At 41.7% G+C, this 288,358-nt stretch overlaps 1 protein-coding gene and 3 pseudogenes across 1 annotated transcript; 2 read left to right on the top strand and 2 right to left on the bottom strand.

The window, feature by feature from the left end:
• Window positions 1-28,127: 28,127 nt before the first annotated feature.
• Window positions 28,128-29,448, top strand: LOC132226222 (translocation protein SEC62-like; annotated as a pseudogene).
• A 38,834-nt stretch (window positions 29,449-68,282) lies between these two features.
• Window positions 68,283-279,795, bottom strand: CRADD (CASP2 and RIPK1 domain containing adaptor with death domain). The gene is made up of 3 exons (XM_059683802.1): window positions 279,638-279,795; window positions 277,983-278,286; window positions 68,283-70,413 (listed from the first exon to the last, which is right to left on the bottom strand). The coding sequence occupies exons 2-3, from the start codon at window positions 278,278-278,280 to the stop codon at window positions 70,112-70,114; spliced, it is 600 nt and encodes a 199-aa protein (XP_059539785.1). The 5' UTR covers window positions 278,281-278,286; window positions 279,638-279,795; the 3' UTR covers window positions 68,283-70,111.
• On the bottom strand, window positions 210,137-219,580 carry LOC132225801 (ATP-dependent RNA helicase DDX54-like; annotated as a pseudogene).
• On the top strand, window positions 240,253-244,198 carry LOC132225800 (ATP-dependent RNA helicase DDX54-like; annotated as a pseudogene).
• Window positions 279,796-288,358: the final 8,563 nt, after the last annotated feature.

Genomic DNA, 288,358 nt, shown 5'->3' with positions numbered 1-288,358 from the left:
AGATAAATAAATAGTGTTTTTGCTTCCCTGAATATAGCTAGTGTACAGTTACTCAAAGACTAGTGGCAAAATTTAATTAATGTCATTTACTGTTCATAACCTATGACAAGTAAAGCTAAAAAATAATAATAAAGATAAGCCCTTATTTCAGATCAATTAAATTGGCTAATTGAAATAAATATTCAAGAATAAAAAAAATCATATTCAATGGGATACTTGCTAGCTAGCCTTTACATATGAAGTTACAAAAGAATATTTTAAGTAGGTGAGGTCATAAATAGTATGTATAGAGTGATTTCCATTAAAAAAAATAACTTTTGCCCTCACTGGTTTGACTCAGTGGGTAGAGCGTTGTCCCACGGACTGAAGGGTCCCAGGTTCGATTCCGGTCAAGGGCATGTACCTTGGTTGTGGGCTCATCCCCAGTGGGGGATGTGTAGGAGGCAGCTGATCGATGTTTCTCTCTCATCGATGTTTCTAACTCTCTATCCCTTTCCCTTCCTTTCTGTAAAAAATCAATAAAATACATTTTAAAAATATATAAGTTTCTACACACACACACACACACACACACACACACACCTCTATAAGCTCACAAATTGAATTATTGTGAGTAGCAGGATTATGAACAAACTTGTTTATCTTTTATGTGGTACCCCACCTCCCAATTCTACCCAAACAGGTTTTGGGTTTTTTTTAATCAAGTCTAGTAGTCTTTAAGTGGAGGGGGGTGAGGACAGAGGGGGCTAGAGGAAATATCTTAAAACTGATTTTAGCCTATAAGTATCAGTAAGTCTTGAAGATATTTTTTTTTAGATTGGGGGGGGGGGGAAGAAATCTATACTAATAAAAGCCTAGGTGGCCCTCGTGCCCTTGCAGCCTCACCTCATCACAAGACAGCTGCCACGTCATCACAAGATGGCCTCCACAAGGTGGCCGCCACAAGAAGGCTGGCAGGGGAGGGCAGTTGGGAGTGACCAGGCCGGCAAGAGAGTGGTTAGGGGGTGATCAGGCAGGCAGGCGAGTGGTTAGGAGCCAGCATCCCAGATTGGAGAGGGTGCAGGCTGGGCTGAGGGACATCCCCTCCCCCCCCGCCCCGCCAAGTGCACAAATTTTGCGCACCTGGCCTCTAGTTTTATTTTGTTTGTTTTTTTAAAATATATTTTATTGATTCTTTACAGAGAGGAAGGGAGAGGGATAGAGAGTTAGAAACATCAATGCAAGAGAAACATCGATCAGCTGCCTCCTGCACACCCTCTACTGGGGATGTGCCCGCAACCAAGGTACATGCCCTTGACCAGAATTGAACCCAGGACCCCTGAGTCCGCAGGCTGACACTCTGTCCACTGATCCAAACCGGTTAAGGCTGGCCTCTAGTTTTAAAATAAAAATTCAATATCAGAGCATTCATTTCTCAGATTTCTAAATAACAAATTAACACACAGACGCTATCACAGTCTGACAAGCTCCCCAATCTCGTTGGCATCACCAGGAAGACTCAGAGGTGACTCAAGTTCAAGGAAGCTCTCAGCGTGTGTCTGAAACCACCAGAAAAAATGCTCACGGTAAGGGTGGCCTCCCTCACAACCAAACAAGGCACTCCTTCCTCCCTCCCTCCTTCCCTTCCTTCCTTCCTTTTCTTTTTCACTTCGAAACAAAATTACACTTATTGAAGAGTTAGAGAACAGTACAAAGACTTATTTTTTCCTAAACCATTTGCTAGTAAGTTGCCAGTCTAATGGCCTGTCACTCCCTAATGCTTTAATGTGCAATTTCTACAATCAAGACATTGTCCTGTATAACCACAGTCCAAGCATCAAAATCAGTAAATATATCCTTATATACCTGTGCGACCTAATCCTCAGACCCTGTCTGAGTAATGCCAGTTATCCAATCATGTCCTTCACAGCAAAACAATGCCGTCCAGAACCGAGTTACAGTCGGTTGTCTGTCTCTTTTGTCTCTTTCAGTCTAGAATCATCCTAAGTATTTCCTTGTCTTTCCCGGCCCTAACAATTCTGCAGATTCCAAGGTCCCTGAAGGGGACCACAGCGCGAGGTTAAGGCAGAGTGCTGACAGAGGGGATCTGGGGCGCCTGCCTTTCTTAGGGTCCGTGGGTGGATTGCTTGGGGGAGCCCCACTAGGCCACATTGAGCAATTCAAACCAAAAGAGCCGGCATCTATCTACCTCAGGTCTTCGATTTGGTGGGAACCAGTGAAAAAGGTCATGCTGACCTTAAACAAAAATTGACTAGGCATTCCATCACCGAAAAGGATTTATTGGGGGGAGAGGATGAACTGCCATCAGGTACATGCAGACTCGGGGAGCCATGTGCTGAGGAAGCAGGAGGCCCTTTCACAGAGAGGGAGGAAGTTAGGCGGCAGCTGCTCCAACCACAGAGCTCGGTCCCAAACACAGAGGGGTGTGAGAGCTCCTCCCACTGCCCTCCCATCCCTGTCTTAATTGAGGTCTCTGTCATAAATTTGACAGCCATCAAATCTGAGGTGGCCATGAGGTGGCTGCTCCGATTTGCTGTTGCTGTGGAAAATCTGAAAAGTGTTTTGACCGTCAATGAGGGAAATGTTTTCTTTCTGTGTGTGATAAAGGGAAGGCCCAGTAGATGTTGGGAAATAAAAGAGGAAATGGCGTTTTAACAAAAAGGAAATCTCAGGGAATTCAGCCCTGCATTTCGAAATCCTGCTCTCCTCTATCTTCATTATTGACAAAGGCAAGGATCCTCGTACATGTTCCACGATCGGGCACAGGAAAGCAGGTGGACCAGACAACTTCCATTTGGATTTGCAAAGCAAACAGGCCCCCTCACCTGTGAGTCCTGCCTCTTCTTCCCTCCTCCTCCTCCAACCCCTTTCTTTCATCCCCCCAAAAGCAATTAGCCAAGATTTCAATGAGACTGAACTTCACAAAGAGGGGGAAGCCCCTAAGCAACTTCTTATTGTGTAAAATGTACACATCATAACATTTACCATTTTAACCATTTTAAGAGTGGCATTAAGTACATTCACATTGTTGTGCAACGATCACCACCATCCATCTCCAGAACCTTTTTTATTTTGCAAAACTGAACCTTTGTACCCATTAAACATTAACTTGTCATTCCTCTCTTCCATAGTCCCTGGAAACCACCGTTTTAATTTTCTCTCCCTATGAATCTGATTACTTTAAATACCTCACCTGAGTGGAACCAAAGGGTATTTGTCCTTTTGTGACTGGTTGCGTTTGTCCTTGTTTCACTTAGCACAATGTCCTCAAGGGGCACCTGTGTTGCAGCATGTGACGGAATGTCCTTCCTTTTTAAGGCTGAGTACCCCCTTAGGAGTTATGTGACTATATTAGTCTGCAAGGGCGGCTGCAGCAAAAGGCCTCAGACTGGGTGGCTTACACAGTAGGTACTGATTTCCTCAGTTCTGGAGGCTGGAATCCAAGATGAAGGCATCAACAGGACTGTTTCTTCTGCTGTCTCTCCCCGGCTTGCGGAGGGCCATCTCCGCTGTCCTCACACGGCCTCTCCTCTGTGTGCATCCCCCGTGTTCAAATTGCCTCTCCCTATAAAAGCGCCACTCAGATCGTATTAGGGCTCAACCTAATAGCCCCATTTTAAGTTAATCACCCCTCTAAAGGCCCTATCTCCAAATAGGGTCACGTTCTGAGGCACTGCACTTAGGGCTTGAACATGTAAATTTTGGGGGACACACTCAGCCTGCGATAGTGATCTTCCTGGGAAACAGTTTCCTCAGGAGATCCGTGGCCACCTTGCAGGTGCTGGCTCAGCTTGTCCTGAAGCACTCAGCATGGCCACCTCTCTGCGGGTTCAGCCAGCATCACTTTTCCCCAAGGCCTAGTGTGGTCCTACTGGGTGCTCACTTGACAATGTGTGCTGCTTCTTGCAGGAAGGAGACCCGGATCACATCATGGTGGGAAAGGGAAGAAAATGGGGAGGCAAACACAGATGTCAACAGCTCAGCTCTCTGGGACTTCAGAGCTGCCTGATCTTCCTGATAGATCATCATAACTGTTACAATTGGCTAAGTGTGCTCCAGGCATTGAACTAGGCACTCAGTAGAAGTTGTCTCATTTAATCCTCAAGTAGCTACTATTCTTACCCCCGCTGCTCAGATGAGAAAACTGAGGCCCAGAGGGTTTAAGTAACTTGCCAAGTCACATGGATGCCAAGTGCTGGAATCAGCATTCACACCCAGCAAATCTGTGCGCTGAGCTCACATACAATGACTTCTGAAAACAATGACATAAAAATTATGCATGCATGTGAATGAGAATAATAAAAGTACTTATATAACAAGGGGGTGTGGTTAAAGGATAGGATGCTGACCATTTTTCTTTCATTTAAAATTTCCACATCTCTTAGTAGTGTCTTTGAAATCCCTCTTTTTAATAGAAATTATTCTAAGAAAAGACTTTGTGTGCAGGGGCGCTTTTCTCTTAAGGACTGAAAGGAAAGCGCACCTGCTGCCTCTCGGGGACAGTGGCCTAAGGAGCTGTCCTGTTTGTCTGCACCTGGGTTTCAAGAGCAAGCATCCACCTGCCCCTGACAGCTCCACCCATCTCCGTCAATAATAGATTTTCAAAACATTGCTTTTTCCTTATAATTTTCTTCTTCTCTCTTTATTCATTTCTTTTCCTTTCTCTCTTTTTTAAATATATATATATATATTTATTAATTTCAGAGAGGAAGGGAGATAGAAAGATAGAAACATCAATGATGAGAGAGAATCATTGATTGGCTGCCTCCTGCAAGCCCCCCCCCCCACCCCCACTGGGGGGATTGAGCCCACAACCCGGGCATGTGCCCTTAGCCAGAATTGAACCTGGGACCCTTTAGTCTGCAAGCCGATGCTCTATCCATTGAGCCAAACCGGCGAGGGCTCTCTCTTTGTTTTTAAAGAAACTCATACAAGTGAGTTTGTATCCATTTATCCTTGGAATATGTGTGTTGCGAGCTCTGGGTCCCTCAAGTTCCAATGTTGTGATGGATGTCTTGGATTGGAAGAGTTCTGGGAAGAATCACTGAGGGTTGGGTTGCTTTGTTGGTTTTCCTGAACTGTAGAATATTTTATTCTCAAAGCAGTAAAAAAACAACACCCTGACCTCACCACACCCATCCTTGCAAGCCAAGTTCTAAGTTGTTCTCTAAGAAATAACTAACGTCCCTGTGAAGACAGTAAGAAAATTCCTCCCTCTGCAAATTGTTTAACTTTCTGAGTTTCATTGGGGAAAAAAAAATCTTTTGCATAAGTAATTTCTGACTTCTTTGCCCTAAACATTGGGCAGATTTTGATCTTGTCTAACCAAATCCATATGAGATGTGTAATATCAGAAGTAATTAGGAACCCTCAAGACTCTCTCTACATGACCCAATCTTACCTTTCCAGCTTCACAGAGAGCTCGCGGCCATCTCCCACTCATCATGAGACCTATTGGTTTCACAGCTGGTGACACAGCTTCTCCTCAGAGAGGTGGGCCTTCACACCCTGCGTCAGGGGACTGATCTAGCCAAGCCCCCCACATGCGCCAGACCTAAGGAGACCGTGAGTGGCCTGCCCTGAGAATGGGACCCAGTTAGGAAGCTTATTAGGCGGCAAATATCCAGTCAAACCATCTTGAATGCAAGACACAGAGCAAATAACCACAGCCACAGAGGCAGAAAGAGGAACACTGGAAAGAGAGAAGTATAAATGGAAGGAGCCTTGAGCAGGGAAGAATCTATAATAATAAAAGCATAATATGCTAATTAGGCCAGACGACCTTCCAGATGTAGCCGGGGCTATGAGAGAAGCCCGGGTCCCAGGTGCCAGGGGGAAGCCGATGCCAGCAGTAGGCGGGCGGGGGCAGGGGGGAAGGGGGCGGAGGGGAGGAATGCTTACTCTTGCACCAATTTCCATGCATCGGGCCTCTAGTTGCTAAATAAAGAACAATGGTTTCTGCTTTCAGAGGGGATCAGACCCCAGTGACTGGAGTTGCTATGGTTTCTTGCATCATCTTCCAATTCTCTATGAGGCCTGATGTATAGCTGCTGAGATGGCTAACTCATTGAACATATGTGTATCTCTATCAAAAACCCCAATCTCTTGAGGTACCCTCAAGTATGTCATTGATTTTTGGTTTTATTTGTTTTTGCAACTGAAAAGAATCCAACATGCTTGTTCTAAAAGTGAATTTTATAATCTTCTCTCCTGAACTACTACTCTTTCTACCTACTTGTGGTATTATCATTCGTGTTGTTTGATTTCTCTTAATACCTTACTAGACTCTGTCCATTTTCCAGGTCCTATCAATTTTACCTCCACACTACAGTATCAAAATGTCAGGGTTGGTAAATATTCCTCCCCCCGCACACCTCTCCCACCCTTCACTCCTAGCACATCTCAGTAATTGATCACTGCATTACTTCCCACTTACCTAAGCAAGGCTACCGTAATAATAGTTCTAGTCTTTGAATGCTTATTATATATCAGGGATTGTGCTAAGCATTTTACATGTCTTATTTCATTTAATTCTCATAAAAACTCTGTAACTATATACTATTGGTTTTCCCATTGCACAGGCGAGAAAACTGAGGCTGGGAGCTGGGAACCTGGCTCCTCCCGCCCTCCAGTCCTCCAGCCTTTCTCTGTGGCCTCCCACTGACAGAGCCGAGCTGGAGCCAGTTGGCAGCGCAGCAGGGAGACGAAGTTTGCAGTCGTCTGCTCCTTGCGGTGCAGAGCAAAGCAGAAGGGCAGGGATTGGATCTGAGACCAAACAGAAAGACTGGCGAGAAGCCTCTTCTGATTCTGTAGCCAAAAGGAATCTGTTCCTGACTCTGAAAGCCCATAACTTGATCCAGAAATTTTCTCTGCACTTAGCACTGTTTATCATATAGTTATACACTGGCATTGGTATAGAATATATATTTGCATGTCTTTTCTCCTTTGGACTATAGGCTTTAGGTCTATCGGGTAAGACACAAGTGATTCATTGTCGTTCCTGAACTCATGCCTCGCCCCATGCTTTGCTCAATAAATATTTATTGAATGATGAGTGATACATACGCAGCGTCTGTGCTTCGTCAGACTGAGGTGTGCAGCAGTGTGTTGAGGGGTCTGCCAAGCCACAAGATAAACACCTTACATTTCCCTGGAGAGCCGATTCACAGTGTGGTGAGTTTCATATATTTTTTATATGAAAACAAAAAAAAAAATACGTCAAACATAAAACTTACATATTTTTCTTTTAGATAAAATAATTACTTCCCAAAAAACTGGGCTCTTCATGCATTCATTTTTTCCTTTCGTTCTTGTCTTTCAGCAAGTGTTGACTGAGCATTTTCTATATGCCAGGCACTGTTCTAGACAGACAGGATTCCTGCCTTCAAGGGTTTCACAGTCTAGTGCAGACGCCCGCAAACATCTATAAAGGACCAGAGAGCAACTTTTTTAGGCAATGTGGGCCAAACATTCCTTGTTGCATTACTCAGATCTGCCATTGTAATATAATAGCAGCCACAGACAATACCTAGACAAATGAGTGCCAATGTGTTCCAGTAAAACTATATTACAAAATAGGCAGCTGGCTATTGGGGAAAATAGACATTAAATAATTTAGGTTGATACATTGTTAGAAAATAATACAAGATGTTCCATAAGCAAAGCTAGTGTTGGTCAGTCCAGGAGCAGGGCTCCAGGGGTGTGCAGCCTGTGCAGTCAGACAGGGCCCCTCAGAAAGGACACCATGCTTGGTTTTATGCCTGGTTGTCACCATCTTGAAATTCTTAACAATTTTATATTTTAATTTATGAGGTCAGAAGGGACATGGAGCATGCAAAGGAGCAGAGGAGCTCTGCTAGGTATTAATGTGCACATATGCAGGCTCAAGTCTGCCGCCATGGCAGCTGGCCTGGCCAACTGGCGAGCATGTGCACACCTGGGCCTGTCCAGAGCCCTGAGGAGCAGCCCCACCCAGTCCTGGGCCCAGATTGGTTGATGGAGCAGGGCATTGCAGATTGTTGTTGTTGTCTTTCACTATGCCTATCTCCCTTTCTTCTTGGCCTTTCTCTTTCTTTCCCTCTTTCTTGCTACCCTCCTTCTTCCCTGCCTTCCTCCTCTCTTAGCTGTAATGGTCTTTCATATATGTTGAATATGTGTTGATGTTCCCTCTTTTTAACAACTAGTCAATTTATGCCCCAAATAGAGCCACCAGGTTTAACAAACAAAAACACAGGTCAATTTGAATTTCAGATAAATAACAAATAATATTCAAGATATACTTATACCCCCAAAAAATTATTTGTTGGTTTCCTGAAATTTCAATTTATCGGGGCATCTGATATTGTATTTGGCAGCCCTACCCCCAACTAACTGTAGGTCAGTGTGGGCCTCAAATATTTTTTCTGTCAGTCAGTAGCTTTTGGAAATAAGATGTCTCATATCTGTTCTATTATTATTTTTGAAAGGTGAGTAACCAATATTCCCTGAACACAGAGAGCAGAGAGTTTTGGTCTCTGCTTTTATAGGATGCCTACATCGTCAAGGAGCTTTTCCTTGAAGGCAGCTGGTCTTAAGGCATCCGCAGCCGGGCCACCCCTGATGCACCCAGTGAGAGGCTATAGTTCAGAGAGCAGAGGGCCCAGGGGGCTGAAATTTCCATAGGTGTGTCAGGCCTCTGTGAGGGAAATGGTTACTTCTGCATGGGGTGGGGAGAGGAGGGTAACTTACAAGACATTTCTCTCAGTTTCACATCTTTGCCTCTTATTTTTGCTACATCACCAGAGTGATTGGGGGGGGGGGGGGTGGCGTGGGGGCAGAAACTCCCCCTTTCAGTGCTCCTCTGGCTCTCGCTGGGACTAAGGCTTACAAGAGCAGGAGTGGTGGCCAGTGACCCCAGATGACATAGAGGTTGGTGGCTGCTGACAGTTAATCCCTGGCCTCCCAGCGCTGTGGCCTTCCTGTCTGCTGGTGTCTGAACAAACAGCCAGCAGGTGAAGGTCACAGAGTTGCATAAAGTCAGCAGGGCCTCAGGCCTGTGAGGGGGTGACATCTCCTCCCATTGAGAACATTTTTAAATGAAGCTATGGGGTCCAAAGCCCCGGAGCACAGCGCCCCTCCCCCAGGAGCCCCCAGGTCTGCAGCCAGGCCTTGCCGCTCCTCAGTGCGCAGTCCAGGCCAGGCTTTCTGCTCTCCCTCCTGGAGGCTTGCCATCCTTATTGAGTGTATTTCCAAGAAAGCAGTTGACAGGCTTGGCAGTGCTATTCCTGGAAATGTTCAATAGGCCATCTTCTGGCAGGGCCACCACTGGCGGATGGGTAGGAAGGGAGACCACGTGCTCAGCGCCATCTCCAGGCCTCTCCCAGGTGCCTCTGAGCCCAGCCTCAGGAGCACGCAGGCTGTCAGCTGGCGGCCTGCAGCCTCCGTGGAACGCTTCCTCCCTCCCGGCAGGGAGGCTGCCAGCCGCTTGCTGCTAACTGAAGACAGGCGTCCTGTGACCAGAACTTTAAAACACAGCTGCGGCGGAGGCACTGCGTGTCCTGCAGTAAACTCTGCCGGGGACCCTTGGCCACGGCTGAAGGGCCTTCTAGACAGCGGCTTTAACTCTTGTGGCTGCCGGGGAGAGGGGCCAAGACTGTCGCTGGGCAGAGGAGCGCGGGGCTACCCTGAGGTTGGGATTCCCCCGTGAGGCGGAGCACAGTGAGGGCCAGCGCCTCTCACTGGGCGCTGCTGGCCCGTAGGGCCGCTGGTGATGCTCGGTTGGGGCTGTACCCTGAGATGTTGAGCAGCATCCTTAGTCTCCACCCACTAGGTGCGACAGCCCGTCCCCGGCGCCCCCTTCCCCAACCATGATAACCAAAAACACCTGCAGGCATTGCCAAACGCCCCTGAGAAGGCGAAGGTGCCCTTGGTGTACAGGAAAGGAGATGGGCCTTCCCTGGGGAGGCCAGGCAGAGAAAGACAAAAGCTCTGCTTTTGGTCCCCAGTTGAGCTGTGTGATGCCAGGCCAGTTGCAGACCCCGTGGGCCTCAGGTGCCTCTTCTCTAAAACGGAAGTCAAAGAAGAGCAGGCGAAGGGCACGTGAAGGTCAGTTGAGGTGATGCCTGGTTTGCACTCCAAGAGGCGTTAAAAGGCCACATTAAACACGGAGGTGATTACCTAATGCTTCCGTCCTTCCCTTCCGCAAAGGGCCTGGCTCCCTTTGAAAGGAGGAAACAGCTGAATATTCATGAACGTTCCAAGGCTCTTAAAGTAAAATGAACAAATGTTTTAGAAAGCTTTTCTTTTTATTTATTTGTTTTCTTCTGAATTCAAACAAGATGGCTATCTGAGGTGAATGAACACATCTTCCTTGAAAGAGGTTTTGTACTTTTTCTTTTATCAACATGTGAGAAGTGGCATCCTTCCATTAAAACACAGAAAGTAAGGAAATGGGAGGGTCCCTCTATTTTCTTCACAAAATTAGTATCTGGTTCTTTATAATTTGTAAAAAACAAACAAAAAAAAAACCTGACAAATGCCATAGCCTTGTAGAAAGACACTGTCGCTTTAAATGAGCTTTGCTGTTATATAATTCTCTGGCTCAGTTCACCCTGGCGGCTTTCAAGGAACTGTAAAGAAATCTTTAAAGGCTAATATTTCTTCTGCTCACACTGGCAGAAAGACATAAAGGAAATGAGTAACCTGGGCGCCCTTGAAGGTACAAAACGAAGAGCCTAGTCCTTGAGGACAAGGTCACACGTGCCTCCCTCCTCCCAGTCTCGGGGTCCTGGTCAGGATCCCAGCAGCCACGGCCCTTCCTTTGCAGCTGTGTTCCTTGGAAGATCTGAGGCCGTGTTTGCTTTGGGAAACAGGACACTGATTAATCAAAGACAACAAAAACAGCTTCATTTCCCATAATGGGCTCATCGAAGGGCTTTTCTAGGAAAAGGCCTGATCAGGCTGTTCCTTCTATTTCCCTAAAGGCTAACCGTGGCGGGGAGGGGGCTGGGGGTGCGTGAGGAGGTATCCATTGAAGTGTATTCCCTAATCGTCCCTTGCCTGAAAAAGGCTTCCTTATGCTAACCCGCTCAAAGCCCTGGGCATCGCTCACAGCCAGAGCCCGTGGAGGAGCACAGGCCCGAGGGCCTCACCTGCTCCTGCAGAACCACTCTGATCAGACAGGCTTCCGGGAAGGGCACCTGGGGAATGAGACTGCAAAGTTACAGAGAAGGTCGGAAAGGGAGCCAGGCTGCACTGCTGTAAAGCCTGCTCTCACACGCTGAGCTCGCTTGAAGTAAGCAGTGTTTTTCTGCTACTAGGTAGAGACAAAGCGGGGCTGGGACTAGGGTGAGAGGGTGAGGCATCACCTTGGGCGAGAAACTTACAGGCACAGATGCACCCAGCAGTCACTTGGCGTGGCCTCAGGACTTTGGAGGGTCTCGGCGAAGTAGAATAAGCCAAGCAGCCAGGGCGCAGAGTCAGGGAAGAAGTGTGGCTCCTGGCTAAGTGGCCTTCAGCATGTCCCAGCCTCTCGGGAGTTCTGGTTCTTGTTTGTAAAGTGGACTTACCACTGGCCCTGACTACCTCACAGGGGTTGCTAGGACTAAATAAGATATTGTTCAGAAAGCATTTGAGAAACCCTAGCCTGTGGCATCCTCAAAATGTGTCACCGGAAGTGTAATAATAATGCTGGTCATTGTAGTCCATAGTAGACGATACGCAACAGTGTTGGAGAGGAAAAGAGAGAAAGGCAGGAGAGAAAAAGGGTGGAGGGATGGGCCAAACTGTGTGGTGGGAAAGGCAAGGAGGCCCGTTTTCCATTTCCTCAGAGCTTCAGCCTTCTCAGTTTTAAAATGGGAATAATGATGAATGACCATGAAGTAATGTGCGCACAGCACACAGTATAGTCTGGTGCAAGCTGATGTTGGTCCTTCCCACCACACACACACACACACACACACACACACACACACAGACTCACACTCATACATACACACTCACTGACACTCATACACACTCACACTCACACACACATACACTCACACACATACACTTATACACAACGCTCACATACATGCACACACACCCTCACACTCATACACACACACACACACACTCACTCACTGACACTCATACACACTCACACTCATGCACACACACACACAACGCTCACATATGTGTACACACACCCTCACACTCACACACACACACACTCATACACACACTCACTGACACTCATACACACTCACACTCATACACACACATACACTCACACATACACTCATACACAACGCTCATATACATGCACACACACCCTCACACACACCCTCACACACACACACACACACACACACACACATCTCCTTGCATTCCCACACCCCCATCTCGGGTTTCTCCCATGAAGAGAAAAGAAAGAGAAAGGAGAGAAACAGGAAAGGCAAGAAGAACATAAGACAAGATTGGATGAAACAAGACAACAGGATTTGGGGGAAGGGGGCAGAGGAAAGGAAGGAGGAAGAGAAGGAAGAGAAGAAAGTGGGGACACTCAGGCCCCATCTTAGGCTGAGAGCTCTCTGAGAGCAAGTCAGTTCTAGTTTGCTGGGAAGCATCATGAAGAGATTGAAACTCAACAATTTATTTAAAATCTATCTGTGATGACACACAAACCTGATTCATTTGTTTTACCTGCTGTAGAATATTCTGGAACACGCCTCCACTTCTGTAGTCATTCTCCCAAGGGTGGACATTTAAGTTGTTTTAAGGGGGCTTCAATGGTATCAGTAATGTTTTATTTCTGAAGTTGGGTGGGAGGTATGGAAAGTTCAATCTATTGGTCAGTTTTTCCTAGGTGATGTCTGAAACGGTCAAGCTCATCTAGAACTCCTGGGTTAGCCAAACTTCCAGGCCTTGCCCCTCGGTTCAAAAACAGCCGGGATTTCTGGGAGTGGATGAGGCAATCCACATGAAGGGTCTGAGCAAGTGGGCAGCCACCTGCCCCACAGGAGGACGGTGCCCCTGGTGGCAATGCCTGCCCTGGGAGAGCAGAAGTCCAGCCACACTGAGACTGGGTGCGCAGGCTGGTGGCGACTCAGGCTCACCCGCTACCTGAGACCTGGCCCAGACCTGGAAGCCCAGGGTTGGGCCCCATGGGCATTTCAGACCCTGTGCTGGGATTGTGGGGAAGCTTCAGATATTAGATGCTTCAGGGAACATAGTTTTCTCCTTGACTAGCTGAGCTCCTCAGAGTCAAATCTGTCATTTTCATAATTGGACAAGGGGGAAAGCTGTTTGTAAGCTTGGGAGCTGCAGGTCTTAGTGGATGCCCTGGAGATCAGCCCGTGCATTTTCTTACTAAAGAACAGGGGAAGGAAGACGTGTCAAGGATCCAAAAGAGCCCTGGCTGGGTAACTCGGTTGGTTGGAGCATCGTCCTGATATATCAAGGTTGCTAGTTCGATCCCCTCCCCCCCAACCCCTGCCCCCCATCAGGGCACAAGAAGAAATCAATGAATGCATAAATAAGTGGAACAACAGGTTGATGTTTCTCTCTCTCCCTCCTCTAGCCCCTTCCTCTCCCTCTCTAAAATAAATTTAAAAAATGTTTTTAAAAATTCCAAAAGAATAAATCTCTGAAATGGTTGTTACTTGCCTTTGGGGTGTGTCGCTCCTCCCCTCGGCTCCCCCAGTAAATTTCTTAGAGTCTAATCAAAATCGGTCTGCTCAGGCCCTGAGGGCTGAGCACTGGTCTCCTACAGTCCACCTGCTGCATGGACAATCCACCAATCCACCACTCCGGCCTGGGATTTAGGGCAGGGACTAGAGTGAGGCAACTGAAGTGCTGGCTTTGGGCACTAAGTTTAAGGGGAAAACCCAAAAACTCAGTAATTGAGATGAGTGTCAACTTAAGGGACATTCAAACTTGTAAAGAATTTTTGTGAATTTATTTGAGCCAAACTATCAACAATTGCTGGGAAGCGAATAATGCTCCAGAGAATGGCAGTTTTGCCCCTTATTTTATACACTAGAGGCCCGGTGCATGAAACTCATGCACTTGGGGGTGGGGGTGGGGGGGATCCCTCAGCCCGACCTATGCCCTCTCACAGTCCAGGAGCCCTTGGGGGATGTCCAACTGATGGCTTAGGCCTGATCCCCATGTGAGCCTAAGCCGTCAGTCAGACATCCTTAGTGCGGAGACAGGAGAGGCTCCTGCCACTGCTGCTGCACTTGCCAGCTGTGAGCCTGACCACCAGGGGGAAGCTCCTGCATTGAGCACCTGCTCCCTGGTGGTCATTGCACATCATAGCGACTGGTCATTCCGCCATCAGGCTGGAACTGGCTCTCCGACATCCCCCGAGGGGTCCCGGATTGTGAGAGGATGCAGGCCAGGCCAAGGGGCCCCACTGGTGCATGATTGAGGCAGGGGAAGGATGCAGAAGGTTGGCCAGCCAGAAAGGACCACAGGAGGGCTCCAGGATGTGTCCAGCCCATCTCACTCAGTCCCGATCGGCCAGACCCCAGCAGCAAGCTAATAAACCGGTCAGAGCATCTGTCCCCCAGAGGTCAGTGCACATCATAGCAACTGGTCGACTGTCTGCCCCCTGGTGGTCAGTGCATGTTATAGCGAGTGGTTGAGCAGCCTTAGCATATCATTAGCATATTATGCTTTGACTAGAGGCCCGGTGCACAAAAATTTGTGCACTCGGGGTTGGGAGAGGAGGTCCCTCAGCCTGGCCTGTGCCCTCTCACAGTCTGGGACCCATCAGGAGATAAAGACCTGCTGGTTTAGGCCTGCTCCTGGGTGGCAGAGGGCAGGCCTAATCCTAGGTGTAACCCCTGGTCGGGCTCAGAGCAGGGCCCATTGGGGAGTTGGGGCCCCGCCTCCTGTCATGCACAGAGCAGGGCGGATTGGGAGGTTGCGATGCCACCCTCAGTCATGCTCAGGGTAGGGCTGATTGGGAGGTTGGGGCACCACCCCCTGGCACACTCAAGGCAGGGTCCATAGGGAGGTTGCAGCGCCACTCCTGTCATGCACAGAGCAGGGCCGATCAGAGGGTTGGAGCTCCGCACCCTGTCACACTGATCCTGGTGCTGGGAAGCCTCCCTGCTCTGCTGATCCCAGGGCCAGGACGCCTCTCGGCTCCCCTGATCCCTGGCCCAGAGGCCTCTCGGCTCCGCTGATCACCGGGGCGGGAGGCCTCTCTGCTCCGCTGATCACCGGGGCTGGGAGGCCTCTGGACTCCGCTGATCACCGGGGCCGGGAGGCCTCTTGACTCTGCTGATCCCAGGCCCTGAGGCCTCTCTGCCCTGCTGCTTCAGGGCTGTTTGGCTTCGCTCTGCTTGGAGCCTGAGTATGCAAATTAACCGCCATCTTTTAGCTTCTATAATTAAAACATTGTATCTTTTGGAGTTGTTGCTTCAGGAGCTCAGAGCCCTGCAGCTGCGGGGATCTTTGACTTTCTCCATCGCTGGGGCAACCAAGCCTCCTATTCTCAGCTGCCTGGCTGCCAGCCGCCATCTTGGCTGACAGTTAATTTGCATATCTCGCTGATTAGCCAATGAAAAAGGTATCGGTTGTACGCCAATTACCATTTTTCTCTTTTATTAGTATAGGATTGGTTGAACAGCTGACTGGACAACCAGACACTTATCATATTAGGTTTTTATTATATAGGATTACAATCAAAAGAGAAAGTTATGTGGGTTACATGAAATTCATTGGTGATAGATTAGGGAGGCAGGAGAAAGCAAAACAGGGAAACCTCTGGGATTGAATAAAAAGTAAAATGATACATCTTATAGTTAGGTGGGTATAGGATAGTTAATAGTCAACAATTAATATGATAACAATGACAATGAGGGAATTTGTGGTCTCCACCCTGGTGCCCTGATTGTGCCCTCAGGAGTCCAGAAAAAGGGAAGTTACAAGTTACCCTAACATTCCAAAGGTATGTTATCATAGAGGCAAAAGATCAATTAGGATCAAAGTTGATCTTTGTCAGGGAAGATACTGGCTGAGGACATGACTGCCCACCATAGTCTACTTTTTAATTTAAAAAGTTTTAATTTCAGATCATCTTTTGTGGATACTTCAGGTCTTTGAGTTTGCAAGGCCACCACGTAGGCCTTCCCTGAATTAGGTTAACATGCGGCTCCTTTTTCCCCACACAAGTAACATTTTAATGCAATATTTTTAAAAAACAAAATTAATGCCAAAAAATTCCATGATGAATAAAATATCAACATTTCTCATAAAGACAGGGTCCATGCAGAAGCCCCTGAGTTGAGTTCAACGGGAGGGAAGTGAATCTTCAGACCATCTCCACAGGTCAGGGATGAGGATGTCCCACCTCCCAGAAACAGGCATCTACCCACAGCAGGGTGGCACAATCCAGCCTCCCCCGAACATGGCCTCCCACAGGCCCCTGAGCAGGGACCAGGCCCAGCGCGGACCTCTTCCTCCTCCGGGCTGCTCAGCCTCTCTGGTGCAGATGCCCCATCCATTGCAGACTATAGACATGTTAGTCAGGCTCAGTACACACCATGTGCAATGACTACTCTAGAGGCCTCAACTGACTGCTGGAGGACATTGTATTTCATCATGCAAAGTTTATTTTTTTAAATTAATTACTTGACAACATTTAAAAATTGGAGCTGTTCACAAAAAATCCAAATTTCTAGCCTGTCTTAAAAAATACAGATCTCCATCTGATCTTGAAAAATTCAAAGTTTGGCAACTGATTAAAACAACAAAAATAATAATTCCCATTTATTGAGAATATGTTCAATGCTAAGCACAAGCACAACACTTTATTCTCTTCTTTTAACCCTCACAGCAATGCCATACTCACTACCCCTGTTGTACAGATGATGAATCTGAGGCTCAGAAAATATAAATGTGTTCAAAATAACACAGCTGATAAGTAGCTTGGCCAGATTCAAGCCCAGGGAGTTTGACCCTAACGTCTATGCTCTCATACTTCTGCACCTTCCACCCTCCCTGGGCCATGGACTAAATTACTGGTTTTCAAAAGTGTTCCAAGAAGCCTCAAAGCCTCTGAGTATATTAGGTGTGGGGTCTCCCTTCCAAAGGAGGCGGCTCGGCCCCCCTGCTCCCCCCTCCCCCAGGCCCACATCTATCAGAGAAGTTTTGTTTTCCCAATTACATATATTGGAGTCTTGTTCAAACTTTTTTTTTTTTAAAGGAATTCCACTCCTCGGAAACAAAAGTGGAACAAAGCCACAAGCCCAGATGGTCTCCTTTTCATGTCCTTTCCAAGGTATTATGATTTCCTGGATCAGAAGAACTTCTTCCTCCCATTCCCAACTTACCAGATATCTCCATGTTATTGCATCACTTCGGTTCTACCTTTGAGCACTTGGGTGCCGGTTGGACTTCCTCTTACAACCGGAGACTGGCCGAGTGTCCAGAGATGTAGGAGCCACCGAGCCATGGACCTTTCTCGGAGACCTGCTGAGGGTGGACAGGGAACACTGTGTCTGTGACACGATGCTGAGGCCGACACAGGTGGGACGTGCTGAGTGAGGAAAGGGAGATGGGGGGAGGATAGAGGGAGCTGAAAGTCACTGAGCCTGGTAGGAGGGTTGCCCCCTTGCTTCTCTGAGGTGAAGTCTTGTATGGGCCAGCACACATTGCAGTCCTGTCATGGCTGCCCATATTCTTTAGTGAGTATCAGGAAGACAGCCTCAAAGGCAATAGTGTAGGGGAAGCACCAGGCAGCATCTTGAGCAGAACTTTGTCACTGCTTGGCACTTCATGACCTTGGACATAATATAAAAAGTGCATTGCATCTCTACACACCTTACCCAATAGTCCAAGGGACACAGGGAGAGATGAGAATGAATTTTCTGTTTTAATTATAAGCATAGGATCTGACAAGTGCAATCCAAGAAAAAGTGTGGGCTTCCCAACCCTCTTTGAAGACAGGACTGCTGGAGGCAGCCTCTCCAATGTGATTTCAGCTTTGGCTTCAACTGCCAGTGGCTTACTAGCCAATGACTCCCAAATCCATAATCTGATTCCTCCTCTGTATTGAAGGTGCCTTTCCCTTGAATGACCCACACATGCTCCAGCAATTTCTGAAATGGGACTCCTCAGCATCTCTCTGGAAGCTGCTCCTTTAGCAAGGTTGGGTACTTCAGGAGCTGACATTCTCACCCCAGAAACCTGGGAGCCTTCGTAGCTGCTTCCCTACCTCATTCCTCATCTTTAATCAATGTCAAGGCTTTATTGACTCAATCTACCCCTTGAGGAGCTCTTGAATGTGTCTACTTATCTCCAGCTCTAATGGTGTAACCCTGGACTAGGTCACCCCCCTCTCTGGACTGAATGATAACTGCCTCCTATTAGTTATCCTTCTTCCACTCTTGTCCCCCATCCCATGCCTCATGCTCCAAGTCACTAAACAAACTCTTCTGAAATACATACACACAGAATGATGGTCTTTCTAAAACACAAGTATGATCATCTTTCCCTCATGCTTAAACCCCTGCGATGGTTTCCCATTTGTCTTAGCGTAAAGTCTAACTCTCACATGGCATTCAAGGCTAGCTCCTGCCCATCTCTCTAGCCATCTGTACTCCCAACATTACAACCAAACTGCATCTCTTTCAGTTCCCAAACACAGTCCTTTTTCTCACCTCTATTCCTTTGCTCGCATTCCTCCACCTGCTGATAATATACCCTCTGTGATGGTTCATCAATGTGTCAACTTGGCTGGGCTAAAGGATGCCCAGATGGCTGGTAAAGCATTACTTCTGGGTGTGTCAGTGGGGGTGGTTCTGGAAGAGATCATTTTTTAATCAGGAGATGAATAAAGAAGACTGTCTTCACCAATGCAGGGGGGCATCATCCAATCAGCTGAGGGCTTGCATAGAACAGAAAGGTGAAGGCGGGGCAAATTTGCTGTCTGCCTGAGCTGTGACAGCCATCTTTGGACCAGACTCACACCATTGGCTCCCTAGTTCTCAGGCCTTTGGACTCAGTCTAGCTTACACTCCACTTTCCTGGTTCTCCAGCCTGCAGGTGATAGATCTCAGGACTTCTCAGCCTCCATGACATATAGCCTATAATAAATCTCCTCATATATCTCTCTCAGTTTCCTATTGGTTCTGTTTCTCTGTAGAACTCTGCTTAATACAATCCCATGAACTGCTCATCCCTGGGGCCTCAACTTAGCACTTCATCCAGGAAACATTCTCTGACCTTCCAGGTTGAGTTAGATGGGCCTCTATTGCTTTGCCACGGGCACCATGTTCTGTCTTCATAGTAGGTCCTACCATAACACACGTTAGAATTCCATGTTGACTTAATTGTTCTTCCTAACAGGCTGCCACTTCGTGAAAGCTAGCACGTATTCTGTTTACATTTGTATCCCCTAGACCTAGGTCATAGCCAGGCAAATAGTATGTGCTCAATAAATTTTATTTTTTCTGATTACAGTGACCAGACTACCAGATGTATAAGTTGATTTTTAGCAGAAACACTGAGAATGACTACCAGGAAAGAGTGTGTTTGCTAAGGAAAATATTTCAGTCAGATACACAAGTCAGACTGTGCTTTAACAATACCAAGAACTGACGATTAACCCCTTGGCAGTCTGTTTCCTAGAAGTGCACATATTTTGAAGTTTGTTTTTATAAGTTGTGAAACACAATCTCTTTCTATGTATTTGAGAACTTTCTGAGTTTCACTTAATTTCTTTTGCCAGACTGACATGGCAATCCCTTGGTGTCGGTCTCTATTTTGTGTGACTTTTCCCTTCTGCCCACTCATTAAAAGTCCTGCTGTTAGACTCCCCCAATGACAATGTCTGAAAAATGCTCTCATTAGAAGCCTTCCATGGCTGCTGTTGAGAGGCCGTAGTGTGAGGCTTTTATTTTTGTGTTTAATCAATGTTTTGATCTCCCTTTTGCCCAGAGTTTCCAAACTCTGGACAATTGGTTACACTATTTTAATTATTTATTTCCCAACACATTTTCTTTTACTTTCAAACATAAGTAAATGATAGATCAAAATGCATTGGCCCCTCCCTGGTGTGAAACTGCAGGACATAAAAGGACCTGGATTCAAGCCTTAACTACCATTTATAAGCTTATGACCTTGATAAGCTACTGAGCTTCTCTGAACCTCAGCTTTCTCCTCTGCAGAGTAAGAGTAACACAACCTCATACCTTACTCTCTGCCTTGAGTGTGGAAGACTCTGTATAAATGTTAATATCCTTCCCAAATGCGTCTGTTATTAATTATACTCCTGACCATGCAATGGCCCCTATGGAATCTCTGCAGATTGAAATGGTTTTCTATGATAATAAACCTGTTCTGGTAGCAGGCGCAATTGCCAGCCAGTTTGGATGTCCACACTCACCCCAGGAGCTAAAGCTTTTAAGATTCACATTAAGTGATAGGATTGTTTGCTTTCTCCCCTCCACAGCAGTGTTCACATGCTCTGTTCATTCCTGTAGTCATGGGGAAGAGAAAGCCTCATCCCACATAGGAAACCCAGTCACTGATCTGTCTCAATACTTAAACTCTGGCTCTGGAATCCAGGACACCATTAGTAACAACAAAATCATGCAAAGAGGGTAGGGGATGCAATGACAACGGTGAAGAGTCAAAAACTCTGAAGGCAGAAAAATACAAGAAGCAGAGTGTAAAGCCTGGCCAGTTGGCTCAGTTGGTCAGAGCATTGTCCCATCCTGTGCACCAAAAGGGTGTGGTTCGATGCCTGGCGGGGGTGGGGGGGTGGGGGGGGTTAGGGTGGGAGTGGCAACCAATAGATGTTTCTCTCTCATCTCTCAACCTCTCTCTCTCTCTCTCTCTCTCTCTCTCTCTCTCTCTCTCTCTCTCTCATAAAAACATTCCTCTAGTGAGGAATAAAAAGAATGAGGTATATGGCCATCCTAGTTTGGCAGTTGGACATCTAATAGATTTAGATTTCCAAATACTGATTCCTTACCTTTGCCCAGCACCTGGACCTTACAGAGATCTTTCACAGCTAACATCTTCTTTCTTCCTTGCCACTATCCTGAGAAGTTAGCAAATATTATTACACTCATTTTTCAGAAGGAGAAACTGAAGAGAGTATGCCTAGATTACACAAGCCTATCCAAGATGCAGCTAGGACTAACCTCAGGCTTCTAGTTTTGAGACCGGTGTTTTTTCTACCACATCCTCTTGCCTCTCATACAGCTGGGGAAGATGAAGATTCCAATCAATTTTAGAGAAAGCACATATTCGAGAACCTCTTCCCAGTGCCACAGAGAAAAAGCATCAAACTTGGGTGAAGAAGAAGAAGAAGAAGAAGAAGAAGAAGAAGAAGAAGAAGAAGAAGAAGAAGAAGAAGAAGCAGCAGCCTAGGCCCCATGTCTAACAACTCCTGGGATACTGTCTACTTAACTCTGCAAAGAACAGGTAGCAATACATGATTCCAAGTTTCCCCTCATGTTTATTTCTTTATAACTAAATTAGAGGCCCGGTGCACAAAAATTTGTGCACTCAGTGGGGATAGGGGGTCCCTCAGCCCGGCCTGTGCCCTCTCGCAGTCTGGGACCCCTCAGGGGATAACCACCTGCTGGCTTAGGCACGCTCCCCAGGGGATTGGGCCTAAGATGGCAATCAGACATCCCTCTGGCAGCCCAGCAGCCCTCGGGGGATGTCCACTTGCCAGCGGGGAGGAGGCCTAAACTGCAGTTGGACATCCTTAGCGCTGCTGAGGAGGCAGGAGAGACTCCCACCGCCACCGCTGTACTGGCAGCCATCAGCCTGGCTTGTGGCTGAGCAGAGCTCCTCCCATGTGAGAGCACCCTGACCACCAGAGGGCAGCTTCTGCATTGAGCGTCTGCCCCCTGGTGGTCAGTGTGTGTCATAGTGACCAGTCATTCCCAGTCTTTCTGCTTTTAGGGTCAGTTTCCATATTACCCGTTTACTATATAGGATAGAGGCCTGGGGCACGGGTAGGGGCTGGCTGGTTTGCCCTGAAGGGTGTCCCGGATCAGGGTGGGGGTCCCGCTTGGGTGCCTGGCCAGCCTGGATGATGGTATGATGGCTGTTTGCAGCTGGTCACACCCCCTTCAGGGTGGGGGTCCCCACTGGGGTGCCTGGCCAGTCTGGGTGAGGGGCTGAGGGCTGTTTTCAGGCTGGTGGGCGACTGAAGCTCCCAGCCTCTCCTTTTGTCTTTTTTTTTTATTCTGGGATTAATTTACCTTCTATAGCTGTCACTGGAGCTGAGAGCAGGCTCCAGCTCTGAGGCCGTTGCCGGCTGAAAGCAGGTACCTGGGTTTGTTTAGATTCTATAATTGAAACTCTGTTGCCATCACTGGCCACTCTAAGCTCTGAGGCCACGTTGGCTGAAAGCAGGTTTCTGGGGTTTGTTTAGGTTCTATACTTGCAACATTGTTTCATCCGGAGCTCAGAGCTGAGCTGCAGCAGGCGGGGAACGTTGACTTCTTCCATCACTGGAGTAAGCAAGCCTCATGTTCATGTTCGCTTCAGCTGGCTGGCTGCCGGCCGCCATCTTGGCTGGCAGTTAATTTGCATATCTTGCTGATTAGCCAATGGGAACGGTAGCAAAGTTATGGTTAATTACCATGTTTCTCTATTATTAAATAGGATGTGTATCTTTAGTTATTTTAACATATAACCCAAAAACCTATGACATAGAAGAAATGCTTTAAAAAAAATTGGAGTTAATCACAAGTTCAGCAGCAACTATGGTATCTTTGACTCAATGGGACCACTATGGCTGAATTTAAAACTTGATTCATAGCTTCTTGGAAATAGTCCTCACTCAATTTCAGTCAACTTTTCCATATTTCACTTTTCTGAAAAACAGAGATGACAATATTTCTGTATAGGGAAAGAGGAATGAATCTTCAACTCCTTCCCCTCTGTCATCTTGTCTCCTCCCATCCCTCCCTGCCCCATCCCAAGGGAAGAAGAGCTGCTAACCTGATTGGTGAGAGTCGGAGGCCAAGATACTAGTAGACCCTGTAACGAGTGGGCAGAGTTGCTGTCCCCAGGGTTGGTTCTCTGTCTTATTTACTATGTGTAGGATAGGCAAGCGGGCTCAGCCCTCACTCTCCACCTCCTATATGCAGGTGCTTCGGGAGATATGTTAAATTACCAGTCATCTTATTTTCTCTGTCATTTTGTCATTGTTCCTTCATGCACCCTTCTCGAGGATACTAAGATCCAGAGATTTTAATGAAGGAAGGAGTAAAGGAATAAGAGGTCCTGTTTAGGCCTCAAAGCCTAAGTCTTATGCTTCCATTCTTTTTAATCATAAGGATGTTAGGTGGTGGTTCAGTTACTAGAAGGCAGCAGTTTATTTGACTCATGCCTTCCACCTGTCTCTTTCTACAGAACTGTGGGAATCAGTCCCCAACGAGCCCCACTCCTGGTATGCATACCTCTTTATAATCCCCCCCTCATTGTGCCAGGATTGAACAGTGTGACCAATAGAATATGGCACAAGTGATGCTAGGTAACTTCTGTCTCAGCTGTTCTCTCTCGAATCATTTGCTCTGGGGAGAGCCAGCTGCCATATCTTCAGAAGCCCTCTGGAGAGGCCTCTGTGACTCCTTCCTAGAACTAATCCTTTCTCTTCTCTTTCTTCTTTATTAAAGCTAAATAGTGTCCACATTAATATTCATATTTATTGTCCAAAGCATGGGGTTTGGAGTTTCAGTAGAAGCCAAATGTAGCAATCGATGCTTGATTTCACAGACATTTAAGATCACTGTGTGTGAAAATTAAAGACAAGTCTAAGAAATCTCTTTATCTTAAATAGGGGTTTCTATTCTGTCTCCATATTTGTCCTTAGAATTTTAGTTCTATTGTGCACCATAGAGTGAATCTCTTCTTCATAATGGAGAACTTAATTTTTTCTCCTCTTTGTCTATATGTGTAATTAAATTATATCTAGTTTATCAAATAACACTTATTCAAGATGAATATTTTGGACCAAAGATGTATTAATTCCAAGTATTACTGTTGACACTTTGGGTCTGTTTTTACTCAATTACACAGTCCACTGTGGTTGGCAGGCGTTAATTCCAAAGACTGAGTGGACCTCTGAGAAGCAAGACAAAGGAGAGGAGGACAGTCTGACATTTTGTTTGTTTCCTAAATCTGGATTCTCAGAATTGAGCTCACATTGAGCCAAAGGGCCCAGGATATCTGCTCTGATCTTCCTGCATATTCCTTCTCCTTCCCTTGAAGGCAAAGTAGTCTTCAGAAGTTAACCAGTTGAGGCAACATTTATTTTAAAGATGATTAAGAAAAGAAATGGGAGAGTTACCAACCAAAAGGAATAGTACAAATAGACATTATGTTAATGATGTATCTTAAAAAGTTCTGAAAATAGTCAAACCTCTCTATACAAATTTAGGTGAGTGTGTGCATATATGTCTGAGTGTGTGCATATATGCACATGTTAAGTTATACATATATGCAAACATGACATATGCATATATTTTGTAAAGCATCCACTTCTTTGATTTAGGGTCCAACGTTCTCTTCTCTTCCTGGGATAACGTCCCAAGGAGCCATTTTATCAGAGCTCACAGTTCTATTTATCCAGTTTCTGAGGATCAGTCTCAGGGGCAATTTTATGTAATACATGTTGGCTACAATATAGGGCTTCTCTACTTAAACCAAATATCCCAATTATGATCCAGTGAGACAAACAGTGCCTTCTCTCCTGCACATGCATGTCTGCGTATGTGGGGTGGAATATGACTTTGGTAGTGAGACAGCCAATTCTTTTGAAAATCTTTATCCCCTCCTCCTTCCTAGAGGATTATGGCATTTAGATGTGCCACAAACAAAAAGAAGAGAAAACTTTTTTTCTTGGAATCCGTAAAAGACCGATTTCCTTATTATTATATTTATTTGAGTGCTACAAAATGCATCTCTAAAAAGCTCTGACATATCTATTAGCCACAGGCTTTTTTGTGTTAAAAGAGACCAGCCACAGAAATATTGTTACTTCCCTAAAAAGTGCTGTCTGAATCTTTTTTCACTTCCTTCTTCCAAGGATGACTTGGGCTTTGTGAAATAATCACCAGAAGACAAGATCTTTTTTGCTTTGGGGAAGGCAGGCCAGTGGAGGTGTGATAACTTTGTCCCCTTAATGTGGCCACAGAGGTATCAGAGGTTGACCATGCAACCACAGATTTAAAAAATGATAATCATCTAAAGAAGAGTACATGAATACTGTCTTTACTTTCTTTAAATTAGGACTTGGCTTCCTGGGACCCTCTCCTCTACTTCCAACTTCAAAAAAGGGAATTGCTAAATATTCATTTTGTTTTTGCCTGCTGAGGGTGTTGGTCCTCACTCAGGACAGAAACTGAGGGCCATTTCTGAGAAGCAGCCTATCACGCAGTTTGGTTCTAACAAAAACTAATGTACTTAAACCAGTGGGGGAGAGGGGACTGATCAACAAAGCCAACTAGAATTGATATTGGTTCTGAAAAGCAATTGAATGGTATAAAGAGATCTTTTGGTTCCAAAGGTGATCTGAAGACTCCACCTCTCTGGTTGATCTCCAGAAAGCAGTGAATGAGGCAAAATTTGTGTGGTGTCAGCAAAAGCTCCTTCTTTAGAAGCATAGGTGCAGGGTGTGTGGTAAGAATGTGTGGGGGACAAGAGAGGACCTAATGTTCTTCTGTTCCCTTGCTCCAAAAGTGGCACTTCTCAGCCATATTTTAAAGTCACAGTTGTTAAGGTGGTCATTGAGGATGTTAGAAGTGGAATGAAAATGCAAGATGCACAGTTTCTCACTCCTAGGCTTGCTTCAAATGCCAGAGTTCTAACAAGAGCTCTGTAATTTCTTCCCCAGTCTCCAAAGAGACTCCAGTTGCAGGGCCAGAGCCAGTGTAAGAATAATTGCACTCAGAGCCTTCCTTTGGGGCTCCTATTTTGCTCCTAGATTATAGACTAAGGACATGGGAACTCCATTAGCCATCCATCCTTCTTCCACCTGAAGAAAAATAAGTTAGTTCAAATGGTGGACTGAGCCAACACAGCTATGTTGTAATGTACCCCGCGAATCACAGAAGGACGCCTCAAGAAGTCGAATTAAAGAGTCACATTTATTGCAATCCGGGACTATGAGGGGTCATTCCCAAATCTCATAGTGATAAGATGATGGCAAAGCCAGACTTATATAGGCAAAGATCAAAAAGGTATTGATTACATCTCAAGGTTTGGAATGAGGAACCTGGTTTGCAAAAAAGCAGTTTACAGAAGCCGAATTAAGCATGTTAATTACAGTTTTGGGTCTCCGGATCACTGAGTTGACAGGAACACATTATCTAGAGCCCTCGGATCTTGAGACCACTGAGTTGCCAGGAATTCATTATCTAGAGCCATCGATTCAATTTAGAGTAATTGCACTGTCCTGGTCTTGGGACCACTGAGTCAACTGGAATGCATTATCTGTGGCCCCTAAGACAACTTAGGATAATTGTGCTGTCCTGTTTCCCAGGTACAAAAGAATGTGCTTTCTAAAACCAGTAAGATAACAATCAATGGGATAGTCATTCAATTGAATGGGATGATTTATACAATTCAGAAAATCAAAATAACTTTTCTATTGTTAAGCCAAACAACAGGGTTAAAGTTAAACTACAGTTTCTACCGGAGATGATTGCTACCATACTTCAGCTACTCCCTCACAAATCCCAGGGAAAGGGGATACATAAAATAAGGCTAAGTCCTAAGCATTACCTAGAAAATGCCGGTTGAGTAGAAAATGAAGAATTAGCTTCTAGACACATGGAATTACTTCCCCACTCAGAAGTTTGTACAGGACATATGCAATTGGAAGAAAAGAAAGAAATTAAAAGATTATCAGTTGGTGTAATTTAAACTTAAATCAAGAATGACAGGCATTGATTTCATGAATAAAAATAATATCCAGAAAAAAAATATTTCACACAAAAAGGTTTAAAAATAGAAAGGTTACCATAAAGTTTATTTGTGTATAATATAAAAACTCAAAACCATAGTTGACTTGAACAAAAGAGGTTTTTATTCACATAAAATAAGCCTAATAAGTAGTTCAGGGCTAGTATACCAGGAACAATGTCATCAGAACCCTAAACCCTTAAATTTCTGTCCTGTCATCTTTAAGCCATCTGGCAGTCCAACAGGGCTGCTGGAATTCCACCCATCATGTCCAGATAGTAGAAAGGGAAAATATGCATTCACAACAGAGGTAACATCTTTTAAAGCAGTGGTTCTCAACCTGTGGGTTGCGACCCCTTTGGGGGTTGAATGACCCTTTCACAGGGGTCGCCTAAATACATCCTGCATATCAGATATTTACATCACGATTCATAACAGTAGCAAAATTACAGTTATGAAGTAGCAACGAAAATAATTTTATGGTTGGGGGTCACCACAACATGAGGAACTGTATTAAAGGGTCACGGCATTAGGAAGGTTGAGAACCGCTGCTTTAAAGCGAGTCCTTGGATCCCATTCAACACTTTCACTACTTCTCACTAGTTGGAACTTAGTCACATGCTCATACTTAGGGCAAGAGAGGCTGGACATTTAGTCTCATATATTATATGGCAATGTATGCTGAGCTGAAAATTAGAGCTGTTTCAAAGGAGGAAGGGAAGTGTGGATACCGGGAGGCCATTAGCAGTATGCACAGAATAATAGCTTCCTTATTAGAAGGATCCAGTATTCTAAACACTCAAATTTCCTCAGGTAAATCTGCAAATTTAAAAAAAAATCTTTTTTAAATTTGCAAATAAATTTTTCCCTTCTAATTTAAAAATTTGAGGTGAAACTTGATACAATAAAACACACAGATCTTAATTGTAAGGGCTTAAAGAATTTTGATAAATCCAGGACACCTGGGGCAGAGCTCCGCCCTACCAGCAGGGGCCTGGATGGGGGAAGGATCTTGGTCCTTTCTGCCCTGCATCGCAGCAAGAGAGTCCCTTCTACCTGGGGCTGGAGAGGGTTAAAAACGCCAGCAGTCTGCCCCTCTAAGGGTGAAACTGTAGCCCTAGAGGAGGTGTGGGTGGGGGGAGGGAGCCCTTCCATGTCACACACACAGCTTCCTTATGTACGCAGAGCTGGGGAGGGTGGGGGTGGGGGTGGGGAGAGTAATGGGACAGTTGTGGCTTAAGTGCCACAGACTCTCATTGTTCTTGCCTAGATTTAGTAGATTTTCTTGAATGAATATTTCTCCATTTGCTCTATGCCCTCAGGACAATTTCCAGAGACTTGGAATGATTTATTAAAACACATATTTTTCAGACACAAGAAGTGAATTCAGGAAATTGGTGAACCAACTAAAGAAGAGAACTTTGTAGCCAAGTATCTTCAATTCAATTGTCCAACAAAAGCCACCAATATGATGGGTCACCCGGTTGATTATTTTATTGCTTCAAAAGCAGTGGATTGCCTTTTGGATTCAAAGTGGGCAAAGCAAGAAAGGAGAGGAAGCTTTATTTATAAGGGATTCTGTGGTTGACTACTGCAACAGACTTTTAAAGAAAAAATTTTTTCACTGGGCACTAAAAATAATGAAAATGAAGTATGATAAAGACATAAAAAAGGGGAAAGGAAGAGCTGAAAGTGGAAAGGAAGAACATTAAAAGAGCAAGAAAGAAAATCTAAAGGATGAAAAAACCAAACAGGAAAAAGAAAAGAATAGAAAAAAAAAAAAAAAGATGGTGAAAATGAAGAATCCAAAAAGGAGGAAATTCCAGAAACTCCCAAAAAGATAGAAACTAAGAAAAAATTCAAGCTTGAGCCACATGATGATCAAGTTTTTCTGGAGGGAAATGAGGTCCTTGTGAGGATCTATGACCCAGTTCACTTTAAAACCTTAGTCATGGGATTAGTTCTTCTGATTGCTTGCATAGCAGCCACCCTCTGACTGGCAGGAATGAGAGTAGGTGTGAGTGCAGGCTGTTTCTGGCCAGCATCCTTCTCCAAGCGGTTGTTCCTTGCATTCTATTTCTCGTCATTTGGCTCACAACTGGAGGAAGGCACCTCTTTTGGTTCTTGCCAAATTGGACCGCCGATGTGTCCTTCAGGCCTCATCTTAAAGAAAGATGAGAAATCTGAAACCAAAAAACAGCAGAAGTCCAACAGTGAGGAAAAGGAAGATGAGGAGGGAACAATAGGGCTAGGAATCATGGACTAGACGACTCAGGTGGAGAATGGCGTTCTGACACAGAGAGTGACAGGCGGGAAGATGACTGATCGCACACAGTAGCGGAAATGGGAATGATTTTGAAATGATCACAATAGAGAAACCGGAACAACAAACAGGTGGGAATCATGAAGAGGAGGAAGAAGATGACAATGATGGAGAAACAACTAAATCTTCACATGAAAAATCATAATCTGCCCAATTTGGGGACTAAAAAGACACAAGAGGCTGGATTTTCTATGTTGGCTGATCATCATGATGCACAGAGGATGTCTGTGGCATTCTTCACACCCAGTTACTGAAATGTATTTGACATCTGAGAACTATTCAGTTCCTCATTCCACAGAACACTATTACTGGTACAGTCAAAGGCCATTGATCAGTTTTATCTATTTGAAAATTTTACAGTACTATTAAGTATGTCTCATTAGTTATCAAAGGTTCACTTTCCACAATGATATTTAGATTAATGGAATTTTTGATAGTCATATGGCTTTTTACTGTTAGATTAATCAAAAATAACTAAAAGGGATAAAAATGAAACACCAACACTTCAGATTATGTGTAATTATGGAGCCATTTCATAGTTTTATTACGATGAAATGTTTAAACTCGTGGTTTTTGATAGTTAAGCTTTTGTCGACTATAAAATTATACCAGGAAATTTCTAAGATTCTGAGTTAACAGGGTTCAAAAGCATTTTGTGGAAACAAGCCAACTAGTAATACTGTAACAGCACTTTTAGTTTAGCTACAAATTCTCCTTTTGCAACTTGGAAATCCAAACTGGTTTGCACACCTGACTCGGAGAAAGGTGCCATCTCGCCCGCAGAGCGAGCAGCGCTGCTGGAGGGCGATTGCTCTGCTCCGGTTTCCTTGTCCTAAAGTAACATGTGTTCTGTGTGTAATTTACAGCAGACATTGTCTTTTAATTGTTACTTGTTATTTAGACATTTTCTTAACAGTTAAATTTGTAAAATTAAGGTCATTTAAGGGTATGTTTTTAGAGAAATGAAAGGTTCCGTAACCCACAGAACATCTGTGATCTTTCTACAGTAGCTTCAAGGCTCGTGCCAACATTCCATGTATTTGAATGAGTTTAAATGATCCTGTTAACTAAGAATGGACTTGAAGTAGCTGTTTGTATGCCTTATTGCTCACTTTGATTTATCTTAAATCTCCTCATGTGGAAGTGGGGTACTTTAATACCCAACCAGGAGGCATTGCTATGAGATAATTTACTGTTCTAAAATATCAAATTAAAATAAAGAGCAATATATATATATATATATATATATATATATATATATATATATATATATATATATCTCCTATATAATAAAGAGCTAATATGGTAATTAGACAGAACAGCAGAATGACTGTCTTGACGACCTTCCGGATGAAGCCGGGGCTGCGAGGGCTGAGGCAGCTGGGGCGGTGGAGAAGCCCTGAAGGGCGATTGGGGCCAGCAGCTGCTGCTCACACCCGCTGATGGTGCTGAGCAATCGGGGCCGGCGCCAGACACTGGGTGCAGGGAGTGGGTGCAAGCGGCGGCTCTGGCGCCAGCAGCAGGTGTGAGTGCCAGGCGGGACTGTGGTGCAAGGGAGCAAAGAATTTTCAGGAACCACCAGAGGCTTGCCCCGATGACAGCGACAGGCGCCCTGCCTTGGTCTGGTGCCCCCGCTCACTGCTCCACCATCCCGCCATGGCTGACACCCACCATCTTCTGTGCTCTGCTGCCTGCTGCAGACATCCTCTATGTTCTGTGTGCGCACCCTGGTGGTCAGCGCATGTCATAGCGAGTGGTTGTTTGGTTGTTCTGCCCTTCGGTCTATTTGTATATTAGCCTTTTATTATATAGGCTATAAATGTTCATGAGTTAAATTGTTGTTTTTCTAGGAAGAAGGGTCTGGGAAGTCTTGCCCCTCCCCATGCCACTCACCACTTTTTTTCTCCATCAGTTTTCAGCCATTTGACAATGATGTGCCTTGATATGGATTTATTTTTTTTCTCTGCTTGTGGTTTTACTAGACTTGTTAGATTTATAGATTGATATTATTAATCAAACTAGAGGCCCAATGCATGAAATTTGTGCAAGAGTAGGCCTTCCTTCCCTTGGCTGCCGGCACTGGCTTCCCTCTGGCACCTGGGACCCGGGCTTCCCTCATAGCCCCAGCTTTGTCCAGAAGGTTGTCTGGAAGGACGTCAGTCTAATTAGCATATTACACTTTTATTATTATAGACTAGAGGCCCAGTGCATGAAATTCGTGCACGGGGGGGGGGGGTTGTCCCTCAGCCTGACCTGCACCCTCTCCAATCCGGGGCCCCTCGGGAGATTTCCGACTGCCTCTCTCAATCTCGGATTGCTGGCTCCTAACCACTCATCTGCCTACCTGTCTGATCACCTCTAACCACCTCTGCTTGCCTGCCTGATTGCTCCCAATTGCTCCCCTACTGGCCTGATTGCCCCTAACTATTACCTGCTGGCCTGATCTCCCCTAACCACCTCTACCTCTCCCCACAAATGGGACCCAGGCTTCCCTCCCTCTGGCCGGCCACAGGCACCCAGGACCCAGGATGGCTTCACCCAGGCTGGCCGCAGCCACAGGGGACCATGGGTGGGCGGCTTCACCTGGGCCGCAGCCACAGGCACCTGGGACCACGGGGCAGGCGGCTTGTCCCTCTCCCAGGCCGCAGGTGCAGATGCAGACCCTGGTGCCTGGGACCACGGGGCAGGCAGCCTGTCCCTCTCCTGGGCCACAGCCCCAGCCACTGGCGCCTGGGACTGTGAGGAGTAAGGCTTGTCCCTCTCCCAGGCCGGGCCGCAGGCACAGGCGCAGCTGCTGGTGACCGGGACCGCAGGGCATGAAACTTGTCCCTCTCCTGGCCGCAGGCGCAGGTGCAGCCGCTGGCACCCGGAACTGCGGGGCAGGGGCTTGTCCCTCTCCCAGGCTGCAGCCTGGCTGGTCCCCATTCCTCTCTTATGAGCTCATTTGTGCCTGGCTGGTCCCCATTCCTTTCTTCCCAGTGTTGAGTGTCTGAGCCGTTACGGCATGAGGGTGTGATGACCATTTGCATACAGCTCTTTATTATATAGGATTGGAAACATTTCAGCCAAACTTCCTTAAATATTCTTTGTTCCATTAATGCTCTCCTCTACTACTGAATAACACTTATGGTAGATGGCTTATTTTCCTATGGGTAGTTAAGGCACTGTTCATATTTTTTTTCTCTTCAGTTTGGTGATTTCTGTTGACTTTTCTTCAAGTTTCTTGATCTTTTTTCTTCCATTTTCAAACTGATGTTAATCCCACCCAACATTTTATCAGATAATTTTTATTTCAGATATTGCATTTTTCATTTTATTATTACCATATGGTTCGTTTTAAACCATGTTCATATCTTTCCTGAAATCACCATATTTTCAGACATTCTATCTATTTTTTCTGTAAATTCTTTAACATATTTATAATAGCAACTTTAAAGTCCTTAAATGCTAATTTCAACATCTGTCTTGTCTATGGGTCTCATTTTTCTGCTTCTTTGTGTGTCTGGTAGTTTTTATTGCATACTGGACATTGCAAATGATACATCATGAAAAATCTAAATTCTGTTATCTTCCTCTGATGAGTATTGGCTGTTGTTTAAAAAAGGAGCTAAATTTCTTGTGGCTATCCTTAATCAGTTGCAGGCTTGTTTCTACATTTCACTGGGCTAGTTATATTTTATTTTTTGCCCTTAGTCCTAGGGTTTAGCTCAGAGTCCTGGGATGTGGTCCTTATATCTAAGATATGATGCTTCTGCATATCACAGAAATGAAAGAGATGTTTATTAGTTTAAGCCCCTCTAATTTTGTAGATTTTAACTTCCAATTCTACCTCCCCAGCACCAGGCAGCTGCTAAAATCTCTGCTCAGCTCTTTCAGCCACCAGCTGTTGTTTTCTGCTGCGCTCCTTGGAGTCTTGCCCCGTGCATTTGCAGTTAAAGGGTTAGCCAGGGCTTTGAGAAGAGTTTGTACATAGATCCGGGGGTGCCCCCCATTAGTGCCTTCTTCAATTCCCAGTTGCTCTGGCAGCCCTGTGCCCTGGCCTTTTTTTATTCAGTTCAATAAGTCTGTGCTCTGTGGACTAGTGAATATCTGCAGGGGAGAGCCAGGCAAATGGATTCCAGCTCCTCCAGCTTGTGCCTGTTCTCAGCCCCTCTCCAGTCAGTTGCTCCCTGTACCCATCCCGATTGGGGATCAAACAGGCAACCCTTTGATGCAGAGGACGATGCTCCAACCTGCTAAACCACCTGGCCAAGGCTATTTTATAACATTGAACAGGGTATTAAAATTGAACAACATGTTTTAGATATTGTTCTGCATCCATATATATATCCATCCACCTTATTTCCTTAATCAGACATACGGTGCTCCAAGTATTCAACTATAAGGCTATATAACAAGGATAAACTCTTCAATGAAGCTCAGAGTTATGAGTTAGATCTTTTCAATGTTCTTTAAAGATACTAACTTACTTTATTTTGAATATAACTCCGTATGAAAAATAGACCATAAGATACTAGTTATATTTGGGTATGTGGCATCAAGGATTTAAATAACCCTCTATTAATGTGCATTTTGCTTTTTTTCCAGTTTTCCTTATTATAAACAATGATATAATGAACATCCTTATACATTAATTATTTGGTCTTTTCAATAAAATTATTATCCTGGGAGTGGAATTGCTGAGTCAAAATAAATCTACATTTAAAAATGTAATGTTTAATTACCAATTACTCTCTAATAAAGCCTATATAAATATTTGCTCTCCAATAGTATATGGGAATCCTTATTGTTTCATAATCCTATATAATAAAAGGCTAATATGCAAATTGACCAAACAGGGGAACAATCAGCGCTATGATGCACAGTGATCACCAGGGAGCAGATGCTCAATGCAGGAGATGCTCTCTAGTGGTCAGTGCACTCCCATAGGGGGAGTGCCACTCAGCCAGAAACATTGAGCTGGGCTCACAGTTGACAAGTGCAGCAGTGGTGGTGGGAGCCTCTCCTGCCTCCGTAGCAGAGCTAAGGATGTCTGACTGCTGGCTTAGGCTCACTCCCTTGAGGACATCCCCCAAGGGCTCCCAGACTGCGAGAGGGCACAGGCCAGGATGAGGGACCCCAGCCATATGCACATTAGGGGCAACCAGGCATGCAGGAAGAGGCAGTTAGGGGTGATCAGGCAGGCAGGCAGGTGAGTGGTTAGGAGCCAGTGGTTTTGGATTGCGAGAGGGATGTCCGACTGCCGGTTTAGGCCCCATCCCTGTAGGATCGGGCCTAAACCGGCAGTCGGACATCCCTGAAGGGTCCTGGATTAGAGAGGTGCAGGCCTGGCTAAGGGACACGCCCCATGCACAAATTTTGTGCATCGGGCCTCTAGTTTTAAATAACATTGGATATTGTTAGTCTTTTAAATCTTTCCCATAAGCATAAACCATGCATATGACATCCCATGAAAGGGGGATATCCAGCCCTCTTCTGCTGTCTCTTGATCCTGAGCTTTTGCCCCTTCTAGTTCATGTCTCAGTCTTGCCTGCCTTTTGAAAGGACAATCAATGCTGTCTTCTGGGCTCTCCTCAGAAACAATTCGGTCCCAGCTCCAGGCATGCTTCCCCTGGCTGTGCTGATAAAATCTTCTTGACCTGGCCCAGAGCTTTATCCCCTACTGTTGCTACTCCATGGGTATCCCTTCCCCACAATCTACCTCATTCCCTTCACAGTCCCTCATTAATTGTCACAATTTACCTCATTCCCCCCAATTTAAAATAGTTTTGTTTGTGTGAATTAAGGTCATTGCAATTTCATTTGTTTCTGAGACAATTTTGTCAACTTTGTCAGCAGGAAATGCTCTAATATGCCTCCAAAATTCCTGCTATAGCTTCCTTACTTTCCTTACTTTAAAAGATAAACATTAAGAGAGAAAATTGCATACTGGAACATTTTCTCAGTAAAATACATGTGAAGAAAGAGTCGAGTGCACTTTAGAGATAGAGAATGAAACAGACCTGTTTGCCCATACTTCTCTGGATTCCCACTAACTTACACAAAGGGATTTTTAAAAATATATATGAACCCAAGAGATAAAGGGAACTGGAGAGAAAACAATAGCTACAAAGTGATGCAAGTTAGAAAGCAGGAGGAAAGACAACTGAGCTAGCCGACCCAGGAAAGCTATATCCTAAGTGAGCAAGCTCACTAGGAGCCATTTTCCAATACAGAGCACCAAAGTCTCAAGAATTAGAAGTGTGAGGGGAGACAAAGGGGAGGACAGAAGTCTAAGGGGCAGCCAGATTCCACCCCCAACCCTCCCCCCCCCACCACCACAACAACAAAATTCCTCTTCCTATGAGGTGGCTAGCTCTCCTTCCTATCTCAGCAGAAAATGGGGACTCATACTCTGGAGAGAGTGAAACAGGAGGTCTTTGAGATGGATAGTAATGGTTTTGAAAACAGAAGGATTAAGTACTAAATATCCAGGCCCTCTCCTACAGTTCCTGGCCCTTTTTATTTCTTGGTTCCCAGAATACTGTGCAGGATATTAGAAGATTCTTCTGTGAAAAACAGCTGACAAGCCAAAAGAAAAGACCTAAAGAGAATGGCATTACGGCTATCCAGTTAAATGCCCACCTTATCTCCCTTCAGCTGATTAGGTGGTCTTCAAGGCCCACCCACAATACAGAGTTGCCATTAAGCTTTTTTTTAGTGCCCCCATTTTAAATATAAACAAACATCCATGGATCACCAGACATTAAAGACAGAGATTAAAAACAGATTAAATTAATTTGGGGAAAACATAAATTAGATAAGAAGATGAAAAGTATCAGAGAGCTAAGAGAATATATTGCAAACATGAAGCAATAGGATGCTATTTTAAAAGGAAGAGTCACAAAACAAAAAATGTCTTAGAAAACTTAAAAGTGGTATAAATTAAAAATCCAATTAAAAAGTAGGAAAAAATTTTGACGAAACCTTCCAAAGGATAACAAAATGACAGGAAATAGAAGAGAAAGAAATAAGAATATTTAAGAACTGAGCCAGGAAGTCAAATATCCAAACAATATGAGTCATAGGAAGAAGAAATAGTAAAAGGAAAATGGAGGAAATTAAATCACCAGAAAAAATTCAAGAAAATTTCTTAAAACTGAAAATCATCCTATCTAATAAGGAGGGAATATGCTAATTGACCCTCACACCATGGCAAATATGGCAGCTCCCACAGCCAATAAGGAAGGAATATACTAACTGACTGCCCCGCCCTTAAAGATGGCAGCGCCCACAACAACAAAATGGCAGCACCCAGTCCCCTCAGCTCCACCTGGGCGGCAGGTGTGTGGCAAGGCTCCACATGTCTGCCTCCAGAGTCCTCCAGTCCCCTCAACCCCCCAGCCACTCAGGGCCAGCCCAAGGCACAGGCAAGCCTCAGATGGTGGCTGCCTGGCTGCCCAGGGCTGGCCCGGATGTTGGCTGCCCAGCCTCCCAGGGCCGCCTGAGGCTCAGGTAACCAGGGCCAGCTGAGGATTGCACTGCCAGCAGTGGCAGCAGCAGAGGTGTGATGGAGGCATTTCCTTCCCCTGATCACTGGGTCACCTCCTGCCCCTGAAGCCTCCCAGACTGTGAGAGGGGGCAGGCCAGGCTGAGGGACACCCCACCTCCAGTGCATGAATTTTCATGCACCTGGCCTCCAGTTGTCATATAAAAAGGATCCATCAAGTGTCCAGCAAAATAAATTAATTATATTAGTCAAAACATATTACTGTTTTAAATATAAGAAAATTGGAGATTTTCAAAGAAAAAAAATACTAAAATCTCTAGAGAGTAAAAAACTGGTTAGAATCTCACAGAAATACTAGAATATCTTCAATCTTCTCAACAGCAACCCTAGATGTTAGGAGGAATTCTGTAGAAAAAATGAATTTTACAGAATTTTATACATAGTGAAACTAGTAAAAATTAATACAAATACAGTAAGTAAAAATGAAAGCATAGAAAGCATTTTCACACATGCAAATTCTCAAAACATGTGCCCACTATGCAGTGTCCTAAGGCTGTAACCTGATGAGCTGCTCCACAAAAATAGGGGAGTGAGCCAGAATGGGAAAGACATGGGACCTAGGAAAAAGGGATCCAATGCGAGAGAAGTGAAAACAACGCCCTGCATCTTGTTGAAGGGAAATCTCAGGATAAGGGCCACACAGCAGGTCTGGAGGACCACTAGTCTAAATGGGAGCCAGTCAGAAGAAAGGAATCTAAGATGATGAAATTGGCAGATGCCTAATGTGCATGAACCTTTGGAGAGGAGATTAAACTCCCAAGGGAGAATTTAAAAACGAATTAGTGATAAATACATAGACAATAAACAAACAAGGCAAATAACTCCAGGTAAAACCAAGAGCTTTGTAAGGAAAAGGAATCATAGTTCAACATTTATATTAACACTAGAGGCCCAGTGCACAAAATTCGTGCGCTCGAAGGGTCCCTCAGCCCAGCCTGTGCCCACTCACAGTCCAGGAGCCTCAGAGGATGTCCAACTGCAGCAGAGGTGGGAGAGGCTCCCATCACCACCACTGAGCTCGCCAGCTGTGAGCCTGGCTCTGACTGAGTGGAGCTCCCCCTGTGGGAGTGCACTGACCACCTCAACTCCTGCGTTGAGCGTCTGCCCCCGGTGGTCAGTGCGCATCATAGTGACCAATTGTTCTGCCGTTCGGTTGATTTGCATATTAGCCTTTTATTAAATAGGTTATTAATATAAATCCAACCAAAATTATGGTATAAATATTGGGAGAATGAAGGAGAGGACATTCATGTGGGGGAAGGGGTATTAAATGTAGGTGAAATTATTCCATAGTCCACAGTGAGAAGGCAGTGAATAAACCCCAAAGATTGAAATATCAGTGACTTAGCAATTCCACTCCTACATATGTAACCAAGACAATAGAAAACATGTTTGCACAAAAACTTGTAAATGTTTCTAGCAGCTTTCTTCATGATAGCAAAAAAGTAAAAACAAACCAAATGTTCAGCAATTGTTGGATGGATAAACAAAATATAATGCATATATCCATACAATGGAACACCATCCTATCGAATAAAGAGGGAATATGCTAACTGACCCTCATGCCATTGCAAAAATGACAGCTCCCACAGCCAATAAGCAGGGAATATGCTAATTGACTGCCCCACCCTCAAAGATGGTGGTGCACACAGCTTCAAGAGGGCAGCCCCCAATCCCCTCAGCCCCATCCAGGCTCCGTGTGCCTGCCTGCCTCTGGATCACCCAGTCCCCTCAGCCACCCAGCTGTCCAGGGCCAGCCTGAGGTGCAGGCAAGCTTCGGATGGTGGCTGCCCAGCTGATGCCCAAGGTGCAGGCAAGCCTCAGATGTCAGCTGTCCAGCTGCCAAGGGCTTGCCCAAGGCTCAGGCAAGCATTGGATGGCAGCTTCCCAGCCACCCAGGGCCGCCTGAGGCTCAGATAACCAGGGCCAGCCAAGGCTTGCGCTGCCGGCAGTGGCAGCAGCAGAGGTGTGAGGGGGCATCGCCTTCCCCTGATCACCAGGTCGCCTACCACCCCTGAGGGCTCCCGGACTGTGAGAAGGGGCAGGCTGGGCTGAGGAACCCCCCTCCCCCAGTACATGAATTTTCATGCACTGGGCCTCTAGTTCAACTATAAAAAGAAATGAAGTACTGATATGTACTACAACAAGGATAAAGCCTGACAACATTATCTTAAGTGAAAGAAGCTAGCACAAAAGGCCTCACACTATATGGATCCCATTATATGAAATTTCCATAGTAGGTAAATCCATAGAGACAGTAAGTAAATCTGTGGTTTTGGAGACTGGGGGAGAGAAAATGGAGAGTAACTGCTAATATGTATGGAGTTTCTTTTGGAGTGATGAAAATGTTCTAAAATTAGACAGTGATGATGGTTGCACAACTACAAATATACTAAAAAATTAACTGAACTTTACAATTATTTAAAACTAGAGGCCCGGTGCACAAAAATTTGTGCACCCCGGGGGGGTCCCTCAGCCTGGCCAGTGCCCTCTCGCAGTCTGGGACCCCTCGGGGGATGACCACCTGCTGACTTAGGCCTGCTCCCCAGGGGATTGGGCCTAAGCTGGCAGTCAGACATCCCTCTGGCAGCCCGGGAGCCCTCAGGGGATGTCCACTTGCCAACAGGGAGCAGGCCTAAGCTGCAGTCTGACATCCCTAGTGCTGCTGAGGAGGCAGGAGAGGCTCCCACCACCACTGCTGTATTGGTAGCCGTCAGCCTGGCTTGTGGCTGAGCAGAGCTCCCCCTGTGGGAGTGCACTGACCACGAGGGGGCAGCTCCTGCATTGAGCGTCTGCCCCCTGGTGATCAGTGTGTGTCATAGTGACCAGTCATTCCCAGTCATTCTGCTTTAGGGTCAGTTTGCATATTACACTTTTATTATATAGGATGATGAATTTTCTGGTACATGAATTATATCTCAATAGGACTGTCATAAAAGGAATCAATGGATGGCAGCTATTTAGAGATATTGTGAATCTCAAATGAAACAGCTAAGTAAATTAAAAGTGGTTTCCACGGTGGGGCTTTAAATGAGGGGAGAAGGCCATCATGGGACTGATACTCTCTGTAATCAGTCTTACAAGGCTGTTTGGTTCTTTACAGAATTGCATTACTTCGATGACTGTAAAAATTAAAGAACAAGTGACTGAAGACCATGTGGAAAGATTTGGAAGTTCCATCCAATACCTGGCAGGTATTGTCAAGTCTGGGCCATGTGAGTTGGCCCTAACGTGATCGTTGTCCCTTCGGGGTGGCAGTTCCTCCACTGACTTCCTGATGTGTCCATCTAACTTGGTAACAGTGGGCACAGCTGCATCGAGCGAGATTCTGCTCCACTCCTGTCCCCACAGCCCCCATTGCCTTGTGCAGCACCTGACACATTGGCTTAAATACTTTTTGAATCAGTGAATAAATAAAACAACATTCTTAAACTAAGTCCTCTAGGCCAGTGGTTCTCAACCTTCCTAATGCCGTGACCCTTTAATACAGTTCCTCATGTTGTGGTGACCCCCAATTTCATTGTTACAAATTGAACATAATTAAAGCATAGTGATTAATCACAAAAACAATATGTAATTATATATGTGTTTTCTGATGGTCCTAGGCAACCCCTGTGAAAGGGTCATTCGACCCCCAAAGGGGTCGCGACCCACAGGTTGAGAACCACTGCTCTAGGCAAATTAGAGGCTAATGAAATAATAGTATATGATTCCACCTCCTAGAATACTGGGGTCCTGGGATGCAGAGCCTAGGATGGTACATGCTGCCTGACTGTGGTGAAGGACCGGGCCCAAGAAAGGGTTCCTCGCTGTCAGTCCTATAGAATTGGCGCAACAAATTTGCTGTAATGTTTCCAGGTTTCAAGCTGTTGTGTATCATGCCAACTGCTTTCTCCCTGTTTCCACAGGCATTGGCTAGCGTTTGTAAAAGAGATGGCCTTTTAGAGCTTTTACCCTGTTGTCTTTGGATATAGTTCATAGAACCAAGGGGCATTACTGAGAGATGGCATTTTGGAGAGAAGGACCCACAAGCCAAATAAATGGTTCAAGTGAGCCACAAAGACGGAAGGTTAAGAGATGAGGGAACTCCAGGATCAGGCCTGAGGCAGTGGAGCCTGGCTGGGGAACCAGAGTGCCCTCACAGGAACCTGTAGCCCCCGGGAGAGGGAGGTCTCCTTTCAGTTTGCTCTCTTGGCTCACTGATCCTTTCCTTCTTATCATGCCTGTAACTTTTCACTAGCTTCTCGGCTCCAGGAGGCAGGACCAATGCTTGTTTTGTTCACTGTGATATCCCTCCCCCACGCTTGGCACATAGGAGGTACTATAACAATTGTTTGTTAAATGAATGAATAGATGAATCAGGTAAGAGCAGGAAAGTTTGAGGTGGCAAAGTGAGATGTAGAGGTTGGAGAAAAAAAGAGGACACCATGGTGTCTTGATGTGGGACAACCACAGCCTGGATGTGGAGGGAAGAGGTTCTCACAGGCGCCGACTTGCCTGGAGACTCCAGCAGTCAGTTCGGTACAACACAGGTGGTGGTACTGAAGCACTCGCCGTTGAACCTTGACTCCTGGGGCCGTGACTGCCCAAGCAAGCCCTGTCATAGAGCCGGGCCCGTGGTCGGAGAGCTATTTAGCTCATAGGCAATGTGGCTGGGAAGGGAATTCCTCAGATTTTTAATTAAGAGCCCAAACTTCGGGTTGACCAACAGAAACCACACATAATCTTTGTTGGAATTAAATTCGGATGATAGTCCATTTCCCAGCTGAGGAAAAAGGTCGCTGTTCGGAAGGAGGGATGCAGTCACAGTCATCTTTAAAGGGCAGAGGATTATTCCTCAGAGGAAGCTAATGGCATTCCACTTTGGAAATAGTTTTGGAGTCTGCTTTGGGGTGGGGCTAGCAAAGAGGGTTCTTCAGTGAAGTCAGGAAGGAGCTCAGATTTCGCTTGGCTCAAGTCAGAATACTCCCCAGAATGCTCTGTGGCCAAAGTCAGTTCCAGACACATCCTCTTAGGACAGCCTCCATAACTGTGGGAGAAAGGAAATTTAAACTGTCTATCTAAAATCAGCCCTAACCAGTTTGGCTCGGTGGACAGACTGTTGGCCTGCGGACTGAAGGGTCCCAGGTTCGATTCTGGTCAAGGGCCTATACCTTGGTTGTGGGCACATCCCCAGTAGGGAGTGTGCAGGAGGCAGCTGATCGATGTTTCTCTCTCATCGATGTTTCTACCTCTCTATCCCTCTCCCTTCCTCTCTGTAAAAAATCAATTAAAATTTTAAGTAAATAAATAAATAAATAAAATCAGTGTTGTCAGAAATGGGACGTGGGATCCCCTGCTCAGAGAAAGGGAACAGGCCTCTTCCCAGAGAACCTGGCTGCATGCAAAAGGCTATCAGGAGAAGGTTATGAATGGAGCTCTTTTCCTTCAGCCAATAAGACAAATACCCCATTCAAAAACCGGGATTATCTTGGCTTTGACCAAATCCCAGGGGGCAATAACTGCAACCTCACTTTGCTGTGCTGTTTCTCATGACTTGTTGGCCGGTGGCAAGCAGGAGCTATTAAAGAGCATCTTTTTCAGCGATTTCCAACCGGTGTGCCACAAGGATTTTTAAAACATGCAGTGCCTGACTATTTATCAGGGGCACCTACCTCTTTCCCTTAGATTGTCAAATAAATAAATAAAAAATGACAGCAGCCAGCACACTGGGTGTGAATTAATGAGAATCCTTCCAATGTCAGTATGCCACAGGACGCTAGCAGTGGTGTATGTGCCGTGAGCGAAGATGGGTGGACATGCTGCCCACTCACTATTCTCTGTAATATGAGGGGAGAGAGGTGCTGACAGCAAAATCCCAGCAGGTGGGCTGGGAACATTTTGGTCTGAAGCTGACATAGCCATTTAGCGGCTCTCGGTAGTGCCTTAGGGGTTTCTAAAAGACCACTCTGGCCTGGGCCGATGTGGCTCAGTGGTTAAGCCTCCACTTATGAACCAGGAAATCCCAGTTTGATTCCCAGTCAGGGCACATGCCCAGTTGCGGGCTCAATCCCCACTGTATGGTATACAGAAGGCAGTCGATCAATTATTCTTTCTCATTAGGTTTCTTTATCTCTCCCTCTTCTTTCCTCTCTGAAATCAATAAAAATACGTTAAAAAAAATAAAAAGATCACTCTGATGGGCCTGTGTTCAAATTTTGGCACTGCTATGTATTTTAGTTAACAGCCTTGGCTGAATTAGTGAACTGGCTTGAGCATCAGTTTTCTGCCCTGGAAAATAAGGCCCAAACCCTGGCTCCTAACATTGTCCGAGGATTAAATGACATGACATGACACACTTCAATCACCTTCCAGTCACCTGGCTCAGAGATGTTGCTCCCTCTCTGTTGCCCCCTCCCCACCTCTCTAGGCTCATTGCCTGCAAAAGCCATGTTCCTGCCAAGTCCGTCAGCTGAGATGGAGCAGGAGTTCAGTTAACTGGATGTGTTCTAGCATTGCCTTAAATAAATACCAAGAGGGAATCTCTGTGAGGCCTGTTCCTGGGAGGGGCATCACCCTAGCCCAGCCGTGGGCAAACAACGGCACTCGAGCCGGATCGGCCCGTTTGAAATGAATAAAACTATTGAAATAAAAGACCGTACCCTTTTATGTAATGACTAGAGACCTGGTGCACAAAAATTTGTGCACTCGGGGGGGAGGGGGGGTCCCTCAGCCAGGCCTGTGCCCTCTAGCAGTCTGGGACCCCTCGGGAGATAACGACCTGCTGGATTAGGCCTGCTCCCGGGTGGCAGAGGGCAGGCCCAATCCCTAGGGGCAGCCCCTGGTCAGGCTCAGAGCAGGGCCGATTGGGGAGTTGGGGCGCCGCCCCGTCATGCACAGAGCAGGGAGATTGGGAGGTTGTGATGCCACCCTCAGTCATGATCAGGGTAGGGCTGATTGGGGGATTGGTGCACCGTCCCCTGTCACACTCAAGGCAGGGTCGATGGGGGGGTTGCGGCGCCACCCCCTGTCATGCACAGATCAGGGCCCATCAGGGGGTTGGGGCACTGCCACTCTCACACTCAGGGCAGGGCCGATGGGGAGGTTATGGCTCTACCCCATCACACACAGAGCAGGGCCCGTGGGGAGGGTGGTTTGGGGAGCTCCCCCCTATCAGGCACAGAGCAGGGCTGCTCAGGGGGTTGGGGCGCCTTCCCCTGTCATGAACAGAGCAGGGCCGATAGGGAGGTTGTGGCCCTGCCCCCTGTCACACACAGAGCCTCAGGGCCAGCAGGGGGTTTGGGCACTGCCCCCTGTCACGCTTATCCCGGTGCTGGGAGGCCTCGCGGCTCCGCTGATCCCGGTGCTGGGAGCATATTACCCTTTTACTATATAGGATAGAGGCCTGGTGCATGGGTGGAGCTGGCTGGTTTGCCCTGAAGGGTATCCTGGATCAGGGTGGGGGTCCCCACTGGGGTGCCTGGCCAGCCTGGGTGAGGGGCTGAGGGCTGTTTGCAGCTGGTCATACACCCTTCAGGGTGGGGGTCCCCACTGGGGTGCCTGGCCAGTCTGGGTGAGGGGCTGAGGGCTGTTTTCAGGCTGGGAGTGATTGAAGTTCCAAACCGCTCCTTTTTTTCTTTTTTATCCTGGGCCAGCTTTAGCTTGAGGCTTGGCTCCAGCTCTTAGCGGCTGAAAGTAGGTTTCTGGCCTTTGTATACAATGTTGCGAATCTGCTGGCTGAAGTCCGGTGGTATCTGTTACAATGTTTGAAACTGCAGGCTCAGAGGCCTGCAGCCACAGGCGGGGAACGTTGGAGTCCTCCATCACTGAGGCAAGCAAGCCTCATGTTAGTTTCAAGCTGCCTGGCTGCCGGCCACCATCTTGGCTGACAGTTAATTTGCATATCTCGCTGATTAGCCAATGAAAAGGGTAGCGGTCGTATGCCAATTACCATGTTTCTCTTTTATTAGTGTAGATGTTTACTTTGAATTTATATTAGTTCACACAAACACTCCATCCATGCTTTTGTTCCGGCCCTCCGGTCCAGTTTAAGAACCCATTGTGGCCCTTGAGTCAAAAAGTTTGCCCACCCCTGCCCTAGCCAGTGGTTGGAAAACTGTGGCTCACGAGCCACATTCGGCTCTTTGGCCCCTTGAGTGTGGCTCTTCCACAAAATACTGACCTCTGTGCATGGGCCACAAAGTTTCAATCGCCCTGTACATGCGCACCCACACGTGGTATTTTGTGGAAGAGCCACACTCAAGGGACCAAAGAGCCACATGTGGCTTGCAAGCTGTGGTTTGCCAACCACTGCCTAGGCTACCTGCTAGGGAAGAATTTTTTCTGTGCCAAGAACTGTGGCAGGAACCGCCCAAAGCCTGGAAAGTTCTCTCAGCATCCGCGGCCGCCCCTGGGAACGTGGGACACTGGGATGTGTAGTGCAGGAGCCTGCGGCCCAGCATCTCTATTCACTCTTTCACCAAATATTGAAGTCCTGTGTACAAGATTGGCACCATCCATTCATCATCAAATGCTTCTATAACATTCATTCTATGCCTGACATTGTTCTAAGCACTTTCAAATATCCTATTGACCCTTCATAGCAGTGCTGCGAGGTTGGTACTGTTATCCCTGCTTTCGGAGGTAAGGAAACTGCGGCGTAGAGAAGTCACAGAACGGGCCCAAGCAACATGTGTGCGAGACTCGTTTGACTCAGTGGCAGTAGCGTCGACAGTGCTCTGCTGTCTGTCCCGGGTGCTTTCCTTCATTCACGGAGACGGTCAGTAACCACGAAGCGTGGGCCAGACTGCGGGTTGGAAAGGTTGGGCACAAGACGCAGGCCTGCCCTCGCGGAGCCTACAGTCCAGGGAGGCAAATGCCAAGTGAGCCTAACTTTAACCCTCTGACATTGCAACCAGCAGAGAGACAGAGAGACAGAGAGACAGAGAGACAGCTGGCTTGGGTCAAGTGCAACAGACGTCTGTGTGTAAAACAAATGCCCTTAAGCCAAGGACCTTAAACAGGTGGGCTTTGCCCTTATCAGGCCTGCGCTAAGGAGTCCATCAGGTGGACTTGTCTATACCTTCATAGTTCCGAAGAGAAGATGTGTGTAAGGCTGGTGTTCCCATTGAAAACCCAGCAGGGTATGTGGCCATGAGAAGGACCCAGGTTCCCAAACTTCCTATGTGAATCACTAATGAAAAATATTTTATATAAGGTGTGAGGGATCTATGCTTACACATACTATAAAATAGAGAAATAACAATATTGACCCATTATTTAAAACGTATTATGGCTTAGAGTAAAGGAATTATTTAAAAGTGAGTTAATGCAAAGAAAAAATATTAAACTTGTGATGGCACAGATATTGAAAATTATCAAAAAGCTACTCAAACAGTTGGAGTTTAGGCAACAGTGTGGTTCCCACGGGGCACTGGCATTTGGGGCGGGGCCACTCTTCTCCATGTTGGGCTGTTGCCCACACGGCCAGATGCCTTGTATCCCTAGCCCCTGCCCACGACACAGCAGCAGTGCCATCGCCTGTTTCCCACCACCACCACCACCACGGCATGGCGACACCTCCCAACACACACAAAATGCCTCCAAACATTTCCAAAGTGTCCCCTGGTAGAGGCTGGGAGTGTGAGACCGCGCTTGGGTGGGAACCCCTGGGAGGGCTTGCTGCAGGCACCACTGGAAAAACAAACAAGCTATTTTCAGATCTTTTTTTAAACAGAATGAAGGGAAGATGAAAGTCAAGTTCAATTACCCAGTGGCCTAGTTCTGGGGGCACAAGAGTAAGGAAATGAGAACCCAAAGAGAAGACAGCAAAGACATGGAAAGTCAGGCACAATGAGGACCGGCAGAATGGGGCTGCCGTGATGGGACCAGACCGGTTCCTTCCTGCTTGTCTTACAGCTGCCTCCTGGCATCTGACAATGACCAGAGAGAGTGCCCACTGCCTGCTGAAGAGCAGGCGATACAGCCCATTGCTCGAACTAAGTGCAGTACGATGCCAAGCCAGGAAGAGATTTTGCAAGACTATGAGAATCACATGATGAAAAGTGTAGCGGATTTATCATCATGAAAGAAGGCAAAGAAGGTCCCAGAAAACAAGTCTCTTTCCAAGTGACCCATAAAGTGCTGCTTCCAGTGGGAATGAATTGTGGGAGGAGGAGAATAAACCGGCGCTGCTTGCACTCCACCCAGCACACTGCTCATGCCCTTTAAAGGTCTGTCTTTTGGGGACCTCTGAGTCACTAGTTTTCCCAGCACACTCCAAAGCTGAGTGTCCGCTGCCTCATTGTGTCTATAAAACAAATCTTTGCAAAGAAGGTATAGGTGGCGTCATAGAAAAAAGTCTCCACTGTCAAATAAGTTTGGGAAACACTGCCCATTCTGCTTTGGGGATCCACAATGCACAGCGGCTCCTTGAAGGTGTTGAGATGTCTTCTGTTCCCTTGGTAATCTCAAAGGTAAAATCCCAACTCCTGGACTGGTCATTAAAACTTGCCCCACTTTGCCCAACTGATGTAATTTGCTTGGCGGCAAACTCGTCCCAACTGTTCCCAGACTCTGTTGTATCCATCCCCACTTCCAGGCCTGCTCTCACTTTCCTCCTTCCTCTAGAACTGTGGTTGGCAAACTGCGGCGCGCGAGCCACATGCGGCTCTTTGGCCCCTTGAGTGTGGCTCTTCCTAAGCCTTAGGAGTACCCTAATTAAGTTAATAACAATGTACCTACCTATATAGTTTAAGTTTAAAAAATGTGGCTCTCAAAAGAAAGTTCAATCGTTGTACTGTTGATATTGGCTCTGTTGACGAATGAGTTTGCCGACCACTGCTCTAGAAACACCCTTCCTCAGCCTTCCTACCTACTCTGTGCTCTTCTGTCAGCCCAAGGTTCTCGCCCGACTACTGTTCCCCACAGTGAGCGCGCTCTCTACTGTGAGCTTTCTCAGAACTGCACCTGCACCAGGCGGTGTCCTATGACTGTGACTGCACCCATGTTGCCTTCGGATTCCCCTCCAGGCGTGTGGTACATGCAGTCTGTAAGCAGTTTTACTTCTCAACATCTCATGGGAGCCGTTAGTGTATTGTGGATTATAAAGACCTTGTAGAAAAAACACTTCTTGGTACATATCCTGATGGATGTGCCAATGTCTGGCTTTGTTCCCTTCTAAAACCACTCAGACTCTCTCTAAGTCTCTGTGGACGAGCAACCACTGGGGAATGCCTGGCATCTGTACTCACATAGTCCATGTCTAATTACTCTGCTGTTTCTCAAATCAAATGCAATGTCCGCTACCGCAGGTTCGATCTAAAACTGCATAATGTTGGGAGTGTTCAAAGAATGTTCTTCCTAGAAGTGGAATTTGACCTTTTACCTGCCTGAATATTAACAGTATATTTTTATTCCTGATATATTCCCTACCTTCCCTCCACCACTTCAAAACCTGCCTTTCCCATGGGTTTTCTCATATCAGTTAATAGTGACGCCACCCTTCCATTTGTTTAGGACAAAAATCTTGGTGTTTCAGCATTGATTTTTTTTTTTTCCTTTTAACATCACCTCTAATCCATCAGCAAATTCATTTGGTTTTATCTTCAAAATATGTTCAGAAGCTGACCACTGCTCAGCACCGTATGTCACAGGTGGTGTTCCCTGAGGCTGCTTCTGCGCTGGAGCTAAGGGGCAGGAAGATTACCGCTCCTGGGGTGTATGCCTGCGCAAGGGAAGAAACAGGCTTGGACGGCGATGCCGCCCCAGCGGAAGGCCTGCACTGACTCCAGGGGGAGCTCTGAGCTGGGATGGCCCGTAGGAGATGTTCTGAGCTGAGGTGAGGTGAGGTCTCCATACCCTCACCAACATACAGGCTGCCCTGCAGAGGGGGAATGCCACTGGGCAAGACAGCTCTCTTCAGAGGAGGCAATTTTTGAGCAGGGCTGACAGCCAAGAGCCATTAGCTGGAGGAATAGGTCTTTCATTCCTGAAGGGAGCTGAGCAGCGTATCTCACATCCACCACACTTGCGGTGACCATCTTGATCCAAGCCCTCGTCCTCTCAAGATGAGTGAGACAGCCTCTTCACTGTTGCCCTGCTTCGGTCCTCTTGGACTGAACATTAGCTGGAGGATCCTTTGAAAACATAAGTTAGACAATGGTACGCCTCTGCTGAAAACCATCTCGTAGCTTCCCATCTCACTCTCAGTAAAAGCCAAAGTCATTACGATGACCTCACACCTTCACCCTCTGCTCCCCACAACTCCTGACCTCAGCCCCTACGACTTGCCCTACTACTTGACACGCTAGCCACTCTGACCTCCTCGCTCTTCCTTGAAAACATCTGGCAAGTTCCCATCTCAGGCCTTCACAGTTTACTCTTCCCTCCACCGGAATGTTCTGTGGGGTCGGTTTCTTCTCAGGACACCCTCTTACTGAAGCTTCTCTGACCAACCTGAAAACTGCACCACTCCCTCCCCTGGCTCTCTCCCCCTTGCCGCCCTCTCTTCCTCCACAGCAAGGAGCTACACGAGGGGAGAAGTTTGGGACTGTTGCATTGAGTGCTGAACTTTTAGTACCTATATCCATGCCTGGCACATAACAGATGCTCAGAAAATATATGTTACATTCATTTCTGTAAGTCAGAGTTTCAATGATGGGCCCAAATGAAAAATTGTTCCAAGGGGTCTCTAGGTTTCTAGGAAAGTCATAATAGCTTTGTTTCTTTTTTAAAATACTTTTTGTTTAATTTCAGAGAGGAAAGGATTTTTCCCTTTATTAAGCTTTAGGCATATAGGCCATTTGTTTTTCTTTTTAAAAAAAATATTTTTTTATTGACTTCAGAGAGGAAGGGAGAGGGAGAGAGAAATAGAAACATCAGTGATGAGAGAGAATCATTGATCAGCTGCCTCCTGCACGCCCCCTTTTGGGGATCAAGCCCATAGCCGGGGCAGGTGCCCTTGACCTGAATGAAATGAGGGGGAGAGGGAACCCTTTAGTCTGCAGGCCAACACTCTATACACTGAGCCAAACCAGCTAGGGTCACTTGTTTTTCTTTATCTACATTAAATGAAGAGATAGTTTAAGTGTCTGTTATAGGTCAGACAGTCAAGATACCAGAACTTTTTTTAATCTCATACCGAACCTTACAAAAACAACTTCTTTCAATGTGCTTTTAAAAGTCAAAGAAGCTTTGGCTTTTGACAATGTTAAACTTTATCTGAGCCCTGTGCTCCCTGAAAGCAGTTTTGCTTAAGAAATCCCTTCACCCTTTTGTACTCCAAGAAACAGCTAACGACCAACCACAAAGGACACCCCAGCCTTCCCACGTTCTGAGATAAGACCTACCTCCATACTTCCTCATGATTCCCATAAGACTTGTGAATGACTCCCTTGTTTACCTGCTTCTATAACCTTAGGCCCCCTTCCTTTTCTTTAAGACATTTCCCATTAATAAATGTTCTCCCTACTGCAACAGCCTGAATAAAATTATATCCATAATTGACGGGTGTACTTTGTCTTTCACACTTTCATAAAGAGGGGACTGGTGCTGACAGGTTTATTTTTAGCTTCAAAGATAATGTCTATTGGAAAATCTGCATTAACAACAGTGACAAAAGAACTCTTGCTAATCAACAACAGACAACCAAAGGCTGCACTCCCTCAGCAGAAAGCCAGTGTGGAGCTCAGTTTCAGAGCAGGGAATAAATACCAGTTCCAGAGGCTGACAGAAACTTGATTCAAGCAGATGGGTGGAAAAAGAGGGACTGTTGGAGTCTTGGTCAGTTTGGCTCAGTGTATAGAGCAGTGGTTCTCAACCTTCTGGCCCTTTAAATACAGTTCCTCATGTGACCCAACCATAAAATTATTTTCGTTGCTACTTCATAACTGTAATGTTGCTACTGTTATTAATCGTAATGTAAATATCTGATATGCAGGATGGTCTTAGACGACCCCTGTGAAAGGGCTGTTTGACTGCCAAAGGGGTTGCGACCCACAGGTTGAGAACCGCTGGTATAGAGTGTCAGCCTGTGGACTGAAGGGTCCCAGGTTCAATTCTGATCAAGAGCACATGTCCGGGTTGCAGGCTCAATCCCCAGTAGGGGGCATGCAGGAGGCAGCCGATCCATGATTCTCTCTCATCATTGATGTTTCTATCTATCTCTCCATCTCCCTTTCTCTCTGAAATCAATAAAAACATATATTTTTTTAAAAAGGGACTGTTGGAGATAATTTCCCAGTACATAAAGTAGATAGGGTCCTATATAATTTCTTCTGAAATCACTTATCCCCAATGTACTAAGCACAAAAGTCTTAGTCCATTCCAGTCTAGGGTCCCTGGTTCTAAAGAGATGGGGTGGAAGCAGGATGCTCCTAGAAGATAGAGATTGTCATGCATTGCATGTCTACGAGCTCTTACCTTTCTAAGAAGTGGGTACAGGAGGGCCCCCTGCCTGCCCCCCCATAAGGCAGAAGATTTGTGACCAACCATATAAAGATCAGGGTGTAGACAAATGGCTTCACCTTTAGTCCAATACCTGGTTAGTTCTTTATGTCAGAAGTTACATCCTAGTGCAATCCAACAGAAACACCTAGCTCCAGTCTGTTAGACACAAGAGCTCCAAATACTCCACAGAATGAAAAAATGACCAGTCAAGCCCAGATGTCAGTGAAGTCTGATGCCAGGGGCCCATTTATAACCTACAGACAGCTTTCTTGGGTTGAGTGAGTTGGATTCAGGTGTACTGGGAATCCCCTAAAGATTATATGCCAAATGCTGTGTGTGTGTGTGTGTGTGTGTGCATGTACATTTTTCTAAAGAATGTTTCCACAATCTTTTCACATTATTAAAGTGATACATACCCCCTGAAAATATAAGAACCACTATCTATTATCTTGGGCCTTCAAATAAATATTCCCTACACAGATCTCCCTCTCCTTGGCCATAACACAAGCAGGAGCACCAAGTTCACCACCAGTCATTTGTAGGTACTCGGTCTTCTCCTAGGACAGTGATGGCGAACCTTTTGAGCTCGGCGTGTCAGCATTTTGAAAAACCCTAACTTAACTCTGGTGCCATGTCACATATAGAAATTTTTTGATATTTGCAACCATAGTAAAACAAAGATTTATGTTTTTGATATTTATTTTATATATTTAAATGCCATTTAACAAAGAAAAATCAACCAAAAAAATGAGTTTGCGTGTCACCTCTGACACGCATGTCATAGGTTTGCCATCACTGTCCTAGGACTAGCAATGAGCCAATAGGCCTACCACAGACCTTGAATCAGCAAAGTCCTGATTAAATCAATTCCTCTCCTAGAAGCTGACAAGAAGGAGGTTGTATGCCACCAAGAGAAAGACTAATAATTACTTGATCAAATCTAACCTTTTGAGATTATCTTAGGGTGTCTGGGCTGCTATAACAAAATACCACAGACTGGGTATCTTATAACCAACAAAAGCTGTTCGCAGTCCCGGAGGCTATTCAAGATCAAGGCACCAGCATGGCCACGTTCTGGTGAAGGCCCTCTTCTGCTTCATAGCTGAAGGGGCCTTGCTGTGTCCTCACATAGTAGAAGGGGCTCTGTGGGGTCTTCATGAGGGCTCTGCCTTATGACCTGATCAACCCCCAAAGGCCCTACCTCCTAATGCCTTCATCTTTAGGGGTTAGGATTTCAACATATGAATTTTAGGAAGACACAAACAGTTAGACCGTTGAAGATATTTTTTATAAATATTCTTCGTTTATTAAGAACATAATTTGACACCCAAAACAGCACTGGCTAGAGATGAAACTTGAAAATGAAATGGAAACATGTAGTATTATGAAGAAGTTGGGCCTGATCTTTTTCTTTTTAAGTACTCAAGTCTGGATTTCATGGTCTATTTTTTAAATTAATAGTAGCTTTCAGAATTATTGCCATATATTTTGCATAAGTTCAACAAACAAGACTTAATTGGTTCACTGAATTGTGTCTTTGTAAGACCTTAATTTTCCAATATAAACAGTAAATGCCAACAAGATAGACATCCCTGTTCTTTTAAGCTGTTTACAGTTCCAAGAAATAAACAGGCAATTATTTCATTAAAAACATTCCCTGTATGCCAACAACATCCATTTTAAATCTGTATGGCTATTGGAGGGAGAACTAAGAGCTAGGGATGGCACAAAGAACTCCAAAATATTCCTGATATCTAAAACCTGATCTGATTCCACTGTGAAGGAATGAACCACATCCTTCTCAATGTCACTGCTGTCTTGATGTACAGAATGGGATAATATTGGCCACTTAGTCTATCAAATAGGTTCTCTGAGTTTCTAAATTGCTTTGAGGCAGTATCTTGGAGGCACCTTGTACACCCACAGCAAGAAGTGCCATTTGTCAAATTAGATGTCAAATATATTAAGTAGAATTCGGATGTCCATATGCATTAATGTCCCCCAAAGAGATCAACATACTAACTGGGATAGAACTTACAAAGCTCAGTTAGTGTCACCTCCTCTGAGGCCAACTTAATTGCTCCCTCCTCTGTGCCGGCCAAACAGTATCATAATTGCTGGCTGCTATGTTTGTTTCCCCAATAGGCTAGTACACTACAGGACAGAGACTATGTCACGCTGGTTAGAGTGGTTCAGTTGGTTGAGTGTAGTCCCATGCATCAAGAGGTCACAGGTTCGATTCCAGATCAGGGCACATGCCAGGTCGTGGGCTCCATCCTCAGTAGTGGGCAGGCAGGAGGCAGTTGACTGATGTTTTTCTCTCTCTCCCTCTCCCTTTCTCTCTCTCTCTAAAAAAAACATATTTAAGATAGAGATTATGTCTTTTTTTATCTCTGGCAGTTCACACAAATTGGTAGCTTGCTGATTGTTTTGCAATCAGCAAGAAATTGTTCGATGACTGTAGAAAATTTTCTTTGATGATAGTCAAGTGCTAGATTAGAATTCTATCCCGATTCTGAATATGCTCTGAAGTGTGCTTGCCAGTTCATATTCCTTATCTTTAAAGGCCTGTAAAAGTACTGAAGGACCATGTACTTCATATTTCTATACCACAACTGACAGCACAAAGAAGTGATTCTGACGCCCACACTTCCCAGGGCCCAGATAGGGGGAAGAATATGAGGGAAATTCTGATAGCTAAAATAATTCAACTCAACAAGTTAGCAAAACATTTTTCTGTGCCAAGTACTGTTCTAAACTTTGATTTCATAGGCTCCTCACTGTAACCACAGGTGGGTACTGTTATTGTACACATTTTACACTTGAAGAACCTGGAAGAGAAAGATGGAGTAATGTGCCCAAGTGAGGGAGGCTATATGAGTATTACATATGCTTCCCACTGCTGAAGAAGGCAGAATGAATCTCTTCTCTTCTGCGTTCCTATTGCCTGACTCAGTCCGCAGGCGTGGACTGCACTGCACTGTGTGGTGATTAGAGAGCCATGTCAGACTCCTTGGCCAAGCAATGTGCTCCTGGAGGACTGGGCCTGTGTTCTTACTGGTCATGTTTGCCTCCCCACTTAGCAGAGTGACTGGCTGACAGCAGCTTCTCAGTAAGTGTCTTCTGAATAACTAGATGAGGGGAGTCTCTTTCTAAAACTACTGCTGCTGGGGAATTGCCCAAATAAAAGTATGAAGACAGACTCATTCTACTGCCTCAGTTGTGTTGGGGTGTGTGTGCCCACAGTGGGCTACTGAAGTCTGGTGGAACTAAATGGCATTTAAAACCCACCCCTTATATTTTGCTCAAGTAAAAGTAGTTTTTAAAATAATTTTTAAAATGTTTTCAAAGTATATGTAACTTTAAAGTGGGCAATTTCACTTCAAGTTTATGCTATGACTCTTCAAGGCTGTATGCCTAGAGGCACAAATGTATGTGTGTGGGGGCTGAGCAGGAAATGCAGCCTGCAGAGGAGTGGGTGAGGGGCTGCATTCTGCAGATGGCTGAGACCTTGTCATGCTGGGATGGGCCTGCCCATGACTGCAATGTGATGAAGGGGATCCAGATGAGCCAAACTTTGTTTTTCAATGAGCCCAGAAATTTCAAATATTGGCTGTGGTAGATTGCAAAAAAATGGACCCAATTTATTCCCCTCCCTCTCTCCAAGCCCTCGGATCGAGCTGACTCTGGGCTGGCCTTGGGATCCGCTTTAGCCAACAGGATATTAGTAAAAAAGGATGCAAACAGAGGCTGAAAATGTGCTTGTAGACTGGGGCTTGACTTCTTGCTGCCTATGGGAGCCCTGTCCCCACCACAGCAGTGAAAAAAGTGGGGCAAACTTTGAGTAGAGGCGTGTGACCTAGATATGTCTGTTGCCCTGGGCAGCAACATGCCACTTGCCATACAAGCAAGTAAGGCCATCTAAGCACCAGCCTCAGCCAGCCCACCTCAGATTCAGGGGAGCCCAAGAGAGTTCAGCTGAGTCACTCTAGGATTGTGAGCTAAGTTTTAAGCCAATACATGTTGTGGTGGTTGCTCTATAATAGCTCTAAAATGAAAGCTAACTGATAACAAAAATTTATATATATATACTAGAGGCCTGGTGCACAAAAATTTGTGCACTCGGGGGAAAGGGGGGGGGTCCCTCAGCCCGGCCTGTGCCCTCTCGCAGTCTGGGACCCCTCGGGAGATAACGACCTGCTGGATTAGGCCTGCTCCCGGGTGGCAGAGGGCAGGCCCAATCCCTAGGTGCAGCCTCTGGTGGGCTCAGAGCAGGGCCGATTGGGGAGTTGGGGTGCCACCCCTGTCATGAACAGAGCAGGGCAGATCGGGAGGTTGCGATGCCACCCTCAGTCACGCTCAGGGTAGGGCTGATTGGGAGGTTGGGGCACCGTCCCCTGTCACACTCAAGGCAGGGTCGATGGGGAGGTTGCAGCGCCACCCCCTGTCACGCACAGAGCAGGGCCAATCAGGGGGTTGGGGCGCTGGCCCCTGTCACTCACAGAGCAGGGCCGATCAGGGGGTTGGGGTGCTGCACCCTGTCACACTCAGGGCAGGGCCAATGGGGAAGTTATGGCTCTACCCCGTCACACACAGAGCAGGACCCGTGGGGGGCGGTTGTGGCGTCGCCCTCTATCACCCACAGAGCAGGGCCGATCATGGGGTTGGGGCGCTGCCACTGTCACACTCAGGGCAGGGCCAATAGGGAGGTTATGGCTCTACCCCGTCACACACAGAGCAGGGCCCGTGGGAGGGGGGGTGTTGGGGCACCACACTCTGTCACACACAGAGCCTCAGGGCGATCAGGGGGTTGGAGAGCTCCCCCCTATCAGGAACAGAGCAGGGCTGATCAGGGGGTTGGGGCGCTTTCCCCTGTCACGAACAGAGCAGGGCTGGTAGGGAGGTGGTGGCCCCACCCGCTGTCACACACAGAGTCGCCGGGCGATCAGGGGGTTTGGGCGCTGTCCCCTGTCACGCTGATCCCTGTGCCCGGAGGCCTTGAGGATCCGCTAATCCCAGTGCTGGGAGGCATATTACCCTTTTACTATATTGGATAGAGGCCTGGTGCATGGGTGGGGGCCGGCTGGTTTACCCTGAAGGGTGTCCTGGATCAGGGTGGGGGTCCCCACTGGGGTGCCTGGCTAGCCTGGGTGAGGGGATGATGGCTGTTTGTAGCTGGTCACACACCCTTCAGGGTGGGGGTCCCCACTGGGGTGCCTGGCCAGTCTGGGTGAGGGGCTGAGGGCTGTTTTCAGGCTGACTGAAGCTCCCAACTGCTCCTTTTTTTCTTTTCTTTTTTTATTCTGGGCCAGCTTTAGCTCTGGCTCCAGCTCTGAGGCCTCCGCTGCTGAAAGAAGGTATCTGGTTTATTTAGGTTCTATAATCGAAACAATGTATAACTCCAGCTCTGAGATCCTGGCTTGCTGAAAGCAGGTTTCTGGGGTTTTGTTTAGCATCTATATTTGTTACAATGTTTCTTAAACTGCAAGCTCAGAGGCCGGCAAGGCAGGCAGGGAACATTGGAGTCCTCCCTCACTGAAGCAAGCAAGCCTCATGTTAGTTTCAAGCTGCCTGGCCGCCGGCCGCCATCTTGGCTGGCAGTTAATTTGCATATCTCGCTGATTAGCCAATGGGAATTGTAGCAGTCGTACGCCAATTACCATGTTTCTCTTTTATTAGATAGTATATATATATATATATATATATATATATATATATATATATATATATATTGATTTCAGAGAGTAAAGGAGAGGGAGAGATAGAGATAGAAACATCAATGATGAGAGAGAACCATTGATTGGCTGCCTCCTGCATGTCCACTACTGGGGATGGAGTCTGCAACCAGGGCATGTGCCCTTGACCAGTATCGAACCCAGGACTCTTCAGTCCACAGGCCAAGGTTCTCTCCACTGAACCAAACCAGCTAGACTGATAACAAAATTTAAATATACTTTGAGCTGAACAAAAGAGGAATCCAGTTCACTGTAACCTCTGGTGAGTGTAAAGAATTAACAAGGGTTTCTTTTATATGACTTTCTAATTGTGAAAAAGCAGAGCATCTAAAGATCCATGTAATGTGCTAGGGAAGTGGTTTACAAGTAATGGCACATGCAGATTCTGGAAAGGTACCACTAAAAACAGTGGCGTAGAATGGCAGCCACACACAGATCTATCAAATCTATGTGCCCCCAAATCTGAATCGATAGCCATGATTTTACTGCCCCCAGAATACATGCTCTCATAGGATCAGAATACTGAGCTGAGTGGATTGATTATGCAATGCAGCGCAGTGGGCATCCTGCTGTAAGGAAGAGCTAAATGCTTAGAAAAGCCCAAAATATTTAGGGGAATGTGCTCAACTTTGCTTTTTGAGGATAAAGAGTGCACAATGGGAGCAGTAAAAAAGCTCTACTCAAGTGAAGACAGGTTGTAAAGGGGGATCAGGCAAACATGTTTTAATGGTGAAAGCCATTGTTATACTTAGCAGCTGGTGTCTTTGATTTCTTAAACACGCTGCCAAAAGTTAGAGGACTTAAAAGAGTTTTCCAAACACAAAGGACGATGACTATCACTGGTATAGGAAAATCTTAATTGAGTTGAAAAGATATGTTAACTAAAAGAAGCCAATTATAAAACAGTATATACAATACAATAAAATTTTGTTATAAAAAGAATATGCAGGCATAGAAAATAACTGGAGGATAGAGACCAAAACTGGGCTTTAACAGTGGTTATCTTTGGAAGATGGGAGTCGGGGTAATTCGTATTTTTTTCTTCTTGCTTATTGGTATAGTTTTTCAAAGTTTGAAGGCAGCCCTGGCCAGTGTGGCTCAGTGGATGAAACATCGGCCCGCAGACCAAAGATTGGAGGGTTTGATTCCCAGTCAAGGGCATCTAACTGGGTTGCAGGATCGATCTCCAGCCTGGGTCAGAGCATGTGACGAAGGCAACCAATTGATGTGTCTCTCTTACATAGATGTTTCTCTCTCTCTCCCTCCTCCCTTGCACTCTCTCTAAAAATCAATGGGAAAAAAATATCCTCAGGTGAGAATTAACCAAAATTAAATTTAAAAGTTTGGGGGCAGATTCAAAGTGACTGCAGTAGCTGGAATAATTTGAAAGCATAATGTTAAAGTAATATAATATGAACATGAAACATAACATCCACAGCATAGGGGTAGCAGAAGAAGAAAGTGATCAAGGGGTAGAGAACCTGTTTGAAGAAGTAATGACAGAAAACTTCCCTAACCAGGTATAGAAAAAAGTCACACAAGTTTTGGAAGCACTGAGAGTCCCATTGAAGATGAACCCTAAGAGACCCACACCAAGACATATCATAATTAGAAGAGCAAATGTTAAATACAAAGACAGAATCTTAAAAGCAGCACAAGAGAGGCAGGTGCTGCTAGAAGGCAGTTTCCATAAGGCTGTTCCCATAAGACTGACAGCTGATTTCTCAACAGAAACACTACAGGTCTGAAGGGAATGGCATGAAGTACTCAATGTAATGAAAAGCAGTGATCTGAAATCAAGACTACTCTATCACTTAAAATTGAAGGTGAAATAAAGAGCTTCCAAGACCAAAAAAAAAAAAAAAAATAGCTAAAGGAGTTCATTACCACCAGACGAGCATTGCAAGAAATATTAAAGGGACTGCTGTAATAATAATAAGAACTATATATAGAGAAACATAGGCAGAAAGAATAAAAATGGCAATAAGCCCTAGCCAGTTTGCCTCAATGGATAGAGCATTGGCCTGCGGACTGGAGGGTCCTGGGTTCCATTCCAGTCAAAGGCATGTTCCTAGGTTGCAGGCTTGATCCCCGGCCTGGTCAGGGCCTGTGTGGGAGGCAACCAATCAATGTATCTCTCTTATATCGATGTTTCTCTCTCTCTCTCTCTCTCTCTCTCTCTCTCTCTCTCTCTCTCTCTCTCTCTCCCTCTCTCCTCCTCCTCCTCCTCCTCCTCCTCCTCCCTTTCACTCTCTCTAAAAATCAATGGAAAAATATTCTCTGGTGAGGATTGGCCAAAAAAAGGGGGGGCAATAAGTAAGTACCTATCTATAATAATAAAAGCATAATATGCTAATTAGACTGGACATCCTTCTGGATGAAGCTGGGCTGTGAGCGAAGCCTCGGTCCTGGGTGCCTTTCTTCATTGTAAATAAAGAAAGAACTGGACAAAGTCTATGAGACATCTGTTTGCAAACATTGGACACCTGGCAATGCAGAATTTTGGTCACTGAGAGAAGGGAAACAAAGGGAGAGCCCTAATATGTAGTCCCTGACTTTCTCCCTAGAGAAACTTCCTGGATCATACACAGTATGGAAGGGGATTCTAAACAGAGCATGGTGGTCTCACTGAGTTGGGGAAACAGATGAGGGATGAGGGAGGCTGCAGTGGCTGGATTTTGTGGGCCAGTGTATTAGAGAGAAGGGCACTGCCCAGATAAAGAGCCCCAAACATGTGCATGGGGTCTCATTGAGTCTCTAGCTGAATACTGTGCCCTGTATACTTAGAATGAGATTTCAAGTGGTTGGTTAAAGAACAATTACTGAGAATAGAACAAACTACTAGGAAGCTATAGGCTAAACAAGTCTCAGCACTAACAAAGAATTGAGAGATGGTAGAGTTCTGATTGCACACAGAAATGAGACCTTCTTGAACATCTGGTACAGTTAACAGAAACCCAGAAGGGCCATGCCTTGATATTAAGGCTAAATAGCCCTAGATTAAAGGCCATTGTAAGTCCAAACCAACTTAAATTCAAGTCTTGAAAGCTGATCTGTAGGCAACTTAACTGTCTTCCAAGTAAAGCAGCTCTTTAAAAGAATAAAAAATTTAGACACTTAGCAATTACTGGGAAGAAGCAGGAAAGTGGGACTCAAAATCAGGAAATATAAATAGACTTAAAAAAAACAATAATGATTGAAAGCAGACAAGAATTTTAGCCAGCTATTATAAATATTTTGAGCAACATAAAGGAAAGCATGAACATAATAAAAAAGATAAATAGAAGATATAGAAAAGAGCAAAGTGTGCCCTAGCTGGTTTGGCTCAGTGGTGGAGAGTCAACCTGTGGACTGAAGGGTCCAGGGTTTGATTCCAGTCAAAGGCATATGCCTGGATTGCTGGCTTGATCCCCAGTGGGGGGCATTCAGGAGGCAGTCAATCAATGATTCTCTCTCATCATTGATGCTTTTATCTCTCTTTCCCTCTCCCTTCCTCTCTGAAATAAATAAAAAATATATAAAAGAAAAAAAGAAAATAGCAAAGTGGAACTTCTAGAAATAAAAGATCCTATATAATAAAAGGCTAATATGCAAATCGACCAAACAGTGGAATAACCGGTCACTATGACACACACTGACCACCAGGGGGCAGATGCTCAATGCAGGACCTGCCCCCTGGTGGTCAGTGCACTCCCACAGGGGGAGCACCCCTCAGTCAGAAGCCCTGAGCTGGGATCATGTTTGGTGAGTGCAGCGGCGGTGGCGGGAGCCTCTAAGGATGTCTGACTAATGGTTTAGGCCCAATGGGGAGCGGGCCTAAACCATCAGTCAGACATCCCCCTAGGGCTCCTGGACTAAGAGAGGGCACAGGCTGGGCTGAGGGCCCCCCACCCCACGAGTGAATGAATTTCACGCACCAGGTCTCTAATACACACACACACACACACACACACACACACACACACACTAGTGGCCTGGTGCATGAAATTCATGCACATTAAAAGGGGATTAATTAGAGGAAACATATTAATATTGCTATTTGCCCTTTCTCTATAATAGAAGTGTCAGAGATGAAAGAAAATTAGTAATATGCATATGAAAATCTTCCTCCTGTCAGAGTCTGGGGTGCACCATGGGACCCAGAGTCAAGTCCCCGCCCACCCACATGCGCCTCGAAATCACACAAGACCCGGACCTGGCCAGCCCCACCCGCATTGGGCTAGATCCAGACCCAGCGACCCCACCCTTGTCAAGCCCTGCCAGGTGGGGGACGTGACCTGAGATCCCCTATCAAGCCCCATAGGGCCAGGGGCACGGTCTGAGATTCCCCGTCAAGCCCCACCAAGTGGGGGGCACAGCCTCAGGTCCTCCGGCTCAGTGCTGGGAGGGGGGCGCAGCCTCAGGTTCCCCGTAAATCCCCGCCAGGCAGGGGCACGGCCTGAGGTCCCCTGGCCTGGCGCCAGGGTGGGGTAGTGGTCTGAGGTCCCCTGTCAAGCCCCACGGGGGCGGGGGGGGAGGTTGGGGGTGGCACAGCCTCGGGTCCCTGCTGATTGCTCATTAAGGCTCATTACTGGAACTCGGCCTCCACTGTGGGTGCAGCCATCTTGTGTTATGGAAACCCCGCCTCTGCTGCGGGCACAGCCATCTTGTACTACGGAATCCCCCTGCCTCTGCTGTGGGCACCACCATCTTTGTGGTGAAGTGATGGTCAATTTGCATATTCCCTCTTTATTATATAGGATAAGCCTAAGAAACAGAACAACCAAACAACTATGATTCATACTGACCACCAGGGGGCAGATGCTCAATGCAGAAGCTGCCCTCTGGTGGTCAGTGCACTCCCACAGTGGGAGTGCCGCTCAGCTGACCAACCTGTCCCAGTGGCCCACCAGCCTGGCGGCAGCCACTCACCCCCTCAGTAGTCCTGCAGGTCCAATCTCTGGCGAACAGGCCAGGCATCGACAGACCAGTGCTACTGGCATGATCCCGACAGTGTTGTTGGCCTCCTGGAAGTCGGCCTCCAGCACCATGGCAGCTTCCCCTCTCTAGACACTCCACAAGGAAGAAACGCTATAAAAGTGGCCACCAGGTGTCTCCCACAACCAGCGCAAACATCAGTGAGATGGATCCAGATCCTGGGCCAGCAAGGGCATCCCACCACGTGCCCAGAGGGCCAATCACATCTTCCCGCCCCTCTTGATGGGCACCAGATGCAGGGCTCATGGCTGGCAAGTGCCACTGAGGCACAAGCCTCTTCTGATCAGGGCTCACTGGGCGCAAGCCCGCAGCAGGTGCAGCATGGCTGGGATGAGTGGGAGTGGCAGGTAGGAGCGGCAGGCAGCATTGAACTGCTGGTTTCAGTCCAAGCCCCACATACCACACCAAGGGACTCCACCCATGCACAAATTTGTGCACTGGGCCTCTAGTTAATAACCTTAAAAGTAAATGGATTTAATGTTCCCATCAAAAGACATAGGGTAGCTGAATGGATAAGAAAATATGACCCATATAGATATGCTGTTTGTAAGAGATCCACCTCAGAGCATAAGATTCACCCAGGCTGAAAGTGAAAAGATAAAAAACAAATCCATGCAAATGAAAACAAAAAGAAAGCAATACTCATATCTGACAAAATAAACTTTAAAACAAAGGCCATAACAAGAGCCAAAACGGACACTACACAATACTAAAGGGACCTATCCAACAAGAGGATATAACCCCGTAAACATGTATGCACCCAACATAGAAGTATCTAAATATATAAAAAAAAACTCTTGGTGGACTTTAAGGGAGAGATCAACAGCAATACAGTTTGAGCAGGGGACTTTACGATCCCACTGACATTACTAGATAGATCTTCCAGACAAAAAAAAAATCAACAAAGAAACAGCAACCTTTAATATTTACAGAACATTTAATTCCAAAGCAGCAGAATATACTTTCTTCTCAAGTGCACATGAAACATTCTCAAAGATAGACCACAGGTTAGGATATAAAATAAGTCTTAACAAATTCAAGAAGATAAAAATCATATCAAGCTCCTTCTCAGATTACAATGAAACTAGAAATCAACTACAATAAAAAAAATCTCAAAACGTTCAAACACATGGAGACTAAATAGCGACATTATTAAATAATGAATGGATTACCAATGAATTCAAGAAAGAAATAAAAAATTACCTGGAAACAAATGAAAATGAACACACAACAACCCAAAATCTATGGGACATGGTGAAAACAGTCCTTAGAGGGAAATTCATAGGAGTATAGGCATATGTCAAGAAGCAAGAAAAAGCTCAAGTAAACAGTCCAACCCAATACCTAAAAGAAATAGAAAAAGAACAACAAGAAAAGTCCAGAGTAAGTAGTAGGAGATAAATATAAATATCAGAGTGGAAATAAATGACATAGAAACAAATAAACAAAAATAATATAAAAGGTCAATGAAACCAAAAGTTGGTTCTTTGAAAAGATAAACAAGATTGATGAACTTTTGGCCAGATTCATCAAGAAACAAAAAGAAGGGACCCACATGAATAAGATAAATGAAAGAGGTGAAGTAACAATTTACATCACAGAAATATAAAGGATTGTAAGAAAATACTATGAACAACATATGCTAATAAATTGGACATCCTTGGCAAAATGGACAATTCTTAGAAACATACAATCTTACAAAACTAAATCAGAAAGAATCAGAAAATCTGAATAGACAGATTACAACTAATGGAATTGAAGTAGTAATTAAAAAAACAACAACACAACTCTCAACAAAAAAGTCCTTGACTATATGGATTCACAGGAGAATTTTACCAACATTCAAGGAAGAACTACCATCTTTCATCCTCAAACTATTCCAAAAAATTCAAGAGGAGGGAACATTTCCAAGCTCTTTTCATGAGCCCAGCATTTTTTTTTAAATCCTCACCCAAGGATATTTTTACATTGATTTTCAGCTAGAATAAAAGGGAGGGATGAGGGGAGGAGATTTATCCAACAAAATAATAAGGAGGGAGAGATAGACACATCAATGTAAGAGAGCCACATCGATTGGCTGCATCCCACACAAGCCCCGACTGGGGCTGGGGATTAAACCTGCAACCAAGGTACATGCCCTTGACTGGGAATTGAACCTGTGACTCTTCAGTCTGCAGGCCAATACTCTAACCACTGAGCTAAACTGGCTATGGCAGGCCAACATTATTCTAATTCCAAAACCAGATAAAGACATTACAAAGAAAAAGAATTATAGGACAATATTACTGATGAACATAGATGCTAAAATTCTCAATAAATATTAGCAAATCAGATCCAGAAATATATTAAAAAGATCATAACAATGACTGAGTAGGCTTTATTCCAGGGATACAAGGTTGGTACAATATTCACAAATAAATAAATGTGATACATCACTAAATGAAGGATAAAAATCATATGATCATATCAATAGATGCAGAAAAGCATTTGATAAAATCCAGCACCCATTTATGATAAAGGCTCTCAGCAAAGTGGGAATAGGGGGGTCACACCTCAACATACTAATATGGCAAACCTATAGCCAACCTTATACTCAATGGGCAAAACTACAAAAGTTTTCCTGAAGATTAGAAACAAGACAAGGATGTCTGCCTTCACCATTCTTATTCAACGTAGTATTAGAAGTCCTAGCCACAGCAATCTGGCCAGAAGAAGAAATAGGACATCCAAATTGAAAAGGAGAAAGTAAAACTGTCATTTGCAGATGACATGATGTTGTACATAGAAAACCCTAAAGCAGCGGTTCTCAACCCATGCGTCGCGACCTCTTTGGGGGTCAAATGACCCTTTCACAGGGGTCGCCTAAATACATCCTGCGTATCAGATATTTACATTATGATTCATAACAGTAGCAAAATTACAGTTATGAAGTAGCAATGAAAATAATTTTATGGTTGGGGGTCACCACAACATGAGGAACTGTATTAAAGGGTCGTGGCATTAGGAAGGTTGAGAACCACTGCAAAAAACTACTAGATTTAATAAATGAATTTGGAGTAGTAGGATGCAAAATTAATATCCAGAAACCAGTGGCACTTTTATATACCAATTATGAATTCTCAGAAAGAGAAACTAAAAAATACAATCCCATTTACTATTGTAACAACAACAACAAAAGGTACTTAGGAATAAACTTAAGGAGGTAAAAGACCTGTACTTGGAAAATTATAGGACATTGACGAAAGTAATACAGGAAGATACAAACAAGTGGAAGTATGTATCATGTTCATGGATTGGAAGAATTAACATCATTAAAACATCCATACTACCCAAAGCAATCTATGGAGTCAATGCAATCCCTGCTAAAATATCAATGGCATATTTCACAGATCTAAAACAAATAAGCCAAAAATTTATATGGAACCAAAAAGTATCCTGAATAGCCTCAGCAATCTTGAGATAGAAGAACAAAGTTGAAGCGATCACAATACCAGATATCAAATTATACTACATAGCCACTGTAATCAAAACAGCCTGGTACTGGCACCAGAACAGACATATAGATCAATGGAACAGAACAGAGACCCCAGAAATCAACCCACACCTTTATGGTCAATTAATATTTGACAAAGGAGGCAAGAGCATACATGGACTAAAAACAGTCTCTTCAATAAATGTTGTTGGAAAAATTGAACAGGTACATGCAAAAAAGAAAGGAAGGAAGGAAGGAAGGAAGGAAGGAAGGAAGGAAGGGAGGGAGGGAGGGAGGGAGGGAGGGAGGGAGGGAGGGAGGGAGGGAGGGAGGAAAAGAAACTAGACCACCAACTTACACCATACACAAGAATAAACTCAAAATGGATAAAAGACTTAAATGTCAGTTGTGAAACTGCCAGGGCTGACCAGTAGACCCTGAACAATGGATGAACAGATTGCTCTGACACCTGTTTCTGTGAAAGAGAGGGCTAAGGGATTACATGGTTATTGCCACCAAGTAGCCCTGTTCGCCTGCCTCCTTCGGCTTTTATTCGAACAACAGCTTGAATTAAAATTAACTATTAGATACAATCAAAAGGGTAAGCATCTTTGAGAAAGCACATGCTTCTACAAGGTCGGGTCTAAAGACTAAACATAGGTTTCTAGCAAAACACCCCGGAGGTTCGAACTTGTTTGGAAAAGTCCAGATAGGGGCTGCAGCCTTCGGCAAGGTCCCCCCAGAGGCTCCCGACCTTTTACAGAAACCTCCTTCCAGACATTCTAACTAAGTCCCATGCCTCCCCACATGAAACCATAAAAATCCTAAAAGAAAACATAGGCAGTAAAATCTCAAACATCTCGCATAGCAATATTTTTGCTGATATATTTTCTAGGGTAACAGAAACAAAGAAAAAATTAAACAAATGGAACTACATCAAACTAAAAAGCGTCTACACAACAAAGAAAGCATAAAAAAATGAAAAGGAAACCCGTAGTATGGGAGAATATATTTGCCAATGATACAGCTGATAAGGGGTTAATTTCCAAAATATATAAAGAACTTATACAAATCTACACCAGGAAGACAAACAATCCAATTAAAAAATGAGCAAAGGACCTGAATAGACACTTCTCCAAAGAAGATATACAGATGGTCAACTGATATATGAAAAAAAATGCTCAATGTCACTAATCATCATTGAGGTATCTATCACCTCACACCTGTCAGAATGGCTACCATCAAATAAATCAACAAACAGGGGAGGATGCTGGGGATGATGCTGAGAAAAGGTAACCCTTGTGCACTGATGGTGGGAATGCAAACTGGTGCAGCCACTATGGAAAACAGTATGGAGTTTCCTCAAAAAATTAAAAATGAGCCGAAACCGGTTTGGCTCAGTGGATAGAGCGTCGGCCTGCGGACTGAGGGGTCCTAGGTTCGATTCCGGTCAAGGGCATGTGCCTGGGTTGCGGGCACATCCCCAGTGGGATATGTGCAGGAGGCAGCTGATCGGTGTTTCTCTCTCATCGATGTTTCTGACTCTCTATCTCTCTCCCTTTCTCTCTGTAAAAAATCAATAAAATATATTTTAAAAAAAATTAAAAATGGAACTGCTTTTTGACCCAGCAAGCCCCGTTCTGGGAATATATCCTAAGAATCATGAAACACGAATCAGAAAGAATATATTCACCTCTATGTTCATAGCAGCATTGTTTATAATAGCTAAGATCTGGAAACAGCCCAAGTGCCCATCTGAAGATGAGTGGATAAAAAAGCTGTGGTACATTTACATAAGGGAATACTATGCAGCAGTAAAAAAGAAGGATCTCTTACCTTTTGTGACAGTGTGTATGGACTTGGAGATTATGATGCTACGTGAAATAAGCCAGTCAGAGAAAAATAAATGCCATATGATCTCACTAATGAACAAAATAAACTGACGAACAAAATAGGACCATAGGCATGGATGCGTGGAACAGACTGACAGATCTCAGAGGGGAGGGGAGGGGTGGACTAACAGAGATTAGCCAAAGAATATACTAGTACATGCATATATGCATAGATCAATGGACACAGACAACAATGTATTGAAGGCCTAGGGCGGAGGGGAGCAAAGCATGGGGGGAAAAGGGGACATATGTAATAGTGTCCCCAATTTTTAAAAAAGGAATTAGAGGAAATGGAAAAATAAAAGTTTGGGGACCTATTCATACATGCACACACATGTGAATACGTACAAACATACACATACATCAAACCAAACTGGAGCAAGACTTTTTTTTTTAATCAGTGTCTGCAAATGCTGGGCCACACCATTGTACTCATTCAGGATATTATTGGGAGTAGGCAACCTCTGGAATTGTAGAGTCTTCTTCCATGCAAAACCACATGGACTCCTTGCCAGCACAACGCCTACCTGATTCTCCTGGGAGGTAGTCTGATGTCATTTGTGTCACTCTTTGAGGCCAGAGGTAGAAATGAGGCTGTGATCTGGATGTTCTGTTCTTCCATCCTGCAAATCTTCTGCAACAATGTGAGCAGGCCCACACAGGTGCGGCTGCCAGGTGCCATTGGAGACACCCTGCTCATTAAGGGCAGCCAGTCAGAGCTCTCTAATGGCCCCCACAGCCCACCTTGGGGAACTTCGTCATGACTTGTTTTTCACTGCTCACAGAGCAGAGAGTGTCTTAGTACATGAAAGACTCCTTGCAAATGGCAGGAACATGACTTAGCTAATCATCTGACGACTTCTAAAATGCCATCTAGTCAGACACAACAGAGCCCAGATATATTCTCTCATATATAAATCTGGTGTGAGCGAATGCCAAAGCAACTCTCTGTTAGCAAACTCAGGGGATAAACATCAACAACATAACAAGTCCATGGTTCAAAATGACAAGCAGTTTATTGAGATACCAAAGAAATACAGTCTTATCACTGGAAGCAGTGATGGGGCCAAAAGTATGAGAATTTTACAAGATAATGAATTAATGGCTGGGCTACAAAATGGAAAATTAGCACTATTGAAACCAGTAGACCATTCTTCTGAACTGTTTATTGAACTGTGAAATAACTGACCTTTTTCAGTAAAGGGAATATAGTTGCCAGACACCCAAAAGGATGTTATCAACACACCACTGTCATCATTTTGAGCATCCACTTCATGCTCAAGTCCACTACTCTATGCACTTTGAACCCAGAATGGAGAGAGATAAAAAGTATAATTTTTTCCCTTTGAAACATCCCGAGTTAGATTAGGATTAAGCAATAGATTCTCTGATTATTCAGAAGCTCAGATCACAAGTTGGGATGTTCACCTGTCACTCTCTTGATTGGACCCATTGTAGAGTTAATACAATCACATCATTTTAAAGCTTAGCAAGAAGCAGGGTGGCACTTCCTACAGTGTGCTCAGTGTTAGCCACTGTGCAGCTTTAACTGTGAACTGCTCCCAGGTTCAGCCACAGCAGCAGGTTCCCAAGAGGTGACTATGGATCAGGCAGCACTATTCCTTTTATCATCCCAAACATCTTGGAGGTGGGAACAATCATTTCCTCATTTTACAAACGAGGAAACTGAGAGGCTTAGAGAAGTGAAGTAACTTATCCAGGGCGATGCTGCTAGCAGGCAGAGAGCAGGACTCAGAGTTTCTTCAATGAGCATGTGTGAGAGAGGAGAAGCCGCCTGAGCCGTTGCAAAGGACACCTGGGAACAGCGCTCCAAAGCACACATTCTAGCTCATTCAGCAGGCTAATCACTTAATCTCCCTGCAGGGGGCGGCTCACCCCTCTTGGCCAACTACTTCAGAGGATCTTTGTGAGGTCCAAATGAGATCCCATATATGAAAAGCCTTGAAACAGTAAAGCATTTGGCAAATAACATGTGTTTTTAGTAAAAGGACAGAAGTCTAAATCATACTCCTTAAGAGCATAACACTTCAATCATCAGGGCTTCGATGGAAAGACTACACCTCCTTCTGTTCCCGGACTAAATCCTTTAAATAAATGGTACAGGATTTTCTTAAGCAATCTTTTAGAGATGAAGGGCTCAGGAATACATGCTGGTACTTGAACTGGTCTTTGCAGAAGGCTTTAGTGTCTTAAATTTAATGCAGACACCCTGCCAGAGCTATTTATCTTGACTGAAGAAAGTAGCCATTTTCTTGTTGCTATCAATTCTGTTCCAGAGAAACAACTTCTATAAATTTACACTCTTAACCTACACAATACAAGAATGAAGAAAAGCAAACAACACTTTCTCATGAAAGGGCCACATTGTATATAGTAATTCACTTATTATCATCATCATTATAAACAGCAAAGTCCACAGTTCAGTTCCCAGGCAACGCAAAAGCGGATGATCTATGGATAGGACACCTGCGTGTAATGTGATAACACAGCATAGCTTTGGAGCCACTATGTTTTGCCAGTCTATTAAAAGGTAACCACAGAATTAAAACCTGAACAATGAAGACAATGCAGTCTTTGAGCAATTGAAAACAATGAATTGTCAAGCCAGTGTGGGAGATCTGAAGATCTGAGCAATCCAGCCTTTTAGGTAATGTCAAGTGGAAATCTCATTTTCTCCTTTCATCTAAGGATCATTAAGAAGAAATCACATACACACACACCAAAAAAAAAAAAAAAAAAAATACTACCTGCCCAGGGCACATGTGACTTGGGGACACACTTCCCAGAGAGCTGATGGAGGCACCATCATTCCAGCATGTGCTGGAGTACTGAGAGGTCCCCCTCCACGGCCTGGAGGCCCCTTTGCAAGCTCTGGAAGGTGGCCTGCTTCCCGTAGCGCTGCCTCCAGCGGACGAAGGCCTCCACCATCTGTGACTGCACGTTGTGGGGGTGGTTGGCCTTACAGCGGTAGATATCTGTCTGGGACAGTCCCAGAGACAGCACCATGGGCTCCCACTCAGGGCCCAGCCTCTGGGCCAGCTGGTTAATCTGCCGGTCTGATGGGGAGCTGTTGAGGATGTGTGCAGGGATTCCAGTTACCTGGTTACCTGGGGAGGAGAAAGACACCAACGTGAAAAGAGCAAGCAAAAACATCATGGGGTGGGGAGGGGGGGGAGAATGGAAAACATGGGGAGAATGATGTACATTTCCAAATATCAGGGACCGATTTTTCCGAGTCTTCTTGGGGGGTGCTCAGTACAAAGCCATAGATAGGGGCTTGAGAAATACCATTCAGCATCTATGAAAATTCAGCATTTATTACAGAAAATTTGAAAACAAGAAAATAAAAATAACTAGAAATCTCACCAGAGAAACCAATTGATTTGATCTATTTCCTTTCAGTCCTCTATGTAAAACATACTTTTAGAATTACATCGCACATACTGCTTTGTAAACATGCTGTTTTCACTTTCATCTCTCTCACCAGAGAGGCTAAAAAGAGGGTTCCGGAGGAATGGGAGGATGCCTGCAGGGGCCCCAGTTCCCTCTAGCACTGGCCAGTGGGCACAGGGGTGACACTGTGGCCTGCAGGACTGGCTAGTGCTGGAGGGTAACCTGCCAAATAGAACAGCTACCCTCTGCTGACAAACTTGAACATCACCAGTGAAGGGAAAGGAAAGGTGTGTATGATGCACTCTGTGCAAAAAAAAATACTGCATTGTGAAAAAGCCTTGAGGCAGGAGAACATGGTGCATTCAAAAAAAGTGAATGAAGTTCACTGTAGCAAAGTGCAGAGACTGAGGACTCCAAACATCCTCAATTATGGTGCTGGCTACTCGTTAGGCCAGGGCTAGAAGTGGGGTCTCCACATTCCTGGCTCAGACACCTGCACAATAGCACACTGTACTGCATTTTCTGTCACCAGCATCACAGGTCAATCCCACTTCACATTCACCAGCTCACTGTTTTGATTTATGAAGTCACCGAGAGGCCCGATGCACGAAATTTGTGCAAGGGGCTTGGCCCTTGCAGCCGCGAAGGCTTGCCTCAGCCCTCATAGCCCTGGCTTTGTCTGGAAGGTTGTCCGGTCTAATTAGCATATTACGCTTTTATTATTATAGATAAGAAGACAAAAGGTATCTTATTAGAATAGATAATGTTTTCCACTCACCTGCCTTTGGCATGAGTTGTAAAATTATTGTCAAGGGCTCTTTCTGGTGTTTATCAAGATTATAATTTTTTTAAAAAATGACTAAGTAGCAATTAGAACACTGACCAGTATTTTATATTAACAGTATTAATTTGATGACTTTTATAAAAAATATGGGCTCATTAAAAAATTCAAGCAACTCAAAAAAGTACAAAGAAGAAAACAAATCATCCAATATCCCGCCATTGTATTCACGGTTGTTGAACATAATTTTGACATATACTGTTAGAAGAATAATCTAACAGCTATTTTTCTAAGAGTTATTTAAATTTTTTAATATAACAGAAGAAGAAAAGAGAAACTAAATGGCTTTCTGACCTGCAGTTAAAATACTTGAAACACTTGCAAACCACACACACATACACACACACACACACACACACACACATACACACACAAGAATCAATGCTGAGAAAAGTTTATGAAAATTTAAGAGATATATTGCATATTTTAACATTAATTCTCTATAATGAATACTTTATATTTCCTCTCCCTTTCTTCACACCTCTTGATTTTTGTTGCTTACCTCATTTTATTTTGCCAGGTGCATAACATTTACATGCTTCTGTAAGAAGAATACTCCCTTACCCAGTTGTTTAGTCTTAAAACTACATTATAATGGCTTGAATGGTCACCCATGTTTTTTTTGTTACTGTTTTATAACCATGGAATTTTTATGCCTGAGTGTTTTTTTTTTATTTAAATCTTTGGGTCAAATTCATCATAAGGCGATTTTTCTGAGGAAATGCTCATGGTTACTATCTTCCTTTAGTTCTTTCAAATCAAGACAGTCTGCTTATTCCTTCACTGCCAAATAGTAACTTATATTTATTTAAAATGTTCATATTATATTATTTTAATATTATTCTTTCAAATTATTAATACAATTTTATGTAATTTTAATGATTTTATTCTTCTTATAAGTTTGTAGATCCTGCTCATATTTCATGGTAGAGAACATTGGGGTGGAGAATTCTGAAACCAACTTGATATCCCCATTTTATAAACTTGCTTTTTCTGTCTGGAGTTTACAGTACTGAAGCTTTAGATTAGGGCATAACTTGGTCATTTTCTTTCTCCTTTTCGCACATGTGGCATGACCATGTGACCAAAGATTTAGTTCTTCCTTTCAGAAAAATCTTCTTGTTATATCTTTTTTTGTTGTTGTTAACCCTCACTTGAAGATATTTTTTCCATTAATTTTTAGTGATGGTGGAAGGGAGGGAGGGGTGGGAGAAAGAGAGAAACATTGATGTGAGAGAGACACATTGATTGGTTGCCTCCCGCATGCACCCGACCAGGGCCGGGGATGGAACCTGCAACAGAGGTATGTGCCCTTGACTGGGAATTGAACACACTACCCTTCAGTGCATAGAGTGATGCTCTAACCGCTGAATAACACTAGCCAGGGAATTCTTATCATATCTTTGCATTATTTTTCTGCTTCATATGGTGTATGGCTTTGCCTGTCCTCCACAAGAGGGCTATCATTTTCCCTCTTACTGCTTTCACTCCCTGTGATGAGCTCCTGCCTTTCCCCAGGCCACTCATTTGATTCTACACTGTGTGTGTTTGTTTGTTTTATGGCTCAAATCTTATATTGTGTTTTGTCCTCAATTTCTTTTCTGGCTCTTCAATCAATCTTTTATAAATCCCATTTCACCTCACACTCATTGGATGGCTACTATCAAAAAGAAGATGGCAGAGTTGGTAAATGCTGGGCTGGCTCCCTACCACAACCACATCAAAATTACAACTAAATTACAGAACAATCATTCTTGGCAACAAGCCAAAGACTAGGTGAACAGAAGTCCTATAACTAGGGATAAAAAGAAGCCATGTTGAGGCTAGTAGGAGGGGTAGAGATACAAACCGAGCTGGTCCCACAACCATAGAGTGGTGGTTAAGAAACAGGAGGGATAACTTGGCTGTGAAGATCTCCCCATAAATAATGAGGGGATCCCAACCCCACACAAGGCTCCCCAGCCCAGGGTTCTAGTGCTGGGAAGAGAAGTCCTCATAACTTCTGGCTGTGAAAACCAGCAAGGATTGCAGCTGAGTGAGATAGAGGGCGTCTGGAGTACCAGGCATTCCTCTTAAAGGGCTCATTCATGGACTTACTAGCTCTGAGCTCATCTGGCTTTGGGAGAAACAGACTTGTTCAGCGTCAGGGCGAGGGCTGGAGAGGCAGCTTTCTCCCAGGCAGAAGTGCTGGCAGAGGCCATTGTTCCTGTGTTGAGCCCTCCCACAACACAGTCTGTAGGCACAGGTGGGAAACAGGTCTGAAGCTCTACCAATATGGCTAATACCATTTTCCCTGTCCTGGTGATTCCCTGAGACCCTGTCCTGCCCAACTCTCGGGCCTGTCCAACCTGCTTTAAGTAGCTTTTCCATACAAATGGCCAGTATCAGCTTAAGCTATGAACTTTTCTAAAATTTTTCAAAGGCTCAAAAATCCCAAACAAGCAGTGTCTGGCCTCAGTGTGGCCAAGCTAGGTAGCCCCAGGCTAGGCACAGGCAGTGGCTGAAGTGGCCTGCACCGGAGCCCCTCCTAAGAGGCCCAAAACCAACATACCCGGTGGCTGGCTTCAGACCATCCCAGAATACTACCCAGTTAGCTCTACAAATGACCAACCCAAAGAGTGGACTCAACAGGTACCAGAGTCCTGCTAAAATGAATCAGGCTCCATGGGGTTAGCCGCCGCACAACAGCTCATCCGATGTAGTCACAGTCATCCCTCACAGCAAGTCAACCTGAGGATCAAGTACTTTCACTGATGTACCAACATTACTCAAGACTCAACTACAACAGGAGGCCACACACAACCCACACAAGGACACCCTTGAAGCACCTGACTGAGGTGACCAGGAAGACTGTGCTACTGGGCTCCAAAGGACATCTACTACGTAAGATCAATCTACCAAGATGGGAGACAGAGCAGAACCACCTAATACATAAAAAACAAACACAAAGAATCAGTCAAAATAAGTAGACAAAGAAACATGTCCCAAATAAAAGAACAGGACAAAACTTCAGAAAAAGAACTAAAGAAAATGAATACAAGCAATTGATCAGATTCAGAGTTCAAAACACTGGTTATAAAGGTGTTAAAAAAAAATGTAGGGGAAGAGAAGATGTACTCAGTGAGAACTTTAAGAAAGATGTAGAAAAAATAAAAATGGAAATGGAAAACATATAAAATAGCCAAACAGAAATTAAGAATATAATAACTGAAATAAGGAAAACTATACAAGAAATCAATAGTAGAGTAAATGAAGCAGAGGACTGAATCAGCAATTTGGAAGACAAGGTAACAGAAAACACCCAAACAGGACAGAAAAAAGAAAAAACATTTTTTAAAATGAGGATGGTTTAAGGGATTACTGGGACATTAAGTGTACCAACATTTGCTTCATAGAGATACCAGGAGAAGAAGAGAAAGAGATCAAGAGATTGAAAACCCATATAAAGAAATAATGACAGTGTAGTGGGACCATTTTGTAAAGTATGTGATCGTCTAACCACTATGTTGCACACCTGAAACAAATATAAAATAATATTGAATATAAACTTTAATTAAATATAAAATTTAAGCCTTGGCCAGCATGGGTCAGTTAGTTGGGCATCATCCTGTGCACAAAAAGGTTGCCAGTTTGATTCTCAGTCAAGGGCACACGTCTGGGTTGCAGGCTTAATCCCTGGTAGGGGACATGCAGGAGGCAGCTGACTGATGTTTTGTCTCACATCAATGTTTCTCTCTCTCTCTCCCTCTCCCTTTCTCTCTCTTTCTAAAAATCACTAAACTAACTAACTAACTAAATAAATAATTAAATAAAATAATATTTTATAAAAAAATAATGACAGAAAACTTCCCTAACCTGGCAAAGAAATACATATACAAGCCCAGGAAGCACAGAGAGTTCCAAACAAGAGGAACCCTAAGAGGCCCATACCAAGACACACCATAATTAAAATGCCAAGAGTTAAAGACAAAGAGAGAATCTTAAAAGCAGCAAGAAAAAAGCAGTTATTTACCTACAAGCGAGCTCCCACAGACTGTTCACTGATTTCTCAATAGAAACTTACCTGGTCAGAAGGGATTGGCATGAAATATTTAATTGATAAAAATCAAGGACCCACAACCAAGATAACTCTATCCAGCAAAGTAATCATTTAGAACTGAAGGACTGATAAAGAGCTTCCCAGACAAGGAAAAGCTAAACAAATTCATCACCACCAAACTAGTATTACAGGAATGTTAGAGGAATTTCCTTAAGAAGAAGATACAGATCAAAGCTATGAATAATAAAATGGCAATAACTACATATCTATCAACAATCACTTTACATGTAAATGGACTAAATGCTTCAATCAAAAGACATACGGTGGCTGAATGTATAAGAAAACAAGACCCTGAAAAATGGTGGCAGAGTAAGTGGATGCTGCACGGACATGCTCCCAGAAACAAGCTGGAATTACAATGGAAATATGGAAGACTCCTGAATAATCAATGGAAAATGCACAGGAGATTATTCTGATACCCAAGGACTGAAGGTTGAGACTGCATAGAGACTAGTAGGAGAGGTGGGGGCACCAAAGGGCTTGCCGGGTGCCCACAGGCAGCAACTGAAGTCCCGGAGAGATATCTCAGCTGTGTGTGTGTGTGTGTGTGTTGGGGGGGCGGGAGGTAGGGAGTATGCAACTGAGAACTCTGGGATATAATCCCCAAGTTGGGCTCCCCAAACTGAGGAGGGTACCCACATAACATCTAGCTGTAAAAAGCAGTGGGGGGCTGTCTGCCAGGGAGTGGCAGCTGAAAGTTCAGGCACCCTTTTGAAGGACAACACACAAAAATTCTCTGTGAAGCCACCCACCCTTTGCTCTGGCAAAGGGAGGGTGAAGTGGACTGGAGCTGTGAGAACAGAACCCAGGACTGGGGACTAAGGGGATAGAGCTCTGAAGGCAGATACCCCAAGTTTCCTGGGCTGAGTCATTTCCTCACATAAACATCTGCCTTGCCTGGGGGGAACACAATTGACAAACCCTATTGGAAAACACCTTGCCCTGAGGCTATTAAGAGATTAAAAATAACAGTTATCCTCCAGGCAGAAGCAACTGCCCCACCCTGTTGATAAAACTCTCACTACACCTGAGGATGATTGCCTGGGGATAATTCAAGTCAGAATCCTATTAGTCTGTAGACAGAGGCAGTCTCTGGAGGTTTGAATCTTTGCCTGATCCAATTAGTCAGAAACAGCCTTTAACACTGTCCTGCACTAGAGATTGAGAGGTGTAGAGGATCTACCTAATACACAGTTACAAACCCAAACAGACAACAAAAATGAAGAAACAAAGAAACAACCCTCAAATGAAAGGACTAGAGAATTCTCCAGAAGAGGTAAATGAAGCAGAAATAAGAAATTTATCTGAAACAGAGTTCAGAGTAATGATGATAAAAATGCTCAACAGTATGAAAAAAGATATAGTAACTATAAAAAAAGAAAGGTCTGAGATACAGAATAATGTCACACAAATAAAGAACACATTGGAAGGAATACACAGCAGATTAGGGGAAGCTGAGGATTGAATCAGTGAATTAAAAGACAGAATTGAAAATATCACTCAATAAAAGAACCAAAAAGAAAAAAGAATTAAAAAACAGGAGGACAGCTTAAGGGATCTTTGGGACAATGTGAAATGTAACAATATTAGAATAGCAGGTATGCCAGAAGAGGCAGAAAGGGAGAATGGAATGGAGAAAGTGTTTGAAGAAATAATGGTAGAGAACTTCCCTAACATGGTAACAAGCTCAGGAGGCACAGAGAACCCCAAACAAGAAGAACCCAAACAGACCCATGCCAGACACATCATAATTAAAATGCCAAAAGTTAAACACAAAGAGAGAACCTTAAAGACAGCAAGAGAAAAGAAAACTGTTACCTACAAAGCAGTTCCCATAAGGCTGACATCTGATTTCCTATCAGAAACTCTACAGGCCAGAAGGGAATGGCATGAAGTACACAGGTAATAGAAAGCAAGCATCTGAAACCAAGATTACTATATCCAGCAATGTTATCATTCAAAATAGATAGTCAAATAAAGATCTTCCCAGACAAAAAAAAAAAAAAAAAGGTTAATGGAGTTCATCACCACCAAGCCATCATTACAAGAAATGCTAAAGGGATTGTTGTAAGAGATTGCTGAAAAGAAACCTAGTCATACGGCGAAACCTAGAGAAACCTAGCCATACAAAATTAAAATGGCTATAAATATATACCTCTCAATAATAACCTGAAATGTAAATGGACTAAATGCTCCAATCAAAAGGTATAGGGTAGCTGAATGAATACAAAAACATGACTCAACTATATGCTGTCTACAAGAGACCTACCTCAAAACAAAGACACACACTGGATGTAAGTGAAGGGATAGAAAAATTTTTTCCATGCAAATGGGAAAGAAAAAAAAGCTGGAGTAGCAATATTTATATCCAACAAAATAGACTAAAATGAAGGCCATCACAAGAGACAACAGAGGTCACTACACAATACTAAAGTGATTGATCCAACAAGAGGTTATAACAATGGTAAACATTTATGGACCCAATATAGGTGCACCTAAATATATAAAGAAACTTTTAAAGGACTTTAATGGAGAGATTGACAAAAATACAGTCATAATAGGGGACTTTAACACCCTTCTGATTTCCCTGGACAGAACTTCCAGACAAAAACTTAACAAGGAAACAGAGACTCTAAAGGACACACTGGAACAGATGGATTTAATAGACATTTACAAAAAATTTCACCCCAAAGTTGCAGAACATACATTCTTCTCATGTGCACATGGATCATTCACAACGATAGGTGACATGTTAATGCACAAAACAAGTCGCTTCAAGTTCGAGAAGATTGAAATCATAGGAAGTATCTTCTCAGATCACAGTGGAATGAAATTAGAAATCAACTATAGTAAAAACATCCCAAAACATTCAAACACATAGAGGCTAAATAGCATGTTATTAAACAATGAATGGGTTACCAACAAGATCAGGAAAGAAATCAAAAACTTCCTGGAAACAAATGAAAATGAACACATAATAACCCCAAATCTCTGGGACACAGCAAAAGCAGTCCTGAGAGGGAAGTTCATAGCACTACAGGCATACCTCAAAAAAAAAAAAATCAGCAATACACTATTTAACCCTACAACTTAAAGAACTAGAAAGAGAACAACAAGAAAATACTAGAGTAAGTAGGAAGGAAATAAAGATTAGAGCAGAAATAAATAACATAGAGACTAAAAAATATACAAAAAAGTCAGTGAAGCCAAGAACTGGTTCTTTGAAAGGATAAACAAAATTGATAGACCATTAGCAAGACTCATCAAGAAACAAAGAGAGATGACCCAAATAAATAAGATTAGAAAAGAAAATAGAGAAGTAACCATGGACACCACAGAAATACAAAGGGTTATAAGAAAATACTATGAAAAACTTTATGCCAACAAGTTGGACAATGTGGGTGAAATAGATAAATTCCTAGAAAAATACAATCTCCCAAAATGGAGTCAGGAAGAATAAAAAAACCTGAATAGCCCAATAACAACTGATGAAATAGAAGCAGTAATAAAAATTAAGAAAAAAAAAAAAAAACTTCCACCAAACAAAAGCCCAGGTCTGGACAGCTTCGCAGGGGAGTTTTTCCAAACATTCAAAGGAGAACTAACACCTATACTCCTCAAACTATTTCAGAAAATTTAAGAGGAAGGAACACTTCCAAACTCTTTTTATGAAGCCAACATTATCCTAATTCCAAAACCAGATAAAGACACTACAAAGAAAGAGAATTACAGGTCAATATCCCTGATGAACATAGATGCTAAAATCCTCAACAAAATATTAGCAAGGCGCATCTGGCAATATATTAAAAAGATTATACACCATGATCAAGTGGGCTTTATTCCAGGGATGCAAGGCTGGTACAATATTTTCAAATCACTAAATGTGATACATCACATAAACAAAAGGGAAGACAAAAATCACATGATCATATCAATAGACGCAGAAAAAGCATTCGACAAAATCCAACACCCATTTTTGATAAAAACTCTCAGCAAAGTTGGAATAGAGGGAGTATATCTCAACATGATAAAGGCCATATATGACAAACTTCAGCCAACATCATATTCAATGGGCAAAAACTAAAACCATTTTCCCTAAGAACAGAAACAAAACAGTGATGCCCACTTTCACCACCCCTGTTCAACATAGTACTGGAAGTGCTAGCCATAGCAATCAGACAAGAAGAAGAAATAAAAGGCAACCAAATTGGAAAAGAAGAAGTAAAATTGTTATTATTCGCAAATGACATGGTATTATACATAGAAAACCCCAAAGACTCCATCAAAAAACTATGAGACTTAATAAATGAATTCAGCAATGTAGCAGGATACAAAATTAACACCCAGAAATCTATGGCTTTTTTTATACACCAATAATGAACTCACAGAAAGAGAAACTAAAAAAACCAATCCCATTTACCACTGCAACACAAAAATTAAGATACCTAGGAATAAACTGGGTCTAAGGAGGTAAAAGACCTATACTTGGAAAACTACAGGACCTTGAAAAAAGAGATAGAGGAAGACATAAACAAATGGAAAAGTATACTGTGTTCATGGATTGGTAGAATCAACATCATTAAAATGTCCATACTACCCAAAGGAATCTATAGATTCAATGCAATCTCCATTAAGATACCAAAAAAATATTTCACAGACCAAGAACAAACTCTCCAAAAATTCATCTGGAATAAAAAAAAGACCCTGAATAGCTATAGCAATTCTGAGAAAGAAGAACAAAGTTGGAGGGATCACAGTACCAGATATCAAGATATATTACAAAGCCACTGTTCTCAAAACCTCCTGGTATTAACACAAGAATAGACATATAGACCATGGAGCCAAACAGAGAACCCAAAAATCGACCCAAGCCATTATGCTCAATTAATATTTGACAAAGGAGGCAAGAACATACAATGGAGTCAAGACAGTCTTTTCAATAAATGGTGTTGGGAAAACTGGACAAATACAATACATGCAAAAAGAGAGAGAGAGAGAGAGAGAGAGAGAGAGAGAGAGAGAGAGAGAGAGAGAGAGAGAGAGACTAGACCACCAACTTACACTATACACAAAAATAAACTCAAAATGGATAAAGGTCTTAAACGTAAGATGGAAAACCATAAAAATCTTAGAAGAATCCATAGGCAGCTAAATAGCAGGCATATCTTTACCAATACACCTCCTAGAGCAATAGAAACTAAAGAGAAAATAAACAAATGGGACTACATCAAAATAAAAAGCTTCTGCACAGCAAAAGAAACCATCAACAAAACAACAAGAAAGCCCAATACATGGGAGAACCTATTTGCCAATGTTATCTCTGATAAGGGTTTAATCTCCAAAATTTATAGGGAACTCATACTACTTAACAAAAGGAAGATAAAAAATCTAATCAAAACATGGGCAAAGGACCTAAATAGACACTTTTCAAAAGAGGACATAAAGAAGGCCAAGATATATATATATGAAAACATGCTCAAAGTCACTAATCATCCAAGAGATGCAAATCAAAAGGACAGTGAGGTGCCATCTCACGCCTGTCAGAATGGCTGTCATCAACAAATCAACAAATGACAAGTGCTGGTGAGGATGCGAAGAAAAAGGAACCCTCATGCATTGCTGGTGAAAATGCAGACTGGTGCAACCACTGTGGAAAACAGTATGGAGTTTTCTCAAAAATTAAAAATGGAACTCCCATTTGACCCAATAATCCCACTTCTAGGAATATATCACAAGAAATCAGAAACACCAATCAGAAAGGATATATGCACCCCTATGGTTATAGCAGCACAATTTATAATAGCTAAGATTTGGAAACAGCCTAAGTGCCTAGCAGCAGATGAGCGGATTGAAAAACTGTGGTACATCTATACAATGAAATATTATGCCAAGGTTAATAAGAAGGAACTCTTAATATTTGCAACAGCATGGATGGACCTGGAGAGCATCATGCTATGTGAAATAAACTAGCTGGAGAAAGATAAATATCATATGATCTCACTCATTTGTGGAATATAATGAACAACATAAACTGATGGACAAAAATAGAGTCAGAGGGGAAAAATATTCTAGAATATAATAGAAGTAATCCTGATATTTGCAGATTTTTTAAATTTCCTACAACTTTTGTGATATCATAGTATGCTAGTATAGTTTTGGTAATATTGTTATACTTAAAATCCTTTTATTCTTGAAACATTAATGTTTATTGCATGTAATATTATTGTATGTAAGATCATTTTTCTTGAATAATTGGTGTTTATTGCATGTAACATTATCATATTTAAAATTGTTTATTTTGAGATACTAATGTTTATTGCATGAACATTATTATATTTAAGATTATTTTTCTTGAAATATTTAGGGTTATAGCATGTAACAAAAAAGAAAACAAGACCTTCACATATGCTGTCTACAAGAGACTCACTTCAGATCAAAAGACACACACAGACTGAAAGTGAAGGGATGGAAAAAGATATTTCATGAAAATGAAAACAACAACAAATCTTGGGTGGCAATACTTAGACAAAATAAACTTTAAAACAAAGGCTATAACGAGAGACAAAACATGACCCAGCAATTCCACTTCTGGGTATTTATCCAAAGAAATCTAAAAGACTAATTCAAAAAGTCACATGCATCCCTGTGTTCACTGCAGCACTGTTTACAATAGCCAAAATATGGAAGCAACCTAAGTGTCCATCAATAGATGAATGAGCTAAGATCTGGAAACAGCCTAAGTGCCCATCAGTAGATGAATGGATTAGAAAACTGTGGTACATCTCCACGATGGAATACTATGCTGCTGTAAAAAAGAAGGAACTCTTACCATTTGTAAAGGCATGGATGGAACTGGAGAGCATTATGCTAAGTGAAATAAGCCAGTCAATGAAGGAAAAATACCACATGATCTCACTCATTCATGGATAATAAAGACCATTATAAACTTATGAACAAAAATAGATACAGAGGCAGAGCTGCCTCAAACAGACTGTCAAACTGCAGCGGGAAGGCCGGGGAGGGGAGGGGGCAGAAGTTGGGGGGGGTGGGTAAGAGACCAACCGAAGGACTTATATGCATGCATATAAGCATAACCAATGGACATAAGACACTGGGAGGTAGGGGAGGCCAGGGGATTGTCAAGGGTGGGGGAAAAAAGGAGACATATGTAATACCCTTTGTATACTTTAAGCAATAAAAAAAATAGATGAATGAATAAAGAAAATGTGATACATATATACAATGGAATATTACTTAGCCATAAAAAGAATAAAACCTTGTCAGGTGTAACAACATGGATAGACTTCTAGGATATTATGCTAAGTGAAATAAATCAGACAGAGAAAGACAAACACCATATGATTTAATGTATATATGGAATCTAAAAACAACAACAACAAAATAAACAAACAAACAAAACAGAAACAAACTCATAGATACAGAGAACATTTTGATAGTTGTCAGATGGGAAAGGGGTTGGGGAGATGGGTATAAAAGGGAAAGGGATTAAGATGTACAAATTGTCAGTTACAAAAACAGTCACTGAGATATAAAGCACAGCATGGGAAATACAGTCAATAATATTGTAATAACTATGAACGGTGTCAGATGGGCACTAGACTTATTTGGGAAATCACTTTGTAAGTTGTATAAATGTCTAATCACTATGTTGTACACCTAACACTAATATAATATTGTATGTCAACTGTACTTTTAAAATTAAAGTAATTATTTTAAAAATACAGATGTTATGAAGATGTGGAGAAACTGGAACCTTGTGCACTGTTGGTGGAAATGTAAAATAGTACAGCTGCTATGGAAAACAGTATGTATGGTGGTTAAATTAAAAATGAATTTACCACACTATCCAGCAATTCTACTCCTGGGTTATATACCTAAAAGAACTGAAAGCAATGACTCAAAGAGCTATTTGTATATCCATTTTCATAGCAACATTGTTCATAATAGCCAAGAAGTGAAAGCAACTCAAGTGTCTGTCAAGGAATGAATGGATAAATAAAACATTGTATATTATACATTAGAATATTGTGCAGCCATAAAAAGGCAAAAAATTCTGACCCATGCTACAACATGTAAGAACCTTGAGGGTATTATGCTAAATGAAATAAGCTAGTCACAAAAGGACAAATACTCTCTGATTCCATTCATATGAGGTACTCAAGTAGTCAAATTCATGGAGATAGAGAGAAGAATGATGGTTGCCAGGGACTGGGGGAGGGAGACACGGGGCATTGTCTTAATAAGTACAGAGTTTCAGTTTTACAAAAGAAAGAGTTCTGGTTGTACACAATGTAAATGTACTTAACACTCAAACTGTACATTCAAAAATAGAAAAGATGGTACATTTCATGCTATGTATATTTTACCACAATTAAACACAAAATTTTAAAAAGAATCTGTTTTATCAGAACTACATTGAGTTTTTATTTCTATTGATTTGATATTGAACTCTTCTATAGCATGAAATACTTGTGAGGTTGAGTTTTCTTGAATTGGGTTTCCTCTCAGACTAGGTTGGTTATATTTATTTTTTGCAAACATGTTCCTTTCTTTCATTCCTCTGCTGCAGTATTTCCATAGTTGTCATGATACTTATCTTCATCTTGTACATACTTAATGTATCTCCATCCAACACTTCTGTTTGCTCTCTTATAGTAAGTTGATATACCTTGACACTCTGCTCACTCTATAGGGGACCAGTTATCTTTCTCCTCTGAGCTATAATTTGATGTTGGCTGACGCTTTCTGCACAGTGTTTTGCCAGAGGAGTGCTAGGATCACTACGTCTGCCTTTGGGCGGGGGCGGGGGCGGGGGCGGGGGCGGGGGAGGGTCCTTCATTCTGCTCTCTCTTTTGCCAGCTAGCACTCACTCCTATAGTCTCTCTCTGTAACAGCATGGAGACTGAGATTGCCTGCTCTGGGTTGCCTTCCTGCCTCTGCTAAGGGTGATTCCTGACTTTATGGAGGCTGTCTACTTCTTGAGCCAGATTCTTTCCAAACTGATCTGTGTTAGTAGGAACCCTTGCTTTCCTTTCCCAGTATTGCCTCTGAGGGGTCAGGGTGGGGTGTTTCCTTCAGTGTCTCCCACTTTTCAAAGCATATGGACTATCACAAAGCTGTGGGGTTTTTTGGTTGGTTGGTTGCTGCTGGCTGTGCTGTACCAGCACAACCAAGGGTGAACCTGAGGAGGGGCAGTGAAGGATTGAAGAAAAGACAGACAAGAGAATACAGCTGGGGCTCGGTGAAGCTCCCGTGCCTGGATGAGGACACAAAAGACCAGCCTGCAAGCCGATGCTTTATTTTATAGTCTGATTGAAACAAGGGTAGATTAACATGTATACAAATGTTCTTGTTTCGACAATAATTGCTGCACCTCCCACAGCCAATTAGCTACTTAGGAAGGAAATAGGGAGGACTACAAGGTCAGGCTTAATTATGCCAGGAAAGCTCTGCCCTCCAGGCTGGGACTTGTTTGTGGCCCTGCCACAGGTCAGCCCAAGGCTTGACCCTAGAGCCATTCCCTACAGCTGGTGAATATTTTTGTTTTAACTGCTTTTTGGTTCAGCTCATTGGGTGTCAGGGAGGGAGCATCTGTGATCCTGCTACACTCTGTCATCATTCTGGCTCCTGGCCAACTATTAATGCAATATTATATGCTTTGAGCAATTAATTGGAAGTGAGGGCAGTATCTGCCCTCATTCTTCAACACTTTCAGGGCCACATACTCCTTGTGAATACTTCCCCATGACTAGAAGATGGCTAGTAGTCTGTGGACATAGACTGGAGCAAAGATAACTGGCACATACACACACCCAGCCAAGAGAAAGTTGGGTCTTCCAAGGAGAACAAATGCACACAAAGTAAAAGCTGTTTGCGCCATCTGACCTCTATCTGGGAAAGTATCCTCATGTGGCCCTTCTAGCTTGTGAATTCTGCTGAATATGCGGTTACTTAAAAATGAAAGTTCTAACTCCCAAGGACACATTACATAAAATCAGGTCAAGCTATAAGTTAGTCCACTGTGACCATCTGGCCACTGTTTCTCAAAGCTCCATGTGCATACCAGTAGTGGTATGCGAGATGATGTCAGGTGGCACATGGGTGAACATGCTGTATTTGAACAGTCATGTATCTATTTTTAACACAATTAGAAAAGCATAAATAGCATTTAAAACCCATGATTGCAAGGATTAAGATAAGTAAGTAAAAAGTAAATAAAGCAGGTATAGCATGACAAAAAAGTAAATAAAAAGAAAAGTAAATTTAAAAATAAAAAGTAAAACTGGAAAAAAGGGTTAAATTAGTAGTACAGGTGGTACAAATATATGGCAAAAATTGTACAAGTAGAGCCAAAATGATTGAAGTTTTGGAAGTCCAGTGTTTCTCAACAATTACACCATTGGCATTCGGGCAGGACACTACCTAGCTGGGTCTTTAGCTTCACTGACCTGCACCTGCTAAGTACTAGTAACATCCCCCAGCCCAGCCTCAGCACACATGTCCACATACCCTGGGGTGAGGCAGTACTACCTCTGGTTAAGAGCCATGAGACACTGTGACATAAGAATGTTCAACTAGTTTTTAAAATTCTAAGCAAGGAGTTAAACCCTTTCATACTGATAAAATGTTCTCCCTTATATAGATCCTAAATATTTCATGCAACCCTTTAATCACATTCTCAGGGAAGTTAAAACTCACCTATTTTGAAAAGGATCAACATTCTCTGACAAACCCATCTACCACAATGAAGCCAGGGATCCATTTGAAGGAATGAATATTCCCACTCCCGCATCCCCCATCCCCTCACCTCTACTCTGCTCTCCCCCCCCGCCCCAACCCCCAACACACACACACACATCTTTGTGGTCACTACATAAATGAAAGCAGCATATTGTTCCCCTCTCCTTCTCCACCTATCTCTTTCTCTCTCACTCATACCTATCAATTACTGCTCTGGCCTCAAACCTAAAAGTCTCCTTTTCAATTCCTACTGCATTTAGAGTCAGGTCTGAAATATTCACACAACTTTTTTTTTTCTTAAATGACACTGCTGTCTCCCAAGCTCTTTATAGGCAGAGACTTCTACTTCTATGTTCTCCTTCTTCAACCTTTAGCTCCATGCTGAGCACAGAATAGAACACAATGTATACTTTCTCAGTAACTGATCATAGTTTTGAAACAAAAAGTTCCTCCTAGTCGAGTTTTCGAATTTCTGTGCGGACAGCTCTCCATGATCCATCTTGGCTGGGTGTAGGCTTTCTGAGTGAAGGAGAGTTCACAGGCCCAGGATCATGTATACCTCTCTCTTTACCCTGTATCCTATGGTATGTGGCTAACTTAATGGTGTCCTGAGAAGAGGAACTATACCGGGTTCAAGAGCACACTTAAAAGACTGGACACCAAGGAGTAAAAGAGGCACATCAGAGATGTAAACATGCTGCTAGGAAAGTCAGATAAATCTGAGGTCAGGGATCTAGAAAAACAGAAAGGTTTTTAACTATAAAACACCTTTTCATTAGTTATTTTGCGACATAACTGAAGATGTTATAAGCACATATGAATTCTTCATAAGAGTGGCTCAGTTGGACATGGGTAGCACTTTAAAAAACTGTACACATTCCTTTTGGAGAGCCTGGTAATTATACCAGCCTCCCCAACTCACTGTTGCAGTGAGTCACTGTCACTACTCGATGTGTCATATGCTTCACGTTTGCTGGGCCAAACAAACAAACAAAAAACAGCTGAGCTAAGAGATCTTTCCCTTCTAGCACAGCCATCTTTTTAGGACTAAAAGGCTAACCCCTGCTTAAAAACATTTAAGGATTCTGCTCAGGTCAAATCTACTAATATTCCATTGACCAAAGCAAGACGTGTGGCCAAATACAAGACTCATAGGATAAAGAATTAAATCTTCTCACAGAATGAAAGGTGTGAACATTTGCTAATCAATCATCTATAAGCACTCACAAGTATACCAATAAATTTTAAAAATATAGATGAAGTGATACATTACTAGGAATGTATAAGATGTCAAAATTAGTGCAGGAAAAATAGAAAATTGAATAGACCAAAGTATTAAATACATTGAAATGGCAATCAAAACTCTCCCTTGCTAAAGAGCCCTAGGCCCAGATGGTTTTATAGGTGAGCTCTACCAAATGTTCATGAGACATTAAATTTCCAATTTTATATGTCTATATAAAAAACTTATATAGCCCATTTTATTAAGCTACTGTACTTTTTATTACAAATAGGATAAGGAGAATACAAAAAAGAAAAATCACTGGCTCATTTTGGTTATGATTTCCAGTGCAAAAATTCTAAATATGAACTAATTGAGTAAAAATCCCTTTTAAAAATAATAGATATGAACTAGTAGAATTTATCCCAGGATTACAATAATTTCAAAATCATAAAAAATTATCAATTAATTTAAGATATCAATAGCCTAAAGACAAAAGTTAATATCTTAATAGATGCAAAAGAGCATTTGATAAAATCTGACATTTATGATTTTTAAAAAGATTCTTTAATAATTAGGAACTTTTTTAACTTGGCAAAGATGGTAAAAGCACTTGATTTAATGGAAAATATATTCACTTTAAGAATGGAGCCTGGCTGGTATAGCTCAGTGGTTGAGCATTGACCTATGAAGCAGGTCACGGTTCAATTCCTGGTCAGGGTATATGCTCGGGTTGTGGTCTCAATCCCCAGTGTGTGGCCTGCAGGAGGCAGCTGATCAATGATTCTCTCTCATCATTGATGTTTCTACCTCTCTCTCTCTCTCTCCCTTCCTCTATGAAATCAATAAAAATATATATATTTTTAAAAGAAACAAATGAAAACAAGACAAGAATAGCCACTATCACCATTACTGCTGAATACAGTAGTGGAAGGAGGTCCTGACAATGTTACAGAAAAGAGCAGGATCCAAGATGACAGCAGAGTAGCTGGATTCCCATCACCAAACTGGAATTACAACCAAAATATAAAGCAATCAACCTAAATAAGGAACTAAAGCAGGGGTGGGCAAACTTTTTGACTTGAGGGCTACAATGGGTTCTTAAACTGGACCGGAGGGCCGGAACAAAAGCATGGATGGAGTGTTTGTGTGAACTAATATAAATTCAAAGTAAACATCATTACATAAAAGGGTATGGTCTTTTTTTTTTTTTAGTTTTATTCATTTCAAACGGGCCAGAACCAGCCCGTGGGCCGTAGTTTGCCCACGGCAGAACTAAAGACTAGCTGAAGGATTTATAGAAGAAGCCCATCCAGACTGGTAGGAGGAACAGAGACTAAAAAAGGGCTGGTCCCAAATCCATATGTGGTAGTTAAAAATTGGGAGGAATATCTTGGCTGCAGAGGTCCCCACTGAGGAGCAGAAGTCCCAGCCCCACTCTGGCTCTCCAGCACAGGGATCCAGTGCCAGGAAGAGAAATCCCCATAACTTTTAGCTGTGAAAACCAGGGGAGATTATGGCTGAGGAATGAGTGCTGCTGGAGTCCCAGGTGTTCCTCTTAAAGGGCCCATGAACAAACTAATTTGCTGACAGACTCTGGAGTAGTAGCTTGAAAGGCTAAGGAACTGAATTGTCTGGCTTCAAGGCAAGGGCAGGAGGGGTAGTTTCTCCCAGACAGAAGTGCTTGCAGAAGCCATTGTTCCTTTTCTGAGACCTCCTCCTGTAGGCACAGGTGACATGACATCTGAGTCTCCAACAATCAGGCTAACACTGATAGCCCCATCCTGGTGATTCCTTGAGACCTCACACCACCCAACTTGCAAGCCCACCCGAGCCCCTTCCAGTGGCTTTTCTATACAAACAGCCTATCTCGCCCAGTGCTGTGAACTTTCTTAAAATCTTTCAAAGGTTCACAAACCCCAAATAAGCATCATCCGGCCTCATGTGTGCATCATCCTTCTTGTTAAGCAGCCCCAAGCCCAGTACTAATAGCAGCTGGCCTCAGTTCACACCCTAGCCTCTTCCAGGAACCTCCAATCTCAGCGCAAGGGGCAACCATCTGTAGATCACTTTGTAGCTCATACCAAGTGACCCTGGGTAGGATACAGGCAGAGGCAGACCTTGGCCTGCACCTCCCAAGAGGCCCCTGCACCAACACATCTGGTGGCCAGCTTCAGACCACACTAGAGAACCACCAACCATCTCCACAAATGACACACTCATAGGGCAGGCTGAGCAGATATCAGAGGCCTATTAGAGCAAATCCTAGTCTGTACAGTCAGCCCCTGAACAATAGGTCCTCCATTATAGTCATGGCCAGTCCTCACAACCAATCAGCGCGAGGGTCAATCCCTCCCATTGATATGCCAACAGCAATTAAGACTCAACTACAATAGAAGGGCACACACAACGCACACAAGAGATTCACCTAGCTCAGGTAACGAGAAGTCTGCACCACTGGGCTCCATAGGACACCTACTACATATGGCCACTCTACAACGACTAGGATAGCAGTTCTATCTAATACATAGAAACAAACACAGGGAGGAAGCCACAATGAGGAGACAAAGAAACATCCCAAATAAAATGATAGAACCTAGCTCCAGAAAAAGAACTAAATGTAATGGAGACAAGCAATCTACCAGATGCAAAGTTTAAAACATTGGTTATAAGCATGCTCATGACTCTGTGAAAACTTCAACAAAGAGTTTAACTGAATAACTGATTTGAAAGACAAGATAACAGAAAACACCTGATTAGAACAGCAAAAAGAAAAAAGAATTTTAAAATATGAAGATAGTTTAAGGGATTGCTGGGACAACATCAAGCATACCAAAATTCACTTCACATGGGTACTAGAAGGAGAGGACAGAAAGCCAAGAAATTGAAAACCTATTTGAAGAAATAATGACAGAAAATTTCCCTTACCTGGCAAAAGAATTAGACATACAAGCCCAGGAAGTACAGAGAGTCCCAAACAAGATGAACCCAAAGAGGCACACACCAAGACACAAAATGCCAAGAGTTAAATATAAAGAGAGAATGTTAAAAGCAGCATGAGAAAAGCAATTAGTTACTTACAATGAATCTCCCCTAAAACTGACAGTTGATTTTGCAACAGAAACTTACCAGGCCAGAAGATTTGCCATGAAATATTCAAAGTGATAAAAACCAAGGACCCACAACCAAGATAATTCTATTCAACAAAACTATCATTTAGAATCAAAGAACAGATAAAGAGCTTCCCAAAAAAGAAAAAGCTAAACGAGTTCATCACCACCAAACCAGTTTACAAGAAATGTTAAAGGAACTTCTTTAAGAAGAAAAAAACAGATAAAAAATATGAACAATAAAATGACAATAAATACATATCTATCAACAATTATTCTAAATGCAAATGGATTAAATGCTTCAATCAAAAGATATACAGTGGCTGAATGCATAAGAAAACAAGACCCTCACATATGCTGTCTACAAGAGACCCACTTTAGATTTAAAGACACACACAGACTGAAAGTAAAGAAGTGGAAAAAAAATATTTCATAAAAATAGAAATAGTTCATAAAAAATCTGGGGTAGCAATACTTAGACAAAATAGACTTTAAAACAAAGGCTATAACAAGAGACAAAGCATGACTCAGCAATTCCACTTCTGGGTATTTATCCAAAGAAACCCAAAAGGCTAATTCAAAAAGACATATGCATCCCTGTGTTCACTGCAGCATTATTTACAATAGCCAAAATATGGAAGCAACCTAAGTGTCCATCAATAGATGAATGGATAAAGAAAATGTGGTGCATATATACCTTGGAATATGACTCAGCCATAAAAAAAGAATGAAATGTTGTCATCTGTAACAACATGGATGGACCAGAAGGCATTATGCTAAGTGAAATAAGACAGGAAGAAACAAATGCGATATGATTTCGCTTACATGTGGAATCTAAAAAACAAAATAAATGAACAAACAAAGCAGAAACAAAGTCATAGATACAGAGAACACTTTGATGGTTGCCAGAGGAAGGAGGTTTGGTGGGATTAAGGAGAAAGGATTAAGAAGTACAAATTTGTAGTTACAAACCTAAGGTTGGCAATTCTTGCAATGACAATTAAAATTTCATAATGGAAAAAGATAGACTTTTTCCAAACTGGGGAAAAGGACCTAATTATATAGAGGAAAATAAAACTGAACTTTCATATCACACCATAAAGAGTGACAGATCCCATGTGGGTAAAGGCCCAAGTATAAAAGGTAAAACTATAACATTAATGGAAAACAATGTAGGAGTATCTTTATGACCTGCAATGAGAAGACTTTAAGTTAATACCCAAAAGATGAATTTTTGACATTAAAATTCAAAATTTCTGCTCATCAAAGGAAACCATGACCCAAGTTGACAGAACAGAATTGGAAAAGATATGTATTAATACTATTTAGATAAGGAACTCCTGTAACCAACAGGAAAAGATAAGAACTTCCACAGGAAGAAGGAAAGGGCATTACCAGGTCATTAAAATGAGAAAAGACGCAAAGGCAAGCCTATGAAGAGATGCTCTGACAGAAATTTAATCAAAATGAAAACAACAATGAGAAATCACTTGATGTGCATAGAAGCCTAGACAATACCAAGTTTTTGGCTGAAATATGGAGATGTGCGAAACTGTATTCACTGCTGGTAGGAATGAAGATTGGACAGCAATCTAGAAAGCAACATTGCAGTGTGAGTAAAATTGAATATGGTTTACCATCTTGTTCTGGGTATATGTACCCAAGAATGTTCAGAAAAATACCCATAAAAGACACATTTAAGATTGTCTGTACAAAGTTACATTACCGTATTTGTGTTAGCAAATATACATATACCTTATAACTCAGCAGTCCTGTTTGGGGCTTATATATTCCAGAAGGATTTTCATACAGATCCATGAGGGGTCATGTATGAGGTTGTTTATATCAAACTAGAGGCCCAATGCACAAAATTTGTGCAAGGGGTGCGGCCCTCACAGCCCCGGCTGCCTCAGCCAGCCCTGATAGCCTCGGCCGGCCTTTGCAGCCTCAGCCAGCCCTTGCAGCTCCTCGCAGCCTCAGCTTCATCCAGAAGGTCATCCAGAAGGACGTCCGGAAGGTTGTTTGGCTGTTCGGTCTAATTAGCATATTAGCTCTTTATTATATAGGATAACACTGTGGGAAGAAAGAAGTGGAAAACGATCTAAGAGCCTACTGCTAGGGGAACAGATAGATAAATAACATGAAGGGGCACAGAGGAAGTAGCAGGTCAACTTAGAAAAAAGACTGCCTAAATCAAAAATGTCAGAAGAATGAAATCTATAGCAATGAAAAATTTAAAATATATGTTCAAAACAACACCGTTTACAAAAACACACAAATAGAAGAATATCTATCAGACAGAATAGTTAGTTATGGGAGGAAAGGGAATGGGTAGTGGGATGCTGCCAGGCTTAGAAAACTAATCTGACCAAACCACCGCCCTGGGCCACATGTTAACCTTGGTCCCTGAGTGCAATGGCTGGCAGAGAAATCCCTCTGGCTCAGGGACTGGCTGCCTGGAAATGAAAGAAAAGCAAACTAATTAGAACCCCTTGTTCTGATAGATAATCACAGAGAACAATCTGGGCCTCTCAGAGAGGTGGAGAAATAAACTGTTTGGTCTTTCTAAAACCAATTTCCAGGATGATGAAGTGACAGCCTACTCCAAATAACAAGGCCGTGTTGCAAAATACAAGTAAATCATACTTACTGTAATGGAAAACTTGATTTGACTATCAAGTTCATGGCAGGTCAACAACAAAAACATTAGCAATAATTGAGTTCTCACTGAATTAAAAGGTAGGAGGTAGGTGGACACAGCTCTGGGCTGAGAATGAGCAGGCCTGTGTACTCTCTAAATTTGAACCTGCCACCAGCTAGACATGTAACTTGGGATAAGTCATTTAGCCTCACTTAGATTGTTTTCTCAATGCTAAAAGATAAAGCCAGATACTTCCAAAGCCTTGTTTAGATATAACATGTTATACTATCTTTTTCAAGTGCAATTTTATTTCCTGCAGATCTTATGTTTTTGACTTCTCATTAATCAATAGTTATTCATTTATTGATGCACCACTTTTTCCTACATGTATTCTAAGATAAAACCAGGGCTTTTGGTGGTTTTTATAATGGTTTTTTTGCTTATTTATTTCTGCTTTTCAAAGATCACTCCTGGAAAACATATCCTTCCATAGTAAAAAACAGGGAAGTGAATATTGGCAAAGTAAAATTTTTCAAAACAGTCTAAAATTTTTTAAAGTTCAAGTTGCTGAGCCACTCGCTTTTCTCATATATTCTCACAAACCTGACTGAATTCTACCAATCTGTCATTCATCCTGGTGCTTGAATATACCGGCCAGCCTGGAACCCCCGGCCTTGCACTAGCTGGTCCCTCTCCCCGGAACACCATCCTGCTGACTCCCTCCATTAAGTGTGACTTCTCAGTGGAGCCCACCCTGACCTCCCTATTCACAATTGCAACTCCCATTCCGCTCTGTGATTGCCCCTTATCCACATATCACCTTCTAACATATTATATATCTTGTGGGCGTGCTATATTTGTTGTTGCTGACTGCCTCCACCCCACACATCATCCCATTCCTTCGAGAATATAAACTACTCACAGGCAGGGGAGTTTTGTTAGTTTTGTTCAGTGACGTACCCAGGCACCAAGGACAGTACCTACCACATAGTTGGCACTCACTACATATATGAATAGGATTGGATAAGTAAACAAATTGAAAGGAATGATCCATTATAATTACATGTTCATTTAGCTCTGCTCTCTATTGCCACAGTGTTACCAGGTGCTCCCACTTTTAGTTTACTTAGCACTTAAAAACCAAATAAATTATATTGCATAATCTGGGCATTGGTAGAAAATTAAATTGGGCACAACTCCGTAACAGGCCAAATCTGTCAAGATTAAGGATAGGTAGCTACCCACTTTCAATATTGAACTGGGCAGCAATAAACTCCCCCTTCCCATATTCATGTTTAATTTGAAAAGAGTTAGAAGGCAAAATCAAGTAACATTTCTTATTATGAAAAAAAAATGTTTATTCAAAATTCAGTAATTTCTTAATTTTCACTTTCTTTTTTCCCAGTTAAATTCAAGTAAAATTTAATGTAATGGTTTTTAAATTTAAAAATTAGAATGCATCATGATCCAGCCTTTATGAAAGTGCTTCTATCCATCTATCCACCCATCGAGACATCTACAAATATGCTTAGAGAGCTGTCCAACACGATTCACTTAATGAGACACATTTCTAAATGATAGGATTTGTGACCTTTTTTTTTTTGCTTTTCTGTATTCCTTGGATTCTCTATAATGAGATGCATCATTTTCATCAGCACAGTAATTATTAGAATATGAATGAATTGGAAATAATACTTGACCTCGAGTTATTGAAACTTAAAAACACTGGGTAGCAAAAAAGAGAAAAACAAGTTTCTACATTGCTATAGGAAAGGAAGGGAGATTAAAAGAAGAGAAAGTGTGATATCTCATGATTATACACTGTTTGAAATTACAAAATGGGTAAGTGCTGGTACCCTCAGGCCATGCAGCTGGTTTGAATCAGCTATATAAAGAACATACATTTCCATTTTTACCAATTTTTAAAAAGTCTTTTATATCTTATTCAGAATAGTTCTTCATATAGGTCAGGGCTAATAGAGGTCCTTCTTACCAAATCAAATATTCAGTTGTTTAATGTAGATGGTTCTAGAGAAATAGAGTTGGCTTTTTACAACTCTATGAACATTAAATATAAAGGTACAATTAATAAATTGAAGAGGAAAAATAACTTCTAATCAGAGCCGACATTCATTAGGCAGGTAGGGACAGTGCCGAGAGCCCACAATACTTTTTGCAGCCCATGAAAATATTTTAATTTCTTTTAAAATCAGAGGATAAATGAATCTTAGGTCAAAGAAAATGTTTGAATACATAATATATATTCATCTTCACACCAACTCAGTCAGAAGCTGCAATTTTTAATATTTTTAATGGAGGAATGGACCCACAAAGGCACTAGAACCTCCAGCCCATAAAAATCATAATGTGGATCTGTTTCTAACATTTGTAAGTCACAAATTCATTGCCCCGATGGCAAAAATTACTTAGTTAGTTGAAACATGTACTTAAAAACTACCTTTTGAAATTAAAATCAGTGTAGTTATAGATGGACAGAATTCCAAAGTGCTATGTCAGTTACTCAGAGTGCACCATGACTAATGTAAATTCCCAATATAAATGACAATACTTTTTTCACATACTACCAATAAACAACATTAAAGATTCCTTTATATGGAAGATTTATTATACAGATATAATGTTTTGACTCTCTCATTCCCCGTTCTTTTAGTTAATCTTTACCCAAGTATATTTTTCCATTGATTTTTAGAGGGAGAAGAAGGGAAAGGGAAAGACAGAGAGAGAGAAATATTGATGTGAGAGAGATACATTGATTGGTTGCCTCCCACACAGGGATTGAGCCTGCAATAGAGACATGTGCCCTTGACCAGAATCGAACCTGATGCCCTACAGTCCATGGGCCGACACTCTATCCACTGAGTCAAACTGGTTAGGGCTCCCCTTTTCTAAATAGGAACAAGAACTCTTGAATCGCATTATTTCCCACAAATTATTGTTCTTCACATTTTCAAAATTTAAAAAATTTGTAACTATATTTTAGTCTTCAAGATCAAATACATATATGTTTAAACTGATGCACAAATTAAAGAAAACAAGCTGGCCCTGTGCTCCCTTGATACTTTTTTTGCTGCTGGTTCCTGGGAGAGAATTCGTTTAAGAAACTTCAATTACCTATTAAAATTATAAAAGAACAGCTCGGATGGATATAAGTTTTATAAGTCCTAAACCTGCTTAGAAGAAGGATATCAAGTAAGGAGTTGCTTACAGGCATCAAAAGTACATTCCTTTGATGCAAGTTCAGCTGGGTTGAATGGCTTAGCAGTAAGACCAAAAATAAAAAAGGAAGAGGTCATATAAATTTGCCAAGCAAAATTTTTCAAAGCTATGACACAACAATTATCTTAAACATAAAAATGTTAGTCCTCTTATCAGGAACCTACGGAGAGAGACAAAAGGCAGGCTTTTTAATTAGCTGCCATCCTGAAACTGGAAGGGACAATGAATGTGGTGACTGACATAATCAAGATTGATGAAATGATACTAACAAGATTTAATTTATTTTGGAATAAATGTGACATCCTACCAAGCTTAAAAATCAATCATGAAGACAGATTATTTCCCATTTGCCTTAAATGCACTTTAGGAGAAAGGGTTCATACGTTTTAATTGGTTGCAATATGAAAAACACAACTCAAATAACAAAAAACAAAACCAAAAAAAACCCAAGTGTAACCTTGGTTCCAAATACCTAAGTTTGGATTCAGAAACGAGGGAGATGACAGTCTCACAGAATTCACATTAGTCAGAGAACCCTTTCCAAATCAATGACCTGATTGCACATTATATGGCTAGAGAGGCAGGCAAAGCCTGAATGCAGGGTCTGCCCAAAGATGTTGGCCTGCAACCACATATGAACTCAGTATGAAAGCATTTGGCATATACCACGATGAACTGTGAACTCTAGCAAGGCAGGACTGTGTCTGTCTTGTTCAGAGCATGGAGCTGGCACATGCCTGGGACATCACAGCTCCCAAGAAATATCTTTTTAAGACTTTAGCTTTAAAAAGTTATGGAGCAGTTGCATTTTCTGTAGGGAATGCATTCAGAAGGTCTCACATAATGTGAGACTAACCTAGCTAAGCACAGCAGCACTGCCATGTAGCAAGAGCTAAACTCAGTAGAGAATTCCACTTTGTAATTCTTGGAAAAATTTTAATTTTCTAGGATTTGCATTATTCCAAATTTTACACCTAAAGTGAGACTTCGGTAATAAATTTTACCCACTAATTCAAATATGCCTAATTCCATATAAAATGCACTGGCATGCTGAAGATAGTTACATTAATTCAGCAAATATTAATACCTACTATGCTGCCAAGTACTTTTTAGTGCTAATGATATAGTAGTGGGCAAATTTAGCTATTTATGTAAATTGTTTGCAGTTTGTCTAAAGCACCTCCATGGAATTGAGGGCTTGAAAACTCTCTGTCTAAATCAATTCATTTAGATTACCAATGAAGGGAATAAAATCAAAGGAATTAAAGTCACTTGTTCACTCTCACAATTAATTGGTAATGGAGCTTGGAAGACAGTGACCTACAGAGCCCTGTCCTAGCAGGTATGCAGTGTACATTTCTAGTTGCAAGTAAGCAGCTAAAGTTAAGAATTTGGAGGCACATTTATGAAAGGATCTCATAAATAACATTGGATCATTATTAATGAATCAGAGGCCCAAATTTTGTGCATAGGTGGGGTCCCTCTGCCTGGCCAGCGATCAGGGCCCATCAGGGCCATCTTGCCCAGTCCCAATTGGGGCTGATCAAGGCCAGTGGCCAGAGAGGGACCATGGAGGGACCATGGGAGGGCTCCAGGATGTGTCCGGCCCCATCTCACCCAATCCCGATCAGCCGAACCCCAGCAGCAAGCTAACCTACCGGTGGTGGTCAGTGCACGTCATAGTGGTTGGTCGACCGCTCAGTCGGACATTTAGCATATTAGGCTTTTATATATAGATATTCTGATAATCTCCTTGTTAAAATTCTCAAAAATGAGAAATTTTCCAGACTGTTTTTCTGTTTTTTAACCAAAATTTTTTTTAAAAAAAATATACATGTATTAGAAGCATGTGCACATATGTGTGTGTGAAATTAAAGAAAAGTTTAAGAAAACAAAAAATACTTATATTTACTACATACAATCCTATTTTATTTTATTTTAATCCTGCTTAGGAACCACTAAATTGACTTCATGTTCCACTACCAATAGTAAGCAGAAGTCTGATGAACACTGTTCTGGTGTACATTCAGCTGGCTAATTACTGCTCTATATTCAACAATTAGCACACATGCCGCCTCCTCAGAGAAGCCTTCCAGGACTCCTCCAAGCATAAGCGACCATGACCTTTTTAAAAGCCTGAAATCTGTGACAGTGAGGATTTTTTTTTAATTAAATCTTTATTGTTCAAATTATTACAGTTGTTCCTCTTTTTTCCCCCATAGCTCTCCTCCACCCAGTTCCTACCCCACCCTCTGCCCTTACCCCTCCCACTGTCCTCATCCACAGGTGCACGATTTTTGTCCAGTCTCTTCCTGCACCCCCACACCCCTTCCCCACAAGAATTGTCAGTCCACTCCCTTTCTATGCCCCTGGTTCTATTATATTCACCAGTTTACTCTGTTCATAAGATTTTTTATTCACTTGTTTTTCAGATTCACTTGTTGATAGATATGTATTTGCTGTTCATAATTTTTATCTTTACCTTTTTCTTCTTCCTCTTCTTAAAGAATACCTTTCAGCATTTCATATAATACTGGTTTGGTGGTGATGAACTCCTTTAGCTTTTTCTTATCTGTGAAGCTCTTTATCTGACCTTCTATTCTGAATGATAGCTTTGCTGGATAAAGTAATCTTGGATGTAGGTTCTTGCTATTCATCACCTTGAATATTTCTTGCCACTCCCTTCTGGCCTGCATAGTTTCTGTTGAGAAATCAGTTGACAGTCATATGGGTACTTCCTTATAGGTAACTGACTGTTTTTCTCTTGCTGCTTTTAAGATTCTCTCTTTGTCTTTTGCTCTTGGCATTTTAATTATGATGTGTCTTGGTGTGGTCCTCTTTGGATTCCTTTTGTTTGGGGTTCTCTGCGCTTCCTGGACTTGTAAGTCTATTTTTTTCACCAGGTAGGGGAAGTTTTCTGTCATTATTTCTTCAAATAGGTTTTCAATGTCTTGCTCTCTCTCATCTTCTGGTACCCCTATAATTCTGATGTTGGTACGCTTGAAGCTGTCCCAGAGGCTCCTTACACTATCTTCATATTTTTGGATTCTTTTTGCTTTTCTGGTTGAGTATTTTTTGCTTCTTCATATGTCAAATCTTTGACTTGATTCTTGTGATCCTCTTGTCTGCTGTTGGATCTCTGTATGTTATTCTTTATTTCAGTCAGTTTTGCTTAATTTCTAGTTGGTCTTTTTTCATATCCTCCAGGGTCTCACTAAACTTATTGGCGGTTTCCAGAAAATTCTTGAAAAACCTTATAACCGTGGTTTTGAACTCTATATCCAGTCATTCGGTTTCCTCCATTTCTGTCATTTGTGACCTGTTTCTTTGTCTCCACATTTTTTATGCTTCCCTGCGTTGGTAGAGTGGCTTTGTGTGCTAGGTGTCCTATAGAGCCCAGTGGCTCAGCCTCCCCAATTATCTGAGATGGACACTCTTAGTGCACCCCTTTGTGGGCTTTGTGCACAGTCTTGTAGTTAAGCCTTGATTGTTGTAGGTATCACTGAGAGGAATTGACCTCCAGGCCAATTGGCTGTGAGAATCAGCTGTGTCTGCAGTGGGAGAACTTCTGTGCTGGAGACGCCCTTATGGGGCAAGACTTGCTTCACTGGGGCTTTGGTGCTCACTAAGTCTGCCTCTTGAGTGTGTTCCTTATGGATCTCAGGAGTTGTAATCTGAATGTTCCCACTCTGACCACTGGGTACACTGGCTCTTGGATCTAAGGAGGTGCTAATTTAGCCTCTGCCCAAAGCTACCCAGCAGGAGCTACAAAGAGATCTGCAGATTCCCCTTCCTTGTTTGGGGTTTGGAGGTGCCCAAATGAGGCCCAGCTGTGAAGCAATGCAAGCTCCTGTGGGGCGTTGGGCCTTCTCTTGGAAGTTCTGGGTCTGTCTGACCAGCTGCAGTTTTTTAGGTAATTTTCAGATTGCAAAGGGCCAGGGCTTTCATATGCAAAAGCCTCTGCCGCAGCTGGGGTGGGGCGGGGTCTCAGGGAATCAACAGGGCGGGGCAAGCAGCTATGTCTGATCCTCAGCCCTGCCTTAAGGGGCCCCGCGTCTCAGTGTCCTGGTAATCGATGCAAGCACCTCTGAGAGAAAGCCACCCTCGAGTTTCGAGTTCTGCCCACTGCCAGACAGTCCAGTTTCTCCTCATATGAGTCTGGGTTCCCAGAGACTCACCCGGAACTGGAGTTCAGAGCAGTTGGGGGCTTGTGACTCCCTCCCGATTCAGAAAGACAGCCACGTCCTCAGTTGCCAGCCCTTGCCACGTCTGCCTCCGTACCTCTGCACTTCCGCATCTCCTCTGAGTCTCAGTGTGCTTTTCTCTTTCCTTCTAGTTGTAGAATTTCCTCTCAGCCAGCCTTCCTGTAGTTTCTGGATGATGTCCGTTTTGTCTTTTAGTTGTATTTTTGAATTTGTTGTGGGAGACAGCAATTTCCAGTGTTTACCTATGCCGCCATCTTGGTTTCTCTCAACAGTGAGGATTTTGAGAAGGAGCAGATCCAGGAGAGAATAGGAGGTGACACTGGAATGACTCTCTATGCCACACCTAAGCCCCCACTGGAGCAGGAGTCCCTCAAGCACAGGGGCACAGAAAGTCTTCTCAACCCTCTTCCCCAACCATCATACATTGCCTCTCAATAAGCAATTGTTGAAATAGATCCTTTAGGGAGGTGATGAAAGAAAGCAAATGAAAGAACCCATTCCTCATAAGCTGCACACTGATACTAGTGGACTGAATTTGGCCCACAGATATGTTTCATTTGGGCTGTGCAGTTCAAAAACTAAAGAGAGCACATTTGAAAATTGGGAGGTTTTGCCTGACTAGTATGGCTCAGTTGGTTGGAGTGTCGCTCTGTAAACCAAAAGGTGGCGGATTTGATTCCCAGCAAGGGCATATACCCAGGTTGCAGGTTCAATCTCCAGTCGGGACCCATGCAGGAGGCAATGGTTTCTCTCTCATATTCTCACATTGATGTCCCTCTTTCTAAATCAATCAATAAAAACATTTATATATATAAAAGCTAATATGCAAAGTGTCCCCTCGGGAGTTCAATTGGAAGACTGGGAGTTTGATCACTCACTATGATGTGTGCTGACCACCAGGGAGCAGCGCGGAACAAAGGAAGGCCCCAGCTGGCAGCCAGAAGGCCCTGATCAGTCCTGATCTCCAGCCAGGTCTAGGGACCCTACCCATGCATGAATTTTGTGCACCAGGCCTATAGTCCTATATAATAAAAGCATAATATGCAAATTGATTGGTCGCTATGATGTGCACTGACCACCAGGGGGCAGACGCTCAATGCAGGAGCTGCCACTGGTGGTCAGTGAGCTCCACAGCAGGAGTGCCACTCAGCCAGAAGCAAGGCTCACAGTTGGCAAGCACAGCGGCAGTGGCAGGAGCTTCTCCTGCTTCCACTGCAGGCGGGCGGTAAGGAGTGAGGGGTCCCGGACTGTGAGAGCCCCAGACTGCAAGAGGGATGTTTGACTGCTGACTTAGACCCGATCCCCAGCGGGATCGGGCCTAAGCCAGAAGGTGGACATCCCCCAAGGGGTCCCAGACTGGGGACTCCCTCCCCAACCCAGTGCACGAATCTCATGCACCAGACCTCTAGTATATATATAAAAGGAAATAAAATTGGGAGGTTTCACAAATTTCCAGATTTGTGGCTTTGCTTGCCAGCTCATCAGAGTTACCCTTATGCTAGTTACCCCCAACATCCACTCTCTCCCAACAATGCATGTGAAAGCACCTGAAAGCCAGTTTCTGGGCTGCTTTCCCATGTCCAGCACCTCTCAGGCCCTACAGGTGTTTCATTTGTGATTCCGTACCAAGCAATGGAAGAAAATTGTGTGTAGTGTAATAGTCAAATACTTGGTGAATGAGCTTCTAGCCATCTGGGGGAAGGAGGAAAACACAGCAAAAAGGACTCTTCTTTCTCAAGAAAGCACAGATCCTCCCAAGTATTTGTGATCTTTTCCCAGGGGTCAAAGTCTGCCAGAGAGAACTGTCTTTACTCTTTTCTCTCTCTGGGAGGACATGGGAAGAAAAGGGAGGGAAGGTGGTGAAATAATAAGAAATAAGGACCAGCATTAGAACATTTTATTTTTCCTGTATCCTTTGGCATTGAATAACACCATTTTTCACAGGTGGGTTTTCAATAAACTTGGAAGCAAGGCTGTGGAAAATATTTTAAATGCTGTATTGGTCTCAAAAATTCCAGCTGTTCAGATACAAAAATGATGTTTGAATACCTCCCTTCTATGAATACATCCTCATGCAATCTCCAAAACTTTCAGTCAAAATCACTCAATCAAAATCCCAGCATATTTTAAAATAGAAATTGACAAACTAATTCTAAAATTTATAAGGAGATGTGAAGGAAATAGAAGAGCCAAAATCATTTTGAAAAAAGAGTTGGAGAAATTATACTACCTTGTTTCAAGACTTATTCTAAAGCTAAAAAATAAAGACACTGTGATATTAGTGAAATGACAGATCAATTGAACAGAAATTAAGTCCAGAAATAGATTTACACCAATATGGAAAACTAATTTTCAACCAAGGTGCATAGGCAATTCAGTGGGGAAAGAAAAGTCTTTCCAACAAATGCTGCTGAAAAAATTGGCTACCATATGTACACACAAAAAAGAGAACTTCAATTCATACCTCATACTACATACAAAACTTAATTCAAAATGGATTGAAGACCCAAATGAAATACCTAAAACTACAAAACTTCTAAAAGAAAAAGAAGACAAAAAATATTTGCAACCTCAGGCAAAGTTTTCTTAGAAACAACACCAAAAGCAAAGTCCATAAAGGAACAAATTGATAAACTGATATCATCAAAATGTAAAACTTCTGCTCTTTGAAAGACAATGTTAAGAAAAAGACAAACTGCAGGCTACAAGAAAACATTTGCAAATCATATATCTTATAAAGGACTTATAGTATATAAAAATTTATCAAAGTTTAATAAGAAAACAAACAACTCAATTAAAAAATGGGCAAAGATTTGAACAGACATTTCAATTGAGAAGATATGCAGATGGGAAATGAACACATGAAATGATGCCAAACATCATTAGTCAATAGAGATTTAAACATAAATTAAAACCACAAAGAGATACCACTATACACCTATTAAAGTTGAAAAGTTAAGAAGACTGATATACAATGCTGTCAAGGATGTGGAGAAACTGAAACTCTCAAACACTGTTAGTGGGAAAACAAAATGGAACAACCATTTTGGAAAACAGTTTGGCAGTCTCTTAAGAAGTTAAACATACACCTACCATACAATCCAGCCTTTCCACTCCTACTTATATGCCAAAGAGAAAAAGCCTATGGCAATACAAAGACTTGGATATGAATGTCCATAGCAGCTTTATTTGAAATAGCCAACAACACAGGTGTTGATCCACAGGTTAATGGAAAAACAAACTGTGGTGATCTGTGTAATGAAATATTGTTCAGTAATAAAAAGGAATGAAATATCAATACACATTTCAATCTAAAAATAAAATGCAGAATGAAAGAAGCCAGACAAAAAAGAGCACTGTATAACTCTGTCTATATCCTAGGGAAAGGCATCCTATGTAATAAATGGCTAATATGCAAATTGACCAAATGACAGAATGACTGGTTGCTATGATGCACACTCACCACTAAGAGGCAGACGCTCAATGCATAAGCTTCCCCCTGGTGGTCAGTGCGCTCCCACAGGGGGAGTGCCGCTCAGCCAGAAGCCAGGTTCATGGCTGGCGAGTGCAGCAGCAGTGGCAGGAGCCTCTCCCGCCTCCGCAGCAGCACTAAGGATGTCCGACTGCCGGCTTAGGCCTGCTCAGGGCTCCCAGACTGCAAGAGGTCACAGGCCAGGCTGAAGGACCCCCCCTTCCCCCGAGGGCACGAATTTCGTGCACTGGGCCTCTAGTTAATGCATAATGGCAGAAAGCAAATCAATGTTTGCCTGGGGAAGGGAAAAAAGAATTACAGAGGGGGATGAGGAAACTTGGAGGGGTGATAGATATGTTCATCATTATTTGATTGTAGTGATGGCTTCATGGGTGTATACATGTGTCAAAACCTATCGAATTGTACTCTAAGGATATGTGTGATTTATTGTATGCCAATTATACCTCAATAATTTTTTTAAAATATATTTTTATTGATTTCAGAGAGGCAGGAAGAGGAAGAGAGAGATAGAAACATCAATGATGAGAGACAATCATTGATTGGCTGCCTCTTGCTCACACCCCACAGGGGATCGAGCCCGCAACCCGGGCATGTGCCCTTGACCAGAATTGAACCTGGGACCCTTCAGTCTGCAGGCCGACGCTCTATCCACCGAGCCAAACTGGCTATGGCATCAATAATTTTTTTAAAAAACAAAAAACAACACTCAGCTGTGCTGTCCCTTCTTATTCCCTGACCCCGCGTCACTGTGATGGCCCTCTTTCCTAGACTTCCTGTAGCACTGCATGCTGGCCCCACTGCAACATACTTGCAATAGCATAGTTTTCATCTGCTTATTAAGTTGAGCCATATGAAAATGCCAATGTTCTACCATTTCTGACCCTAAAAATGGCAGCTTCATATGGCTCAACCTAAATGCTTGCTTGTTTACTGTACCTGATGGTGTGCTCTCTGAGGTCCGAGAAGGTCTGGCCCAAAGATGTTTGCTGAGTGAATGTGCTGCCATTTTGAAAATCCTGCTCTTTCCTTTTTTCCAGCTACCCACTCTCTGCTGGGTCATGGCAAGCATCTGAGAAAAAGGCTCTGGGCCCTGCCTTTATAGCCTCATCCCTTTTATCTACTCAAAATCATGCAAGCACCCTGTACTGTAAAAACTTTTCTCATAATCTTAACACTTCCCATGTGAAAAGGATCTTTTAAAGCAACAGAAACATACCCTTCGGCTGCTAGAAGTAGAAGATGTAGCTTTGAAAATGTAAAAAGTGTTCAACATTTAAAGCCACCATAAATCAAAGTAAAACTCTGATTCTGGACATCTCTCTGAGGAAAAATTCCAGAGGCTACAGTACTTTAAAATATCATGTGCTTTGGCCCCCGCCTTGGCTGCTTCTCCCTTAGAACAACAAAGAGAAGAATGCCAGCTATTACAGGCAGGCTTGTTATATAATGCAGTTAATCTCACATACTCTTCCCCGTGGGACTTAACCCAAGTTTCACAGTGGTCTATTTTATTTAGCATTGATAGTTTTATTCATTTCTTATTAAAGAAATCTTTCCACAAAATTGGCTGCTCTCTCAGCTTGGCTCGAGAAGGAGGAATATCTGAATTCAAAATCGGTGCAGCAGATGGACCTCAGCTACAAAGAACATCTCTGGCTTCAGACGTTCCTCATAGAGGCAGGTGTCAAGCCTGTTACTAAGTTCCTGGCTTTCAGATTTTCCTGAAGACACTTTCGCCTTCCATGTATTCACTTTGTAGGCAGAACAAAATGTAAGAAGCAAAGAGCTCCACAAATACTGCTTGGATTCTGGGGGGTGTATTTGCCTCACTTTTGTTAATTTGAAAGTAACTAACTTCTATTAATGGGAAAACAATGCCAACAGGCAGATTTGGGGAGGAGGGAGACAAGGGCTGTGTCATGTTGCTGACATGCTTACCCTCCTGCACAGGTGGGGTCCCAGGCCATGAAGGGTGGGGAGAGATGTACTGGATGAACATCCTGTTTGCCCGTCGTTCTTTATGAGAAAGGGGCCAAGAGGGGCTGCACAGAAGAGGTTCTCTGGGCCTCCTACTGCTGTTCCTCATCTAGCCTTAGCCTGCCCCTGTTTTCCCCTCCGAGCTATTGAGTGGACAACAGAGAAGAGCAACAAGAAGAATCATTTCCTTCTCTATGGTATGTCTGATATGACAAATGCCGTGTTTGAAGCTTACAATATTTCCTGGTTTCAGAGGTTTCTCATATGTGTGTTCCTTCCATGTATCACTTTAACACAAGCAGAAGGAAGATAAAAGGAACACTTTTATTCTGAACAGCATCCCCATGAAGTAGGTATCATCATCATATTCTTTTTATAATGAGGGCACTCTAATAGGAGTAGTTGAATGACTTGCCCCAAACCATTCAGCCTAAGGAGTGACGGTGCTTAGTTTTGAACCCAGGTCTGTCTGGCTCTAGAGTCTGTGCTTTTCTGATGAGTCTCTCTATGACCACGAATGAGTAGATTGTCTATGTCTCTGAATGACTAGATGAGTGTTGACAAATCCCTTGAGAGAGAGGACTACTGGACAGTGATTTCATGCTGGTGCAAATATAGTTCCCAAACTATAGGTGGTTGAGCTGGAGCCAATATGGGAAGAGAATGCCTGCAGAGAAGAATGTATTCATGGTACAACCTGAGGATCCTGGAGGACAATAGCTCTGGTCAAACAGTTTGTGCTTACATGTACTTTCATAAATAATACCAACAACAACAAAAACAAGACCTTATTTTCATGATTGGCTTAAAACCAGCCCCTTATAAAACCACACCTGTAAAGTCTACCTGACTAAAAAGATAATGTGACGTATTTAAGTGCAAAAAGATGGTGGGTACCAAGGGACACCTCCTATAATGTGCTCCCACCTCCCACCAACATGCTCTACTTTGTCTGGTGGCAGCTTTGTCTGGTGGCTGATTAGTCACATTCCATGGACAGAACAGCCACTCCCTTCCCTGTGCCCCAACCCTGTGCAGGAGATGCAGACACCACAACCAGCATCTAAAATTTTGGTAACTGAATCCTGTAGCTTTCCAGTGTGGGCACCTTCAGGAATACCACGCAGCAGAAGGCTAGGGTTTTAGCTTCAGCTATGATGTGTCATTTTAAAGTATTCTTCAGTGTTAACACAATTGTTCCATAAGTAACCTGAACTCTGACAAATACATTCAAAGTAATTTTTTTGAGTTTCCTTCTCCAGAATTAAGAAGAAAAAAAACCAAAACAACAGAAAACCGCATGTAATATTTTTCAGCCTACTTACTGGCAGCATTCTGTGTGTGTGTGTTCCAAAGAGCATAGAAGCAGCTTTTATGGTTAGAAAATTGAAGTGCTATCAAACCCAGGAAATTATAGGGATGAAAAACAAAACAGCTTATCTACACATGTCCCATCTGCTTTTGGTTTTGTGTTTTGCACAATCAATTACTGGAAGCATTAGAGAGTGTGCCGAGACGCTGAAAATGAAACCTGGGCTGTGTCAGAACAGTGACCTGGAGTGGAAGTAATGCTGCCATAGAGCTTGCACCGAAACCCAGACTCGCAGGAGAGCTTCCAGGAACTATCAGGGCAGAGCGTCACAAAGAAGATCACAGCACACACCAAACTAGAGCCAGTGCTTTGGAACATGGTAAAAGCACATTCCCATTCACTGGGAAATGCTATGTACTTCATTATTTTGTCAGCGTAGCTCCTTGTGTTCACCACAACTCATCATGTTCACTGCAGAGAGCAGTTTGCTCCAAGCAGCTTGGATGGTGGGCTCCACTCTTTGACAACTTCCCAGGCTTGTGCGGCTGGGTTTTATAATGGGAGCCCTTTAGAGCCTGGTATTTTTGGACCACTCCATGCCAACAGTCCTCCTTCCTTCTCCTCTAACAACTCCCTACTCCACACCCTATGTCCATTACCTACATCTAGACTCTCCCTGCATTCTCCACAAAATCATTATCTCCACTTCTGCATGAGCCACAGGCAAGGGTAAATATCTCACTTTTATTTTTTTTTTTTATTAATTAGAGAGAGGAAGAGAGAGGAAGGCAAAGAGAGAAAGAGAGAAAAAGAATCATCAACCCATTGTTCTACTTATTTATACATTCATTGATTGGTTCTTGTATGTGCCCAAAACCTTGGTGTATTGGGATGATGCTCCAACCAACTGAGCTACCCGGCCAGGGAAAAAAGACCTCACTTTTAAAAAGGCAAAGTTTGACAAGATGAAAATAGCAATGAATTCACACTTGAAATCAGGAGTGGGGAATGTCCGGCCCACAGGCCATATAAGGCCCACAAAATCATTTGATCTGGTCCTGCCAAGGAAATCACAGGTGGGACTTGAAATTCACTAAGTCTAGGAGCTTTTCTCATAACAACACACATTTATATTAAGTGAATTATATTAAGTGAATGATGTTATAAATATCCAAATGGCCCTTGGCAGAAAAAAGGTTCCCCACCCTGAACTTAAATGAATACAGTGAATGCCTGAACTACTGTTATGAAGAAACATTCCTTAGCTGAAAGAGCTTGGTGGCAGAGAATTCTTAAAAGAAAAAAAGCTTTCCATCCCTGTTGATCCAACCAATTAATGAAAATACATGATCAGTGGAAGAAATTTTAGTCTGAATTTTGAAAATTACTTTTGTCTAAGGCAGTGGTTCTCAACCTTCCTAATGCTGTGACCCTTTAATACAGTTCCTCATGTTGTGGTGACCCCCAATTTCATTGTTACAAATTGAACATAATTACAGCATAGTGATTAATCACAAAAACGATAGGTAATTATATATGTGTTTTCCGATGGTCTTAGGTGACCCCTGTGAAAGGGTGGTTCGACCCCCAAAGGGGTCGCGACCCACAGGTTCAGAACCACTGGTCTAAGGGAAAAGGGAATGGAAGGGGGTGATATTAGTTATTGATTCATTACTTACTCTTTTGGTATATTCTTTAACAGAGCAAAACAGATAAAAGCCCCAAGGATTCTAGAAATAAAATCAACAATGTGAGCCTTGATTTATTTGCATAAATCACCATATTCATTAATCTGCCATCATAAGATGACAATCTGTGAAATCATATACCTGATTTCCATTGTTGAGCAACGACTTAAGAAATTTGAAAGCGAGATTGCAACACCTATATCTCGAGGAAAATATTTCTTTCACTGATAAAATATTCAAATTACATTGGCTTAATCATAAGAAAGTATTAATGTATGCAGCAATTCTTAGATACACTTGAATACAGATAAAAAGAAGCACTATTAGGTATCATTAAACATTTTTCGATTCCAACGGGAAGCAAAAGAGAGAATAATACAATAGAGACAAAGCCCATGAGGTGAATGCATGTAACACCAAGCTGGCTCCCATGACTTGAGTTTGGGAACCTGCCTTGTCACTCACTCCTTTTCCCTCACAAACAACCTGCCTTTCTACAGCTAATAAAGAAGGAGCCCTGAGTTGCTATGAAGATGAGGTCTAGAGTCCTGATTCGTGACTCAAAGCAGTCCTGTCTCTCATCTGCTTGGCACTGATACACTGTGGTGCAAAGAGGATGCAGCATCTGGGACGAGCTGGTAGCTCTCAGGGCTAATTTCCCTGTGGCCCGATGTGGCCTCCTTCTCTAAAGAGCACAGGAAAACTTTTTTTCTTCTGACTCAGGACTCTGAGACTGCATTTCATTCCAGTTTCTCTTGATGAGTCAAAGCCATTGTTTGCCAAGGTAAACTGCAAATTTCCCTCTTTGCAGTGATTGATCTGTACACAGCAGTTTTCAGGGTGTGATAGCACAGGTGACCAAGCCCAAAGATCTGCTCTTCAGGCCTCTTCCTGCCAGTGACTCATTGCTATCTAATCTCAATTTCTACATCCCTGAAAAGATGACAACCCAGCTGACTCCCCTCCTTTCTGCAACACAGTAAGGGTTAGTTTCCATGTCATTTTCAAACCTATTTCTCCACTTTTCTTATTTGGCTAGAGTCTCATGCAGAATAGGTGATATTCATAGAATACCATCTTAGTCCTCCAAACCATATGTTCTAACTTCCATGTGGCCACATATGTAAACCAAAGGGCACACTGGCTAGCACTCATAGCAGGAAGAGTAATTAGCCGAGTTGCACAGTGTGTTTTCTTTCATTCTTCATCTGAGAGGCAGCTGTGATTCAGTAGGTAGCAGAGGCCAGGATAGCTCGTGATCCACCATGCTAGCCTCCATTTTGTCACTTGGAAAATTAAGGGGTTGATCAAACTTAAGGGCTGCAAATGCAAATGTCAGCAAATGCAAATGTCTGCTGGCCTGATGGGGAACGTAAATGGGTATAAATCTGAAGCATGGGGCTGGGAGAACAGGTGGGCATGCTCCAGCTAAGGGAAACAGCTGCTGCTCAGCAGCCGAGCTGTCACCTGGGAGGAGGATGGTCCAACATCTCCACATTTTCTCTGAGAGGAGCCAAGAATCTATATTTGAGGTGAAATCTTGATTTCAAATAGTGTCAACTAATTTGAAATTTTTTAAAATGCTGTGTGATCCAAGCAAAATATGTCTGCATGCTGGCTACAACCCTTAGGTGTTCAGTCTATGGCCTCTGCTCTAAGTGGAGTGTCTCTCAGCTCTCCATAGGACTAATATTTTATGATCTACGTTGGGTCTAGTTTTTATAGCAAAATCTCCTACATTATTAATAGCTATTAATATAATTAATATGATCGATATTAATATATCACTGTAGATGGAGCTCAATTTTGATTTGGAGCTCAAGTGTAACAGGAAGTTATAGAAGGCTGAGGGTAGGGTGATATTGGAGAGAAGTGAGGCATGATCCAATTTTAATAAAATAACTCTGACTGCCATTGGAAGAATGAACTGGAAAGAAGGGCATTCATATGGTTGAGCAGGTATTGAAGGGCAAGGGCACCAGTCAAGTGAGCAAGTTAGGGGTGAAATCTGGCTTTGGTCTGCTCATGAAGGCCTGGCCCCAGCTGCATCCTCCCGTAAGGGCAGGGTACTTTTTCTATACCAAGATGGCCCTGTAGGCTATCTGGTCTTGGGGCAGAGATAAAACAGGAAGGCCAGTATGAAAGTTTCTAGAGGGGAGAAATAATGATTCCTTACTAGAATAGAAGCAGTAGCAATGTAGAAAAGTAGATGGCTCCAAAGATATTAAAGAGCTGGCATGGACATCTGTTGGTGACTGATTAAATATGAGGACAAGGTAGAAAAAGGCATCAGAGATGACTGTCATGTTTCTACCTTTAGTGACTGGGTGGCTGGTTTTGAAATGGAGAAGGCTAAAGGAGGAGCAGGAAGAAGCAGGATCCCCAGATGAGTTTTGAATACGTCAAGTGTGAGATGCTGGGAGCTATCCAAGTGGAAATGTCAAGTAGGTGATTAGATATGCAGAACTCAAATGGATCTGGATTAGAGAATAAATCCATTTGAACTCTAGCTTTCTTTGCTCATTGTTTTTCAAGGTCCCCTGTTGGGTAACTCTAACATTAAAAGAAGCTAATCTATTAATTGAGGTAGATTTTCCACTGATCCTACTTTGATTATTGGGTGGAACCCACTATCTGCTCCCTGTCTTATTGTGCATAATAGCAAATATATATGTAGTGCTTACCTTGTTAGGCACTATTACAAGTGCTTACTATGTATTAACCTGCTCAACTCCCACAACAGCCCTGTGAGATAGGTATCATCCTCACTTTCTTAAATGAGGACACTGAGGCATTGAGAGGTGAAACAACCTGCCCAAGTCTGCATAGGTCATAAATGCCTTAATCAGAATTTGAACTCAGGTGATCTGACTTCTATCTACCACACACTAAGTTTCACTGCCTCTTCAAATGTGGGATACGGTGTACATGGCTTCTTTCAGCCCTCCGTCTTCCACAATAAATACCTGGTTCCTCACTTGAATTGGCTTCTAGATCCCTCATTAGTTTTATTTTCCTCACAGGAACTGGTTTCTAGACACCCCACCCCACCCCCGCTAACTTTATTTTCCTGCTCTTGAACTACCCAAGTTTGTTGGCTTGGACCATGTGTATGAATGAGTCTTCTCTTCAAGATGAAGGGCAGGAATCGGGCCCTGTGTTTATTCCTTCTGAATCCTTTACAAAGATGCCAAGAATGCACACACAGAGTGAGCCCTCATACGCAGGGCCAGACCCCATCGGGATAATAGGTCTGCCCATGTGGATAACAGGAGTCAGCTAGGAACATGCTTTTATTTGTGACAGCCCTGATTAAGGGAAAAGGTCTTATCTGTGGCTACAAATACAAACATAACGAATTGGCTAATTGTTCGTTCTTGCTGTAGGCCTTCTCCAGCACATGTCCAGGTCCATGCATTGAAGCCAAAAGGCACCTTAAGTGGCCACATCATAAGATATGACTGACCCTGTGTATGACATGGCTGCTCTGGGGCCAGACCACTCCTCACAGTATATTTGACCCTGCTCCTCTGTCTCATTGGGGTATCTTTCTGGGGCAGGGTAGTTGCTCCCTTCAAGACAGTCTCTCCCTGTGTGGTTTTTCCTTCCTGCCTTGTTCCTCATGGCCTGGGGTGGGGGGTGAGGGGGATTACCCACCATCTGCTCCCTGCCAGGGTCCTGGGAACACTCCTTTCTGCCGTCACTAGATAGCCCCTGGCTTAACCCCCTCTCTCCACACATCCTCCCCTCTGGACAGCACAGATCTTTCTAACTCAGCAGACCCCATGCTATGTCGGTCCCCACTCCTGCCCTTAACCTGTCAAGAAAACATTAGTCCAGGAAAGGGGCCTAACCAGAAGACATGGTAACCTGGCCTACGTGGCAGGTACATCCTATTCAGGAGATGGAGGCCTCAGACAATCTAACTTGTGGAAGAAGTTGGTAATAAGGGTTGCCTCTGGGAAAGGAGCTAAAAATAAAGGTAGTGGGGGAGGCCTGGAAAGGAGGTTGAACTTTTTCACAAGGTACCTTTGTAATAACATCCTCTTCAACTATACTTAATTTTTCAACAATAATCCAACTCCCTTAGTTCTGATTCCAGGGGTGTTAAGCAACCTTCTTATAAAAGTTTGGCTCCTCACACAAGGTTTTCTGTGTGGAGAAAAATATGTTGACCTGCAAACATAAATATTTCTGTCCTCTGTAAAAAATTATATCAATGAAGCCACTTTAACATGGGTTAGAGCTGCCTCTGGAGTGTTCTGCAAGCCATAGGAACTGCCTTGCACATCTTATGCCTTTGGACTGGGCCTAAGGCAACATTGTGTCCCAAAGAACTGTATGAAAAAATGAGAAAGGCAGACATGATGACTACTGTACTGATGACTACCAAACTGAACATGTTAAACACTGTTTAGAATTAGTGTCACTCTGCTATCTTATCTGCACCAATAGCAGTGCCTCCCCCAGAGTGATGTAATTGTTCCCCTTCCCTTTTTCGTAAATACCCCTTATCTTTGTCTCCTGACGGCAGCACCATTTGGGCTTCTGCCTGAATCAGTGCCTCCCGAATAGTTATAATTTTAATCTCAAATAAATGCTGTTGCCTCTCGCTTTGGCCTTTTATTTTTAGGTTAACACCTCTTAGGAGGAACTTTTCTTTCAACACATCAATGAACAGGTATTGTAGTTTATATATCAGTCTCTTATAAAATTGGTTACCATGAATCACATTCTCCCATATCCTCTCCCAGCCTCCTCTGCTCTGGGTCTGAGAATCCCTTGAACTGCAGAGCTGAGGTGCAGAGCTGGAGGGAAGGGATCCTGGCAAGGCACTACCCATCTGCAAGGCCTGCCTAGGTGGGCAGACAGCCCCCTCCTGGTCTTTGGAAGTAGCTCTTCTTCCCATGAAAGGCTGAGGCTGCAGGAGCAGCAGCTCCCTGTCTGGATCCCCAGGAAATGACAGACACACTGGATCCCTGATTGGCTGTATAATGTAAAGTTGAATCCCATACTCCCATCTTGAGCTGTCAGAGGAAGGAATCTGAGCCACCAAATGGAAAACAAGTTTAGAAGTCTGAGGGCCACAGATAGTGGATTAGAGGCCTCCAACTTGTTTTCTGATGAGCTGCTCCTCGCCTGAAGCACATTTGTGTAGAGGGTGAGGAAAGCAGGGAGAAGATGATTTTCATGGAAAAGAAGGGTAGATAAGAAGGGGCAGGCAGTTTTCTGCCAAGAAACAAAATTCTGCCACGCAACCATAAAGAATGGTGTGATGACAGCTACCGGGTCCTCTTTTGCCTCCATTTGCTTTTGTGAAAAATGAGGACAACTATGGCATCTTCCTCACTTGGTTGTTCTACTGATTCAGTAGGGCAATATACGTCAAGCACTTTCCCACCCAGGCTCCACATTCTCTGCTCCCACCCACACCACACACACACACACACACACACACACACACACACACACACACACACTTGGCCATTTTGAAAACATATTTCAAATACTTTAGAGCCACTGTGGGGACACCTGGCCAGAATGTGTGTCTCTTGAAGGACTAGGTCCAAGGCTTTGCTTAACCAACCTCCTTCCAAATCAGGAGGCAGCAACATGGACAAGGGAGGACCTTAGGAAGTCACCTGGTCCAATCCATATTATGCACATTCCATAAACGAGCTAAAGAAGAAGGTGAGGATCAAGCGAGAAGAAAAAAAGATTTACACAATAGTAAATTTGTGAAATTGTATAGTAAAGTTCTATGGTACTGAGGCCTTGCATTCCTGGCACTCAGCCACTTCTCCAAATCCAGATCTCTCATTCCAGGTCATCAGGGCCCTTTCTGGGGCCAGTGCCTGAGCACCCTACCTTACCTTACGCTGTGCGAGTAAGACTTAGCAGAAGCCCTCCTGTATTTTTAAGACCGTTAACTCTAGTGCAGGACGTGAGTGAGTGATGGTAAATGTCATCTGCAGCACGTGCATCCACCACCAGCTTTTCTTAGGGCCGAGGGTATCCTCCAGACTGGGAGTCACTACATGTAATGAGAGAAGTTATGGATGTGAGAGCCTAGACAAGTGAACCTGGTAGGGACAGAAAAAGGTCTGAGCGCATTATGGTGGCCACCAGCCTCATATGAATTGAAATTGCTATACGTATGAGGTACACAGCAGATTTTGAACCTAGTATGAAAAAAGAGTGTAAAATACCTAATAATCATTTGCTATTCTTTGCATCCTGCAATGATAATACTTTTAATAAATAAATAAAATATTTATTTAAATAAAATATATTAGACTCCTTTAACATGTTCATTTTAGTTTTTTAAAGGCAGAACATCTCCAATTACACACGTGGCTCACACTAATGTGTTAGAGGGCACTGCCATAGGCCAGCTTGCTGTGCTCCTTTCCCTCTCACACTGCTACCTCATGGCCAATCCTCAGCCTTCACATGAGTGAGCAGTGATGCGGTGGGGGTGCTAACTAGCTACTCCTGGGCCTCTGCTATTCTGAAAAAAAAAACGTAAAATCATATTCTTTTTTGGGTTGGTGGTATATTCCCCACCCACCCAATGATCAGAGCCAGAAACATTTCTGGCCTTAGATTGCCATGCCTCTCCCCTCCCTGCCACCTGCTCCCCACCCAGGCTCCTGGAGCACCAGGCCCAGAAAACCAGTGTTGAGGGCAATGGGTTCTCGATGCAGCTGAGCTACCTAACCAGCTCTGGGGTTTTCTATTTTTTGTTTCTTGGCATATATCTATCTTGGCTGCCAGGCTGGAGACTCCTTGAAGACAGAGATCATTTTTTTGTCCATGGTACCTAGCTATGTACCCACATCCTTAGGAGAGAGTCAGTAATTATTTGCTGAATGAGCCCATGAAAGACTTAATGGACTTCAGTTTACCTATGAAGACATTAGACTAAATAATCCCAAATGCTCATAGAATTTTAAAGTTAAAAGGAACCTTAGGATCCTCTAGTCCACTGATTTTCAATCCAATCAGATACAATGCATTTTTATAACATTTTATAGTACTACTGGAGGCCCAGTGCACAAAATTCTTGCACAGGTAGGATCCCTAGCAGCTGCCAGCTGCCGGCCAGGGCCTCCCTTCCCCCCCCCCCCCCCCCCCCGCTGCCTGGTGCCAATGCTGGCCGTGGCCTTCCTTTGCACCTGCCTTGGCCTGGCACCACCCACTCACCTGCTCCACCATCCTGCCATGGTCCCACGCTCATCGGGGCCCATTGGGTCCGACAGCACCTACTGCTGCCCACTGCCAGTGTTGTGTTGCTGATGCCTGCCATGTTCCGTGCCAACAGTGCACAACTAACTACCGGCAGTTGAACTCCTACCCATGGGGACAATTTGCATATTACCTTTTATTATATAGGACAGTGGTCAGCAAACTGTGGCTCATGAGCCACATGCAGCTCTTTGGCCCCTTGAGTGTGGCCACGAAGTTTCAATTGCACTGTATGTGCACGCCCGCATGTGGTATTGGGGCCACAGTTTGCCAACCACTGATATAGGATATTTACTAAAGTGCTATAGAGTAATATAACCTACCTATACATGCATTTTTAAATTAATGTACAAACTGTAATACAAAGGAGAAATGAAAAGAATGTCTATAAAATAGTATGTTCTTCAATATATAAAAACTCTGCACAACCATTCTAAAGGTCAATGGAAACTCAGATTCACACACCTATAGAATTACCAGGAATGTGATCACTACAGTGTAGACTATACAAGTGTGTTGTTTTGGTGACTCAAACATCATTAGTGTTTGCTATTAGTGATATGATTTTCTGAAATGACGAATAACTTGTTTTAGTTCTGAACAAAATTCTATGAGACTTTGAGATTATTTAGTTTAATGTCTAAAGTATAATCTTACTGTGATTTATACATAGTCCTAGACAATTCGGTGTATATTTTTAAACATGTGGAAACTATTATATGTTTACTAGTAGCCCTGCACATGAATCCGTGCACCAGTAGCTCTCTGCAGGGCCTGGCCACTCCACGCCTGCTGCCCAGAGGCTCTCAGTGGCTTAGAAGCCCTGGGCAGCTCAGAGTCCCATCCGCGGCTGGGGTGGAATGCTTGCCTTGTCATCGCAGCAACAAAGCAAGCATTCCACCAGGTCACTCACACTGCCTGCTCTCAGCGGCCACCCCACAGGACTGGGGGACTCCAGGGGTGCTGAGAGGACTGGGCGCCACCATCTTTGTGATGGAGTGATGGTTAATTTGCATATTACCCATTTATTAGATAGGATATGTAAAAAAAAGTTGGATTCTTTGAATATTCAGCAGGACATAAAATCCATGCAGGTTGTGGGACAATTCTTTGAGGGATCACCCAGAATATTATTTAGCAGCTCTGCCCATGCCCATCGAATGTCGCCAGCACTCTATCCCCAATCACTGTGACATCTAAAAAAGTACCCCTTCAGATTGCTAAAAGTACCCAAGGGGATAATTCCAACCTCTGTAGAGAACCCTTGACAGACCAAACATTTTAATCACTGGCATAATTTAAATTATGTGTGGGAGAGGCACAGATATGATATAGTAAGTTTTTATTTTCTATTTTGAAGAAAAAGTTGTGCATATACACTATCACAAAATGAATGGAACCATGAACTTAGGTTTCACAATCTATGTGGCTGATTTCACCCATCCTTACTGGCTCTGTCATGTTTCAAATTATAAAAAACGATGTCCTCTGAGAGGCTTTGCCTGTGTCCTTAATTGACAAATGAGGCCTAGCAGCTCGGAGAGCCCGTGGTGGGCTAAGCTGGAGAACCCAGGCCTCAGGGCTGCCAGTTTTATGTTTTTAGGCTTGTTTCCTCTAGTGTACTCAAAAGTTTCTAAGACGTCACAGCAGAAATTGTACTAGTTGCAACACTTCTGACTCCAACTGCAGTGTTACTTTCGGTCATTACTGCTTACATATGGTTCTGGATTCATACGATGACAGTAGGGTAAATATGTAAATCCCTCAAACCACTTAAATTACAGTTGGACTGGATTCCTCTTGGCCAATTCCATTTGAACCTTGCTTACTTTGCAGGGGGAGGGATGGAATATGGACTCTATCCATTTCATTCTGAACCTGCATAAACAGAAAGTGAAGTTGGCTCCTCTCCATGTCCTCCACCCCCAATCCGTGTATCTCAGCATGGAGGACCCATCCAGTTCTTCAGAGGATTTGCCTTGCCTAGCTCACAACACAGTGTGTGTACTCAGTGGGAACAAATCTGCTCATGCCAGGAAACTAGATCCTGTTTTATGACAGTAGTTATGGCAAAACAATATTTCTACAGCCAGCACCAAAGTATGGTTGGTACTTTGTGGCTCGCTTTGCTTCAGCAGAGAATCGGCGGGCAGCTGAGAAACCTCACATGATCACCAGGCTCTGACAACCAACTCGACCACTCTCTTGCTTTCCCTTACCTGTCCATACCCCTCAATTTAAGCATCTGGTCTAGAGGGCAATTTTCTCTGGCTGCAAGACCATTTATTTCCTATGACACCCTCAGCGAGGGTGGTTCTGGACTCCAATCTGCTCCCAGAATCTTCACAAATACCTTAGAAGCACCTTTTTGCTTTTTCCCCAACTTACATTCCTTCCCTTTCCTAGGTGGCTCTAAGTTCAACCTGCCCCTTCCCTGGCTCAGCTTCATGCTTTTCCTCAGGCCAGGGATTGCCCAATGTCCACAGAACCCAGGCCAAGTGTGCATCAAGCCAGAAACTGCCCCTTGTTGCTGGCACTTGGACCACCAAGTGCTCTTGGCTTTGAGATATTCTGTCAGACAGGCCCCAGTACATGAGCCAGAGACCTCAATCCAAAATGTTATAGAGGTGGGACAAAAGAAGCCAACTACATTGCTCATTAGTTCCTCCAACAGGCATGGGTAATGCGAATGTGAGAGAAGGTATATAGGCACAGATATATGAAGGAAAATGAACAGGAAAGAGAGAGGAGTTTCTGTCCCAACTTTCCCTGATTACTTGTAATTCCATATCACTGAGATGAGCCAAGAAAAGCTGCCAAGCAAGAGACAGAGGATAAAAACATAAATGTACCGTTTAGTTTTCAGTGCTCCGTAGAAGCCCAAAGACGATTTATGCGCTCGACAATGTCTGCACTATTGTGCTAGATTCAAGTTTGAGGGATTTGGCCACTCTGGACATGTTTGCATGTCTACATTCTTAGCATCCAGTGAAAAAGGGAAAGGGATTCTGACACACTCAATTTCAGGTTATAGAATAGGTGTTAGCTCGTATTTAATGATACAATCCCCTTTATTCTATCAGATATTGGCAAAGTTTTCTGTGCACCATTTTAATGCTTTGTGATGCAATTCTTACAATTTAACGTATGTCACTTAAATTTATATTTCCTGATTTTCCTTCCCACAGTAATTTGAGTTATACAAAAAAAGAGAGCTTATATTAAAGAGGAAAAATTTCATGCAGGACAAATAAGGAGATTGCATTTGGGCAATTTTTGATTACAGTCAGCATTTTACATAACAATACAGGATATGGCAAAAATCAACTCAAGATGCTGTATATTGCAATTGCATTACAACTAACCAAGTCCAGACCCAAATTTTACAATTGTAAATCATGGACTGAAATAAAACTCAATGAAACTCTGACTTGAACCAGAGTTATCTTTCCTGTAATTTAGCAACAAATTATTATTAACTTTGCATAGGATATAGACACTAAGGAAGAAAATATTACATTTCTTTGAACCAATCAATGGTTATAAAGGATAGCTAATTGGTAAACAGCTAGGATAATATCACTTTTAATTACAATTGATACATCTAACTGAAACAGAAACATTATTGGAACTTAGAGTAAGAATAAAAATAATATCTATCATTTATTAGAGCATAGTATGAACTGGTTAATTGATTAGGTAGTTTACGTACATTATTCTATTTGATTTTTTGAGAAAACTTTGTTTCTCTATTAAAGTTCACAATTTACATTAGTTGTACTCTTTGTATTATATATTCTGTGGATTTTTATTAATGCATAATGCCATGTGTCCACCATTCCAGTATCCTACAAAAAAGTTTCGCTGCCCTAAAAATCCCCTGTGTCTTAATATCTATTCCTCAACTCCTCACCCCAAAACCCTGGCAATCACTGATCTTTTCCTGTCTCCACAGTTTTGTCTTTTCCAGTGTGTCATACAGTTGGAATCATACAGTAGGTATGATCTCCAGTAGCCTTTTCAGACTGGCTTCCTTTACTTAGCAATATACATTTAAGATTCCTGCATGTCTTCTCCTGACTTAATACCTTGTTTCTTCTTATTGCTGAATAATATTTCATCACATGATGTACCACAGTTTATTCATTCAATTATTGAAGGGCATCTTGGTTGCTTCCAACTTTTAGCAATTATGAATAAAGTTGCTAGAAACATCCATGTGCAGGTTTTTGTAAGGACTTAAGTTTTCAACTCATTCCCTGGGTGCTGGATTCCTGGATCACATGGTAAGGTTATGTTTAGCTTTTTAAAAAAGAGCCCACTGTCTGCCAAAGAGGATGTACTATTTGCCTTCTCACATTTTAATCTTTTCTTTAAAAAAATGTGTTTTTATTTATTTGAGAGAGAGGGGAAAAGAGAGGAAGAGAGAGAAACACTGATGTGATCATGGCTCGGCTGCCTCCTACACACCACCTAATGGGGACCAAGCCCCCAGTCTGGGCATGTGCCCTCACAGGGAATTGAACTTCTGGTGCATGGGATGATGCTCAAGCAATGGAGCCACACTAGTCAGGGCTCTTAATCCTTTAATAGCACTTCAATATATAGTTTATACCTGTTACCCAAATGAGAAAACTGAGACTCCAAGAGGTTAAATAACTTGCTCAAAGTCACACAGCAGAGTAAGAGCCAATGCTGGAATTACAGCTTGAGTTGGTCTGGTTTTAGAGCTGGTGATCTTTCTACTAACCTGTTCTGTGTCTCTGAGCAAACCAACACTCAGCTGGGCAGGGTCCTTCAAGGGTGCATGTGTATGTAGCCAATGTCCACTGTATATGTTAATGTCCCTGTCCTGAGTCTAAAGCCAGACATCAGAAAATGTCAGCTTTTACAAACCGTATAACTTTCCACCTTCCCCTGAACCAAAGAGTCACTGTCCCCTTCTCCTGTCCAGGGAGGGCTACCAGGACAGTGAATATAGCCGAGTACCGGCATTAGACATATACACCTCAATACAACGCTAGCTGTCGTTTGCTATCATTGAACTTTGCATTATCATGCCCAAAAGCACTTTCAGTAATGCAAACAGTGTACTAACCAAAAGCCCCAGAAGTGGTCACTGGCTGCCACTTGCAGGTTGTTTTATTAGAATCTATTTAAGATAACTATCATAGACTCACACATGGAAGTTAAGGGATTTAGCCACTTAACATGCTCCAGACGGTAGTTTTGTATTGCACTTCTGAGGGGTGGTCTGAGATAGTCCTCATTACCAACCAGGGCAGAAATTAACTAATTATTAATGAGGACACAATAGTTAACTAATCACCACAACATAAAGCTCAGGTATGAGGGAGGAGTGACAGGCAGTGGTGGTTGGAAGGAGCAGGGGACATGGCTTGCTGTTAGGAATGGGTTTGAGGCCCAGCTCTGTCACTTAGTATGACCTTGAGACATGATCTGGAAACCATTCCACCATCTGGAAGGTGGGACTATTTGCCACATAATAACACACTTATCAGATATACTGTATACTGCAAAGGATCTAGTGCAATTCCCTATTCCTAAAGCATATCAGTTCCTTCTCTTTCTCTCTTCTCCTTTCAACAATTCCAGCTACATTAGTCAAACCAGCTTTCAACAGGGCTCAAAATTTCCTACTTCAAGAGGTAACACAACTTGGTACAGCATGGAGAAATAGCTTAAAAAACTTAGCAAGAACTGTGATGCTTGTTCTCATGGATAATACAATTTGGTTAATTTAGGGAGTGTGCTTTACACAGAAATTTGGACTATCGTAGAAGCACTATTCTTTGTAGACAGTTATTTCTTTTAAAAGTTTATATAAGTTTTCATCTGTTGGTTGAGGTTATAGGGGAATATTTCTTTGGCTCTCACTTGTAGAAGTGGCTAGATTTCTATCAGGAAGGACACAGGTTGAGGGGAAGGATGAGAATGCTGAACATAAAACCAGGTTCATTCATGCAAATCTTATGCCCATGCCTTCATTTGCCAACAGAGGACTATGGATTTAGTTCATATTAAATTCATATTTCCATCTATGCAGGAAAGGAAAAGAAGAATGTGTAAATCAACTATGCCAAAATGCTCACTCACTCTGTATTCATTCAATAATCAAAATCCTTACTGTAATTATAAGATAGTTGTTGACCCTGAGAAAGAAGATACCTACCAAGAAGGATTCCTGGTGGCTAAGTAGGGCTCAAATTTATGAACAGAAGCCTAGCAGCCATTTCCCAAGGTCACAGGGCTAACTTATGGCAAAAATGGGTTAGAACCCAAATACCTTCATCCACCAACCCAGTATTCTTCTCAGTACATCCACGTTCCTCAAATTGAGGCAGACCCACTTCCTGGGGTGCCAAGAGTATACAAGGCAACAGGATAACATGGCATATTTTCCTGGAGGGTTGATTTTATTAAGTGATAAACATTTTTATATAAAAACATATATAAACATAGTATACAAGTCAAAATTCACAAAAAAGTGTTTAAGATGAAAAGAAGGCTTCACAAAGATTTTGTGCTTGAGATGAGCTACTACTGCAGTTTGCCTTTCCAGATCCTTCTAGGAACTAGGTCAGGCTGAGGTAGGGGTTCTTTATAAAAACCCTGGAGAAGCATTGGGTATTAATGGCAGTCAGCTATTTAACAGCATTGGCTCAATGTGAGATGATCAGGGACTAGAAATGTATTAACTAAAGCCACAAGTAGCTGGACTGATAAAACACAATGCAGAGCAGACCAAAATACTTGCTAACTTGCCAATACCGTCTAGTTTCACTGGCCTCCTTAAGAAACTGGGTAGAAACAGTGTTGGATTAAAGGGGAGATGGATAACATCATGATGGTATTTTTCCAATAAACATAATACTTATACTGTCCAATCAGGACACCCCCTTAAGGTTAAACTTCTTGAATAATTTGTCTTTGCTATTTCCAATTTTTTCCTTCGCTCCCTCTTGAACATATGGTAGAAATGAATGAGTGGTTGATTAAAATTAATTTATAAATATATAATTAAAATAACTTTAATTATATTAGATATATTTCAAATTTCTTTCTGAGTTTTGTAAACTATTCTAATTGCATAATGAAATTTGAAAACAGTTAAGTATCACTGGCAACACTGAGCTTTTTTGTTTTTTAATCCTCACTCAAGCATATACATCCTATATAATAAAAGGCTAATAATATACAAATTGACTGAAGGGTGGAATGATCGGTTGCTATGATGTGCACTGACCACCAGGGGGCAGATGCTCAATGCAGGAACTGCCCCCTTGTGGTCAGTGAACTCCCACAGGAGGAGCACTGCTCAGTCAGAAGCCCTGAGCCAGGCTCATGGCTGGTGAGCACAGCAAGCATGGGGAGCGGTCCTAAACCATCAGTCAGACATCCTGAGGGCTCCCAGACTGTGAGAGGGCACAGGCTGGGCTGAGGGCCCCCCACCAAGTGCACAAATTTCGTGCACCAGGCCTCTAGTATATATATAAAATCCTAAGCGACCATTACGACTGGTCACTATGACACACACTGACCACCAGGGGGCAGACGCTCAATGTAGGAACTCCCCCTAGTGGTCAGTGTGCTCCCACAATCAACCTCCTGCAGTCCCTACCCCTGGCTGGCTGGCCAGCTGGTCCTGATCTCTCCGATCGGGACTGGGTGAGACGGCCCTGATTGGCCTGATCACCAGCCAGGCCGAAGGACCCCACCTGCGCATGAATTCGTGCACCGGGCCACTAGTATACATATATAATTATTTTTTATTTACTTTAGAGAGAGAGAAAGGAAGAGAGGTGGGGAAGTAAGAGAGAGAGAGAAATCAATCAGTTGCCTCCCTCACACACCCTAACAGGGATTGAACCCACAACCTGGATATGTGCCCTGACTGGTAATCAAACCTGTGACCCTTTGGTACACAGGATGACCCTCCAACCAACTGAGCCACACCAGCCAGAGCTTTTTTAAAATTTTATTTTACCTTTTAAAACTTTGTTTCTAAAATATGGGACTATAGCCTGTGCAGTATCTAGATACTGCTCAACCCCAAAGACAGCACAGTGTATTGTATCAAATTCAGAAAATATTTTTAGATACTAAATAATTACTTCCTTATTTTATCTTCATTTTATTGAAAGAGGACACAGACTATAGAAGTTTCTGGGACCTATTCTATTAAAAACACTGAAACCATTTAGGGAAAGTGTTCTATTATTTATATCGGATAGGAATAAACAGCTCATGTGTATGTATTTAATTCCTCATTGTTTACACAGCATACCTGTACTGACCAGCTCACACAGCTATGCTCAAAGTTCATTAAAAGCAAGAGTCAGTTTGATTTTCAGAGTACCCAAGCCCTCACTCTCCCTGACTCTGGATCTGCTTATTCCATTCCAGTTTTCACGACGTCCAGACAAGGCTTCTGCTCTTTGTGCTTTAGAATGACCTTGGTTTCTCCATCTTGACTCCTATGTCCTCTAAAAGACTATCAATGTGTCCAAACCTATGGTTCTTTGGGCTCCAGGTTGCTTTAAACAGGTATATCACTCTGGCCCTTAAGACCCAACCAACTCTATTTGTACTCCAGTTTCTCACAAGGAAGAATGCAGACCTCAAAAATTATAGTTCTTCCATATTGACACAAATCAAAGAGCACCTTAAATAATTTTTATTGCTTTAATCAATGGCTAGTAATCATATTTTTAAGATGGTGGGAAGCATCAAATTCATGCCAAAATATTTTACAGTAAAAATTGAGGTTGCAAAATCCAACTTTAATGACCCCAATAAAACTATTTCAGGAAAACATTAAAGTTTCTAAACTTCTAAACATCAAATTCTAAACATTAAAGTTACTAAAATAAGTGGAGGGCAGGGGGGAATTTAGCCACTGGCTTCTTGGGATATCAAGTTTAGATGGGAAAAATAAGTTTGACCATTATCAGTTAGTTTAAACACCTGCTTTCCCAAAGGCAAAACATTTTTCAGGTCATCTACTTGTTATACCATCTCTTAATCTCATGTTTTTCTGTTTAACAGAACTCTCTGGTGTAACTTGATTTTCAATTTTATTCTTGTTGCCAGAGCCAAGAAAATGGAATTTTGTTCTATTTAATCCAGCCTAGGAAATAGATACCTCTTTTACCATTTCTTCCTGAATTTTACAAACAACAATACCATAAAATCTGAATCAAATTCCATAAGAGAGAGTATTTCTGCTACCTGCCTTTCAGTCTTATCCTCACCATAATGTCATTTGTATTACAAATAATTCTTCTTAATTTGCTTATTTTTACTTTGCTTAAAGTTGTTTACTGAAAAGAAGCTTTAGATATTTATATAATTAAATTATTTTTCCCTTTTATGGTTTCTTGGTTTTATATCATGCTTATAAAGACCTTTCCCTTACCAAAACTATAAATAGACTCATTTACATTTTCTTGCTAGTTCCTTTGTGGTTTCATTTTTGTCTTTGATCCTTCTAGAATTTTTAATGATATAACATTAAAGGTTGGGTTATTCAAATTTCTTCCTCTTCTCTAGTCAACTTTGGCAATTGATATGTTCCTAGAAATATCTGTTTCATCTAGGTTTTCAAATTCTTTGCATAAAGCTGTACATAAAAGGGTAGTAAAGGATTAAAAAAATCAAAATCTCTCATTTTTCATTCCTAAAATTCCTTATTTTTGTGATAAAACTTGCCAAAGGCTTGCCTGTTTTATCTGTCTTTTTAAAGAACTAGCTTTTTATTTTATCGACCAAGTTTACTGATTTTTTTGTACCTATTCGATTACTTTCTGCTAATGGTTGTTTTTAATTCTCTTCCATCTACCACAAGCTATTCCAGCAGTCTCTATTCCAGAAGTCTTCAAATGGACTTTCCAAAGGCAGAGATTTATGGAAATGAGTTCCTACACTCTCACCTTCCATATGTACTCTTTTCTAAAACTGCCTGAGAATTTTGGGGTATTAGCAATATTCTTTCTCTCACTCTACAGGAAAAAAAAAAAAAAAGTCATACTATTCATACAGCTCAACTCTTACTATGGTGTGCTGCCCTACATGATTCTAAATGTTAGTTGGGAAAAACCCCTTCCTGTCTCTCCCTGTCCCATAAACAGGATGACCTTGCCAATATGGGAAAGTCTGAATTCACAATAAAGTAACATATTAATGATGTGGGTTACTTTTAAGGTAACTGCAGTGTTTAAAAAAAAACCAAAAAAAAAAAAAAAAAAAAAAAAAACAACCTGGAGTCACCAGATTTTTCAAGATGTGCTGGATAAAGTCTCTATGCAAGTTTTTTTTTTTATTGACTTCTTTCAGATTTAATGTTTTATAAAATCATGTCATGAAATATTTTATTTCACATAAATCATTCTTCATCTTTCAACTTATGAACTATGTTTTCTACCTCCTATTTCAAAAAAATTATTTTTAAAAAAACATTTAGATGTCAAGTTATAAACCTGAGAAAGTACGTCATTTTAAACATCCTTTGAGGGGGCATCTAGTTTGAAGTTTGAAGACCACTGATCTACACATATTGCTCTGAAGGTGATGCTTCTGCTTTGTGAAGTTGAGTTGAAAATGAATCTCTAGGACCAGCTATACTGCATCTAGTAGGAACCCCAACTTTCTGGCATACGAACAGTACTTTTCTTTGACTTCCAGCATTTAAGCAAACTATTTACTTTACATTTCATTTAGGATAGGAGAGAGTATCAAATGACTATCTTCAAGCACTACACACTATTTAAAAAACAATCTGGTCTCCATGGTGTAACTTTCAGCAATCCAAAAGTCTCACCTTGATCTCTTCTAAACTTTACATGTCATACTCTGGGATAAATCAAATAGCATGTGTTGCATTCACAGCATTTTTCTGCAAGAATACAAAGGAGAAGGGCTTGTGGGAGAACAGAAGAAAAGCAGAATTGGCTCATTCACTGAATAGAAGACACTTTGTTTGTTTCCAAACCATCAGAGGAACAAAGAATGGCAGTGTGTTGATCTACCACTTTTGTATTTTAAAAAGGTCAGCTACACCTGTTTGATGCTAGCTGACATTTTCAGTCACTGAAAGAAAACAGAGATATACCTGGAAAATTTCCCAGGGCAAAAAAAAAAAAAATGTTGAAATACCTAATCTACTCATTACCAACATACTGCCATCACCAGCATCTAAGGACACTACAACTCTGCCACAGCATCCTGCAGGGGCTTGCTGTCCTTGCCCAGCCAAGCATCTCATGGAGGAACTGAGTCCTAGACAGCACTATGAGGACCTATGTTCTCCTCTTCCCCCTCTAACACAAATGGCACCAGGAAGCCACTTGCTACACCTGATTCCTGACCAAGAAACAGGCTGTTGCCCAGGGTACAAGGCGTGGGCAGCAAGCAGTGGGAACTGGTTTTAATGTTCTAATTTCATATAACAAATAAATGTGATTTCTATCAATCTTGCTAATATATATTTCTTCAGAGAATTTGTGTGCGTGTGTGGGGAGGTTCTTAACATTAGTTTGCTGAGTTTTACACACACACACACACACACACACACACACAAAACACTGGGGATTTTTTTTTTTCTGATTGACCCAATGTCTCAATGTATTGGAGAGGAGAAAAGGGCAAACAGGCTCTGAGGACTAGCCTTAAAAAAAGGAAACTGACTATAAAGTAATATAAAATCTTTTAAATAAATATAAATAGTTATTAAAATAGTTCATTAAATTTTTTAATGAAAATAAAGGGTGTCCCAAAATTCACGCAAGAAGTAATTTTGATAGAAAACACAGGTTTATAATTAAAAATTGTAAATTTTTTATTGATTCATAAAGTATACAGTATAAGGTTATGTATGAAATAGCATACTGGGTAAATGGCCTCCACGGCTTTGCTGGCACATACGCACTGTTTTGTTGAAATTTTCCATGACCATTTTGCATAAATGTGGCTGAATTTTGATGAGGCTCATTTTCATCTTGATGGCTTGGTTAAGCAACAAAATTGTCACATTTGGGGTTCAGAAAATCCATGAGTGATTGTTGAGAAACAAATGCATCCACAGCGTGTCACTGTTTGGTGCGGACTTTGGGCTGGAGGCATCATCGGACCATTCTTCTTCGAAATTGTGGCTGCTCAGGCAATAACAGTTAATGGTGCTCGCTATCGTGACATGATAATCTAGTTTTTATGTATGCTATCCCATACATAACCCTATACTGTATACTTTATGAATCAATAAAAAATTTACAATTTTTAATTATAAACCTGTGTTTTCTATCAAAATTACTTCTTGCATGAATTTTGGGACACCCACCCTTTAAATGATTTAGACTGTATAGACCCCCTTCAAAGTATTTTTTATACTGTAATGATTTCTCATTTCTTGTTACTTTAGTTATATAACATATTAGAGGCCTGGTGCACAAAATTCGTGCATAGGTGTGGTCCCTAGGCCTGGCTGGCAATTGAAGCAGGAGCGTTTGGCATGGAAGGGCAGGTCCCAGCTGACCTTTGGAACCTGGGCAGCACCTGGGCCCCCAAGTCCCCATGTGCCCCCTCCGCCTGAGTTATTGGGCCCTCACCCAGCTCCCTCAATGTCTGGGAGCTGGGCAGCGGCCCCGCCCCCCACCACCACCACTGGTTGCCATCTGCAGGACAATTAATTGGTGGGGCATTTGGGCCCTCACTTGCACCTGCCTTGGCCTGGCACCACCCACTCACCTGCACCACCATCCCACCATGGTCCCGCTCTTGTCAGGGCCCACTGGGGCTGGCAGTGCCTCCATTGTCACCCACTGCCAGCACTGTGTCACCAATGCCCTGGTGGTCAGCGCATGTCATAGCGAGTGCTTGAACTCCCAGTTTAACTCCTGGTTGAGGGGACAATTTGCATATTAGGCTTTTATTATATAGGATATGTTAAGAAAAAAAAGACTGAGAAATATCTTTTGGACCCCAACTGATTTCAGTATAAGGCTGATATCTGTGTTATAGGATCCCACACATGGTAAGAGAGAAAACCTCAAATGACTATGTACAAAGATGACATGATTTGATTTTCAGAATCACATTATAGCTATAGCAAGGAAATTACTGTAGGCTTAAGAATATTTAGCACACAAAGATAACTGGTGCCCAACTCAGAAATGACTTCATTGAACTCTTCACAGACCTTAAAGCAAAAGCAACATCAAGGTATTCTAAGAAATCTTAAAAGCAGTAACTGCTATACTTGGTTTATGTTTCACCTCTAACTACCGTTTATTAATTCTTGCCACCTTTATGTGACAGGTATTATTAATCACCTTATAGAGTTCTGGAAAGTTAAGGATCAGGGAGGTTAATGCAAGGTCAAACACGAGGCCTACCTGAACTAAGATGAGATGTGAATCTATGAGTCTCTCCTTCAGTTTTTGGTTCCAAATTATGTTTTTCCTCCCCTCCTCCTCCCATTCCCCGATCCCCACTGCCCAGCCATGAGGTTTTATTTTTCAACTCTTTTTGTTTGGTGTGAATTAGAAGGGTGGCACCCTAATTGGGAAATGAAGAAGCTAACCACATTTCAACAGTAGAGGGAGGGTGGTGATTTAGAAGGAAACAATATTGCAATTGTGTCGCCTGCCCAAGGGCCTGACCACAGCATTCAGGGCTCATCCTAATGAAAGCACCATGACTCTAGAAGACCCCCAGCGCTTATTTCATTGTTCTCCTGAGACCCGGGGACTTCTCTGTTTCCAGATGGACCTCACATAATCTGGAAATGTCAACTCTTGCCAGATGAAAATTGAAAAGTTCCCTTCAGATCTAGCTGGTCTACACCTGGATGTATAATTCCAACATTCAGATACTTGGAATCAAACAAATGACTAAATGTTTACATTTTTCTCTTGAAATGATGTCTGGAATCATTTCAACAGCCTGGATATATTTCAGCTATTGAGAAACATCCTCATTGACATCACTCTTGTCAAATGCCCACAACTTTCCAGAGATAGATTCTAGGCATTAAGGATCATTATTATGCACACACACACACACACACACACACACACACACACACACACACACGGGTGGGCAAATGTAGGTTTACAGTTGTAATACAAATAAATAATACAATAGTTTATATATAACAAATTAATAATGATACAAGAATAAACTCTTATGTTTCATGTATTCACAACTGTAAACCTACGTTTGCCTACTCATGTATATTTAGTTTAAGTGCTTTTTGTGGAATTTTGTTGATACCATAACAAATGACCACAAACAATAATTTAAAAAAACATTTACTTATCTTATAGTTATGTAGGTCAGAAGTTGGGCATGGGTCTCACAGAGCAAAAATCAAGCGATCTTTGATGTTGTGTCCCTTTTTGGAAGCTCTAGGAGGGATTCTGGTCCCTTGCCTTTTCCAGCTTCTAAAGACTGCCTTCATTCCTTGGCTCATGGCCCCTTCCTTCCTGCATCTTCCAAGATAGCAACAATGGATCCAACCCTCACATCACATCGCTCTGATCCATTCTTCTGCCTCCCTTTTTCATGTTTCTCCTATGATTATATTGGGTCCAAAAATCAGTTCCCTAATCATATCTGCAAAGTCCCTTTTGCCATATAAAGTAACATATTCCCAGGTCCTGGAGTTTAAGACATGTACAACTTCTTTGGGGGATGGAGGCATTATTCTGCCTACCATAATGAGTTAGTTCCTGCTTTGTTTTACTTATTTTCCATTTCAACTGAAAGTAATTTGAGATGTGTGCTTCTCAGAATGCCTGGAGAGACAGATCTCCTGAGTTAAGACTTGCTAACAGATTATTGGCAAGAAAAGGCACTTACAGTTTTTTGGATGGTTTCAGATGCTTACTGCCAAAAGGTGGATATGGAATGGTTTTAAGATGGAAACTGTATTTGTTAAGGTAGGTTCAAATACAGTAAATATTTCTTTTCTTGCTCACAAACAGTACTGGGCAGGAGAACAGATTGGAGAGGTGAGCCTCCTCCATGATTACAAATGGGACTACCTAGTTTTATGCACCTTCTGATGGTATGCACTTGAGAGCATACAGCATACAGTATTCTGAAATATTTATCCTGAATCTAATCAAGCCTCTAGACCCAACTAATTTCAGGAAATACAGGAGACAAAAACATCTAAACATCACCACAAGAATAAAAGCACCCAAATCCACAATGGGTAAAATTATACAAGATAAATGACTCACCCACTTTAATAGTGTGTCCCAAAATAAACAAAATAAAGATTTCAAGTTTAATGAAAAAAAGATCCACTTGTTACAGCATTTTTATTGATGACTTGCTGTAAGCTGGTGCATTCAAAGGCAGATCCATGCTCTACATCTCACAAAGTAAATAAATATGGCACAGGTGGTTTTGATGCAACTGCTCATCAACCTGCTGCAAAATCTCTGTCCCAACAGCAAAGAGACTGATTTGGCCTTTTCTTGGTGTGTAATTCCAATTCACAAACTTAAATATTCATGTATTTCTCTCAGTAATCCAGAGCAAAACAGCATTATTTCATACCTTGAATTTGTTCTCATGATCCAAAGTCAAAGGCTCAATATATGAAGTAACTTAAGAAATTAGAAACTTACTCTGTAAAATATCTTTCATTGGAAATTTTCACTGCAAAAGAAAATAGCAGCTTAGACATGCTCACCGTTAAACGCTGTGATCTTTCTAACTGAAGATTGAGTCAGAACTGGCTGGGGAGGGCAATGAAGAGGAGGAGAACAACAGGGTACTTTCTATGTAGAAAGGGTAAATAATACTTCACGAAGATATCAAACATTTGGTCCTGAAATCAAGAGGCCGGAGTCCATTAGAAGATGATCCCAAATAAGATTATATTAATTTGTTAATTAACACCTAAATAAAAATACTTAGTTTTCATGGAACTTTTGGATCCCCTGGGTTCTCAGACTCCAATTTGAGAAAGAATTATATAGTTCAAATCCCAGGTTTTCCAGGTCACAGAGAGAAACTCCTTAGCAGTCCTTGGCCTGGACTCACCTGTCCTGCCAACTGAGCGTTAAGCAGGGCACATCTAGAATGGAAGGGCTGGCAGAAGAGTCAGCCACATGGTTCAGTTGAGCTCTGCAGTAATATTACAGTAATAGTAACAGCTGTGACCTGAGTTCTCTCAATCCCTTCCAACCTCAGAAAAAGAATGATGGTTAAGGGCCCAGCCTCTGAGGTCTAGCTCCTGGCTGCCACCTACTAGCTGAGTGGCTTTGAGCAAGTCACTGGACCTCTCTGGTTCTCTTTCTTCCACTGTAATATATGTAATGCTTAGACCAGTGACTGGCATAGCTGCTGTTACTATTCCATTCATCTTACTTCTCACTATGCCTCTTCACTTACCCTTTACTCCAGGAAAAAAGAAATAAAACACCTCTGCTTCTACTATACCTTTACTCATGTTCCCAGCATCATTCATTCAGTAAATATTTCTGGGAAGCCACAAACACAAACAAGAGGTTGCTGCCATCAAGAAATGTATAATCTCAAAGAAAAATATATACCACCAATTACAAATTACGTGTCAACTGTGAAAACTAAGACATGTGCAAACTGTTAAAGGACTAGGGAGGAGAAAGTAATTGAGGGGTCTCAAAGAAGGGGTCTCAGGTGAAGTTAAGGAGAGAGGTGAGGTGGCAATGCTTCAGGTGAGGCTTAAATATGAGAAGATTGTTTCTGATCTTAAGTAAAACTTTACCTGTTCCCTTAATAAATTAACCCAAGCCTGAAAGATGTTACTAGAATGGAAAAATAAAACAGCTGATTCATAGGTTGCTGGGATTGTGGGCTCAATCCTGTGCGCTGCTAAAGACAAGGAACCACCTCCTCCTGAACTTCCCATTCACCCAGCTGGACACTGACCACCTGTCTGCCAGACATTTTAGATTTGCTTGGCTGAACATGATCCTTTGTTTTGATTTTTAACATTGCTCTTGGTACATAGTTATATATTACTATAATTTTTTGTGCAATAAAGAAATTTTTATAAGAACTGCAGACATATTAACACACCAAGCACACATAAAATACAACATTGGTAGTTGAGCTACCTATTACAGTGGTGTTAAAATTCTTTTGACAAAATGATGCCAGTATGACCTAGATGTATATGTCAACTGGGCACTCATTGTCCTTCAACATGTAGAAAAATGGTCTCAACACTTCCCCCACCTCTACAGCCTCTGGAACCCAAAGCCCTTGTCGACATTTTGGGGAGATTCTGTTCTCAGGGCGTCTTTACTCCTGGACCTGGTCACATGAGTGTTGTCTCCACACTGTACTGCATCTCCAAGTTCACCCCCTAAAACCCACTCTCTGCTGGGCATGCACTAGCAGAGCAGACTTCACAAAGTAGTCGGGGGACCCCAAGGAACAGCTGCAAGATCCGTCCTCCTCCTCCCCCTCCTTAGTTCTTGCATGCATCCCCCGCCCTCTCTGACCAACCAATAAAAGCTTAGAGTAGCTTTGCCAAAATCCAAGCCTTTGGGGCCTCATATTCTTCCTCAAGCACTCGTCCAGGTGTTTTTCCCAAGACTATTTCCTTCATAAAGCAAATTCTGACACCGGATGTTTGGATAATCACATTTCCTTCCCCAGCTCCTAACATTATATGGAAGAGGAGGGGCGGATCCCAGTGGGAGCAGCAGCTGTGCCTAGCAGAGTGGCAGTGGCCAGTGCCAGTAGCAGAGGTGGTACCAGGACACGTCACAGGACCTCAGGCCTAAGATGCTCATGAGCACTTTAGACACACCAAGGGAGAAAGAAGGGTTCGCAAAGGGCTGGAGTTCTAACAGAGCAGAAGGGGGCAAGAACCAGCAAAATAAAAAGTATTAATGACAAAGAGACCCAACTAACCCTAGGGCCTTAGGAAACAGGGGCTTCAAGTAAAAACTCCTAAGAAAAAGTATATCCTTGACAAGGAAAGGTCTAGCCTCAGAGAAATGTTTTCATTGATTCAAAAGTAAGTTCCTTAATAGGAATAAGCACTATGCCAATGACTTTTATATGATAGTTCATAAAGAATGATTTTGGCAAAAGAACAGACTTCTATCTACGTGCAAAAGAATGTCAAGCCCTGACCAGTTTGGCTCAGTAGATAGAGTGTCGGCCTACAGACTCAAAGGTCCCAGGTTCGATTCCGGTCAAGGGCATGTATTTTGGTTGCAGGCACATCCCCAGTAGGGGGTGTGTAGGAGGCAGCTGATCGATGTTTCTAACTCTCTATCCCTCTCCCTTCCTCTCTGTAAAAATTAATAAAATATTTATTTTTTAAAAAGAATGTCAATAACAAAGAAGGAAATAAAATATATCAATGGCTTTGGTTTATATTTAAAGTTTTTCCTTAAGATATCATTCTTTGAGAAAAAAATCAAAAACTTATTCTAGAAAATCTCCCAACCACTCTATCAGGTAGACACAGATAGATGTTATTACACCCATTAGATAAATAGATAAAATTAGGTGATTCCAACTTATACCCAGTCTAGAAGATTCTTGAAGTTCTGACCTAGTCTAGGATGTGACAAAGGATTTCATGTTGGTCATGAATTTCCTTCTGCCCTCCTCAGAAGGCTAGAATCTGTTCAATTCCCTGGTTAGTCCTAGCCTGTCTCAGTTAAATTGGAAACCTTGGGCTTGCCCTAGCCATTTTACAGAAGGGTACTTAATTATTACTTTAAAAGTAGAATTTGAGCGTAGTTTTTGTTACATAAATAAGCCTGGGAAAGAGCCCATTAAACTAGAAATGTATGAGTTGTTTGTGACATGGAAAGAAAAACAGAGGGGAAAGGAAAGGAAGGGGCAAACTGATAACTAAATATAGGCAGAGAAAGACAAGCAGAAACAAGTGTGTCTTAGACCAAAGAGCCAGGGGTGGGTAGATCTCTATGGCTCTTTGCTCAGATTGCAAAGGGCCCTAGTTCTGCAAATGAACGGTGTGAAGTACAAACACTGTTGGAGAAGAGGAGATGCAAGCAGCCATGAAATATTACTGTCTTTCTTAGAAATTGGGAAACTGGACAGGACCCCAAAGTATCACACAGTACAAAGTACAATACTCAGCTTTCACAGTCCACAAGCACAGCGTCCAAATGAGCAAGGGATGGAGTTAGGAGAAGTATAGGGTAAGACTGTATAAATTAGTCCTTGGGAGCAACGTTCTTTGCTCAGAAATAAAAGTCAACTGTTGGTTCATTCAAGTAATGAGTATTAACTTCTAATATGTTCCAGATATTATTACAGGTACTGAGGCTGCACCACTACAAAGACAGACAAGAAACCTGTTCTTCCGGAGTTTACAGGCTAGGGGCAAAAAGTGAGTACACAAATACACAAATACATGCAAGCTGTTACATAATTCAAATAAAACAGGTTATGGACTAGAGTGTGACCTGGGCTAAGTGAGTGCTCCTCTCTGGAGAGGTAACTTGAGCTGAGACCTAAGTGAGAGGAAGTGAGCCTATAGTGATCTGTATTCCAGTGAGAGAGAAGAGGACTGCAAACACTGGTTGGTCTATTAAGAACAGAAACGGGACAGTCTCTCTCTCTCTCTCTCTCTCTCTCTCTCTCTCTCTCTCTCTCTCTCTCTCTCTCTCTCAGACTGTGGGGACAAGAAAAGAAGCAGAGACAGGTTAGGCAACGGTATGAAAGTCCATGAGAGATGTCAGAGGTTTGGACAGGGGTGGTAGCAGAGGAGATGAGAGAAGTAGATGGATTTGTGTAAGTTTGGAGGTATCACAATAGGTCATACTGATAGACTGAATGTGGCCAGTGAGGGGGGAAAGAAATCATGGTTTGGGACACAAGCAACTGGGTGCATACTGTGGTTATTTACTGAGATGGGGATACAGGGAGGGGCAGGTCTATTGGAGAAAGTGGGAGTGAAATTAAGAGTTTTAATTGGGGTACATTAAACTTGAGAAGCCTCTCAAATATTCAGGTCTGGAAGTCAGGGTAAAATATGTAAGTTGGCAAAGAGAAGACATGGAAAGCAATAGAACCCACTGAGATACCCAGAGAAGAAATCTAGATATGTCTAAGGATCAAGCATTGGAAGCTTTCTAGTAGCCAGAGGTGAGGAGGAGGATGAGTAACCAGTGAGGTATAGAAAAAGACAAGAAAGTGTGGTTGACATCACCAAGAAATTATTCCAAGAAAGCAAAAAGGAAATATTATATCAAATGTTTCTGAAAGTCAAGTAAGATGTATAAAAAGAACTAACCACCATGAACCAGCAGATATGGCAAAATGCAGGTCAGCAGTGCCCTGGCAGAAGCACTTTCAGTTGACTGATGGGGCTGGAAGCTGAAGAGGTGGGTTGCACAGACAGTGGAGGATGAGGAAGCAGAAGTGGGGTACACAGAGAGTTCTTTCCAGGAGCTCTCCAATGAAAGGAGCACAGAGAAATGAAGTAAACATGACAGGAGTCAAGGAATGTTTTTTGTTGTTTTTGCTAACTTTTTATTTTCAAAGATATAGAAAAGTAGAGAGAACAGTAAAATGAACCCTGCGTGTCACCTGGTTTTGACATTTATCAACTCCTCATCACACTTTGTTCATCTATTCTCCTACTCATTCCCAACTCCCCACCCACAGGATTATTTTGAAGCAAATACAAGACATTATTTCAAGGAAAGATTGTTTTTATTTTGTTTTGCATTTAAGTGAGAAATATTATTTGTTATTAAACACACACACACACACACACACACACACACACACACACACAAAGTCCTGTTATATATTGCTTTCACTGGGAAAGTTCCAGCTCCACCACTTTAACAGACTGACTCCAATAAAAGGTATAAACATTATTTTTCCTAGAGATTCTGAAATTTTGGCCCACAGCCACTGATGGGCTATGAGGGGCTTCCAGGTGAGCAGTAAACTGGTGGCAAAACCCAAGTCCTTCCTTTAATTCTAATGAGCAGAGGAAGTCCAAGTTCGTGGTCTTTTGTTGGCATTCTTTTTGGTTTTGCTTTTGTATGTGAATAAAGAGCATCACTTATTAAGTAAGCTATTTAGGATTCTAAAATTAGGACATTTATAGAGTTTGCAGATGACTCTGGGATAAAATTATGCTAAGAAGTCTGATGGTCAAACGATGCCTGGTGCTATTGCAGAATACATACACAGATAGTTGGAATTTCTATAAATAGGAGGAATGATGTCTAATTGCCCATACGTATCTTGAGTTGCTTATAGCTTGCTATTCTTCTATCCTTACTTTTTTACTACAAGTGACTTATCTTTATTAGAAACAATTTTGTTTATTGAGGGTTATGTAGCTAAACCCTCAGCATACAGGGATGCTTACTTGTATCATTAATAGTTATTTGCCATTTGTTCACTCATTGGTAATTGCGTTTCTGGGTATATATAGATTTGAGACAGAAAAGCTTAAAACCTAAAAAATTCTCTATATTGTTAACTTCTGTGGACTTTATCATTTTATTTTAGCTGTAGAAAACCTTGATCTTTTGAGACATTTCAGCAGTTAAGAAAAATTCTGGATCTCAAGATACAGTGGGGCCTACGAGTGTCCCGACTAACGAGTTTTTTGAGATACCAGCTGTCTCTCCGTGGAGTTTTTGCTTTGAGTTGACAGAGTAATTTGAGTTAACGAGCTCCTTAACGACCTCCTTAATGAGCTCAGTCTTGGAACGAATTAAACTTGTAAGTCAAAGGCCCCACTGTACTTAGTACCTGTGTGACCTTCAGAAATTAAGTTACTTTTCTGTTCTTCAGTTTCATCATCTGTAAAATGGGAATAATAATAGTATCAGTTACGAGTGAATAGCCATGACTGGAACACGACGTGGCACATATTAAGTCTATATTTTTCCATAAAAACATTACTACTACACCTACTACCCAATTGCTACTACTGTAACAGCTTGTGATACCAGGGTTCTAAGAGGGGACACTTTGAAAATCACAAACATATCATTCGAAATCCACATAAGTGGTAAATATAATAGCATCAATGGTGGCTAGCTTTATAGCAAAATCTATTTAACCCATAATATAAGTAAATTATTCACTAACCATACTAGCCTGAATTCGGGATCTTGGACCTCTGTACAGAAAGCAGTGAGAAGATATGAATACTTTCGTGAACACTGTGTGAGCTGTAGATAACATTGTAAAATAGATGGAGGAGGGCTTGATCCTCTCCTTACCACTTTTCTGCAAGCCTGTCCTGCTTTCTAACTCCATGCTTTCTAAGCCCCCAATCACCCTTATTTTGTCCCGAGTCCTTACTGTAATACTTATCAGGCCAATTCTCCCTTAAAGTATTCTCTTCAAAAAAGAATTCTTTCTCTCGGACTTTCTACCTACAGCTATGTGTGTGTGTGTGGGGGGGGGGGGAATGCTTTTTAAAATTTTACAATTGTATATGGCTATTAACACTGTAAGGGTCTCAGAAGTATATCTACTCTTAAAAGAAATTTCTTATCAAAATATCAAATTACTGGTAATTTAGGTAGTGTAATAAAGCTAAGTAAAAAGAGGTAAGCAGTCTGGGCCATTGCAGAACCTTTTCTGGAAGCTGGCTTATCAGGAAAAATTCATTAGCAACATTTTCATGTAATTTTTTGCCTCTCTACTTTGAAACAATGTAGTATTTTGTTTAATCTACTTTTTTCTACAATAGCTTCTGTGGTATCAGAGTCCCCAATGCTTGATTAAAGGGAGGGAAGGAAAAAGGGGGAAGGGGAGGGGGATTTCCCATTTGCATGACTAGAAAGTGTGTGTGTGTGTGTGTGTGTGTGTAACATTTTACTCCTTGGAGGAGATGCTGATATTCAATATTCACTAGTAATAAAGTGATTTATTTTCTTGGGGGGAGTGGGTTCTAAATAATGTTCATAAGAAATTGACAGCTAGTCAAAATTTGGGACCTAGAGAGTCAATTCCTAAGAACAGGAGCAAAATTGAGGACTGATCATGCTTAAACCTAGGGATCCACATTGGTTTTTCAAATTTACCATAATCTTTGACTTTCTAGCATAAGTATCCCTTGCCCAAAGAAAAATCAGTGGGTTAAACCACAGATTTCTAACTCACTACAAAAAGGATTTTATGGAATTTCTATTAAGAACATATAAAGCTGGATTCTTTAGGTTTTCCTATGTATAATACCATGTCATTGGCAAATAGTGAGAGGTGGGGTTTTTTTGTTTTTGTTTTTTTTGGATTGTTGTGTTTTCATTGTCATTAGTTTCCAGGACGTTTTTAATTTCTTCTTTGATCTCATTGGTAACCCAATCAACATTTAATAACATGCTATTCAGCTTCCAAGTGTTTGAGTATTTTGAGTTGTTTTTATTGTAGTTTATTTCTAATATTATGCCCTTGTGATCTGAGAAGATGCTTGGTATGATTTCAATCTTCTTGAATTTGGGGAGACTTTGTCTGTGACCCAATATGTGGTCTATTTTTGAAGATGTCCCATGAGCACTTGAGTAGAATGTATATTCTGCGGCTTTGGGGTGAAGTGTTCTGAAGATGTCAATTAAGTCCATCTGATCTAGTGAGTCATTTAGGATTGCTGTTTCTTTGCCGATTTTTTGTCTAGAGGATTTATCCAGTGATGTCAGTGGTGTATTAAAGTCCCCTACTATGACTGTATTGTTGTCGATCTCTCCCTTGATATCTTCCAGGAGTTTTCTTATGTATTTGGGTGCTCCTGCATTGGGTGATTATATGTTTATCAGGGTTATATCCTCTTGTTGTATTGATCCCTTTAGTATTATGAAGTGGCCTCCCTTATCTCTTGTTATGGCCTTCACTTTGAGGTCTATTTTGTCCAATATAAGTATTGCTACCCCAGCTTTTTTTCATTTCCATTTGCCTGAAAGATATTTTTCCAACCCTTCTCTTTCAGTCTGTGTGAGTCCCTTCTTCTGAGGTGGGTCTCTTGTAGACAGCAAATGAATGGGTCATGTTTTTTTTTATCCATTCAGCCACTCGATGTCTTTTGATTCGTCCACTTAGTCCATTTACATTTAAAGTTCTTATTGAAAGGTACTTGTTTGTAGCCATTTCTATTTTTTGTGGCTGTTTTATTTTTGAGCTTTTTATTTCTTCTTTTTACACCAGTCCCTTTAGCATTTCTTGCATTGCTGGCTTGGTGGTGATAAACTCCCTTAGCCTTTTTTTGTCTGTGAAGCTTCTTATTTCCCCTTCAAGTTTGAATGATAGCCTTGCTGGATAGAGTATTCTTGGATTCAGTCCTTTGCTTTGCATCACTTTGTAAATTTCCGTCCACTCTTTTCTGGCCTGATGTGTTTCTGTTGAGAAACCATTTGATAATCTAATGGGAGATCCTTTGTATGTAACTTTCCGTCTCTCTCTTGCAGCCTTTAAGATTCTCTCTTTGTCCTGAACATTTGCCATGGTAATTATGATGTGTCTTGGTGTTGGTCTTTTCGGGTTCACCTTGTTTGGGACTCTCTGTGCTTGTGTGACTTTTTTCTTCCCCACCTCAGGGAAGTTTTCTGATATTATTTCTTCAAATAGGTTTTCTAAGTCTTGGTCCTCTTTCTGTTGTTCTGGCACCCCTATTATTCATATGTTGTTTCATTTCATGTTGTCCCATAGCTCCCTTAGGCTCTCCTCCTGTCTTTTAATTTTTTTCTCCAATTGCATTTCAGTTTGGGTGTGTTTTCCTTCCCTGTCTTCTAATTCACTAATACGGTCCTCCGCTTCTCCTAGTCTACTGTTGAAACTTTCAATGGTGTTTTTTATTGCAGCCATATCACTCTTCATTTCTTCTTGGTTCTTACATAATTTATTGACTTTTTCATCTGTTTCTTCTTGCTTCTTGCATAAGTTTTTGATTTTTTTCCTCCACCCGGTTTATGCATTCTAGGACCCTTAATCTGAATTCTTTTTCTGTCATGCCGAATGCCTCTGTTTCACTTACCTGCTTTTCTGGCGAGTCCTCCTTTTCTTTCCTTTGGGGGTTTCTTTGTCTACCCATGTTTGACCTCACAAACATTATCTAGATGTTGAGTCGTTCAGTGGCTGCTCCCTGGGTGGCAGTGGCTCCTCGGGCTGCAGTTGCTCCTTGGGCAGTTGTGGTAGCAGCTGCTCCTCAGTTGGCAGCAGCTCCTGTGGTGGGTGCTGTTCACTGCGGTGGTGGCTCCTCTCAATAGTGAGAGTTTTATGCCTTTTCCAATGTTGATGCCTTTTATTTCTTTTTCTTGCCTAATTCCTCTGGGTAGGACTTCCAATATCATGCTGAGTAAACGTGGCAATAGTGGGCACCCTTGTCTTATACTTGATCTTACAGGGAAGGCTTTCAGCTTTTCACCATTGAATATTATGTTAGCTGTGGGCTTGTCATATGTGGCCTTTATTATATTGAGGTTTGTTCTCTTTATACCTACTTTTTGAGAGTTTTTATAATAAATGGATGTTGAATTTTATCTAATTCTTAGTTGCTTAGTTAAAACTGTTAGAAGTAATAAACAAATTCAGTAAAGTTGTAGGTACAACATCAATACACAACGCTTTTTGTGTTTCTCTCTATAATAATAAAAGCATAATATGCTAATTAGACTGGATGTCCTTCCAGATGACCTTCCAGACAAAGCCAGGGCTGCAAGGGAAGCCTGGGTCCTGGGTGCCAGAGGGAAGCTGGTGCCGGCAGCCAGAGGAAGGAAGGCCTACTCTTGCACAAATTTCTTGCAACAGGCCTCTAGTGCAATAATAACAAACTACTAGAAAGAAAATTAAAGAAAGCAATGCCATTTACAATTGTATCAAAAAGAATAAAATACCTAGGAATAAATTTGACCAAGGAAAGGAAAGATCCATGTATTGAAAACTGCAAGACATTAAAGAGAGAAATTGAAGAAGGCACAAATAGATGGAAAGATCTTTCATGATCATGGATTAGAAGAATCAATATTGTTTAAATAATCTACAGATTCAAATGCAACCCCTATAAAATCTCCAATGACATTTTTCAAAGAAATAGAACAAATAGTCCTAAAATTTGTATGGAAAATTTAACAGCCACAGCATTCTTGAGAAAGAAGAACAAAGCTGGAGGCATCACCCTCTCTCATTTAAAACTGTACTACAAAGCTCTAGTAATTAAACAGCATGGTATTGGCATGAAAACAGACAAATAGGTAAATAAAACAGAATAGAGAGCCTAGAAATAAACTCATTCATATAAGGTCAATTAATTTATGACAAAGAGGCCAAGAACATACTGTGGGGAAAGGACAGTCTCTTAAATAAATGGTGCTGGAAAAATTGGATAGCCACATGCAAAAGAATGAAATTCAACCACTATCATACACCATACACAAAAATTAACTTAAAACAGATTAAAGACTTGAATGAAACACTAAAACCATAAAATTCCTAGAAGGAAAATAGGTGGTAAGCTTCTTGACAGAAGTTTCGGTGATGACTTTTTTAAAAATCTGACAGCAAAAACAACAAAAATAATAATAAATCAATGGGATTACATCATACTAAAAATCTTCTACACAGGAAAGTAAAACATCAACAAAATAAAAAGGCAACCTACTGAATGGAGAAAATAACTTCAAATCATTTATCTGATAAGGGGCTAATATCCAGAAGATATAAAGAATTCATATAACTCAATAGCAAAACAAAAAACAAAACAAAAAATCTGATTTCAAAATGGGCAGAAGTTCTGAACAGACATTTTTTCCAAAAAAGATACAGAGATGGCCAACAGATATATTAAAAAATACTCAACATTATTAATAATCAGGGAAATAAATGCAAATAAAAACCTATTAGAGGAGAGAAACCAAGATGGCGGCATAGGTTAACGCCGGAGATTGCTGCCTCGAACAACCACTTCAAAAAACAACTAAATGATGGAATGGACATCATCCAGAACCACAGGAAGGCTGGCTGAGTGGAAATTCTACAACTAGGAGGAAAGAGAATATCATACCCAGACTCAGAGGAGGCGCAGTGCTGAAGTGAAATACTGAGGTGCGGAGTGCGCACAGAGCAGGCTGGCGGTGGAGGGCGCGGTTGTTGTTTTCAATCGGGAGGGAGTTTCAGACTCTGAGCTCCAGATACGGGCGAGTCTCTAGGGACCCAGACTCAAACGGGAGAGGCGGGACTGTCTGGCTTCGGTCGGAACTCGAAGGCAGCTTTCTCTCCGAGGTTTGCAGCGGTTGCTGGGACTCGGTGAGGCAGAGCCCCTAGGGACGGAACTGAGAGCAGCCATAACTGCTCCCTCCCGCCCGCCCTGTTTGATCCAGTGAGACCCGCCACGCCCAAGCCCTGTGCAGAGCCATTTGCCAGATAGCCTCAGGCAAATGCTAGATTAGCACTGCCCTAGAGATCCAGCACAGAAGCCCTCCCACTGCAGACGCAGTGGACTCTCATAGCCAGTTAGCCTGGAGGTCAAATCACCCCCGGTATTGCCGACAACAATCAAGGCTTAACTACAACAAGACTGCGCCCAAAGACCACTAGGGAGTGCGCCAAGAAAGCATAAAAAATGCGGAGACAAAGAAACAGGACAAAACTGTCAATGGAGGATATTGAATTCAGAACCACACTTTTAAGGTCTCTTAAGAACTGTCTAGAAGCCGTCGATAAATGTAGTGAGATCCTCAAGAAATCTAATGAGACCCTCGATGTTATGATAAAGAACCAACTAGAAATTAAGCATACGCTGACTGAAATAACGAATACTATACAGACTCCCAACAGCAGACCAGAGGATGGCAAGAATCAAGGCAAAGATTTGAAATGCGAAGAAGCAAAAAACACCCAACCAGAAAAGCAAAATGAAAAAAGAATCCGAAAATACGAAGAAAGTGTAAGGAGCCTCTGGGACAGCTTCAAGCGTACCAACATCAGAATTATAGGGGTGCCAGAAGATGAGAGAGAGCAAGATATTGAAAACCTATTTGAAGAAATAATGACAGAAAACTTCCCCCACCTGGTGAAAGAAATAGACTTACAGGTCCAGGAAGCACAGAGAACCCCAAACAAAAGGAATCCAAAGAGGACCACACCAAGACACATCATAATTAAAATGCCAAGAGCAAAAGACAAAGAGAGAATCTTAAAAGCAGCAAGAGAAAGAAAGTCAGTTACCTACAAGGGAATACCCATACCACTGTCAGCTGATTTCTCAACAGAAACTTTGCAGGCCAGAAGGGAATGGCAAGAAATATTCAAAGTGATGAATACCAAGAACCTACAACCAAGATTACTTTATCCAGCAAAGCTATCATTCAGAACTGAAGGTCAGATAAAGAGCTTCACAGATAAGGAAAAGCTAAAGGAGTTCATCACCACCAAACCAGTATTATATGAAATGCTGAAAGGTATCCTTTAAGAAGAGGAAGAAGAAGAAAAAGGTAAAGATACAAATTATGAACAACAAATACGCATCTATCAACAAGTGAATCTAAGAATCAAGTGAATAAATAATCTGATGAACAGAATGAACTGGTGATTATAATAGAATCAGGGACATAGAAAGGGAATGGACTGATTATTCTTGGGAGGGAAAGGGGTGTGGGAGATGCGGAAAGAGACTGGACAAAAATCGTGCACCTATGGATGAGGACAGTGGGTGGGGAGTGAGGGCGGAGGGTGGGGTGGGAACTGGGAGGAGGGGAGTTATGGTGGGAAAAAAGAGGAACAAATGTAATAATCTGAACAATAAAGATTTAATTAAGAAAAAATCGATTAGAATGGCTAGTATCAACAAGACAAAAAATGACAAGTGTTGGTGAGGACATGGAGAAGAGGGAACCTTTGTGTACTGTTGGTGACACTATAAACTGGTACAACTACTGTTGAAAACAGTATAGAGGTTCTACAAACTAAATGTCCACTGATTAAAGAATGGATAAAAAATGTGATAGATATACACAATGGAATATTATTCAGCCATAAAAAAGAATGAAACCTTGCCATTTGTGACAGTATGGATGAACCCTGAAGGCATTATGCTACATGAAATAAGCCAGAGAGAGACGAATACTATATGGTCACTCTTATATATAGAATCTAAAAACAAAACAAAAACAAATCTAAGCTCATAGATACAGAGGACAGACTGGTGGTTGCCAGAGGTAGGGATGAGGGGTGGGAGAAATGGATGAACTGTTTGATATTTTGTTTAGTTTAAATAAATCATTTAAATTTTTAAAAAGAACATATAAAGCTATCAATATTCAAAAAATTATAAAGTCTAAACCAGGAAAATATAAATAAAATAAAAATTGAAGACCAGTGGAAATATAAACACCAGAATGCAGACTATACTTCAAGTTTACCTTTGAGTTTTTTGGGGGCCAAAAAGAATGCCCTGACCAATTTTGCTCAGTGGACAGAGCGTCGGCCTGTGGACTGAAGGGTCCTGGGTTCGATTCCAGTCAAGGGCATGTATGTTGGTTGCGGGCACATCCCCAGAGGGGGGGGGGAGGGGGGAGTGCAGGAGGCAGCTGGTTGATGTTTCTCTCTCATCGGTGTTTCTAACTCTCTATTCTTCTCTGTAAAAAAAATCAATGAAATATATATATTTTTTAAAAAGAGAGAGAGAGGCGAGCATGCATTACAGTTATCAAAAAGGATAATACATATACTCTTTCTACCCACAAAAGCAAAGCTCTTCCTGCAGCTGGGTTCCACAGATACTTTTCAAATGGGTTATAAAGTTATGGCCTTGAGTAACAGCATCCTCAACTTTTCCTTTTGTGGGTGATTTATATATCTTATCTTCAGTAGTCAAGATTTTCCAAGTTCAGAGACTGTGGTGGTGGGGTTTCCCCCACCTCAAGTTTTTCTTTTTCCCACTTTCTATGTTGACTGACAGCAACTTCTTATTTCCCAGAGTTGTCTATGTGCCCACACTGTTTAGCAGTTCCCACAAAATTCTCATGCTCCCCTAAGGGGTAGGGGTGGGGATGGGGGCTTGTGTTCAATTTACAGAGGCAACATATGCTACAACTTTCTGAAACCTCATCTACTATTTAGATTATATCTTAAATGAACTTGTAAAGAATTCGGACTACTTTTACATATTGTGAGATCACCAATTGGAGGGCCTAAAACAGAATATGTGGATGAAGGGGGGAAAAAAACACAATAACTGGGCCTATGTTTGGTTCTTCTTTCTAGAATGCTATTTTCTACAGCAAATATCTCTCTTCCAAAATTTCCCTCCTTCCAGAATAATGAAACTACAATTTTAACAACTTCACATACAATAAACTGCATATATTTTATTTTTAAAAAATATTTTATTGATTTTTTGCAGAGATGAAGGGAGAGGGATAGAGTTAGTAACATCGATGAGAGAGAAACATCGATCAGCTGCCTCCTGCACACTCCCTACTGGGGATGTGCCCGCAACCAAGGTACATGCCCTTGACCGGAATCGAACCCAGGACCCTTCAGTCCGCAGGCCGATGCTCTATTCACTGAGCCAAACCGGCTAGGGCAACTGCATATATTTTAAATATGGAATTTGATGCAATTTGACATATGTATTCATTCATGAAATAATCACCACAACCAAGATAAACAACATATGAGTCCACCATGTCCCAGCCTCTGCCTGCACCTCTATCATCCTCCTTCCCACCATACCCCCCTCCTTATACCCACCACTCATCTGCTTTGAATTTTTAAAGCTATATGATTAAAAACTAATTTTAGCCTGGCCAGTGTTGAGCGTTGACCTATGAACCAGGAGGTCACGGTTCGATTCCCAGTCAGGGCACCTGCCTGGGTTGTGGGCTCAATCCCCAGTAGAGGGCATGCAGAAGGCAACCAATCAATGATTCTCTCTCATCATTGATATTTCTATCTCTCTCTTTCCCCTTCCTCTCTGAAATCAATAAAAATATTTTTTAAAAAATAATATTTTTAACCCAAAACTAAACTCTGTACTTAACATTTGTGTTTTGCATGTGTTCCCTACACATTCCCTGTATCTTCTAAACTAACTAATCACCCTTTGTTCTAGCTCTAAAATGACACACTCATGAAGTTGAATACTGAATATTTTGGTTTCTTTATGTTCTCACAGAGCCTGTGTATCAAGGTGGCATGCATACCTAAGTGCCCATCAGCAGATGAGTGGATTAAAAAACAGTGGTACATCTACACAATGGAATACTATGCTGTGGCAAAAAAAAGAAGGAAGGGGGCGTGCTTAGCCCACTCCAGAAAGGTGGAGTGAACAACTTTCCCTCAAAGCCTCAGCTGTCCAAGTAATCTTCTGGAGATAAACTAGTCACATTCTAAAAGCAAATGACTGCATCAGGCACTTCTTAGCCTCTGCTTGAACAGAAACACAAACCTAGACTCTAAGAGAAACACTTAGGCAACTCTGGGAAATACGAAGTTGCTGTCAGTCAACATAGGAAATGAGAAAGAGAAAGACTTGGGGTGGGGAAACCCCACCACCACAGTCTCTGAACTTGGAAAATCTTGAGTACTGAAGATAAGATATATAAACACCCACAGAAGGAAGAGCTAAGAGCTGTGGAACAAAGTGCTCAGGAGCTCCACGGGAAAGAGAGGTGCTTCCATCTCAGCACAGCCAAGGTCATTATCAGGTCGGTGGAGGCAGCAAGGACTAACACCCACTGTTCCCAAAACGCTTCCATATACCCAGCCTCCTGCATCCCACACTGCGGGGACTAACACAGTGATTCTGCTTTCCCTTGGAAGGTGAGGTGATTGAGGCTCATATAGGTCAAATGGTCAAAAGGAGAGTGAAGCTGAGACTGGAAAGTGTCTTCTGATTCCAGAGCCATTGTTTCTTCTTCCCCAGACAGGATCTTCAAGAAGTGATAGAATGTAACAACCTCAGAGCCGTCATCTACAGTCAAGAATGTCACTCTAACAAGGCTCAGTAAGCATGTGGTGAAGAGGTGCTCTTGGGTCTTGGGGATTCATACATGATGATGAGGTGCTGTGGCAGAGATGTGTTTCCTCAGGAGTGTGTACACACTCCAATGGTCATAAGATAAACCATATTTCCAATGCACTAGAGAGGCTTGCCACTTCATGGAACTCTAAATAATCTTTTCAGAAAAGAGTAGGATCACAGACCATCAGTTACACTCAGGCAACTTGTGGAGTAAGTTTGTATTCTTGCGCATCAGACTTCCTTGAGGTGAAGCATGTTTGTATCATCACAGTGCCTGATAATGCCTGGCACACAGGAGTCCTCAACAGATATTTGTGGGATGGATGAATGAGACAATAGGCAACACCACAAAACTCTTTGATTTTGATGTTAAACATTCTGATGGAAAATTTATTTGTCCCCATATTATGGTAGAATAATCACAGTCAACAAGGCAATCCTTTCCAGTTCAGATAGTTTTAAAGAACTGAGTATAAACATGTATTTCTTTCATTAAAATCTCCTGAGAGTGGATCTGATTTGTTTTATTTTCTTGGAGGAAATCTATCCCTGAGCTCAATAGAATGACATAATATTTAAAATAAAAACAAACTAGGTTTACCAAGAGGCCAGTGCAAGGCTCTTTAAGTAGACCTACTACAACACAGGGACAATGATCACCACCCCTTGAAAGCAATCCTGCTGAGAAGCTATAAATATAACCAGTGATACTGGTTTCCAGCAAAAAAATAACTTGCAGGAAAACTCTTTGAAACTGTCGTTATCCCTACAATCAGTTTATGTGACATACAAGGAAACCTGTTATAATGCTTTATAGTCCTGGCTCCTTTTTTAACAAAAAATTACACTAGTCAGTGTGATTACCACCTATGTGGCAGATTCAGTGGTGAACAGTTCTTGGCCAATCCCCCAAATCAAATCCACATTCTAAAAATGAATACCAAAGGTGAATACTAAAAATCTTCAGACAAATGGGCTAAGAGCTCTAAAGACAAATTCCGAAGAGAAATTTCAAAGATATCTTTAACAATGGCTACATTATTGGAAGATGTGTGCAGCTCTCTAGGCCCTCATATATAATTCTGCACAAACTGTAATGTAAAAAGGCAAGACAGTCCTATACATAACTATTCCATTATGTCTTAGTCGTCTTTATATTACTTCCCTGGCATAGTTCCCTACACATAGGGAGCATGTAGCAAAATGCTTTGCAAAATAGATTTCCCTTGGGAATAATCAAACTATGAAATAACCATCACAGGGTCTTTAGCCACTAAACTTTAAATCCTACAATCTTGTGTTTCCTTATTGTCAAAGATGGTTTTTGATCTATTTGATTTTACTGCCTCCTATATCCATTGGCAAATAGAAAATGTATCCCTCCAAATCTCTTAAAGATAAAATTTCTGAAATGTAAGTTGAAGAGATTTCAGAATCTGTGAAAAAGCACTGGCATTCCTTTCTGAATTTTGAGCAACTCCCCATCAAAATAAAAGGAATTATATAAGGCCTGTTACCATAGCAAAGGTACTGATGTTATCATTTAGAATGTACCTACTCTGTATCAAATATTATGTTATGTGTGATCTTCAGGAAATCCAATAAAAGAGGTACTACCATTCTTATTTCTACAGATATGGAAACTTGAAACTTCGAAGTTGAATACAGATGTACATAAAAGCTTCCATATTTATTAGAGGGCAAAGGTAAGGTTCAAACTCAGCTGTGTTGAAATCTAAAATCCTGTCCTTTACCTCTGGAGAGTATGGCAGAAGTCTAAAGCAGAAGGCCTATGAGCAGCCTACAATAGTGATATAAAAATAAAATGACTTGCCAATGTTTAAAAATACGGGTTTTCCATAAAATACAGATTTGCAGCCCTCCCCCCCCCCCCTCCCCGCGTCCATACTAAACTTACTTCACTCATATGCCAACACAGACCAGGAAAATAATGCATTTGGGTCTGTAACCACTGCTATCCCCTGCTGCCTCTCCAATACTTTCTTTTTAGGCAAAAACCAAAACTAAGGTTCCACTTGTCACATCGTATCTGGATGTCCCACAGACACTTAGAATTACAGCATTTTGATGAAGTAGAAAATAATCACTGAGACCAAGAATAAGCCTGTTAACTAAGGCCAAAGTGTTAAGAGACTCTTTCATGGTCACAAGCTACAGGATTAGATCTCGAATGACCTTATTCTTGACTGCTCTACTGCCCAGCTTCTCTTTGGTAGCCAAACATGTGCTTGAATTAGTGACCTGGGAAATGAGATATCACTATGCTGTCAAAATTCCCTTTGAAATGACTGCCATGAGCTTGCATTTCTAATAAACATTGCTGGTACTACCAAAACTTCAAATCTTTTTTCTTTCATTCACCAAAAGTCTCCCATGAAAATCACTGCTTTGACAGGTCGACTCCTTCACCTCTCTTTCTTGCTCTGCCAGGAGCTGCCAGCAGCAGTTGTAGTTGAATACTGAAGGGTAAAAGAAGCATCCTTAACTTCTAACCCACCGGTCAGGGATGGGGAAGATGATAAAGATGATATACCAGTGGGTGACTCAAGCATACTACTCTTTGGAGGAGACATAATTTTTATTTTTAATCCTGATGTTAGCCAGAGAAAATCAGTTTGAATCATTCTTAAATATTACATAAATACTAAAGCATAGTCTAATCATATGAACTAGAAAAATTTCTCCTCTTTACTCCAAAAGGAAGTTTATCAAATTTAAATTTTAAAACTTTCTTGGCTAGATTAGGAAAAGAAACCAAAGAAATAGCTTGCCAACTGCAAGTTATTTTTAGAGGTGTTTGTAGCACAGGCATTATCAAATATACTACTTCAGTTCCTATTTTTAAAAAAAGGAAAACACCATGTATGCATTCCAATGTTTCTATATGTGACTGAAGCCAGAAACAGCATTTGTGAAAATGTTATTCTTTTAAAGAAAGGAAACCACATTAATAATGAGTTGGGCCTGAAGAGGTTTTAAAATTTCAAAGTAAGTAGGTGGCGTGCTTTTCTGAAAACTTGAAAAGGAATAGACTCCTCATTAATTAAGCAAAACAGATTTTTTAAATTATATTTCTTTTGCCATTTGTTTTCATTTCATTTCTGACCTAATCTCTTTCTGATAGTCTTCAATGAATATCCTCCATTCTTATGTCCTTTAACTGTTTTTGCAAGGTAGCCAGGCCAACTGGTTTCCCTCCTGGACAGGAAATCACTCTGGGACTCTGTGTTCTGCTATCAACTCTGTGTACCTAATATCAAATACCAAAGATTTTCCCCAGGTGCGTTATCAACCTCTTCCTCTCTCGGTGTGGCTCCAGACATCTGTGAAACTAGAGAATGGAGGCCTGGCACATAACAGGTCTCTAAGGTGCTCTGAAAGACCACAGAGGGACAAGTCATGGCTGTGGGTTATTGGATGTTCACATCGCTCTGCTGGCGCTCTTAAGACTACGCCGTGGTTATAGAACAAAGGCTCTAGAGCAGCGGTTCTCAACCTGTGGGTTGCGACTTCTTTGGGTGTCGAACGACCCTTTCACAGGGGTCGCCTAAGACCATCGGAAAACACATATATAATTACATATTGTTTTTGTGATTAATCACTATGCTTTAATTATGTTCAATTTGTAACAATGAAATTGGGGGTCACCACAACATGAGGAACTGTATTAGAGGGTCGTGGCATTAGGAAGGTTGAGAACCACTGCTCTAGACTCAGAAGACCTGAGTTTAGAGCCCACTTCTGCCACTTCCTAACTGTGCAAACTTGGGCAAGTCACTTAACCTCTCTGTGCTTCAGCAACCTCAGCTATAAAATGAGATTGCTGAGAGGGTTAAACGTGTGATTAGGTATGTAAATGACTGAGCACAGTTCCTGGCATACAATAAGACTCAGTAAATATTCAAAACATTCATTATTTGTCCATTTTGATGTCCTCACTGGCATATCGTGAATATGGGTAAAACTTTGTCATTCAGTTTGAATATACTTAGTGCCTTGATTGTTGAAGGAAACAACATCAGACCCATTAGCATAATTTTCTAAGATCCAGTCAGACATTTCTAGAACATAAATCATTATGTGGAACCAGCCATGAAGTACTGCACTGCAGGTGTTTTAGAAAGTCAGAGAACCTTGTGAAGCAAAGGGTCTGATTCATGCACACCCTGCAGCAGTAATCAGCCTTGGGGCTTGCTTCATTCCCTGGCTGATGACTGCGATTTCTTCCACCTAGAGCTGCACATATCACAGATGTCAGTGACATGGCTGCACATGTCCATGGGCACACATGGGTTTTGCAAATGCCAAAATAATTTTGCAAGAAAGTAAAAGAAATGGTGGTCCAGAGGGAAGTTCAGTATTTTTTCTGTTTGTTTTGTTGGTCTTAAATGATTTCTTTATTGTAATAGTCCTAAAAAATATTTTACTAACACATGAGAAATGAAATCAGCCATTTTCCTTTGGCCTGCATTTCTAGCAAAAAGATAAACAGCCTTGGCCACTGTGGCTCAATTGGTTGAGTTTCATCCTATGCACCAAGAGATCACCGGTTTGAGTCCCAGTCAGGGCACATGCCGGGGTTGTGGGCTCAATCCCCAGCTGGGGTGTGCTGGAGGCAGCCTATAGATGTTTTATTCTGACATAGATGTTTCTCTCTTCTCCCTTCTTATCTCTAAAAATCAATAAACTATTCTTTAATTTTTCTTTTCTAAATAAAGAGATAATCAAATATATGATGTCAAAGAACAAGCATAAGTAAGTGTCATTTGTGGCTTAAAGTTACAATTTATAGAGTTGCACTTTTTCATAAATATGAAGAAAGTTGCTATGCATTTCACTCTCATCACCGCTTTGCCTTTGATTACGTCTTTATAATTATGGTAAGAAAGATATTTTGCATCTTTCTCATACACATAACAAGGCTATATAAAGATGCTACTCTACTTAATTTATTCTTATTTACTCACTAGAGGCCCGGTGCACGAAATTCATGCACGGGGGGGGGGAGTTGTCCCTCACCCTCTCCAATATGGGCCCCCTTGGGGGATGTCCAACTGCCAGTTTAGGCTCGATCCTTGGGACCGGGCCTAAACCGGCAGTTGGACATCCCTTTCACAATCTGGGACTGCTTGCTCCCAACCGCTTGCCTGCCTGCCAGCCTGATCAACCCCTAACCACTCCCCTGCCACCCTGATCAAAGCCTAACTGCTCCCCTGATGGCCCAATCGCCCCCAACTGCCCTCCCCTGCAGGCCTCCCCCACAACTGTCCTCCCTTCCGGCAGGCCTGGTCCCCCTCCAACTGCCCTTCCTCCCCTGGAGGCCTGGTCGCCCCAACTGCCCTCCCCTGCCAGCCATCTTGTGGTGGCCATCTTGTGCCCACATGGGGGTGGCCATCTTGTGTGAGGGCGTGATGGTCAATTTGCATATTACCTCTTTATTACATAGGATTGTTTAAAATGTATCCATAAACAACATTTTTTAAACTATAAAATAAAATCACTACTACTGAGAAGCAGCACAAAATAATGTGTAAGAGCTTAGAATTGGTGACAGACAGGCATGCATTTGTGGACAAGAAATTTATTCCTCTAAGCTTCAGTGTCCTCATCTGTAGTGAGAATAGTAAGAATACATCTTATAAGACCCATGGCACCACAATGGTGCCTGGTGCAAACTGTGGGTCACTGAACAATTTTTAAAGACATGGGAGGAATGTAAAAAGGGAGGAATGGGAGAAATGCAGGAATGAGTAGCCATGACTCTCCTTGAGTTATACAAATAGTGGCTATAATCCAGGCCTTTTGCTAGGATTCTGCCCCCTAAAATAGCACTTTTTATTATGTAGATTTTCCATATTCAAAAAAGTAGGGAGAAAAATATAAACAACACAAGAACACATCAGCAAGCTTCAACAATTCTATCATTCTGATTTTTATCAATTTTCCTAAACACAACTTCCTTCTTTTTGACATAGTATTTTTAAAGAAAATATCAGGCATCATAGCAATTAAATACTGAGTACTTCTAATAGATAAGGACTTTTAAAAATATCACACCATCATTATCAAAATCAATAAAATAAGAATTTCTCAATAACATATAATAAATAGAGTATGTTTCATTTTCTCCTACTGTTTAAAAAAAGAATTTTTAAAGGTCTTATGTTCAAATCAAACTCCAAACAAGGTTCACACAGTGTATTTGGTTTATCGGTCTCATAAGTCTTTTACTTTATGAGTTGCCCCTCCTTACTTTTTCCCCATAACATTTATTTGCTGAAGAAATTGGTTTGTTTGTTTTGTAGGATTTCCCACATTCAGGGCCTGGCTGATTTGTATGCTTGTGGTGGTATGTAACATGCACCCCTCCCTTCTATATTTTCTGTAAACTGGACATTAGATATGGAAGCCTATTGAGATTCTGGATAAAATTTGTGGGGAGGGGGTGAGGGCAAGAAGAAGACTTCACGGGTAGGGATGTTTTTTTCTATCAGATCACCTCAAGAGGAATATAATGTTCTACTATCCCACTGTTAGTGCTGTGGAGACTGATCAGTGTTATCAGGTTGGTTCTCCATTATAAAACTCCAATTTCACCTAATGATTTCAGTACCCACTAATGATTATTGTTTGCCTCCATTATTTCATGAGTTGTTGCAAAATAGTGGTTTCCTATTTTTATCATCTCTCAGCACTTACTAGCTGCAATTCTCTACAATGAACGTATCCTATAAGTGTGTGCTTTTATACACACATGCACATGGACACACACACAAATATATTTGTATTTTCTTTCCTTATGCTGTAAGTAAATACTTCTTTCTACTTTACTTTTATCATGTAACAGTAGATCCTGAAAATTATTACTTCATGGAAAAATGTAGAGATATTCCTCATTTTTGCTTATAACTGCATATTATTTCTTTTTATAAATGTACCATGTGGTTATTTAACCATTTCTGTATTGATGGATATTTGGAAAGTTTCCAGTCTTCAGTGATTACAAGCAATTTTGTAATAGATAAACTTGTCTGCATTATTCTGAATTTTGGCACAACATTTAAATGAACTTTTCGGTCCTCTCATAACTTAAACATGCCATCTTGAAATTTATATTTTCAATACATTACACTTAATTAAAAAGAAGTTCAAATCCGCCCTAACCGGTTTGGCTCAGTGGATAGAGCGTCAGCCTGCGGACTCAAGGGTCCCGGGTTTGATTCCGGTCAAGGGCATGTACCTTGGCTGTGGGCACATCCTCAGTAGGGGCCGTGCAGGAGGCAACTGATCGATGTTTCTCTCTCATCGATGTTTCTAACTCTCTATCCCTCTCCCTTCTTCTCTGTAAAAAATCAATAAATTATATTTTTTTTAAAAAAATAAAGGAAGAAGTTCAAATCCAAGGTACAATATAGTATAGAATAGGTGTGTATTTTTAAATGTGATGCAATACATGCTTGCATCACAGTCTCCTGGAGTGTGACAAAATGTGAATTTGTAATCCCAACCCTAGGCCTTTGGAACAGTCACATGTGGGATTCCCTGACCCAGTGGGGAAAGCAGCGTACTTAGAATTGGAAGACTGACATCTAGGTTCAGTCACGAGATCCAAACCAACACAATCAGCTCTGGTTTCTTTCGGAAAGATTCCTTGTATGTTGGTGATAATAAATACCTTCCCTTACCAACTTCACAGGATTGCTGGGAAGTTCAAATTCAATTATGTATAAGAGAGCAGTTTGGAAACTAAAGTAAAATTTAAATGCTAACATCTAGCAATAGAAGGGCATCTGGGTTTTTTGTTGTTGTTTTTAATCCTCACCCAAGGATGTTTTTCCATTGATTTTTAGAGAGAGTGGAAGAGAGAAATACTGATGTAAGAGAAACACATTGACTGGTTGCCTCCTGCACGCACCCCGATCAGGACCCAGGCTGGGAGGGGCCTGCAACTGAGGTATGTGCCTTTGACCAGAATTGAACCCGGGACCCTTCAGTCCATATGCTGATGCTCTATCCACTGAGCCAAACCAGCTAGGGCAATAGAAGAGCATCTGTTAAACCAACATCATCACCGTTACCATTAAGAAATATCCTGCCCCACCTTCAATCTTAAAGACAAAAATAAGAGCCTATCTTTTGCCCTTAAATGCACTCATTCGTTGATTCGTTTTTTAAGGTTCGTGTGAAAGAACCTGGCCAGTCAGGATCCAAAGTACACAGTGCTCTTTAGGAATACCCACATCTGTCTAGGACACCACAGGCAGTCCAAGGATTCAGTCCAACATAGCGAGAAAAAATAGCTCAAGGTCACTAACAGGCTGCCTTTGATCAACTTTATACAAAGGTGGGAAAATGCTTGATGCTTCAGAAATCATTGCCAGTAATGAGAGACACAAAGAAAGAACGAAAAGGCCAACCATAAATGTCTTAAACAAGAATTTGTTGTGCCATAATGTGGTGCGTGGTGTACTTTCAGTCTGTTTCTGTAAAGCCAATAAATCCAGACAGGTTCAGCGTCTGTTTATTTTTTAAATGACAGGCAAAACCACTATAATTTTTGTTATCTTTCTAAAATAGAAGACTGTGCACTATTCAGTGGCATATTTTTCTTAAGGTTCCAGAACAGTTCCTACCATTTGATTGTGAAAGTCATTCCTCTACTCAGGGCTTGAAATGTAAGGTATGACCAAAATGTGCAGGGACAAATATGAATGCTTTCAGGAGAGGGGGATGGCTGGATGGGTGAGAGGAAGCATGCATGCTTCTATGTTCACTCTGGGGAAAATATCTTTACTCAGCATTTATTAATGATTCAGAGAAATTCAGTAAGATGAAAAATCTATAGATAACCTTTCAACTGTTGGCCCAGAGTAAAGCATTAAACAGCCATTTTTAGAATGCATTTTTTGGAGAGAATTAAATTTAAATTGCCTCTTCTCTGAATCAAGACTATCAAGAATTTACTATTTATATAGATGGCCAGGTGACACTGGAATAGGTACCGTGAAGTCAGAGCCTCGATTCTCTATGAGCTGTGGGCTCAGAATAGACACAAGCAGAAAAGAGCACCCTTTTCTAAATGAATGTTATCTTCCCCAGGGGTGGGGAACCTTTTCTCTGCCAAAGGCCACTTGGATATTTATAACATCAATAGAGGCCTAGTGCACGAATTCGTGCACAGGTGAGGTCCCTTGACGTGGCCTGTAGGGATTGGGTCAAAACCGGCAGTCCAACGCCACCTGCCACTCCTGCCTGCTGCTCCCACTCATCCCGGCCCTGCTGCTCCTGCCACAGGCTCACGCCCAGTCAGTCCTGATCAGGAGAGGCTCATGCCGCTGCAGCAGTGCTCACCAGCCATAAGCCCTGCATCTGGCACCCATCCCAAAGGGACGGAGCGGGGAGCGGGAGGTGATCAGTCCTCCAGGTGGGTGGTGGAACACCCTTGCCGGCCTGGGATCCTGATCTGTCCCACTGATGTTCACACCAGTTGTCGGGAGCCACTGGGGGCAGCTTTTATATCTTTTCTCCCTTGTGGAGTCTAGCAGGGGAAGTGGCCACAGTGCCCAAGGCTGACTTCCAGGAGGCCGGTGGCACCTTTGGAATCATGCCGGCAGTGCCAGTCCGGCAGTGCCTGGCCCGTTCTCCGGAGTTTGGACCTGCAGGACTACTGAGGGAGGGAGTGGCTGCCGCTGGGCTGGTGGACCTCTGGGATGGGTCGGTCAGCTGAGTGGCACTGTGGGAGTGCACTGACTAGGGGACAGCTCCTGCATTGAGTGTCTGTCCCCTGGTGGTCAGTGTGTGTCATAGCAACCAGTCAACCGGTTGTTCAGTTGTTCAGTCACTTAGGATATATATATATAGATTTGAGGTCCACACAAGATTATCAACTTAAAAATTATGTTGCTATGAAAAAAGCTCCTAGATTTATTGAACTTTGAGTCCTGCCTGCAGTTGCCTTGGCAGAGCCAGACCAAATGATAGGGCCCTCCGGCTGAACGTTCCCCACCCCTGTGATTAAATCTAGACACACAAGCAGATACAGAGCAAATAGTGAAACAATGATCTCTTTTCACAAACATGCTCAATGCCACTGTGTTGTGGTCAGGGGAAGTTGCATGCTCAGAAACCGTGCAAGCAGGGGAATTACTCACGCCTCTCACTCTTAGTAAGAAAGGTGTCATGAAGGAAAGGGGGTTTTTGAAGGCTCTTACATCTCTGTAAAGGAGGCCAACTGACACAGGTGGACAGGAGGATAAGCCCAGCCAGGAGAGTGGTTTGGAGGTGGAAGATAAGGCCCAGGCTTGGATTTGCTGACACAGACTTGAGAAACACACAGAAAATGGGAAAGAGGGATGAATGGGAAGCAAAAGATCAGGAAAATCCAACCTATGAATGAGTCTTAAGTAGAGGGAGGCTCTTGGCCTTTATTCAAAATAATACCTAATATTTATTGAAGGGTTTACTGTGGGCTTTCTACTTTAAGGGATTTTATGTGGATTAAATCAATAACCCTGCGATATTGGTACTATTCTTTCTCATCTTCACTTTTCAGGTGAGGAAACTGAAACCCAGAGGTAACTTATCCAAGGTCACACAGTTAGGAAGCAGTAAGAGTCCGATCTGAACCCTGGCATTCTGACTCTAGTGCCCATGACTTCAACCACCCCTCAATGCTGCCCCTCTGGAAAAAAAGAGGGAGAGTTGCCAAAGAGTATATTGGAGAAGAACGATACAACTGGCCTGGCAGGAAGATGAATTTTTCCATAATGCTCAGGCCTGTCTGGGAAGAAACAGGAGGGACAAAGACTAAGTTACTATACGTGGGCAATGGCCTGGCTTTGAGCAAAGGGTTAAAGAGGGCTGAAAACTGGGGACATGAGATAACATGAACCCAACTTCAGTGTGCTTCGAAAAGTGGTGTGCCAAGGACCCACCTCAACCTGTGTTTTGGGTAAGAGAATGGGCAGGTGAGGAAGGACAGAGATGATAGAGAGAAATAAAAGAGCAAAGACAAGGCACAATCCAGGGAGGCTATATGGTATAATGGAAGGAACATGACATCTGGAACCTGGGACACTTTGATCAAACCTTGGCATTTTCAGTTTATTTCTGTGTAACAATGTGTAACGTAGCTCTGTATTTTTGTTTCCATGACAGTAAAAAAAATTTTTTAACTGAAAACTTCATATATTATTAAAACAGAATATATGCAAAAGCACCAGCACAGTGCTTGGCATATGTGAAGTATTCAAAAATACTGAGAATAAAAAAAAAAAAGGAAAAACAAAAGAAAACCACATGCTAGCTGCTGCTTCATAGGATGGGAAGACTGGCAGGAAGGACTTCCAAACTATCAGGAAGAGAGGCAGGTCTGCAGCGATATCACAACTACCATGAATAGTACCTGCATGCTCCACTTGCCACACGCGTAGTAGGACACCAATGTCTGTACTGGTCAGTCCTATCTCCAGAAGAATATTCCACAACACAGCAAAAAGTTTGCCTGTTCATTCATTCCTCTTTTTGTTCATTCAACAAACATTTGTTACCACCACAGAGCTTGGCTAGGAAGTCTGTGCAAACAAGAAGATTTGGGGGAGGTTCAAACCATCATGTCTATGGAGCTTTGTGATCACCCGCCTAGTGGCTACATGCAGCCATCAGGAACTAAGTACAGTATAATAATGACTAAGACACACTCCATAATGGCCCTCAAGGAGCTTACACTCAATCTACTAAGAAAGACACACATGAATACATTTTTACAACACAGTCTAATCACTGCGATGAAGTACTTTAGAACAGGGACACAAAGAAACAAAATCCTATAAAAGATTGCATAACTTTTTTATACCATCATAGTCAATGTCCCATAGTTCTTGCAGTCAGGCAAGACCACCTGCTGGCTAATCCAACATTACTCTTAATGCAACTTATTAAACAACAGTCATATTTTATCAGTCCCTTGTTTGTTTCGTATTGTTAAGTACCAAGTGTGCACTGAACAATGTAAAACTATTCCGTTAAGTTTTTCAAATGCTGATATTGCCATGAAATTCACCCAAAGACTTGTCCTGAAGACCAGCTATAATTCCTGGCAATGTTTTCTTTTAACAATAAAATACAATCCTGTTAATCCCATTACTTTACGTATTTATTCATTAGTTTGAGGAAATGACCTATTTTCAAAGAACCATGACTTGTGTTGAAAAAGTGAATACTGACTGAAGTTCTTTATCCTGGCAAAAATCTCACAAGCATTGCTTCCTACCTACAGGGCAAGACTAATTCCATTTTATTTCAAACTTCTGCAAAGTTTTAATCTCAACACAGTCATGTTATATGCAAATAGTTGCCTAAACAAAACTTGCTTTTTCTTCTTTGGAGATCAATAAAAAGAAAACTACTTAGAATAGTGCTATTGTAGAATCAGGCAGTGGTGGCAACCAACATTTCACTGTAACAAACTAAAGGGTCCCTAAAATAGATCCATTATCCAACAACCCATGCCCTTTGAATAACCAAGGCAGCAATTACTCTTCAGAACTTAAGATGGCACTGCTTATTCTTGGGTAATAATGGTACCACAACAAAATAGCCACTGACCTCCAAGGTTTTGACAGTACCCAAGGACTACCCTATTTCTGACTATGTATGAAACAGAAATGTCTATAATCAAAGAAATCTTAGCGTCAGAAGGTCCATCTTCTCTAATATCCCATCCAATGTATGAATCTCCTCTTTATATCTCTAATGGATATAATCTCTATTTGAACTTTTCAAACTCTTAGAAAGCACTTCATTATACTAATATGAAATGTCTCTATTTGTATCTTCAAATAATTCTTCCTACTTTAATCTACCAGACATTACACATACCATATCTAATTCCTCCTCAGATCTCAAAAGGTGGGGCATGAATAGGCATTAAAGCCCAAAGCAATTAAGAATGTGCCTAACTCCTTTAAAGGACTTCAAATCACCAAGCCAACATGAAATATATATATATTCTAGGATGCTGAATGAACAGATAGCTATGAACTAAATAAAGAGTATAAAGAGCCCAGCCAGTGTTGCTCAATGGTTGAGTGTCAACCTATGAACCAGGAAGTCCCCGGTTCGATTCCTAGTCAGAGCACATGCCAGGGTGGTGGGCTCAATACCCACTGTTGGGCTCCCCAGTGTGGGGCTCACAGGAAGCAGCCAATCAATGATTCTCTCTCATCATTGATGTTTCTATCTCTCTCTTCCTCCATGAAATCAATAAAAAAAATGTTTTTTAAAAAGAAGAGTATAAAGAGAAATCAAAGAAAAGGCAAACAATCCTGTTCAGATTTTGAAAAGAATGAAAGAGTTTGATTCCCTAAATCACAGGTCAATGATCTTGATGTGGATTCCTGGCAAAGATTAAGAACAAATTCTTGCACAGATCAGCATTTCCCAGGCTGTGCTATCATGAGATGGCACCTATTAACTTTTCTAGCATCTTTGGAGTTCTTCGGAAAACAGCTTGAGGAATGCTGACATCTATAGATTATTCGTAAGAACTTACAGCGGTTCTCAACCTGTGGGTCACAACCCCTTTGGGGTCGAACGACCCTTTCACAGGGGTTGCCTAAGACCATCAGAAAACACATATATAATTACATATTGTTTTTGTGATTAATCACTATGCTTTAATTATGTTCAATTTGTAACAATGAAATTGGGGGTCACCACAACATGAGGAACTGTATTAAAGGGTCGCGGCATTAAGAAGGTTGAGAACCACTGATTAGAAGGCAATAAATACCAGGAACCAACAGGGGTTTACCAAGAACAGTTCAGGCCAAAAACCTACATTTCCTTTTTATAGAGCTGCTATCTGGATAGACAGGGGGACGCCATAAACAAACATGGTATCTTCATTTCAATAGAACCTGTCTATCTAGAGTAGTTCAATCAGCCCTGGCCAGTTTTGCTCAGTTGTTAGAGCACTGGCCTGCAGACAGAAGACAAGGGTTCAATTCCCCATCAGGGGCACCGTATCTCATTGCAGGCTCCCAGCCCCAGTAGGGATACATGAGGGGGGGAGGAGGAGGTGAGGAGGGGGGGAGAGGAGGAAGGAGGGCAACCAGTTGTGTCTTTCTCACATGGATGTTTCTCTCTCTCTCTCTCTCTCTCTCTCTCTCTCTCTCTCTCTCAACCCCCCTCCTCCCTCCCTTCTACTCTCTAATCAATGGAAAAAATCCTCAGGTAGAATTTTAAAAATAAAATAAAAAGTAGTTCAATCAAACCTGAATCTATCCAACTGAGCCTACATTAATTCAACTTGTTGATAAGCCATGTGGAATCATCTTTCAAACAAGACGGGTGCTAGTTAAGTAAGAAGGAAGAGAGGCAGGAAGGTAAGAGTGTTACTTTGGGATGCTTTTGTGAACCTATGCTGCCTCCTAAGGACCCTTACTTTCATTTACAATTCACTTACATAACATAATTTCAAGTGTGCTAAGGAAGCTCTTTGCTCTAGATCAGGGGTCCTCAAACTACGGCCCACGGGCCACATGCGGCCCGCCGAAAACATTTATCCAGCCCGCCGGGTGTTTTTGCCACTGCTGCCTGTCCTGCTTAGCAGCCGACTCGTCCCGGGCCCACAGTGCGCATGTGTGGAATGTCTGAGGGACAGTGAACTGGCCCCCTGTTTAAAAAGTTTGAGGACCTCTGCAGATGGCCCAAGGTGAACCTTCAAAAAAGAAATCAAGACAGTCTTTATCTGTTTTTGTCATTTTGATATTCCATTTTCCTTATTTCCCCTGCAGTTACACACTGTGGCCCTTCAATAACACCTACTGGGTTTTGTTCGGTTATGTCTCTTACAACATAATTTAAGCTGAAAGACACAACAACCCTGTTTAAAATAGCTAGAGGCTGATAGGCATGGGAGTCAGGGTATCCAGTCAAAAGAGTCAGACTTTGAAGCAGGTCAGACCAGGATTTTAGTCCTAGCCCATTACTTACTGGTCATGTAACTTGAGGTTTGTTATTAAATCTTCCTGAGCCTTAGTGGTCTCGCCTGTAAAATGGGGTTAATAGCAATAGCTCCCATGCATAGCTGCCATTAGCACTAGAAAAAAAGTAACTAAATTTTCTTTCCTAGTGCTCAGTCCTGAGTAGAAACTCAACAAATTGCAGTTGCAATTATTATCATCACCAATCTTGTGCTTCAATTTATTTCTTATCCATGTTTCTCTTACACATTCCAGGTTGAAGATCACTCTCTTTGATAAAGAGAGAAGCCAAATAGTTGGGTAGGTCTGCTTTCCATCATGTTAATATTATTCCATCTGCCCCAAGCAATGAGCTTAGCCTTTACTTGTTCTTCCTGTTTTGAATGCAGCGTTAAAGAGCCCTTTTCTGTTGTCTTTAGCATTCTCTCCAGCCTCCGCTCAGTCTGAACATGAGCTTGGCAGGTATTTTTTTTTTACTGGTTTTATGCCCTTCTTCTGAATTTGTCCTTGAGCACATGCTTGTATTTCAATTTCTGTACATGTTCTCTTAATATCCAAACCCATCAGAAATGTCCTTGTTCTTAATGGTTCCCTCCCTCTTTCCTGCTAATCAAAAAAATTTTGCCGTAAAGATTTTTTCTTTTCTTTTCTTCTCTTTTCTTTTCTCTCTCTCTCCCTTTCTCTCTTCTTGTACTGTCTTCTCTTTCCAAGTCGCTGGACATTGAAAAATATCTATCCTTTCCTAAAATATATTTTCTAGAGTCACTGTTACTATCTGATATGCCCAGCTTTTCTTTCTTTTGCAGTTATAAAAACAGTTCTATCATGGTTACTCCTTCCCAAGGTTTTAATCAATTCTACTTCAATAAATAATTTTTATAATTGGTAAGAACTACATTCAGAGCAGTATTTCCATCTCATTGTTTCCTCAATCTGTGGTTTAAAAAAGAAAAAAAAATTGACAGAAAGGCTTTTGCTTCCCATGGATTAAAATATGTATCAGACATTGGGAGAACCAAGATGGCGGCGTAAGGTACAGACCTGTGCGCGCTGCCTCCCACAACAACACTGAAACTACCAACTATAAGACAAACAGCTATCATTCAGAACCATGGGAAAGTTGGCCCAGTGGAAGCTCTACAACTGGAAGGAAAGAAAGAAGTGCACTGAGACTGAGTAGGATATACAGAGGCGCCAAGAACAGAGGTACGGAGTCGCGCGTCAGGCGGGCTGCAACTGAATGTGCAGTTTTTTTCAATTGAAAGGGGTTACAAACTCTCACATCAACTGAGTTTGTTTGGGGCGGGATTCTGAGGTCCCAGACCCCTATGGGGAGAGGCAGGATGGCCTTGCAGCGGGTCGGAGAGCGAGGGTGGCTTTCTCGCAGAGCTGCTCCCTGGCACTCAGGGACGCGGAGACGCGGAATCGCGGAATCGCGGAGAGGCGAGGAGTCGCAGAGACGCCATTGCTCTTTGCTCCACCCTGGTGATTCCCAGAGACCCCACCCTACTCAATTTACATCCCCACCCAAGCTGTACCAGTGGCACAAAGGGAACCACCTGCGCCTTTGCAGCCTAACCCAACAAACTGTAGATTTCAACTCCTCACATACATAAGGGACACATTCAAGAAGCAGAATCAGGTTCGGAGGAAGCCGGAGCCGGACCCGGCTGGGCTGGTGACATGGAACCGCTGTACCAGCAAACACACAAGCAGGTCCACCAGATCCAGTCTCACATGGGACACCGGGAGACGGCAGACAAGCAGTCTGTGCACTTAGTAGAAAACGAAATCCAAGCAAGCATACCAGATATTCAGCCACCAAGAACGCCTGGAGATTTTGTCTATCAAGGAGCCGCCCAACAAAAGACAGAATGCCAAACTTCGTGTTGACCAGTTAAAGTATGATGTCCAGCACCTGCAGATTGCTCTCAGAAACTTCCAGCATCGGCAAACGCAAGGGAGCAGCAGGAGAGACAGCGAGAGGAGCTTCTGTCTCACACTTTCACCCCCAACGTGGGATACAGCTCCCCCTAAGAGGCTGCGTGAGGCTGTGACGGCCCCTGCGAGGCTGCGACGGCCCCTGTGAGGCTACGATGGCCCCTGTGAGGCTGCAACGGCCCCGGTGAGGCTGAGACAGCCCCTGTGAGGTTGAGACAGCCCCGGGAGACTGAGATGGTCCCTGTGGGGCTCAGACGGCCCCTGTGAGGCTGAGACAACCCTTGAGAGGTTGAGACGGCCCCTGCAAGGCTGAGATGGCCCCTGTGAGGCTGAGACAACCCCCCTGAGAGGTTGAGACGGCCCCTGTGAGGCTGAGACGGCCCCTGTGAGGCTGAGACAGCCCCTGTGAGGCTGTGCCAGCCCATGGGAAGCCGAGAAAAATACCACATGATCTCACTCATTTATGAATAATAAAGACCATTATAAACTAATGAACAAAAATAGATACAGAGGCAGAGCAGCATTGAACAGACTGTCAAACTACAGTGGGAAGCCTGGGGAGGGTTGTGGGGGGGCGGGGCGGTAAGAGATCAACCGAAGGACTTGTATGCATGCATATAAGAATAACCAATGGACACAAGACACTGGGGGGTAAGGGAAGCCAGGGGAATGTCAAGGGGGCGGGGGGGAGGAGACATATGTAATACTCTTTGTAATACTTTAAGAAATAAAACAAAATTAAAAAAATATGTATCAGACATTGAAAAAGTTAAAGTCCTCATTAGTGACTATATCTTGGCTTGTGGCGATTTTGACATTCAGCCGAATCTAAATACGTGCCATATCATCAACCAATAGAGTAAGAACAATTTTAACTATCTTGTAGTTTAATCTGTTAAGTTTTTATTCTTCATTTATTAATGAGAGGGAATTCCATGAGAGAGGATTTGCATTTCAACAATCAGCTAACCATAGAGAAGTTTTCCCAAAGGCCTAGATATTGAAATATTCAAAGTAAAATCTCTGAGTCTGGTAAGTTTAACTGAGTTTAATTACTCCCTAGTTGACTACAGGCCTTAGACTAAGAATAGCGATCAATATAAAAATATCCTCCAGTTGTTATTCAACTGGTGTACATGTGCCAGAATTACTCCCTTCCTTTCCCTCATGCTCTGAGTCATCAACCAAGTGTTCTCTCTATGCTAGAAGTTCTTTAGCAAGTTAAAGTAAAATCAAAGGAAAAGTTATTTCTTAGAAAGGTTTAAATTAAAAGAAGGTGAGACTCCTGTATACATCTTACTCAGCACAAAGACTAATAGTTTAATATCCATCATATATTCTTAAATGAAGTTTTTGGAGAATAAGATATATTCAGGGTAATAAATCAAAACAAGTGACAAAGAAAAAGAATTCTACCTTATACAAAATATTATTGCCATTAGGTCAATACAGCTTCACACATGTGCTGTCCTTGGCCTCTAGAGTGAACTAGTGGAGTGTGGTGATTGCTTGGGGGAGGTAGGGAGGGAGAACATGAAGGAGGCTATAGGATGGATAAATGGTGATGGAAGGAGACTTGACTCTGGGTGTTGAACACACACTACAGTGTACAGATGATGTGGTGTAGAATTGTGCACCTGAAATAATTTTGAGACACTGTCACTAATAAGGTTTCAGATGTTACAGTTTGATCTGATCAATGCTACAGAGCCAGATTGGGGGAAATGAGAATAAAGAGCTTGCTCAAAAAGCCACAAGCACAGGAAAAACTGAGCTTCTGCAAAAAAGGTGTGCTGATTTCCCTTTAACTTTCTGTTTACTGCAAGGTTAACCCTCTTTCCCTTGAGCTAAATTTTATGAATCAGCGAAATTCAGAGGCCACTTATAACCATAACTTCCTTTGAAACATTCTTATCTTGATATTCACTAGCAAACACATTCCAAAAGAACAGTCACGTCCAACTAAGTGCAAAAGCTTAATTGCTGAATTTAAAACTAACTACTAGTTCTTATTCACAAATGAGGGCCTCATTGTTCCTTGTGACTCTAGGTCTTTCTTCCCTTCTTCTTGACTCAGCAGCTGAGCTCAGCTTCCTCTCTCTGACCTTCCTTTTCCAAATGCTAGAGCACAGCAGGCATTTCTAGGTCAGCAAAGGAAACTATTACTGCCTTCCAGAACAGTACCTTCTGTGTATTCGAGGGCTGAACAAGGACAAGGAGTCAGTAATTCAGTGCACTAACCTCATCCTTACCCTGACAAGGGCATGGCATTAGCAGCCGCTTGTCTCTATTCTGCTGGAGGAGGAAGCCCACCATCCACCTCTGCAGCTGGCTATCAACAGCACCAGAACCAGAGGAACTCTGTCAGCACCCAATTCCCTGCCACACTGCTCTAGCATTGTCTTCCAGCCTGTCCCACAAGCCCGCAACAATGGCCATCCTTTCTATCCCAGTCCATGCATTCCACAACTACTCATTTTTTTTCAACAGCTTTATTGACAAAATTCACATCCATAAAATTCACCCATTTAAAGTGTTCAACTCAATGGTTCTTATTATATTCAGGGTTGTGCAACAGTCACCACAATCTAATCTTAGAATTTTTCATCTGCCCAAAAAGAAAACCTATACCTATTAGCAGTCACTTTGCAAATCTACCCTCCACTCACCACCCCAGCCCTAAACAACCACTAGTATGCTTTCTGTTTCTATGGATTTGCCTATCCTGGGTATTTCATATAAATATGTGTGGCATTTCTGACTGGCTTTTTGCACTTAGCATGAGGCTTTCAAGGTTCATCCATGTCATAGCATGTATTAGTATTTCATTTCTTTATTACTGAATAATATTCCATTGTATGTGAGAATCTGGAGAAGAAATATTCATTTGTTGTGAACCCAGAGAAAGAATTTATCTACTGCAATAGACTTCCCAAAGTGAACTGAGGGCCAAAATTTTATAAATATTAAGAGCCGAGAGGCCATTTGCTGATGGGGGCTTCTCATGGGCTTTGCACACCAAGAACTTCAGACTGAACTCTTGGCTTCCCCACTATGCCCTGCTCATTTCTGACATCTGAATCCACTATATGAGGGAGTTCCTGGTTTTATCTTTTGACCAATGGACTAAGACCTGTCCTGTCTAATTAGAACTGTTCCATAATGACCAATCAGACTGCATAATGCCAACCAATCAGAACTGAGCAATTTGGACCAATCAGAGTGTATGAATTTGGATACCTTACATAAAATGGGACCTAACTGGGAACCTGGGCAGAAACTTTCACTGTAAAAGGTGGTTTCCCCTTTTTTTTTTTTCAGCAAAACACAATTAAGGTTGCTACCTGAATCTTTGTCTCCCTAGCTACAGCTCCTTTTGCTCAAATAAATGCTTTTATCTAAAATCTACACACCACATTTTGTTTACTACTCAGTAGTTGAACATTATGGTCATTTTCACTTTTTGGCTATTATGAATAATGCTGCTATGTATAAGTTTTTTGTGTGAATATATGTTTTCATTTATCTAGGCCACTTATTTTTAGCAGGCTCTCTCCTCTTTGCCTCTCCTTCTCTGGCCCCAAGTCCAGGATTGAAAGATACTGGGGAGAAAAGAAACTCACATACAGTGTGGATAAAATGAAAATAAGTACAGTCCTTCTAGAGGACAATTCACCAATATCTATCAAACTTTTAAACACATGTACTTTTTGACCTAGGAACTCCACTGCAAGTTTCTTCAAATAACACAAGTTTACTGATGGCTACAAGGATGTTCTCTGCAGCAGACTGTATAATAAATGGCAAAGGATTAAGAAAGTAAACAAAAATTTTTTAATAAGAATTATATAGAAGCAGTATAGGGACAACTATTCTGTTGATTTTAAAAAAAAAAACAAGGTAGAACTATGTAGTAGTATAAAAAGCTATCCCACATATTCATCAAAGAAGCAAATTACAGAAAAATGCATATATTAAGTGAGTCCACTTTTATTAAAAAGTATATATCTGTGTATGCATGTTAGTCTAAATAAAATGTCTATAAAGATACTTTAAAAAAATGAGTATTAACGGTTTGGGGAAAGAGGGACAATTACTTAACATTTATGTATCTTTTTTTGTACAACTTCAATTGTTACTATAAGAGTGCTTTTAGAATTTAAAATGTTATTTTAAAACAACACAAATTCTCATGACACTCTACTGTTAATATTTCATGGAAAGGTGTGAGAAAATGGATGTCAAGGAGAGAAGAGACACACCAAAGAGGAGCTGAGGTGCTGAAAACAAACACCTCAGGCTTCCTAACTGTTCCCAGGCAACCCTGATCTAACCTCCAAAATGGAAAGCATTACAGGCACCTGACTCCTGCCTGCATTCTCAGCCAAGCAGTATGGCACTCTGGGAGAAGGACAGACATCAGACAAACCCGATACCTGAGATACCAACTCCCAAGCATTTCCCACAACCCTACAAATCTAGGCTCTAAATAGTACTTCTCAGAGAAAACTTTCTGAAAATCAAGCCTCTGAATCCGAACCTGTATAAATGTTCGCACATCCTCCAGGGTGTATGTGTACCTCTTTGTACTGACTCGTAGTTTTATGGTGTTTTATGCATCTTACCTCTGCCTCTACAAATTCTTTTAAGGGTCAGTACCTAACTAAAAAGTATGCAAAACCCATTGGGCCTAGAAGGATGGCATCAAGAACCTGCTGGCTCACAAGAAAATATTTGTTGATGATGATTGACCCATATCCAAAAGATTATTTTTTAATTATTTACTGGTAAAAACTTGACAGAATGATAGGTGAATGGCATATGTGAGTGCTAAATGCTAATTTGACACAGGAGACTTGGTCAGGGTTTTGGTTTTTTGTCTGTTTGGTTTTCTTCCCCCATTTTTCCTCAATGCACAGCTATAGCCAGCCAAAATTATCAACTCTGATTATATAAATACACACACAAGTGTATATGATTCAGAACAATAAATTCTAACCCATTCTTTAAGACCCAGACCCATTTTCTCCATGAAGCTTCTCTTATACTCCCTCTCAGCACCCCAGCAGCTGGTCACTTCCATATTATTGCTGCCACTGCACTCTCATTTCATGCAGTGATTATTGCTTAAATATTTGACACATTCCCTAGTCTGTACATTTTGTTTTAAACACTGCTGCATCCACATCATCTTATATACTTTGTTACATATAGAGGGGGGCTACGGAAAGGTTGCTTAAACACGTGAGCGGGTGAGTGAAATTGAATTCTCATTCTCAGTCCCAAATGAGAGGCTGTGGCATCTTCAGGGATTCTCACTACCCTAAAATACCTAATTCCTTCATCCAAAGAAAACTGAAGTCTACCTATAATGACCAGATTAACTTATTTTTAAACTCCCCATCTTCACATGCCACAAGGCAAGGGCAACCTTATGGCAGAAAACAAAGAATGTTTCAAATAACTGAAGGGAACAAACAGCAGCATTTGGGAGAAGCAGATTCAGGTTCCCCAGTCTGCCACTAATAGCTGGAAGATCTTGCAGAGTTCACTGAATTCCCCAGGGCACTCAGGCTCCTCATCTATAAAAAAGAGAGGGTAAAACTTCATCACTTCTAAGACCCCTATCAGCTCTAACGCTCTAGGAGTCCATGGAAAGGAAAATCAACAAAGAACCCATTCATTTTTTTCTTTCATTTACTCAACAAATATTGCTGGATGCTAGTAGCAGAGGACTAGGTGTTCACCAAACACCCATTTTGTTTTCCTCCTGAGATGTTTACAGGCTCACCTGAAAGTGGTGGGCACATCTATGGAACTGAGTTCTGGCCAGTGGGATATGAGTGGACGTAATGTGTACCATGTCCAGCCTGGCCCATAACGCCACCTGTGCAAGCCACATGTTCATGCTCTTCCCTCACCTGTCAGCCAGAGACAGATGATCTAATGAAGGGTTCCGAGGCCCTAGAGAATGTTGGGGCCACTGAATGAAAGAAGTCTGGGTTGCTGAATATCTGCATAGATCAGAGCCCTCCCTCCCCCAGTAATAAATATCCTAAGTTAAAACACTGGGATTTTGGAGTTTTTTGTTATAGCGGATAGCTTACACTGACTGTGTAATACTTTATACACCTGTAATGCTCTCAAAAACCTGAGTGGTAGATATTACTATTTACATTTTACTGATGAAGAAATTGAATCTCAGGGAAGGGAAGTAAGTTGCTCAAGTCACACAGCTTCAAAGTGGCACAGGCAAAATTTGCATCTATGAATATCTAACTTCAAAGTTCATCTTTATCCTTTTTAATTTTTATTTATTTATTAGAGGCTGGGTGCACAGATTAGCGCACTGGTGAGGTCCCTCAGCATGACCTACAGGGACCGGGCTGAAACTGGCATCCAACATCCCCCAAGGGATGTAGTAGTAGTGTAGGAAGCGGCAGGCAGCTGGGGAAGAGCCACTCCCACTCATCCCAGCCCCACTCATCAGGTCAGCTGGGTGGCGCTCCCGCTGTGGGAGTGCACTAACCACCAGGGGGCAGTTCCTGCATTTAGCATCTGCCCCTGGTGATCAGTGTGCATCATAGCAACTGGTCGACCACTCATTTGGTTGTTTGGTCGCTTAGGCTTATATATATATATGTATGTATACATATATGTATGTATATATATATATATATACATTTAGAGAGAGAGAAAGAGAAGAAGGGAGAGAAAGAGGAAGAGAGAAGAGAGAGAAGAAGGGAGAGGAGAGAGAGAGAAATTGAGAGACATCTATTTATTGTTCCACTTATTGATACAATCATTAGTTGCTTCTCATATGTGCCTTGATGGGAAATCAAACCCACCACCTTGGTATAGCAGAACAACACGCTAACCAACTCAGCTACCCAGCCAGGGCTCATCTTTTTTATTCTTTACCACAAGATTGTTCTTAGATCTAACTCAGCCTATAAACAGTAGAGGATTAAAGCTCCCACTAAGACCAGATAATCAGAAATACCAATAACATGCTCTAGAAAATAATCAGGAGGTGACTATACCACTTTAATTTTCCCTTCAGAGTCAGTCTGACATCATTAAGAGTGACATTTAAATGCTAATCAAAAAAGCAGTGTTCCCTAGTCTGAAGACAAGTATTTATTTGCATGTTAATTAATTCTGTGGATAAGAAAACCAGCTTCCAATATGAGGTGTCAAAATGAGGTCAGTTCCTTTGCAAAGGAAGATAAAAGGCTGTGCAGAGACATAATTAAATTACCTGATTTTAAAAGTCTTAAAAAAAAAGGCTATCCTTTGCAATACGAGTTCATATTGCCTCTCTGTAAAGAGTGCATTTTAATGAAAGGACCAAAATATAGATTTTTTTCAACATCAATGCCCTTTTAATGCAGTGCCCTCATCACAGATAAAAATGGCTTTTACAGTATGATGGCTCATGAGCTCACAAAAGCTATCAATATTGGAGACAGAAGCTCAATGCCCTAGAAGCCAATATACTACAAACACACTGAATTGTCACATAGAGCATCAGCTTGATTTTTTTTTTATCAACAAACCATTTCTTTTTAAAGGAGTCATGCAAGTTAGTATACTCCAGAAACCACAGACTCAGATGTTAAGCTGAGTATTTCATAAATTAGGTTACCTCAAAAGATGATAATTTTAATAAAGTATACATTCAAATTGATATATGTGTACTATACTTATTAGCATTATAATTTGTATTTGTAACTTTTGTTTGGAATACTTTTCTCAAATACAATCTCATCTTAGCACAGTGATATATAGAATATAAATGTGCCCACTGTACAAATGAGGAAATTAAGGCTCCGAAAGAGTATGCAGATTAACCAAGATCACAGAGGTAAAGAGAGGTGGCGGCTGGGTCTAAAACCCAGGCTTCTGGCTCTAATTTTAATGATCTTCCCATCTACTTATATAAAAACCCTGGGTGGTGTTCATCACTACCAGAACCGCCACCACCAAGTGGAAGGAAGTCAGTCCTGCAGGGGTTGTCTTGGCAACGGCTGAGCCCTCCCTCGAGCTGTTTCCCGGAGCTGTTTCCTGTAAGGGCGGGGTTTGAGGCAGGAACCCGCCCTGGGAGTATGGAAGCATTATCTTTATAAAGTGTGCTGTGCCAGCACGGCCAAGGGTGAACCTGAGTGGGGGTGGCTGAAAGGCTTAGAAAAGACAGACAAGAGAATGAAAGCAGGGTCTTGGTGGGATGCTGCTTCTCTGAGAGACAGCGACCACGCCCACAGCCATGCCTTTATTTTATAGTAGATTCTACGAGGCAAAGTAAGGGCATGACCAAGATGTTTGCAACATTCTCCTGAATGTACTCAACTACACGCACCTGAACTCTATCAAGCCTACATCACTCAGGCACGTGGGGCCACGTGTTCAGACCATAGGTTCAAGCTTACAACTACAGTTGTTGGCTATAATTGTGCTGGGAGGGCCCTGCCCTCCAAGCTGGGACTTGCACATGACAATGAGAGGACTGTGCCCTCTCATCAGTCCAAGGCTTGAACCTGTCCAAAACACTGTAGTGGTTCCCCACAATAAAGTTTTAATTCTGTTTCTTTGTTACTAATGTTGTGGCCACACCCAAAACAAAGAAACAATTTCTGGAGGATGAGGCCCAGGAATCAGGATTTTAAAAAGATTCCCAGGTGATTCTAATGTGCAGCAAAGGTTGAGAACCACTGCTATAGATAATATTAAAAATATGTCTAAACATGCACTTCTTTGTCCAAAAAAATGAGCATGTTCAAAAATTAAATGAAGAAAATTTGGATATACTCTATGGAGATTTTCACACATATTTGAGTGATGATTCCATTGATTCGACAGATGATGCCGAAAAGGAAAATTTTCCCATTGAATTTCTTAATAGTATTACTCCTTCAGTAATGCCGTGTCATAAATTAAAATTGAAAGTGGGTGCAATCATCATGCTATTGAGAAATCTCAATAGTAAATGGGGTCTTTGTAATGGTACCAGAGTTATTAACAAAAGATTACAACCTAACATTATTGAGGCTGAAGTATTAACAGGATCTTCAGAGGGAGAGGCTGTTCTGATTACAAGAATTAATTTGTCCCCATCTGACACTGGCCTCCCATTTAAATTGATTTGACGACGGTTTCCTGTGATGCCAGATTTGTGATGACTATTAATAAATCACAAGGACAAACTCTAGACAAAGTAGGCATATTCCTACCTGAACCCGTTTTTGCACATGGTCAGTTATATGTTGCTTTCTCTCGAGTTGGAAGAGCATGTGATGTTACAGTTAAAGTTCTAAGTACTTCATCACAAGGGAAATTAGTCAAGAACTCTGAAAGTGTTTTCACTCTTAATGTGGTGTACAGGGAGATATTAGAATAAGTTGAATCACTTTATCAGTCATTGTTTGCATCAGTGTTGTTTTTATATCATGTTTTTGTTGTTTTCATATCATGTTTTTGTCATTTTTATATCATGCCTCTGTTGTTATATCCTTTTGTTGCTGTTTATTTATTAATAAATTTATATATGATTTTCATATACATTTTACTAATTTCCTTTCATCTCTCACATTTCTATTAAGAGAAAGGGCAAATAGCAATATTAAAATATCTCTGCTAATTAATTCCCTTTTTAAAATATATATTTTGTTGATTTTTTTACAGAGAGTAAGGGAGAGAGATAAAGAGTTAGAAACACGGATGAGAGAGAAACATTGATCAGCTGCCTCCTGCACACTCCCCACTGGGGATGTGCCCGCAACCAAGGTACATGCCCTTGACCGGAATCGAATCTGGGACCCTTGAGTCCGCAGGCCAATGCTCTATCCACTGAGACAAACCGGTTAGGGCAATTAATTCCCTTTTAATGTTCATGAATTTCATGGACCGGGCTACTAGTTCTATTATATTACCTTTCTTCTACTTTATCAAGTTGCTTATAGTCCCTGTTACAAAGCACATTATTGCTATGATATTACTAAATATGTCAATGACATAAATATTTGGGGAATAACCACAATTTGAATAGGCTAAACAGGTTTCCTTTTCTGCTCATATGCAAAGGCCCACTCTAGTAAAAGAAGTTAACAAAATTTAACACTGGTTAATTCATTTATTGTACAGATTTATATTTTATAAATATACGTGATAAAGAGTTTCTATTTGTGATATATAAAGAGCAGTGACTAATTAATAAGAAAAGATAAAAACATTGATAGAAAAGAAACAAAAGCCACAAACAGGCTATTCACAAAAGAACTACAAGTAGCCAAATGAAACCTTGCTCAATCTCACTAGTAATAAAAATGAAAATTGAAATGAGATATTATTCTTTTTTAATATGTATTTTTATTGATTTTAGAGAGAGAAAGGGAGAAGGATAGAGAGATAGAAACATCAATGAGAGAGAAACATTGATTGGCTGCCTCTTGCACATCCCCTACTGGGGATCAAGCCAGCAACCCAGGTATGTGCCCTGACTAGGAATTGAACTGTGACCTCCTGGTTCATGAGCTGATGCTCAACCACTGAGCCACTCTGGCTAGGAAATGAATTATTAATTATTAATTTTTCCAATCAAATTGAAAAATAATAAAAATAAATTACTAATTCTCTAAGTTGGCAAGAGTGGAATCTATTATAACTGTAGGTTAGAGTTAAAAATGATATAATTCATAAGGAAAGATAAAAGTGCATGTTGTATGACCCAGAAATTCCAGTTTCAGGAGTTAATTCTAAGGAGACAGAAAAATAATACGGTAAAAAAAATGTATATATGTAAATGTTCATAATCATCCTGTTTATAATAATGAAAAATATAGAAATAATCTAAGTTTACAACATATGCAATTAATTAAATTTGGATGTTAACCACAAAATTCTATAGCCATAGAAAAGAATTATACTTAAGCCAAGTAATTAAAATATAAATCATCGAGCAAATTGAATAGGACCCAAATGGGAAGATATTCCATGCACATGAACTGAAAGGCTCAATACTGCAAAGATGTCAATTCAATAGATTTGATTGTCAAAGCAATTGATCTACAGATCCAGAGCAATCTTAATAAAAATCCCTGCAAGTCTGAGTGTGCCTCTGTGTGTGTATTTGTGGAGACTGACAAGCTGATTCTAAGCTTTACTTGAAAATGCAAAGGGCCAAAGAATATTATGAGGAATTAGTACAAAGAAGACAGTCTTCAGTTTACTAAACTACAGTAATCAAAGCATATATTAGCAAAAGGAAAATACACCAATGAAAGAGAACTGAAATGTGCATGTATGGATACTTGCAGACACATAAATTGATTCCATGTGAATTGTAGACCTAACTGTGAAAGGTAAAACAATAAAGTTGATGGATGATAACATAGAAGGATATCTTCATGTCTTTGGGTTGGGAGTAGGCAAAGATTTCTTACAAAGGACTGAAAATACACTAATAATGAAGGAAAATTTGTTAAATTAAATTACATTAAAATTAAGAACTTACATTAACCTTTGTCAAAAGAGTAACAAAAGCAAGAATGGGAAAAGATATTTTTAACACATAACTAACAAAGGGACTCATATCTAGAATATATGAAGTACAAGCAAATAAGAAACAGTCTGATAATTCTACTGAAAAATGGGCAAGATACTTAAACAATCACTTCAAACTCCACCACCACCAAAAATACTCTAATGGTAAATAAATATATGGAAAAAGTGTTCAATCTCATTAAGTACCAGGAAAATGCAAATGAAAATCACAAAATACTACCACACATCTATCAGATGAGATAAAATCAATAAAACTGACAATACGAAGTATTGTCAAAGATCTGGAGCAACAGAAACTCACATTCATTTGATGATGGGGTGTAAATTGGCGCAACCACTTTAGTAATATTCCCTAAAGTTGAACACAAATATATCCTATGACCCACCAATTCCATCCCTAGGCACATAAACTTACAAACAATAAGTAAATATTTTGGCATGTTCTTTCAATGAAAAAATATTCAGCAGTGACAATGAATGAACAAATAATACACATTAAAAACATAGATTAATTTCACAAACAAATGTTGAGTAAAAAAGTAAAAACTATGAATATTTCTTTTATATAAAGTTTAAAAATAGACTATAGGATTAAAAGTCAAAACAGCAGTTCTTTCTGATGAGGAAGAAGAGGTCATAAGGGGCTACTAGAGTAATTGGAAATGTTTTTCTTTCTATTCCTTTTTCCAATATGTTTTTATTGATAGTGTGTGTGTGTGTGTGTGTGTGTGTGCATGTGTGTATGTGTGAGAGAGAGAGACAGAGAGAGAGAGAGAGAAAGAGAGCGAGAGATATCAGTTGCCTCCCATGCACAACCCGATGGGGGATCAAACCTGCAACCTGGGAATGTGCTTTACTGGGAATCGATCCTGCAACCTTTTAGTGCATGGGACGATGCTCAACCAACTGAGCCACACCGGCCAAGGCTGGAAATGTTTTTTTGACCTGGGTGTTGGTTACAGCGATATGTTTGCTTTGTGATCATTCACTAAGCTGTACACTTAAGATTTGTGCACTTTTCTGAACATATGTTATATTACCATAAAATATGTTCATCTGTATGGAAATATGTCCATGATATATCAAGTAAAAAAAAAAACAGCTTAGCAAATTATATAATTCTCCTTTTCAGATATAAAGAGTAGAAGTATCATTATCCAATGCATCTAGTAGAACCTGAAGTTAATTGCTTAATTTCAAAAGCTAAAGAAAGTGAGGATTCATAACAACTGCTCCCTAAAACTTTTTATTTAAGACTAAGGACTTGAGTATTTGCTTAACAGAATTCCATATCACTTTCCTACATAAATCATATCTATAATCCATTTTCTCTATTTTCAGTTTAGTTTTTTACTACCAAAGAACAAAAATGTAAATTACTTATGAAGCAATATGAATGTGGAATCCGTCATGACTTTTAAAACTTCTTTCTGAATCTTTTATAGTTATTTCACCTACTCTAAATTCCAGAACAACTGTTTTAGTGATTCATCTTGATTGCATTTTGCTAAGACATTCAACCTAATTTTAGTGGCAAAAAAAGCTCTGTTTTTATACTCACATTTCACTGGTTTGTGTAATATTTAATTAGATTACATAATTGCGATAATAAGTTCAACTGGCATAAACAGGGCTAAGAAAAAATACAAATGGCTCTTAGTAAGCACATGATTTAGGGCATATTAAATAGAAACTTCTTAGCAGAATTCAGTTATCCTAAGAGCACTTCCAATATATATGTATACTTAATTCTTCGCATAAGAAACATGGAATGATATACTCCAAAATGTTAATATTGGTTTATCTTGATTGAATGGGTTTCTGATAATATTTAATTCAATTTGCTTGTATGTATTTCTTCAGAGAACTTGTACTCATACATTCTTTTGATGTCATATGTAGCTTGTTATAAGACTGCTTTAAGACATACCCTTAAAGAATAGTGGGAGTTGGGGGAAGTAAAGGACATGAACCCTGTCCTCCTCTAAGAGAGTGTGAAATGTGATTAAGGCTTTTAAATCAAACAGATCAAGATTAAAACCCAAGCTCTGTCATTTACTAACTGTACATCCTTGGGCTTGTCTCCTCTTTTTATTTTTCTGTAAAATGGGGCCAATACTATTACTGGAGAATCAAACTACCCTGTCACTCATGGTAGTGAGGTTCTTGCAATATATTAAGAAAATGAGGAGGAGAAAATGGCGGAGGTATAAACGGACGTGTCCTGTGCCTTGTCCTGGAGCAGATAAGGGTGAGCAGCTAAAACGGGTAACATACAGCCCAAATAGGCAGAGGATTTTCAGCTGAGAGACTGTCTGAAGCTGGGAAAGACCGAGAACCCCCAGAAAAAAAAGGACGGTTGGAGACTGCGGCTGAAACCTCTCTCGGTGCGCCAGCTCAGCAGCGGAGACTGCGCCATCTTGGGTAGCTGTTGGTGGCGTCCAGAGATCAGCTTCTAACCTGGAAACAGGGGATCTCAAGCAGCGTGACTGTGTGAACTCAGACGAGCACTGCTTCTTCTCACAGAAAGGTTAGACTTCCCCTAAAGGTGTAGTTTGCAGTTCGGGTTGGAGAGAGGACTGAGCTCGCCCGCACGCGCGGGGCGAAATCTGCGCCCCACAGAGTCCGCGGCCGTTGGGACCAGCGTGACCCGCGAGTGGGGAAGGGGCCCCACAGGGCTGCTGGCAGAAGGGAACGCGAAAAATGAGCCCATAGCTGGACTGGATGTAAAGGAGCAGCCTTGGACTTTGCCAGTGTCCCAGCTGCTGGTGCCAGGGGCGAGTGGGCATGCGGAGACTGTGCGCAGACCTGGAAGGTGGAGGCTTGCGAATTCACACAGAGTATCAGGCGCTTGTTACAGTTCCCCTTAGATCCGTGCATTTGATTATTAAACCCAGTGCATGGGATTCCCCAGTTGGGGTCATTTGCAGAGCCTGTAGGGGAAAGTTCTTTTTGGGGAGCCTGGGAAACAGAGCGGGCAGTAACCATTAAAGAACCAGCTCTGGGCAGTGGACTTGCCCAAATCAGTTTCAAGTACCATAGAGAAAAAAAAAAAAAACCCTACTGATAGAGAGGACTTATAGCCTCGGAGGTCAATCCAGACACACTGCCACCCAGAGGCAGATCCACGAACTGTCTCTTCTGTGATCACAAATAAAGGCAGTCTGGTAAACAAATACAACCTGCCTTAAAATCAGGACTGTGGTTTATGGCACGGAGGGACAGTGTATCGCAGGGAAATTCAACACTCTCCTGAATGCCTGGCAGGACTAAGGCGTGCCAAAAAGAAGAGTAGAAGATCTGAAGCACCTTCACTACTGCATATTTTTATATTTTTTTTAATTCTTTTTTCACCATTTCATTAAGAACCTATTTTATTATTATTTTTTTTCATCACTTGATTTTACCTTTTTAAATACCACATTTTTTTAACCAGTATTATTGCTATCATTTTACCATTTTTTCAAGTGTCATTTTATTTTTTTTATTTTTCTTTATTTTATTTTGGGATTAGTGTTCTACACTCTATTTTCATCGTTTCTTTAGCATCATTTCTCTCTATCTCACATTTACCCTTAAGCCAAAACTCTCTTCCTCACTTTTCCCCTTTTGCTGTCCTGTTTCTCTTACCCTATTCCTGCTTTAGATTTTCCCTATTCCTTCTTTTTATCCACTGTCTAAATTTCACCCTACTTATATATCTAATTTCCAATCCCTTGCTCTAAATCCATATACACCTCTCTCTTGTCTTTCTTCACTATCCAATTTTTTTTCTCTCTCTCTCTCTGTCGTTTTGTTAGTGTTTGCTTGATTTTGAATATATTAGGTTTTTTTATGCTTGTTTGGGAGTTTGTTTTGTTTTTCATTTTCATTTTTCTGTTTTGCTTATTTTGTCTTTCTCTGGTTATTTTTGTGCTTCTGTTTTCCCTTGCCTTGCTTGATATTAGTGGTTGTTTGTAGTTTGCATTAATCTCCAGGGATCTGCTGCTGGAATTCATTGAGATTAGTTGCGGTTCTCTTAGAGTTTTCTCCCCATACAAATAGCCTCTTCCCCACCTCTATTTCATTCTCCCTCTTACTTTTTGTGTGTGTGTGTGTGTGTGTGTGTGTGTTTTTCTTCTCTCCCTTTTCCCAATCTCATTTCAGCACTCCTTTTTGTTTTTTCTTTTTCTCTTTAATCTTTTTTTTCTTTTTTCTTCTTTATCCCCTAATTCTCTTCACTCGGGTGGTCACCTTTATTTGGGGTTATTAATATCGTGAATACATTTTGTTCAGTGCCTTGTACGTTGTGCCTTGTTGTGTTGTATTTTGTGCCTTTAAATCAACGCAGCAGAGAGAGAACTACATAACCAAACACCCGGAGAAGAGAGATCATGGTGAAACAAAGAACCAACCCACATATGAAAGAAAAACAGGCATCATCAGAAAAGGAAGTAAACGAAATGGAGGCAATGGAGGCAAGCAACCTGTCAGAGAAAGAATTCAGAGAAATGGCCATAAGGTGGATTAAAAAAATGGAAGACAAATTCAACAATATATGTAGGAACCAAGAGGAAATGAAGAAGAACCAAGAGGAAATGAAGAGAAACCAAGAAGAAATGAAAAATGACATCACTGCTATAAAGAACTCAATAGAAAGCATCAACAGTAGACTAGAAGAAGCAGAGGACTGCATCAGCGAGCTAGAAGACAAGGTAGGAAAAAATACCCAAACAGAACAGCTTCTAGAAAAAAAAATTAAAAAGCAGGAGGAGAGCCTAAGAGAACTCTGGGACACCGCTAAATGAAACAACATCCGAATAATAGGGGTGCCAGAAGGAGAGGAAACTGAGCAAGGAATAGAAAACCTGTTTGAAAAAATAGTAACAGAAAATTTCCCTGATATAGGGAAGAAAAAACTCACACAAATCCAAGAAGCTCACAGAGTCCCAAATAAAATGAACCCGAAAAGACCGACGCCAAGGCACATAATAATTAAATTGGCAAACACCAACGACAAAGCAAGAATCTTAAAAGCAGCCAGAGAGAGACAGAAAGTTACCTACAAAGGATCCCCCATCAGACTAGCGACCGATTTCTCAACAGAAACACATCAGGCAAGAAGGGAATGGAATAAAATATACAAAATCATGCAAAGGAAGGGTCTGAATCCAAGAATACTGTACCCAGTGAGGCAATCAATCAAAATTGAGGGTCAAATCAGGAGCTTCACAGACAAAAACGGTCTACGGGAGTTTATTACAACCAAGCCAGAAATGCAAGAAATGCTAAAGGGTCTGCTGTAAATAGAAAAAATAGGAAACAAAGAAGGAACGCAGTGGTAAAGAACAAAAATGGCGACTAACAAGTTTCTATCAATAATAACTTTAAATGTAAATGGATTAAATTCCCCAGTCAAAAGGCATAGGGTAAATGAGTGGATAAGAAAACATGACCCATATATCTGCTGTCTACAGGAAACCCACCTCAGAAAAAGAGACGCACACAGAATGATGGTGAAGGGATGGAAAAAGGTTTTTCAGGCCAATGGAAGTGAAAAAAAAGCCGGGGTAGCAATACTTATATCTGACAAATTAGATCTCAAAGTGAAGGACATAAAAAGAGATCAAGAAGGCCACTTCATAATACTAAAGGGAGCAGTCCAACAAGAAGAAATAACTCTGGTAAATATATATGCACCCAATATAGGAGCACCCAAATACGTAAGAAATCTTCTGGAGAAGATCAAGGGAGAGACTGACAGCAATACAATCATAGTAGTGGACCTTAACACCCCATTATCACCACTGGACAAATCCTCTAAACAGAAACTCAGCAAAGAAACATCAATCCTAAATGACTCACTAGATCAAATGGAATTAATTGACATCTTCAGAACATTTCACCCCAAAGCCACAGAATATACATTCTCCTCAAGTGCACATTTGTCATCTTCAAAGAAAGACCATATATTGGGTCACAGACAAAGTCTCTTCAAATTCAAGAAAACTGAAATCATATCAAGCATCTTCTCAGACCACAAAGGCATAAAACTGGAAATCAACTACAACAAAAACAATCCAGAAAAATCAAACACATGGAGACTAAATAGCATGCTATTAAACAATGACTGGGTTACCAGTAAGATCAAAGAAGAAATAAAAAGCATCATGGCAACAAATGACAATGAAAACACAACAATCCAAAACCTATGGGACACAGCAAAAGCAGTCTTGAGAGGGAAGTTCATAGCTCTACAAGCCTACTGCAAGAAACAAGAAACAATGAGAATAAATGACCTAACTCTACAACTCGAAGAGCTAGAAAGAGAGCAACAAAAAAAGCCCACTGTAAGCAGAAGGAAGGAAATAACAAAGATCAGAGTGGAGATAAATGACATAGAGACCAAAAAAACAATACAAAAGATCAACAAAACCAAGAGCTGGTTCTTTGAAAGGATAAACAAGATTGATACACCTCTAGCCAGGCTCACCAAGAAACAAAGAGAGAGGACCCAAATAAACAAAATCAGAAATGAAAGAGGAGAAATAACAACAGACCCCATAGAAATACAAAGGATTGTTAGAAAATACTATGAACAACTCTACTCCAACACACTAGACAACCTGGAGGAAATGGACATATTCCTAGAAAAATAAAACCTTCCAAAACTTAACCAGGAAGAATCTAAAAATCTCAATAGGCCAATAACTATGGAGGAAATCGAAGCAGTAATCAAAAAGCTTCCAGCAAACAAAAGCCCGGGGCCAGATGGCTTCACAGGGGAGTTTTACCAAACATTCAAGGAAGACCTAAAACCTATCCTCCTCAGACTATGTCAAAAGATCCAAGAGGAAGGAACACTTCCCAGCTCATTCTATGAAGCCAACATCACCCTAATCCCAAAACCAGATAAAGACAATACAATGAAAGAGAATTATAGGCCAATATCCCTCATGAACATAGATGCCAAAATCCTCAACAAAATCCTAGCTAATCGGATCCAGCAGTACATCAAAAAGATCATACACCATGACCAAGTAGGATTTATCCCAGGGATACAAGGATGGTACAATATCCGCAAATCAATAAATGTGATACATCGCATAAACAAATTGAGAGAAAAAAACCACATAGTCATATCAATTGATGCGGAGAAAGCATTTGACAAAATCCAACACCCTTTCTTGATAAAAACTCTCAGCAAGATAGGAATTGAGGGATCATACCTCAACATAATAAAAGCCATATATGACAAACCCACAGCCAACATCATACTCAATGGGCAAAAACTAAAACCATTCCCCCTAAAAACAGGAACAAGACAGGGATGCTCCCTCTCACCACTCCTGTTTAACATAGTACTGGAAATACTAGCCGTTGCGATCAGACAAGAAGAAGAAATAAAAGGTATCCAGATTGGAAAAGAAGAAGTAAAACTGTCCTTATTTGCAGATGACATGATACTGTACATACAGAACCCTAAAGACTCCATCAAAAAATTATTAGACTTAATAAATGAATTCGGCAATGTAGCAGGATACAAAATTAATGCTAAGAAATCCATGGCATTTCTTTATACCAATAGTGAACTTACAGAAAGTGAAACTACAGAAGCAATCCCATTTACCATTGCACCAAAAAAATTAAAATACCTAGGAATAAACTTAACTAAGGAGGTAAAAGACTTATATGCCAAAAACTACAGGACACTGAAAAAAGAGATAGAGGAAGACATAAACAGATGGAAGAATATACCGTGTTCATGGATTGGTAGAATTAACATCATTAAAATGTCCATACTACCCAAAGCAATTTATAGATTCAATACAATCCCCATTAAATTACCAACGGCATATTTCACAAATCTAGAACGAATGTTCCAAAAATTCATCTGGAATAAAAAAAGACCCCGAATAGCTGCAGCAATCCTGAGAAAGAACAAAGTAGGTGGGATCTCAATACCAGATATCAAACTGTATTACAAAGCCACTGTTCTTAAAACAGCTTGGTACTGGCACAAGAACAGACATATAGATCAATGGAATAGAATAGAGACCCCAGAAATCGACCCAAACCACTATGCCCAATTAATATTCGACAAAGGAGGCAAGAGCATACAATGGAATCAAGACAGTCTCTTCAATAAATGGTGTTGGGAAAATTGGACAGATACATGCAAAAAGATGAAACTAGACCACCAACTGACACCATACACAAAAATAAACTCAAAATGGATAAAAGACTTAAACGTAAGACGGGAAACCATAAAAATACTAGAGGAATCCACAGGCAGTGAAATCGCAAACATATGCCGAAGGAATTTCTTCTCTGATAATGCTCCTAGGGCAATGGAAACTAAAGAGAAAATAAACAAATGGGACTACATCAAAATAAAAAGCTTTTGCACAGCAAAGGAAACCATCAACAAAACAACAAGAAGACCCACTACATGGGAGAACATATTTGCCAATGATACCACCGATAAGGGTTTAATTTCCAACATTTACAGGGATCTCATGAAACTTAACAAAAGGAAGATAAACAATCCAATAAAAAAAATGGGCAACGGACCTAGATAGACACTTTTCGAAAGAGGACATACAGAAGGCCGAAAGACATATGAAAACATGCTCAAAGTCACTAATTATACAAGAGATGCAAATCAAAACGACAATGCGTTATCATCTCACACCTGTCAGAATGGCTATCATCAACAAATCAACAAACAACAAGTGTTGGAGTGGATGTGGAGAAAAAGGAACTCTTCTGCACTGCTGGTGGGAATGCAGACTGATGCAGCCACTGTGGAGAACAGTATGGAGCTTCCTCAAAAAACTACAAATGGAACTCCCATTTGACCCAGTGATCCCACTTCTAGGAATATATCCCAAGAGGCCAGAAACACCAATCAGAAAGGATATGTGCACCCCTATGTTCATAGCAGCACAATTCACCATAGCTAAGATTTGGAAACAGCCTAAGTGCCCATCAGCAGATGAATGGATTAGAAAACTGTGGTACATATACACAATGGAATACTATGCTGCGGTAAAAAAAAAAAAAAAAAAAGGAACTCTTGCCTTTTGCAACAGCATGGATAGAACTGGAGAGCATTATGCTAAGTGAAATAAGCCAGTCAGAGAAAGATAAATACCACATGATCTCACTCATTTGTGGATTATAGAGAACAACATAGACTGATGAAAAGGAACAGACCCAAAGACTGAGAAACAGCGATCAGGCTATCAATCCCCAGAAGGAAAGTCGGGGAGGGCGGGGGTAAGGGGAAGAGATCAACCGAAGGACTTGTATACATGTATATAAGCCAAACCAATGGACATGGACAACAGGGGGATGGGAGCATGAGTGTGAGGGGCGGGGGGGCGGGGGGTGAGGGGGAGGCTGGGGGTTAATGGCGGGGGATGAGGACACATTTGTAATACCTTAACTAATAAAAAAAAAAAAGAAAGAAAATGAATTTTCTAAGATTCCCATGGGAGGACGGGAGGACGGGATGTGGAAGAGGCTTTATTTGCATGAGGTTAATATTTCTCGGGTCCCAATGTCCCATTTCCTCCAAGCCAGTCCTGAAAGATAGGTAGCTGGGAGTTCAGCAGAGCCAGAAACATGGCCAGTGTCCAGAGCTTTCGTTGCATGTTGCATCCAAGCTAATTAACGCCCATTAATCCACAGGACACCCAGGGACCCAGTGCATGAAGCTTCCTTTGTGTGGAAGTTTCAAATATTTAGGTTTCATACACTTGCAGTGACCACGCCCATCTTGGCCACTAATTTGTTCCCAGGTATGACTGGCAGACAGGTGGTACCTTTCCACATCAGGCCTCACTGGTCATGTGTCTAAATTGTCGGGCGGGGGGGGGGGGGGGGCGGGAGCAGGTAGGGGGGAAGGGAGAAAATGGGAGATATCTGTAATACTCTCAACAATCAAAATATATTTAAACAAAAATAAATTTTAAAATATAAATTTTCTTTGTCCAGTCCCTTCCCCCATCCATCAGAAGGGAACAGATTTAGAGAGTGTTAAATGCAGCTTTTTGGCAAAGCTGTATAAATGTCATGCCTATATCCAATCTTCCCTTTCCTCCTTTCCTATTAAATAATAATGGCACCAATACCACCTATTGAAAACAGTTGCTAGGAGAATTACTGTGATAATGTAGGATCAAAAGCCTAAGCACAGTACCCCACACACAGTAAGCCTCAATTAATATTAATTAAAAAAAGACCCTAACCAGTTTGGCTCAGTGGATAGAGCGTCGGCCTGTGGACTGAAGGGTCCCAGGTTCGATTCCCGTCAAGGGCATGTACCTTGGTTGCAGGCACATCCCCAGTGGGGGGTGTGCAGGAGGCAGCTGATCGATGTTTCTGTCTCATCGATGTTTCTAACTCTCTATCTCTCTCCCTTCCTCTCTGTAAAAAATCAATAATATATATATAAAAAAACAAAACAAAAACAGGAGGGTCCAAAAAGGCAACATAAAAGGTTCTTAAACTTCCTTCCTCCCATGGACTCACTGAATGTACAGCATCACACAGATCAATTCCCTCTGAGAAAAATCCAGAAACTGGCTCAGTGACTCCTACACATGAGTGAATGAGACAACACCCACAATGAAATGGTTAGGAAAGCTGAGACACACTCTCACCAAACACCATACCCTCAGCATGTGCCACAGAATCAGGAAGGAACTTCCAACCCTCGGTTTCTCCCTGAGAAATTAAGTGTTTGGACCGCACATCTAGTGCCCAACTTTTAAGACTCCCACTGAAGGGGCAGGCCCCCAAAACCCAAGCTCTAAAAGCCAGCGGGGCTTGTGTCCATGAGGCCCATAAGACTAGCAAAGAACCAGTTCTTTTTTTTTTTTCTTTTTTTTTAAAAATATATTTTATTGATTTTTTTTACAGAGGAAGGGAGAGAGATAGAGAGTTAGAAACATCGATCAGCCGCCCCCTGCACATCTCCCACTGGGGATGTGCCCACAACTCAGGTACATGCCCTTGACTGGAATCGAACCCGGGACCCCCCGCAGGCCGATGCTCTATCCACTGAGCCAAACCGGTTTCGGCAAGAACCAGTTCTTAACATGAGCACTTGCCAAGGCTATCCCTCAAGGGCTCAGCACAGAGGAAGCAGGTAAAAACTGCCATCTTTCAGTCTTTACCTAGAAGGGGTTTGAGTGCATACTTTACAAGCTGCTGCCTGAAGGTCCAACTTCTAATTTGGCAGGCATCTAAGGGCTGGCTGGGATCCATCCCATCCCGGAGCCTTGGGGAGCTGGCAGGCACTTCCCCCACCTTCTCCCTCTGGCCTGCTCCAACAACAAAACTAGGTCACTATCATCTGTCTGGAAGGAGCTTATACACATGTCTGCCACCCCAGCTTTTGTAGCTGCCACCTGAGAGATGGCCTCCAGATTGCCTAGTTCTGATAGCCAATAGAGCTTGCATTCATGAGTCTCACAGGACTATATCAAACAAAGAAGCAGTTCTTAACAGACACAAATGAGTACTCACTGCAACTATACCCTCAAGGCTTAGTGCAGTGGAAGCAGGCAAGAATGCAAATCTCCTAGTTATTACTGCAAAGGGTTTAACTGCATACTCCATAAGATGCTGCCTGAGGATTTGGCTTCTAATTAGCATACATATAGGGGCTGACTGCAATCCTCCCAAAAGAGCCAGTAGGAACTTCCACCTCCTTCTCCCTCTGGCTCACTCCAACAATAAAATCAAGTCATTAGTATCTCCCTGGAAGGAACTCCGCCATACATCTAATGCCCCAACTTTTATGGTTGACTTGCTAGACAGCCCGGGAATCACAAAGCTTGATAGCCATTAGGGCTTTCATTCTTCCCTAATCTGGAGGGGAGAGGAGTGGGGATAGACATCCAGATGCAAGAAACCTCAAAGGACCAAGTAAGATGAATCCAAAAAGACTATACAGAGACACATAATAATTCAACTATCAAAAATTAAAGACAAAGAATCTTAAAAGCAGCAAGAGAAGAGCAACTTGTTACATACAAGAGAACCCCCATAAGATTATCAACACATGTAGCAACAGAAACTTTGCAGGCCAGTGGGAGTAGAATGATATATTCGAAGTGCTGAAAGAAAAAAATGCCAGCTAAAAAGACCCAACCCAGCAAAGCTATCGTTTGGAATTGAAGGAGAAATAAAAAAATTCTTCAGATCTACAAAAGCTGACGGAGTTCATCATCACTAGACTGGCCATAAAAGAAATATTAAAGTGTGTTCTTCAAGTTGAAATAAAAGGATGCCAATTAATAACAGGAAAACATATGAAAGTATAAAACTCACTGATAAAGGTAAATATATAGTTACATTCAGAATACTCTGATGTAATGGTGGATAAGTCACTTATAACTCTAGTGTAAAAGTCAAAAGACAAAAAAAAGTATTAAAGGTAACTATAAGTAAAATAATTTATTAATGGAGACATAATATAAAAATAGGTAACATCAAAAACATAAAATATGGGGAAAGAAGGAGTGTAGAAATATAGAGCTTTTGTATGCATGTGAAGTTAAGTTGTTATCAGCTTAAAATAGACTGTTATAATAAATACTAGAGGCCTGGTGCACAAAAATTTGTACACTTGGGGGGGGGGGCACTCAGCCCGGCCTGTGCCCTGTCACAGTCTGGGACCCCTCAGAGAATGACCACATGCTGGCTTAGGCCTGCTCCCCAGGGGATTGGGTCTAAGATGGCAATCAGACATCCCTCTGGCAGCCCGGCAGCCCTCAGGAGATGTCCACTTGCCAGCGGGGAGCAGGCCTAAACTGCAATCGGACATCCTACGCGCTGCTGAGGAGGCAGGAGAGGCTCCCACCACTACTGCTGTACTGGCAGCCATCAGCCTGGCTTGTGGCTGAGCAGAGCTCCTCCATGTGGGAGCGCCCTGACCACCAGAGGGCAGCTCCTGCATTGAGCATCTGCCCCCTGGTGGTCAGTGTGTGTCATAGTGACCAGTCATTCCCAGTCCTTCTGCTGTTAGGGTCAGTTTGCATATTACCCTTTTACTATATAGGATAGAGGCCTGGTGCACGGGTGGGGGCCAGTTGGTTTGCCCTGAAGGGTGTCCTGGATCAGGGTGGGGGTCCCACTTAGGTGCCTGGCCAGCCTGAATGAGGGGATGATGGCTGTTTGCAGCTGGTCACACCCCCTTCAGGGTGGGGGTCCCCATTGGGATGCCTGGCCAGTCTGGGTGAGGGGCTGAGGGCCGTTTTCAGGCTGGCAGGTGACTGAAGCTCCCAACCTCTCCTTTTTTTCTTTTTTTTTTATTCTGGGACTTATTTACCTTCTATGGCTGTCACTGGAGCTGAGAGCCAGCTTTAGCTCTGAGGCCCAGCTCGAGCTCTGAGACCTCAGCTGCTGAAAGCAGGTATCTGGGTTTGTTTGGCTTCTATAATTGAAACACTGTTACAGCTCCAGCTCTGAGGCCTCCGCTGCTGAAAGCAGGTATCTGGGTTTGTTTAGCTTCTATAATTGCAACATTGTTTCTTAGAGTGCAGATCAGAGCCCAGCCGCGGCAGGCGGGGAACCTTGGCTTCCTCCATCACTGGAGCAAGCAAGCCTCCTGTTCGCTTCAGCTGCCTCGCTGCCGGCCGCCGTCTAGGTTGGCAGTTAATTTGCATATCGCCCTGATTAGCCAATGGAAAGCGTGTCGGAGGTATGGTTAATTACCCTATTTGTCTATTATTAGATAGGATAAGATGTTTTATAAAAGTCTCATGGTAACCACAAAGCAAAAGCCTACAGTAGATACACAAAAGATAAAGAAATCTAAGCATACCACAACAGAAAATCATCAAATCACAAAGAAAGAAAGCAAGAGAGGAAAAATGAAACTATAAAACAGCCAGAAGACAATTAATAAAATGGCAATAGTAAGTCCATATATATCTATAATAGCAAGTCCATAATGTAAATTGCCTGAATTATCCAAACAAAAGACACAGAGTGGCCAAATAGATAAAAAACAAAAACAAACAAACAAAAACACCCTGGCTGGTGTTGCTAAGTGGTTAGAATGTCACCCTGCATATCAATGGTCATGGGTTCAATTCTCAGGCAAGCGCACGTTCCTTGGTTGCAGATTCACTCCCTACTCCTAGTAGGGGAGTGTTCGGAAGGCAACCAATTGATGTATCTCTTCTGCATTGATGTTTCTCTCTCTGTGTCTCCTATCCCTCCCTTATACTCTCTCTGAAACACAATGGAAAAAATATCCTCAGGTGAGGATTAACAAAAAATAAAACAAAACAAAAAGACTGAATCATATGCTGAATCATATGCTACCTATAAGAGACTCACTTTAGCTTTAAGGACATAAATAGATAAGTATTGGGTTAAGAAAAAGCTAGTTCATGCAAATAGAAACCAAAAGAAAGTAAAGTAGCCATAATTATAATTATATTAGACAAAATAAACTTTAAGCCAAAAAGTATAAGAGACAAAGAAGGGAGGGAGAAACCAAGATGGCGGCATAGGTAAACACCGGAGTTTGCTTCCTCATACAACCACTTCAAAAATACAACTAAGAGACGGAACGGACATCATCCAGAACCACAGGAAGGCTGGCTGAGTGGAAATTCTACAACTAGAAGTAAAGAGAAAAGCATAACAAGACTCAGAGGAGGCGCAGTGCGGAAGTAAAATACAGAGGTACAGAGGCGCACACGGAGCGGGCTGGTGGCTGAGGGAGCGGTTATCTTTTTCAATCAGGAGGGAGTCTCAGGCTCTGAGCTCCAGCTCCGGGCGAATCTCTGGGGACTCAGACTCAGACGGGAGAAGCGGGACTGTCTGGCATCGGTCGGAATTCAAGGGCAGCTTTATCTCGGAGGTTCTTGAAGCAAATGCCACGACACTGAGAAGCGGGGCCTCTGAGGGCAGCCATAACTGCTAGCCCCAAACTGTTGATCCCGTGGGGCCCGCCCTGCCCAAGCCCTGCACGGAGGCTTTTGCTGGATAGCCTCAGGCAGAGGCTAGATTAGCACCTCCTTAGAGATCCAGGAGCCAGTGTGCCTGGTGGTCAGAGTGGGACCATCTGATTTGCAGCTCCTTGGATCCATAAAGGACACACTCAGGGGGCAGACTCAGTGAGCACCAAAGCCCCATTGAAGCAAGTCTTGCCCTGGAGGGATGTCTCCAGCACAGAAGTTCTCCCACTGCAGACACAGCTGATTCTCACAGCCAATTGGCCTGGAGGTCAATCCCTCCCAGTGTTACCTACAACAATCAAGGCTTAACTACAACAAGACTATGCACAAAGACCACAAGGGGGTGCACCAAGTGTGTCCTCCTCAGGTAATTGGGGAGGCTGAACCACTGGGCCCTAGAGGACACTTAGCACAGAAAACCACTTCATCAACACAGGGAAGCATAAAAAATGCGAAGACAAAGAAATAGGACACAAATGACAGAAATGGAGAAAAGCAAACTACTGGATATAGAGTTCAAAACCACACTGTTAAGGTTTTTCAAGAATTTTCTAGAAACCTCCAATAAACTTAATGAGACCACGAAGAAATCTAATGAGACCCTCGAGGTTGTGATAAAGGATCAACTAGAAATTAAGCATACACTGACTGAAGTAAAGAATATTATACAGACTCCCAACAGCAGACCAGAGGGTCGCAAGAATCAAGTGAAAGATTTGAAATACAAAGAAGCAAAAAACACCCAACCGGAAAAGCAAAATGAAAAAAGAATCTGAAAATACGAAGATAGTGTAAGGAACCTCTGGGACAGCTTCAAGCATACCAACATCCGAATTATAGGGGTGCCAGAAGAAGAGAGAGAGCAAGATATTGAAAATCTATTTGGAGAAATAATGACAGAAAACTTCCCATACCTGGTCAAAGAAATAGACTTACAAGTCCAGGAAGTGCAGAGAACCCCAAACAAAAGGAATCCAAAGAGGACCACACCAAAACACATCATAATTAAAATGCCAAGAGCAAAAGACAAAGAGAGAATCTTAAAAGCAGCAAGAGAAAGAAAGTCAGTTACCTACAAGGGAGTACCCATACGACTGTCAGCTGATTTCTCAACAGAAACTTTGCAGGCCAGAAGGGAGTGGCAAGAAATATTCAAAGTGATGAATGCCAAGAACCTACAACCAAGATTACTTTATCCAGCAAAGCTATCATTCAGAATTGAAGGTCAGATAAAGAGCGTCACAGATAAGAAAAAGCTAAAGGAGTTCACCACCACCAAACCAGTATTATATGAAATGCTGAAAGGTATCCTTTAAAAAGAGGAAGAAGAAGAAAAAGGTAAAGATACAAATTATGAACAAGAAATACACATCTATCAACAAGTGAATCTAAAAATCAAGTGAATAAATAATCTGATGAACAGAAAAAATAAAAGATACAAAGAAGTTCACCATATAATGACAAAGGGATCATTCATCAAAAGGGTATGACAGTTGCTAAAAAAAGAGGAACAACTATAATAATCTGAACAATAAAGATTTAATTTAAAAAAAAAAAACAAAAAACAAAAGAAAGGGTATGACAATTGTGAATATTTATGCACCCAACATCAGAGCACCAGCCAGGGCCCACTTTCAACAGTATGACCAACCATCCAGACAAAATATCAATAAGACAACACTGGACTTAAACTACACATTAGACCAGACTGACCTAGCAGACATAAAAGAACATTCAATCCAATAGAACAGAATACACATTCTTCTCAAGTGCACATGGGAGGGGTGAGGACAAGACACAGCCTGGCAATAAGCTTGGCCCCAGAATCTTAAGATTCCCTAAGGAAATCTTAGGATAAAAGAGTCAAAAATTACCAGAGACCTAGTAACAATGCTTTTTTAAGCTGTCAGAAGATGAAGGAAGACAAGTATAATGGGCAGGAATTTGAAATTTCCTGTGAGAAAATTTGAATACAAATAATTTAAAAATCTACACAAATGTTCCTCAGAAGGCAATAAATTATCTTTTCAAGAAATTTCATTTCAATCACTTTAAAAATATTTGTTAGTGGTTCTCAAACTATGCCTCAAACTGGTTGAAATTATGTAACTGGACTAAGATAACTGGCTAAAATCATGCACGCAGTCTTTACCAATTCACAGAAAAGAAGTTAATAAATAAAACATTCTCAATGTAAGGTATTTTAATTTTTTTTCCTTAAATCTATAGTACTAATTAATGCTTTCCCTAAAGAATGCCAGAGGGAGATAAGGAAACAAAGAACAAATAAATTATACTGGAAAAAAATAATAGCTGATCATGCTTAGTCCACATCTTCCTTTTTCCATTCTCATGTGTGATCTGAGCTGTGCTTTTTATATTGCAGATCTCTAACATAATCCTAGGAGAGAACAAACAGGAGACCCTTCACTCCCTCACCCTCCCTAAAGAGGCTCACCCTCTCCGCAACACAGCCACACTGCCATACCACTGTTAGGCACAGAGAACATTGGTATTTGCTTGAAAAAATACTGTTCCAGGAATCAGATGACCTGAGGTGCACTTCTTGGATCCCGGTTTCCTGATTCCTAAATGGAGATAATATTGCCCTGTCTCCTTCACAGAGGGCTAAATGGGTCATGTACTTTTAACAACAGTATAAACTAAAAAATGCTATACAAATATAAGTCATTGTTATTATTACTTTTATTATTAATTAAAACCTTCATTGCCGAAACCGGTTTGGCTCAGTGGATAGAGCGTCGGCCTGCGGACTGAAAGGTCCCAGGTTCGATTCCGGTCAAGGGCATGTACCTGGGTTGCGGGCATATCCCCAGTAGGAGATGTGCAGGAGGCAGCTGATCGATGTTTCTCTCTCATCGATGTTTCTAACTCTCTATCTCTCTCCCTTCCTCTCTGTAAAAAATCAATAAAATATATTTAAAAAAAAAACACCTTCATTAAAAGCAAAAAAGAACACCACTGAGTCCCACTTGACCTCTTGAATAACTGTACAAAAAGCCCTTTATGCCCGGCTGGTGTGGCTCAGCATCAACCTATGAACTAAGACAGTGGTCGGCAAAATGCGGCTTGCGAGCCACATGTGGCTCTTTGGCCCCTTGAGTGTGGCCATGAAGTTTCAATCGCACTGTACGTGCATGCCTGCACATGGTATTTTGTGGAAGAGCCACACTCAAGGGGCCGCAGTTTGCTGACCAATGAACTAGGAGGTCACAGTTCGATTCCCAGTCAGAGTATACGCCCAGGTTGCAGGCTCAATCCCCATGGGGAGCATGTAGGAGGCAGTCGATGATTCTCTCTCATCATTGATGTATATATATATATATATGTATGAAAAACCTTTATTCCATGCAATAGGCAATTTGTGCTAAAATGTTTATCTACAAGCATATCAAGCTCACAATCTAAACATTGATAATTTCAGAAAATATTGAGCCTTTTATGCTCTCTGGGTTGGACCTAGACTAGTGATGGTGAACCTTTTGAGCTCGGCATGTCAGCATTTTGAAAAACCCTAACTTAACTCTGGTGCCGTGTCACATATAGAAATTTTTTGATATTTGCAGCCATAGTAAAACAAAGATTTATATTTTTGATATTTATTTTATATATTTAAATGCCATTTAACAAAGAAAAATCAACCAAAAAAAATGAGTTCGCGTGTCACCTCTGACATGTGTGTCATAGGTTCGCCATCACTGACTAGACTATACCTTTCATTTTCAATTTATAACCACACTCAAGATTTAAAATCCATTTAGCCTTATCTAAGTTTCTGAATTGAGGAAATTTATTAAACCCTTAAGTACATTTCTCCATGGGGATTTCTTTCCCAAATAATTCAAAATTGGATATATGCCTTTCATTTATATGAGATAGTTATCTTCTTTACCGAATTCACAGAAGGTTGAATTCCATAAAGATAATTCCCTTACACATAAAATTTGAAACAAAAAATGATTAGGAAAGATAAGATTAATTTTTACATACTATAATGATTTCCATCCCACTCCCTATAGATGATGATGATAATGATAATAATAATAATAATAATTACTAAATACCACAAAGTATTCTAGTTAGGAAGAAAACTGTTTTTAGCATACCACAGACTCTTTCTTAGCAGGAAAGTGAATTTCCTGAACAACCAAGACTCTTAAACCCTTCTCCCATGAAAAATTAAGAAGAAAAAGGGAAAGAGCATGAAGAAATGTGGTATTTAAAACTCTGAGATGGTTTTATTTTATTAAAATCCAGTAATAAAAGAAGGACTAAGAAATGCCCCCTCTCTATGCTGCTCATCAACTAAGAACACGATCCAACCAGTTATACAAACCAGAAGCTCCAAAGTCACTCTTTTTAAAAAATATATATTTTTATTGATTTCAGAGAGAAAGAGGGTGAGGAAGAGAGATAGAAACATCAACGATGAGAGAGAGAATCATTGATCAGCTGCCTCCTGCACACACCCCACTGGGGATTAAGCCCACAACCTGAGCACGTACCCCAACCAGGAATTGAACCGTGACCTCCTGGTTCATAGGTCGACACTCAATCACTGAGCCACTATGGCCTGGCCAGAGTCACTCTTGAGTCCTCCAACTCCCTCTTCCTCAACATCAGGCCTTGTTCTTTTCCATCCCTAAACATTTCTAGAATTCTCTCACTTCCCTCATGCCCACTGCAATGATCACCACTCACTGGGATTGCTGTAATAACCTTCAAACAGGTCTCCCTACTTCCAGTTTTGTCACTTCCAAGTCACTGTTCACAGTGCAGCCAGAGAGATTGTTCTTAAGCCAAAAACCTGATCATGTCTGATCCCTTGATTAACTCACAAGGAAAAAGTCCTAAATCCGTAATGTGGTTTACAAGACCCTTCCAAATCTGAGGCATGCAAATGTCTTCAGTGTCATATCTCAACTCTGGCTGGCCCCTCACACTCTGCCCACTAACCTTTCTGAAATCCTTAAAAATTCCGTTTTCTGCTTCTGAGCTGCCTGACGGTTCATCACCCCTAACCACTCTGCCTGCCTTCCTGATCATTTCTAACCACTCTGCCTGCCTACCTGATCACCCCTAGCCACTCGCCTGCCTGCCTGCCTGATTGCCCCTAACCACCTCTGCCTCGGCCCCCACCACTGCAGCTTCATCGGAATGACATCCGGAAGGTTGCTCAGCTGTCTGGTCTAATTAGCATATTATGCTTTTATTATTATAGATAAAACATGCCTAAATAAAATAAGCAACGAACCTTCTATATATATTAGCCAAACTCCCAAAAATGTAGTCTGGCATTCAAGACCTTATATTATAAACCAAAAAGGTACATGTTTCTCCCCTTACATACACCCTTCTCTCCAGTCATACTAAGTAGGACGGCCCTTTCCTAATCTTGCCACATACCTCTCACCCTGCATCCGTACTTTGACATCCTGCTTCTTGCTCTAGAATGATCTTCTCTCTAAATCTCTGCTTGTCAAAATTCCAACCATTCTTAGAAGCCCAAATAAAATGTCACCACGTTTTATAACACAACTAGAGGCCCGGGGCACAAAAATTTATGCTCTCGGGGGGAAGGGGGGGTCCCTCAGCCCGGCCTGTGCCCTCTCGCAGTCTGGGACCCCTCGGGAGATAACAACCTGCTGGCTTAGGCCTGCTCCCGGGTGGCAGAGGGCAGGCCCAATCCCTAGGTGCAGGCCCTGGTCTGGCTCAGAGCAGGGCTGATTGGGGTGTTGGGGCGCTGCCCCCTGTCATGCACAGACCAGGGCGGATCGGGAGGTTGCGATGCCACCTTCAGTCACGCTCAGGGTAGGGCCGGTTGGGAGGTTGGGTCATCGCCCCCTGTCACACACAAAGCAGGGCCGATCAGGGGGTTGGGGCGCCGCACCCTGTCACACACAGAGCAGGTCCGATCAGGGGGTTGGGGCGCTGCACCCTGTCATACACAGAGCCGCAGGGTGATCAGGGGGTTGGGGAGCACCCCCTATCAGGCACAGAGCAGGGCTTATCAGGGGGTTGGGGCGCCTTCCCCTGTCACGAACAGAGCAGGGCGGATAGGGAGGTGTGGCCCCGCCCCCTGTCATACACAGAGCCGCAGGGCGATCAGGGGGTTTGGGCGCTGCTCCCTGTCACGCTGATCCCGGTGCCGGGAGGGCCTGCGGCTCTGCTGATCCCAGTGCTGGGAGGTATATTACCCTTTTACTATATAGGGTAGAGGCCTGGTGCACGGGTGGGGGCCAGCTGGTTTGCCCTGAAGGGTGTGCTGGATCAGGGTGGGGGTCCCCACTGGGGTGCCTGGCCAGCCTGGGTGAGGGGATGATGGCTGTTTGCAGCTGGTCACAGACCCTTCAGGGTGGGGGTCCCCACTGGGGTGCCTGGCCAATCTGGGTGAGGGGCTGAGGGCTGTTTTCAGGCTGGCGGGTGACTGAAGCTCCCAACCGCTCTTTTTTTCTTTTTCTTTTTTTATTCTGGCCAGCTTTAGCTCTGAGGCTTGGCTCCAGTTCTTAGGCCTCCGCTGCTGAAAGCAGGTATCTGGTTTGTTTGTGTTCTATAATCAAAACTCTGTTTCAACTCCAGCTCTGAGATCCTGGCTGGCTGAAAGCAGGTTTCTGGGGTTTTGTTTAGCTTCTATATTTGTAACAATGTTTCAATCTGAAAGCTCAGAGGCCGTCAGCGGCAGGCGGGGAATGCTGGAGTGCTCTGTCACTGAAGCAAGCAAGCCTCATGTTCGCTTCAAGCTGCCTGGCTGCCGGCCGCCATCTTGGCTGGCAGTTAATTTGCATATCGCCCTGATTAGCCAATGGAAGGGTAGCGGAGGTACAGCTAATTACCATGTTTCTCTTTTATTAGATAGGATTCCTAATCCCGTTTTATAACTCAAGTTCCTAATACTCCATTTTCGCCTATAGTATAGAGATTTTATTGTGATTTCCATGCTTCTGCTCTGGCTCCATAAAATGTACTCTCTATTCATCAAAAAGTTTGGACTTCTACAACTAAAATTCCAGCAAGACACTCCACTTCAAGGTCTTCCTACTGCACTTAAAACACAACCCCAAATCTTTATGGTTCCAGGCCTACCTCCCTCTTGGATCTTATCCTAGACACTCCTATCGTGCTAGCTCCACCAATCCCCACCTCCTGCCACTTAGGCAGAGTGTCCCACTCTGCAGCTCAGGGCTTTTGCACCTACCATTCCCTCTTACCAGGAAACTCTTCTCTTGGCTCTCCCCAAAACTGGCTTCCTCTAATCCAGCGGTTCTCAACCTGTGGGTCGCAACTCCTTTTGCGGTCGAACGACTCTTTCATAGGGGTCGCCTAAGACCATCCTGCATATCAGATATTTACATTATGATTCATAACAGTAGCAAAATTACAGTTATGAAGTAGCAATGAAAATAATTTTATGGTTGGGGGTCACAACATAAGGAACTGTATTTAAAGGGCCAGAGGTTGAGAACCACTGCTCTAATCCTTCAGGTGTCTCCTGAAATAGCCCTCCTCGAGGTGCCCTCCCAGCCTGCTCTAGAAAGGCAGCTTCCCCCTTACCTCTCTGCCACAGCAGAGAGAAACCCCTTCCTTCCTAACCCTTTTACAACCTGTAACTATGTACTATTTACTTGCTTGTTTCCTGTCTCTCCATTGGCGTACAAGCTCCTGGGAGGTGGTGACCACACCTGCATTATAACCATTGTTCAACTGTCCCCTCAGTTCATGGGAGAATGGCTGGCAAGTGGGGATGAATGAAGGAGTGCAAAAAGTCATGTCTAATTCTTGGTCTCTACATCAAATGAAGTCATTTTTCCCAGAACCCCCATGGAATTTTGTTTTCTACCTCTAGTAATATTCTCATGGAGTGCTATATGACAGTTATTTCCTTGTGAATTCATCACAAACCAAGCTAAATTTGTACTTAATCATCTCTGATCACCACAGTACCACATTTAGCTCATAAAAACAACAGCCCTGGCTGGTGGCTCAGTTGGTTGGAGCCTTGCCCCGTACACCAAAAAAGCCAAAAAGTAGGTCTCTCTCTCTCTCTCTCTCTCTCTCTCTCTCTCTCTCTCTCTCTCTCTCTCTCTCTCTCTCTCTCTCTCTCTCTCTCTCTCTCTCTCTCTCTCTCTCTCTCTCTCTCTCTCTCTCTCTCTCTCTCTCTCTCTCTCTCTCTCCCACTCTCCCTCAAATTCCTCCCTCCCTTCCTCCCCACCCCCTTCCTCTTTCTCTTTCTCTCCCTCTCCACCCCCCTTCCTCTTCCCAAAATCAATAAAAACATATCCTTGGGTGAAGATTACAAAAGAACAACAAAAAAAAAGAGAATCAGGAGAGAAAGCAAAGAAGAAAGAGAAAACAGAGGAGAGGGGAAAATGGGAAATAAATCATAAGAGATAGGAAAAGAAGTGAGTCTAGACGGAACATGAATATTAGAAAAATTTTATTTATAATTGATTAATGACACAGAGATTAGTAAGGTGATGGTTTTATCCTAACAAATTTTTGTCCAACATTTCTGCAGCTTTCCCTATCATCTTTTCCATCTTTTTTTCATTTCAACTAAATATCCTCTTCATACCCTTGTGTTGTTTTTACCTTGGGACCCAGATTGGCAAGTGACTAGTATTTTCCACTTCTTTTGGGGATGGGTTAGTCCAGTGTATCTACGATTTAGCAGACTGACCTTGAAAACCTAACAAGGGTAGCTGCCACTCCTCAGCATCAGAAGGAAGTAACTAACAGGGCAGTCAACTCTGGATCAAAGTTTATTTTGGAAAAAGTAGACAAGCAACACTTTCCATTCCTGGAGATCAAATCAACAACAGCCTTTGTTGTTCTCTCATTCTCCTTTGTCCACTTCTATCTGTGTTGAAGGAACAAAGACCCTTCCAAATATGAGCTGTATGTTTTCCTGTACTTCCTGTTGTCTGCTTTTCTGGGATCAGACCCAGGTATGGTGACTATGAATGTATCATATCAAAAAGATTTTTTCAGTCAGTTCGTAAGAAAGTCCTGGTTAACAAGTTCCTTCCTTGGCTATAGGAAAAGAGGTAGACGTAAAATGAGCAGTGAGGCAAAGGAACAGGAAGAATGAGATGGGGAAAGGCTCTCACTGGGCAAAGTGCAAGCTGAAAACAGAAATGATTTCAAAATAGCCAAATAGTATCCTCTGGTGATTAAAATGAAAGGTGAAGAGCTTCAGAGAGAAAATAAATGGAATTAGTGTTCATCCAATGAACCAGAGAAACTTTATTCCTTTACCTAGTACCTAAACAAAGAAAGAAGTTTGTAAATTTTCAGGAAAATTAAGTGAACGTATTATTATTATTCATTCATCTATGCAACTCTTTTTAACTAGTAGTTTTACTCTAATTAGTAAACAGATTTTTTTTTTTCTCTTCTTATGCCATACTCCCCATTCCCCATGCCCCTCTGAGGCAAATTATATCAACAACTAGTGTTTCTGTGTGTGTTTTTCCATTCTGGTTACATCACGTACAATAAAAGTAAACATACTTATAACAAAATATGTTGTGTAACACAATACACTTCTCCATTTTGCTGATCCTTAAACGTAAAAGTTAATAAACACTCTACACTCCCACAAAATTAAATGCCTTCTATTTCAAATTCTTAGTACAATGTTCCTTAGCCCTTGAATTCCTGGAAACATGTAAGGATAGCTCAGAAGAAATAAGGTACCGCAAAAGCACACAAATAATGGCTGCAAATGATTATGAGAACTTATTTGATTTCATAAGAGTCAGCTGTGAACCGTTCCAGCCTCAAGGTTCCAAACTTTTCTTTCTTATAATCAGATTCGACACTTAAGGTTAAACTATATACCCCAAAGATCTTAATGGAGGCTCCAAATGTAAATTGATATAAAATGGTATCAAGTTAAAATTTAACAAATCTAAAATTAATAACATTTTCATGCAAATCAAATTAATAACAAATCAAACAAATTGAATAATGCCAAGTATATTACTTTCCACTACATTTCTTGGAAACACTGAGATGATCTTATTTTATTCAACTTTAAAGAACCAAAAAAATTTTAACTAAAAGAAAGGAGTAAAATTATAAGTTGTATTTCTTAGTAGCCTATGAGAAATATTTAATTCTTGGTTTGGATATTTGTGTATTTCCTTAAAAATGGTCAAATGTCAAGTTTCTATAACAAGCCCCCCAAATTATCTATTTGATAAATAACATAATAAGGGTATCAAGGAGGGGAATCTCATATTCATTGCTAAACATATGTTCTGATAAATCTTCAGAACCATATTGTAGATTCTAATGTCACATATTTGTATTGCTTGCCCATAAGGTTGGACAGTTTTTATTCTATATTTGGTAATATACTTTTTAACATATATATATTTTATTGATTTCAGAGAGGAAGGGAGAGGGAGAGAGAGAAATATCTATCAATGATAAGAGAGAATCATTGATTGGCTGCCCCCTGCACCTCCCACACTGGGGATCAAGCCTGCAACCCAGGCATGTTCCCTGACAGGAATCAAACCGTGACCTCCTGGTTCATAGGTCGACGCTCAACCACTGAGCACACTGGCCAGGCAGTAATATACTTTTTGAAGCAAATCCAGCCACAGTAATAATAGTAGCAATGAGAATAAACTCTTACACTTAATTTCTTAACAAAAAAACAAATGCAGGGTGTGACTACACATCATTAAACTCTAATAATAGGAGCAATGAACCATAATATCTACTCAGGCCCAGCACATGCCCCTGTGGGCTCTGCCTACATTACATACTCTTAGCTGAACCACCCTTTCCTAACTGCACCATTTCCACTCTTGTCCAAGCCAACATCCTCCTTCACTTGGGCAACTATCGTGGCCTCCTAACTGATCTCCCTGCTCCCTCCTCAATCACCTACAATCCATTTTTCCACTCCAAAGCCTGAGGAATCTTCAAAACTATCTCTAAGAACATGACACTCACCTGCACATTTTCCCTCCCCTTCCTCCTCCTTCTTATCTTTCCTTTACTGCAGAAATAAAGAGGTTAGATAAAGAACATCCTATTGTTCTTTTCTCATTCTCAAGTTCTAATGAAAATGGGGCTAAGAAAAGTGGTCCCCCAAATTAGCATATTTTTAGTAGTGATATTCTCCTACCTTCAAAACTTGGAACAGAAAAATTGCAGGTCACTAATGCCACATGTCTGATGACCCAAAATACTGCTGGGAAGAACCAGAGATGTGAGGGATGAGAAAGGGGATTCATGGCTCTCCCAAAGTCCCTACCTTAACGGTCCCCATACTTTAGACAAACCTTAGTCATCCATTTTTTCTATACATAACCAGAGAGAATAGATTGCTGGGGACTAAAGCTCCCATGTCAGGCATGTGGGAAGCATTAGAAAGACAACTGTAACTTGGAATGCTACCTGGAAACCTTCAGCAGAAGCCCTGCTTAGTCTCCACTGGAGTTCAGTGGAAATAAAGTCCCAGGAAAATGGCCATGGCCCACACTTGCCAAGTAAAGACGCTCCCGAGGGTTCCTCAAGGACAGTGCAGGCAGTTACTTGCCTGCCCTCTACCTCACCCTCAGAAGGCGAAGTGATTCTACTTTTTATTTCTCCACTACCTTCTTCAGAGTCAGGTATTCAGAAGCTGCTGCTTGGTTGCCACACATTTTGGATAGCACTTCCAAGTTCAGTCTGTACCAGAAGATTAATCGTAACTATAGATTTTAAAGCAAATGCAAGGATATTCTGTTATCGATGGAAACCAAGCAAAACAATAGATATGGGTATACTTTAAAAACTTTGTTAGTTTGTGAGTAAAAGAATCTAAGTTTTAGGTTTTAAAATGTCAAGCCTTAAAAAATTCTTTGTTTTAAAACATATTAGCCCATTTGTGATAGCCAGCCTGCAAAATGACCCAGTGATTCCTGCACAGGCCTGTGTAGCCCTCCCACCCCACCCACCCAAGGTGACCTGTGTAACCAATAGGATATTGCTGATATGACGAAGGACTGTGACCTCCAAGACTAAGTCATAAAAGACATTGTGGCTTCCACCTTGCTCTTCAGGATGGTTCGCTCTGGCAGAAAGCCAACTTCCGTGCCAGGAGGACACTTACGCAGCTCACAGAAGGGCCCAAACGGGAAGAAAGTGAGACCTGCCAACAACCAGTACCATGTGAGCTGCCGTGACAGTCTCAGCCCATTGACAGTGATGCTATCAGCTAGGAATGTCTGAGGCACTTATCGGGGCCCCTGTATTACTGTGGGGAACCCCTGTGGACATTTCCCGAACTGATGCCAATGTTGTGGTTGGACGGGCCCTTGTGGTTCTTATTATGATCACAGGACACACTTTAGCAAACCATCGGGGGACTCTGAAAAGCAACATTTGTTACTCACAGGCCCTGGAGGGTCCATGGCGCCATGAGGGCCACACAGCAAAGTCTTGGAGAGAAACAGAGAAAGGAAGTGAGGACCTGGGGCTTTGTCTTTACTAGGGTCTGGGATTAGAGGGGAAAGCTGCCTAGGATTTTACAGGGCCACTCTTTATTAATGAATTTAAAGAATATGAGCTGGAATTAGGGTGTGGGAAGGGGGAAGTAGGGTCACTGAAGTGGTCAGTTATCTAGGTCCAGGACTCTCTAAAAAAGGAAGTTCATGGGCGGGGGTAGGATGCCTCGGTCCCTAATCTAGTTGTTTTGCTAGTAGCTGTATTATACAGTCAAAAATATGTTGATTAAAACATATTTGGATATCTTTGAAATGGATGCTTTGGGAATCTAAAGCTTAATGCTAGCCACTTAGATTACAATCAGAAATCTTTTTTTTAAAATATATTTTATTGATTTTTTTACAGAGAGGAAGGGAGAGGGATAGAGACTTAGAAACAATGATGAGAAAAACATTGATCAGCTGCCTCCTGCACACCCTCTACTGGGGATGTGCCCGCAACCAAGATACAGGCCTTGACCAGAATCAAACCTGGGACCTTTTAATCCACAGGACGATGCCCTATCCACTGAGCCAAACCGGTTACGGCTACAATCAGAAATCTTAATTCTAGTCACTGTACCACATGAGATGTCATGAGAGACCCCAGGCAGAGCGATTCACCTAACTAAGGTACTAATAAATCTCTGACCAAGAGAAACTGTGTGAGATAGTAAGTGCTTGCTGTTTTAAGATGTTAGATTTGGGGATAATTAGTTAGTTACATAGTGACACATAACTAATATAAAACTTTACATTGCTAAGTTGCTAGCTGACAAATAAACCACTAGATGTTAACTATCAACTTATACTAGGTCCAGGAAGTACATACACTTGAATAAACAATACATATAAACTGGTAGCTAACAGCATAGAATCTAAAGTAAGGCTGACTGGGTTCAAAGCTATGCTCCATATTGTTAGACCCAAGACAAGTTATTTATCTATATAATTTTGTAAAGTGGACATAATATTAGTACTGACACATAAGGTGGTTGTGAAAATTGAGTTAATCCTGCCTGGTTGGCATGACTCAGTGGTTAAGTGTCAACCTATGAACCAGGAGATCAGGGTTCAATTCCTGGTCAGGGCACATGCCCGGGTTGCATGCAGGGGGCAGCCCATCAAGGATTCTCTCTCATCATTGATGTTTCTATCTCTCTCTCCCTCTCCCTTCCTCTCTGAAATCAATAAAAATATATTTTTTTAAAAAAACAAAGTTATTCCTAATAATGAACAGTATCAGGAACATACTGAGTGTTCAATTAATGCTAGCTATTATAATATATGAATAAAAAAAGGGTGTTCCTTATAAAAGGAAAAAAATAACAATAACATTGATTGGAAAACACACTCATTTGGCTGTTGGCTCTCCTTTGGGGGATAGGGGAGCTTCTGCCACATGTTGGGAAGGAAAAAAGGGACAGAGAGACCAAAGAAAGTCGATAAGACTTAGGTAAATAAGTCTTAACTACACCTGGCCAAAGTAGGGTGACCATATAATTTATAATAGAAACAGGGGTACTTCTGGGAGTGAAAAGGAGCCCTATTAAGAATGGTATTGACAAAACAGGCATAAAAATTCCTAGCAAACAAGGTATATAAACACCCTTACATAACTACAGTATGAAATCACTGTTGCAGTGGAGAATAAATCTCTGGAAAGGAGAGTGAAGTTCCAGAGCAATCCTGAGAGGAATAGTCAAGGGTAAGGGTTTAGAGTCAAGTAAGTAAAGCATTATAGTAAAACCCTGGCTGAAGTCTGTACAAGGATTCCTTTAAGCAGTGATCGGGAAGGTAACAATTTACCAAAAACTAATAAATGAATGTTTTATTTCCTCATTTTTTCTCTTAATGTGTCATCTGTTCAAATACAATATTAATCTGCCTTTTCTTAGGTTTTTAATGGGGCAGAACACATACTATGTAGGCTTAATAGTGACTTTCCTTGAACTTTATAAGGCATCAGCTAGAGACAGCCTGCCTTCTTTGTATGAAAGGAACTTTGAGGAAATAAGCACCATCCAGCACTGCACTTTCAAATGTGACTGGTGAAATTTTTGTGATCTGTACTTAGTGACTTCTGATGCTAATGGTCTTTATGGTAAACAACTCCTGTAACTGTGTTCATGCTGTTGTGTTGTGTGTGTTTTTTAAGGTCAAAGAAGCAAGATTTGTATTTGTGGAATGTCTCTCAAGTTTACTTATTTATTTTTCCCCCCATACATGAAAGCATATGGTGAATACAGACCAGTATTCCCAGTTCACTGAGAGCCTTCCCTGAGACTGGCCTAAAATTCATTAAATTGTGTATACTGTAGGGACAGATGCCCTCAGAGGACCTCTTAATTAAAGTACAGGTTTTCTATTAGTGACATTTTTACTTCTGTGTGTAATTCCCCCCATTGTGACATCTATGATATTTCTATTCAGAAATTTTTTGGTAGCACATAACTAGGTAATTTGGATAGTGACATATACATTCATGTCTTAGTACTTTACTTAATGTGAAAGTTGAAACAATTTTAAAAGGTTATATAATGTGCATACAAATATATAATGAGCACATGTTAAAGACATGTAACTCATGATAAAAACAGCAAGGTGGCAAAGAAGTTGATATAGTGCATTTTTTTTAAATTCTGGTACAAGATTGCTAAATTATATACAAAACTAGTTAATATTCTATAGAGCAATAAAACTTAAAATTTGGGGTTATCTTTCTACCTGCAAGAAATCATTTTCTTCACAACAATTTTCTGTAAGTTAAACTTCTAACTTTAACACAGTGAGTACTAATTAATAGCAAATAGTAAGTAAGACAAAGTTATACTTTCTAGATAATCAGATGACACTTAGGTTTTGTTAGACATGCTATATTATGACTTTGAAAGATTATACCTTCATTTTGTTATCTTATTACCAATTATCAGATCACTTTTCTTAATATAAATAAAATTCTCATCCAGCTGTCCATAAAGATAACAACTATACCTCTCTCTCCCTAAAAAAATCCAATCCACCTAATTAAAAAGCCTGAACGAAGACTAGATTTAGTGTCACAGTTATATTCCCAGTTCCTTCCACACTGTACTCATTTCCCTTATTATGGCTCTATGCCAAACACTGACTTTAGGTTCTGAAGTGACCCTTCTTAGACAACAGGTTTAAGGGCATCAACATAACATATTCATCTTCCTGTTCATCACAAAGCCCAGAAGATCTTCCTCCAAAAGGGTCATTGGTTTGTATTAAAAAGCTTCACTGCGTACCTACTATGTTCAAGGAGCTGTGTTGGGTGGTTATATTGAACTGAGGTCTATACAGGAAATCTGCGTGGCCAAGAGAGAATGCCCCAAAGGTCGTTTAAGAAATGAGCACACACACAAAAAAAACTCTATCACAATTCAAAACTGGGAAGGAAAACAAAAAGCATTAGAAGAGGCGGCATGTAAAAGCTGGTAGCAAAGGATGGGTGTGTTGGAAGATAAACAGAAAAAATCCATAGTAGGAAACAAAAACACAGGTAATAGGAGAACTGCTCAACATTACAGAGGTGACTGGTCATGTATTCTTTCACCAAAGAGCTAAATTAATGATGACAGTTCATTGCATTTGAAGAAAAAAATTTTAACAATAAAGAGAGACAAGTGACTGCAAGTCATTTATATTTGAGAGGAAAACGGGAACACGGGAATATTACCAAAGGAGCCTAGCACTCTGCTGGTTAATACTGCATGACATCGAACTGTGAGGCAAAGTGGACTCTTATTTATGCAAATCATGACTCCCCACTCCCACCCCACACTTAAAAACCTTCAGGGGCTTCTTATTTTTTGAAATTCACACAACTCCTGTCCAGAGCTTACAAGGTTCAGCAAGATCGAGCCCCAGCCTGCCTTTTCCTCCACCCCTGATCCTCTCCCCTTTGCTCATGAAGCTACAACAAAACAGCTTCCACCAGGTCCTAGGACACACCAAGCTCCTCCCTATCTTAGGTCCTTTGAACTTATTGGGCCCTCTCTCTATGAAGTTCCTGGTGTGCCTAACTCCTACTTATCCTCCAGGACTCATCTAATATCATCTCCTTGAACAGACTTTCCCTGACCACCTTATCTCAAGGAACCTCATCCACACCCACCCATCAACACCCTATTATTTTCTAATATAATACCCTCATTTTTTTCCATGACAGTAGAGATCTTATCTATGTCTTTAATCATTATAGCCCTAGAACAGTGCCTAACATACCCTAAACACTTAAATATTATTGAAAGGATACATGTAGTCAATGTGAAGAACTAGCTAGCCACAAAACAGGGCCCATCGAAAATTCCTAGAATAGTTGTAAAATTTCTAGAGGCTCCTTTTTTTGTTGTTGTTGTTAAATTGAGGTGACAATTGGCCAACATGAACATATAAGTTTCAGGTGTGGGTTTCTATGTTATAAGATCTGTATATTGTACCATGTGCCCACCACCCAAAGTCAAATCTTTTCCTGTCACGTTATATTAGGACCCCTTTCTTCCCCCACCCCTTCCCTCTGGCAACCACCACACTGCTGTTTATGTTCATGAGTTTCAGTTTTATATCCCACATAAGAGTGAAATCATATGGTTCTTAGCTTTCTCTGACTGACTTGTTTCACTTAGCACAATGTTCTCAAGGTCTATCCACATTGTTGCAAATGGTGCTATTTCATCCTTTTTATGGATGAACTAGAGGCCTAGTACACAAAATTTGTGCACCTGTGGGGCCCTGCCCCCCAGCCCTCCAGCCCTCCAATATTCAGTATTTATGTATATGTGTGTATTCGAGTCCCTGTGCATAAAAATTGTGCACTCGGGGGGGGGGGGGTGGTGTCCCTCAGCCTGGCCTGAACCCTCATGCAGTCCAGGAGTCCCTGTGGGATGTCCCACAGGGAGCGAGCCTAAGCCGGCAGTCAGACATCCTTAGCCCTGCCGCAGAGGCAGGAGAGGCTCCTGCCACCACCACTGGATTCGCCAGCCATGAGCCCAGCTTCTGGCTGAGCGGCGCTCCCCCTATGGGAGCGCACTGACCACCAAGGGGCAGCTCCTGCATTGAGCATCTGCCCCCTGGTGGTCAGTTCGTGTCATAGTGACTGGTCGTTCCACCATTTGATCGATTTGCATATTCTCCTTTTATTATATAGGACCAGAGGCCCAGTGCATGAAATCCGTGCATGGTGGGGAAGGGGAAGGTTCCTCAGCCCGGCCTGCACCCTCTACAATCTGGGACTGCTGGCTCCTAACCACTTGCCTGCCTGCCTGCCTGATCTTCCCTAATCACCTCTGCCTGCCAGCCTGATCTCCCCTAACTGCCCTCCCCTGCTGGCCTGATTGTCCCTAACTGCTCTCCCCTGTGGCCTGATTGTCCCTAACCACTTCTGCCTCAGCCCCCACCACCGTGGTGTTGTCCAGAAAAATGTCTGGAAGATGTCGGTCTAATTAGCATATTACCCTTTATTAGTATAGATGTAGGCATATTTTGTTTTTGTTTTTTGTTAACCCTCACCTGAGGACATTTTTCATTGATTTTTAGAGTAGAAGGGAAGGTGAGAGACAGAGAGAGAACCATGGATGTGAGAAAGACACATCAATTGGTTACCTCCTGCACATGCCCCAACCGGATTGACTGAAACAGCACCCCCGACAGGGCCGAACGCTGGAGGCCTGTTGGGGCTCAGGCATTGAGCGTATGGCGATTTTCTGTTTCTGCTTCTATTTCTGGTAGAGGTCCCACTTGTAGGAACTGCTGATGTAGTGACCACTTTCTGTCTTGATCTTCTTCTTGTCCTCCTGTCCTGACTGTCCCACAAACTGCTTCTTCTTCCAGTCCCACTTGAGCTGCTGCCGGCCCCTGGTCAGGTTCTGGCCTCATCCCCCATCAGGTTCAGGACAGCGCCAGCCACCTGCTGTTCAAAGGTGCACCTGTCCCCACCAACGCTCAGACCCTGTTCACTGTCAAAGTCCTTGGGCCCATAGGGGACATAAAAATCCTGGTGAGCAGCCAGGCCTCCTCCTTCCATCTCTTGGCTCCCCACTCAGGTCCTGGCTGCTGCCATTTCTGGCCCACAACTTCTGTGAAGACATGCTCCACACTCTCTCCCATCACCTCCTCCACCTCCTCCTCTTTCCCAGGCTGCTCCACCTGCCGCACTGGGCAGCTTGGGGCTGGGCCAGCCAGGCTCTCCTGCCACTCCTGCCGGCCCTGCTGGAAGCTGGCAATGGCCTTGAAGTCCTTCTGCCACTTGGCCCGCATCACCTGGCTGCTCAGGTCCTGGCTGGAGATGTTGATCTCAAAGATGGTCTCCCACAAGTGGTATTGCTTGATGCTGTCCACCAGCCTTAGCCACTTCAGCTTCTCCTCCTCAAAGCTCAAGCTGAAGAGGAGTGCAGGCCCTGTCCCACAAGGTCCAGCTCCTTGGCATGCTTGATGGACTCTGGCAAGGGCGCCAGCTGCAAGCGCACATGCTGCTGCTAGGCATTGTCAGCCACGCAGCCCAGGCCCCACAGCTCCAGCGACCCCTCTAGGGTGTTCCACAGGCCATAGTACTCTTTGTCCATCACGCTCTGTGGCACCTGGCCCAGCATGCCATCCACACCGACCACACCAGAGGGCTCCTCATGGGGGCGGGCAAGGGTGAAGGCACAGCCCAGGAACAGGTGCAGGTCCAGCAGGTAGGGGCCACCAAGGAGTAGGCTGTGCCACTTTGGCCAGCCCAGGCCATATGACCCACGTGGTGCAGGAAGAGCTTGCCCTTGGCCATGAAGCTGAAGTTGATGACATTGTCCAGCAGCAGGATGTTCAGGCCCCGGGTCGTCAGGTCAGTCACATTGAGGGTGGAGCACTTGCCCTGGGTGACCCTGGCCAGGTTGATCTTACAGGCCATCTGGTCCAGGGCACTGTACATGTGGGCACAGCTCACCCAGTGGAGCAGCCTCGGCCCGCAAGACCAAGCAGCCAGGGGAAGGCAGATGCTCAACACCTAAGCCAGGGGTGGGGACGGCCAATGGGGGCGGATCAGGCCAGTTGGCCACAGTGCACGTCATAGCGACTGGTTGTTCTGCTATTCCAGAAATTTGCATATTAGCCTTTTATTATATAGGATAGTATTTCATTGTGTATATATACTATATCTTCTTTATCCAGTCCTCTACTGCAGGACACTTTCATTGTTTCCATGTCTTGACCACAGTAAATAATGCTTCAATGAACGTAAAGGTGCATATATCTTTGTGAATACATGATTTCAAGTTTTTCAGGTATAAACCCAGGAGTGGGATTGCTGGGTCGTATGGTAGCTCTATTCTTAATTTTTTGAGGAATAGCCAGACTGCTTTCCATAGTGGTTGTACCAGTCTACATTCCCACCAACAGTGAATGAGGGTTCCCTTTTTTCCACAACCTCTCCAACACTTGTTATTGCTTGTCTTGTTGATAGTGGCTGCTCCAGCAGGTGTAAGATGGTAGCTCACTGTAGTTTTGATTTGTATTTCCCTAACTGCCAGTGAGGTTGAACATCTTTTCATATATCTACTTGCTGTTCATATGTCTTCTTGGAAGAGGTGTATTTTCAGGTCCTCTGGCCACTTTTTTATTGGGTTGCTTGTTTGGTGTGGAGTTTTACAAGTTCTTTATATATTTTGGAAATTAAATCTTTGTCAGAGCTACTGTTTGCAAATATCATCTCCCATCTGGTTGGCTGCTTCTTTGTTTTGATGTCAGTTTCTTTTGCTATGCAGAAGGTTTGTAGTTTTATATGGCCCCACTCATTTATCTTTGCCTTTACTTCCTTGCCTTTGGGATCAAGTTTATAAAACGTTCTCTACAACCCAGGTTCATAAGTTTAGTACCTATATTTTCTTCTATGTAACTTATTGTCTCAGCTCTTATATTAAGGTCTTTGATCCATTTATAATTAATTTTTGTACATGGGGACAAACTGTAATCCAGTTTCATTCATTTGCATATGGCTTTGCAGTTTTCCCAGCACCATTTATTAAAGAAACTTTTTTTACTCCATTGTGCATTTCTGGCTTCTTTGTCGAAAATTATCTGTCCATATACATCTGGTTTTATAGCTGGGCTCTTTATTCTGTTCCATTGATCTCTGTGTCTGTTTCTCTGCCAATACCATGCTGTTTTGATTATTGTACCTCTGTAGTATAGTTTGAAGTCAGGTAGCATGATACCTCCAGCTTTGTTCTTTTTTCTCAGGATTGCTTTGGCTCTTTGGGGTCTTTTGTGGTTCCATACAAATCTGATGATTTCTCACATCTATTGGCTTCTTAAAAGGCTTACTGTGAGGATAAGAGAATGAGTGAGGGAGTGAGGGAGAGGGCGATTGTGTGGGCATGTGTGTGTGTGTGTGTGTGTGAAGGTCAGTCAGATCACATGTGGGAGTCTCAGGGGTGAGTGGTTTGGGCTCTCTGGGCCTGGGACCCACTGCTACCACCACAGCCACTCCCCAGGCACAGCTCCAGCTTGGAAACCATGCCATCTTGAAGGTTTTACAAGATCATCCTCGGGAGGAGGCTGTGGGGAGTGGCAGTGGCTAGGCACCAACCCTAGCAACACACGGATTCACCATGGCCCAGGTCTAACCCACACAATCGCCACTGACTCAGCAAGAATTCCCCCCCTGCTGTGGACTTACTCACTGCCACCGCTACTGTGCTGCCACCGCCACTATGCTGCCACAGTTGTTCTAGGCCCCAGCTGCTCTGCTACACTGCAAGGTTCAGGGGCAGGAACTGTGCTGAAGGCTGGGGAGCGGGATGTAGTATCCCCTATGCTGGACCTACTAGAACTAAAGACCTGAGAATACTAAAGAGGCTGCAGATCTGTAGGTTGCCCAGGGACAGTAACTCACACTGGCCTGCACGAGAGAAGATCCTGGGAGGCCCAGGACAGACACACAAAGGAACCAGATTCAACAACATCAGAGCAAAATCCAGTGAGCTCCACAAATGTGCACCAAAATGTTTTTGAATGTATAAGTGTATGTGGATTTGGTTTGTGTGTGTGTGTGTGTGTGTGTGTGTGTGTGAGTGAGTGGCTTTGTTTTTGTTGTTTGTTTGCTTTTCCCTCTTGTTTTCTTGCTTCTCTTTTTTCTTGCATATCTCTAATTTCTTTCTTTACTTTGATTCTATTCTCTTTTGTCTCTTTTTACTGTATTATTAATTTTTCTTATTTTATTTTTCTCTTCTTTTCTTTTTTTCCATTTAACTTTTCCTATCTACATCTTAATATATCCATTCTTATTGCATTTTAAATTCATCATTATTATTTAATTTCTTTTCTGTTTCCTTTTTTTTTTTTTATTCTTATACTAGTTCTTTTAGATTCCTTCTTGCTTCCATATTGCCTTCTCCAGCTTTCTCTCTTTTTCTTTATACCACCTCTAAATCTTTGGTCTTGTGACTTTTGGTATCATTTTTATTTTTTCTTTGCTTTCTCTTCTTTTTCCTGCTTAAACTTTCCTGTTGCTGCTTTGCGTAGCTTGATATTTGTGGTGTCTTTGGTTTGATCCTATTGTGTCCTGTCCTGTTCTGTCAGCACCTGTATAACAGCTGGCTCAGCAAGGTTGGGGTTAAGCCTCACTGTCAGCAAGTCGGATGGGAGATCCCTCTCAAGAAAGGAACATCAATAATCAAGTTCCAATTACAACAGGAAAATTCAAATAACACACAAGGGGAATCCCTAGAGCAACCAACTCAGGAGATCAAATAATCTGCACCACTGGACTCCCTCAAGACACTTTCTAGATAAGGCCATCCCACAATGACTGGGAGATATAACAGTTTAATCTAATACGTAGAAACAAATACAAAAAGACAGCTAAATTGGAAAGACAAAGAAAAAAAAAAACCAAATGAAAGAAAAGAAGGGATCTCCAGAAAAAGAACTACATGAAATGGAGACACTCAACTATTAGGCGGAGAGTTTGAAGTAATGATTATGAAGATGCCTAAGGAACTGAGTGCAAATTACAACAGCATGAAAAAGGAAATAGAAACCATGAACAAGAAACAGACAAAATGAAGAATAATGTATTTGGCATCAAGAACACACTGGAAGGAATTAAAAATAGATTGGATGAAGCAGAGGGTTGAATCAGAAATCTGGAAGACAAGATAGAAATAAATACCCAGTTAGAGCATCAAATACAAAAAACAATTAAAATGCAGGAGGATAGCTTAAGGGAGCTCTAGAACAACATAAAACATAACATCCACACTATTGGAATACCAGAAAGAGAAGAATATGAGCAAGGAACAGAGAATCTGTTTCTTCTGTCAAACAAATAATGACAGAAAACTTCTCCAACCTGGTGAAGGAAAAAGTCACACAAGTTCAAGAGGCACAGAGAATCCCAATCAAGAAGAACCCAAAGAGACCAAACCTAGACACATCATAATTAAAGTGGCAAATGTTAAAGACAAAGAAAGCCGTAGCCGGTTTGGATAGAGTATCGGCCTGTGGACTGAAGGGTCCTGGGTTCAATTTTGGTCAAGGGCAGGAGGCAGCTAATCAATGATTCTCTCTCATCATTGATGTTTCTATCTCTCTCCCTTTCCCTTCCTCTCTGAAATATATACATATCAAAGAAAGAATCTTAAAAGCAGTAAGAGAGAAAGAAAATTACCTAAAAAGGAGGTCCCATTACAATGTCAGCTGACTTCTCAATAGAAACACATCAGGACAGAAGGGAATGGCATCAGGTATTAAAGTAATGAAAAGCAAGGGCTTGAATCCAAGACTACTGTATCTAGCAAGGCTATCATTAAAATTGAAGGTGAAATAAAAAGCTTCCCAGACAAAAACAGGTTAAAGGAGCTCATTACCACCAAACCAGCAATTCAAAAAAATGTTAAAGGGACTGCTTTAAGAAGAAAAAAGGAGAGAATGAGGATCACAGAAAGTAAAAGAAAATAAAAATGGCAATAAATAAAGACCTATCAATAATAACCTCAAATGTAAATGGATTAAATGCTCCAATCAAAAGACATAGGGTGACTGAATGGATAAGGAAATATGACCCATATGTATGCTGACTACAAGAGACCCACCTCAGGACAAAAGATACAGAGTGAAACTGAACAGATAGAAAAAATATTCCACACAAAGGGAAATGGGAAAAAAAAGTTGGGGTAGCAATACTCATATCTGATAAAATCGACTTCAAAACAAAGGCCATAACAAGAGACAAAGAAGGCCACTTTATAATACTAAAGGAAATGATTCAACAAGAAAATATAACCCTAGTAAACATTTATGTACCCAATACAGGAGCACCCAAATATATATATAGACTAATAAAAGAGAAACATGGTAATTGGCATACGACCGCTACCCTTTTCATTGGCTAATCAGCGAGATATGCAAATTAACTGTCAGCCAAGATGGCGGCCAGCAGCCAGGCAGCTTGAAACTAACATGAGGCTTGGTTGCCTCAGTGATGGAGGAAACCAACGTTCCCCGCCTGCCGCTGCAGGCCTCTGAGCAGGCAGTTTAAGAAACTCTGTAACAAATACCACCAGACTTCAGCCCGCAGATTCGCAACATTGTAAGCAGAGGCCAGAAACCTACTTTCAGCTGTGGAGGCCTAAGAGCTGGAGCCAAGCCTCAAAGCTAAAGCTGGCCCAGAATAAAAAAAAAAAAGAAAGAAAAAAAAGGAGCAGTTGGGAGCTTCAGTCATCCCCAGCCTGAAAACAGCCCTCAGCCCCTCACCCAGACTGGCCAGGCACCCCAGTGGGGACCCCCACCCTGAAGGATGTGTGACCAGCTGCAAATAGCCATCATCCCCTCACCCAGACTGGCCAGGCACCCCAATGGGGACCCCCACCCTGATCCAGGACACCCTTCAGGGCAAACCAGCCAGCCCCACCCATGCACCAGGCCTCTACCCTATATAGTAAAAGGGTAATATGCCTCCCAGCACCGGGATCAGCTGAGCCATGAGGCCTCCCGGCACTGGGATCAGCGTGACAGGGGGCAGCGCCCAAACCCCCTGATTGCCCTGCGGCTCTGTGTGTGACAGGGGGTGGGGCACAACCTCCCTATCCGCCCTGCTCTGTTCGTGACAGGGGAAGGCGCCCCAACCCCCTGATAAGCCCTGCTCTGTGCCTGATAGGGGGGAGCTCCCCAACCCCCCCCCCACGGGCCCTTCTCTGTGTGTGACGGGGTAGAGCCATAACCTCCCCTCGGCCCTGCCCTGAGTGTGATAGTGGCGGCGCCCCAACCCCCTGATTGGCCCTGTTCTGTGGGTTATAGAGGGCGGTGCCCCAACCCCCTGATGGGCCTTGCTCTGTGTGTGACAGGGGCAGCGCCCCAACCCCCGATAGGCCCTGCTCTGTGCATGACAGGGTACAGAGCCCCAAACCCCCTGATGGGCCCTGCTCTGTGAGTGACAGGGGGCAGTGCCCCAACCCCCTGATTGGCCCTGCTCTGTGCGTGACTGAGGGTGGCGTCGCAACCTCCCCATCGACCCTGCCTTGAGTGTGACAGGGGACGGTGCCCCAACCCCCCAATTGGCCCTACCCTGATCGTGACTGAGGGTGGCATCACAACCTCCCAATCTCCCTGCTCTGTGCATGACAGGGGGCGGCACCCCAACTCCCCAATCGGCCCTGCTCTGAGCCCGACCAGGGCCTGCACCTAGGGATTGGGCCTGCCCTCTGCCACCCGGGAGCAGGCCTAAGCCAGCAGGTCGTTATCTCCTGAGGGGTCCCAGACTGCGAGAGGGCACAGGCCGGGCTGAGGAACTCCCCTCCCCCCCGAGTGCACGAATTTTTGTGCACCGGGCCTCTAGTATATATATATACCTCTTGATGGACTTTAAGGGAAAGATCGACAACAAGTCATAATAGGGGACTTTCACACCCCAATAACATCACTGGATAGATCTTCCAGATAAAAAATCAACAAGGAAACAGAGGCCTTAAATGACACACTAGATCAGATAGATCAAACTGACATTTACAGAACATTTCATGCCAAAGCAACAGAAATACATTCCTCTCAGGCATACATGGAGCATTCTCAAAGCAAGACCACATGTTAGAACACACATACAAATACAAAAAAAAACAACTATACAAATTCAAGATTATTGATATCATACCTAGCACCTTCTCAGATTACAATGGCATGAAGATAGAAATCAATTACAATAAAAAAAAACACCTCAAATACACTCAAATACATGGAGGCTAAATAGCATGTTATTAAACAATGAGATCAAACAAGAATTTAAAAACTTCCTGGAAATAAATGAAAATGAACACACAACCATCCCAAACCTATAGGACATGGCAAAAGCAGTCCTGAAAGAGAAGTTCATAGCACTACAGGCCTACCTCAAGAAACAAGAAAAAGCATTAATAAACTATCTAACACTATAACTAAACAAATTGGAAAGAGAACAGGAATAAAATCCCAATGGAAGTAGAAGGGAGGGAATAATAAAGATCAGAGCAGAAATAAATGACATAAACACTAAAAAAACGAACACACACACACACACACACACACACACACACACAGAGTACAAAAGATCAATGAATCCAAGAGCTGTTCTTTGAAATGATAAACAAGATTGATGAACTTTAGCCAAACTCATCAACAAACAAAGAGAGAGGACCCAAATAAATAAAATTAGAAACCAAAGAGGTGATATAACAATTGACAAGGGGTTAATATCTGAAACATATAAAGTATTCATACAACTCAACAAAAGGAAGACAAACAAGTGCTCAAAAAGATGTGGAGAAAAGGGAACACCAGTTCACTGCTGGTGGGAATGCAGATTGATGCAGCCACTATGGAAAACAGTATGGAGTTTCCTCAAAAATGTTTAAATGGAACTTCCGTTTGATCCAGTGATCCCACTTCTGGGAATATATCCTAAAAACCCAAAACACCAATCAGAAAGCATATATACACCCCTATGTTCATAGCATTATTTACAATAGCTAATATTTGGAAACAGCCCAAGTCCCCATCAGTAGATGAATGAATAAAAAAGCTGTTGGACATTTACACAATAGAATACTATGCAGCTATAAAAAAGAGGGATAACTTACCCTTTGGAACAGCATGAATAGACCTGGAGACTATTATGCTAAGTGAAATAAGCCTATCTGAGAAAGACATATTTCATATGATCTCATTTATTTGTGGAATCTAATGAACAATACAAACTGACCAGCAAGATAAGACCCAAAGCATGAAGGCATGGAACAGACTGACATATCTCGATGTGGGGTGGGAGGATGAGGAGAGATAAACCAAAGAACTAATATACTTACTAGAGGCCCAATGCACAAAAATTCGTGCAAGAGTAGGCCTTCCTTCCCCCGGCTGTCGGCACCGGCTTCCCTCCGACACTGAGGACCTGGGCTGCTTCCCTCCTCCGGCTGCTGGCAGGTACTCAGGACCACAACTGGCTTCCCTCGGACTGCCTGCTGGCACCCAGGACACCGGCTGGCTTCCCTCCAGCCCTGGCTTTGTCAGGGAGGACATCCAGAAAGATGTCTGGAAGATGTCTAGCCTAATTAGCATATTACCCTTTTATTATTATAGATATGCATAGCCCATGGACACATACAATAGGATGGTGAAGACCGGTGGTGGGTGGGTAGGGGCTGGTTGGAGGGAGTAAAAGGGGAAGGGGAAATGGGAGACATCTGTAATACTGTCAACAATATTTTTACAAGGCTTACTGTGGACTCCTGGTTGGCTCTGGCCAACGGGGCAACATCAGCCTTCGTGGCTGCAAACTGCTTCAGGTAAGCCCAAAATATAGCTGCTTCCCACCTAACTCCCAGAGAGCCTGGAGATTGTTCTTTCTTCCAGAAACTTTCAATTCCTAGGGTTTACCAAAGCCAAGATTGAGCCCCAAAGGGAGATTGGATGCCTTGTTCCGGCCAGATACAAACACTCACACTTTGGAGCCTTCATGGCTTTGCAGACCACTTCTCCATCACAGCTATCATACTCATCACCTGAGAAGCTTCTCTCAGCCCCTTACAGATCTCCATGCTTCTTGCCAATGTTCAGGGGGAGATGGAAAGAATTACTGGAAGATATGAGAGGGGACAACAATGCTGAAGGATAGATACCAGCACTTATTGAACACCTATTCTGTGTGAGGCACTTGGGTATAGCATCACAATGACCTCAGAACCTAAAGTCTTCTCAACTACCATAAGAAGCGGATCGATTTTTTTTACCCATTTTACAAGTTGAGCAAACCACCTGAGGTCATACAGCTAGAGGGTGGCATAGGTAACAAGATTTAACTAACTTTAAAAGCAATATTATTTCTGGCACCATTTATTATCTTTACTAGAGGCCCAGTGCATGAAAATTCATGCACTGGAGAGGGGGTCCCTCAGTCCGGCCTGCCCCCTCTCACAGTCCAGGAACCCTCAGTGGTGGGAGGCAACCTGGCATCAGGGGAAGGCAACGCCCCATCACACCTCTGCTGCTGCCACTGCCGGCAGCACAAGCCTTAGCTGGCCCTGGTTACCTGAGCCTCGGGTGGCCCTGAGCAGTTGGGTAGCCAACATCCGAGGCTTGCCTGCACCTCGGGCCAGCCCTGGGCAGCTGGGGGGAGGGGAGGGGGGGCTCAGGGGACTGGGGGACTCTGGAGGCAGGCACAGGGAGCAGCCGGGCCTGCCTGGGGGCGGCCCCAGACTTGCTGTGCACCTGCCGTCCTAGCGGGGCTGAGGGGACTAAGCTCCATTATCTTGTGACTGTGGGCACCGCCATCTTTGAGGGTGTGGCAGTCAATTAGCATATTCCCTTCTTATTGGCTGTGGGTGCTGCCATCTTTGAGGGCGGAGCAGTCATTTAGCATATTCCCTCCTTATTGGCTTTGGGCGCCGCCATCTTTGAGGGCGGGACAGCCAATTAGCATATTCCCTCCTTATTGGCCGTGGGCGCCGCCATCTTTGTGACTGTGTGAGGGTCAATTAGCATATTCCCTCTTTATTAGATAGGACAAGACCAGTGCATGGATTCATGCACCGGTGGCATCCTTCGTCCTAGCCTTCAGGGATAGGGCCAAAACTGGCCCTCCGACATCCCCCAAGGGGTCCCGGATTGCAAGAGGGCGGTTCTCAGGTGACGCACCCCAGAATTGGGCTCCCTCCTCTCTGGATCCAGGTGTGTCACCTGAGAACCACAGCTGCCAAGTCACCGCAGCTCCTGCGTCAAGTGTCTGGCCCCTAATGGTCAGTGCACGTCATAGCTACTGTTTGGAGCATCTGCCCCCTGGTGGTAATTATTCATCATAGCTACCAGTCAGATGGTTGGACGGTCACTTAGGCTTTTATATATATAGATAGGCAGTTTGGGGGAAAGGATGGGAGTAGAGGGGAGGGAAAATGTCACACTGATATCGTGCTCCTTGCCCTAACATTGGAAGGAAAGAAAAATTAAGAGAAAAGGAGGGCAAAAAGAGTAGAGAAATGAATAATAGGAGACAAGAAAGAAAGTCCCCACCTCTGTTCTTCCATCTCCCCATCTCATGCTTCTTACCTACCCCTTGCCTTTGGCCTTGTACCTTCACCAGCACCTGTCTGACAAGAGCCCTCTCCTATGTTACAGAAGGGCACTGCTCTGACTCCAGCCAGATGGATGGAAACTCTTCACTCTTGCTGCAGGATCGGCATACTGATGACTTATTGGCTTCCCTAATTGGAATTCAACATATTTTTCCATAAAATAACATTATATTGTGGTTAGGACTTATAATACCAGTGGCTTTTTTATTTTTTTTAAAAAGTATAATAGAGATCTACTCATCTGAAACCCAAAACGCTCTGAAAACCAAAAGGTTTTTCATAATTCATTTGGCAGCAAAACCTGACCTGACCTGAACTCATTTGGCCGGAATTCATTTGGCGACAAGACCCGACCTGAACTGACATGAGGCTATTTATAGTTTTTATTTATCCCACTGAGTGTGAATATTCATCAGTTTCACTGCAGAAGTATTAATGTGTTTGACTATAGTATCCTGCTCCAGACCACACTGCAGTGCTATGTAATAACTGGTATATACACAGTATTATCCTTCTCAAAAAAAGGAAAAAAATCCAAAGTCAGCAAAAACTGACCTTAAAGTCTTCGAATACAGAATTGTAGATCTGCATTTATTCAGATTTAACCTCTTTGAAACTTGGGTTCATTGCAAATCTGAAATTAAGTTGTAAACATCATTTCTTTGGGAAAAAAATATTTTTTTATTTCAAACAAGCAACTTATAAATGAACTTTTGGAACACCACAATTCATAAGTTGGAAGCTACATAAAAATGTACATAAAGAAATATTCTTGCCCTAATGGTTTGGCTCAGTGGATAGAGCGTCGGCCTGCGGACTGAAGGGTCCTAGGTTTGATTCCGGTCAAGGGCATGTATCTTGGTTGCAGGCATATCCCCAGTAGGGGGTGTGCAGGAGGCAGCTGATTGATGTTTCTCTCTCATCGATGTTTCTAACTCTCTATCCCTCTCCCTTCCTCTCTGTAAAAAAATCAATAAAATATATTTTTTTAAAAAAAAATAAAAAATATATATTCTTCATGGTAGAAGTTTTCCATTCTGAAAAAAAAAAAAAAATGGTGATCAGATTCTGCTTCCCATTCCCACAGACTCTTTAGGGAAGTCTTCAGCTTTTGAAAAGAATGGCCAATCTTCTTGGAGCCCTCTGTGCACTGAGGAGAATGCGGGGATATTAGAATACGGACCAAGGAAAAGAGATGCAACACTAGAAATCCTGTAATTGCTCCCATTCTGTCATTCTATTCATTTATCTTTTTGCCAGAATTATGTTTTTATTACTTTTATTGCAATTCAAAGTTAATCTTTCTAGCAGAAGGAAAGCATCAAATGCCCTTTTCAATACAAGATGAGTTCAAGGGAAAATCCCAATCATCTTATAATCATCTTACAAATGTGATGAATCTTGTAGCCTATTATCTATCTCCAATTTTCTGTTGGCTGCTAGAAAACCTAGAGCCAAAGGTATAGCTTAGTTCTAGCACCTGTATAGAATTTTATACTAAATGTTCTTTGCACTAACCCCACCCATACCAGCCTTATTATTTTTCTCCTGACCTTACTTTCTTTTTGCCTCATTTCTTTTATGGGGTGATGGTAGTAATGGTGGTGGTGAGTGTGTATGTATGTGTAAATTTTCATAAAGTATTTTTGTAATAAAGTAGAGTATGGATAAATAAATAAGTAATTGTACACTTAATAATGTACTGGCGTAGATCCATTTACTTCCAGTTATAAAAACATGCATGGATTCTGAGCCATAATTAAAACCTTCTATACCGAATGCCATGACCATCATTCATGACATGAAAATAATCATATAGTAGGGGAAGCAAAATAAGCACCTTAGCTATGCTCTGTTTCAAATATATATAGTCACACAAAGATATGTGGTCAAGCTTTGACCATCAGGTTACCCTGAGGGCAGAGGAGACTGAGTTTCCAGTCTCAGCACACGTGCTTCCTGTCCCACTGCCAAATATCTCTAGTAGTTACTTCCTCAGAGCACCACATCTGAGTCAGAGATTGTGACATCCCCACTTCTCGCACCAGGCCCTCCTACTTGCTGGAGTTACTGGAAGACACTGGAGTAAGTGAAAGATGGGGAACTCCCAAAGAGTATTCATAAAACTCCCCTGAAAGCCAAACACTTTCTGTTCTACTGCTACATCTGGTGATTGTCTTTTGATTTTCTTTTCAGTAGTTCCAAAGCACTAGAATTTTCCCAAGTGTAATCCATATTCTGAAGAGTTGTTTAGTTAAAATTTCTGAAGGAAAAAAATTAGAATTTAAGTAACAAATGGTAATCAAGATTTATAAATAGTAAATTAGGATATACAATGTAAGCCTACCCTCCACCTACCCCAAACTGTAAGAATCATGCAGCTCTATAAGAAGTGAGGAGCGGTTTTACATGTGCCCTACAATGAGGAAGTTGCATATTCAAGGACATTTTAGGTATGAGTAAGTGGCAGCTAGGTCAGGGGACCTGATCTCTTATCCAAAACTAGACTCCAATAGAATTTAATTTGAATATATCACAAACTCTCCAAGGCTAAAATGGGACTGCAGAGGAACACCACTGTTTTTAAAATGCAATTGTTAGTAGTGTTTATAATATGGCATAAAATGACTGCTTCTGATGCTATCCTATTATAATGCCAAAGCAAAACAAAACAAGATTAGGGAAGTTTTTGCAATGTAGAGAGGTTTGAGTTTTTAAATAAAACAATTTATAAATGAATGTTGTTTTATTAAACCTCTAAAAAATTCTTTATAAGCAATATTTGATGCTAACTGGCCTTTTTAGTTTTAATTTTATCTTGCAAAGTTTTGAGAATTAAGATGTTTCAAATCTCTTTAAAATGATGGTTTATGACTATTGCCACCACAGGAAAGCTATACTTAGAAAGGTGTGGTAAGCAGAATTCTAAATATGTTCTCCGAAGATTCTCATCCCCTAATTATTCAATCGAGCACTAAACCTAGGTACTGCTGTGAAGGGAAAGGATTTTCCCGTGTAAGTAAGGTTACTAACCAGATGACTTCAAAGAGATTATCCTGGATTGTCCAGATGGGCCTAAGGTAATTACATGAATACTTTATTTTTTTTTAATATATATACTTTTTTATTTCAGAGAGGAAAGGAGAGGGAGATATAGAAACATCAATGACGAGAGAGAAACATCGACAGGCTGCCTCCTACACACCTCCCGCGTGCCGCCCCCCCCCCCCCCCCCCACACACACACACACATTGGGAATTGAGCCTGCTACCGGGCATGTGCCCTCACTGGGAATCAAACCATGACCTCTTGGTTCATAGGTCGACACTCAACAACCCCGACCAGGCTACCTGAGTACTTTAAAAGCAACAGAAGAAAACAGAAAGAGAAAGCAGGGATATCTGAAGCACGATGGTACACACACCATTAGTGGCTTTGAAAATGGAAGAAGGCCATGAGTTAAAGAATGAAGAGCTGAGGAAGACCCCTGGCTGACAAGTAGCAAGGAAGCAGGACCTCAGTCCTGCAACCACACAGAACTGAATTCTGCCAGTGAGTTTAGAAGTAGATTATCTCCCCAGGATCTCCGGATAAGAACCCAGGCCTAGTGATACCTTGACATCAGCCTTATGAGGCCCTGAGCAGAGAACACAGAAGAGCCTTATTGTGCCCAAACTTCTGATCACGGAAATGGTGAGATGATACATAAATGTTGTTGTAAGCCACTAACTTTGTGGTAATTTGTTATAGCAGCAACAGAAAACTATTGCAGAGGTAAAGCAAAATAAATAAATAAACCCCCCAAAACTAGCATTTCTGAGTCTATTAAACTCATTTATCTTTATTTAATGAATTCAGCTAAAACAGAGAACATTACATAGAACATACAATTAGAATATAAGTGTGAAATCATTGAAGGGATTTTTTAAATAAAAAGTGTTGCCAATATAACATTTTATTGTTTAATCTCAAGTACTACCTTGAAATGGGAAATTCTGCCATTGTTTTTAAGCAGTTCCAAGGGAGGCTCATAAGGCATAAAGCAAGGACTTGGAACCTAAAATGTGGTTATCATTACTATGAATCTAATCTCTTATTTTATCATAATCGTCAAGTATATATCACAATCACTAAAATATATAAATAAGAATAATTTTAACTTGGGGTGGTAAACACACAATACAATCTACAGATGATGTACTGTAGAATTGTATACCTGAAACCTGTATAATTTTTTTAACCAATGTCACCCCAATAAACTCAATTAAAAAAAAATTTTGAAAGAATAATATTATATGTGTATTATTTAAGAAAGAACAAGAACCAAGGGGGACAAGAACAGAAAATTCAATTTAATATAAGGAATAACATTCTAATAATTAGAGCTCTCCAGCAATGCAATGAAGTGTCTTAAAAAGCAGTCAAGCCCTGGCAGGTGGGGCTCAGTTGGTTGAAGCATCTGGTATACAAAAAGGTCGAGGGTTCAGTTCTCGGTCAGGGTGCAAACAATGTTTCTCTCTCTCTACTTTCTCCCTTCTCTCTCTTTCAATAAAAGGCATATCCTCGGTGAGGATTAAAAAAAAAGAAAGGCAGTCAGAAATGTTATAAAAGAGATTCTTACAATTCCAACAAAAATTGGCCTAAATGACCTCCACACTATATTCCAACTCCAAAATGTGATCTACTCAATAACAGTTATCCTGGCCGCTACAAGAACACTGGCATTATGAGAGAACTCACTAAATTACTATTATTCTGCATGCCAGGTGAACTCATTAAACTTTAACATTAGGTAAGCAGGGCAATTTTCACAGCAACATAAATTATTAGCAGTCCAAGTTTCTAAACAGGAATAATACATACAGAATATACAAAAACAAAACTATTTTAAAGAACAGCCTTTTATTTTTGATTCTGCAGAATTCCTTTTCAAACGTGAAGTTCAGTACCCTCTGGTTCTGAAGTAGAAGATGAGAATGGGAGAAAGCCCTGGCTAACCTGCCGTGAGACGGGACTCGGAACACAACCTGTTAATGTCCTTGAGTGGCACAGAAACAGGACTCTACTAGTACCAACTGCCCCTTCAAAACAAAATCAATCCGGGGAACTTGCTCATCACAATAACAAGAAATTTCCCGGCAACCTGTGATTGCTAATTTACAGAAGATGGGCGGCAGGCTATTGAAAGGAATGCCAGTTTGCCCTGTATTCTCTTTCCTAAACACAAATGCAAGTGTTTATGCAAGATTCACATTTCACTCAGGTTCGTGTTTGCTTTGGTTTGTTTCCTTGAGATTGGCTGGATTTCACTGGTTTTGGTGGGGTGGGAATGAGCCAATCACTTCATATTTACCTTTCACTAAAGCCAAATTGGGCAAATGCAAATAAACACGTCTTTCAAGTATACCTCTGTCACTCGGGCGCCGCCTTTGCGTAATGTGCAGGGGAGAAGGAAGCTGCCCTGGGGGCTGCAGGGCGACTCGCGGCCTCGCCGACCCGGCTGCACTGGACCGCCAAGCGCCCGGAGCCAAGCGCGGTGCTTATCTGCTGTTCGAACAGCGCCACCGCACTCACCAGTTCCTAGAGAAGGGATTCTGAGAAAATAGAAAGAGCCCAGTTCCCTAGAAACATTAAATTAACACAAGGGATCTGGAAACGAAACAGCAGATGCCCGAAAGCTTTCCCCTTGACTGTTTCCTGCCTTCTTGGAAAATCTTTGCATTAAAATAGATTGGATTACCCAGCACCGCCAGATGCTACTAGAGAACTACGTTTGGGGCTAACGTGAAGGCAAAGTTTTAAAAAGATTTTTCTTTCCGATGTGGTTTGAATAGCGCCTTAGGGTTACAGATCCCAGCAAGGACCCAAAGCTGAAGCTTGTTGCATTACAATACAGAACTTTCCATAACATTGACTTGCAAATCAGATGGCAGGCAAAGTAGAAAGGTGGAGCAGAGGAGTGGTGAGTTCAGAACCGGGGATTCACGTCTCTGTAAACTCTAGAAGCACTTCCCAGACCTTTTATTTTTACAAAGGAGAAAATAATATATGTTTTCTTTTTAAGCCTATTTACCTTGACCACAGCTATGAGAACACAAAGGAGTGAAACTATCTAATAGCATTTCCAGAGTCAAAAACAAGCAGACTGAGTAATATTTTACCAGCCTCTTCTTTCTAAACCCCATTGACCTTATCTGCAAATTAATCACATACCATATAATTTGTAAATATAAAACCAAGATTAATAACCATACACCTTGAGAACAGTAGGCCTTCAGTACAGAATGTATTACACAGTCATGTTATCTTTACTTTCATATTTAAACATTTTTGATAGCTGAGGTTAAGAGCCACGGCTTCCTATGAGAGATCAGACTTTCACAGAAGAAATAAGTTTTGACTGCAGTCGTACCTTCCTTGATTATTTTAACTTTTTTTCTTGATAACTTTTAAGGCAGGACTCCATAATCCTTAGCCACTATTTTACATGTCATGCTTTCTAGTAAATCAGACAATAACCCGCAGTCCAAAAAGGAGTCTATATTTATCCCAAATTTGGGAGTACGAGATGTACAAATATTCTCAACAAAAATAAATTTAAATATCTTTGCCTAAGCATGATATAAATATGTTGCTGAAGCATGAAAACAACAAAACTCATTTTAAAGTAAGGCAATCAGACAAAATCATTTCATCAGTAATAAAGCAAGCACACAGCTCCATGAAAATAGCAGCCCTAAGTATTTTTGTTTTAACTCAGGGGATACACAAAATTTATCATTTCTCCTTGATATATAAAAAAAAAAAAAGGGCAATTTCATAATAACTTCAGAGCTTTCTAACTTAATAGTTGGACTTATGGAAAAGTAAGTAAAAATTTTAAGTGTTTATAAGAAAGCAAAGAAAAATGCTTCAAAAATTATTTGGCTGGCAGGCCATGGAGAAAGCCAGAAACTTTGCAGGACTCACCAAACTACAGAGCTATTTTAAAACCGAAAGTCAGCTTTTAACAGGTATTAAGTATTTTATACAACAAAATTATCAAAGGCGTAGACTTTCTTTTATATCACAAGTAGACTTATTCTTAACTATTAGGAAAAAACTATACTTACACAAAAATAACTAAACTACTATAAGAATAACTAGCCACACAATATTATTGGTTGGCTTTTTAAAAAGTGACCAGAGAATTTCAAAATGATTATGAATAATCAAGTGTGACTTCTATATTTTCTAGGTAGGTATTGATGTTAATTTAAGAATATGGCTTCATAAAATATATTTCATTCTACCTTATTTTCATGTATTAATCACAGTAACAATCTACAAACAAAAATGAATTGAATCAGAAAGCTTCTTATAAAAACTTTTATTAAAACAAAACCTTTGGTAAATCACACATTAGGGAAGATTAACAGATTTAAAAATCCTCCTCCAAATTATTTTTTGAAAAAAGAGTCTTCATGCCATAAAAAATGTGGATAGCTTTAGTCTTCAGAATTCCTTTCACATAGCTAACGGGTATCTCATTTCTGGGATTGCTCCAAATTTAACTGAAATGTTAAAGAAAACGAGAAATATTTAGATGTTGATTTTTTAAAAATTATTCTAATTTTCCTACTTCATTATCTAATTTTAGCTTTTCGAAGTTAAATATCTAGTTAAGTGCCTGGTCTGCCTGGGCAGATGTTTTGGGTTTTTTTAAATCATTACTAAGCAGATGAGGTTACTACTAGTTAAAACTCTGAATCCAAATGCCATATACTCTGTTGTAAAAATGTCAACAGTTTTAGTTAAATATATTTTCCCTTCTATATACTTTTATATATTTGGCCAAACTCCCCCAGTAAAGTTCTTATTTATAATTTGTATACTAAAATAAAAAACAAAAATTACGCTATAAAAGCACTAAACTTATAAAGGTAGATGCTTCAAAATAAATGTTTAAAATGTTTTAATGAAGACCTTTTTATCGCTAAGGAAAATGATTGGTAATACAGAAGGAAATTGAAGGCATATTTACAATAAATCAAGATAATTGTAATTAGTAGCCTCTATAATGATTATTAATGTTTACCTATAATATATTGACTGGTCTTTGTATTAGTGCAAAAGTACAAGCTTAGTTTCTTAATAAATGAAAAATAATTTTCTTTTTTTTCCTATTTTTAAGATGAGAATGACTATTTTAAAAACAAGACAATTTCCAGGGTCTTTCCCCTTCTCCATTTCAAAACTACAAGTTTTATTTTTATTTATCTTTTTAAATTCAATCACGCTGTCAGAGCTCTGAGAACCAGCATAATAGAAACCACCAACTGTAGGAGATAGCCTTGATGCTTTCAATTATATTTTCCTAGAAAGATTTATGTGATAGTGATATTTAATATTTTTTTCATATTTAATCTTAATAGTTTTTTTAAAAAGAAATCCTCACTGCCAATAAAATCCAGATAATCTAAATCGCAGTAGTTCAGACAAATTTAACCCAGTGGCATATCCTAAAAACAGGATAATTTACAAAATCTAAATAATACATTGTATTGTACTTTAAATAATATATGTTATATACTTTAATATACATGTCCTGTTAAGGTTAGTGGGTACCAACCTCAAATCTGTGTTGGCAATGAGTAGAGTACACATTTTTTAAAGGAGACAAGGCTATATTACCACTGCTCAAAGTCTTCACATTTGAGTGTAGGAAAGACATGAAAAGAAAGTATGTACGGCCAGCCCGGTTCTTTATCGGGGTACCTGCCTATCCCATGGCACCACACTTGCCACTATGTCCTGAATATTGTCCAAGTCAATCAGAATAGCTCAGCTCAAGTATCTCTACAGTCAAATACCTATGTATTCTGCTGTCAGAAGCAGGGGAAAACCCAAAAACTATAAAAGTATCTATTCCCCAACTCCCTATATCCTTTCAAATCACACTTTACTAATTTAAGTTAGTATGATGCAGAAAGAAACCACCAGTAATTTAAATGATTGCCCCTTAAAGATACATTTTATAGCCAGCGAGAGGACACTTTTTTTTTCTTTCCTTTTTTTTTTGTTTCCCTTTTTTTAAAAAGCCAGACTCTCTGACTTACTAATGATTTTATTCTGTTTGAATCAGGCCCTGTTTGTTATCTTTTGTGATTTTCTGGAAAGAAAGACGATTTCTGTTGTTTATGAAGATAAAACAGGAGGTTGACGCTTTATGGACAAAAAAGAATAACCAAAGGTTACAGTGACGTCAGTTTTCGTTTAGCTGAGGGCTAGTGTTTTCTTTTGCAGGGACGTGGGAATGAGGGTGGGTGAGGCAGGTGTGAGGAACCCAGTGTTTTCTTAAAGGAGGAGAGGATTTCACTTCATGCTGGGGTTATCCTAGTTCTGAGAACGGGCCTGCTCTGCCAGCCCTTCAGGGTAGACTTCATAACAGAGTCAGCAGGCTCTATTCTCTAGGAAGACTGAAGTTGGCAACTGCATCTAGTGGAAGATTCCACAAAAGACTAAATTAGGATGAAGTTGTCAACAGGCTTCGGAAAGGCAGAGCTCCAGGCCCCATCCCTGAGGCCAAGCGGGGCTCCTTCAGGTCCTTGTCCCCACAGTCCGACACTTTTGGCCTCTCCACTATCCTACAGCTTCCCACCCCACTCTTCTGCCAGCCCTTCATCCTACAGCTTCCCACCCCACTCTTCTGCCAGCCCTTCGTTTTTCCTCCAACTCTGCAAAAAAAAAGAGAGCAGTGCTGTTGTTTTCTTCCAACTGACAGACAGCTAAGAAACAGCAGAATATGACTGCCCTTTTCAAAATGGGCCACATGATCACCCTATTTAAATCTAGCTCTTACAGTAAAAATGAGGGAGCTGTTTATGAAACTCTCCTGCTTGCCTTCATAATGTTCTCATCCCCTCCCCTCTCAGGCTCCTAAATGCCCAAATGAAATTACATAATGAGCTTTATTTTCTCACTCTGAAATTCTTCCTTAGTCCAAATTGCTAATGCAGCAGGTTCCAGCTGCCTAAATTCCCTAAACAACATCCCCTATTCCATAAAAAGTATGCATCTGCAAGCACAGCAGTCCTGCTCCAGTTCTTAGAACTATAAACTGACTACCCAGCACCTCGGCCTGGGAAGGCTGTGAACCAAGCCACATGGATGATTTAGAGTTATATAGTGTCCAAGGTTCCATTTCACTCCCAGGTAGCCAAAGGTGGACAAAGGAGAGGCCACCTCCCATTTTTCTCTGACTCTTACTCCGATTCCCAAGGAACTACCTCTGCTGCAAAAGAAACCATCCCTCCATGGGGAAAGGGTGACACTGCATTTGTACTGCATTTTATAAAGGCATTTGTTTCACTAAGAGGGAGCAAAGTCTCATACAAAAGACTGCCGTCGTCAGGTGACTTGAAAGCTGTATATAACAAAATAGCAAATACAGAAAAGCACAAAGTTTGAGTCTTTTTTTAAATTAATTAATACAATTTCAATGTTTACATAACAATCATTGAATTTTATCTGATACATACAGTATATGTCTCTACCTCTGGCAAAAATACCACCCCAACCATATTAAGCAGATATGAAATCCTTGTTAGGATTCTTAAGACCCCAAAGAAAGAGATTCCATATCCCACCTTGGCCTTGCCAGACATCACAACAGCCTTTGTACTTAATAATCCTAAATAATAAAAGGCTAATATGCAAATTGTCCCCTCGAGAGTTCAACCAACTGTGAGTTCAACCACTCGCTATGACATGCGCTGACCACCAGGGGGTGGCACGGAATGCAGGGGCAACATGGAATGAAGGAAGGCCTCTGCTGGCAGCCAGCAGCCGGGGGAAGGAAGGTCCTGATTGTCCCTGATCACTGGCCAGGCCTAGGGACCCTACCTGTGCATGGGCCTCTAATTTAGCAATATCTATTGGAGTTCTCTGCACACACCATGATAATTCATGTCTTCCTATCTCTCCATGTACTGATTCCTCTCCTTATAATACCCTCTTCAACTTTGTGCACATAGCAAACTCTAACTTATTCTTCAATATATGCCACTTCCTTTACCTGTCCCAACCCTGTCATCATTGCCTCCTTTGTTGCTTGCACATGTGCCTATACTGCCTCTGTCACACAGTACCATGTTTGTTCATGTGTCCATCTCTCCTGCGAGACTCGAATTCCTTTAGGAACTAATTGTTTTTGTATCCCTTGTGACTTACATATTTTGCACCCCAAAATAGGTGCTATACAAGAGAACCAAACTGATGTGGCTATAAAATGACTTCTAGCTTTTAAACCATAATAAACCTGGCATAAGGCTCATGTAGATCCTGTTGGTTGATCCTAAGTCTGTCATGCTATATTCTGAAAACATTTATCCTCAGAGGAAAAAGAAAAACTGGTCACAGTTCTCTCTCCTCTGTATCATAATTAGATGAGGGAGGACTAGAGAATTGCTGGCCTACCTAGTCACATCCTAAAAGAAATAAGTGTGGAACTCAAGAAAATCAGTGGATCTTTCAAAAACTTTAACATACCCTCCATTACCTATCATACTATTTGAATTGATATTGATGGAAATAAAAGAGAGACTTTACTGTGAAGAACAGAACAAAACTAGTAGAAATAATCTGAGGAAGAGGTGGGGTTAGGTGATATTTGTAAGTAAAGATGGGAAAAACATAAGTGATAGAGTTCAAAACAGAAAGTTTTGAACATAAAGACTTTAAAATCAGCTTGATCTCTCTTTTTCAGTAATAGACTGACCACAGACAGGAATAATAAGAATATTATTCCCCAATTCCTACACAATGTACTGCACTACTGTTAGAGCATCCCAGCATCAAGGTTGCTTTGATAAACACAAGTGCTGTACTAGTATACTGATTCATGTCATGGCTCTATTGCCATGATTCTACTCTGAGGTTCTCTTTTTTTAACAATTATGGACCATATTCCTTAAAAGTCTTTCTGGGAATAGACCAAAAGGAGAGAAGCAGAAAAGGGAGCAAAAATCTCCTGAAGACCTATACACGTGCCTGACACTTCCTAAGCACGTTCTATACACCTATGCACCACCCACTTGAAAGGCATAATTATCCCCATTTTCAACCCTGTTTTAAATCTAGGTATCTCTGACCTTAACTCCAGTATCCTTTCAAGTTCCATACAAGAAGTCAGCTTCAAAGGTAAGAGGTATATCATTCATTCATTTAACATTTACTCAGCAGCTACTATGAGCCAGGTATAGTGCTCTGTTTGAGGATATAAACACAAGTTCTGGTACTTGACTTCAAACTGCTCACAGTTTGATGGGAAAGAGATATGAAAACAAGTAACTTGGTTTATTCTCTTTACCCCCAGATTCTGTATTGGGTTTTGTTTTCCTCATTTGTCACTTTTTGCAGCAATTTTACTAACTTTCCAAATCTTGGTTATTGCTTTTCCATTCATTAGTTAAACATTAGTAAAACATGACAAACCTATACCATTTCATAAACAGTCTTTAATGCTAGAATTATATTCCGGAGGGAAGTGAAATAAAACAAACAATAGCATTTAAATTTGCTCATGCGCTCTTGGTTCTGTACTGCTAAGAGAGAGAAGAGAGAGGAGAGAGGGGGGAGAGAGAGAGAGAGAGAGAGAGAGAGAGATCAATGATGAGAGAGAATCATTGATTGGCTGCCTTCTGCACACACCCTAGTAAGGGCTGAGCCCGCAACCAGGGCATGTGTCCTGACCAGGAATAGAACCGTGACCTCCTGGTTCATAGGTCGATGCTCAACTACTGAGCTATGCCAGCTGGGAACCAAATGTACTCTTAATGATCAAGTTTCATATAACTTTGTAAACTTTTCTTACATTGCATCATCTTGGATATGTGCACCCAATTTCTTAAAAAATTGTAACTAGAAGTAAAAAAGATAAAGAAAACATAAAAAGCCTTAAGATGTGCTTTGATATTCGCTTTATAGCAATAATAATAATAGCATTTGTTGAATACCTACTTTGTTCCAAACATAGAGTTTGACACTTGACCTGTTATCTGTAATCCTCACATCTGACAAGGTAAACATTACTAATGCCATTCCATGGATGAGAAAATTAAGGCTCAAAGTATAAATGACTTGCCCACGATTATAGGGTTATTAAGCCAGGGTTCAAATCTGAACCCATTATATCAATCTATATATATAAAAGCCTAAAGTGACCAGCCAACAAGCCAGTAGTTATGACGCTCACTGACCACAAGGGGGCAGACACTCAACGCAGGAGCTGCAGCATGACAGCAACTTTGCAGAGTGCTCTCTTGCACTCCGGGACCCCTCAGTGGATGTCAGACTGCTGGTTTTGGCCTGATTCCCGCAGACCAGGCCAAGGGACCCTATTGGTGCATGAATCCATGCACAAGGCCTCTAGTATTATTATTAAAAAGATTCTAAAAGAGATTGAAATATAATACAGGGTGGGGCAAAAGTAGGTTTACAGTTGTGAGTTCACAAAATAATTATTGTATTATTTACCCCACCCTGTATAACAACCTGAGTATTTACTCTGTGCCAGATGCTATTAGCTCTTTACAAAAAAATTTTTCATTTAATCTCAATAGCCTTATAAAGCTGGTATTTTTGAGATAGGTGGGTAACTTTCCAAAGGTCAAAAAACTATTCCATATTGGAGCCTGAATTTTAACCCAGGTTTGCCTGACTCCAAAATGCACCCTCTTAACTGCTGCATAAGAATTCTACTATTCAAATATTACCAGTGAAACTTGTATGCCTTTGAAAGTGAATGTCAAAACAGAACAACAGGGCCAATAAACCATCTTAAAGATAATTCAAAATAACTACAACATTAAGACACTGTCTCTAAGAGTCCATCACTAACTACTTTCTTGGCACCTGTCACCTTGTTCTGTTGCCCCAAATGGCCTTTAGAAGGATCTACAACCAGCATATTCATTACAAGTGTTTTCCTTTTTCACTTGTATGCAATTTAAAAATCTATTTCTTAAACATCTAGTTCAATCAAAATAGAACTCATATCTCTGCATCCAAATATTCAGATTACCACCAAAATGTATACAAGTTACCTAATTCACAATTCTCATCATTAAACAATGTTGAATGGTTAGGAAGGTGTTCAAAGTCACTGTGCAAATTGCTCACATGCCATATAAAACACTAGTTTTCAAAGTTTCATAATAAATTCTAGGTTATAGCAAAGCTTTTAAGATATTCCCAACATGACTATCTCTTCATTAGAAATAATACTTTTCTAAACCAGGAGTCTCCTTGGGCAGGGCTACTCAGTATTATTAGTTAAAACTACTTTCAAACATTCCATTTGTTATTAAGAGGGTGTTGGCCCAATAAGGCAACCTGACCTTGTTGATCTACTGATTGGGCAAACATGAATAGAACTTCTTTATATCTACTGAGAAGTTTACTCACGTCAATTTCACATTAGCTGGATTTGTAAACCAAATAGCTGGCAAACTATTACTTTAAACACAATCAGTGAAAAAGAAGCCTGGCAATTCTTGGGAAAATGTGTGGAAAATCATGCATACGTGTGAACTCATGCCTATATCAATTCTCAAAGAGTAAGATGGAAGTACGGGGGGTACCTAAGTACTGCCTAACAAAAGCAAAGTAAATAAGCAAACCAGGATGAAATACCAAATTTTGTGCTTAATCTTCAAGTTGGGATATTCCATCATATGGGAAAATTATAATATGTATTTTTAAATACTTTTAAAAATTCAGAGTATATATGTATAGTAAAATTAAATCAATAAATGCTGCAGAAAATATAAAGGAGACATAAATCACTCATAATTACACCACTGTCAACACTGTGTCCGACTTTTTTCCTGGCATATATGGGTAAATAAACACTTTTGAATTTCTCAATTAATAGGGTTGCACCACATGTACTGTTTTGCAACCTGCCTTTTTTTGTTTTATTTTTCCATCCAATAAGAAATCAGGAACAAAATTTAAAAATTCAAAAATATAGTTCTACATGTTCAGTTCTCCATAACTGATTTAACCAATTTTTTCACTGATGGGCAAATAAGTTTCTTTCAACTTTATGCTTTTATAAACAATACTAAATTAAACATCCTTGTATAGACGAGTACTTGCCAAATTAGTCCTTTCAGGCAAATTCCTAGAAGTAGAAATACTATGTCAAAGGATGTGGCTTTTGATACATATTGCCAAATTGCCTTCCAGAAAAATCATGCCAATTGACACTCCCACCAGCAATGGAAGAGGGTGCAGGCTTCTCCACACCCTGACCTTCCCTAGTGATGAGTATTCTCTTCAAATTGTTGCCAATCTGATAGACAAAACAAACGGTAACTTCAGGCTGCTTTCATCTGCATTTTCTTTTCATAAGCATATTGATATAAAGAGGTAGTAAGTCGGTGTCCACTAAAGAGTGAAAGCTTTGGAGGTCGTCCTGAGTTACAAAAACCCTACTAAATGTGTGACCCCAAACATCCTGCCCTGACTCCCTAAATTGGACTCTCCTCATTGCAGATAATTATACCTGTCTCAGTATTTTCTTAAGCAGTAAATGTAAATTCTTAGCCCAGGGTGTGGCACACAAACTGCTAGTTATAGTAGTCATAATTGTCATCAGAGTTGTGGTAGTAATGGCAGCCATTTGTACTTCTACTCCTGCATGCTGACTTTTCATATCTGGGATCTATTTTGTGCCAGAAAATTCATCTTTTGTTTATTAACCTGTAAGTGCTCAATATAAATTACTAGAGCCCTGGTGCACAAAATTCGTACACGGGGTGGGGGGCAGGGGTGTCCTTCAGCCCGGCCTGTACCCTCTCACAATCCAGGACTGCTAGCTCCTGGCTCCTAACCGCTTGCCTGCCTGCCTGCCTGATCGCCCCTAACCACTCTGCCTGATCACCCATAAACACTTGCCTGCCTGCCTGATCGCCCCTAACTGCTTGCCTGCCTGCCTGATCACTCCTAACTGCTCATCTGCCTGCCTGATCATCCCTAACTGCTTGCCTGCCTGCCTGATCACCCCTAACCACCTCTGCCTTGGCCCCTGCACCCAGGACCCAGGCTTCCCTCCTCCAGCTGGCTCCAGGTAACCAGGACCCAGGCTTCCCTCCCTCTGGCTGCCCGCAGGAACCCAGGACCCCGGGAGGCTTCACCCAGGCCCAGGCTTTGTCAGGAAGGACGTCTGGAATGATGTCCCAAAGACCTCTGTCTATCCAGTCTAATTAGCATATTACCCTTTTATTAGTATAGAGGGGCAATAATTCTTTGGCTGCTATATATGTTGCCAACATTTCCCCAATGTTAGCATTAGTTTTTAACTTTATTTTTTAGTGTTATTTATTATATAGAAGTTAATTCTCTTTCCTTTTACTTTCTTTTTTTTAAAACTCTTCAATTTCTGCCATTGACATCATACTTACAAAGATCTTTACTACCACAACATTATAAATAAAGATTGGGAATATAATTTACTCTATAACTTTTATAGATTCTTTAATATTTTAACACCAAATTATTATTCTTTAATCAGAAATAATTTTGCTAATAAGTAAGATTTTACTTTATCTTTACTCTCTTACATGCTATTGTGTAATCCCAACACTTTCAGAAATCCTTTCATCATTGATTCACCTTGATATAAAAAAAATGTTTATAATTCCTTACCTGAGATTCTGAAATCATAAAACTCTGAAAACAAAGAATATGTTGTTTGTTTGTGTGTTTTTAAAGCTTGGTACCAAAATTAATTTAATAGCAAAGCCTGACCTGAGCTAATTTTGAGGCCATTTTTAGTCTTTATTTATTCAACTTGGTGTCATTATTAATGTTTTGTGAAAACAACCATGAATTTGACTATGAGATGTTCTAAAAAACCCAAATTCTGAAACATGACTGGCCCCAAACATTTCATATAAGGAGTTGTGAATCTGTACTAGGTTTCCATATATATTCAAACTTGCTTTTAGACTTCTTATTGTAGCTATGCCATTCTAATTTCTTTTATTCTGCTAATACAAACCATAATAATAAAAGCATAATATGCTAATTAGACCAGATGGCCTTCCGGATGAAACCGGGCTATGAGGAAAGCCCGGGTTCCGGGCGCCTGCTGGTGGTCAGAGGGAAGCCTGGGTCCCGGGTGCCAGAGGGAAGCTGGTGCTGGCAGCTGGGGGAAGGAAAGCCTACTCTTGTACAAATTTCATGCATCGGGCCTCTAATTAATATAATAAATGACATTAACTTTGGAATGCTAAACCAATCTTGAATTTCTGGTATAAATTCCATTTGGTATAATGTATTATCCTTTTTCTGTTCTGTTAGATTCAACTTGTTAGTGTTTTGTTAAGAACTTCTGCATCTGTGTTAATGAGTTCTATAATTTTTTCTTATGCCTGTCAAGGTTACACTGGCCTCTATTTTCTACATTTATATGTCCTTTTGTTTTTATGTACTATATTTTATAATGTATAATGATCTTACTTCATCAAATATTAAATCTCATCATTTTTCATTCTTCACTAGTCTCAAACAATATCTTTCTGAACTTTGGAATTATTTTATCAAATCCCATACAACAATTTATCCCATTGCAATTTTTGTCTGAACTGCATCAAATTTTACATTAATGTGGGTGAAAGTCATATTGGTATATTTACTATATTGACACTTCTCATCAGTCAACATGATATGTTCTCTATTTATTCGTGTTCTTTTATGTGCCTCCAGTGAATTTGGAAGTCATCTTCATATATGTCCTACCCAATTCCTACATATTTTATAATCTCCTTTATTTTTCAACTTCACCCATGTCTATACTACCATGTTTCATTAGTTCTGATTACCAACTGTGGCTAACTGGTATAGTTTTTTTCTTGGAAGGGATGGAGTACTATCTGGAAGAAAACAGCTAAATATCACTATTTCATTAACTTAACAAGCATCTATTTAACTCATATATACCAAGCACTGAATATTCAAATAGTGATAAGACACTATCCCTATCCTCAAACGTTCAAAATCTGGGGAGGGAAATAAGTAGGGAAACAGGCAAGCATAATATAGCAAGGTAAGTTCTGTATTAAAGGAGAACTCAGGAGAAAAACAAAAAAGCCCTCCTCCAGGAGTAGAGTACTATCAGGAAAAATTTCCTCAAGAACTGACCCCAAAGTCCTGAGGTGGGTCCCAATTTCACCCCTGAACATGCCTGGCAATGAGTAGGTACATCTAGAAACTATATTAAGTCCTCCAGACTTAATGAATGCCTTTAAAATAGAGCTGAATATGCTACGCTGTCTTTCATTTCTGAACAACAAAGCAAATCCTTGCAATCTGAAGGCTTCTCCCCTTGGCTTAGCAATCCACGCTGCCTGTCTTGGAGCTGAAGACTGGGCACTGTAGGTCAAGGAGCTGCATTTCCCATACCCGCCTCTCCTCAATAACTTCAGGAAAAGGCCGTCAAGGTCAAGTGGAGTCATTGCAGCTTCAGTTACTAATGGGCCTGGCTCCAGATCCCTTAAATCCCATAAAGGGCTATCACTTATTTCCATAGAGGGACATTACTTTTTGGGAGAAAATGGTTCCATTTCATGCCTAAAATGGTAACAAAGCAAACAAAAGCAAAACTTCGATGTGTCTCCTGGATAGTGATAGGTTCTGGTACCCAAATAGGAAGACCTAGCAAAACCCAGAGATTCCCTGCTTAGATGAACTATCTACCACTCCTCCTCAGTTCAGTATTAACTGTGGAATCATTGCACAACGACAGAGTCCTTCACAGAGTGACCACAGGAAGCTGCGCATGGAGGAAGGGGGTGAGAATACACAGTCACTTGTGTTACTCCTGAAGAGACCCCAGGGATCTGTCCAGTTAGTCAGCAGCACATCTGGAAAGAATTCACCTGTCATGAACCCAGCTTGCTCAATAGCAAAATAAGTGAAAACACCACAAAATGCTCAATCACAGTGATCTCCTCAATTGCTCACACTAAAAGTTTTCCCACCTGAGCATCATAAATGAAACAAATTGCATAATAGGATAATAAGAGTTGTTGCTGAAAGATGCAATCACAAAATAAAAGGACCTTTCAAAATCTGAAGTTGGTGATTATCCAGGAATGGCATCTAAAGAAGAGCAATTCCAAGGTTCCTGCTTCTTCGTGTTATGGTGAAACTGAGATGGCCAAAGATTACTTTCAGTTACAACAGAACTTCCTAAGTCTTTGGCAACACTTCTATTCCTTTCTGGTAACTAGGGTAATGTAGTACACCATCCTGTTTATCATTTTAATCTCAAATGCCACAATTCACAAAGTTGCTACTGGTGATATGAGTCATGATATGATAAGGTTCACAGCAGAAAAAAATAACAACTTGCAGTAAGTAGTCCTTAGACTTCAATTGTCATGGCGTGTATTTATCCGAATAAGATTTTTGCCTCATAAGAAATGCACCCCTCCAAAAACAGTACTAGTAAAGCCTGGTTCTCTAATAAAAAAATGCAAGACCTGAGAAAAATCAAATATATCTAGTTAAATATAAAATTACATTTATTGTCCCAAATAAAAAATGCATGATCTCAAATAAATAAGCCAAAGAAAGTTGAGAGTCATTAAATAGTTAAATTCTTTACTTGTTACCAGTTCAAGAACATTAACCACAAAAACAATTAGAGCTGCAAACTTAGAAACATTCAGATGAACTCTGTAGAAGAATTACAGGTGTTAGAGTTAGCCCTGGGTTTGAATAACATGACTATGATGTTTTAGCTTTGAGATGTTGGAAATATTCATCTCTCTGAGCTTCCTCCTCTGCAAAATGAGGAAAATACCTACCTCATTGGGAGAGGTTTTTGAGTTAAGAGAAATGGGTATACATAAAGCCCAACAATGGATAAGACAGAGGCACTCCTCCACACAGCTAGTTCCCTATCCAAATTCTCTGCACATTAAATAGTGAAAAACAGGTCCCCAACTTCTCAACCTTTGCTGTTTAACATATCAAATTCCTTCTGTTACAACACACCAACCTCATTTTTAATTACAGTACTTCATAAGTCAATTCTCCTCTTCAGAAAAATTTGAATTTCTTATGCATTTCCAACCTTTCATTTTCATACTCTTTTGAACATACCATTGCCACCATCATTTCCCAAAGTAGTTCATAAGGGATGTGCAAGGGTAGTTGTGGGGCAAGGTATAGTGAGGTGGGGGGCCTTGAGTCTTTAAAGGCAGTAGTATCCCTAGCCGGTTTGGCTCAGTGAATAGAGCATTGGCCTGCGGACCAAAGGATCCCAGGTTGGATTCCGGTCAAGAGCACATACCTTGGCTGCAGGCTCCTCCCTAGCCTGGGTCCTGGTCGGGGTGCGTGCAGGAGGCAACCAATAAATGTGTTTCTCTCACATTGATGTTTCTCTCTGTCTTTCCCTATCTCTTCCACCCTCCCTAAAATCAATGGAAAAATGTCCTCAGGTTAGGATTTTTTTAAAAAAAAGTAATAGTGGCATCTTGTTCCATTCTATTTTCTTAATTAATCAATAATAATTTCTTCTTCAAAACAGGACATGCAACTGCATACCTAAGGAGCAAGTGCAACAGCTGATGACAACCAGAAACTCAGATGAACATTGCCAGTAATGGGTCAGAGGGAACATTGATAGGGTAATATAAGATGCTAATGGAGAGATGAACAAAAATAAAATACATGTTACATTCATATACTCAGAATTCCTTTGTAGTAAGACAAATGTCTAATGTCTAAATCTATTGTAAAAAAAAAAAAGGCAATATTAGAAACAATTATATCCTACATGTCTTATCATTTTCAAGGAATATGCTCTCCTTGCTAATGAAGATTAGATTTGAAAGGGAGCAAAGTAAGAAGTCTTATTCCTGCCCTACAAGCAATTTATATAAGAATCAAAGGCATGAACTTCTCTGGTCCTCAGTTTTTTCATCTCTAAAAAGAAGGTATTGTTTAACAAAACTCAACCTAGGCAATAATCATCAGTAGAAGCTAAAACCACTTGATGAAAAAAATTTTTTTTAATAAAAAGAGGGGACTGGATCATGTTCTCTTTTAACTCCAAAACACTTGGATTTGGTTTGGGAGTAGTGCCCTCAGTCACACCTAAGACTACCTGTAGCAGACCCTGTTCTTTGAGCTAAGGAACCCAAAACACAACCTCTATTTCCAACCTCCTCCTTCTGTACTGTCTCCATTCTAGATACCCAAAGAGCAAACATTCCCTTTGCAGCCTCCCTTGCAATGTGACACTGCTGGTCAATGAAACAAAAGAGGGGGTGTGCTTGGTCCTATTTCTGGGATGATTACTGCTTTTCCTGATAAAAGTGACAGCCTCTTTCCCCTTATCTTCCAGCCTTTCAGATACTACATTGATAGCTGCAGCTATCTTGTTACCACAAGAAAATGAAAAGCCAAGAGAAAAGAAGAGTCACCTACCCTGATGCCTTTGAGCCAAAAAACCAATACCAGATGCAGTGGACACCAGGCTTGTTATATGATTAAAATAAATCCCTACTTATTTTGCCATTGACAGTTTGTTTTTGTGTTTTGTTTTTCCACTTGTTGCCAAGCACATTCCTGATACGCTGCTCACCAGATTCACTAGGCTTAGAGTGAATATTTCTGAAACCAAGAATGCAACAAAGCTCTTCAACTAAAAAATCTATACTAATAAAAGGGTAATATGCTAATTAGGGCAGACGTCCTTCTGGACAAAGTGGGGCCAGAGGGAAGCCGCTGGTCCCAGGTGCCTGCTGACAGGGCCGGAGCAAAGCCGCCCAGGTCCCAGGCCAGAGTGAAGCCACTCAGGTCCCAGGGTGAGCTGTGACCACATCTACAGTGCCCTGGACCAGAGAGCCCACAATATCAACCTGGCCAAGGTCACCCAGGGCAAGTGCTCCACCTCATTGTGACTGACCTGGTGGCCCAGGGCCTGGACATCCCACTTCCGGACAATGTCTTCAACTTTAGCTGCCCAGCCGAGGGCAAGCTCTTCCTGTACCACATGGGTCGTGTGGCCGGGCTGGCCGAAGTGGCACAGCCTACTCCTTGGTGGCCCCAGATGAGGTCCCCAATCTGCTGAACCTGCACCTGTTCCTGGGCCATGCCCTCACCTTCGCCCGCCCCTACAAGGAGCCCTCAGATGTGGTAGGCGTGGACGGCATGCTGGGCCGGGTGCCACAGAACATGGTGGACGACGGGGACTGAGGCCTGTGGAACACCCTGGAGGCGTCACTGCAGCTGTGGGGCCTGGGCTGCAAAGGCTGACAACGCCCAGCAGCAGTATGTGCGCTGACGGCCTGCACCCTCACCAGAGTCCATCAAATGGGCCAAGGAGCTGGACCTCACGGGGCTGGGCCTGTACCCCCTCTTCAGCTTGAGCTTCGAGGAGGAGAAGCTTTAGCGGCTGAGGCTGATGGACAGCATCAAGCAGTACTGCTGGCGGGAGACCATCTTTGAGATCAATGCCTCCAGCCAGGATCTGAGCAGCTAGGTAATGAGGCCAAGTGGCAGAAGGACTGCAAGGCCATCGCCAGCTTCCAGCAGGGCCAGGCAGGAGCAGAAGCTTGGGAAAGAGGAGGAGGAGGATAAGGTAGAGAAGGAAAAGGAGAGAGAGAGCGCGTAGAGGACATCTTCACAGAGGCTGTGGGCCGGAAACAGCAGCAGCCAGGACCTGAGCGTGGAGCCAAGAAGTGGAAGGAGGAGGCCCTGCTGCTGGACCAGGATTTCTATGTTCCCTATGGGCCCAAGGACTTTGACAGTGAATGGGGCCTGAGCATTGGTAAGGACAGAGGCGCCTTTGAGCGGCAGGTGGCTGGCACTCTCCTGGACCTGATGGGGGATGAGGCCCAGAACCTGACCAAGAGCTGGTAGCAGCTCAAGTGGGACCAGAAGAAGAAGCAGTTTGTGGGACAGTCAGGACAGGAGGACAAGAAGAAGATCAATACAGAAAGTGGTCGCTACATCAGCAGCTCCTACAAGTGGGACCTCTACCAGAAGTGGAAGCAGAAACAAAATTACCATACACTCAACGCCTGAGCCCCAGTGGGCTGCCAGCAGTTGGCCCTGTCGGAGGTGCTGTTTTGGCTGGAGCCAGTCAGGGCATGTGCAGGAGGCAACCAGTTGATGTGTCTTTCTCACAGCCATGGTTCCCTCTCTGTTTCTCTCCTTCCCTTCTAATTTAAAAATCAATGAAAAACGTCCTCAGGTGAGGATTAACAAAAAACAATATTCATACATACACACATATACAAAAATACATGGATATTGGGGGACTGGAGGGCAAGACGTCCTTCCAGACAAAGCCACGGTGGCGGGGGCCGAGGGAGAAGCGGTTAGAGGTGACCAGGTCGGCAGGGGAGGGCAGTTAGGGGTGATCAGGCTGCAGGGATCAGGCCTAAACCGGCAGTCAGATATCCCCTGAGGGTTTCTGGATTGGAGAGGGTACAGGCCAGGCTGAGGGACCCTCACCCCCCTGCATGAATTTCGTGCACCAGGCCTCTAGTATTCATATGAAAGTTTAGAGGAAAAGAACATAAAAAGTGAAGTATACTTCAGAATCCATTTATGTCATATTCTATAAAATCAACCCTTTGTCTGTTTTCATCTCAGGAATGAAATTTTGAACACCTGAACTCTCTAACCCTAAATAGGCAGCTGTCTAGCCTCTGCTCAAATTATGTATAATGATGAGGAATTCACCAGTTCTAGACAGAGCCCGTACTATCTTTGGACAATACTTTTAGAAAGGTCTTTCTTATATTAACTTGACATTTATATTTGTCTTCCTTTACCTTCTGAGGAATACAGAAGAGAATAGAATCTCTTTTATGAATGTGAGCCATCCAAATGGTTGAAAACAGTTGTCATATCACCTCATCTGCACAGTGATGTTCACCAATTCCTTCAACCTTTCCTCATGAATGAGGCAACAAATTGTAATGCTGCACCATCTAATAATGCCAGACAAAAAAATGTAATTTTAAATTTTCTAGTAGCATACTTGCCACATTTTTTAAAGGGGGAAATTAACCTCAATAATATATTTTCTAATATGTCAAAAACATTAGTTCAACAAACACTCAAAATAAAATAAATAATGAGAGATTTTACATTTTTGCTACTGTCATTGAACTCCACTATGCCTTTTCCACTTCAGGGCATAACAATTTGTAGTAGTCACATTTTCATTGTTTAACAGCTGCATGTGGTAGAAGCTACTGTATTGGATAGTCCAGGTCTGATGGAAGAACATATGCTGTTTTCTGTAGAGGAATAATAGGTAGTTAATCAGATAAATTGGCAAAGTACTACAGTGCTAAGTTTCTCAATCTAGAGTACTGCACAGACCTATTTTGAAGGACTGCAAGGGGGAATTACATTTCATGGACCTCTGAGACTATGCCTATGTACTTCCAGAGGTCAATGTTCCCCAACTGAGAAACTGTCTTTAAAAGCAGCTTTTGTTTTTTAGCTTATCCTCAAAATAAAAACATACAAAAAAATATTCTATTTTGTATAGAATTTGAGGAGCTCTAAGATCCCACTTTGAAAACACTGCTGGAGCAGAATCAGGTCTTTATTCTCACCTCAATTCTGCCATCGAATTAAATTATATATATATTTATATTTCCAGGCCACTTTATCACTAAACAACACTGTTCTAAATATTCACAAACCATCCTTCTAATAATCCATTCTAGAATTATTTCTACAAGTAGCATAAAGTTCCCTCCCAGTCTATGGTTTTTTGAACCATATTCCTCACTATTGGAAATCAGGATTGCATTTACCTACCTTCACAATTCCAACATTTTTCCACTATCAAAATTTTGTAAAATAAAACTTAATAAATGATCTCTGAGTTTTTTCAGTGCTCTTGAATAGAGTTTTTCTGGATCAAAAATCTTAAACTCATTTTGAGCAACTACTAGACAGTCTTGTATAATCTATTCAACTTGCACAAGCTTTAATTTCATGTCACCAATAATTTTTTCTGTTTAGTATAACCATTCCTATCTTTTATTTACTCATTTTAAAAGTATTTGTTGGGCATCTACTGTATATGTGAACACAATGGAAATACAGGTAAGACATACGATAAGACAAGCAAAGGCAGTTCCTGCTTGCAAAGAGCTATTCTCATGACGAATGAAAAACAAACAAGCTAATAAAACAGAATTTCAGGTAGTAAAGATAGTAATACAGCTAACATTTGAGAGCATATTATATGCCAGATACCCTTCTAAATATTAGATAATTTAATCCTCATTATAACTCTATGAAATACATATATAATATATTTCATATCAACCACATTGTATAGATAAGAAAGTTGAGAAACAGAGAAATTGTGAGAGTTCCTGGTGTACTACTATAGTCTGGGAGGTCAAGAAAGGTCTCTCTGAGATCCTATGTGCTGGGTCTTGAATGAAGCACCAGCCACACACACAGATCCAGGGCAGATTGTTCCAGAGAGAGGAAACGCCAAGTGTGAAGGCCTTTGGATGGGATGAACTCAAATTCTAGGCAGGATGCATGGCAGGAGGGAAAGGTGGAGGCTCTAAGAACACAAAGAAATAAAATGTGGCTGAAACATAAAGAGGGAGTAGACAGCAGTAGGAGGTGAAGTTGGAGAGGTGAGAGCAAGAGTCAATTTATGATAATGATGAGTCTGTATTTTATTTTAAGTACAGTGAAAATCCATTGGAGAATTTTAAGCTGATGAATGATTTATCATTTATATATATTTTAAATATATTTTTTATTGATTAAGATATTACATATGTGTCCTTATCCCCACGTTATCCCCTACTGATTTATATTTTTAAAAGATTCCTGTAGCTGCTTTGGGGAAATATAGGAGGAAAAAAAGAAATTAGAGAAAACAGGACAGAGAAAATGGAAGCCAAACAGCAGTTGAGTAGTTCTAGCTTCTCTCTGCCATCTGTTAACAGTATAACATCAGCCCAGAGCAACAGGCTTGTTTCCCTTTGCTTCTTGGCCTGTTGCTTACTGATCCTGCTGATGAAGTCTCTTGCTCTAGGTTACACTGAGAACCAGAGATGAGTCCAGGACCACCCTTCAGATCCTTCGGCTTCTGATGCCAACCTTCAATCAAACAAGGGGAACATATACAAATAATTGAAAGGCAAGAAAAGCAGAAAACAAGGGCAACACAGTCAGTGATCATCTTCAGCTGCTGCTCAATTAAACCCAAACTGTACACAGCATTTCTCTCTATAAACATTCACAATTAAAAACCATGGGTTCAAATAATACTTGAAGTTCTGGAAGTTATCAAAGAACACTCTATTTTGCTGACCGGTGTAGCTCAGTGACTGAGTATCAACCTATGAACCAGAAGGTCACAGTTCAATTCCCAGTCAGGGCACATACCCCAGGTGGCAGGAGGGAGGGAGGGAGGGGCTGGAGGCAGCCAATCAATGATAGTCTCTCATCATTGATGTTTCTATCTCTCTATCCCTCTCTCTCTCAGAAATCAGTAGAGTGTTTGTTTGTTTAAAGAATGCTTTATTTCTCACTGAAAAGATTAATTATTCTAATGAATATCTAAGCATTCTGAGGTGGACTATCTGCAAACACTGCCCACTAATTCCTCCCATCTGCTTACCTGCTACCTATCCCATCAAGTTGCGTTCATTTTTCTTTCTTTGAATATGGCCTGGTCTTGTGACTCCCTCTGAGCAACAAAATGTAGCAGTTATGCTGTGCCAGTCCAAGATCTAGAGAGAAGTGGTATCTTCCATATTCACACACTTGGAACTGAGCCACTATGCTATAAAGAGGCTAATCTAGATACTGGAGAAAATTCTCTTATTTTCATAAGAGAATGAAAGTGCCCCAGCCTATAGCTAACATAAGACATGTGAGTGAAGCTTTCTTGGACATTCCAGTCCCAGCCAAGCTCTAAAACTCAAAGCATCTGCTATATTAGTGATACTAGTCAACACCACATGGAAAAGAAGAACCATTCATTTGATCCTAGCCAACCCACAAAATTGTGGGAAATAATAAGCTGTTATTGTTTTAAGCCACTAAATTTTGGGGATATTATGCTATGCAGCAATAGATAAGTTTTTAAAATATATTTTTATTGATTTCAGAGAGGAAGGGAGAGGGAAAGAGAGCTGTAAACATCAATGATGAGAGAGAATCATTGATTAGCTACCTCCTGCAGGCTCCCCCTGAGGATCGAACCCACAACCCAGGCATGTGCCCTGATTGGGAATCCAACCATGACCTCCTGGTTCAGAGGCCAATACTCAACTACTGAGCCAAACTGGCTGGGCAGCAATAGATAACTTAAAAATGTGTGAATTGTTGATTCTGCAGGCCCTTTGTAAACATGAATGCAATGTGAAGATGTTAAACAGATCAAACCAATCAGAAAAAAACCCTAATGAAGATACTTCATTATTGTTTAGTTTCTTCAGGAATTTAGCATTGCTTCTTCTGATTTCTAGGCATATGTATTTATTTTACATTACAAGCTGAAGTACTGATTACTCATTTCAATTAAGTTTAACACATTTTTAGTAAGACTCTCTTATGTGCTAACATGGGTAAATAAAAGCTAAACTAGACCCAAGCTCTGACCTCTAAGAGTTTATATTCAATGGAAAGAAATAGATGTACACAAATACTTCCAACTGAAGAAGAATGTGCTTATGTGGTAATCAAATCATGTAAATATTAAGTACAATGGAGGAAAGGGATCATTCATGTGGAATTTCAATAGTTCAAGACAAAAAACAGAATATTCCACATGGAAATATGAACAAGAACAAAGACAAAAAAGTGGAATATAGTACAGAGTATTTTTCAAAAAATGGCAAGTTTTCCTACAACTGAGACCAGGCATGACCTAGCTATTCTGGTCTGAATGAATCATCCCCTGTGTAAGCCCTATTATAATGTTTATCACATGGAGCAAGAAAGAGGGTGGTTTGAAGGGCCCAAGTTGTAAAATGAGAACCTGATGTCATGTGTTGAAACAGATAATCTATAAATGTATCATGTACATTTTGATTCTCTTTTACTCTACTTTGCAGGCAGCCAGGAACATCATCTGTTCTCCACTTTGCGAAATCCTGCTCCTGTTTCTGGGTTCTTCATTCACTCATTTATTCATTCAACCATCTTTTATTGGGTACAAGCTATTTTCCAGACATTTTTCTAGGTGCTAAAAATACAATAATGAATAAGGCAGATAACAGTCCTTCCTTCATGAAGATAAATAGTAAGGAGAGGTAGGAAGTAGATAGGGTGGGTGGTCAGAAAAGGCTTGAGGAAGGCATATTTGACCAGCGATCTATTGAAATGAGAAAGCGAACCATGGGAATATCTGGGGAAAGAGCATTCCAGGCAGAGGAAGAAACTAGTGCAAAGGTCTTGAAACACCTGCATATTCAAAGAAGGAAACAGACCTACAAGTGAGGTAAAGGAGGTAGAAAAGGAAATAAAGCAGGGGCCCAGGTCACAGAGGTAATGGCCTATAACTTGGATTTTATGTTTTAAGTATAATGAAAAACCCATCTCCTTATACCCTTTCCCAGTCCCGACCCAGCCCCAATAGCTTCTACTGATCACTTCTTATACACATATCACCTATATTTTTATTTGCCACTCAGTCTACATTCCATTACATGGATTTATATTCACCTTTTATGCATCAGTCCTATTTCCTCAACTATGTCTCAAGATATAGGGCAAGAATTCTGTCTTACTATCTTTTGCATTCCCAGGTTCTGGTGCTCGATAAATCTTTTGTAAGGTGATAATGGTGATGCAATCCCTTTGAGTCCTTTCCAGCTGTAAGATCTGATTCCTTAGAACTCTTTTGACAAATTAGTTTGCACAATGACTTCAGAGGACTGACATCTTTCTTGATATTTGAGATTTCACTCATGTACTTTTAGAGTTTTTATTCTTTAAATGACTGGGGTGAATTACATCAGAGTTTTTGCTTAAATGAAGGTTGTACCACTTGGAATGGGGTCCCCTTACATGAAACTAAATATTAGTATCTGTACTTTAAGCCTCTTGAACCTCAGGAGAGACATAAATTGCTATGAAATAAATGCTATCTTGATATTATCCCACTGTCAGCCAATAAAGATGGCCTCAAATTCTTTGCTGTTTCTCCCAGTGAAATATGGAGAATAATTCCCCTCCTCTGAGTCTGGGTTAATCGTAATAAGTTATTTGAGAAATGGGGTTCTGGAACTTATGAAGCTATATCATAAGAAGCCTTGAGCCTTAAGGTTTCTATCCACACCTTTTGGGAATGGTCCCTCTAGATACCCAGTTGCCATGCTGTGAGTAACAAAAGCACACATGGAGAGATCACCTGTCGGTGCTCAGACCAGCAGGCCCAGCTGAGCACCTTCCTAAGAGCCAGCACCAACTGTCAGCCATCTCAGCCCAGGTATCAGACATAAGAGTGAAGAAGCAATCTTAGAAGCGGATCATCTAGCCCCAACTGCCTCAGCTGTGGATCAGACAAACCACCCAATTCAGCCTTTCCCGAATTCCTAACCCAACAAAATCATGGGCAAAATAAAAGTTATTTTAATCCGCCAAGTTCTGCATAAAAGTGTTGTGGGATTTGGGGTTTGCTTCTTTGTTTTTTAGAGTGTAGAGAAGAAAAGAGAGATACAGATTCAGGGTGGTGGTAAGGCAGTAAGAATAGTAAGAAGCCAGGAAAATTCCTTGGCAAGTGGAATGGGGAAACTGAGATAGGCAGCTAATTCAAACTGGCTTCATCTAGCACCCTGAACCACCTGCCTCCTTCTCCCTTGCAGGACCACTCCCTTAAGCATTGAGCCCTCAGGACAATGAGGTTCTGATCAGCATCAAATAATCTTAGGAACAAAGCCTCAGGTCTATTGACCACAGAAACAGAGATTTGGTCATACTAGAGATAACATCTAGGCCTCAGTTGTATTTTAGCTCCAGGCCTAGAAAATCAACAAGACAAAATGAAGCAAGGCAATGGATGGCATCAGGACCAGATGCAATGACCAATGATCCTAGCACTGACCTATCAGTAGAGACCACCACCCTGACCCATTTTGATGAATCAGCGTATTAAAGGACACACTTGGAAAACTGATGAATATTCTATTGAGATCCTCCCCGTAGACCTCCCCTAAAATTCCCTCCTTTAGAAAACATATAAAAACCCTTAAGACAAAGGACCCAGTGTACACCCACACCTTCCTTCTTCAGGCGTATATCTTTGCTTTCTTTCTCCCAAGCTCTAAGAACCCTTCTTAAGCCTCTATTCCTTGTTTCTTGAGTCCACCCAGCCCAACTGGCTCACTTCTTCTGCCTCTATGACTTTCTTTCTAGAAAACCAAAGCAGCTCTCTGAGCAGCTCCCTTGAATTTTCTCTTTGAATGTCATGCTAAATAAACTTCCTCTTGTGCTAGAGTTCTTAGGTCTGAATTCTTTCTTTGCTAAACTCAAGAACCGAGGTTGCTACACCAAGGTTCAACATTGCTGCTAACATCAGGATGAAAGGGTGAGGGCTACACCCCCCATCTTGCCCCGGATCCTCCATTTTGTGGCAGCAGCCATTAGCCATGTGCTCAGCAAGGAGCTTCTTCCCGGAAGCCCAAGCCTCTGCTAGCCACACCTAGGATTTCTTTAAACTAACCAATGATAATCAAGGGAAGTGCATGCCATAGACACAACCACATCCTGTGTAACAAGATCCCGACTTGCGCCTGGCCAATCGGCAGGGCCCACAGTCCTCTCTCCTCCCCTTACTCCAACGCCTTTATAAAACCCCTCTCCCCACAGAGCTCGCTCTCTCTCTCTCTCTCTCTCTCTCTCTCTCCCTCCTTCCCTCCCTCCCTCCTGCTGCTATGTCGGCGAGTGTGGTAGACAGGGAGCTCGAGTTAGCTCGAATAAAGGCTCTTTTGCTTTTGCATCGGACTCGGCTCCCTGATGGTCTTTTGGGGATCCTGAAATCTGGGCATAACAAGGGCAATGTAAACAAGGCACTAAGAAGTCTGGAGGCAGGAAGACCCTGAAAAGGCTGAGATACTTCCCTCTCACAAGGGAGACTGCAGAGTTGAGCATCTTCATGCCATGCAGAGACACAGTCAAATATCACCTAAGATATAAGATTCTCAGTTTTCCCCAATGCCTATCACTATCAGGCCTACCAGCAGCACCAACCTGAAGCCAATTCAGGATGGCTTTTCTTAGTTAAGATAAGAAGTGGAATGAAAGTCTCTATCTCAACAAAAATCTGGAGAAATCTGGTGGGGGCAGTTAATGAAGTCAGCCCTGGAAGGTGGGAGTTAGAGTGGTATTTTTCTTTCTCCCTAGGCCAGTTTCCTCACACCCAAGACTCCTTCCCCTAATTATCAAGCCCAGATCCAATGCCTAGACATCAAGATCATCTATCAACTCATTTCCTCTCTCTTACCGCCCCCCCTCTCTCACACACACACACACACACACACACACGAATTCATTTGATCCAAACAATCTATTTGTTGTCCTTCCCCTCATAAAACTCACTCATTCAAGAACTGAATTTGTAAAAGACAGGTGCATAATTCAGGAAACAAAATGACTTTGAGAGAATACTGAAGACAAAAAGAGGCCTGAATTTAGGAGAAAAAAATCATTCCATTTTCCATAATAGGTTTAACATTCTAGCAAGGCATCCTGGGAAGATATCTAGGAGGAAGTACTCAGCATCTCCTCTGTCTGGACTAACCTCTTCCCTAGTAATCAAGGATTGCCTGCCTCAAAAACTCAGTCACCCTAGGAGCATGCTCTACTTTACCCACCTTCCCATTATCAATCCTCATGCTGCATGCTCTGGTGGAACTCCATTCACTGATAATTCTTATAGCCTGTTGTTAAATGTTCAGAAATTCACATGCATGCCACCCTCTCCTGCCATTTAGATTACAAACTCCTTGAAAGACAAGGGCTCTACCTTCTATTTCTGATGTAATCCTTTTGATGCCTTTTAAAGGCCACAGCACTTGGTGAACACTCTAAAGGTATTATTAACAAATGCCTGAGGGAATTAAGAAACCCAATATAGCCACACTCTGAATAACAGAGAGAAAAAGCACAATGGCTATCTTGGGGAATGGGAAGAAATTCTTACCCTTGCGTGGCATTACCTGTCAGGTTTGTGTTTCAATGACAAATTATTTCCTTCAAAGAAGATAAAAAAACAAAGACAAGATTGGCTGGAGGGTAGGGGGCAGGCATAAAAAAAATACACAAAATATCTAATGGAGGGGAGAACCAAGATGGCGGCGATATAGGCAGACGTGTCCCAGGTCGTGTCCCGGAGCAAATGGAATGAGCAGCTGAAGCTAGTAACACTCACACCGAATTGGCGAAATTGCTCAGCTGGTGAGAGGGTTTGCAGCCGGGAAGAGCAGAACTCCCCTGGAAAGGTAAAAAAAAAACCAGGGATTTGGGCAGGAAAGTTTGCCAGACCTCTGAGCCCAGAGAGTCGGAGGGAGACCGCGTGGCAGACAGCCGCGTCCCTTGGGACAGGCACAGCCCCTGACGGGGGAAAGGAGATCCGCGGGATTCCTGGCGCCGCCAGGGAAATTGAGAGCTGGGTTCTGTGATCACGGAGGACTGAGCCTAAAGGGGGCAGCCTGAAGAGCTGACCTGACCATGCAGTCCCGGTAAGAGAAGAAGCTTACAGAAACCAAGCCTTCCCCGTTTCCGCGGCCGGCATTTGTTTGTTTGTTTTCACTGAATCCTGTTCATGGGACATTTCGGATACAGACACTCACCTGTGCTGAAGAGAGGGAGAGTGTGCTGGGGAGTGGAATCTGGGGAGAGACTGGGGAAAGAGGGGGAGCCGGGAGAGGTGGTAGTGAATTGAGTGCTGAGACACCCCAGAGCCCGGCCGGGACTGGGGCAGCCACCCGCTCCTGAGAGGGAGTCTCCTCCCCCCAGCCCCCAGGCAAGGAGCACAGCCACACCCAGATTCCACCCTGTACGAGATCAAGGATTAAGATAACCTGATCAGTCCCTGGGAGTTAACAGGGTCTGGCCTATAGGGGGATTTTCAATCCCAGCAACAACATAGCGCCGGTAACTAACTATTACGCAGTCAGCTCTGGGCAGTGAACTTCCACTGGACAGAGAGGCCCTATAGCCTCAGAGGCCAACCCCAGAACACTGCCACCCAGAGGCTGACCCACAAACTGACTCTTTGCTAAACACAAAATAAGGCAGTCTGGGAAATAAATGCGGCATGCTTTAAAATAAGGACTGTGGTTTACAACACAGAAGAACAGTATATCGCAGGGAAACTCAACACTCTCCTGAATGCCTGGAAGGTCTAAGGCAAGCCACACTGAAGAATAGAAGAAACGAAGGACCTTCACTACTGCAATTTTTTTTTCTTTTTTCACTTTTTAACTAAGAAACCAATTTTTTTTTCATTCTTTTTTTTTTCTGTTCTTTTTTTTTTTTTTTCCTTTCTTTTCTTCTTTTTCCATCACCTGATTTTACCCTTTTAATTACTACCTTCTTATTTTTAACCAGTATTATTACTGCTACCATTTTACCATTTTTTAAAGTGCCATTTTATTTTTTCTTCATTTTATTTTGGGATTAGTGTTCACCATTCTATTTTCATCGTTATATTATTGGTTGTTTCTAGTTGGCATTCATATCCAGGGAGCTGTTGCTGGAATTTGTTGGGATTAATGGCTGTTCTATAGGAGTATTCTCCTCATATAAAAAGTCTCTTCCCTCTTCCACTTCATTCTCTCTTTTCGCTCTTTTTTTTTTTTTTTTCTTTTCTTTTCTCGCTTTTATTTTCCCCCTTCCTTTTTCCCAATTTCATTTTTGCACTCCCTTTTTTTGGTCCCTACTTTTCTTTTCCTTTTTCTCTTTTATCTTTTTCTCTTCCTTCTTCCTTATCCCCTAATTCTCTTAATTCAGGTGGTCACCTTTAATTGGGGTTATTAATATCGTGAATATATTTGTGTATAGTGCCTGGTACGTGGTGCCTTGTTGTGTTGTATTTTGTGCCTTTAAATCAACGCAGCAGATCCAAGCAACAGCAACCTCCTGAGCACCTCATCCTCTGCTGAGGAACAGCAGCTGTACGTGAAACCTCGCCCCACCAGCCGGAAGAGCCACCACAGCTGTGAACAGCACCCACCAGAGGAGCTGCTGCCAACTGAAGAGCAGCTGCTACCACAACCGCCCGAAGAGCAACCACAGACCAAGGAGTCACTGCCAGCAAGGGAGCAACCACTGAACAACTCAACGTCTAGATATGTCAGTGAGATCAAACATGGGTAGACAAAGAAACCCCCAAAGGAAAGAGAAGGAGGACTCTCCAGAAAAGCAGCTAAGTAATACAGAGGCATGCAACATGACAGATAAAGAATTCAGAATAAGGATCCTAGAGTGCATAAACCGGATGGAGGAAAAAATCGACAACCTCTGCAAGAAGCAAGAAGAAACAGATGAAAAAATCGATAACATATGGAAGAAGCTAGAAGAAACAGATGAAAAAATCGATAACATATGGAAGAAGCTAGAAGAAACAGATGAAAAAATCAACAACCTAAGTAAGACCCAAGAAGAAATGAAGAGTGATATAGCTGCAATGAAAAACTCCATTGAAAGTATCAACAGTAGACTAGGAGAAGCGGAGGACCGAATAAGTGAATTAGAAGACAAGGAAGCAAAACACACCCAAAATGTACTGCAATTGGAGAAAAAAATTAAAAGACAGGAGGAGAGCCTAAGGGAGCTTTGGGACAACATGAAACGAAACAACATACGAATAATAGGAGTACCAGAACAACAGAAAGATGAACAAGGATTAGAAAACCTACTCGAAGAAATAATATCAGAAAACTTTCCTGAGGTGGGGAAGAAAAAAGTCACACAAGCCCAGAGAGTCCCAAACAAGGTGAACCCGAAAAGACCCACACCAAGACACATCATAATCACCATGGCAAATGTTCAGGACAAAGAGAGAATCTTACAGGCTGCAAGAGAGAGACGGAAAGTTACATACAAGGGATCTCCCATTAGATTGTCAAATGACTTCTCAACAGAAACACATCAGGCCAGAAAAGAATGGACTGAAATTTACAAAGTGATGCAAAGCAAAGGACTGAATCCAAGAATACTCTATCCAGCAAGGCTATCATTCAAACTTGAAGGGGAAATAAGAAGCTTCACAGACAAAAAAAGACTAAGGGAGTTTGTCACCACCAAGCCAGCAATGCAAGGAATGCTAAAGGGACTGGTATAAAAAGAAGAAATAAAAAGCTCAGAAAGAAAACAGCCACACACACACACAAAAAGAAATGGCTACAAACAAGTACCTTTCAATAATAACTTTAAACGTAAATGGACTAAATGCTCCAACCAAAAGACATCGAGTGGCTGAATGGATAAAAAAACATGACCCATACATCTGCTGTCTACAAGAAACCCACCTCATTAGAAGGGACTCACACAGACTGAAAGTGAAAGGATGGAAAAATATCTTTCAGGCAAATGGAAAGGAAAAGAAAGCTGGGGTAGCAATACTTATATCGGACAAAATAGACCTCAAAGTGAAGGCCTTAAGAAGAGATAAGGAAGGCCACTTCATAATACTAAAGGGATCAATACAACAAGAAGATATAACCCTGGTAAACATATATGCACCCAATGTAGGAGCACCCAAATTCATAAAAAAACTCCTGGAAAATATCAAAGGAGAGATCGACAACAATACAATCATAGTAGGGGACTTTAATACACCATTGACAGCACTGGATAAGTCCTATAGACAAACAATCAGCAAAGATACAGCAATCCTAAATGACTCACTAGATCAGATGGACTTAATAGACATCTTCAGAACACTTCACCCCAAAGCCAGAGAATATACGTTCTTCTCAGGTGCTCATGGGACATATTCAAAAATAGACCACATATTGGGTCACAAGCAAAGTATCCCCAAATTCAAGAAGATTGAAATCATAAAAAGCGTCTTCGCAGACCACGATGGCATAATATTAGAAATAAACTACAATAAAAACAACCCAAAATACTCAAACACCTGGAAGCTAAATAGCATGCTATTAAATATTGATTGGGTTACCAATGAGATCAAAGAAGAAATTAAAAACATCCTGGAAACTAACGACAATGAAAACACAACAATCCAAAACCTATGGGACACATTGAAAGCAGTCCTGAGAGGGAAGTTTATAGCTCTACAGGCCTATCTCAAAAAACAAGAAAAAACGGTAGTAAATCATCTAACTCTACAACTCAAAGAATTAGAAAGAGAGCAACAAGAAAACCCCAGAGTGAGTAGAAGGAAGGAGATAATAAAGATTAGAGCAGAAATAAATGACATAGAGACCAAAAAAACAATACAGAAAATCAATGAAACCAAGAGCTGGTTCTTTGAAAGGATAAACAAGATTGATAAACCTCTAGCCAGACTCACCAAGAAGCAGAGAGAGAGGACCCAAATAAATAAAATCAGAAACGATAGAGGCGAAATAACAACAGACCCCACAGAAATACAAATGATTGTTAAAAAATACTATGAACAGCTTTACTCCAACAAACTAGACAACCTGGAGGAAATGGACAAATTCCTAGAAAAATACAGCATTCCAAAACTCAATCAGGAAGAATCTAAAAATCTCAACAGGCCAATAACTATGGAAGAAATTGAAGCAGTCATCAAAAAGCTTCCATCAAACAAAAGCCCAGGACCAGACGGCTTCACAGGGGAGTTTTACCAAACATTCAAGGAAGAACTAAAACCTATCCTCCTCAGACTACTACAAAAAATTCAAGAGGAAGGAACACTTCCAAGCTCATTCTATGAAGCCAGCATCACCCTAATACCAAAACCAGGTAAAGACAACACAATGAAAGAGAATTACAGGCCAATATCCCTCATGAACATAGATGCCAAAATCCTCAACAAAATCTTAGCAAATCGGATCCAGCAGTACATCAGAAAGATCATACACCATGACCAAGTAGGATTTATCCCAGGGATGCAAGGATGGTACAATATCCGCAAATCAATAAACGTGATACATCACATAAACAAATTGAAAGAAAAAAACCACATGGTCATATCAATTGATGCAGAAAAAGCATTTGACAAAATTCAACACCCATTTTTGATAAAAACTCTCAGCAAGGTGGGAGTAGAAGGATCATACCTCAACATAATAAAAGCCATATATGACAGGCCCACAGCCAACATCATACTCAACGGACAAAAACTAACACCATTTCCCCTAAGAACAGGAACAAGACAGGGATGCCCCCTCTCACCACTCCTGTTCAACATAGTACTGGAAGTGTTAGCCATTGCAATTCGGCAAGAAGAAGAAATAAAAGGCATCCAAATTGGAAAAGAGGAAGTAAAACTGTCCTTATTTGCAGACGACATGATATTATACATACAAAACCCTAGAGATTCCATCAAAAAGCTACTAGACTTAATACATGAATTTGGCAATGTAGCAGGATACAAAATTAACCCCAAGAAATCTGAGGCATTTCTATACACCAATAGTGAACTTTCAGAAAGAGAGATTATAAAAACAATCCCGTTTACCATTGCACCGAAAAAACTAAGCTACCTAGGAATAAACTTAACTAAAGAGGTAAAAGACCTCTACTCAGAAAACTACAGGACGTTGAAAAAAGACATAGAGGAAGACATAAACAGATGGAAGAACATACCGTGTTCATGGATTGGTAGAATCAACATCATCAAAATGTCCATACTACCCAAAACAATCTATAAATTCAACGCACTTCCCATTAAAGTACCAACAGCATACTTCAGAGATCTAGAACGAACTTTCCAAAAATTCATCTGGAATAAAAGAAGACCCCGAATAGCTGCAGCAATCCTGAAAAAGAACAAAGTAGGTGGGATCTCAATACCAGATATCAAGTTGTATTACAAAGCCACTGTTCTCAAAACTGCCTGGTACTGGCACAAGAATAGGCATATAGATCAATGGAATAGAATAGAGAGCCCAGAAATCGGCCCGAACCAATATGCTCAATTAATATTTGACAAAGGAGGCAAGAACATACAATGGAGCCAAGATAGTCTCTTCAATAAATGGTGTTGGGAAAATTGGACAGATATATGCAAGAAAATGAAACTAGACCACCAACTTACACCATACACAAAAATAAACTCAAAATGGATAAAGGACTTAAATGTACGACAGGATACCATAAAAATTCTAGAAGAATCCAAAGGCAAGAAAATCTCAGACATATGCCGAAGCAATTTCTTCACTGATACAGCTCCTAGGGCACTTGAAACTAAAGAAAAAATGAACAAATGGGACTACATCAAAATAAAAAGCTTCTGCACAGCAAAAGAAACCATCAACAAAACAACGAGAAAACCCACTGTGTGGGAAAACATATTTGCCAATGACATATCTGATAAGGGCCTAATCTCCAAAATTTATAGGGAACTCATACAACTTAACAAAAGAAAGATAAACAATCCAATCAAAAAATGGGCAAAGGACCTAAATAGACACCTTTCAAAAGAGGACATTCAGAAAGCCAAGAGACATATGAAAACATGCTCAAAGTCACTAATCATCCGAGAGATGCAAATCAAAACAGCAATGAGGTACCATCTCACACCTGTCAGACTGGCTATCATCAACAAATCAACAAACGACAAGTGCTGGAGAGGATGTGGAGAAAAAGGAACACTTGTGCACTGCTGGTGGGAATGCAGACTGGTCCAGCCACTATGGAAGACAGTATGGAGTTTCCTTAAAAAACTGAAAATGGAACTCCCATTTGACCCTGTGATCCCACTTCTAGGAATATATCCCAAGAAACCAGAAACACCAATCAGAAAGGATATATGCACCCCTATGTTCATAGCAGCACAATTCACCATAGCTAAGATCTGGAAACAGCCTAAGTGCCCATCAGTAGATGAATGGATTAGAAAACTGTGGTACATCTACACGATGGAATACTATGCTGCTATAAAAAGGAAGGAACTCTTACCATTTGCAACGTCATGGATGGAACTGGAGAGCATTATGCTAAGTGAAATAAGCCAGTCAATAAAGGAAAAATACCACATGATCTCACTCATTCGTGGACAATAGAGACCATTATAAACTTTTGAACAATAATAGATACAGAGGCAGAGCTGCCTCAAACAGATTGTCGAGCTGCAGCGGGAAGGCCGGGGAGGGTTGGGGGGCAGGAGGTAGGGGGGTAAGAGATCAACTAAAGGACTTGTATGCATGCATATAAGCATAACCAATGGACATAAGACACTGGGTGATAGGGGAGGCTAGGGGACTGTCTAGGGCGGGGGGATAAAATGGATACATATGTAATACCCTTTGTAATACTTTAAGCAATAAAAAAAAAAAAAAAAAAAAAAAAAAAAAAAAATATCTAATGGATGGGAACAAAAAGCAAATGCTCATGACTACAAACCTTGCTTAACTTTTTTTGTGGTTGGTACTCAAATGCTAACATTATCTCATTGCCCCAATACTTAAAAATCTTGAGACTAAACCATGAGGAAACTGTAATTAAATCCTCCTGTGAGTATGCCGAGTACAAAGGAAATTCGTCTGTTTGGTTTACCTAATCTTTCTCTCTTATGCACAATATTAGAAATGAAAGAAAAGGTTCGATGGCCCTGATATGATAAACCTCTTCTGGCAAAATTAAATTCAAAAGAAATGGAAAAGATAATAACATTCTTTCACAGGAAAAGTCTGCTCTGAAGAAAGGCTTCTCCAGTTTTGACTCTCAAAACAATTTTAGAACTCAGCATTAGGTTTAATCTAGCACTCTGTTAAGCACCAAGAAAAGAAAGGTAAACAAAGCTGAGTCCTGTCAGGCAAAGCTATTTTCCAGCCTTCCTCACTCTTGAGTGGCCAGACTTTCTCTGTAAAAGGCCACACAGTAAATATTTTTTAGGTCCTGTAGGACACAAGGTCTCAACTCTGCTGGTATAGTGTGAAAGCAGCCATAGAAAACATGTAAACAAATAAGTACAACTGTATTCCAATAAAACTTTATTTATAGGCACTGAAATCTGAATTTCATATAATTTTCACGTCATGAAATATTCTTCTTTCATTTTGTTTTTGTTTCAACCCTTTAAAAATGAAAAATAAAACATTTTTAACTCACAGGCCCTATAAAAACAGGTATTGGACTGGATTCCACCCATAAGGAATTGACCTCTGCTTTACACGAAAAGCAAGATGGCAAGGTGGCGAGAAAAAATAGTCAAAATAACTTAGAAATCGTTCCATTTGTTTCTGAAAAGAGAAGGCTATTGTAGAAGAAAGAAGAAAGAAGAAGGTAAATTAAAAAAAGGAATAAGGAATGTCCGTGAGATATTAAGAAAAGTAGAGCCTGAGAAAGGAGAAACCCAAGCAAAAAGAGATGAAAGTTGGGGATGGGGGTAGCAATAAAAAAGGGGGAGGGGGGCAAGTCTCTAAGGCATTTGTGGGAAGTAAATGGGGCAATAGTTCAGGGGACTGGATGTAAAATAAACCAAAAACGCAGATTTTTGCCCTGTTTAACTGGCCCATAGTAAATATTAAATAAATGCTTGCAGGAAGCAAAGTTTTGGAGTTTCAGGTACTGTGCTCTTTCCAATGACTTATCTGTCACCTCCTCCTACTTCCTATCGTGGTTTATGGTAGCTACCCTGGTAACAAGAAGTGAGGAGGATGGGATATGATTATTCCACCAAAGCTTTTAACAGTTCCTTTGAAATACACTCTGAGTAAGTGAAAGGGTCATTAGAAATGCCTTTCTAATTGCAAGGGGGGAGGGGGAAATCTAATCTACTATCCAGAACACTTACATTTTTATAAATATAGTCCATTTGGAAGGATATGAATTTATTTTAAAAAGGCACGGGTAGAGGCTTAATCACCTACAGTCTAACTGCTTAGGAAAAATAATAAAGAGAAAAGATTCAGAGTAGTAATATTTAAAAGCATTTAAATAGGAGACATTGAAAAAAATCAGGTTATGTAATATCTAGTGAAACACTTTGAAATAGAATACTCATAGAAAACTCATAGAAAGATAAACAGAAAAGAAAAAAAAACAGCTGAGTGAAAAATATTCCTCATAGTTCCTTAAAAGTCATTTGGAGAAGGTCATTTAAGTCCAGTGCTTCCCACCCCAGCCTCTGCAAACTGAAATAGCAACTAGTCTTGGAAATAGCAACTAGCCTTGGTAATAATTTGAAAAGACTATTTCAAGATGATTCAGGAAGTTTTACTCTCTGGAGAAAAAAAAAATGTGCATATATATATATATATATATATATATATATATATATGACTCTGAATCTTTTCTCTTTATTATTTTTCCTAAGCAGTTAGACTGTAGGTGATTACGCCTCTACCCGTGCCTTTTTAAAATAAATTTATATCCTTCCAAATGGAATATATTTATAAAAATGTATTGTATTGTATTGTATTGTATTTACCTCTACCTTTCCCCAAGAACAATTTAAACTCATTGAGGGTATGACTGTTCCTATATTATATATATATATATATATGTATGTATCACACATACATATAATCTAAATTTTAGTCTTTATTTGACATCACATAAGAAATTCAATCTTTAAGTGTTAGTATCAAGTAAATAATAACTTTCTGAAAATGAGTGGAGTTGGAAAAGAGAGAACTTCAAAAACGAAATTTCCTATGGTAAAAACCCAAATATTGCATTTCACTATTCATTTATTTTAAAACATGATTATCTGGGGGCAATAAAATTATGAGAGATTTCCGTTTTCTTGATATCTTTCTAGAGCCTTTTTAAAAAAGAATAAATATGTGTTGCTTTTACATTCAGAAAAATAGAGCTATGTCACTTTTTAAAAAACATTTTCTATTAAACTAATAATAAACATTTGTCATTAATTTACATCATTCTCATCATATGACAGCAAATTCCTCAATAATGATAAAAAATATATTTTTTAAATCACTGCATCTGATAAGTGCTATAAGGCCCCAAAATGATTGGACACACCTCCCAAGGAAATGTGAGAACTCTATTTCCTCTCTTTGAATCTGGACCTTGGGACAGCTTAACCAAAAGAATACAGCAAAAGTTAGCAGGATGCCATTGTCTGGGCCCAGACCTTAAGGAACTGGCAGCCTCCACTTCCTGCCTCTTGAAACTCAACCTCATACTTTGAGGAAACCCCAGCCACAAGCAGAAAGGCCCAGGTGGAGAGCAACCAACAAGCAGCACCAATTTACCACAAACGTGAGTGACCTATCTAGGAAATGGATCCTATGGCTCCAGTTAGGTAAGCCACCTCAACTGACACCAGGTAGAACAGAAATGAGCTGCCTTTTCTGAGCCCTGCCCAAACTGCACATTCATGACTAAAATAAATGATTGTTATTTAAAGCCACTAAGTTTTGGAGTAGCTTGTTATGCAACAAAGGATAACTAGAATACCGTATTGTATTGTATTGTATTATATTTATTTATTTATTTATTTATTTATTTATTTATTTATTTATTTATTTATTTACCTCTACCTTTCCCCAAGTACAATTTAAACTCATTGAGGGTATGACTGTATTTATATTATCTGTATAGTCATTCCTTCATTCCTTTAATAAACATGTTAAGACTAACATGTATGTAGCACTATGCTAAACAGATTCTGCAGGTACAGAGATAAAATGTCTCTGCCTTAGAGGAGATTATAGTCTAGTTGCAGAGACAAACAATAGACAATGACAACCATAATCTCAGAGCCATAGCAGAATAGCCAGAAATGGTAGATAATCAATAAATGTTGGCTGAATGAAAGAATGAATGAATGAGGTTCCCAGAACTACTTTGGGAATTATGCACTATCACTATTTTACAGATGAGGTACTTCAATTAGCAATGCATTACTTCTCAGCTCTAAGTTCACCCTCTTCTCCTACTTGGTGATACTGGGGCTAGGTAGACTCTATAAACATTTCTCTTTTGCCAGATGGTTCAGTGTTAGTTTCATCAATAGAGGGGCATTGCAAGGTCATAGCAGAGGGAGGGGCTTTTCATTCTGGTTTGGGATGTGTTATGCCCTCTAAAGGGGACAGTCACAGCCAGCAGCATCTGGAAAACTCCATGGTGCTCATTCTCCAGGGAATATCTCTGCCCCTCAGCAGTAAGCTTTCTGAGGATCAGCTCAGGTCCACCTACATTCCCTACCAAGTTTCTCAACCAGGTAGGCTGCTATACCAGCGGTTCTCAACCTGTGAGTCGAGACCCCTTTGGGGGTTGAACGACCCTTTCACAGGGGTCACCTAAATACATCCTGCATATCAGATATTTACATTACGACTCATAACAGTAGCAAAATTACAGTTATGAAGTAGCAACGAAAATAATTTTATGGAGAAACCAAGATGGCGGCATAGGTAAACACCGGAGTTTGCTGCCTCGAACAACCACTTCAAAAATACAACTAAAAGACGGAACGGACATCATCCAGAACCACAGGAAGGCTGGCTGACTGGAAGTTCTACAACTAGGAGGAAAGAGAAAAACATACCGAGACTCAGAGGAGGCGCAGTGCTGAAGTAAAATACTAAGGTGCGGAGTGCATGCGGAGTGAGTGGGCTGGCGGCTGAGGGTGTGGTTATTGTTTTCAATCTAGAGGGAGTCTCAGACTCTGAGCTCCAGCTCCGGGCGAGTCTCTAGGTACCCAGACTCATATGGGAGAAGCGGGACTGTCTGGCATCGCTCAGAACCCTAGGGCAGCTTTCTCTCCGTGGGACTTGCAGCAATTACTGGGACACTGAGAAGCAGAGCCTCTGAGGGCAAGACTGAGGGCAGCCATAATTGCTAACCCCATACTGTTGATCCCGTGGGACCCGCCCCACCTAAGCCCTGCAGGGAGACTTTTGCTGGATAGCCTCAGGCAAAGGCTAGATTAGCACCTCCCTACAGATCCAGGAACCAGGAAGCCTAGAGGTCAGAGTGGGACCATCCAGTTTGCAGCTCCGTGGAACCATAATAGACACACTCAAGGGGCAGACTCAGTGAGCACCAAAGCCTCATCGAAGCAAGTCTACCCCCAGAGGGGTGTCTCCAGCATAGAAGTTCTCCCACTGCAGACACAGCTGATTCTCATAGCCAATTGGCCTGGAGGTCAATTCCTCACAGTGATAACTACAACAATCAAGGCTTAACTACAACAAGACTGTGCACAAAGCCCACAAGGGGGTGCACCAAGAGTGTCTACCTCAGGTAATTGGGACACTTAGCACAGAAAGGCACTCTATCGACACATTGAAGCATAAAAAATACCGAGACAAAGAAACAGGACACAAACGACAGAATTGGAGGAAAGCAAACTGCTGGATACAGAGTTCAAAACCACACTTTTAAGGTCTTTAAAGAACTGTCTAGAAGCCGCCAATAAACTTAATAAGGCCCTCGAAAAGACTGGTGAGACCGCTGATAAATGTAGTGAGATCCTCAAGAAATCTAATGAGACCCTCAATGTTGTGATAAAGGACCAACTAGAAATTAAGCATACACTGACTGAAATAAAGAACATTATACAGACTCCCAACAACAGACCAGAGGATGGCAAGAATCAAGTCAAAGATTTGAAATACGAAGAAACAAAAAACACCCAACCGGAAAAGCAAAATGAAAAAAGAATCCAAAAATACGAAGATAGTGTAAGGAGCCTCTGGGACAGCTTCAAGCGTACCAACATCCGAATTATGGGGGTGCCAGAAGAAGAGAGAGAGCAAGATATTGAAAACCTATTTGAAGAAATAATGACAGAAAACTTCCCCTACCTGGTGAAAGAAATAGACTTACAAGGCCAGGAAGCACAGAGAACCCCAAACATAAGGAATCCAAAGAGGACCACACCAAGACATATCATAATTAAAATGCCAAGAGCAAAAGACAAAGAGAGAATCCTAAAAGCAGCAAGAGAAAGAAAATCAGTTACCTACAAGGGAGTACCCATACCACTGTCAGCTGATTTCTCAACAGAAACTTTACAGGCCAGAAGGGAGTGGCAAGAAATATTCAAAGTGATGAATACCAAGAACCTACAACCAAGACTACTTTATCCAGCAAAGCTATCATTCAGAAGTGAAGGCCAGATAAAGAGTTTCACAGATAAGAAAAAGCTAAAGGAGTTCATCACCACCAAACCAGTATTATATGAAATGCTGAAAGGTATTCTTTAAGAAGAGGAAGAAGAAGAAAAAGGTAAAGATACAAGTTATGAACAACAAATATACATCTATTAACAAGTGAATCTAAAAATCAAGGGAATAAATAATCTGATGAACAGTATGAACTGGCGATTGTAATAGAATCAGGGACATAGAAAGGGAATGGACTGACTATTCTTGGGGGGGGGAGGGGTGTGGGGTGAGGGAAGAGATTGGACAATAATCGTGCACCTATGGATGAGGACAGTGGATGGGGAGTGAGGGCGGAGGGTGGGGTGGGAACTGGGTGGACGGGAGTTATGGTGGGAAAAAAGAGTAACTAATGTAATAATCTAAACAATAAAGATTTAATTAAAAAAAGAAAGAAAATAATTTTATGATTGGGGGTCACCACAACATGAGGAACTGTATTAAAGGGTCGCGGCATTAGGAAGGTTGAGAACCACTGCCCTATACCCTCTGGCAAGATTACTGGCCACCAGCAGGCTACAAATTAATGAGGCAGTCAATTAATATCCAAGGAAGTCTTGTGGTGGGGAGGGGCCTCTTGCAAGCTCTTAGAGCTTCGCTTCCATCCTTTACTCTCCCTCAGCTCGAGAAAAAAAGCAGCTTCTTGCAATAGCTATTTCCATATTGCTTAGAGACCTCATTTACCCTTTAGTAGTTAACCACAGTTAACTTTTTGCTAGTTAATAATTCATTATGTGAAATTTTTCTTGTTCAAATTATTGTGTGGTTTTTGCCTCTTGGATGGATCCTGGCTGGCACATAAAGGAATAAAAGGGCTCAAACAAATATGAGAAGCCTGAAAAAAGCACATTTCCCCATAGCACCATCAAATGCCAATTAAAAATGAAAAGAAATGGAAAGAGATACATATTTAAAGATTCAATAAACAAAAACTGCCATATCAATCTCATTCAAAATCTCTATTTTGTCTAATCCCATTTCTTAGAAAACACTTCTTATCTTCTTTGGTGTGTGTGTGTGTTTTTTAATATCCCAACATTCTCCTTCCTTAAAGAGCTGTCATTTGGTAAGCTCTTTAAAAAAAGACTCAATGGAAATGTTGGCTAACTGTGAGAACCAAGGCAAGAAAGGGTCAGAAAAGAAAGAAGCTATAGCTTGCCCAGGTGACTCTGAGCAGAACTAACAAGTGGTATTAGGGATAGATAGGGTAGCCCAGTGATTAAAAGCAGGGACTGGAGGACTGTCCATGTTCAAATCTCAGCTCTGCTGCTACCTGAGTTATGCCACCTTGGGCAATTTATCTAATACTTTCATCTGTAAATGCAAATAATTATAATAGTACTTACCTCAAAGACCTATCCTCAAATATGAGGATAAAGTGAGTTTACATATGTAAAGCCTTTAGCCAAAACCCAATCCAAATTCTCTCTCTAATCTCCTCTCTACTTTAACATCCTCAATCCATTTTCCCCTAATATCTTCTCATTTTGAAAAAGTTTAAGATCTAGGTCGCTCTAAACATTGCTCTCTTGTACTTTTCCTACCACTTCTGGCCTTCAACCCGGGCTTTGCTGTAGAACATTCTCCTTCCTTAAAGAGCTGTCAAAAGGACACATACGTAATACCCTTTGTAATACTTTAAGCAATAAAAAAAAAAAAAAAAAAAAAAAGAGCTGTCATTCCTTTTCAGGCCTGCAAGTGTGGAACCTGATCAATATAAAAAGAATGGGAGTGACAGAGTACAGCAGACAGCTTTTAGTCAGCTTTCACCTCTTCCTTTTGGAACTGTTCCTTCCCCACTCCTAGAACTTTAGGAATTCTTTAAAGTTGTGATCTACCCAGTCACAGTGGAAAAATCCCTATATTTGCTTATGTTATCAAGAAGTCTACACTTGCCCAGCTGGTTTGGCTCAGTGGATATAGTGTGGGCCTGCGGACTGAAGGGTCCTGGGTTCAATTCCATCAAGGGCACATGCCTAGGTTGTAGGCTCCATCCCCAGTGGGGGGTATGCAGAAGGCAGCCAATCAATGATTCTCTCTCATCATTGATGTTTACATCTCTCTCTCCCTCTCCCTTCCTCTCTGAAATCAATAAAAATATATTTTTTTTAAAAAAGAAGTCTACACTTGAACCAATGAGTCCATACACATGCTAGCAGACTGACTTACATTCCTTATTTTCCTATCTGTAAACTGGGGGCTCTCAGATCCCTCCAGCTCTAGCCTTCTGCAGTTCTAACAACAGGACAAGTCCCAGCAGATGTGGTCTGCTTGCTCTGGAATTCTCTGTAACGTCTTCACCATTACCATTCAGCACTCATATACCTTATGCACAAATGGTGGAACTGAGAGATGTTATTAAAGCCTTTCTATTTAGGTATAAAACCTCAAGCCTCCTGTTTGCCACTTACTACAGCTCAGCGATATTATTTTGGTAACAGCGTCACCAGCCTCTCTGCTATGGTGCTGAGCATAAATAGAACATGAACATTTCCAGGAATTGTCAACTTGGCACTTCTTATAAGGAGTTAAGATTTCTTTTATAACATTAACAAAAAATAAAGCCTAAGACTAAAACCTGCCCCAAACTTCTAGAGGTTATATTTCCTTCTCAATTAAATTTTACTGTTTGGAAAAGTATAGTACTCTTTTTTTTCTCTGGGGGCAAAAATCCTCCAAAGAATCATATGCTGCTCAAACTGAAGAACAAGTATAAACACAGCTGCCTATTAAAATTAAGCAAAAGCAAACATTCCTGCAGCTAGCTATAACAACAGCCTGCAAGTCTGAACTGCACCCATAAAAAAAGAGAAAGCTACCTTGCGAAGTGTATGATTAAACTCTCAGGCTGCACCACCAGAAAAGCTGGTTATTGGAACTGTTGATAGCAGGATTTAAGAGCTGTAAAAGTGGAACCCGACTTGCAGTATCAGGAGAGCCGACACCATGTCTGTCTCCTGATCACAGCCAAGAAAATTTAGCCTTTTTTTACTCTCAAGGTATCAAGATGGGATGGGAGCAACCTGGGGGCTCTGCTCCTCGACCCCATATGGCCTCACATTAGACCTTTCCAGCAAAAAAAAAAAAAAGATAAAGTAAGATGGGGAAGAGAGAGGTACCAACCAGGAATTAGTCTTTTGACAATAAGCAGGAAAGAGAAAGACAGAAAAGCCCCTAGTGCTGTGCGTCTGGGAGAGCCTGGAGTAGGAGAGGGCATGGGGCTGATAAATGTTGGGCTCTGGTGCAGCCACAAGTAATCAGAATTAGGAAGGAAAGAAAAACTAATTTTGAGAATTTGTTTTTATAGGCTATGAATTATCAGGCTTTGACATTTAAGTGCCTGGATTCCACATTTATGACCTTGAGCAAATGACTTAACATCTTTGTACCTCCATCTTCTTATCTATGCAATAACGGTAACTGTCAGGATTACATAAATTAATAAATGCCAAGGGCCTGGAACAGTGCCTGACACAGAGTAAGTATTTTACTGATATTATTTGAGGTTCTTTGTGAGACACAGAAAATACTAAAATTCATTCTTAATTACAAACAGATTGTCTGACCGACCCACAGACAGAGGGACTACGCCGGTCCTAGTCTTCCCCGCTGGCCTTCCCCTCGGGCCATTTGTCTCTCATCCATCCTCAGCCTTCTTCAGCTCACTTTGTATCTGAGAGCAGCATCCAACTCATTCTCCACTGGCAGTTTCTGCCTCCATTTGGACATAGCTTGATCTACAGAGCACAGAGTATTGTGGATGGTTTTTAATTTCCAAACATTGCGAAGAAATGATGAAAATAATTCCCCAAATCCAAATTCACCAGCTAATTCAAAACCCTCTGATCAAATTCGTTCTATGTATGAATGCATTCCCCTAGAGCTCTAACGCATTTTAAGGTTGATGTTAGAGTGACACCTGTATGGGGTCTAAGATTCTGGAATATTCTTAAGCAACAATGTTCAAGATATTCAGAGAATTAGAAACACCTGTGATTATAGATTTAAAACAAAACTCTATATCCTTCTACATCTCCATTCCTACCATCCTTCCACCTCCTCCCCTGCAAAACCAAGAACAGCTCTTCAAGTAAGTGTACAGCTTTGGGAGGTCCATACTTAGGGCGCAATAAGGAGAAAGAAGCCATGCACCTAATTGGCGGGTCCCAAAACAACATGCTCAAACCTGGTTTTCCTGTAAAATAACCTATTAGGGCATTTGTGCATGTGCATGGGTATATGTGCATGTGAGAGTGTGAGTGTGTATCTTTAATACCACTGCCCATACCCCACCTCCACAGATTTTGGCATGAATTGACCTTGGTAAAGTCTGGGGATCAGCAGTTTTTAAAAGCCAAAGTTGAAGCTAAATCAACCTCTTATGGTCAGTAAGGTGACTGATGTAGCCAAATGACCCATACAGCCAGAGGAGAGAGAAAAAAGTCACAGTGATAATTTCTAAGAGGAAAGAACAATAAATCCACTTTTTAAAGTGAGATGGATATATCCCTGCTGGGGAGAGAACTGTCACATGGTTTGCTATTCCTAGAAAGAGCTGCAATTAGCTGCCAACAGATGCATTATTTCATCAGTCCCGTAAATACTCAATAAAATTCTTCCTTTATGTCAGCCTTGGATGGGGAAGAGGGACAGGGGGCGGGAAATCTTTTGATGAAATGCAGTACTGAACTATCAAAATTTTCTTTTAAATAATTAAAATTAGCATTAATTAATATAAAATACTTTAGTAAAATCTTATTCTAAAATACCTCTAAAAGCCCTTGAAATTTTTCTTCTTAAAAGTAAATCAAACCATTAGCACAATTTTTTACAAAGCTAATTTCCACTATTAACACCACAGCATATACAATTCCATTTCAAACCCAGTGGGGAGCCAAGACTGCACAGCAGAAAAGGTCGTAAATCAAGAATCCGGAGGCCTGGATTCCAGTGCTGGCAACAAATAAGTAGCTATGTGATCGTGGCTAAGTGTTGACTTTATCTCCCTAGGACTTGGTTTTCTCAGAAAACTTAGATGAACTGTAAGTCCCTCCCAGTCTAAAAGTCTGGAATACCAGGATATGTCTTCATCTTGCTGACTTTGTTACACTAGCAAATTAATGTGTTTACAGTTTAGGCAGCCTAAAATTAAGTCATTCTGGCAATTCTACTAATAAATTTAATCAGTTCTCAGCCACTACACATAAACTGAATGAGCAAAACAGTAAAAAAACAAAAACAAAATAAAAACAAACGAACAAAAAAAAACCTTGAGCCGAAACCGGTTTGGCTCAGTGGATAGAGCGTCGGTCTGTGGACTGAAAGGTCCCAGGTTCGATTCCGGTCAAGGGCATGTACCTGGGTTGCAGGCACATCCCCAGTAGATGTGCAGGAGGCAGCCGATCGATGTTTCTAACTCTCTATCTCTCTCCCTTCCTCTCTGTAAAAATCAATAAAATATATTTAAAAAAAAAAAAAACCTTGAATATGGCCATCTCTTCTATCTGAGCTAGAGCTAGAGTCTTCCTTCCCCAACTATGCCATCCAGGCAATGGTTCCTGCCCCAAACTCCAGTCACTCTTTTTAAGTGAGAAAATAGATGAAAAGTAGCTTTATGTTTTATAAATACCATTTACATAATCTCATACCATTATTATTTTCTAAGTATTTTTCTTTATGTTGAGTCATTTTAACTTAAATAAAAGTAATGTGGGTTTCTTTAGTAGGTTTCTTTGATGAGAGAGAGAGAGAAAGAGAGAGAGAGAAAGAGAAAGAGAAACCAAGGGGAGAGGGAAAGATAAACATCGATGTGAGAGAGAAACATCGATAAGTTGCCTCCCATACACACTCCGACCAGGGAACAAATCCCCAACCTGGGTAAGTGCCCTGACCAGGAATCAAACCCAAGACTGTTAGATGCACGGGCTGATGCTCAACAATCTGAGCCAAACCAGCCAGGGCAAAGCAATGTGTTTTTTAAAAGGAACTTCATAAATAGAAAACAGTTTTACTTGTCACAAATGGAAGAAAAATGTTAAATGGATATAAGAAAAAAAAGCAAAACAATTAAGTTTGAGCTAAATATTGCTGTCCAAAGAAGGCTTTAAGCATGAGGACCTTTTTTTCTATTAAAAAGAAAGCTGGCAGGTATCAAGCAAGATGTTTCAGAAATACTTGTACCAAACAGAGGCTTTCACCTGGCTATCAGTATTGAAAAAGAAAATGAATTTCTCACCATGTGATTCAATCCCATTCCACTTATCATCGAAAATCATTTTAAAAGCTACCAAGATCATGGCTCTGCGCGCATCTTGCATTTTGGGAAACACAACAACAAATGGTTGCAACTGCACTGATGCTGACATTGTGCTGTGATTCATCTCCAGGAGGAAGGTTCTTATCCCGGATGGGCCTGGGCTCCTGCCACACAGTCACCTGGGGCTCCCACTATCTGAACTGCTCTTCCTCCTGTGTCCACTTTGTGGCAGAATGTAGGTCTCTGCTGAACATCCCCTCATCAGAAAGGCTTGCTCTGACCTCGCCTAATAATATGCTAAGGCCTTCCTTACCACACACATACTGTTTTACTTCACAGCACTATCATCACCTGATGTACAGTCATGTGCTGTTTAATGATGGGATATATTCTGAGAAATGGGTTGTGGTGGTTTTGTCATTTCATGAACATCATAGAGTGCACTTACACAAACCTAGATGGCATATCTTACTACTCACGTAGGCTATATAGTACGGCCCGTTTCTCCCAGGCTACAAACCTGTACAGCGTGTTATTGTACAAACAACATGAGATTTAATCAAGTACAAGAGAAAATTATGCAATCAAGAGATGTGGTAAACATGAGGTGCATGAACCTGCTGACAGTGTAGCACAGCATACTATTGTACAGCACAATTTTTTTAATTAGTAGAAAGATTACATGCTAAAAGAATGAGAAAAGTACAGTAACATTTATTATCACGCGTGTTATATACTATACATAATTATATGTGCTATCCTTTTATAGAACAGGCAGCAGTAGGTTGACACCAGCATCACCACCAACACCTGAGTAATGTGTTGCTGTATGACATTATGACAGCTATGACAACACTGGCAATAGGAATTTTTCAGCTCCTTCATAAGCTTATGAAACCACCATCGTAAATGCAATCAGCCATTGACCAAAAGGTTGTTAAGTGGCACATGACTGTATTATTTATTCATCTGCTTGCTCTCTGTCCCCATTGAACTGTAGAGTATAGTGAGCTCATAAGAGTAGGGGCTTTGTGTATTATAATATCCCTAGCACCTAATGTCTGGCACATGGTCAATACTCATTATTTGCCGAACAAACAAATGAATCCCCTCAGTTGATCCAGAGGTCCTTCATGTGTCTTTTTTACCTAGTACCTGGCACCTCACTGGTCCTCAGGAAGATATGATAAGCATGTCGAGGATACACAGAAATCTGTAGACTCTGCCCTTACCACAAGAAGGGGTCCTGCTGTGGATGTTCTCCCATCATTCCCTCTCTAGTACACACAATGCTATGAAGTAAACTCCACTCAGCTACAGAAGTACTTGGATAGACCACAAGCTAGATAAACTGAGATCAACACTGAATTTATGCAGAGTATGGTCAAGACATGGTATGACTGGAAAATCCCAGGCTAGAAATCTAATAAACCTATAACAATGCCTAAAATGTTTGCCATTATTGCTCAGTAACTTCAGATGCATCCAAGTATATATGTGAGAGCCAGAGTGCATCTCGAGACAGTGACCAATGTCGCTATGTATACATGATCAGGCAACGTCAGCTCCAAAAGGGACAGGCTGAGCCCTGGAGATGGTAAGTAGAAGGAAAACAGGCCAGCCCTGCATCTTGTTCCAGTGAGGGCAGCCAAGGAGTCTGGGGCACAGGGTTCATGGCAAGGACCAGCTCAAGCTCAGGCAAGGTTGAAGCAAATGTCACCCCAGGACAGCCACTCCAGCAGGCTAAAGAACTGAGGCATCGGATGCTAACATAGGAGGCACAGAGCTGTGTTCCAAGATATCCTTGCCAGTCGCTAAGAGAATATGAAGCAGGAATCTAGCTTAGAGAGGAGGAAAATAACTCCCAAACCTAAAGGAAAACAGGGGTAAAGGCAGGGTTGCCAGGCTGACAGTTACGTGAGAATCATGACAGAAACCCAGTCCCACAGCCAGGGCCAGCACAATGGAACAGGAAGTCCTGGGGCCCAGAAGTCACTCCCATCATCACTTAGGTGAGACTGGGGCTGCCCATACACCCACCTCCTTTGTAGATACAGATTAGCTCAGGCACTGGAGAGGCTGCAGTGTAGACAGAGCCCATGAGTAGTGGGAAGGCAGACAGGCAGGCCCACGCTGCCTTCACCCAAATTCAGCTTTATACTCATCTCCTAAATGACCTGACAGGTGCCCAGAGACGACTTTCAGCTGATCTAGTGTCTACTGGCCAGTAAGGGACACACTGTCAAGTGTTCCTGCCACGGTGCCAAGCTGGATTACGTCATTTTACTGCCAGAATTCCTCTTTTAAAATACATGAGTCCTTATACGGTGAGAAAAACACAAAATCAATTTTCTATTAACATCTTAGAGTTTTATTAACAGAGATAGGGAGACCAGTCATCTAGGCAGATTCTAAGAGAATCAAAGGTTTAATTCCAGAACATAAATAAAAAGAACTAAGTAGGATCACCAAATAAGGCCTTTGAGGCAGCTCAAAATTCAACTAATAAAAGGGAAACTAAGAATCTCTGAGAAGACCATAACAAGAAAACTTTTTAATAAAATAAAATCAGCTTATTGTTGGAGAAAGACTCACCTCTTGGCCAAGGAGAAAACCATTCTTTTCTATGCAGATTAGTTAATAATTACAACCAAAATTATTATAAAAGGTCAGGAGAGGTTGATGTATATACCTACATATACAAGCACCACATTTTCCTGCAGCCTAGTTCTTCAAAATTCAAAATGCCTTTACAAAAATTTAAATGGACTATTTAAAAGCTTATTAAAATTACTCTGTTACAACACTGAAGAAACACTGAGGTCCTGGGAAATAGGCCTCTGGGATCATTCACATTTTTATAGGGACATTAAATTGAAGGCACTTTAATTTTAATTTTTTTCTAAGACTGAAAAAAGATTTCAATTAAGTCCCAATTTAATTTTAGAATTAAAATACTGCCATCAAATTAATTCATTTAAACACAAAGTTAAAGGTCTCAAAAAGAGGAGGTTGTTAACTAACAATTCCTTTAAAATAATATCATTTCCTCCATCCCTTACATATACATACAAAATTATGGCATAGTGAATTTTCTATAATGTATGTGGATTTTTAAAGTGACTATGAAATGGAAACCTACAAAGTGAAAAAGAAAATTTTAAACTCCAAATTCAGGGTTTATCAGTGAGTAGGGGTTGAGGATAAGCGAGGGTTGAAGAGGAGCACCCAGAAGTCCTCAAAGGCAATGGTAGTATCTTTTTTTAACAGTGATGGGGATAAGGATGTTCACTGCACCATTATTCTCCATACCTTATTTATATTTTGTAATCTTATTTAAAATGTTGAATAATTAACAATAATTATTTAGAAAGTGAGTTTATGTAATTGTCACTGTAGGCAGTATATAGAGGCATATGTAAATCAAACTCTCTTCAGAATATTTTTTCAATAGTAGTGTGACTCAACAAGAAAACAAGAGTACTTAATTTGTGCAGTAGTCAACCTATCATCGCATTTGACCACTTCCACATAATTACACAAACTAACATTATTTTTCTGAACTTCAACACAGACACACTAGATTTTCCCCACTCTACACTGTTTCCTTCTGTTTACTTAAACACACACACACACACACACACACACACAAAACTGTTTTTCCCTCAACTTCTCTGTAACTTTCACCATTCGTTTTTTAAAAATCTTAATTTTTTTCTTGTTCTCTGAATGAATCTGAAGAAATGACAATGAGGTCATACCTCTATTAAAAAGATACAACAGTACTATTTACATCACCCAAAACGATTATAAAATTAAAGTAAATATTTTGGTTGGAACAGACTTTCAGTTTGCCTGTTTTGCTGTTTTCAACTACGTGTTGCCAAGAGGAACCTCTACGTCAAATACCAGGAAAAGACACTGGACACCCTAATATTTTTTTAACATCTCCCCAATTCTATATTATTTATTCTGCTTTCAATACAGTGGTAGGAATGTCTTAGATACTTTAATTAGGCTTTGCACCTAAAGTATTTAATTTGGTAAAGACAATCCAACTTGAGAATTCCTGTGGTCTTTAAAGGCCAGCTATTTTCAGTACTTCAAAAAGCATAAAATATACATTTGCCTGTAATTTGGTCATGCAAAGAAATGAAAATATTTTTTTTTTACACTGGGATTTTACTAGGCCTTCCCAAGTTAACTGGTCATCTCATGATGATCAGATATTCAGACATATGGCATTAATAAAAATAGAAAAATTAATCATGAGTATTTACTGAATGTGGTCTGGAAAAATCATTCAAAATATGAGGTCCACAAGGCAAAAACAATAAAAGTGGTCTTTTATTACTGGTGTTTGCTTTTTAGCCAGATATACTGCTATTTTAAAAACAATAATAACAAAGGCTAGGGACCACTGACTTGGAGAAATTCTGACTATTACTACTACTGAAAACTCCAGAGAATGTTGATTTCCTAACTGTTAAAAATTTACAAGTGAACTTTTAATTAATTTTTTTTTTTGGCAGTTCAGTTCTCTGCTCAATTTTTGTAAACAGCATAAATCATGGGAGCTGTTAAGAAGAACAAGTATTTCATATCGCATCTTCTTCCTGCTACAAGCCAGATCAATGGCACTAGGACTATTTCTATTTTCCATTGCTCCCAACTTGCTTAAAAAAACAAAATGAGACCCTGCACTACTACCCTTACAAGTTAATACTCTTGGTGTCTGAACAAAACTAAAAAGGATGACTTTAAATCAATAACCTTTAAACACAAATTAAGCCAGCCTTCCAAACAATCCCTTCTGGCCATGTAGGCCAGGCCAGGGAGCAGGTGCAGGGCATGCCTTCCTAGAGGCTGCCTCCCCCTTCAGGAATCTGACCTTTTCCAGCAGGCAGCGATGGCACCCCATGAAGCAGTTATCAGGAGGCCTTGCGCTGCTCTCCCATCTGCACTTTCCACATGGCTCCTGATGCCAAGGGCCGAGATATGGCCTGGCTCTCCGATGAGAACATGTCTCCCAAGTGACTTGCCAAGTTTCCCTGGAAGCATTTCTAAATATATTCTCTGAGCTCCCTCCTCACCCTCTCAATCATGGTTCATTCTTCCTTCCTTCCCAGCGCTTCCTAATGCCACCTCTTCATCCCATCCTTGTCACGCCATGTCTGCAGTCCAAACTCCTTACCCGCTTTCGGGAGCTGCTGATCCCCTCCTACCCTAAAACCTCAACTTCAAATCCAAAGGCCATAGTTCAACAATTTGGGAGCTGGTCTGAAATTATCTTGTTGAGGCCTACCTGCAGGCAGCTCCGCTATGGCTTCTTCTCTTGCCTTCTGCAGCTTCTCCCTGACCCAAGGAAATTCCTGCAGGGAATCGAGGAATGCATCAAATGCTTTAGGACCTCTGGAAGGTAGGATATCCAGCAGCAGCATTGTTTTCCGGAGGCCTGTGGTTTGAGCTTTGATTTCTTGAAGGTGGTTTTCCGTCAAGACCCCTTCCTGGTAAAGATACTGAAGAACCAGTCCCTCCACCAGAACCTCTGCACCCAGCTCCAGGCGAAGGGAGCGAAGCACTTGCTTGTCTCTAGCCTCCATTTCCCCCTGGGGAGAGACAAAACTGAAGTTCAGGTGACAGGAGTGATGCGCCCTGAAAGCTACCGCCCTGCAATATAAGCTCCTTAAGGAAATGGACATCCATTCAACCCTAGCAGAGTGCCAGACCACCGGTGCTGAACACGGGGCTGTGCTAATTAATTCACCTCGTTCATTTCAAGTGTTTCTGAGCATAATGAGCTACACTGAGCATGCATCATCTGTTCTGTTCTTGCTTCCCACACAAGGGGGTCAATTCCTCCATCTATTATGAGATTTGGAAAAAAGTGGGCCCGAGACCCTGCTTAAAAAGCAACTTCTTTTCGAGTATTACAGAGCGACGTCTCATTCAACATCGCGGAGAAGAAACAGTGGTTCTGTTCTAACATTGCCTTCTGCAGAGCTGCCCCGCCACTGCAGGAACTGCCCGTGCGCTGCAGCTGCCCTTCTGCACGCCGGCGTTGGCAGGACCTGATCAGCCATGGGCTGGGGACCAGCAGGTGCCGTAAGCTGAAGGATCTCGTACCCCAGGCAGCGGTTCTCAACCTGTGGGTCGCGACCCTGTTGGCGGTAGAACAACCCTTTCACAGGGGTTGCCCAAGACCATCCTGCATATCAGATATTTACATTACGATTCATAACAGTAGCAACATTACAGTTATGAAGTAGCAACGAAAATAATTTTATGGTTGGGTCACAACATGAGGAACTGTATTTAAAGGGCCAGAAGGTTGAGAACCACTGCCTAGAGGAGAAAAGGCTTATGCACCATCACCTTCAAGAAAAACGTAAGGTTTGTGTCCGTCTACTGCAAAACGTATATGTAGTCAGAGGTTCCATCCCTTCCCTCGAAGCATTCAGAGTCGCCCTCGCGACCCTGCCAGGACCACACGTGCAGGGGCCACTCAAGGGGATTTCTTTTTCTGTAAAAGAAACCTGTCCACAGGCGGGTCCTGGTCCGCAGCCACGCGCGGCTGGAAGGCATGTTGCCAAGACCACTGCACAGAGAGCCGAGGGCTGTGGTGTCGGTGGCGCGGACACCACAGAAGGGAACCCGGCCGACCCGAGTGGGGCAGGTGAGGGGGCGTGCGCTTCCGGCTGCGCCCGGCGGAACGTCTTTCAGTCCCCGTCTGGGCAGCTGACGCCCTGGGGCATCACGAACAAGGGGGCTGCGGGAGGTTTTTCGGGGCAACCGGAGCCGCTAAAAAGAGAGGGTTTGGAACAACCCTCAGAGTGGGGCGCCGGGCACCCCTATCGCCACCCTAACCGGCCTGGCTCGGGTCGCCGCGGGGCGGGGAGGCCGCGGGCCGCGGGCCCTGGAGAAAAGAGGGATACGGGCTCCTGGTTTCCTGCTACTTACGTCTGCGAACACGTATCTTAAAAAATAAATAAATAAAACTGCCACCGGAATCCAGACTGTCAGGGAGCCTGTGCCATAAGCACCATCTTTATTGAAGGCGAAAACCGGGACCAGAAAGTGCGGTCGCCATCTTTGTTGAGGTCAAACACAGGAAGTGCCGCAGCCATCTTTATTGTGGGCTCAAGTGTCGGGCTGAAGTCTCTTCCGCCATGTTTGCTGTGGGTAAATAGCCGCTTAGAGGAGTTATCTAAGAACAAAATAATTGGGTAATTGCGTTTTTAGCACAGTAACTACTCTTCGGCCTTGCACACAATTGAAGTAATAGTCAGGTCTCATAAGTCATTTTATCAGCGAGGCTCTCCAAGACCACTCTATTTAAAATCGCAACATCCAGCTCCTGCACTCCCACCCCCTTTACCAACTTAATCTGTAGCACTCAAACATCTTACTGAAACTTATACTTAATCATTTATTTATCATCTGTTTCCCTCCAGATAAAATGCAAGGTCATTTCTTTATATCACAGGGTTCCTGCCCATAAAGCGCTTACAAGTCAATCAATCCGGATTCAGTGCAATAATCAGCTTGCTACTCTAGGCAGAAGGGGATTTGTCTGGGCAATCTGGGGACATTCGCAATCATTGGGGAGGCTGGAGAAGGTCTAGCATCCAAGCATAACTCCCCAAGTAACACTGACAAACTGGCTCATGGACACAATCAGGAAGGTAGAATCAGGAAACTATTACCCCATAGTTCCAGTCTTCTCAACACCGACAGAGTAAGTGACTGCTGCAGAAAAAACAAGGTCTCCACAGCTGTATTTGCCAGCAGCATCAAAACAGAACCCGTACATCTTAGTTTTGATGTATGTGATCCGCACGCAGAGCATTAGCAAGTAAAGGTATCTGGGACATGTAGTTTGAGTTTTCCAGCTTCTGAAGCACAGAAAGGTATGCAACAAAAGAGAGAGGGGCTGACACTGGGGGCAGATCTGCTGAGCTCACCACATTTTAAATTTGGAAACCAAGACAAAATAAATGATCCAAATATAAAGAAATATAAGAATGTCAAATTGAGGGTCCTTCCTCAAATTTCTTTATGACATGAGGCAGTCATTCAATAAACACATTTATTGATTCCCTTTTCAATAAGTCGGATGGTATATACAGAAAGTTGTACGTACTGCTAAAAATTAGTTGACAGTATCAAAAAGAAACCCTTAACTATCATTAGCTCCATAGAGGTTTTCACAACCAACACCTCTAGAGAAAGTTGAAAATATCTTTGTAAGCAAATTAATGGAGAGCAATTCTAAATCTCACTCCTCAAAACCTCCTAATTTTTGTAACCAGATTAAAGTATTATACCAATCTACCATTTTACATCGGTGACAGGTATTAGTTTTATAACTAGCATTTTACATATGTGAAGAATGTGGAGTCAAAGTGGCCAGTGTCATAGCCAAAATATCACAGTTAATATGTAGCAAAACCTGAATTCTAACCAGTTCTCCCTGGTTTCATGCTCTTTCCAGTACGCAGTACACCACACAGTCTTGTATGGTGAAGAGTCTGTTGTTCTAATGACAGCCCAAAATATTGACAGATCATTCCAGTGCCACTTCCCACTCTTGATACTCTTAAGTTCCAGGTATTCTCTTAACCCTTGCCCTCTTCTTTTGTTCTGGAATCGCTGTTCTTTCCTGAGCAAGATTTCCTTTGTGTGTGGATAGGCATTAGCAACATTCTCTGTCTTCATACAGGTAAAGTACAGACCTCTTGCAACACTGCCAATAGCTAAGGTTACTGGCTTTTGGGGGAGGAAAAGCATGTATTTTTCCCAACTACAAAGTAAACTTTAGTAATTTTCAAACATACAGTAAAGTTAAAATAAATAGCACAAATGCGCTCATATAAAAACTACCTAGCTTAAAACACTTCTTGATGACTTGTTGCACTTGGAAAGGCTTTAGATCTCCTGATAACTAAAAGGAGACATTGATGATGACATCCAAGAGAAAGCAAAGTGCCAGCAGTGAGTTCCATGAGAATTCACAGAACAGAAGAAAAGAGAATAAGAGACAACATGAGAAGAATGAGTGCAGGAGCTAAGGGGCATGCAGTCCTATGGTGAAAAACCTGAGAGGTTAGCATTAAAGATCTGGATTAAGTTCATAAAGTGAAGTCCTTGGCCATCAAAATCCCCTTCCTATGGAAAATTTAAATAAGCAGACATGCTGCTTCCTAAGCAACCAGGCTAGCTCTCTGATTGATTAGCCAGCTGCCATCAATCAGCCTATTGGGAGGACCACCACCCATTCTAGTATACAATGATACTTCTGAGCATCAACTAATGGTTCACCTTCACTTAATAAATATCTAAGGCCAGCAGGCCCAGAAGGAGTCCACAATAGATCAGAATCACTATCACAGGTGGCTACTCCTCCACTCTGTCCAGTCCCTCTCTGTAGACGGAACTTTGCACCCACAGAGGATTAAGCACCTGTTACCCAGTGGTAATCAATCCATTTTCAGGAAGGACAGATATTTTCATTTTTCTCTCTCCCCTACCATGTTTACTTGCATCAAGATATATCCATTGCAAGATTGCAAAAGAAAGTGTCAAAAAGCTAGAAGAGCAAGTGTCATATTTTCAGTTTGGCCTTTGGCTTTGCAACCTTCAAAACAAAACCCAAAGGAATTGGATATTTTTGTTTTTTCCTGCTTCGTAGATGTGGAAATTAAGCCATGGAGAAAAACAGATTCATTTCAAGAATACTTGAAACAGATACAGAAATAGGATATGAATTAAGTCACAAAGAAACTTCAATAAATTCCAAAAAAATATTAACATCATACAAATTATGTACTCTACCATTTTACAATGAAATGGGAAATTTTAACAAAAGGAAAGTTTTCACAAATCCCATAAGTTTGGAAACTAAATAAATCAGCTCTTAAACTCTTGAAAGAGAAAAAAAAAAGTCACACATTTCTACTGGTACATCCATATAGAAAATAGGATGGAGATTACTCAAAAAATTAAAAATAGAATTATCAAATAACCCAGTAATCCCACTTCTGGGTGTAGATTGAAAGGAAACGAAATCAGTATTTCAAAGAGATATCTGCACTACCATGTACATTACAGCATTATACACAGCACTGCAACCTAAGTGTCCATCAGTGGGTGAATGGATAGAAAATATATATATAAAATTCAGCCTTAAAAAGAAAAGGAAAGCACACCTATTAGAATTGCCAAAATCCAGAACTTTGACAACATCAAATGCTGATGAGGATATGAAGCAACGGGAACTCTCATTCATTGCTGGTGGGAATGCAAAATGGTACAGCCACTTTAGAAGACAGTTTGGCAGGAAGAGGCCAGCATATAAGGAGAGATGATCTGCCTCCAGATGGGTAGGCTCAATATTGTAAAGATGTCAGTTCTCCTCAAATCAATCTATAACTTCAGTAAATTAATCTCTAAATCCAAGAGGATTATTTATGAAACTAGATGACCAAGTTCATCTAGAAGAGAAAACAAGGAAGAAGAGCCAAAACAATGATCAAAATAAATGACAAAGACAGGGAGCCTGCCTTTAATACCTCCCAGGTATTAAAGCAAACTGTGCATTCACAATAAGTAAAGCGAGGGCGTCTGCACCTTTACTGCTCTCACAGCCAACGCTTGCCTGTGTCAGGCACTGCCAGGAACAGCTTCTTCTGTCCTGACCCATTTGATCCTCATGTGAATCCCACTTTACAGCTGCTATCATCCCCAGATACGGAAGCGGAAGCACCCAGGAGTGAAGTAACTGGTTCAGGCCCTAAGTGTTCTAAGCAGTTTACATCCACTATCTCACTTAAATCTTCACAACGACCCCATGCAATAGGCACTATTACTAATTCAGTCCAGCTATAATGCATTAATACTGTGTGAAATGCTATGCCATGGCAGTAAAGAAGGTAGACTGAGCTTTAATGGGTCCAAGACTCATCAAGTGAGAACAGATTATGGAATGAAGCATATATCATTTAAGAGAAATACAAGAAAATTGTATCTTGTGTACATGTGTATTTAGGGATGTAAGTGCATAGAAAAGTATCTGGAAGGAAACCAAATGAGACCCACACTGTTAGCTCTGCAGAGAGAAGAGGGATGGGGACTTTTGCTCTTCATATACTTCAAGTACCTTTTCCTTCTTAAGTAGTAAAATCTAACACACAGAAAAGTGCCCAAAACTTAAGCACCCACATTAAAACTTGTTATCAAATGGAGACCTGTGTGACCTTCCCTACAGAAGCAGAGCACTGCCAGCCCCCAGAAGCCACCTGCCTGCCCTTCCCAACCTTAACCAATTCCCTGCCCTCACCCTGACTGCCACATCCTACCTAAAAACTTTGATGTTTACCTCTTTGCATTTCTTTAATATCTATTAAAGATTATAAATATCAATCTAGTTTCATTTTGCCTGTTTCCAAACTTTATGTAAACATATGCATTCTGTTAGGCCTGGCTTCTCTCACTCAACTTTATGACTTACTCATCGTGTTGAGTCATTCATGCATTCTCATTGCTCTATAGATTCTTACTCGATGCACTTAAAAATGTTTTTATAATGAAACAAGAACAGGATGATGTAAAACAGGTCAAGGTGCCAGCAGATTTGCTGTCTGGTGAAAGCCCACTTCCTGGTTCATAGATGACCATCTTCTTCCTTTGTCTTTTCACAGTGAAGGTGCTAAGAAGCTCTTTGGAGTCTTTTTTTTTTTTTTTTAAATAAGGACACTAATCTCATTTATGAGGGATCTACCCTCATGACTAAATCAATTCCCAAAGACCCACTTCCCAATACAATCACACTGAGTTTTAGGTTTCACCATAGGAATTTCGGGGAGGGAGAGACACAAACATTCAGTCTATAAGGAAGCCCAAACAGGAAATAATCCAAATGTCCATAATTAGGAGAATGAAAAAGTCTATGTCCATACAATGGACACTACTCAGCAATGAGAATGGCATGTTCACATTGTTAATAATGTATCAAGCTGAATACTCAAGACATGCATTTTAATGTAAGTTATATCTCAATTTTTAAAAAACGATATGAATATATTACTTTAATTACAAAATTAATTGTAAATAAATAAAAACATCCTAATTTTTTTTTTTTTTAAAAAAAAGTCAGTTTGGACTTGAGAGAACCAAGATGGCGGCATAGGTTAATGCCGGAGTTTGCTGCTTTGAACAACTACTTCAAAAGTGAAACCAAAAAACGGAAGGGACATCACCCAGAACCACAGGAACGCTGGCTGAGTGGAAGTCCTACAACTAGGAGGAAAGAGAAACGCACACGGACACTCAGAGGAGGCGCAGTGCTGAAGTCAAATTCTGAGGTGCGGAGTGCTCGGAGTGGGCTGGCGGCGGAGGGCGCGGTTGTTGTTTTCAATCGGGAGGGAGTCGCAGACTCTGAGCACCAGATACAGGCGAGTCTTTAGGGACTCAGACTCAAACGGGAGAAGCCGGACTGTCTGGCTTCGGTCAGAGCGAGTGCAGCTTTCTCTCCGAGCTTTGCAGCGGGTGCTGGAACTCAGAGAGGCAGAGCCCCTGGGGACAGGACTGAGAGCCACCATAACTGCTCTCTCCTGCCCACCCTGTTGATCCTGTGCGACCCGCCCTGCCCAAGCCCTGCACAGAGGCATTTGCCGGATAGCCTCAGGCAAAGGCTAGATTAGCACCTCCCTAGAGGACAGAAGTTCTCTCACTGCTAACACAGCTGATTCTCATAGCCACTTGGCCTGGAGGTCAAACCCTCCCTGGAATTAGCTACAACAATCAAGATTTAACTATAAGACTGCGAACAAAGACCACTAGGGGGTGCACCAAGGAAGCATAACAAAATGCGGAGACAAAGAAACAGGACAAAATTGTCAATGGAAGATATAGAGTTCAGAACCACACTTTTAAGGTCTCTCAAGAACTGTTTAGAAGCCGCCGATAAACTTAATGAGATCTACACGAAAACTAATAAGACCCTCGATCTTATATTGGGGAACCAACTAGAAATTAAGCATACACAGACTGAAATAACGAATATTATACAGACATCCGACAGCAGACCAGAGGAGCGCAAGAATCAAGTCAATGATTTGAAATGCGAGGAAGCAAAAAACACCCATCGGGAAAAGCAAAATGAAAAAAGAATCCAAAAATGCGAGGATAGTGTAAGGAGCCTCTGGGACAGCTTCAAGCGTACCAACATCCAAATTATAGGGGTGCCAGAAGATGAGAGAGAGCAAGATATTGAAAACCTATTTGAAGAAATAATGACAGAAAACTTCCCCCACCTGGTGAAAGAAATGGACTTATAGGTCCAAGAAGCGCGGAGAACCCCAAACAAAAGGAATCCAAAGAGGACCACACCAAGACACATCATAATTAAAATGCCAAGAGCAAAAGATAAAGAGAGAATCTTAAAAACAGCAAGAGAAAGAAAATCAGTTACCTACAAGGGAATACTCATACGACTGTCAGCTGATTTCTCAACAGAAACTTTGCAGGCCAGAAGGGAGTGGCAAGAAATATTCAAAGTGATGAATACCAAGAACCTACAACCAAGATTACTTTATCCAGCAAAGCTATCATTCAGAATTGAAGGTCAGATAAAGAGCTTCACAGATAAGGAAAAGCTAAAGGAGTTCATCACCACCAAACCAGGATTATATGAAATGCTGAAAGGTATCCTTTAAGAAGAGGAAGAGGAAGAAAAAGGTAAAGATACAAATTATGAACAACAAATATGCATCTATCAACAAGTGAATCTAAGAATCAAGTGAATAAATAATCTGATGTACAGAATCAACTGTTGATTATAATAGAATCAGGGACATAGAAAGGGAATGGACTGACTATTCTTGGGGGGGAAAGGGGTGTGGGAGATGTGGGAAGAGACTGGACAAAAATCGTGCACCTATGGATGAGGACAGTGGGTGGGGAGTGAGGGCGGAGGGTGGGGCGGGAACTGGGAGGAGGGGAGTTATGGGGGGGAAAAAAAGAGGAACAAATGTAATAATCTGAACAATAAAGATTTAATTAAAAAAAAAAAAGTCAGTTTGGAAGTTTCTTACAAAACTAAATATACTCTTGTCATATAATCCAGCAATCATGCTCTTTGGTATTCATCTAAAGGAGATAAAAAAGTTATGTACAAACAAAAGCCTGAACACAGACGTTTATATCAGCTTTATTCATAATTGCCAAATCTTGGAAGCAACCAAAATGTCCTTTAGTAGATGAATATATAAATATACTGTGGTACATCCAGACAATGGAATATTATTCATCCCTAAAAATAAATGAGCTATCAAGCATGAAAAGACATAGAGAAACTTTAAATGGATATTATTAAGTGAAAGAATTCAATATGTACAATCCCAACTATCATTCTGGAAAAATAAAATTATGAAGGCGGTAAAAAGATCAGTCATTGCCTGGTGGTTGAGGGAAAAGTTCAATAGAGGGAAGGGGTACAGAGGATTTTTTTAGGGCAGTGAAAATACTCTAGCCCTGGCCAGTTTGGCTCAGTGGATAAAGCGTCAGCCTGTGGACTGAAAGGTCCCAGGTTCGATTCCAGTCAAGGACATGTACCTTGGTTGTAGGCACATCCCCAGTGGGAGGTGTGCAGGAGGCAGCTGATCAATGCTTCTCTCTCATTAATGTTTCTAACTCTCTATCCCTCTCCCTTCCTCTCTGTAAAAAAAATAAAAATAAAAATAAAAATAAATAAAATATATTGTTTTTAAAAAGAAAAGAAAATACTCTAAATGATATTATAATGATGCATTCTTATCATTATGCATTTGTCCAAATCCACAGAACACAACACCGAGTGAACCCTAAGGATAATTATGGACTTTGGTTCCCAAAGGTGTGGACGGAGGCAGTGTTCAGTTGATCAGCAGCCTAGCCAGGATCTCTAGCCAAGTTCTGGTTTGGATCTCCAGCCAAGTTCTGGTGTTTATTGCCTTGTTACATCTGTATTTATACCAGTTGATTTTAATACTATCAATTTCTATTCCAAAGGTTAGGGCGTTTCTTATCTCCATTCCAAGGTTACTTTATTGTTCTATTAAGCTACAAGGAAGTAACTGAAGGAGATTATCCTAAGTAAAGATTATGTAGCTTAAGCGTGATTGTTAGTAGTTAAAGTGATTAATTACCCGCCTGGCACTTAGTTAAGGGGTTTTATTCCCTCCCTAACTCCAGGGAAAAATCCTCACCTGGGAAAACAACCTTTCTCAGGGAGGTGGTCCTGTTTAAAACACATAGCGTTAAGAGAGGGAGCAAACATATGCCATATACACCAGGCCCCTTGAAACATAAGCTGTGCAGATGTTTCTTCCCTGCAGCGACTGTGTCCAACAACAAGGGTAGACCGGCTTCCAGCAACAAAGGGCATATGGGAAATCTCTATATCTTCCCCTCTATTTTGCTATGAACCTTAAGCTCCTCTTAAAAAAATGAAATAAAAAGTCTTAACTAGAGTCTACCCTGGAGAAGTGGCCTCTGGAGAGATGTGGCTTTTATATGATCCCATCCAGAGAGGGGAAGGAAAAGGATGAAAGAGATAGAAACATCAATAATGAGAGAGAATCATGGATGGGCTGTGTCCTACAAGCCCCCTACTCAGGACCTAGCCAGCATTTCAGGTATGTG

This window comes from Myotis daubentonii, chromosome 2 (genome assembly GCF_963259705.1).
Source record: "Myotis daubentonii chromosome 2, mMyoDau2.1, whole genome shotgun sequence".
In the NCBI taxonomy this organism is placed as follows: domain Eukaryota; kingdom Metazoa; phylum Chordata; class Mammalia; order Chiroptera; family Vespertilionidae; genus Myotis; species Myotis daubentonii.
The sequence above is the reverse complement of the archived record's forward strand: the minus strand, read 5'-3'. Positions and strand labels throughout refer to the sequence as shown.

Coding starts and splice junctions, on each gene's coding strand:
- CRADD (XM_059683802.1), bottom strand. CDS start 278,280: ATGGAGGCTAGAGACAAGCAAGTGCTTCGCTCCCTTCGCCTGGAGCTG. Junction 70,414..277,982: donor CATAGCGGAGCTGCCTGCAG/GTAGGCCTCAAC, acceptor TCTCCTCCCCAG/GTAACCAGGTAACTGGAATC.